Genomic DNA, 288,358 nt, shown 5'->3' on the forward strand with positions numbered 1-288,358 from the left:
GCTCAGGAAGGCTGGTGACTCAGGAGTGACTCAGACTAGCAGAACTCTGTCGCTTTCTCGATGTGACTACAGTAGATCTAAAGCCTCACAGACCTAGATTAGAGCTGTTCTTGCTTTTTTGCTCTGTAACAGTGAATAGAAGCATTTAACAAATCCCTTAGTCATGCTAGTGGAATTCAGTATGCGCTTTTTAGCCTCCAAGATCTCCACTGTCTTGGCTGTACCGATTCCTGTGTTAATTACAAATTAACAGTAGCTCTTCACTTGTGCTCATAAAACCAGCCTTTGATTTTAAAATTTGTAAGAATGAGACCTAACCCTACATTAATAACCACTTTCTGGCAGTACAGCTGGCAGAACATAATCCTTCAGTTAAGCCTTAATTCTGTCACACAGCATTTTACATATGGTTACCATCCGCTGCACAGCTAATAAAAAGCAGTTGTGGTGTACATGGTGCTTTTACCAGCTGGGGGACAGAGCAGTGCAGAGGCCTGTCTGCTCTGATACTCCGGTGTATGTCTTTGGCCAAAGATTATTAGCATTGGCTCAACTGCAAGCAATTAATATTAAAAACACAGTGAAACAAGCCCAGTGGGGACACATCCTACTTTCTAGGCTTGCCTTTGCCTTGAGGAGCTCTCAAAGTGTAACTCTGTACTGCATCGTGCAAGCCTTCAGAGGCTGGTCTCAGGGCATTAGCAAAGGGGAGAAAAGGGAAGGTTTTTTCCTCTCTGCTCTGGGAATTTTTCCGTGCTTTTTAAGGAGGAGAGAATTTCCAGCCCCCATCTTTGGAGAATGTGTACACAATGTTTGTCCCTGATGGAGGCAGTCTCACTGATGGAGAAGCTTTTCCTGAGGATCCAGTTTAACAGCACTGTTTTGGAGTGTTTACTCAAAATTAATGTAGGTATGAAGACCATCATCATTTTGCCCTTCAGTCTTATTTGTTTTAGTGGAGGTGTTTAGCTTGTGAATGCATACACCAGAAATATTTAGATGGTGAGGGGAAATACACTGCAGATCACAAAAGCAATAGGACTGTATCACATTCTGCAGCTGTAAATAGAAACACAGAACATGCAACCCTTTGCAATGTATGTTTATACACGTAGGGCAAAATTCCCATTGAGTGAATTTGCAGTCTGGCCTTTTCTAGCTGTATTTAGGGCATTAGACACTGTACTTTTGTCTCCCTTGTTTCAGAAACAAAGCAATGGCCTTCTGCTGTTAGTAAGCCTAGCGTTTCCAACTTCATCTTAGCTTCCTATGCCCTTAAATCAGGTTTATCAGTGGATGCAAATGTGAATATATACATAGATATGAGTGGTATAGCTATTCCAACCTGAGAATTGAGTTTCCTGACTGGCCTCAATGGCACTGTACCGCTGCATTGCCTCGGAGCAGTGGCTCTCATGCCCTTGGGTGTCTGTAACTGTAAGCTGTAAGGGAGAGGGTGGCGGGGACTGAGACCTGGGTACTGCCAGTGGTGGTAAAGTGCTTAAAAACTTCTAAGTGGTGCTTTACATTGTGCTGTTTGCACACTTGTCTTCTCAAACTGTGGAAAAATGGTAGTCTCAAACGCAGGCTGCATTTCAAAACCCGTTTCATATTCCCACATTCACAAGTGTAGAAAAATCTTGGAGCCCACATGTTTCAGTAGCCATCAGAAAGCAGGGCTATTATTTCTCACATTCAGTTTAAGCATCCAAGACAAGAAAATCTGGGTAGGCATTAATTTTGCAAGTGTGAGCTTTCCTCTACTTGCCTGCCTATAACCACAAGCCTTGCTCTCTCAAGATTTTTGAATACTTTTGTCTGCCAGAAGCGCATAAAACAGTAAATGGAGTTTGCTGAAAAGTCAGCTCTGAAAGCACCTACTGCCTTCTATCAAAGTGCCTAAGCAGCTGCTGTAGGATTGAGTAGCTGTGCATTAATAGCTGTTTTCTCTTACAAACAGCTTTCACTCTCCTGGCTGCTCTAGCTAGAAGGAAGTTCAAAACAGGTTGTTTTCCTGCAGTGATCTCTTAATACATGTAAAGTCTTATAGTTCTCCTATTTCAAATACTGTGATTGCTTGCAAGCTAGCACTGTCATCCTACTTGCCTCCCCCCAAACCTCCCTGTAATGCTAAAAAAAGATGGAGCTGCCCCAGTCTGGATGAGTGAGGAGGGGGATCAGTGCATCAGGTAATGGGGGAGTTTGGGTGGCCTGGAGGCTGAAGCCTCCTTGGTGCTCTTCCTTCACCCCACCCTCAGGAAATCCCACTATACTGTTGTGCAACAGGGAAAGGAGGGATCAGAGAATTACGTCTACTCAAATATCGAAGAGATCGTTTATAACTTACTTTACAACCATTCTCAGATGCAAGACTTTGCACTGCTGAAGAGCTAGACAGAGGAAGAAACTTGGAAATTACTATTCTGCCTTGCCTGACACATCAAGAAACCAACAAATTGCTGGCCCCAGACTTACCTGCAAATTGTTCCGGATTGAACTTGTACCCATACAGCATTCCTTCAGGTAGCGATAATGTGCTTGAGATATCTAGTGCAGTAGATGGTAGAGGGGTCCATTAGTGTAATAGGAAGCCTTGATTTAATTCCTGGCTTTATCAAACTGCTGGAATAATCCTATCTGAGGTTTTGATGTCTCTCAGTAAATAACATAGGGAAGAAATCTAAACTGAGAGTTCCTGCAAGGCAGAAATAATCTTTCACTATATGCTCGCCTAGGGAGCACTTCTGAGGCAGGAACTAAGAATAACAAGAGAACAATATGCTTTCACACAAGTCCTGGGAAAAAATGAGTCCAGGATACTGAATTTGCTGTCCACTCTGTAAACAAGAGTATATTCAAGCCTGTAAAGAAAAATTAGATGCCACAAGTCTACTTCTTAAATCTCCTAGCTGCATGTGTAATGTGTGGTGTCTTTTGTTCTTTGCGGAAATTTATTTCTTTTAGTATTTTAAGATGGAGACTCAATGTCAGAGTGAGTTGTGTGAACATGCTACAGAAGCATTCCATAGAAAATTACTGTTCCGCTATAATTGAATATTCATAATAAATTTTCTATGATGAGCTTGGGTTTAGGAACTATATATGAATATTCAGCAAAAGATTATTTGACAGTATAGGTTTCTTTGAAATAGTAAACTACAGTTGCACCACTAGATGGTAGTATTGCTTATTCCATATACACTGCTCTTCTACATACTTTGCAGTAGGAAACAGTTTCTCAAGAAATAGGTTCATTATATACTTTAACTATCCCCTACATGGACGAACAATCCCTTGAGCAAAAAGCTGATACAGAAAAGCTGGCAGGGGAGGAAACTGTATTACCTTCTCCTGAGAGAACATTCAGAAGCACAGTCAGTCCCAAAGTAGAAGTCTGCAAACCAGCATTGTAAAGTAGGTTGTAGACAGTTATTTTCCAATGGAAACTCATACTATCAGTCATTTTTGTTGCAACAGTCTACTTTAACCAAATACATTTGCAGTCATAGTTCAAACATAGAAATAGCAAAATGAAATGGCAACATGAAATTATTTTTTTTATGAACCAACAATGTAAAAAGGTCTCTTTTTTCTGTTTGTTATGAGTACAAATTATTTTACTAGATGTTTGTGTCTTCATACAGAGACAGTAACTGCTCTGTATCAATTCCTTAAGGCCCCAGCTGCAGGAACTATTTCATTGTATTTGGCAAGTTAACACATTGGATTGCTTTAAAACAGGAGATCTATATTTGATGAGACTGGCCGAGCCTATGCAAACAGCATATCCACCTGAAAATGTTTCAGAGAAGTCTGAGTGTATTGAGCGGTGGTCCATTTAGGATGTATTTGAAATTCCTTATTTAGTTTCCTCAACACTATTTTTAGGACCCTGCTTACTAAGTTGTAATCCAAAGTGCACTATATAGACTATGTAACTAAAGTTTAATCATAATTTTAACCACATAAAAGAAAACCACAAAGCAGTGCTTTTAAACTACTCATCAAAGGAACATGAATTTACGGGCACTTTGCCTGGTTATCTCTGTCAGGGAAACATATGAATAGGCTATTCCCTACCCCTATCTGGGATAACCCAAGAGTTGTCTGTCATCTCTCCAGTAGCTAAAGCTAAAAGAGGGAAGCAGCCTCGGTTGGGGACACTGGAATTCGATGAATCAACTATGGATGTCTCAGGAGGTTGTTGGTCCTTCCTGAAGTGATCGTGATGATACATATTGATTACAAATCATTAGAACTATTTGGGGGCTTTTTTGGATGGTCACCATAGTTCTGGATCTGAAAGAATCAACTGAAATGTGAGTTTTAGCTTATAAAAATATTATCCTTTTAATACAAATCTAGAAGATTAATAATGTTCACTTTACGTAAGTGAACTAAATGGAAAAGAACAATATCTTTAAGTTGATTAAGTATTAAAGTATAATTTCCAAGTGCTTTGCTCTGAACTATTACATCTTTGCCTAATTATTGCTTGTTGTTGTTCATCACTGTAATGCTCATGACTGCAATATTTATTTCTGTTCTTTAGGCTGATAGATGGCAATATGATCTTCTAAAAACATGAATATTCCTAATTAAAGATGCTATATTCCTATTCATTGCAATAGCCCCTTTAATTGTACTCAATTCATGAAAGTTCTTTCATCAGGAGCATAGTTATAAAGCCAGGGAGCGAATTATTAATGGTTCTGGAATACATAGGAAAAATCATATCTTCCTGATAATAGATTTGCCATTATAAATGATTTGATAAATTTTAAAGTAGACTTGGTCACTTTAATAGGATTGCTGAATTTGTTTTCATTTAACAGACTTATCAGATTTGCCATTTCATTATTTTAATAGTCTCTGACTTCCTTCTATATCTTTGGTTACTCTAATATGGCACCTCGTCAACTCGTTAGAAGGTGAAGGAGTAAAAGGATATCTCTTAGCAGTTATATAGCTTTCCACTCAGCTAGTAATCCTTGTTAATTTTTTTGCTCCAACAATGAGCAGTTTCTTTTCCAAAGGTCTATCTTCATAGAAAAGACAATATCCCAAATTTTTTTCCCCGAGGAGAAAAAATGATAACCAGGATACACCTACTCCATATATAAGCCTTACTCCTTCGAGTAATGACATTTGTTTTGGTAGTTGCTGACGAGCTGCTCACATAGAACGCTGTTTCTGCGCTGCTGCTGGTGCAGAGCCGCGAAAGGCCCCCGGGCTCCGCACCGCGGTGTGCACGGCGCTCGGGGAGGCTTCGCTGCGGCGCGGCGCGGCGCACGGCCCGTCTGCCCGACAGCACCACGTCCCCTTCGCGCGGGTCCCCACTCTCACCACGGGCTCCTCAGCCTGCTGCAAGCCCTGAGCTCTGCCCTGAGATAACGCTTTCTAATAATCAGGCAACGAGTGCTTCTTGCCTAAAAGCAACTGAAAAACTGAGCCTGTCCAAACGCGGGCAGGACGCAGCTCTCCTCCAGGGGAAACGCAGGAGAAGCGGAGGCCGCGGCCCCGCCCCGGGGCTGGGGCCAAGCAGCCGCTGCTCCCGCGGGCATCCCGGGCACCGCGGGCAGGCAGAGGCCGGTCCGGGCGCGCAGGCTGCCCCTGCCCGCAGGGAGGGCAGCTGCCCGCCCCCTGCAGCCGCCAGCGCGGGGCCTCCGGGCGGCTCCTTCCCCGAGCGGCTGCGCCGCAGCGCCCAGCGCCGCCACCAGCACCCGCCGCCTGCGGCCGCGGGAACTGCGGCTGCCAGGGGACGCGCGGCGGCGGCCCCCGCGCCCGAACAGCGACAGCGACGCCGCCATCGCCCGCCCGAGCCCCGGCCGCGGCGCCGCCTCGCTCCGCGGCCCCGGAGTGCGGGCCGCGCCCCGGGTGCGCCCTGTGCCGCTGCCACCGCCCGCGGGTGCGCGGAGAGGAGCGGAGAGGGGCGGGGCGGAGCGGGGCGGGGCGGAGCGGAGAGGGGCGGGGCGGGGCGCCCGGCCCCGGCTCTGGGCGGTGGCGGGAGGAGGCGGGGCGGGCGGAGGCCGGAATCGTTTCCTGGGTAAGCGCAGCGGGCTGGGAGGCGTTTCCGGTCGGCCGACCGCATCCCGCAGCGGCTCCGCGCGGCTCCCGGCGGGCAGGTGCGTGGCGGGCGGCCCGGGGGGACGGGGCGGCCCGGGGGGGCGGCGGGCCCCGCGGCGCCCCCGGTGCGCGCCCGCCCGCCTCGCCGCCCGCGGCTCACGCTGGCGGCGGTGCGGGCGGGCGGCGGCGGCGACGGTGGGCTCGCGGGGGGGCCGGCGAGGCGGGTGCCGGCGGCGCGGGGCCCCGAGGAGGCCGTCGGGGCGGACGGCAGTCGCGCCGCGCCAAAGGGGCGGGAGCGGAGCCCCTCGGGCTGCGGCGCCCCGGCGCTGGCCGTGGGGTTGTTCACGCGTGGGCGGCGGGGTGCGGGGGCCGCTCCGGCGGGCGGCGGGGGAGCTGCGGCCGCCCGCCCGCGGCGCCCTGCGCATCCTCCCCCGCGGGCGCGGCGGGGCCGCCGGCGTCGCCTTGCGGGCAGCGGCGGCCAAATCCCTGCGCCGCTCCCGCTGCCCCCTCTGGTCGCGCCGGTGAGGCAGTAGAAGTGGTGCAGACACTGCAGGTAATTCGGCTGGAGCTTAAGACTAGTGTCTGCTCTTCCTTTTAAAGCAATAAACTGCGGTAGGTCTTGCACCGCTGGGTGGAGGGAAGGGTAGAAAGGTATGAAAAGTAGCTAAAATGCCTGCAGAAGTCGTGGGGGTTTTTTGTCACTAGACTGGGCTGTGCAAATTCTGCTGTATAACATGCTCGAGGATTGTACGTGGGGTTGTAAAAGGGACTGTGAAAAAACACGGTACTGAGACACAAACAAAACGTGGACCTGATTTAACTCCCTTTGAAGTTCTCGGGTATTAGTTTGGGTCCCATGACAGCAGCAAAGCTACTTCTAGTTACAGCTTGAGAGAGAATTCAAACAGCTAAAACGGAAAGTGGAATGATTTGTATTTTTACATCTTTGCTTTACCTGCTTCTTTGCAAAGTCTTAAAATTCTTGGCTGCATTCCTACTTACCAGGGTGAATGAGTGTGATTCTACACTTCAATCACAAAATAACCAAAATGAAAAAAAAAATTGCATTCATAAGGGACTGGTAGTCTTTGTGCATTGTGCATGCTGTTGATAGTCGTACAGGATAGCAGTATCTGCAGCAAGTTATAGTACTTCATGTCTACAGCATCTGCAAATGCTGTGTTACCCCAGAAACTGAGATAGGGATTGATGATTAGCTGCTGCAGGCTTACTATGTCCTCTAGCTTGCCAACATGTTTCTTCGGTTCATTCTAGATCTGATATGTCATCATCCTGCCATCTCATGCTCTAGTTCTTTCTAAAAGCATGAGTTAGTTGACTGTCTTGTGTTTAAAAGCTGTTTTCTACCCACATAACTGAGTTTTGTTGAAATAAGGGCGTAGATGTTCTAGCCTTTAAAAGGGGAGACATCCTCTTATAGTGACCTTGTGGCAAAATCTTTGCTGATTAACTTCATAGCGTGGAACAGCCATGTTGATTGTGGATATTTTTATTCTTCCTTTACAGAGATGAGTATCTGATGGAATAATTTTGAGTTTTTATTTTTGTTTTTTGGCCATTTAAGAGGAATCAAAATTCAGAAAGGACTCTTCAGGAGGAAGAATGGTTTTGTTGTATGTCATGAAGCATGCATGACTTGATTGTAATGAGAGAGAAAACTCTTAGTCATAGAGCAGCACAAGTAAATGTGCCCTTTGTGGCAAAGGTGAAATCTAAGTAGTAGATCACAACAGTGTGGGAATCACTTTGTCAGAGAGAAGATGCATAAATTGGAAACCTAGATTATTTCTTATGTTTCCAGATTTGCAACCAAGTCAGAAACCAATGACAAAAAGTTAACAGTGGCACAGGGTATTTGGGACTGATTTGTTTGATCGTTAAGTCAGAAGGGAAAACAACTTCCTTAGGAAATGTGTAACACAGTTTAGAATGGACTGCTGCCATGTCTGAGCTGGAGAGAGTTGTGACTTTAGCAGCTAGTTAGGAAGGAATTTGAGTACTTGGGGTTGTATATGATACAGATTTTAAAAGAGGCTGGGGAAAATTAAAAAAAATCCTGGTATTTGGTAGGTAATGATAACTAACTGATTATGTCGGTGTCATCTGTCATACAGCAGGTCTATGCTTTTAGAAAGCTCTGACATAAGATGTGCAATAACATGTGAACTCACCATCCATGTTGAAAACAAACTATATCATATGTAGAACGCTGGCTCTTGCCTCTGCTCTCTGCTCAAGGCAGAGAACTCGACCCCTGGAAATAACTGAGCAGGAGAAGTGCTTACAGGAGAAAGTAAATGTGACAGTAGAGGATGCAAGGCCAGGTAAGTGGTGGGGACAGGGTGTTGGTGTTGGTGAGAGTTCCTCAGGAATATGAGGCGCAGGTCTTCCCACCTGTGCTTGAGGTAGAACAGGTGCAGAGAGGGTGATTGGGGAAAAAAATGCCAGTTTTGCCAGGGGAGATGAGGGAAGCCTGGCTTAGTTAACCTAGCAAATGAAGCCTGAGAGGGGATATGATTGCCATCTGCAAATACAGCAGGGATATAACACTAGAAAGGGAGAGGAGCTATTTAAACTAAAGAACAATGTTGGCACAAGAACAAATGGATATAAACTGGCATGAATAAACTTAAGCTGGAAATTGGAAAATTTCTTCCATAAATGGAGTGAGGTTTTGGGACAGCCTGCAAATGGGAGAAGCGTGAGTAAGCCCCCAGCTGTCTCTTAAAGATGTATTGAGGGAATTTATATAATGTGCTTGGCTGTGGTGGTAGGAGATATGACTTGGATGTAAAGAAAAGGACTTCCTGAGTTAACTGAATATAGATTTACTGTTTGTTAGTGTTTCTTATTTTAAAATTCTGACATTCAAAACTGACATCAAAATAAAATGTTTGCTTGCTTTACTGTTTGCAGGATTGTGGTGTGCTTAGTGGCCACTTTCTGAAATGTTTTGTAAGTTAGGATTTTGAAGTGAAAAAGCCTATAAGCATTGGGTTACAGCAATATCTAATTGTGTGGAAGTTTCTTTTTTAGTCAAAATCTCAAAAGGAGAGTATGTTTTGGAGTGTGTGTGAACTCTTTGCACTTGTTAACAGGTTAAAAAATAAGCTTCAGAAAACCTTTTTCTTGATTCAATTAACTTATAAATCCTCTCAAAAAAGGAGTTTCTGTGAGGGGAGTGGGAGGAGAACATTAGACCCAGATGGTGTGATTTGAGACCAATGGCTCAAGATACACTGTGACTGGAGGGCTGAAAGAAAATAGGTTTAAAGCAACTTTGTAAACAACTTTATCTAGTTGGATGTTTTGTGTCATTTGCCGTAATAGGAAACAGTGGAGAGTTATCTAGAATGGTTGTTTAGCTGTTATTGAAGTCTGTAGGCAATTCTAAAAATGTGTGCAACACAGAAATACAACCAGCTGCAGATACTATATAATAGATCCTATGGATTGTCAACAGGGCATGACAGCTTCTAGGAGATGTGTTATAAAAATGTAAGAGCAGCTGTAACGGGCCAAACCAAGGGCTCATCTATCTAGCCCAATGTGCCATGCATGACTTGAGCAAGCCACATGACATCCAGCTAGTTTAATCTCTGAGCAGCCTCTCAGAGACACCTATGTATGCTCCTGCACCATTTCCTTGTCCTTATGTCTGCTATGACAGAAAGTGGTCTCCTGCCATCAGGAGGGATGATGGACCCTTATAGCCACCTTGTCCTTTGAGCTAATTTTTGGTCCATGAAATCAAACATGAGAAAAAGAAAATGGATGTGCTTCATGGACTCCCTGACTTGTGTCCGTTTTGCAGTGAGAGGGGGACCCTGGGACATGTACATTTGCTGCATGAGGCTGCAGTTCCTCAGCTGGCTCCTCCAAAACCTTTTCCTGAGCTTATGGCTGGGCTTGTGATTTATAGCATCCCCATCTGCCACCCTACCAGAAGATGGGATCTTCTCACTTGCCTCCTCTTGGCCCTGGCAGAACTGACCAGCCACAGCTTGGTGGGCCCCAGGCAGGATCCCAGCAGCTCTGGGGTCTGTTTCGGTTCCCTGGCCCCTGATGGCTCCTGGCAGAGCATGGTTGGCTCCTGTCCAGATGGCTTCAAGGAGCAGAGGATGCTGTTGGGATCATTCTCAAGTTGTCATCTTTTCCTGGCTGAAGAATTGTTGTCTGTTCATTCTGTGCATCGAAGCTGTTCCTGACTTTGATCATCCCTTCTGTGAACCTTTCCCAGTTCTAAATATCGTTTTAGAGATGGGAGGATCAGAACTGTACACAGTTTCAACATGTAGGTGAACATTGGGTTTATAGAGTAGGATAATCTTTTTATTATTATTATTTTAATTCCTTTTCTAATGGTTTGTAATATTTGATTTGCTTGGTCAGTTTGGAGTCCATCAGTTCTATATAAGTCATGGTTGTATTTTGCTCATGTACCTCTTCTTACATTTATTACATTTATGTGCATTAGTTTTTGTCTGCTGTGTTACTGGCTCAGTCTCACAGGCTCATCTGGAATTCCTCACATCCTGTCCTTCCTGCCCTGAATAACTTTTTGTCATCAGCAAACATCCTCAACTCACAGCACGCTCCCTGCATTCCCTTTTCCAGGTGGTTTATGAGTGTGTCAAACAGCAGAGATCTGTAGTCTGAATTTAGCTGGACACTTCTCTTCACTACAAGAAGAGACTGCTTACTCTTATCCTTACCCCGTTTCTGTTTTTCAACCTATTGTCTGTCCATGCAGGACCTTTTCTCTTACCTCTCTCTGCTTAGTTTCCTTAAAAAGCTGTTAGTTTTTGGTAAGAAACTTTGTGGTCTTCTTGAAAATTCAAATAGGTTATAGCAACCAGATATCACTTGTCCAGGTTTGACACCTTTAAAGAACTCCAGAAGGTTTGTAAGACAGGATTTTTCTTTTTGCAGAAACCACATTGACTCTTCTCAGTCAGGTTGTATTTATCCAGGTGTGCAAAATTCTGTCCTTTTATTATTAGCTTCTGTTAATTTGCCCAGTACAGGAGTTAGGCTTTACAGTTCTGTACTTCCCTGCATCACCCTTGAAATCTTAGAAAAGTCTTTTTTGTTGCCTTCCATTCATCTGGTACAATGGATGCTTCAGGTGAGAGGTTACAGATCTCCTGCAGTAGAATTTGACCCAAGCTTTGGAGAAAGTGTCCTGGGATTTCTAATGGACGTTGTTTTAGCTATGACTTGTCCGGAAGATGCTGGTTACGTAAGCATGTCCTCAAGGATATTGAGGGCAGGCCCCGCAGTGAGTTGACTTGAAATGAATGTAGGAGTCTGCCTTGACAAGGCAGCAGGCTCTTGACCTGAATCATCTGTAGGATGGTGGATTGACCTTGTGCGCTTTTTTTTTTAAGGCTTTAAAAAGATCAAACTCTATTTAGTTTAAGATCTAAGGTGAACCTCTAAGTTCTGTCTCCTACCATCAAATCTGTTTTCAGTTTTGTGTGTTATTTTTTTCCCTAAAATCTGCTGAGCTTCTGTCTCCCCTGAAAACATGGTATTTGTTTGGGTAAGTGTTTAGATGGTGTTTTTTACTGCTGAGCAAACTTTGCATCTGTGTGTAACACTGATTAGTGCCTTTTAAAGTGATCTGCATAACAATTAGGATGATTAAAAAGATGCAGACTGCTGCTTTTATCAGTAATCTGTGCACTGCAGTTGGTCTAGAAACTTAACACTAGTATCAGATGAATGAAGTCAGACGTAGTTTACTCTAAGATATTTCCTTGTGAATGTAAAGTATTGACTTATTAGCACACTGAGTAGTAGTATGTGACAGAGGAAGGTTTGCTATAAAATATGTATGTATTTAGCTTCTGGTCTCAATACAGGATAGCGAGTGTCTGCAGTTCTGGTTTGTTTTGCCTTCTGAACAGTAACTGCTGCTGTGAAGCATTCCTAAGCAAACTTTTGGCAGGCTTATTATTGACAATTTAGTCTTTTGGACTTCGCTGTTTAAAAATCTTTGCTAAAATCTCAGTCTTGTCCTTCTGTAACCATGTCAAAGTAGAGCTATAACTTGCTGATTGACTCATCCTTTAGTTCATATTGTTTTGCTGTCCTTTTTTTTTTCCTGGTAGAAATCTACCCAAAATCTCTCTCTCTTTCTTTCCTTTGTCTTCCTCGCTGGATTGTGTTGCACCTCAGGTAGCATATCCCGTCAGACAAGCATCAGCTCTGTCTGCCCATGGGAAAACCCTGATTCTGGAAGCACTAGACCTGCTTTGCTATGATATGCTTTTAAGCAGTTTTGCAATGTGTTTAGTTCTTTTGTTGAAGCTCGCTTTTTTAATGCAAGCACAGTTTAATTTTCAAAAGCACCAAAAGGAACATTTCTAAACCTTTTTTGCCAGATTTCAGGTGTGGAATATATATTTAAAAAACACCATTAAAAAAAAAATTGATATTGGCCCTAAAATGTGGTTTCTGCAGGACTATGTTAGCCAGGACTAATTTTATATATGTCTACTAGCTTGTTATGAGGGGAGGTTTCCTTGGTATAATTATTGTGCGTAAAAGACAGATTCCAAAGGGAAAGAAACTGGCAGACACTGAATGTTCTCTACCTTTATGAATTAACTCATTTCAACAGAAGAAATCTCCATAAACTTTGTGTGGTTTTTTTGTTGTCTATTTGTAGAAACATGTTATTCCTTTGTAGCATTCTCTGCGTAGAATACACTCCAGACAGTTATTAAATTACAGTAATTTGGTGTGACTAATATTGGCACAAGCTAGTTAAGGCTTTATTGGCAACCTCTTAAATGTAATTTCTCAAATGGAATGGAGGGAGATACTACGGGGTGCTTACTGGCCAGCTACCTAATTCAGAAAATTAGGAGCTGGACATTAAGCCATCCCATGTATTTAATGCATAATTTCATTACAGAGGAACTGGAAGCAGTAGTTTGGGTAAATATGGCAACTAATTCATTGCTACAGAGTGTTTACATTTGCCCTTCTAATTCTATTTGCAAAGAGGATTATTGTTATGAAGGGGTGCTTCTTAGCAAGGTACTGAGTTGTGTAACTATGGAGGAAGCTGTGCAGGGAACCATCATGAAAGGCGAAAGGGAACTGCAGGGTAGAGAAATAAGAAGGAAGTATACTCTCGCATTGGAAATTCAGTGCTTGCCTGGTTAAACTGGGGTTTAAACACAACATAATGGAAAGTTGTCTTAATTAGGTTATTTAAATGAGTTGAAAACACATACACATAGGGCCTGATCTATGAACTAATGGAAAGACTCATTTGGAAATAAATACAGTAAGTAACCTAGTTGTTTGTGATCTGTATGGTATTAACAAAACCTTAAACATGAAATGATTATGTTGTCTTGTAAGTATCCGATGTGCCTTATAGATGTGTGGGAAAGGAAGACTCTCTGGGTATCTGTAATACAGTTTCCCCGATACGCATCTGGGTGTAAAATGGTGCCTTCCAAAGAGCTTGCAGTCAAATCGGGCAACATAGAGAGGCATGCGAGGGACTGAGGTTTTGTCGATTGCATGTATTCCTTCCCCAGCAATCTCCAGAAAACCCTGACAAAGACTACTGCAAACCCCACTGTTCAAATGCAGCAAAGCAAGGAGGGTATCTTAAATGTGAGTCCTTGGTTTTAATCAGAGACTAATCTTCCCAAACTGTGATGTCCTCAAGTCAACTCCAGACTGCAGTTGTCTTGAGGAAAAAGCCCCTACCGGAAAGCAGAGCCAGTAGGTGTACTTTGATTTGCATAACTTTAGCCAAGCTGTTCCATACTGATGGCCTTGTAGTGAAGCTCTCCTCAGGCACTGTGTTAAGCAGTCATGGCTCTCTGTAGAAACGCGTGGTAACTCTTGCTTTCTTGGGCAGTGTTAGGAGGCCCCTGGAGCGAAGGCAGGTAATCGGTGCTGCTGTGGCCTCTGCAGCCACGGGGCAGAAATGCTTCCCAGCTGAGCCACGCTGCCTCCAGGCTGGCGGCTGCCCTGCTCTGCCTGCGGCTGGTTCCTGGGGCAGCTGGGGCGTTTCAGGCAGCGCAGGTATTTCAGCCTTGAAGAAAGATGCCTGCTGGTGCTAGATGCTGATTGCAGCAGGCAGTCTCCTTATCACAGAAAAGCAGCGCAGCTGTGAGTGTGGCTGCCACAGCAGGCCTCAAACCCTCCAAAAGGGAGCAAAGAGGGTGTTTTGGCTGGATGTGGGTGTCGAGCGTGGGGTGGGGGGTTTGAGTGTGTCAGCCTGCGTGCTTGGTTGTGCGCAGGCTGCCTGCCGTATGCCAATCCTGCCTGAAATAACACGTTTCTTAGGAGAGGAGGAGGTGCATGGGAAACCAGTGGAGAATGGGTTAAGGCTGTGGAGGCTATTTCTGTTCCTGAAGATCTGCACTGTGAATGTATTCAGTAGGGAATGACTCAGAAATAGCGGAATAAAGAGGGAAAAATGATTCTGCCCTGTAAGGATGGGAGGAGGGCACAGGAGACGCAGCGGGGTGCTTGAGAGATGGGAAACGAGGTGGGAGTCCTAATGGGCGGGTGGATTATTCGTGTCGGCGATGTGCTCGCACAGAACTGACTGGCACAGACGGTTTTCATGGCAAATGGGAAAGAGCAGTATTTAAAAAGCTTTGAACTGACCGTTGAAGGCGAGCGCTCAGGTTTGATAGAGGTCTGCTTGCCCCAAGCTGCGCAACGTGCGGTGGGAAGCCCCCGCGCTGCCGCCGCGCAAGGCCCCTGCCATGAACAAAAGCCCGGGAAGCCCTGGACGGCTGGAGCGCCACTGACGGCCTGTTCCCACTGTCAGGAAGGGAACAGGGCGGATCCTGCTACCTGTACACTTCAAAGTCTATGTGTCAGCCCATTAAAAGTGTCGATAGATTAAAAACGCATGTGGAGATATATAATTTCACAGTATAACAAAGTGCTGTGGGTGGGTGCTTATATAAAGCATAAATACCCCACTAAGATTTTTCTCTGTTAATCCAGGCTAACAAAACAGAATCGTACTCTCCATTACTTACCATTAATTTTTTATTACACTGTGAAATTACAGAAAAATTAAAACATTAAAAATAAATGCTCTGCTCTTTAGGAAATTAAATTTTACTCTAATATAATTTTTCTCTAAAAAATATAGACATCAAATGTCTGCTTAAAAATACAGTAGGTTCAGTATGTGTAGTGACCGGTAAAGAGGTATTTAGAAAGGGAAAGGCTAGAAAGATTCCTTCACTTAAACTGTAAAGTGGTGAGAACTACCTGCTTGGGAAATAATTCATATTTTTAGTCTGGTGGAAGCCTGCTTGCCTGCCTTTCTTTTTTTCTTTTTTTTCCCCACCTTTCTTTCTTTCTTTCATCACACTTCAGGAAAACAGTGTGAAAACCATTAATAAAGGGAGTGGCTTAACTAACACATCTGTATAAGAAAAGCTGCATGTATTCTGGCAAATAAGTGGGGTTTTTGTTTGCTTTTTTGAGGAATATGAGACCTGCTCTTAGCTTAAAAGGTTATAAGAAGAATGGTTGAAGATACCTGTGTATTTTCAAAGAAAAGCATTAAAAAGCAAAAAAAAAATTTTTTTCACTCTGATTATTTGATCTTTGTTTCCCAAAGATATTTGTGACTGGATTTTTTTGGTAGATGTGTTTGTGGGTTGATGACTGCCCAACAAGAATAAAACAACTTGGTGACAAACAATATTTGCTTTAAACATGTGCTGTTGTTTAAACATGTTCAAGAGCTGCTAGCAAACCATGCTTGGTTAGATAGATGTGTTTAACCTTATTTTTATCATCTTTGCATCCTATTACATCAGAATTTATCTAAGTGCATTTTTTGCCAATTCTTGGCATTTCTAAAGTTGGGTATTTTCAGTAGAAGATCCTGTATCTTTCCCTTTAATGTAAATTTAAGCATGGATTTAAAATTGGCTAAACCTAATGTTGAGGATACTATAAACGCCAAAACAATATACAGTAAGTTGACTGGTAGAGATCTGTGGGCATTTAGAGCCAGTAGGTCTCTTTTGAAACCAAATATACATATATACTAAAGTGGTAAAGATGGTGCTATTCTGAAGGGAAATTGTATAACCGGTCCCTAGGAAGTGTGTTCCTAACAGCCTGACAGTATGTTGATATCATGATGCCCTTGCACTGAAATATAATTATAATGGAAGACTCTTAGGTGAATTGAAAGTAACTACAGAAAATTCAGGTGTTCCTTGAGAGGAATCTGTGTGGAGAAGGGGAACTGAGAGGGAGAATTGGGAGGCTCCCAGGGGCACCAGAGCTCTGTGATCAGGCTTGATCACGAGAAAGTCCTGGAAGGATGTGACTGTGCAGAGCATCATTAACAGCCTGTGTCTCAGAGAGATGGATCATGTTTCAGTTGTTTCACAGCCTACTTTGGACTAGATATTGGCCAGCACTACTGCACTCTGGTTCTGAAATGCCATTCTAGTTTATGATTCTTCCAGTCTTCAGGCCTGCTTGGCTAGCTAGTGTTTAGCAGGAGATGCAAGTGTGTGCTATGATTTTTTTTATTATTATTATTATTATAAACAGAAAAAGGGGATCCCTCAGTGCTTCCCCAGTCACTTCCCAGCAATTCTCGTAGTGATGTTCACTGGTTAATGTTCTCTCTTCTCTTTCCTCCCTTACGTACTTGCACACGTTACAGTAACTGGAACAGCTGACGGAGACGGAATAATGCCCAGTGCATCTCTAAAGCTGTGTCCAACCTTGATGGTGAGAACTGTATGAAGTAGTTTCCCTGGTAGCAGTCACTGTGGTGACATTGGGAGCCTCACAGATGTGGTAGTTGAGAGTTCCCTCAGTCCTTGTCTTGCAGTAGGCCAAATTTTTAGTGAGCAGACCTAGCCTTCAAATGTATGTAAGGACACAGGAGTTGGTGACTAGCTACTTGCCGTCTTACAGCATCACATTTCTGTCCATTACTGCTAAACCAGCAGGTAAAAGTGTTAGCTGTGTGGAAAACATTTTGTGAGATTTATGCAAAATAGCTAATTTTTCGTGGATGAGGCTGAGCTATGCCTTGTTCAGCCTTCCACAGCAGAGGAGAAACCCATCCTCATCTTGATGCTTGTCCAAGTTTTTGTGAATATACAGGTAAAATGATTATTTCTCTAAATTTAAAGCTTAGATTCTCCTTTCTTGTGTTCTTATGGATCTGTCTAAATCTTCAAATGGTTTTTCAAAGCAGTATAAACAGATAACCCAAACGTCTCTGAACTCCTCCCAAAAGATTCACTTTGAGGGATTTGGCCTTCTTTCTTCTGCTGTGTGCTTCTGAATAATCCTTGAAGTGTAAATATAGAGCTGGAAAAATAACACCTGATTTGGTTGACAGTATTCCAGCTCACATTAAGATTTAAATTTAGACATAGAAGCGTGTGCTGTAAATCAGAAATTTGAGTTTGTAACCGCTTAATTTTTGACCTAAGAAATCCTATTACTCCCAGAAAGCTGTTAAGGTTCATCTCGGTAAGTACTGAGGATGATTTAAATCTGTGGGTTATTTAAGTTATGCATGTGCCAAGATTTAAAATAAGACTGCTAATACACAGAAATTGGAACACGCCAGCCACAAAACCAGGAGTGGATGGTATGGAAGTGATTCAGGATATTCTCAGAGTGACCTAACCATCTCAAACCTAACTAGCAATGCAGTTTAACTCCTGCTGCCCATGCTGCTTTTGCCAGCCGACTGTAGAGGGAAGGAAAACTTGCCTGATGCTGAAGTCTTTATTAGTACCATAAGTTCTCCTGATAAAAACACTCAAGGAAAACTTCATGAAGCCATGTTGCCTGCTGAAGGATGGTGGGTTTTTTTTCCTTCTTTTCTTTAAATTCAGTAATTGTGTGCTGTGCACTCTACCAGGGGAGTTCCAGGAGAGGAATGAAGAAGCTATAGACACTTCATTTAGGCCACCTTGTCTGTCTCAGTACTGGCCATTGAGGCTAAAAGTTGTGTGTCGTTCATTTTGTATGATATCAGATTCGTGTTTGGCTGGCTGGAGAGGGAGACAAGGTGCTGCAGTTGTGCTCCTGTCACCCCTGCCTGGTGTACCCTGTGTATCCCGTGTGCCGCCCAGCTTGTGATGGGCAGTGTCCCTCTCCTTCTCCTCGGGACCCGCTGCCCAGCAGAATCGGGCTCTCGTACAATGTTCTTGTTTGGCATGTGGTCTTAGCACATCCTAAATATTCCCTGCTGTTGAATCAAAATATTTTGTTGAAAATATTTTGTTGAAATATATGTTGAGAAGAATATTTAAAATATTGTTTTCCTCAAGCAGTCAGAAAAGAATTCAGGTGGGAAACTGGGCTTTCCCTATTTTGGGATTGCTGTCTGGAATGAGATTGCAAGAAAATTGTTTGGCACTGGTAAATACAGTGGTTGATGTGATAGGATATGTAGCCTCCTTGCAGAAGGAGGGACACTGGTGAGCTTGGAAGGAGGTATGGAAATTTTAGATGCTTCATAATAAAGAATTAAGGTGAATTTGCTTAGAGTTTTAAAACTGACAGAAAGGCACTCTAGAGATAATGGCACAGATACCCTGTAATTTCAAAGTGAAGATACTGATGCTTCTAAACTCTAGCTCAGGAAAGGCACTTGCCAGTGGCTCAGGTGGAGGCAGAAGCTAGCACATAAATAGATCAAGAGGAATTTTAATTACACAAAGGAGTTAGATGATGAAATGGGCTGCAAAACTCAGCAGTAAAATAAACCTAAATCACTTGCAAGAAATTAGGCACTGACCTTGAAAAAGAACACCACTGTGGAACAGTGAAAAGGCATACTGTGCACCAACTACAGTATAAATCTACTTAAAAAAAAAGACAGGCCTTGATTTGTCCTGAAAGAGTCTAAACGTACCTAAATTTGAGAATAAGCCTGGTTTGTTTCACAGAAACTGAAATTTGCATCTAGGAATTTCACCAGCTTTGTTCGTCTGGAATTTCTTGGCAATTCCTAATGTAGTAGTGTCTGTGACATTTATTAATTATTTCTAATTCAGAAGAGTAAGATAAAACTTCCTGTTGGACTGCAAAAGCACTTAAAAGGCATTGAGAGATTTGGTGTAAAGCTAGTGAAAAGGCCATAGCTGGTTTGTGAAAATGAGCATAAACCCTAGCGTTTTCCAAAAGCATGTGCTTTGAATGTGGCTGGCTCATGGATAAGCAGAGTTTATGCCTCTCTCAAGAGCTTTTCATGAAAGAATCTTTTTTCAGAGTAGTGTACACCTAAGTGCTTGGCTCTTCTAGAGGCCTATATAATCTGATACAGTAAGTACCTGCTTACGCTATGGAAATCAATCGTAAAATTATCAGTGCTTTTGAAATAGATGTTTTCATAGTTGCTAGCTGTAACTAGAAAGTCCCACAATATCTTAGGCTCCATGAAATGCTTAAACTAAAAAGAAAAGCAGTTAATTAAAAGGAACTTTGTTTATGGAGAACCTCTGTTTTGCAATATGAGAATAATGCAGCTGGAGCAGATTGATTTCTTTACTGAGTGGCTGCAGAAGATTGATAGAGGCAAACCGCTGTAGTGAAGTAGCGCTATGGTCTTGATCCTGTCTGGGGATCTTGGTTTGTTTATTTTTTTGTTTGTTTGTTTTAAGAACTTTATTAGGAATTTGGTTTCTAGGCCTGGTTATCTTAGGCAACACCAGAGATGGCTTCAGAGATTGAACAGTTAATGTAGAAAGAGAGCTTATTGTAAGGATCAAGATCAGCAAACTTGATTTTTGCTTCTTAACAGAAGTAGTCATAAGAGACTTTTATATGCTGTTGCATGCTTCCTTTGTATGCTCGCTGTTATTTCATGGTATAACCATTTCTGCTTTTAAAACGCCCTTTTTAATTTTTTTTTTTTAACCAAAGATAAAAAGCACAGTTTTTGAAATGTTAGCATGTGGTAAGCAGCTTTCATTTAAATACTTTGTATACAAAGTGAAAAAATGTCCTGCCAGGAGGAATTTGCTTTTTACAACTTGTGTTTTTTCTGATGTCATGTGGATTTCTCAGCATTTGTCTAACTTCTGATAATTGTTCTCTCCCCTTCCCCCATTCTTTTTATGCCGTCCTTTTCACATTAAGTCGGGCAAGCATAGATATTTTGTGTGTATTAGAAACAAGAAATCATGTATTTGTGTCCTCAGAAATGAATCAGAGGCAACTGTGGAAGGAGAGAAGGGAAAACAAAGTCAAGTTTTGACTTTTTCACTTGCATCCTAAATGAAATAATATAGGTAGAGACTCTGCGTAGATTCTGCCAGTGGGGGTCTCTTGGCTGCATGGGCTTCAGCAACATCCCAGCGGCAGGGCTCTCCACTGTGTTTTTCACCTGGGGACATTTATGTGGCCAGCATGCCAAGAGACAAAGTGGAAATAGCAATTTGCAGGGAAGAGAGAATAGCAGTGCTGTTCAGAAGATCAGTTGCCACCAATTTTCCACTGGGCTGGAAATCAGAAAGGACAGTAGATGGGGAAATGCTCTGGCTTGTGGGTGGAGTGTAAGGCTTTTAGAGGAGCATGGCCCTGCTCTGCTGCAGTGTCCTCAAGCTGCCCCTGAGAAAAGTTTTTATTGTTTCACAAGGTATTGGTAACTACCACAGTTAGATAGGTTTCTGAGAGGTCTGACCTGCAATAGTAAAAGCTTATAGGGACCAAAAAACTTGCAGAACTGGAGAAGTGCAGAAATGGTCTTGGAAGTGTTCAGTGTTTAAAAGGATAGGAATACTTCTGGAGAACAAATTCCAAATTCGTGTTCCTGAACTCCTGAAAAAGTGTGAAGAGTAGTTGATATTAAAACTGAAAAGATACATCTGAAGCTTACAATATGCTGTGCTTTTAAAATAACCAGTAGTTAATGTAAGCTGAATGCAATTGCCTTATTCGCAATTGCCTTATTCACAGTCGCAGTATTGGTTACCCTCAAGACCATGGCCTCATTAACTGAGGTACCAAGAGAAAGAAAAGAAAAAACAGATTTCATGATTTTACTTCCAATATTTTGTAACTAAACTAAAGCTGGGTGGCAACAAGCAAGCTTTATAATCAAAACAAGAGGAAGAAAGGAAATGGAGGCTATTGATTGCACTGATGAGATTGTGAATAATTTAGTGAATGGCCTGAAGACTAATAAGTCCACAGCAAATATTTTATATTCAGTTCACTTCTACTGTCCTCCCCTTCACTTCTGCTGATATCTACTCTTGATGGTTAAGGAAGTGTATAGTTCATATACAAATTTGTTACGGCATGGATAAACTCTGGGAGGTTTTTGTCTCTTGCTTTGTCTTTGGTGAGGCAGTTACCGTCTTGATCAGAGCACTTTTAAACCTTCTTCTCCTCACCTTGTTGCTGTTGGAGAGTATAGGAGCTTTCTCTGAGAGTTGATTTGTGAGCAGATGAGTGCAGGAGTGGACACAAACTGCAAGTCTTTGTTTTAGTTGGTCATTATTTTTATTCAGGTCTTCACAACTTCGTGGCATTCTGATTTTATATATGGAACATTTTAGCCAGATGGCCAGTCAAGTTAGAGCTACTAGATGCTGACCTAACTTACCCCAGCTACTTTGTCACTTAAGGTGCCTCACGTTATCTGGAGATAGCTGGCACATAACCTGTTAGACGTGCTCACCTGCCTCTTCCTCCCCTCCGGTGAGGAGGTACCATCTCTCAGGTGAGCCTGGGCTGGTTTTACACAGACTTGGGATTTTACTGCTGTGAGATGATGACTGGCTCCTAGCCCATAGGAGATAAAACACATTGGGAGTGCAAAAAAAGGGATGCACAAGTACTGCTTTTAGTAGTATTTCAGTGAAACTTGTGTGGGGTATATTTCATGGAAGCGCCTGGCCTTCAGTGGTGACTGGGAGCGTGCACAGTGCTTGATTCCATGAGTCCATGTGACAGCACTTCAGGAGAGAAATGCTTGTCACCCCAAAAGGCTTTAGAAGGAAGGTGAGAAGCAAGTTGTTTTGAATTGTTAATTTTTATTAAAAATGAGAGTTTGTTTTAATGAAGAATAATTATTATTTTCATTTTCTGAGTAGTGCTATTTGTGATACAAAGTCAGTAATCAATTCATTTTTTTTCTAGGATAATGAGGACCTAAGGGAGGTGGTGATATACTGGGTTTTTCCAGGTTCCTTTTGTCAGGAGAGATCTGTTTGACTGTTCTGTAACATTCATTGGTTATTGTTTCATTTAGATCATTCCATCTTTTTTGTCTAGAGTAAACTAATGTTACTCTTAGTCTGCTTCCTGGTTTTTGAACAAATCACTAATCACTCTTCCATTTCATTAGGCTGTGTGCAGCCACTGGATTTGGACTCATTATTACTAAGGAACTCTTGATGGAGTTTTAATGACATGTGTAAGGTGCCCTGCCTGTATGTTGCACTTCTGAGTAGTATGAAAGAGATGTTACACATTGCCTGGGCAACCCAACAGACCTATTTAGCACAGTACTTGTGAATTTTATTTTTTTCTGTGAATTTTTGAGTGGTTACTCTTAAGACTAGCTTTTATACAGAAGTCTTCTGCATACAGAGCATTAATTGCTACTCCCCATAAACGTGGAATATATAGCCAGTAGAACTTTACTATACTGAATCCATTTTCATGCTCAGATGTCAAAATTGACTTAATTTAAGTGGCTTAATTTCATGTCAGTGACCCCTTTGCATAAATGTACACTTGTGTGGCTGTGGACATCTGTATGGAATTGCAGAGGAAGGACTTTGTGTGCCATTAACTGAACCAGAAGGAAGCTGATCTCGTGGGCTTCTTCCTCTGATACAGAGCTTCTTAACACACACTCACAGGCCTTGGGGTAGGATCTCACTTCTGTGCAAGTAGTGGCTTGGATAATTCTCACTGATGAGTGTTGGTTTTGTTAGAGATATAAATGCCGTTGCTCTGGATTGTTTATTTATTATTTATTGCATAAAGAGGAGAATCTAATAAAATAATTTCCAAAATATTTTTTTTTTGTTTTGGTTGGGAAAACCACAAACTTGGAATAACTATTTTTCAGCAGACTACTATGTCTTAGAATGAGTAAATGAGAAAAGCTTTAGAAAAAGATTGTATTTGTTAGGGTGACTGGCCATATTGCTTATTCTCCACATATATATGAGCCTTGTTTGTGGTGAAAGAGGACTTTGTGGGTTTTTTGTACTGAGACTGTTTTTAAACTTCTCCCTATGTGCTGAAGCTTTGTGTTCTTCGCATGTTTCTTTGCTTTGATTCTAATAAAATATGAACATATGCAAAAGTCATTTATTTTCATAAATGGAAACAGCCCTGGTGTGTTTGAAGCACAATGTTGTGTGTTTACAGAAGGAAGTGAACTATCAGCCTTGTGGTTTTAAAGCAAATATTGAAGGAAAGAGTAATTAAACATGACAGTAAATGGAAACCTAACAAAATGCAATGAGAGGTTATCCATAAGTAGACTGTGCCAGAATAAATGACCCCCCTTTTACCTTAAAATCTGAGTTAAGATAAATATGTTTAATGTATCTGCTCTTTATTAGAACATTTATTATGGTGTGAAGTGGGAAACTCTAAACCAAAGGAGAGAGGCACTAGAGTTGCAAAGTGACTAAGGGACTGGTTAAAGGGGAAAAAATAGGTTCCACAGAAAAGGAAGCCCCTAGGCTGGGGTGAGACTAGTGATGAGATAATCTTTGCAGAAAGCTTTGCACCAAAAGTTATGAATGTGCAAAAGGGAAACATTAATCTAGGCTATGTGAGGTGAGATGTTTGTGATAGACATGTAGAAGTATCAAGGCATTATACAGTGCACTGTTGAGGGCTTGGCTAGGAAGAACTGCATCCTTTTGATAATGAGAGGTGAGAAAGATTATTCTAAACCAGAATTGGTATAGAAAGGGCTCCTTTTTCTGAATACAGGGAATGAGCTTTGTTCATTGGCTTTAGCCCAAGTACTACCCAGCATTTTGTGCAGAGATGCCCCCCAAGTTTCTTGTCGTTTGGGATTTCTATGGTCTTTTGCAGTTTCCTTTCTGACTCCACCTTAGTTTGCCTTTCTATTTATCACAGTTTTTCTTTTCAAAGTAGTGCAGTACTCTCGGTTGTGCTCGTGCCTCTGAAAAGTGAGTCAAAACTAGACTTTGCTGATTGTCTCTGGAAGTGGCACTAAGGCTAGCTGGGCTGGTTTGCTCAGCCTGGGCTGGGGAAGAGCACGCTCTTATTAGTTTCTGCTCCTTGGACTGTCCGCGGCCATGACAGTGGCCAGGCTGCTGGTGCAACTTCTTCTTTGACCTCTCGTATCTTACCTTGAGGTGGAATCAAAAGCAGCAGTAAAGTTTTCATTTTGCCTGTTTGCTGCAAAGGCTTCAGGAAGAATTTCACTGCATACATAATTATAACAGTACATTAAATACGGAAGGTTATGTAATACATTTGTATTAATTAAATGGTATCATTCTTTTACTGTGAACTGAATTCAGGTTGTATATAACCCAAAGCCCCGCACTGGGTTGAGGCTTAGTTTGTGTTTGAGAGTTGCCTTAAAAAAAAAAAAGGGGGGGTGGGGAGAAAAGGGGGAGTAGAAAAACTGATTTTAAATGTCAGTACAGCCCCGTTGTGGGTAAGAGTGATCTGTATCTTTAGACATAGCCCTAGGGAAGGGTGAGTAGCCCTAGGGAAGGGTGAGTAGCCCTAGGGAAGGGTGAGTAGCCCTAGGGAAGGGTGAGTAGCCCTAGGGAAGGGTGAGTAGCCCTAGGGAAGGGTGAGTAGCCCTAGGGAAGGGTGAGTAGCCCTAGGAGGAGTCTTCAGAAGTCATTTTGAGTCAGTGGTTTCCTGCTACCAGCCTTCCCCAGTTTGGTAGGTAAATTAGGAGCTCACTGTTCTGCCTCCATCCAGTGAAGACAGGGAAAATTATCCAAATAGTGGCTGTTCTTACTCCTCCCAGACCTGCATAATGGGTGAAGGAGGCTCCCTAGGCTAGGCAAGGGGGATATTAGAGCAAGTATGAGTGGTGGTTTTCCTAAATACACTATTGTATTGAAAATCTTCATGGTAGCAATTTGTGATTTTTGTATATAGAATCATTGGCGAACTTTTCATTCAGACAACAGGAAAAACGTTTTTGTCCTCTAAAGGAAGGTGTTTGCTACCCTTTTTCATGATGCCTGGAATATTACTTCTGAAGCCACCCATTGGAGTCTATGGTGAATGAGATAGGACTGACTGTGAGGAGTGCCAGCTTTGGGTCACTTGTAGTCGTGAATTAAATATGGCAGTATACATGCTCAATTCTGTAAAAGATGTTGTTTCCGTCATACTTAAAAAAGCAGAGGCCTACAGATTTGAATAGTTTGGCATGTGCCTTTAAATGGTAAGGGATTTTAATGTTCTGGGAAAATATTTTTTAGCTGCCAGAAAAATACCCTGTCCATTTTGCTTAGCAATGTCTAATTCTTCTGCTTTGCTTTTGTATTTTAAGCAGTACTTTAATACCTCTTGAACTTTGGTTGATTTTGGCCTGATTCTTCTTCCACTGGTGCTAATGGGATAGACGGGCTGAAATACATCCCTCTGATGTAAGCAGAGCCTGGATCCTGATCTAAGGCATGTCACTTTGTTCAAGAGAATTTATTCCCTTCCCCCCCCCCCCCCCCCCCCCCCCAGTACTGCAGTGTCTTGAGATTGGGTCCTGTGGGCCCTGAGGAGCATAAGCTAGAGAAGTTTCAGTTTTGCTTGTTTTAAGTATCTGGTTCTTGATCAGTTTGACTTTCAGCTGATGATGTCTAAGGACTAGCCAAATTGGAGAGTTTTTGGCACTCTTTCCTGGCAGACAGTGTGACCTTTGTAGAGTTTCAGGATGTTGCTGTTCAGATGAACACTTCTAGTTCTAATGGTTCAGGTAGTACCTCTTTAAGATTGATGTATATCCAAGCACTAAGTCAAACTGCTTGTCTGACAAGGGAAAACTGGAGACTGAATTTGACTGCTGAGATACTGAGGTGAAGATACTCCTTGCTTGAAAACATTCACTCTTTAGTTGTGAAAAAAGTGAGACTTTTATAGCAAGAATATTATTCTTGCTATAAAGAAACTGTAAAACACTAAGCAAAATTACCTGAAGCTAAAGATTTATTGACCTTGCTATGTTTTTTTTCCTGAAACAGCCTGGAGTGTATTGTGAGGGAGGGTAGCTGTGCTTGGACTCAGAATGTGCCTAGCAGTTGCTTACTGACTGCAGTGGGTTTGCTGCAGGACAGTGTTCAGAAATGCGTGGTCTTGTGTGGAAAGCGGAAGCACGGCTATGGAAGATTGCTAATGATTTTGCGTGGTTATACATGGGTAGAGGCACGGGAACTGTGGCGTACAGTAGAGGAGGCCTAAACACAGACAGTGCCATTTGGCCCCTTTTCAGGCTTTCTTGCCATTTTGGAGCATAAATGTCTCTTTTCCACCTCCTTTGTTAATATTTTGCTCTCTCCTAAAGAAATCTTAGAAGAACCCTAAATACACTGTAAACTTCTAAAACAGATGTACCGTTTGATGTCAGTAATGACAGAACACCTCCCTCCCCTTTAGGTAACCTTTAGTAGCACTGCTCGTGTCCCTGTATGACCAGAAATACAGTGAAAGATGAATAAAGGCCTTCCTGTTGTATGAGTTTTTCCCTCCAAGTTTAAATGGATTAAAAAAAGCTAATGTGGCTACTGAGGGTTGGGTGTGGTGTGGGTTTTTGTTTTTGTTTTTTGGGGGGGGAGCAATAATTAGAGGTTGCTATTAAATTCCCTTAATTTGAAAGATACTTCACTTTCTTTTAAACTGGCTGGTCATGTCAAGCTGCTTACAACTTGTATGGTGCTTTTAGTGTTGTTTGGGGAAGGTATTAGATTTAGAAAAGCGCTTTATTGTGGAACAGCTTTAATATTATATTGAAAAATAGTATTTAATAACCAGTAAGACTTACGTTACTAAGGCAACCATGTTGCCTGTCACAAAGCATCAGCGTACATGTGTGGAAGTTCAAAGGGATATAATATCACTGGTTTATGCTATGAAGGTGCCTGTCTTCAGTGCCCTGCATAACCATGTTCTGTTTATTCATGAAAGGATCTGTGCACACTGGCAGCGCTGGGGAATTTAAGACATGCTCTAATGTCTAGTTTGTGTAAGGATTCCTGCATATATTAAATTTTTTGGTAACTGCTAATGCATTCTGGGGGAAAAGTGGAGGGAGATGGCTTGAATAAAGTTGTGCGGTTAATAGCAAAATAGTTAAGCATCATTCTTTTCTTAGTGAGCCATAATGGGATTTGAAATATAGGTGTTTCTAAGGCATCAACTTCTGCAGCACCTGTGGAGATTTCTCCCCTTTGAAGGCTTTGCAATCTTTCGAAGGTGTGAAGGAGGCCTGAGCTCCTCTTTCTGTTCCCCTGTGGCTGCAGACATGTCCCGTGCAGCCAGGTGCCGTGTTCCCTTTCCACGGTAAGCTGTGTGGTGGTTTTGTCTATTAAACTGCCTTCATTTTTGGCTTTCAGTGGGAAGCTGTAAATGCCACAGTTGTTAGCCTTTGTATTATTAGCGCCAGCTGCAAGTTAACGTTTGGTCACCTAGAAGATAGCAAATGTGTTGGTATGCACATCCGTGGAGGCTGCTAGACATAAGGAATTGACAGACTGAAATTCAGCTGGCTGGTTGTTCATTTACTTGCAGTTCAGCTCTTCTTTTACTGTAAATACTTAAGACAGGAAAACACTTAAATGACCCTGAGTCACTGCCAGGCCATGACATTTTATGTTGTCTGCTACTACTTTTGTTTACTTGTGTCACTGCTTTTCTTTGGAAGACTATCTAAGAGATTGTTTAAAAAATCATAAACAATGACAATAGCAACCTGGCAGCCTGCGCTGACGCGGGCTTGAATAGCAAATATTTGGGGGCTTTTCTCTTTTACCTTGTCACAGTAGCCACATTATAATAGGCATTGAGTTCCTGGCAGGATTCACAAAAGTGTCCAGTTAGGTTAGGCTCCTAGCTCCTGTTGCTGTGTGGGGTTGTTTGTTTGTTTGTTTTTAGTGTTTTTCCAAAGTACCTTTAGCTGCATTCACCACCTTTTAGCAACCTGGCCTTATCGCTACCATGAAAACCAGAAAGAGCTGAAGAGGGAAAAGTTGTCTATACCCAGGTTTAATCTGCTAAAGTATTAAATCATTCTCTTCTCCCATCAGAGGGTGCTTCAGCCAGCAAGGGAAGTAAAGCCCTGCAGCTCCTTTGCAACTCGAGGCCGTGCTGTTCTGGAGAGCCGTCTCCTGGTACTCTGCGCTGGGTTGGGGCTTTTTGAGTTGAAATGAGGAGACTTTCTTGAAAATGTAAGTTTCTAAATTCTCTCGACTTGAAAGAGCTTTTTTCTTTTTTGTCTTTTAACTTACCTGATTGCCTGAAGTATGCCCAGTTACAATTTCTGTCAAAGCTCTGATGCTTCAGTGCATTTAAATGAAAACCAAAAAACGTTTGTGGCTAAGGATTGCTTTTTCCGAATTTCCTGTTCAGCTCTTCGAAAATGTCAAGACATTCTGTTCCGATCTCTTTCCTTTCCTTAATGTAGAAGTTCAGGGTTTTTTTGCTCAAAACCTGCACTCTTAATTTGAAATTAACTTACAGTAAGACAAGTCAAAACAAACAAAAGGGAACAATTTTGAAGGGAAATGTTTAGTTATCTTTTGCTGTTCCATTTCTTTCCAGGCTATTTTTTTTTCCTTCTCTGCTACCAAGTTTAAGGCAGTAACTAGAGACGCTGGGGTAGGTTGTAAAGAGCAGGTTTGCAGACTAGCTGTAGAAGCAGTCATCTCGTCTGCAAAGATACAAGAACAGTACTGCTGTTAGCTGCTCCAAAAGTTAGCTGGCGATGCCAAAAGAAGGCTGACTCAGAAACCTTCAAAGCCCACATTCAGGTTGAATGTAATATGTAGTTTTAGATTCATGCTCTTTTTCAAGAGCTTCAAGTCTACATCACTGAGAGCAAGCAATAAGAATGTAGGAAGAAGTAAAATGAAGAATAACTGGTGTCTCACTAGAGTAAAACAGTGCCACTCACAGCTGTAGTGTTGACCGTGTCAAAAGTGGTACAATTCATGTCATCCACTTCCACCTTTCCCTGCAAACCTAGCATAAACAGTTGCCTGGCAACTGGGGAGCCAGGAGGAAGGGACATTGTGGAAAGTAATTTAGTATGATAGGAAACTCCTGTGCGCTCTTTATATATATATTCATATATCTATATACACACACACTATGTATACATCTGTAAATATACATTATGTATACCTACATATGTAACTTTAGTTACTCTTATATGTATGTATATAAAAGTAACTCAATATACATATATGTATATATTTAGTTACCTACAGATGGCAATGAACTCAATGCTATCTCTTACCATTACAAAATCAGTGTGCTTCATCTTTGTTTGTAAGAGCTGGCTGTGGAGCAGGACAAGTCTCTGACTTGAAGATAATATTTTTTTTAAATAGAAATTTTATAAGTTAGTATTTCAAAAATTCTTATCCAATGTTAAGATAAAAGATACATTGTGGTTAATGTGAATTACTGTTGAAGACAATGAGATGAAGAATGCAACACTGGACACTTAACAGCTGGGGTTTTTATGATAAAATACAAACCTTCACACAAAACAAACCACACTTCAGGAACTTTTAAAAACATTTTAGCCTCTTTAAAAAATATATGTGTGTGTGTATATATATATATTTCTTTTAAATACTTCAAAATTTTGAGGGGAAGTTTTCATCTCTCTTCCTGGTGCCTTGAGGGGAAGGGCAGGAGCGTTAAGAAACCTGTTTCTTACATTAAATGGCTTCCGAGAAGCTAAGCTGGTAAAACCTTGAATTGAGGTCTGAGGAGTTTTTGTTGAAAACTGTTCCTGCCCTGCTAACAAAGGTGGCTGGTATAGGAAGGGATGGCGCAGGCGCAAGCAGCTGGGCTGGGTGAGGCCTGTTGCAGTTGCTAGCAGGGGCTCGTGGCCCCTGGCCGCCAGCGGCCCTGCTCAGGGCTTGCCATGCTGCCCCAGCCGAAGCCTGTTGTTAGGTACGTGGAGTACGAGGGGAGCATGAAGCTGAAGAAATTCCAGGGCTGGTGAAGCTGGTCATCAGTTAGGCACAAGGCAAAAAGGATAGAAAAGAAAATATAGAAGTGATGCCTGAGTGTGAGAGAGCAGCAGGGGTTGATAGAGCTGTATGATTGACAGCTGTGCAGCCCCTTCCTTAATGGGTGAGCGGGCTGTGCTGAAGGCTTGCACAGCATCCGCTGGCAATGGGAAGTTGACTGTCCCCCACACCTGATTCCTCTTTGCACATCTGAGGATATCCTCTACTCCTAAAATAACCACTCCTGTGTTGCTGGTTCATTCAGCGCAGGTGTTTGTCTTCCCCCCCACCCCCGGCGAGAGTTTCTGATCTAAACATTGAGACTAAACTTGATTTATTCAGATCCTTTAACTTTGTTCTTGCCATTGGTTTGTATCAGCAATTTTGTACCAGGGAGCTGTGAACTCCTCTGGCAGATTGTACTCAGCACACCTTTTTTCTTTTTTAAAGAAGGTGAATGTAAAGTGCAAGAATCAGACTTCAGAAACTCTTGTCCAGCCCCTGCTGTGGCTCAGTGTGAGTGGGAAACCAAATTCTGGATGGAAAAACTGGCTTTATGGCAGCAGAAATAATTTCTGATTGAAACTTGCTATTCAGAGGCTGCTTTCATGTTTCTTATTTCAGTCTCAAAAGAAGTCTGTATATTATATGATGAATTAAATGTTTTTTTAGTAAGCACATAACTGGTATCTCCCAAGCTCGGCAATTTAGACACTTATGTGAATAATAGCACATGATGTGTAATAGCATGTTGTGTTCAATTTTCTAAACTTTAATAGAGAGGGCAATGATGCACAAATGTATAACTTAATTAAAACTCTTAATTTTTAGTACTCTGCAGCCCTCCTTTATGTGGATATTTTTATTTGTATTGCAGTGCAGTTGTATCAGTAGATAAATCTTGTGAGCAGTTAGGGTACTAGATTATGATTTCAGTGAGTCTGCTCATGAATAAATGAAACCCCTTTTTTAGATTTTTCAGTTTTCTTTTCATTGAGTAAAATGTACCAGAAGGTGCAGTTAGGGAAAATTATCTGTTTTTTTTTTTTAAACTTATCCTTCAAATTGGGTCAGTATACTAGTGCAGAGCTAACAAAATGTTGCCTGTTATAATACTGCCTATGCCTATTAAGCTTCCCTCGTGGAGCTCTGCCTCCACAAAATGACTTGTCTGAATTGTAGAAGTGTTAGTGCTTAGCTTCCGCTGAAGGCTGGTGGCTATGGCTTTCCTCTGGGAGGACAAAATGTGAACACCCTCAGACAAGGGAGCAAGTGACCCCAGTTCCATCTGCTTCCCGTGCAAACACTGCCGCTGCAGAACTGCTGCATAAATGGCCCTTGCACTGCCACTGCGACGGCAAGAGCAAATTCTGCCCTGTTTCAGGAGAGGACTAAGCAGGCACCTTAGGGCAGCAGCGTGTTTGGCTTGGGCTCTGTAAGTGTCTCAGGCCCTCACAGGGGGTGTGATTGCAGGCATGTGCTGATGTTCTCATTTTCGGTGCTTTTTTTCCCTTTTCTTTTTTCTTTCCTTCCCTTCTAGGATGCTGTCTGCAGTGAAATGTTGAAGGCAGTGTGGTGCAGTGTGCGGTAGAAGCCAGGTACCTGATCTCTTACTGTTGTCACGCATGGTTTCCCATTGCCTTGCCTGGTGCCAGCACAGCCCCTCGTCATGGCACAGGTGCACCCTCTGGGCTCGGGCTGCAAGTCTCACTTTCGCGTCCTTCCTTTGCAAATGCATGTTCTTTGTGTCAGGCTGGGTAAAAGTCCACAGCCACCTGCATGAAGTCCTGAGAAAGACAGGCCTATGGCTGTTCTGAAAGAGCCTGGGGCATTGAATTGGAAGGCTTACTATTTTATATATATAAAAAAGTGTAATATATAAGTATAATATATGTTATAATATTCATATATATATCTTATCGTTTTGAATTTCCTAGTGTTTTATTTTGTATATCTGCTTGTTTTTCCTGTCCTGCATAATGCAAACAAAAATGGTGAGACTATCTTTTCCAAACCATTTGCTGTTTTGTCATATTCTCAGTGTATTTCAAAAGATTGGGATTGTTCAGGAAAACAGTCTCTCTTTGAGAGTATTTCCATTCCCAGGGTCAGACCTACTACCTCTTTCCTAAAGCCTGGCTAGTTTAGCAACATCTTGTGGGGCAACTAGCACAGCATGGTATTCTAGAGGAGTCTGCAGCATTGTCTTTTAGAAGACACTTAATAAACAAATGTTATTTTTTTATTGTGTCTGTGGTTCTGTGGTGGTGATGGAGGAAGCTTTTTGTTCTTTGTTTTCAACTACAGCTGCGTCTTGAGCAGAGTTTTGATAAACCATTCCAAGCCCCTTATAGAGTTAATTAAAAATCCCATGCGGTTTTATAACTAGTATAAAAGTTTATTTTCAAAGTATACTACTTTGCATTTTTTAATACTGAACGCCTTTTGCATTATATTCCTTGTCCATCCACACCGCTTAACTCTCTTTGGAAATTCCTCACAGTCCTGTCTGATACTGCTTTACATCAAAAAGTGTCATCTGCTCATGTTACTGCCTTTCATCTCTCCCTCCTGCAGCCTTCCTTTGGGTTCATAAGACTAAAACATTTTAAAAGACAAGGATGTGGGAGGCAGCCTGTTATTATGAAAATTGAGCCCTTATTCTCGCACTAGCTGTTTGTCTCCTAACCAGAGTTTGGTCTGTGATGGGACTTTGTGTTGCAAATTGACTGACTGTTTGGTGACCTCTTGCCTTGGGCTTCTGGGGGGGCCTCCCTGCATCCAAGAGGGAGCGCTGACCCAAGGGCCCTGGTCTGAGGAGTCAGTCTGAATGGCTGTGAGTGCAGTGCAAATAATTTTTTTTTTTTACCACTAGTGACATTATTGCTGACAAAGCAAATGTTATGATTGCCTGTGAGAAACCTCAAACAATACATCCTTATTTTAAAGAAACCAGAATCAAAGTAGGGGCACAGGGAAAAGAAGTTAATATGTTGTGTTGGAAGCAACACCTTTAAGAGGGAAGAACTGCACTCCAATGTGTAATGCTTGAAGCAAAGGTGGAAGCTGGCTGCTTATCCATGCTAGCAGGTGGATATTTTGCTCCTTGGCAGGTACACCAGCCCCAGCGCCTGGGTCAGGGCCAGGCAGGAGGTGATGGGCGCCCAGCACTTTTCAGCTCTGCACGCCCGTGGTGCCTGCGAAGGAGCACCTGGCAGTTCTTGTCTCCCTCTTTTGTTGGCTGGGTAGGCAGCGCAAAGCGTGCCTAATTCAAAGAGTCTCAGGAAATACTGCATGTCAAAGCTGCTCCGAAAGACTGGCGTGTGTGTCGTGGTTCAGGCTTGTGCTGCCATCGCTGTTGGCATTCACAGGGCAGTCCAGTGAGTTCGTTTTTTGCATTGTATTTGTTTTGTAAAATATATGTGTATTGATAATCTTATTCATGATGTGATAGCTCATAGATTGAGGAGTACTTTAGGTGATTAAGAAAGTCAGAGTCTTGCCTTAAAAAATAGAATTAATTAATAATTAAGAAAAATTTAAAACTTTTGTTTCAGCAGAGATTACCTTAAATCTTCTCTTCTTTGCCCAGTAAATGTCAATTACTTTAGAAGCATTGAAAATTTGGATGTGTTCCAGCATCATCTTTATGCCTTTTTTGTTGCTTTTACCCTCCTTATTTAGCCTTATGCCAAAAAATACACCAACTCAAACAAATGACTTAAACATGAGAACTCTTTCCTTTAATTTTTAACCCACCTTTTGTATATATGTGCCTAACCTGTAACTCTTAAGCCCTTGTTTGGAATTAGCGGTAAGCTTCAACAATGCAATCGTACAATAATTTCATTATGTGAAATTCATAGCAGTTAAAACTTCTGGAGAGTGGCTGTCCTGTGCAGTAAGGCCTGGGGGCACAGCAAAGGCAGTCGGGTGCTGAGAAGGGCATGAGCAGAGGGCTAAGTTCAGTTTTCCAGTGTGTGGCTGACTTCCACCCCCAGCCACCCTGGTCCAGGAGTGGTCATTAGGACTACAGTATCTCTAGGTGTGTAAGTGAAAAGCATATGCTTTGAAAAATAGCTTTTCAAGTGTTTCTGCGTGTACTAGTTAAACTCCTCATGGGTACTGATGGATAATTCAGCATTAATTTTTAATATAGCCCCAAGTGGCTTTTTTAAAACTCAGAGTGCATAGACACTATCGTGACAAACTAATGTTTATGGTTTTATTTAAGTGGAACTTCATTCCAGGAACACTGTGTGGTGAACTTGATGTGTTAATGGCTAAAGTTCAGTTTGATTGTAATAAGCACTGATTCACATGTAGCTCTGCTTTTGTTGCATATGAACCTTAATTTTTAGAGGTTCACGTGTGCTCTGTATTCAAATATTAAAAGGAATTTTGGAGTAGTTTCCATCAATAAAATTAAACTGACTAGCTTTCCTGTGAAACTTCCTGTACTTCCTGCTTCTGTTCTGGCTTAAAATTGACGGTGTTAAAAAAAACAACCTTCCTTGTATTGATTGTCACTTCCATTTTTAATTTTAGCCAGCATGTGAAGGTAAAGAACAGTGACAGTTAAAAAATAATGCTTCAGCGTGACAACGTTTTCTCAAATGACAATCATCAAAGCTTCAGTTTTCTGTCATTTTCTTTATAAAAAATAAAAATTCTACACATGCAGATACTTCCACGTTACCCATTATGATCTCAGCACATATATAGCGAGAAAAAATGCGTTTGCAGGAAAACCAAACAACCATAAGAAACAACTTCTGTGTAAAAACTGAGGAACAACTGCAAGATTAGTCCAAGCAGTGGCATATATGTTATTTTAGGGAAATTTATCGAGCAGCCTGTGAATAGTGCCGTATTGTTTCTCATGTAAACATATTGCTGAAGTCAAATGGTGATTTTAGTGTTAGCTGATAATTTTATAGACATGTGTCAAATATGTTTTAATCTGTTTTTGTATATAGCATGCCTGAGTCATAGCTGTTACTTCTCCTGCTGTCCAAGATTGTAGCTGCTTCCTTCTTAACTTAGGTCTTCTGTTCTTTGGCCAGTAAATGTCAATTACTTCAGAAGCGCTGAAAACTTGGATGCGTTTCCTCTAATTCATTCTGGCTTGTATTTGTGATCTTCCCAATACAGCTTAGCTGCAGAGATGCCTAAATGGTCTTCATTTAGGATGACATAGGTTTTTCTTTCCTATGTTTTGCTTGGAAAACTTGCCACAGTTTGGCATTTAGTCTGGGTTGCAGTGTAGATAAAGGTGTTTGTGAAAAGAGGATCACTTCAATTTTGTGTTGTGATAGTATGTGCTAAAGGGAAAAGTGAATAGGAATCCTGCAGACAAACCCTTGCTCTGATATTTCTGTGGTCTGAGTTTTCAAATCTGAAATCCAGTCTGTGCTGTATTCCTGAATAGAAGTAGCTCAGCTTTCAAAGTCTCCCCAAACACACACCTACAGTTTTATGTGTAGGACATGTTTCTGGAAAACAGTAGCCATCGTGCAGCAAAAGTACAGGAAGGGAAGAAATTAAACCCAAACTTTCAGAGTGGTGAAGGAATAAGGAAAGACTTAAAAAACAACGAGGTTATACTAATTTATATAGCCAGTATTAATAAGTTCTCAGGTAGGCTTTTATTGAGAATAAAACTGGGAAGCAAGCTGACTTTTGACAGTAGTGTTTATGGCAAGGTAAAAATGCAATAATGCGAGCATATGGTTTTCCTGATTATTTTTCTTTAATTTGCGTAGAAGCAAGCATAGCTGTAACCCCCTAAGTGAGATTATTGGTGTTATATAACATTTGCAAACAGTGCTTTGAGTTCAGCCCCACTGGAAGCATGAACAATTACTCCAGTCCTGCATCTGCTTATGCCTGCTCTGAATCTGATCCAGTATCTCCTCCCGAGATCATGTTTCAGTGCACAATTCTTCCCTTTAAATGTGCTCTGTCGAGTATCATTTTAAAGTTTTAAATGTGGGAATTGAAAAGCAGTGTGATGTAGTCAAAAGCCAGATTAGGACACCTGAGCTGGTGAAATCCAGTCCATGCTCTAAGTCAGGGACAAAATTCCAGTTGACTTCAGTAGAATCATTGATTTGACACAGGCTTTCATCCTTGGATCAGTGATCCTGGGCAAGTTGCTTCTATTCATGCTGGTTTGTTCCCTTCTATTCCTTGTGTCGTGTCTGCTTGCTCCATAATCTCTTTGGGACAGTTTCACACTGTGTTTTAAGGTTCCTGTATGGAACCCAGGGGGCCTGTCTCATTATCATGCTTGACAATCCAGTAGAAGTCTTTGGAGGATTTAAAAAAAAAAAAACAAAAAAACCCTAATAATCCTCCATTGCTTTTTTGCGATGTCCATATTTTAACAACCATTAGTTATAATGTAACAGTGTATGGACTTCTAACTATGTGCTAGTCTCAACTGAACAGGAGTTGTATGGTCTGTCTTTTTTTGCCTTGCTAAAGAAAATGTTTCATTATATGAAGCTGGTAGATTGAAATAAGAACTAGGAATTTACTTTTTTTTAATTTTGCTTAGTAGGCTCCCAGTACCTAATCAGGTAGAACACTTCAGGTCAGGATTACACATGCTGCTTGGCTATGCTTTGTCTTGTTCAATGAAGTGTTGTTGGCATTTTTCTTGTGCGTAATAGTCGACCCTGTCCTGATCATCATAGGAGGATTATCTGCATTGCACATAGATGTGCTGTGGATGCAGAAGAGACCTGAGCTGGTTTCACGCCGTCTAGCTCAGGGCCGGAAGCGATGTGCTTGCACTTGGACAGCAACATCCAGCCTTACCAGTTTGGGCTGGTGCTACCTCGGAGATCTCTGTGCTTTAGAATCGGCATCGCTGGTATTTCTAATGTGCTCCTGTACCTTAGTTGATATAACTTGTATTACTCCTGTTTTTACTTTTTAGAAAACTATATTTTAAAGAAAAGACTTCATAGCTAAAAAATTTTTATCACTTGTGAGAATATTCACCTGTCCAGGCTTTGTCCTTTTCATCTTTTCTTTACTTGCATTGTAAAGTAAAGTTACAAAAGTTAAAATATAAGTAAACAACGCTTGGACTCTCCTATAATGTTCACTTTATAGCACTATAACTGTTGGTCCTTAAGCCTTACTGTTATAAATTGGCTTTGGGTTTCTGTGGAGAAAATGCTGATATTCATCAAATTTGAAGGATTAGGATGAGGAGGGAGTTAAAGCCCATGCACAGTTTTTACAGACATCCACAGGCTTTGTGGATGTCTGTCTGAATTGCAGAAACACAAACAGGATTACATGAAAGATGTTAGGAAGCAGTCTGTTACAGTTTTAGAGATGTTCAGTGAGAGAGAGGACTTTTTTCTTTCTGTGAACCTTTAGGAATGTGCTTTCTTATAGGTGGGGTACCTCTGAATGCTTTTAACAGCTTAAGCAGTGCATAAACAAAACCACCCTAAAGGCTGCTTTGTTAGTGGAATGACTATGCTTGTGGTATGCGTTTCTGGCTAGGTTTTCTGGAGGCCTTTTAAATTTTTTGTGGTAACTCTGTGAACAAAATATTCAGCAAACACACCCCTGCTGTGTCCTGAGGTCTTCTCTTTTGTCAATGTGCAGTTGTTTAAAAGCTGTGACTAGTAGAAACTACATTTTTACCTTTTCAAAGTCTATCTTTGACATATATTTCTATGTTCTGTGGTTTTTAATGTAAAGAAAACACTACGGTAGTATGCTCTGAAGGCATTGTTCAACAAGCAGTGTAAACCAGCACAAGCTGGCACTTAAGGCAGTGATGCCTTTGTAGGCAAGCTTCAAGCATTAGTTAGACTATGTACACTGTTAGTATGGGTTGCTGCATAACTGGACTCCTGTATTTAGAGTGTAATTAGAGTGTATTCATGATTTCTGGAGAAATTAATGTGTTCAGTTCCTTGGGGTGAATTTCCTTGATTAGCTGTCAGACTGAGAATAACTTCTCAACAGTGATTTCTTACCTGATAATACAAAATAATGTCTGAATGTTCACTTTAGTGCTGAGAAGGAAGGGTGACTCCCTCTTCCTACTTGTGCCTTTGAAGAAGCTGGGAACCTATTTATGAAAGACTTCTGAAAATCTTCCTGTGAATTGAGTCTCAGTTACCCTGCAGAGGAGCAGACCGAGTGATTCTCGACTTGTTGCTGCATTTCAAAACTGGCCCTTCTATAGCAATGCTGATAGATTCTCTCTCTAGCCAGTTTTCTGTCAGCATCCATGTAGCACTGTAATAGTCCACAGAAGCAGAATAGCAATGCTTTAAAGATACCTCAAAATTGTGGAAGAAATTGAAGTTCTGTAATGCTAGTATATGATTGTAGTACATTCACACGGCCTACAACTGTTTGTTGTTTGTTTGTTTTAAAGCCAACACAAGCACAAAAGGACCATTGCTGGTATTTGGCTCCAACTTCATCAGGAGACCTTGTGAGTAGTGATATACAACCTCAAAATCCAAACCATTAGTGGAGAACAACATAGCAAAACATTCTTATGGTGTTATGAATAACTGTGTTCATGCATTTTTGTGGTCGTAGCCTGGGTTTTCCATGGTTAACTAAAACATCTGGCTTTCCTTTTTTTTCCACTTACAGAAGTCTATCATTTGTTAGCTGGTCAGTTGAATTGTGCATGGGTACACTCACCTTTCATTACAGTTGCAAGCTAGAGGCATTTTTCCAAGGAATTTGGGGGACTTGTATGGAGTGGAACCGTTATAGCTGCACAGGGATTTTCAGTGTCTCTGTAGTTTCTATGTTCTCTAAGCAGTTGGTTTGCTGGGACACATTAACCCTATGTTAAAAGGAGTACTGAGCAGTTCAGGTATGAAGTCCAGCTTGCTGGTTGTTTGAATTACTTGGATAAAGAGCAGGAATGTTAGCTGGATTTAAAAGCTAGTTAAAATATGCTGTGAATTGAAGAATGGAAAGTGACTTTTTAAAACAACTTCTTAGTTTTTATAGAACAAAAGTTATTAAAAGTCCTGGATTATTCTTCCCTTGCTCTTTACTCTGAAGCATTTCTTTCAGTGGCAGCACCCATGTGCTAAAGTGCTAAATAGCAGAATGGCAGAAGCTGTGGAGATGGCCAGGGTGACAGCTGGCCTCTCTTACATTATGTGTGTACACTGCTTCCTTTTATGGAGAGCTCTTTTTCTGCTATAACATGTGGAAAGGAAGTATCATAGATTTATGCCCCCCACCCCATTTTTTTTCTTTTACTGTCACTGAGTTCAGAAGCTCGTGCCTTGCACAGGTGTGTCACATTGAGCAGTATTTTGTGCAACAGGAGGTCGGCTTGTGAGGTTACGAGCTGGAAGGGGGTGTTCTTGTCTGCTTATGCATACGATGGTGGGCTCAGGACAGTTTACTGACATTCCTTCACCAACTGGTAGACATGAATCGGTGTTCCTGAAGATCAGTGCAAAGCCTGAAAGCAGGAAGAACCTGCCTGGCTGTTGTGTTAGCATTAATGTTGTGTTAGCTTAACCAATCTGATAGCCTTCTATGATGGAATGACTGGCTGGGTAGATGAGGGGAGAGCAGTGGATGTTGTCTACCTTGACTTCAGCAAGGCTTTTGACACTGTCTCCCATAACATCCTCATAGACAAGCTCAGGAAGTGTGGGTTAGATGAGTGGACAGTGAGGTGGATTGAGAACTGGCTGAATGGCAGAGCTCAGAGGGTTGTGATCAGCGGTGCAGAGTCTAGTTGGAGGCCTGTAGCTAGCGGTGTCCCCCAGGGGTCAGTCCTGGGTCCAGTCTTGTTCAACTTCTTCATCAGTGACCTGGATGAAGGGACAGAGTGCACCCGCAGCAAGTTTGCCAACAATACAAAACTGGGAGGAGTGGCCGATACGCCAGAGGGCTGTGCTGCCATTCAGAGAGACCTGGACAGGCTGGAGAGGTGGGCAGAGAGGAACCTCATAAAGGTCAACAAAGGCAAGTGCAGGGTCCTGCACCTGGGGAGGAATAACCCCATGCACCAGGACAGGTTGCGGGTTGACCTGCTGAAAAGCAGCTCTGCGGAGAAGGACCTGGGAGTGCTGGTGGACACCAAGTTAAGCATGAGGCAGCAATGTGCCCTTGTGGCCAAGAAGGCCAATGGTATCCTGGGGTGCATCAGGAAGAGTGTTGCCAGCAGGTCGAGGGAGGTGATTCTCCCCCTCTACTCAGCCCTGGTGAGGCCCCATCTGGAGTACTGCGTCCAGTTCTGGGCTCCCCAGTACAAGAGGGATGTGGCACTACTGGAGCAAGTCCAGCGAAGGGCTACAAAGATGATTAGGGGACTGGAGCATCTCTCTTATGAGGAAAGGCTGAGAGAGCTGGGCCTGTTTAGCTTGGAGAAGAGAAGGCTGAGAGGAGATCTTATCAATGTGTACAAGTATCTGAAGGGAGGGTGTCGAGAGGATGGGGCCAGACTCTTTTCAGTGGTGCCGAGCGACAGGACGTGAGGCAATGGGCACAAACTGAAACACAGACACTTTCATCTGAACATGAGGAAAAACTTTTTCACTGTGAGGGTGACAGAGCACTGGAACAGGTTGCCCAGAGAGGTGGTGGAGTCTCCTTCTCTGGAGATATTCAAAAGCTGCCTGGACGCGATCCTGTGCAACGTGCTCTAGGTGACCCTGCTTGAGCAGGGGGGTTGGACTAGATGATCTCCAGAGGTCCCTTCCAACCTCAACCATTCTGTGACTCTGTGTAATGATAACCTCGCTACTGCTGTGATTCTGGGAGACCCAGCTGCCATTTACTCCTGGGCTAAGGATACTATATGTAGAAGGAGCAAGACAGTGTTAACTTTCTTGGACCTTGAGAGGTCTGAGAGGTTGGAGAAGATGCCTTAGAACTAGGCTGGATGTGAGTGAGGAAAACGTTGCAGATATTGCTGCATGTTTTGAAACGTCTGTGAGGCCAATGGAATGCTTCTGCTGGGAGATCGCCTGGCCATGCTGTGCAACCGGAGGTGAGTTCAGTCCCCATTGCCACTCTGGGCCCCTTTAAGGAGCACACTCTGGACTGGGTGCAGCAGCTGAGCAGCGTGCTATTTTGGGTAGATGTACGCAGAGGGTGGCTGTTTGCCTAATCCATTAGTGGGGAGGGTGCTAATGCTCTGGAGGATTCCTATCATTACTGTAATGTAAATAAGCCTGGGCTTTCACAAAGCAGAGCCTTGGCATTTGTAATGGAAAAGAAGCAAAGGTGTAAGGTGCTGGTGTGGCCTCACATCCCACTGTGCAGTGGCTCTCAAAACCCTGTAATGTTGTCCCTGAGGCTATTGATGCTGAGATGGGAGCATATAAGCTGTCTAGAAGGAACTGCTTTTTGAACTGTGGGGCGGCTGCTGGCCTGTGTGTGTTTTGGATCAAATTATTGTTGGGCATTTGTGTGTATCTATCTATCTCACTCGCGCTCTTGTTTTCCCCCCTCAAAAAAGCTTCTAGATGCCTCTTTCAGTTCTCCACCTCCCTGCCACTCCTTTCATTAGCTCCAGCAGCGACAGCCTGGGTCTATTCATCAGGTAGAAAAGGGGATGTTTTTCAAGGATGCTCTAGCCAAGGTCAATGAGACAGACTGGGAATGACTCAAAATAACTTCAGAATAACTTTTTTTTGTGAGGAAAACGTAGTAAAGAGTGCCACCTAAACTGTTGGTGGTTGAGATTCCTTCAGATGTGATTTAACATGTCCAAGGGTCGGGGGGACCAAATATATGAGAGAGCTTTGCAGTGTGCTTTTCAAAAGGCAGTGTTTCAGCAAAGGCTGTTGTGCTGAAGAAGAACAGAAGTCTGTATGCAAAAGTTTGTTGTGATGAGCGTTGCATGAGGCCCGCTTTGGAAGTGTGGCGCTGAACGTGCCGCGGTTGCCCTTGCAAGGTTCAAGGGGTTCCTGTGCCCGTGACTGGCAGCCATCTCAAGATGGCCATTTATCATTTTTCTCTGTTTAAACAAGTTAGTAGCATTAGACTGGCAGCAGCAGGGGGCTGGGGGAGGAAGGGGGGAGCTGAAGTGCTTTGTTTTCCTTCCGTGATGCTGAATTTAATTGGATTTATGACTTCAAGGGAGAATATAAGCCACAGGTAGAAAATGCATTCCAGTTTTGCTTTATCAAACAAAATCAGGTCAAGCTCTTATTTATTTTTTAATTTATTATACCATGTAATGTTATGCTTTATTAGTTTGAAGAAAGCACTTTCAGTGAAACAGAGTGCTCATTCATTGGCCTCCATATACTCCTGAAACCCTGTGCTTTGCAAGTGTCTTCTGTTCCGCAAAATTTCTGTTTTCCTTGTTTTTGGACCATTGCCTAGTATTGTCATTTCATGCCTGTGACATGAAGTGGTGAGTTAAAACAGGGTGCCTTTGTCTCCGCTCAGATGCTGCCGCTTCGAGCGGGGAGCTGGGGACGGGGAGGGGATGGCTGGTGCTTGCAGGCCCCCAGAGGAAATGGGCAAAATGGACCCATTCATGGGGCCCTACTAGTAAGTTATACCTTCCCGAGTTCCTGTGCACTACTGTTTTGTTTGGCTGTGTGAATTTACTGAGTTGTTAAGAGCTCCTGGCTCTCTGTGCTTGAGGGCGTTTTTGGTAGTGGGTCCTGGAGTGCCTCTGCCATGGTTGCTGCAATCTCTGGGCTGCCCTGAGTGCCTAAAGCTCGCTTGCTACAGGATTGCTGATCAAATCCTGCTTGCCCTGTATAAGTGTTGCTGAATCCAGTTGAGGTTGTGTTGAGTGAGCTTTTGTGGTGGCAGGCTTGCTTCCCATGGTACATAGATTCAGCTGGCACAGCAAAAGAGGGTGGCTTTTGAGATGAAAGAGTCCTCCGCATGACCCCTAGGTAGGCACAGGACAAAAGCTGTGGCTGCTTGCTGCTGCGTGTTGCTTCTGGGCAACAAGAGGTGGAATGTGGCAAAGAGGGGTTCTTGCTATGCTGTGTTTAAAGTTCTCTTTCCTCTAGTTATTTTTGGGTTGTCTCAGTATTAGGTAAACCTCCAAGTATTCTTGCTGGAGTTGAGTAGTTCTCACAGTCCTGCTCAGTTTCACTTGGGAATTGTGGATGTATTAAAAACTCACAACAAAGAGGAGGAGGATTTCCTCTCTCCTTGGTAAAAATAGTCTTTAGCTAAGGAGGAACTGGAATTCCCACAAGCTTAACTCAATGTATTGAGTGGAAATTGTCCCGCTGAGAAGTGTTTGCGGCAGACTTGCTCCTGAGCTCCTGGAGGGTATGTGTTCAGTACCGTCTCTAACAGCCGAAATGCTGGGAGGAGAGTGGCTGTAAGTGGAGTGTGGGAGCACTTTATATTCTATAAAAATCAGTTGTAGTTGACTGTTGATTACTTTCTCTGGCAGTTTGGGAAGTTAGTTTCTGATGTCCAGGACTAAAGACTAACTGGTATCTGGGGCTGGTGTCCTTTTTATCAATGAAAACTTTTTTTTGTTCAGTAAATTAATCTTTATTATATATGAAGATTACAGGAAAAATGAATGTTGAAGTTCAGTTCAGCATTACCATTGTTTATTCAATAACATTAATATGACAGTGTGGATCCATTAAAATTCCCTTCAGCCTTTGTAGGAGAGCTGCAAAGCTAGAAGACTGTTAACTTTTGTTCTTTATTTCTTTTACAGTTTCTGACTCTTATTCCATCAATATGTGTAGTTTTGAAAATACAATTTTTATGCTTGTGTTTTTTAGCGAGCAAGTACTTTACTTTCCTCTCTTGGCTTTGCAGTTTTGGAATACCAGGAATAGTGATATCATATGATCCTGCAGTTTTGATTTATTCTCCAGACCAGACTGGAGACCAGACTCTTTTCAGTGGTGCCGAGCGACAGGACGCGAGGCAATGGGCACAAACTGAAACACAGACACTTCCATCTGAACATGAGGAAATACTTTTTCACTGTGAGGGTGACAGAGCACTGGAACAGGTTGCCCAGAGAGGTGGTGGAGTCTCCTTCTCTGGAGATATTCAAAACCCGCCTGGATGCAATCCTGTGCAATGTGCTCTAGGTGACCCTGCTTGAGCAGGGGGGTTGGACTAGATGATCTCCAGAGGTCCCTTCCAACCTCAGTGATTCTGTGATTCTGTGATTCCTCTTCCCTTTTGCTGACTCTTGCACTGGTAACCCCATTTGCTGGGAATTGAGGACTTGGGTTTACATATATTTCCAGTGTTAAAGTAGACATGCTTTGCACATCACAAGAGTGGTGGAATTTTGTTTTCACCTTTTTTAAAAAATATATATATTACACTTTCTTTGAGCTCTGGTTATTTATTTACAAAACAGAGCAATTACGTTGTCCTCCCTGATGTTTTATTATCCCAAAATTAGTCCAGAGGCATTTCTGTAGGAGGACTTGATGGAAAAAACCTATGTTCTAAACAGGCTGTATAGATCTGATAACTTGAGTTGCTTGTGCTGACTCCAGAGTGTTTACAGTAAATTCACCTTGTACTGGAACCTTGTGAAAGGCTGTTTTAGAAATATAGTTTGATTATATATTGCAGTACACTGTTGCTCTTTTCAAATGAGCTGTTGGTGTTTAATTAGCAATGCTACCTCTTAGGATAATAGTGCCTTACTCCTGCAGCAGGTACTAATTCTCTACAATATACCCAGTCCCCGATGTACTAATAGACTAGAGGGAGAAAAAAAGTTTTGTCTCTTTCCTCTGTGCAAGTTGTGTCTTGACAGGTATGTAAGACAATATAATGCCAAAAAGTGCAATTTTTACAGGGATTGCTTGGTGTATAATGCATACCTGAATCCCATTCTGATATTATGCGAGTCAAATTGAACTGGATACTTAAATAAGTTGTCACTGCATGAGGAGAATTCCATAAGTTAAACAGTAAAGACTCAACTCTGTTTTAGTCAATAATATGCTAGCTTATTGTTTCTTGCTATTTAAAGAAGAGTTGCAGTGATAGTCTGTTTCGGACCGTGGCCATGAAAACATTCAAAATATGAACCGTAATCCTCTGATTTACTAGTTACTATAGAAATCTAAATAAAGAATGCTTTGCAAATGGTGTAAATATAGCACCTGACTCTTATAGTTCTTACTTTCTTAGAAAGATGTGCTGCTGTTTGGATTTCTGCAGTAATTGATTAATTAAAGGACTACTGCATGTGCTCTGAAAGGGCTACATTTACCTTACTGGCAAAGTATTCTCAATATTAGATTTTAACATTAATCTGTTGCTGAGATCAGCAGTGGTAAATGAGACCAAAAAGGCTGTTTTGCATGTGTGTTTTTTTTAATAAGGGCTGCAAAATCCTCTGAAGTCTCTGCTGATTATGAATGAGTCACCTGCAGAACTGGTGTTCATGCAATTCCAGCATGATGTGACCCAGGGACATACGTAGCAGCCAGCTTGAAGTTGCTTCTAGGAACTCAGGAAACAAGAAGTCTGAAGCGTTCTGCTTTTCTGTGCATGTCTTGACCTCTTACCTGGTCCAGCTTTCGGCACAACTCAGTGTATAGCCCAAGGAGAATGGGAACAGAGGGGAGCTGGATTTTGGGTTGCTTTGACCTCAAGGTGATGTGCAACAAGGCGTGGCACTATCCAGGCCATTCTGTCTTAAGCCAAGTTGGTTTGTGATCTAACATTGTTTTTAACAGATGAGAGGAGTTGTAGTGTACAGCTGCTCCAGTTTTTCTCTCTCTGCCCTTTAGAGAGTTGAACAACAGGTGCAATATGCATTCCTACCTGCTGGGAGCTGCCTGCCCTTCTGCTCCAGAAGGACTGGAAGATAGCCTTCTGCAACAGAAAACGCTGTCTCTCTCCTGGTGGCAGCATTGTATTTTTGTCACTTTTTCATTATTTTCTAAGTAAATGTTAAGCCATTTTTAAAGCAATCACTGTGACTTCATCAGTTTTCATCTGTTTCCAATCATTTGGTATTATGTAAATAACTTTCATATTCCATTGATTTTCCTAGAGCTGTCTAGCTGGTAGTAATAACCTCCTTGCAGCAAGAGAGCTAAGCATGTAAGATGAGTTTCCATCTGGTGTTGGTTTTGGCTTTGGAAAAATGCAAACACTCCTGTTACTAAGTAGAGGGTTTTTTTCTCCTGATAATTTAAAAATTGAAAATGCAGAATGAAAATTTAGTAGTTTCCAGAGCCAGAGCAGATCTGTGCCCTTACATCAGCACAGAGCTGAGCGGACCCAAAAGCCATGTGCACCATGTTATGCATGGGCAAACTGGGGATTTTATAGGTAGCTGTGAGCTGGTAGAGCTTCCCAACCACTCTCTAAGCCGTGTGCCTGTACTTCTAGGATGCTGAGCAGTTGGAAGAGAGTTATGGCAGAGATTTGGATTTGCAGATTCTCTAGTATGGTGGTGATGATTCTGGTTGCTGGATTTAGCAGGGCCCTCAGTTTTCAGAGGTCTACTTTTCTTTGATTGGGCAGGATGAGAGCCTGTCTGTTGTCCTTTGCCTCTGCGTTGCATGTGCCTCAGATGGCAGCGGGGCCGCAGCGGGCGTTCCACCTTCATGTCGCTCTGATGTGGTCTGGCCCACGTGAATAGCTGTGAGTGCTTCCTTGGGGAAGTTGGGTTGCTTCCCGTGAAGGATCGGTGCCTGGATGTTTGTTTGAAAGTGATGGGCAATGGTGCAGGCATCCTTCGCAGTGGATGGGACCATTTCCTTTTGGGGTCAAGCATTGGGTCGTTCAGATATACTCTTGCTGTTGCTTCCAGACAGGATCCGAGGGAAGTATTTATTACTTAACAGGAATCATTTGATAATGTTGTGAGTCTGTTTTCCTGGTGTTCATGCCAAAAGAGAAGTAGTTGTTTCCACAGCGATTTACCAGACTTCTGTGATAAAAAAGAAACTGATCTGTACTCAAACTCTTTTTTAATGGATCTGCAATTATGTTCTTTTTATTCCATGTTGTGCCTTCTAAGAAGCCAACTCAGCAAATCTAGCAGTTATTATATTAGTTGGCTGTTGCCAGTGTGTTTAGGTGCAAGCACAATAGTATATGGTGGAATTAAGCTAAGCAATTCTCTTTCTGTAGATCTGTGCTAATATGGTGTTGAATTTCTTTTTCTCCAGTAAGTCATCAAAATTGTAAGGAATTCTCACTGAGGCTTAATACACAAAAGTTAAATTTAGATAAAACACTGCCAAGTAACTATCGTCTAACACTAGTTCACTAATAGAAACGTTACTTGAAATACACTTAATTGCATTTGAAACAATTTCAGCTGTAAATGAATAACTTTTTTTTTAAACCTTCAGGCTTATACGTGCTGTCTAGCTTGCCTGACTGTCTATTTCCGTCCATCCTCACAAACAAATTTATTGTTTGTTCTTCAATTTCTTCTACAGTTATTCAAAACAACCATTTCTTAGGTCAAGCGCTCTCTAAGTTCCTCTCTTCAAAGGAACTGTGATTCACAGAACAGTGTGAAATGTCTAAACTTAAAATGAGAAAATGAAGATGAAAATCTTCTTTTAATTCCCAGCTTCTGACTTAAATGAGAGGTCAGTGCTGAGTGCATTAGAAGATCTACCTGCAAAGCTCATAAGCCATGTCAAGGTGCACAGAAATGACTTGAGTGTGGAGATGAGTGAGGAGGTGGAGTTCTGCTGCTTTCAGAGAAACGATACTGCTTTTTCAGTTCTGTATTTATTTATATTCTTAATTACTATACCTTGGAGCATTAAGTGAAATCACTGAATGTTGCAGCCCTGTGGTTTTAAGAACTGCATATAGTTCTGTAAGCTGTTCAGTTATCAGCATTGCAGAATTTAAGACAATTTCAGTTGAATCCAATTGTAATTGAAGCCAACAGAAGATGTGTGTATTGGTACAGAAGCTTTTATGGGAAAGGAGTTCTCACAGATTAAAGAGCATCCTTTTAGCCAAATGGCTTTGAGTAGGATGAAAATTCATGTTATAGTTAAGCCAGTGAGTTACTGCTGAGAGGGACTATCCCTATTCCCTTTCTTCATCCATGTTGGGTCATATGGTCCTGCCCCCTTGTCTTTGCTAGAGATCTGGCACTTTGTATTTAACTCCCAGTGTTAGATCAGAAAAAGAAAACTGCATCCATTCTGCTCCCTCAGAGTAGAGCTTGGAGCCATATTCTGCTGAATTCGTTCTCTATATGTGCTCCCTATGCAATTAAAGGGGTGCCAGAACTGGTGCAAGAGAAGCAATAGGGGTGTGAAGCCTCACCTTAATCCCCAAATGGTCTGTGAGGCTCAGGGCATATGCAGCAATTTACAGACATGCCCACCAAATAAATGAGAACCCCACTGATTAGCAGCACTCTTGAAATCCAAATAGTGTTTCTGTGAAAAGGGAGAAGGACCCCTTGCGGAGAAGGAAAATTGATGTGTACTTCTGTGATTTCACTGGATACAACTGGGTCAGATTTGAGGTATATTAGATTTTTCCAGAAAAGTCAAACTTCTTGAGGCATGGGAACAGATGATCTGTTGGGGCTCCTGAAAGCTGAAATTACCCAAATTTAACAAAGACCTTGAAACATAGTGGGTATTCATCTCCATTCAGCACTTCATAGCAGGTAAAAATAAAGCTTTTTACTATCACATCCTTAGTATCCTGTGGGATATTGCCTTTGCTGCTATTCCTGTTCTGTGCTTTGGTTGGCTGGTAATCCTGTTGCTTATTTTATGCCTGTGTTGCTGGTGTGAATTCCCAGAGGTATTAGTCCAGAGGTATCAGTCCCTTGGGTTTTCTTTCAGATGTGGTAATGAGGAGGATGCCGTCTGTATGCTTCCTGGTTGTATGTTCATGTGAAATAGTGCGGTGAGAAAGGTAAACAGGCACACACGGGTACAGAACCCAGCTGCCCTTCCAGCAGCAGCCTCAATCTGTTTGTCTTCCTCTGACAAAATAAATATACACTAATTATCGTATTGATTATATGGTGTAATCTCTTTATTCATTTTAAATTGCAGCAGTTCGGTGTCATCACTGACTTAAGGATCTTTGACTTCAGTTTGAACTTGGGCTTTTGGAGGTATCAAATATATATATTTGTAGTTATTGCAGTATAGTATATATTTGGAGACATCAAATATATACTATACTGCAGTCATCTGTCAGAAAAGAAAGTATTGCAGAATGTGAATGGATTTTGAGAATAAAAGTTATTAGTCCTTCTCTGGTGTAACCACCAATAGTATAGAAATTTTGTGCTGTGGAAAACTTTCCTGCTCGTATTGGGTTTAAATTGATCATCACATTTGACGGCTATTCTGACAGCCAGTTCGTGCAGTCAGGTGTGGTGCAGCTGCAGTGTCTCAGCAAAGAGCTAGGCTGTTCTGCAGGAGCTTAGGTCTCTCCCTTATCCCTGAACGTGAAAGGCTTATCCTTTTATGCAACTCTGCATCAATGTTAGGTGCTTTGGAAAAGCCCGTGCAAATAGATGTGTTTCGATTAATTTTATTTTGTTCTGGTAGATGTTGTGCTGTAAGGATCTGTTTCTATCCTTTCAAGATACAGAGAATCATTTCCCATAATTGCTAAAGGAAAACTGTGATTCCTGACATCTCAAGAATTGATCATTCCTGAGCTGCTTTTATTATTTCTTGATCTAAAACAAGAAACTGACTTCTAACTTGCTGCATGTTTGTGCACAGCTCGACCATAAAGCAGTAAAATGAGTAAGAGGCCAAACTATCCTCTCCTGAAATGTCTTGCTGTTGGGGAATTGCTTCTGTTGTTTGCAGTGTTAATTACTAGTGAGCTAGTGCAGTAATTACTCACAAGACCAGCTCTGTTTACATTAAAAAAAAAAAAAAGTGGTAACCCCTTACGTCCTTCAGTCACGAACTCCGATACATGCATTATATCTTAGTTTGCAAGTTGTTCTCTTTCAGCTTTGTTGTTGTTAACAGTTGTGTTTTATCAAATAGAATAACTAAATGGATGACTTTAGAAGAACTGCTGTTGGCTTGGGACCATTTATAGATCCTTGGTTTTTCTAAGAGTTAATCTTAACCTTAGCTTTTGCTCAGTTCAAATGTGAGTACTGATTGCCTGTTTACTTACATCCCTTGAGAGATTAAATTGATACAGTAGATTTTTCTTCTTATTAGCTAGTCTAAATTACTGGAGGGGGTGCTTCATTTATCATGTAAAACAATCTTCATACAGCTTTTTTGTTATAAAACGCCTTACCTTTATCTGAAACGAAAGAGACCATAAGAGCACAAAATAACATATAGAGATTATGTTTACTGATGATGAAGCATACTTGCTAATTACCTTTCATCAGTGGACCTGGAGATGCTTTGCAAACTTTCAAGAAGCCTCTCCTAGTCCTATAAACTAGGAATTATGAATACGGCAGCAAATTGTATTGCAGCAGTAGATGACAGTAGGCTTTTCCATGATCCTGCCTGCCTCATGTAGGCAGGTTTGACTGAATTCCTGAAGATTTGTCCTACCTTGCAGGGGATTTGGCATAAGAATTATTAGTCTGAGTCTTCTCTGGCTGCTGAGGCTTTCTGTTGATGAGTGACATGTGACTTTGTTTGGTGTGTCTCTTGCCGCATCCTGTTTGCTTCTTTATCAGTTTGTTGTACCTTGCCATAGTCCTCTATTTAGAAAGCTGTGGAGAGGAGGACACTTCTTGCTCAAGTTTTTGTGCACAGGATATATGGAGGGACAGAGCCTCGAATCAGCATCAGAACAAGAGTTATTAATCCGTCTGCAAAAGACGTTACAGGTTGTCTTGGGTTGCTTAAACACACCTGTCTATGCTGAAGGTTTTATTTGTGGTGCTTGTGTTTTTTGTGGTGGTTTATAAACCTTTTTATAGAGAGTTTAAATAGTTTGTACCTGGTAAAAAAAATCACTATTAACATTAAAAGAAAATACTTTTCTTCCAGTTCTCTGAGCTATTACTGTGTTTAGCCTCAGCTATGATTTTTCTTTAGCTTAGTATTTAAAGAACTCTAAGTGACTGCTTCAACTGATATATCCAAAAATACAGATGACTGTAAGTATTAGGTAAGTTGTGACAATACCATTTACGTTCTGGAGAGTTTTTTTCTGAAGAGATGTTTACTCATAGGAGTCTCTACTCACACAGCTGCATGGTTACAGATATTTACTTTCTTCCTTTCTTGAGATAATGATTCAGCTTCAGGAAGTCTGAGGTTGGGTTGGAATTTCAAGTTGGAGAAATTCTCTCTTTTTTTTTTTTGTGCTGCCCAGGTTGGGTGCTTCTCTGCTGGGCAGCAAAAGAGGGGCTGTCGTACTCGTTTATCATCAGAATAAACAAAAAGTTCTATCCTTGCTAAACTGTAGTTCTGAAGAAAAGATTAAGGCTTTAGAAACATATTGAGGCAAAAGAATCTGACTTTTTAACGCTATCAAGTGATATAAATTCACTTGTCTTAAGATCTCTATAGTATCTTTCTGTCTTTTTTTCCAAAGGTAATCAGTGTTCTTCTGTTATCTCCAGTAGTCACTGTAACTTATTCTTTTTCTTTTTGCATAAAATCTGACTGCCACCTTTAAGAATGACCTGTTAAGAGGTTTATTTGGGAGAGGGCTCTATTGTATCTAGATATGGCTGAATATGCTAAATTCTGTATCACAGGAAATCTGCAGTAAAAAGGTGTGTGTATGTGTGACTTTTTTTAGATTTATTTTCTATTTGTTGTTTTATTCGCTAAGATTTAGAAAAGGCTTTGCTTGTGTGATGGACGAATACAGAAGAAAAGTGTTTTCAACAGTTCTTTGTGAAGGAATTGCATTTGTTGCAATTACGCAAAGGTGATATGGTATTTCAAACTTGTATGGTATCTTGTATCTTCTTCAGGAAGAGATGGGCTTTGTGTAAATTGAGTCAAATTATGCCATCAGTCATATTTCATATGTCAGAAAATTGGTGTTAATTTTAAAGCAACAGTTGTACTTTTTTTATGTAGTCATTCTTTAAAACCAAACAGCACTTGTTTGGAAAAGGCAGACTGATACTCTGTGTATTTATAAGCAGCTACTCACTGTTCTAATATAATGTGGAGGTTAAACTCTCCAAGAATAAATTTTGGAATAGTTGCTATACTGAGATTTTGAATCTGCGTTGTCTTACATATTTAATTATATCCATATTTCTTAGAAGATATGACACTGAAGCATGCAGTCTTGTCTATAACTGTGCTGGGAGCCCCTATGTCAGCAACACAGAATAGCTGCGTTATCTGACAAGCTGTAATAGAGAAAGAAAATAACAGTAATTAGATTTCATGGTATTTAGCCCTTTGCCATGAATTCTACTTTTTTTTTTTTTCTTCTACTGGATGACCTAGAGTTTCTTGTGTTTTTATTTCTTCATTTTTTAGCTGTAAGGAAGTGGTTAGTGCCTTGTTCTCTGTTGGTTAGGATGTTGTTAAAGCCAACGGTACAAGACGTGTTGGTTTATAATTTGTTGAATGGCACTGGAGGCCTGAAAAGAGTCAAAAAGCGCAAGTAGAGCCCTGACCCAGAATCTTGCCTGCTGCGAAAGCCTTGCGTATCTGCTGGCACATAAGCAGTCTGTGAGCAGACTGCAGAAATTCTGCAAATTTAAAAAGCAAAACAAACTTGAAGGAAAACAGGACTGTAACCTTAGCTTTTTGCATCCTTTAAAAGGTATCCCTTCACAAGTTTTTTGTCTGTTGTAGTGTTGGTGTTAATCTGTCCCAAACTTACTAAAGTGAAGAGATGTTTGTTTAGGCTTGTTGACTTTTTTTTTTTTCTTCCTGATAGTCTGTCTATTTTGAGAAGTATAAGCAATGACATAAGGCACGTTCCCAGCAGAAGCAACAAGTGTTGTTTCTGGTAATCACTTAGAAGTATCCTCTACCAAGAGGGGATGGAGGTAATTCTGGCAAGGTCTGGACGCCCCTTCCACTGCTGGGTGCAGGAACAGGGCTCGGAGGGAAAGCAGCTCCTGCCCTACCTGGGAGCCTTGTTGCCTGCCTCACCTGAGATGGTGCTAACGTGCCAGATGACTCAGTTAACATTTATTTCCTCTCTTGGAGTCTGTTTCATTTAAGACATCATGCTAAAAATCTTTGCTTGGCTTGTGCAAAGCCCAGTCGTTTCCTCCCCTGGCTGTCAGGATCCACAGAACCAGCCCAGTTACGTTTTGTGGGTTTTACAGAATTTTTGTAAGCCTTTGAGATTCTTGCAGGAAAAAGAAGGCAACTGCATGCGTCTCTATGTTCCTTATTGCTGATTTCTTACGTGGAATCGGGAAGAGAAGCTGCTACTGCTGCTGCTTTTTGCTCTGTCCACCTGAAGGGCATGTTTCACTTTGTCTCAATTAGGGATACTCATGCCTTCTAGTGAGTATGGGAGCTTTTGTGTTGTATGTACGTAGTATTGCATGTTTTCCACTGGTTTGGTACAGTCATCTTGCAAAACAACGAGTAAAAAAGCTTGTGTCTTTGCATTACTTGCTGTATGGCAGTAACTGGGCTTTTTTAATAATCCTGTACATTAGCATTTAAACATACTTGCTTGTCATATACTAATTATTCCTACATTACCCAAAAAAAGGTATAATTTGAGTTGTTTACTGTTAGCTTTTGAACTCACTTAAAGATAGTTTGCTAATGTTCAAAGTACAGACAGAAACAGGAATAATTGGAAAGATTATCAGTAACACCCCGAAAGGTAAGGTGGCGAATGACCAGTAGCATGAATGTGCTTAGATTATTAAAGTGTCCTTTCAGATTAGGATTTTAAATACACATCTGTCTTGCAGTCTTTTATAGAGGCTTCTTTTTTGAAAAAATGCATTGATTTCTTTTAAGACTTGATAGTTGGCAAATGTGTATGCAACTGGAAAGGAACATAAAAAAATCACTGGTGTTAATGAGGGAAATGATGGGCAGAATCCCAGCCCCACTGATTTCCCTGGGAACAGGCTTTGGCTGCTAGCTACTGCTACAAACAAGGCTCTCCTCATTTATACCAAAACGCCTGCCATTGATTTAAGACTCTGCTTAACTTAGAGTAACTGAAAGTGCCGTTGCCTGTGGTGCTTTTTTCTTCCCTTCTCAAGGCAAGCAGAACACTTCCTTGTTTTCTGTTATATTTCTAAGCTTAAGCTATCTTTAAAGGTTGGTGCACTCTCGAGCTTTATCTCTGTTCTGACTGCAATATTACTGTGGTTATTGCACACGCTATTTGACTTGCAGTAGTACTGGCATCTCTTTGTCAGGCAAATACTTTTCTGACCAGGTGTCCAGTGAATAGGCACTCTTGTAATGTTTCCTTACTCTCTTTTCAAGTGAAACCCATTGCTGCCCTTCCCACCCCGCCTCCTGCATCTGCTGGAGCCCCTAGGACTTCTGGATATTGCCCAGATGTTTCTGACAGAAGGTGTCTGTGTAAAAATGCTTGTTCACAGCTCGTTATTGTGGACAGCATATGCCAGATACTTTTAGATTATTTTGGGGGGGCTTTGCTTAGACAGAGGTTGGGGACACCCTTCTTTTCTATTGCTGTGTTTTTAGCACTGAGCCATGCTGTGACAGCTGCTGCATGGTGATTCTGGGCTTTCAGAGGGGAAGACCCATTTGTCCGTGCTGAAATTAGATCAGGCTCCTGACTGGCTTTATTTGAACCCTGTCTGAAATTTATAGGAAGCCGTATGTGGATTTCAGTGAGCTTCAGGTAAGTCCCTAGTAAGAAATGTGATGGTGTTTTTCTGTTTTTAAATGATAATGAAGATTGGCCGGGATAAGAGTCAAACACACTGGTAAGGTAACACGTGTCATCTGGGTCATCAGTGCTGGTGGTGCTCTTAGCCTGTTGCAAGTGTTAGATATGACATCTTTCAGTGAGGTTTAAAGGCCTGATGAGAGATTACGGGCACAGCTTCGCATTATTTTAAACAGCTACACAGTTAGGTGGTTAGAGGCCGTCACCAATGACAACTGTTAAAGATTGTCCATCTTCTTCAAACCACAGCAACACAACTTCACCTCGTCCTTGGCACTCCTGTAGCCCACTGTGTGAGTTGATTGCCTTGATGACCCAGCTGAAAACTAATCCCTAAAAAGAAGAGATGAGCTTCCAGTCTGCCCAGCTTGCTGATCCGCCTCATCACGTGAGTGGCGGAGCCAGCACAAGGGACGGAGTGGTCATGCTGCTTTCGGGTAGTGATGAGATTAACCCTTAAAAAATAAATTGGATTCCTGCCCCAACTGCTCAGTCCCCACCAGAAAGCATAACTCTGGCCCAGCTTTTATCCAGACAACCCATGGCTTTGAAACCTCCCTGCAGCCCCTGCCTCAGGGTCAGGAGAGGGATGACCAGCAAAAGAGGGAGGAAGGCAGTGATGGGCCAAGCTGTGGTGAGGACAGGCTGGGGAGGGTTGCGCTTGAATTTGCATCAGCTGCAGCGTGTCCTGTCAACGTGTGATTTTTATGGGACAGCGGAGCCAGTCTATAGGCCAGCTGCTGCTGAAAGGGACAGTTGGCTTAGGTCAGTGGAGATGTAAAACTGTACCCTTTCATAAAGCCTTTCACCGTGTCGGCTGAGGAACAGCCGCGTTTCCTTTTACTTCCTGCAGCCGCATTTATGTGGAGTAATTCCTTAAGCTTGAAGTCACCACTACATATTTGTACTCAAAATTCAACTTGTCAAGCCCAGTATTTTTTTTATTTCATTTCAGTTCTGCCTCCATGAAATTAGAGATGTTTCCAGTTTATGCACATTTTGAGTTTATATTGTGCTTAATAGAAGTACTAACTTTTACTATCATTACTGACTATGGAACAAAGTTGATGGTTTTAAATGAAGACTCAAAGTAGCTTGGCTTTGCAGGCATCTAAAATGTGTGTGAATATATATATATATAAATAAAAGTCATATATGACATATATGACATATATTTATATATATGTTTTCTAAAAGGCACTCTTGGAGCCATTGGTTCCCTTGCCATTAGTTCTGCATACAGCCAGCTTCCTATCTGAGCAAACTGGAAACAATAGGAATTCTTCCTCTAGGTTTGTGGGGACTTCAACTCGGGTTGTAGTTGCTCGCTTCTCATAGTGTTTTCTAACAACTTTTAACAGCTTTTAGGTTTTGAAGTGTCTGATAGAGTTTTAATGTTCTGATTTTCAGGTGGTCCTGCTTTCAACCATCTATGTTAAATCTTGGTATTACTGTGGTCACTGACTTTATTCTTAAAGTTGTCAACCAGCACTTGTACTCTAACAAATTCTGAGACCTCTTAGAGGTGGCATATAGAATAAAAATATTTTTAAGCCCAAACTTTTTGTGGATTTTAAGCTCCAAAAGAGTTTCAAACTTTATTTTTCTAGTTGTGGCAAGACAATCTGAGTTCTGTGAAATCAGTGGCTAAATTTCAGTTGATCTACTGGAGGCTTCCACAGGCCTTTCCATCAGTACTGCAGCTCACCTTGTTCTGGCTATTACATGCTTCATGTCTTGTTGTAGAACACCTTCCTTCCAATTTTTAATTTTATAAAACCTTGCATCTTTGTCACAGCTTAGTCAGAGAGGATCAATACACAGAAAAACTCCAGAGCTGTTCTGTCACTGACAGCAATTGCTCTCAAGTTTCCAGTCATTATAGGCACGCATTTAATAAGCTATCAAGCCTCTACATCTCTACTGAAGAGGTTACATTTTTGCTTTGTTGATTAACTTACTGTTTTGAGTAAATTTACAGCCTATGGCTGCTGCTGACCCTAAATTCCTGCAGTATTCCTCCAAGCAAAATGCTAAACATAGTTTACATTCTTGATACAGTACAAATGGGTGTGTTGGGAAATGGTAGGCGCTAAGACAAAAGTCATGCATATTTAGGATTTTTTTTTTTTATTGGGGGGGGAACAGCCTTATCCTGTGTTAGATTTAATTTCGAAGCACAGTGTTGATTGAGATCCCTCTTACTGTGGTTATGTATGCTGCCCCTCGGTTTCTTGTTAGCTTGGATGGTTCTGCGTAAACTGGAGAACGTGGGGGAAAAATCAATGTGCTTTGCTGGAATCTAAACCTTAGTTTAAATGTAGGAATAGAAGGAGGTTTTCATCTTTTCTGGCTATGAATAGGGGTATAAGTGAACTAGGACAAGGGAACCTTAGGATGAATTTTAATTTTGTTAGCTGTTTTTGTTGCTTTCTTTTGAAGCATCTGGTAATAGCTACTGTCAAGTCTGTTCTGACATGGTATTTCCTGTGTTCTTAAGAAAGTGGCTGTGGCAATTTACAAGATGTTTTACTGTAGACTCAAAAATATTGCTCTAACATGTTAACTTCTGTAGTTTAACATCTTGGTATTGATGTGAAGTGTAAATATAACCATTTGGACCTATAATCAAGTTGTGTGTAATGTCCTATATGACAATTTCCTTCCAATTCACGAAGTTCGTTCAGAAACTTTCGGCTTAAACAAAGACATAGCTGCACTATGTGTATGAGTTTACAAAAACACTTGCTAATAAAATTGAGCTCTTAAAACCTTAGGAATGGAGAACTTGGGAAGAACCTGAATGAGCACACTTTGGGCACAGTAATATAGTTATGAACTACTCTGCAGGCTTGTTGTCGTTATTTTGTTAAACAAAAATACATTTTAAGTGCTCCTGTTTTGAAAGAGCTTCCTAATCACGTAACTGCATTTCTAAGTTTGTGGTTTGTTCTTGTGTTTTGTTTTGGGGGTTTTGGGGAGGGTGGAGGTTCACACAAATAAAATGGAAAAAATCACCTTGGAATTTTTTTGTTTATCCTATGAATAGTTGCCACATCCTGACTTGTGAGTGTGTAGTGTTTCTTGGCTGTGAGATCACACATGAACAGGAGTCACTACTGAGATGTTACATTTTGACAACAGAGACATTGAAGGCTGTCCTTCAGCATATAGTTCTTTGGATGGCATATTTTGTCTGTGACTGTCAGAAAGGACTTTTCAGTTAAGAACGTGCATGTGTGTAAAATGGTAGAGCTTGGCTAAATTTAGGGGAATGTACTTCTGAAGGCCATGGGACTGTTTTGGGAAGCTCTGAACAATTTGCTGCGGAGATTTAGTGAATGCTCTTCTGAAGTCAAAGTGACGCTTTCCGTTGCTCTTAGTAATTTACTTGCTCTAGACAAAAAACAAATGTGTAATATGTAAACAGCACATCTGTCTATAATGACCAAATATCTTGTCATGTGATAGTTATCCTTGGAGTTTGCTCTTTAGGTAATGGTTGTCATGACTCCTCTGTAGCTGATGATTTTGTATCAGTTTGTCCTCTTAATTTTTATCCTGTGGAATGTATACTTCTTTTTTCTCCTTTGCTGCAATAGCTAATCTTTTTTTTTTTCCCCCGCCCCCCTCAAGAGAAACTGCAGGATCTCTTCCAGCAGTGGCTTCAAATTGGTCAAAACCAAAAATAATACTGAAAGTACGGATTGCTTAGAAGTTTTAATCTCTTAGCTAATGTTCTGACACAGTAGGAAGGTGTACATTTGATTTTTGAAGATGAATAGAACGTTATTTTATTTCTGTCAGGTTATTGCTTGATTTCCTACCTCTGATAGGGTGATCAATTAATGATGGAAATACTGCATAGCATTAGTATCCTGCAGCCTTCACTTAAAAATATATATATATATATAAAAATATCTTTACCTTGGTGAGAATTGTGAGATCAGAGCTGCTGTATTTTTCATCTTCCTTACTTCCTTAAGATATCAACACTAGGTGGTGAGTCAGCAAAGATGGTTAATAAAGGAATAAGCTAAATTAGGATTTTTCCATCAACTACTAGCTATTATGAGTAAGAAATAATTCCAGCACTTGCTGACACTGTTTTGCTTAACAAAATTATTTAAGTTGTTGTATTTGAGATCATGGAGATAAGACAGATCTGATAATTACAACAGCTCTGGCTGGGTTCTGCTAAGCCCGTATGTAAGTGAGATATCCCAAATCCTTCATAGGTTTGCATAAAATGTTTTACAGTGGTGGAAGAAATAGTTGTGTAGTTTCTTGGTTGGTTGGGTTTTTTGTTTGTTTTCTAGAACTGGTATGACTGAGGCTTGTGACGTAGAGGAGGCGATGCCTTTATGCAGCCAAGCAGCTACTGTGCAAAAAGTTGTGACTATGTCATTCTGGTGTGCGGAATCAGTGTGATTTCTGTTTGTACACATTGCATAAGGCCTAGTTAAAGGTTCTTCATTATCTCTTAGCTGGTTTTGAAGCCAAAATTATAAGGATTTGTAACAGCATCATTAAAATCATATGACTGCAACTGGAGACTTGAGCCCTTTATTCTGCCTTTTCTTTTTTTAGTGTGCAGTCTGAAAAGCTGCTTGCACTTTCATGAATGTTGGACACATCTTCCTATATGGATTTTCATACAGTCTGAAGCAATGCAGATATGAGACACTCTTCAAATGGCATAATAAAGCTGCAGTGTGAGTAGATGTCGAGGCTGATGGGCAAACTGGATGGAGGCCAGCAATACTAGCAGCATGGTCGGCTAAGCAGGACAGTTCAAGGCAGAAAATGCCAGAGCTGCCAAGCCAGCACTTCCGAAAGCCTTGTCCCCCAGTGCCATAGACATGAATTGCCTATGTGAATTGGTTGGCATTTCAGGTATTGAGGATACCTGTAAGATGAAGCATCCTGTGGTGTATTGCACAAACTAGAAAGCAGTGGTGTACAGCAAGAGCAGTGAGGGAGAATTATACAGTGGTAATAGTATTCAGAACAGGAACGAATAAACTTCTGCTAACTCATTAATGGGAGGATTTGTGCTTGGAGCACAGATAAGTGCGTTTGTAAAAAGCAGCTGACTGAAATCCAGATTTCACTTCAATTTTGCAGTGTACTTTTAATAACCTGCCTTCCTTCAGGCAAGGCCACAAGTTAATGCTGAGTGAGGCTCCATCCTTAATTCTTCCTGGTTTAGCTTAATGCTCTGTGAAATTGTCTTGTAGCTCAATGGCAGGAAAGTGTATCTCTTAGGAAATGTGAGTAAAGAGCTACCTTGTTGAAAAAACGGTCTTTCTGACTTGGTTTGTGGAGCTCTTCAGTTTGAGTAGATGAGATAATATTTTAACATCCTCTTGTGAGGGTATTTTGCATTTCTATTTGTCCCTAATTTCTTCTGCAACAAGTCATCCTGTTTTGCTGGGTTCAGCCTGTTAATGTATGTGCAGAAGAGGAGATAGAGAGAAAATATCCAAAGAGCGTAGCGCTCTGGAGGGGAAAGGAGAAGTTAAGCTAAAATGCTGCCTCCATATCCCATGGGTATGATATGTGGCAGAGTGCCTGAATCTCTTGCATTATTCATTGCCGTTGGCTTCTGCTGTGATGTGGGTGTTTATCACATGAATAGTAGTGCTGTGGGTTGCCGCAGAAAAGGTGTGTGTGACCTGAATGCTCATCCCCCACAGGTCTTTCTCTAAGTGACAGATACAACCTGGTCTCCAGTACTATATGTCTGCCAAGAAGGTGAATCATTTGGGAATGTTTCTCCCCAACAGCTTCTGGATGGCATCTTCGGTTGCTTGCAGCCCTCACGGTTGCTCTCTGTCACATACTTTAGCATGAATTATCAGGCCTTCAGTTCCTTCCTTAAAACTTGATGCCTGTGTGAAAACAAATTGCTTCCTAACATGTATTCAGAGAATGGTTCAGCTAGCTGAATTGTACCCCATTTTGTGGGCTGTTAAGAGTAAGATCTCTGAGAGAAAGTCCAGGCTGCTTTGTTTTCAACTGCCAATTAGGGCATCTTTATTTCCACTTCTAATATTTTTTTTCATTCTTTTTAACTCAGCCACTTGGGCGTTTTCAAGGTGCTGTTGTTTTACTGCTTAAGTAGTAACAGCAAATCATGCTTTGGGCTTTGTGGGCTCTAAAGCTTGGGTCAGGAGGGATGAGCAAAAGGAAAATATGGCTTGGTTGCCATCCACTGGGAGGGAAACACGTTGCAGTGGTTGCGTGTGCTCTGAGTTAGTCTTCAGCTCTGTGTACCCCTTTGTGCATTGTGCTGTGCTTTCTTTTGGTGTAATAACCCAGAAACAGTGAGCCTCAACCCAGATGTTTTCTCAGGCAGTTTTGCAACAGCAGTTGTTTATCTGTGTTTGTTTTTTGCAAGTGCAACAGCAGGCATGGTCATAGTGGTGCTGGAAGCTGGAGAAAAGGGGTAGGTTTAGGGACAGAAACGGGGGAGGGGAGGGGTGGGTTCTGTTATTCAGGGGATGTTCATAGCGCTGCAAGCTGCCTGCCCAAGAAAACATGGGAATGTGTATAGGAGGTTCCTGTGTTCTCCTCCTCTTCCTTTCAACCACTGAAGCCTGTGCATGACTTGGTTTTGCCTGTTGTATTTGCAGAATTTCCCATTTTAATTTAGAGGATTAATTGCTTGTTGTGGGGCAGGGACTCTGCGTGTGGCAGCCCAGCAGCTAACGTGTTCACGTGGACAGAATTGCCGTGTGGGCAGTAAAATAATTGGTGGTTTTACTTTAGAAATATGAGATCAAAAGGGTAGGTATCAGTAAGTACTAGGTAAGAAGCCTAAAGTAAATAGTGAATGAAATTGCAGCACAGATACTCAGTGGAAGGAATATAATAAATGGCTCATGTTGATGCTATAGTTAGAGCAAGATGAGAAACTATTTGAATAGCAAAATCTTCCTGTTGCGGTGGGTGGGGTATGAAACACAGCTGAGAGGTTGCTATTATAACTGGAGCCTGCCACAAAGATTTAAGACCATTATTATATTATTTTTGTATGTTGGATATATATGTCGAGGCTGAGGACCAGGACAGCAACCGTGTTTCTGGAACAGCTTCTTACCTTGCCTAGTTGGTTCAGCTTTAGGAAGCTTAATTACTAAACAGGGGAAATATCAATTTCCCCCAGGCTATAATGCTATTGTATTTCCATAATTGGTTTTGCTAGCAGGATATTATGATTTACGGGTAACTATGGAAGCAACACCAGTACGAGAACGCTTTGATTCTTTGCATGAGACCTGGCAGGACCAGGTGAGCTGGAGCCAGTGCTGGACAATGGGAAACGTTCATGGCTCTGAGAAGCAGAAGTTGAATTCTGATGGGGTAAAACTTGCAGCCGGAGGACCAGAATAACGCCCTGACGTTTGGGAACGGTATGGTGTATGAGGAGGTCTGTGTAAATAACTGGGGGGAAGGAGGGTGGCGCTTGCCAAAATGAAAATACAGACTTGATCCAGAGTAGTTTGAAAGGGAAGTTTCTTAGCTCTGCCCTTCTCTTCTCTAATATTTTTTAAGAAGCCTGATAATTCCAGCAGTAGGCATTGGAAAGTCATTTCCCAGAATTTTTTTTTTAACCAGGAAGGAGAAGGGTGGGACCTCCTCCTGCAAATAATGCTTGACTGAACCTCTTAATTGGTTTGTTGCTTTTTTCACAGCTCATAAATAAAATGGTGCCATTTGTGTTTCAGTGTTTTAGCCACTGATTGTGAAAGAAATGCTTTTGAATGTAATGAAATAGAATGGTAAAAGCGAATGCCTTACTCTCCCCAATCTTCCTGACCTTCAAAAATTGTGCTTCAAAAATTTGGGAAGTTTAAATACCATTTAAATGTTGCTCTTTTCCTTTCAGCCCTCTAGGGCAGTAAGTGAGTTAATGTGTAAAATACTTCTTTCTGTGGATTTGGCAAAAACTGCTGTCAAAGAAGCCAAGGTATTTTTCCAGATACAAAAAGGTAGATACTAAAAATGTCAAGAAATTCTTGAGGCTGTGACAGCAACTTTCTCCCCCATGCCTTCTTTAATGACTCTCTTGCCCTTCATTATGTCAGGAAAATCCTTCACGTGTGCCAAACTGAAGTGCAACTTGTTAATGTGCCTGCCAGGGTTCTTGTTTTAAGAAAATCATCATTTCTGTTTGCTTGTTCTTTTGAACTGTTTCCAAACTAAGGCCCCTAGAAACAGGAAAACAAACCTCAGCTCCTTCTCTCCTCCATTCCCCAAACAAAAAATCTGGTGTTCCCAGGGCGGTTGTGTTAGACTTACCAGGGCGCTGTGTAATAGACTAGAGTTAGAAATTGGTAACGTACTGTTCAGAAGGAAAGAAAGAAAAATTCATCCCTAAAATAGATGACCATACTGTACTTATTAAGTATTGATGATATATTGGACTTTTTCCATTCTTCTATTTTTAAATTGGAGGAAGAAGTGGAAATTTCCATTAAGAAAGGTGCAGTGAGATCCTGCACTTTCTGTTTAAAAGGCAATTTGAGGCAGAGTTCCCAAATTGCTAACATAAATGCAGCATACCTGCACGTCTGTGGAGGGAACTGGAGTATGAAAGCTGCACCAGTTTTATAACTGTACTATATGTTGAGTACTGCACATCTATAATATCCACAAATTCTCCTGCTTAAGTTCATAATTGTGCTTTAATTCTAAAAGCACAGAAGTTGGGAAATCTATAGTTATTGTTCCCAGAGCAGCTGTATCCCTGCCAACATGCACGTTACTGATACTACACCCTCCCAAGTTCCTCCCCACTGCAGGCATGTTTGCAGGATATTAGGAACATATAGCCATTATTTTAACAGATACAGGAGGAGCAATGTAATCCTTAAAACTTGTGGTATTCCCTAATGCTAACAGGTGAGTTTATTTTCCTACCAAGCATGCTCCTGAGGGGTGGAAGCAGAAGAAAATCCGTTTCTGGCCACAGAGACGACGTCCCATCACTGACCTCCTGAAGCCCAGGCCGGCCGCTCTCTGCTGGGGCCGTTGAAGAAGCAGCCGCCCTCCGGGGAAGGGGGAGAGCTGATGGGCAGTCTCTTTATTTTGTCGGAAGCAGTTTCTAGACTAAGTGGATTTAGATTGGAGCTTGTTTAAGCCTACAGAAGTAGATTTGCCTGCACATCTGAAAATCTCACTGAAATGGTTTTGCCTAATTTAAAGGCAAGAACAAAAATGAAATTTCATTGCTGCAAAACATACTGTTTGTATAATATGTGCTTCAGAGAGAAGAATTATTGAGGCATAAAATCTATTTCAGTACCAAATGACTCCTCTTTAAGCGTGGCCACAGAAAACCTGTCTCTTTTCTATGTAAGCTAAACTTAAAAGCTCCTTACCAAAAGCAAGGAGGTTGAAGAGGGGAAAAATCAAACCTGATAACCTTCTTCCCTCCTGGCTAGAAGCAGCCAGTCATGAGCACGCTCTGCAGTGGGGAAAAAGCTGCAGCGATTGCTATCTCAGCAGATTCTTGCTTAACCTCAAGGAAGTAGCTGTGGTCTGAGGGTTAGAAATTCGCAGTGTGTGAGGAGCGTGGCTCAGGTGGAGGTCTTGCTCTGTTCTGAGGAATCTGCAAAGGTGGACTTTGCTCCAGCGTCTCGGCCATGGTGATGGCTCCCAAACTTTCTCTTTGCCAGCTGGTGTTTTCTGTTTGTTTTTAGATTTTGTTTTGTTTCTGTTTGTTTCCTTAATTGCAATTCAGTGACGTGCGTGAGATCATGTCGTGCGCTAGCATCTGACAGGTCAGCGTTCCTCAGGCTAGCTGAGGAATGAATTGCAGGGCTGTGTCCCGTGGAAATCAAAGTGTAAACGGCAACATCTAACCCCATCTTAAGCATTTATAGCTGTCATTCCACCTTTATAAAAGAAGGAAATGGAGTCTAGTTAATTCTTCAAACTATCATCTAGCTGCCTTTCTGCAAGCACTATTTGGACTGGCCAGTTGTTTCTTTCTGCTAATTGCAACAGTGTGTTCCTACTTTGTCATCTGGGGGTGGTCAGTGTTGGTGATTCATTTTCTGTGGAGGATATCACAGCCTGCCTGCTGTCTGCCTTCCGATTTACTGCTTTTAATGAAGTCCTAAATGAACTATTCTAGTCTATATAGGTCTGGGAGACTGACCTTGCTGCAGTGCTGGCTGTCTACGGGTTTATTTGGGAGGTTAAGATTTGTAACCAGGAATAAAATAAAAGAATTCTTCCTCTCTCCAGTCCTCAATGATTGTTTACAAGCTTAGCTTTGGAAGTGTTGCAGGCAGTGTGTTAAAAACGGGGGTGGCGAGGTGGACATGTTGTGCAGGATATGGAGAGAAGGGAAGGGCTGTAAGGAGGAATAGTCCCAGCTGGAAAATGTAGCATGTTGGGCATGCAGTAGCACTGTCTCAGGAATTTATGCCACAGCTACTAGTATCTTGTGGGGTTTGAGGTCAGATGTGTCTTTATTCCTGCTAGGAAGAATTCATACAAGTACTTTTTAAAGGCCCTTGTGTAATTCCCCTTTCTCCCCGAAGCTGTGATTTAACCATGTTTTATCTCCTATCTATCTTGGAGGGGGGGAAAAAAGAGCTATAAGCAGCAGTTTTGTCTCATAACTGAGGCACTTCTGGAAATGTCAACAACGTTGCAAAAATGTCATTGGCTGAGGCTGCAGGTAATGGCAGGAGATTTCTACCTTGACTGCCCGCTGTTTGCTGGAGGACTTAGTTATTCCTAACTTCAAGAACTGTATTTTACATTTTAACCCTTAGTATGATCTCCCGCAAGGAAGAAGCTCCATATTGGAACTGGTTGCTGACCCTGTCTTAGTTTGGATTGAAATTGTCTTGTTTCAAAGATATAAAATGCTTTTTGAGTTGTTGCCTTTTTTTTTTTTTTTTTTTTAACGGAATTAACCAATGTTTGCAGTTACACTAGGCTTGGTCCAGAGCAAATTGTTTCATTTACAGGAAGAGGGCTAACCACAGAAATAGCCATTCCAGCACAGATGTATCCATCTGCTTGACTGTTTATCTCACAAAGAATACCCTTAAAATCATGATGCGGGGAAAAAAAAAAAGGTAGCGCATGTGCCCAGTCTGGGGAGAAAACTGGAGCTTACTTATCCCAGAAAATTTTGTTTATATAAAACCTGTGGATCTCAGAAATGGAAATAAATCACTAGTTTCTTGAAGTTGTCTTGGTATGCAAATGTTAATGTAATGTGTTTTCTCTCTCTCTCCCCCTCCTCTGTCCCCTCCAATACTGAAGTCTGATGCTCTGTTACAGAGGGCCATAACTGTGCTTGCTAAATGGGGTTAGAGGACTAGTCTAACAAGTGCTGTTCTATTTCCTCCCTCCCTCCATGACCAGTTTAAAAACAAAACAAACCCTATATTTTTATTATTAACATAAAAATGACTATTTTCTTGATTTCTTTGAAGAGTTTTAGACTTAAAAATTATATTTCATCTGGTTTATAAAAAGGTTCGTTTTCATGTTTCCAGATGACAAATACTATTTTTAAAGAGAACTTTTTATCTCTTATAAATGATCTGTTCTGTCTCAGTACTTTCTAGGATTTATAGTTCTTGAATTTCTAATAGAACAGGGAGAGGAAAAACAGATCTCTCTTTAAAATGGACTATAATTTAGCTTGATTTAGAGTCTGGCTTTTGCTTAAACGGAAGAAACTTTCTGTTAAACTGTACAGCAGATGAGATTTGGATCTTCAGTCTTACATATTTACAGATGAGAGAGCAAATATAAAATTGAATAATACATTAAATTCTGGAACATAGTTTGAACCACAGGTCTGCTGATGCTGATGGAGTATGTTTTGATGGGGAGATAACCTGGCTTCTGTGACTGTTTGTGGCAAAGATTCCAATATATTTTTGAGTACTAAAAGCCACAGTGTTGACTTGCCCTTTTACCGGAGGGCAAAAGGATTAGGATCTGACTGTGATACAGCATACAGATTTTGCAATAATAAACTTGATGTCTCCTGAACACAAACAAAAATGAAATGTATTTTCTACATATAGATTATGAATCTGCTATTTGTTGAGGGGTTTTTTTGCTGCTTTTCTCATAAATTAGGGTTCATCTCTCTTCTAAAGTCGTATGGGTATTTTCTCACTGATAGTTAATGTTTATGTATGGGAAAACCACAGGTTTGTAATGCAGTGCAGAGGGAGAGAGAATTTAAGGTGAGTTTCACAGCTCCTATACCTTTCACGTCTGAGCTGTCATAGTCCCATAACAGCTTAGGACACCTGCCCGGTTTGGGAAGAACCTTTTCCTCTACTTATATTTTAATATATGGATCCAGGTGTCTCTACCTCTGTTCTGCACCTATGTCTCCTGAGTGTGTTGTTTAATAGGGGCATATTTCAAGGGGCCAACGAAGGATGTCTATTTTGATTACCTGGGTAACTTGTGCTGCTCTTCTGGTTCCCTGATTTAGGTTCTTTTCTTGACTCTGGTACGGTGGAGGGTGGCAGTGTGTGTTTGGGGTGCAGTTAACTTTGACCTTCAGGAGTCCAACAGTTTTCATTTATCCCTCCTTTACTTGCTCTCCATAAGTAGAAACTCTAATACGTGGCATACGTTTTTGTTTTGCAGCCTTCCTGACTTCTTCAGTTTGAGCTGAGAGTGTGCTGTGGGTGCTGGTGCCAAGGACCTGGTGCTTTTCGTACAGGCTTTCCGCCACTGAACAGGAAGAGTTAAGTGGTCTGGTATGTGTCAGGGTCTGCTGAGGCTGGGGAACCTCCTTTGTGGTAGAGGGAACAGGGGGTATCCATACATCTGTTAGTATGGACGCTCTCTTACTGGATTTCAATGTGCTTTATATCAGAAGTGCAATTTCTGGTGATACGTTTAACCAGTTCTGTGTGGGTCACAGAGTGGGAGGGAGACAGAGAGGGCAGCCGGGCTCTGCAGCTGCTTCGCGTTACTGGCTGAGGCCATCTCCATGAAGGGATCTATCCAGTGGCAGGTTCCCAAACAGCCTCACGAACTATGGCTTTGTTTCTCTTCTCATGCAAGCTGACAGTCTGGATATGCTTCCCAGTGCGTGACAGGCCACAGGGCTTCTCATGTTCAGAAGGGAGATTTTTGAGAGGTCTGGAATTGTCTGCCCAAAAAGAAATTGCTGTTAGCTGGGAGACTCAGGCTGGGGTCTCTGTAGGTTTGTCTGTACTCTACAACCAGTTGTGCTAGCAGAGCCCTGCAGAGAAACTGGCTGTGTGCTGACAGAGGGAGGGACTCTCTTCCCATCAGGATTGCTTTTCCACCTTCCTGAAATGCATTAGCCAGCCTGCAGGGGCACTCTTCTGCGTTTTGCAGATGTGATGTTTACAAGGGTGTCGCTTTTTACAGCCCCTAACTGATGGAGCTGAGTTGACAAAGCTGGCATGTATGCCAGCCGTGTAGACACCTCGAGTTCTTGCTGTTTGTGGGGGATAAATGCTAGTACCCAGCTGAGGCACAGAAATTGATCTTTCATGCTGTATGTTACTTTTCGAAAGAATTCTTTATTTACAAAGTACTTCTCACCCTGAAGAATTTCAAATGTTGCATACTTTTTTTTTTCTTTTCTTTTTTTTTTTTTTTTAACTCCTAGACAGAGTTGCACTCCAGTGAGGCAAAGGATTTCTTATGGAAGTAGTCTTTGCACAGTGAGAATGATGGGACTCCAGCCAAGGCTGATCTCACATTGGTGTGCAGTTGCTTATCACAAAAGTTTTAGCTAGCACAGTGAGAAAGCTCTTAAGGGCTTATGTAAGGTTCAGCATTTAGTCTCAGTTATGATTCAGTTGTGGTGATTTTCATGTATGTTAATCAAGTAGACTTGATGGTCTGTAGTGCACAGAGGCCAGGCTAATGATGCAACTTTTCTTTTCCAAATTGTTTTCTGTGAAGGTGTCTATACCTACCTGACTGATGTTCAGTTCTTACATGGAAACTCAGGAACATACGCAGTTGCCATTCAAATCATTACTCAATTGTATCATACACTAGCTTATTCTGAAGGTGTTTTTTGTTTTGTTTTTAACCCCCCCCCCCCCAGTCCTTTCCCTTTGGCTAGAAGAGCCTGTAAGGCCTTGGACTGTCCTCAGTTGTCTTATGTGTTGATAAGGGGGTCTCATAATTTCCCTTGAGTAAGCTTCTGGTCTTTTTCCTGTAAGTGGATTCACTGGGAGAGAAGCTATCCATTTGAGGAATTTCACCTTAATAGGAGCAGCCGTCTAAACTCATCTTGCCCCTCTCTGCAGCCATGTCCAGTTCCACAAAGGGCTGGAGCATCCTGAGGTGAATTGCTTGCTCTGTAATGCTTGGCCAACCTCTGCTTTGATTGTCAGGTGGCACTCTGTCAAGGCGTGAGTACATCCATTGGCCTGCTTCAGATGTTTGCTGGGTATCTTGCAGGCAGCTGTCTGTGACAGCCCCTGCTAATCCTTAATCAACATTATGTGCTTCTCACGGTAGACTGGTTTGATGCCAAACTGAGGCAAGTAGTGCTTCAATCATTGCTTAATGCAACTGAAACTCCTCACACCGACTGCTCAGAGAGGATATGACTTGCCAGATCCTAGATGTTCAAAGAAGAGAGAAAGAAGAAGAAGAAAAAAAAAAATTACTCACCTTTTGTCTTGGAGGTAATGGAGTTGATGTGCATTCAACAACCTGACCCTCTGTCAGTACTTTTAAGAGTCCATTAGTGATATGTGACTTTGAAATGAGGAGGCGGGGGGGGAAGCATACCTAATCCCAGCCTTTCTGCCTTTGGATCAGAGTGCAGAGAAGTGTGGTGGGCCTGTGTCTGACCTTTCAACATGCTGCTGTCTTGGAGACTGCAGCCTTGAAGACATGAAGCATGGACATGTTCACAGTGGAGCTGGCGATGGCTGCAATTTCTCTAAGATCACAAATGCTGTAGGAAAATAATTCGTTTTTACCCTGACTTCACTGGGTTAATATTTATTAGGTACAAAAAGCTTTTTCTTTTGGAGGCTGTCAGTAGTCCTGTGAGTTTAAACTCTTTGGCCCCGAACCTCTTTTATACCAGCATGGGAAATCTCAGGAAACTAGTTTTGTTTCCATGGCTCATAAAGGTTCAGCTGTGCTGTAGCTTAGATTTACTTTGGAGCAACTCTTAAATCAGTTGTCGAAGAAGCTAGAGCTGTATGGGAGTTTAGGTGCCAAGTGTGAGGAGCTGTTCTCTCACCAGCACAGAGCTTACTGGTCTGTTCTTCCTCCTTGCTTTCTCCGCTTGTCCCCACCCCTAGGGAGATTTTTAGCATGCTTGATCTGGTAGCTTCTCCATCCTTGTGCCAACCACAAGCACAAAAATTCAGTTACACCTCTGTTCTTGCAAACCCACTTCCATATTTGAAGTTACAGTTTAGTTACTCTGTTTTGCTTAAGTATGCATGTGCTGCTACTTAATTCTGAAGAATTCCTAAATATACTTTACACTGAGAAGTAGCTCTAAGCTTACTTGAGTTAGTTTGGCATTCTTTACTGCTCATCATCGTAGGTGCCAGGTTGCAGGGCAGACCTGCAGGTTGGGGGGTGTTTGTGCTTCATTTGTTGTTCTGAATGAGATACGCCTTTTAGGTTAAGAAATACTAGTTTAGGGGACAGAGTACTGCACTGGGAGTCAAGTGATCTACTTTCAATTCTGGGCTTTCATCTTCTAGAGAAAGGATGCTTTATGGCCCCCATTCTGCTTCTCCTTTGTAGCTGGATGATTGAAAAAAAAATTGGAAAAAAAATGTGCCAAACAAATCGATCCTAATGTGGCCAGAATCTGTAATACTAATTTTCTGATTTTTAGGTATGTGGCAATTCCATAACTTATGTATTATTGTGTTGTGTTCAGTCCACTGCAGTTTCACTGCATCACTTGTCATGCTGAGTAGTCAGTACCTAAAACCCTAGACTTTACAACCTCAGGTGACTTTTGCTTATAAAGTGCTCCCCATCCCTCTTGCAGAACTCATAAAAAGGTGCATTAATTTCTCCAAGTTCTGGTCCATTATAAGCACTAATATTTCTTAGCCTGTAGCTGGAATCTAAATGTAAATGCTTTATTAGTGAGTGGGTATAATTTACTTTTCCAGGTGAGTTGCAATGCAATATATTCAAGGGGCCATAAAAAGGGTATACAGATTTGCAGAGTCTTCTATTAGAAAATTTTTGCACACTAGTATCACATTTTGAAAAAGCTGTGCAGTTGCTTACAGCAACAAGGGAACAACAGGCTCGCTTTATTGCTCTTGAACATCTTGCAGCCTGTTGCACTGCACATTTAATACAGCAGTCTCTCATAGGAAGAGAAGACCTCAGCTTTGTGGTTCTATTAGAAATAATTGATTTTTCCATTCTACAGAAATGGAAGTGTTCTGTGTTCTTGTTGTGAATTAACTTTTTTTGGTTGCGTGACACAATTCTTTTGAATTGATTGTTGCTGGTTTCAGGGACTATCATCTGCCTGCATTCTCTGAAATTAGGTTGGTGTCATATCTTTGACCTTGACAGGGCATATTCAGACACTTGTCCTATGTGCCACAGTTGTCTACAGTTTGTGTTTGTTTATGTATATATTTAAATATTGCTGGAGTCAGTTATGAATGTGTCTGATTTCCACATAGGAAACTCATGAAATCTCCCCTGAGAGGAGTGCTGGTGACTGGGAGCATGCAGCTTTCTTCTTCATCAAGCCCCATGGTTTTGAGAAGGGATTTCCTACAAAAGTGAACTATGTACTTCCTCATTTCTTTTTTTGTAAAATCTGTCTGTTCAGAATTAGACATCTGACTGTCATGATGAGGAAGATCGCTACTGCTGTCCCTCTTGGTTTTGAGTGTGCTGTAGTTATGGACTTTAAGGCCTAGGCACTATTATTATTACTGTTTTTTAATTATTTACTTCTCGGGACAGTAAGTCATACAGTGGCCCCACCTGTCCCTAGGCACTGACTGGCCTCCTGGGCTTGTAGGGTGTTGTGAGCTGAGTCTCTCCAATTGGGATGATTGTAGTGCATGTCAAAGAACAGGATATCAACCAAATTGCTATTTGTGCCCTAAGTCAGGTGAAGCTGAATCTAATTTTTGCTGTCGAATCCAGCAGTAGATTGCTCCCCAGATGAGCATGAAGAGGAGCCCTGAAGGGGCTGAGAGGTTGCAAGCTGAAATTCCCTGCTGGGGTGCAGCATTAATGTATGACCCCTTTTTCAGGGCAGAGTAGAAAAACCCAGCTATCTGATTTAAATAATTTGAAGACCAATGCTTTGTTTAGAATATGTTAACAGTTAGTTCTTGCTTGGTGTAACAATTTTGTTGTATTGTTTTTTCGCTGCTGTTTTTTTCTCCGAGACACAGGTACCCAGCCCAGACTTATGGCAGCTTTGATACTTGGCTCTTAAACCACTTATTCTACTTGCCGGCTAGTCCAGCTTGATATTTGTTAGCGATCACACAGATATGTGTATCCTGACTCACTCCAGTTGCTGGCACCCCAGACACATGGGCCCCTGTGACCTGCGGTCTGACTTCAGTTGTTGGCACTTAAGCCTACACACAGACACTTGAAAATAGAAATGGATTTTCAGGAGACAACAGCAGAAACTATGCTGATCAGGTGCAGTTTATGGACGGAGAAGCATACTGACCAGCAACATGCTTATACTTGACCTGTCCCTTTCTATCCCCTTACTTGTCTGTTTTCCCATGCTTGTTCCTCCCCACTTGTGATTTCTCTGCTAAACATCCCATGGTAAGTCTTGTACAATCCCAAGATGCTCTTCCCCTGCATCCCATAATGTGTCCCATATCCTTAGGCAGTTCCACAGTCTGTAAGATGCTCCAGAAAGCCTTTCCCCTTGACTCATCATGGTGGGTTTCACACCTGGACAATGGGTCTGAGCACTCCCTCATGATGGGCCTGCGAGTAGGGTGTTATTTGGGTTCCCCACCTGCTGTTGTGCCTCTGCTCCTTTGTGTTTCTGCAGGTGAGCTTTTTATCACATAACCTAACATTCCTCCACTTACAAGTAAAACCAGAGAGGACCGCATCATCTTCTCTCCTTGCACAGCACTTTCCAGCTCTCTGCTTTACCCCTGGGAGGGCTGTGCTCCCAGAGCAGAAGACTTTGCTGCTGCCAGGTACCTTCTAAGGGGCTTGTAGATCTATGTGGATTCAATGTGCTGAGTCTTATAGTCCCACTTCTCAGGAGGGGCGGCTGCGGGATCAGAGTTGCTGCAGGTTCAGGGTAGTCTCAGCTGGACCTGCTCACATTTCCCTTCTCTTGCCTCATGTTGGTGTCTCAGCAGTGCTGCTGATTTGTGCTTTGGTTCAGCAAGCTGGGGCAGGATGCTTCGTTGCCCCAGTCTGTGGACAGATAATTTTCCACTGCAATCCTGGATCACCAAGGGCCAGGGCAGCCACCACAGTTGTCCTTCAAGTATGAGCGGTAAATAGGCCCCTGCTCCTGGTCTTTGCAAGTAACACACTTGTTAATGAGGTGTGTTTATGTGAGAGTCCCTTTCCACATATCATAACATTTCCATCACAGCCACTGTCCCAAATAAGCCACTCATTACAGTAGAAATGCCTGCCTGGGAAGGGTGAGTGGAGGCAGACATGCTGATATTTCTTTACATTCCTCCCCTACAGAAGGTGTCGCCTGAATGCCCCAGAGAGCTGACAAGATGATGTTTGACACAGTTTTGAATCTGTTAGGGCAACTGAATAAAACCACGTACAGTTCTGGCTGGGCCAACCAGAGGGTGCCTTCTGTTGCCTGGGTCACTTTAGCACAGTTAAAGCAGAAGTGTCAAATGCACTATGACAATGGCCCTATGGTCTCTACCTGCTCTCCATGGTCAATGCAGTTGAGGTCTCAGTTTGTGGTGGGCTACTTCTTTTCAAAATACCCTGAATATATGCATAAGTACACTTAATGTATAATGTGCATGCTTAATGTATAATTGTGAAATGCTTAATGTATAAGTGTACATTTTATTCAAATAAACTAATTCTACCTACAAGAGCCAATCGCAGAAGAGTTGAGGTAACAGTTGAAGATAATCTGGTCCAACCTCCCTGCTCAAGCAAGGTCACCTACAGCAAGTTGCCCAGGACCCTATCCAGATGGCTTTTGAATATGTCTGAAAATGGAGACTCCACAAGCTCTCTAGGCAACCTCTTCTGGTGTTCAACTACCTTCCCAGTAAAAAAGTGTTTTCTTATGTTCAGGTGGAAATTCCTGTTTCAGTTTGTGCCATTGCCTCTTGTCCTGTCACTGTCCACCACTTAGAAGAGTCTGGCTCCATTTCCTTTACAGCCTCCTGCCAGATATTTATACACACTGATAAGATTCTACCCCTTCCCCCCCCCCCCCCTTTCTGAGCCTTCTCTTCTCCAAGCTGAACAGTCCCTATTAATCATTCTTATGGCCTTTTGCTGGATTTAATCCAGGAGCTCTGTATCTTGTACTGGGGAGCCCAGAACTACACCCAGTGCTCCAGGTGCTGAGCAGAAGGGGAGGATCACCTCTGTCAGCCTGCTGGCAACACTCTTCCTAAGGCACCCCAGGATACCATTGGCCTTCTTGGCCACAAGGGCACATTGCTGCCTCATGCTTAACTTGGTGTCCACCAGGACCCCAAGGTCATTCTCTGCAGAGCTGCTTTCCAGCATGTCAGCCCTCAGCTTGTACTGGTGCATGGGATTATTCCTCCCTAGGTGCAGGACTCTGTACTTCCCTTTATTGAACTTCCTGAGGTTCTTCTCTAGCCATTTCTCCAACCTGTCAATGTCCCTCTGAATAGCAGTGCAGCCATCTACACCTCAACCTTAACTCAAGATACATTGTTTTCAATCCCATTATCCTAACTATTCCAGAAGCTTCCCACACCATGGTCTAAAAGTTTGGTAAATAATTTTAACATGTTGCATGTATTTGCAAAAGAATCAGTCCCTTTCCCTGCCTTTGGTTCTTCCCTTAAGCATCCCATAATAAGTCTTGTACAATCTAAAAATGCTCTTCCCTGCATCCCATGGTAAGTTTATATTCCCATAGGTGGCAATCCCCCTCAGTCTGAAAGGTGCCCTGGAGATCCTTTTCCACTGGCTCATTGTGAAGGGTTCCAGCCCCAGACAACAGGGTTGATGTGTGTCCCCTGTGAGAGGCATGGGCAGGGTGTCCCTTTCTCGACCTGGGTTATTGGGGTTTTCCCACCCGCCGTTGTGCCTCTCTGCCCCTTCATCTGTGTGGACGTGAGCCTTTCATCAGTTAACATAACATGCAGTGATGCTTACCTGCTTCCCGTGATGAATGAACTTTACTCTCAAGCACTTTATATTCTGACAAAGAACAATATAAGCACAAAATCTTGGTTTTGTTGCACTTTATTTGCGATGAATATGGTTACTTTTGGTTGCTTGAAAGCAAAGCATATGTTTTAACAAGTCTACAGAATATGTTTTGAAGGTGAAAGTCTATGTCAAGAGTAAAATCAGCATGGACACAGCAATAGCTCAGGTTGTCCTGTAGGCCTCATCAACATCATCTTCCTTGCCCAGGGGGATCTCTGTTGCTAATGACAAGGGAGTTCAGTTTCCACAGCTGTTCCAGTATTTCTGCTGAGACAGTAATTTTTGTAATGTGTGTGCCTCTGTTGGGAATTGAACCAGAATCATTAATTTGTTTTGCAGGCTAGTAGAAAATCAATGGCTATTCTTGTTTCTGACTGTACTTATATCAGTGACCCCTCTTTAGTTAAACAGTTTCTTAAAAGTCATTTAAACTGTTGAATACAGAGCTGGTTGAATCTGGGCTTCAGGTCCAAGTATGGCCTAAAATGTATATTCTGTGATATTTCTTAGGGACCCCCATTCCCATTCTGATGGGTCTCATCTCAGTCCTTTTTGGTACTCTCAGCAGAGGAGCTGAAATCTTATGAGATTACCTGTAGTAGTTATTGCTTGGTTGCAGTGCCTCATGCCAGCTCCAGAGCTGTGTGCTGCAAGCCCTTGTCTGTGGTTCAGCAAGGGCTTCTGCTGATGCTTTATCTTTACTTAGAACTGGAAAGAATAGCTTCTTGTTTGCAGAAAATGCTATTCGCAATCAGCGTAATGCTCCAGTGTCTGGGTTGGTTAATAATAGTAGTTGTACACAATAGATTGTGCAGGAGTTAAACCCTGGGGGAACTTCTCAAGCCGCAGCAGGTAAATGAAACGGCCTTTGCTCGTGCCTGCAGACTGTGTCGTCATCATTCATCAGCAGAAGATGTAGTAGGGGGGTAGTGTAGGACATGGTTCAGCCATTTTTACTACCTTGGTATATCCTACTTCAAAAGAGAAATAAATTTCTTGCTATATAGATAGCAATTGTCCTTGTAAACCAAGGACACAGCTCTCACCTTGAGGGAGGGAACTGGGGAGTGGAGAGATCTCAAAAGAAAAAATTAAATCTTAACTGGTTGGTTGTTTTCAGCTGGTAGTTTATTTTCACCAGACTCATCATCTTTGTCAAAGAATGCAAAATGGTACCATGAGGTAAAAGCATTTTTAAAAGTTTATTAAATAGAATTGTTTTCTTAGATGAAGTACTGAAATGTTTAACATCACTGTTCATGATGCAGTTAGGATTAGGAAAAAGATCACAAAAATCAGTTGTGATTCAAATCAGTCAGATGTTTAATTGCATAAAACTGTTGGTTTTTTTTCTTAATAATATGTTCTTACATTAAACTCGGGAAAGGTAGAACTTCTGTGTGATTACCACAGACAATATGCCATATCTTGACCTGTGACTCAGTTAATAAATTTTGCTTTTTGGTTGTTGGGAATCTTTTTCACTGTGTAGTGGCAGTGAAACATGTCATGTGGCATATCAAATTACCACACAATTTATGCTGTATTGCAGAGGTTGTCAGTGTGATATGAAATACGAATGGAAAGGGAAGGATGTACCCAGGAATGTGCTTCTGTCATTCTTAAAGCATTGTTTTCTTTTCCAAAATGTGAATTAGGTGCTTAAGTCCTACATGATTAGACTCTATTCCTTCCTTTATATTCAATTTTGTAGCCAAAAAAAGTACTGCTTAAGGTGCAAGAGCAATATTTACTAAGGACTTTTTTTTTTTAAAGTAGAAATTGAAATCTTGAATCATCCCTCATAAATGGTCCATCTGCTTTCAATTGTTCCTGGTTTCAGATTCTTCAGGGAAGTAAGAAGTCCAGAAAATCTTGCAGAAGGCAGAATGGGTAATCTGTTTACAAGGTTTCTTCCAAATTCTATTAGATGAAAGTCATTTTATAATTTGAAACCTGATACTCAAAATCTGTGTTATTTTTTAAACTTCATATTTGTACTCTGGATATTCTTGTTATTCATTAATCATGAAGTTTTATAACCCTCCTGGATTCTTGGCTTGAGATTATTGTTTAGATTCTTGTTAACCTCTCAGTGAATTTCATAGTCAAATTGTGGATAATGTTTAAAAAACCATGTTAGAGACTGGAAATAGTCTCCCATTGGGTTCCCATTCAGTTGCTTAACCCCATCATGTTATGCAATTCATAACTTTTAAGATGAAGCTCAATTAGTTTATTGTTAGATGATTCTTTACTCCTTTTGGAAGACTGTTCTTGGACCACATTCCTCTTATAGTTAGGTATATTCTTCTAATTTCTAGCCTAAATTTAGTAAAGACTGCTTTACATGCACTTATTTCTTGTGCCAACATTATGCTTTAAAGTTTTTGTTGCTTCTCTAAGCCTTCATTTTCCTGCAAGCCAAACTCTTCGTGTCTTTGTGCAAGAGAGAAATCTGTTACCATGATTATCTTCCAATTTCCTGTGTTTTCCATTAATCATGCTGGCGTGTAAATGACCAGATGCTACTAGGCTATTTCAGATGAGGTCTGGGCATTACCTTGTACAATGGTGTCAGTGTTTTCTTAGCTCTGCGGGAAACCAGAGAACGTACTTGCCTCCCTTCACCCACCCCTTGAATTTCTCACACGGGCAACTCGAACCCGCCAGTACCCTGCTGCTGCAGCCAGATCTCTTTCTCCCATGATTTCCAAACGCTTCAGTCACAGCACAACCCTGATAGCAGGTTTTCTTAGTAATTCCCTAAGTGAATGGCCTTTGCTTTGTGTTATTTCACCTTATTACGTTTCTATTATGCTCCTTCTTGGGATGTTCAATTTTCCTTTTGGCGATTCCATCTTTCTCCTTGCAGAAGAGCTGTGAAATTTTGTGTCATTGGCAGACTTCACTAACACATTTTATGACAAGGTCAATTAATTATTAAATTATCTTAAATATATACATATATATTTAATATATAAAATATGCATAATAAATTTAATTATTAATTTAAATTATCATTAATGGTAATTTTCATTGCTACTTCTTTTCATCATTTAACACTTTCTACTCTTTTGATTAATTTTTATTTTCCCTTCTCCTTTTATTATGGGAAATGATGACTAGAAGTTTGCAATTTGCTTCACTGAACCATTTACTTGGTCCTTTCTTTGTGCTCCCTCTTGTTCAGCTCCTCTGAAGTAAACATTTTGTGCTTCTCTTCATGTATCAAAGTTCTTCACAATGCCCTTGATTAGCTATCAATTCCCTAAGTCTTCATGGTTTTACTGTATCTTAAAAATACCTTGGATGAATATTCTTGGGCTTGTGTGGGCTGTTAAAGTTTGTATACTACTTCTGAGATCAAAATCAAGCATGAGGAAAGACTATGCTAATGTCCCATAGCCTTCCATTGCCACAGATAAAATTACATTTTGTTAAAATAAGTTAGCTTCAGCATCATTCATCTGTTATGAATTATAAATTGTAATTTAGCCAGTTGGCTAGTAGTCAGAAAGCAGTTGCAGAGCTGCTGTCTTAATATGATATTTGAGAGGGTTAAATTTTTTGAGAGGGATCTCTGCCTCGGGGTGCCCACACATGACCTTCGCTGTGTTTGATCAAGTCTCCAAGTATTGCACATTGGGAATATAATGTACTAATATAAATAAAAATAAGAACTGCAACTTTGATGACAGGAGGAATGTATAATAAGATTATTACAGAATTCTAATGGCTTAATTTTGGGATTTAAGTTTCAAGGTAGGAAGATACAGGAGGCTGCTTGGGCCTGTGCCAGGAGCACTTGCAGAATGGATCTGCCACTCTGATAAGGGTGGAAAAACGAGCTGTTTCTGAAGGAGCCATTTAAAGAAAAATAAGTGCATGTTTGGGGGGGGGTTTTAAGCTGCTGTTCTTCTGGAACTCCGGAAATTAGCTTTATCTTATGCTCAGCTTGTGTTTTTAGGGCTTTCTAGTAACTGTGGGAGTTTTGGTTTGAACTCCTGGTCTTTTGGCAGTAGGTGGTTTCTGCTGTGCTCACAGCTCCTGGTAAAATGGTAAAATACAGGGAGTACAATTTATATCTAAATGGGTAAGATTGATAAATTGGGAATTTCTTTCTTGAGTAATAAAATCATTCTCTTTATTTTATTCCAGTATTGAAAGGAGGATACCAACAAAATGAAAAATGTGGTTATTTTCTTTTTGTTTTCCCCTCTAACAGTTGATGAACACTTTGCATTAGCAGATCCATCAGTTTGAAGTGGGAAGCTGTAGCTCATCCCATTAGTTAACTAAAAGCTGGCAAACGCAGAAATAACCATATTTTCTGAGGTTTCCGGTTCTGTTTTGTCTCAACTCTCAAGTTTTGCATCTGTTCTTAGGACAGCAGCAACATTTTAATCATTCCTACAAGAAACAATACGAAAAAAAGACTGAAAAGTAGTGGTGGAACTCTGTAACAGGAAACCTGGTTGTGCTTGAAAAGCTTCCCACAGAAAGTGAAAGCACAGTAGCATCTGTACCTTCAGAAGAGATGACTACATTCTCATTCAGAATTACTGCCGTTTCCTGACAGTCAGCTCTGAATAATATAAATGTCACTTACCTGAGTGTAAATGAGATTCAGAACTCATTACTGATACCCTAAATATTACCCTCTCATTTTCATCTTTACTGGAAGATCTACATTATCTGATGATGATTGCTCTGATTGTGTAATGACTTCATAGCACATTACAGCACAAAAACTCTAGGAATTATATTTATTGAGCAATATATGATACTAATTTTCTCTAGTATTATGCATAAAAAATTTCATAGGGTAATTCAGTACCTTAACATCTGCTCTACAAATAAGTATGTTGAATCCTGTGTTTATATTGAATATGAAAACTGTCATATGTATCAGGAGAAGTATCCTCTGGTTGAAGCAAAGGAATAGAAGTTAGGATTCCTGTTTTATTTAATGTTCCTGTTTTTGCCACAAGCATCCTTTATAACCTTGCAAGTGCCACTTAGCCTCTTCCTCTTCTGTTTTTCAACCCATAAGACAAAGTTAATAAAGTTGACCTTGCCTGGCTATCATGAGGCTTGATTCATTTGTGGTCTTAATTTTATTGGTGTGCTATTTCAGGTCTATGCTAATGTAATGGCATGAACTCAGAGCTGCACTGGCATAAAATGAAGTAATACAGTAATAGATTCCTTAAGTCTCTCTTCAGTTGTAAGTGGAAGTTATCTTATTGAGACTGCCTCAGTCCTAAGCAACTAATAGTATTTCTAAAGCATCTTGATCTCCTCAAATATGACAGGTTGTAGAAGTGGTACTTTTAACTTGCATATTTCTTAATGCATCTTCATTTGAGATCCAAGGGACATATTTTTTCTACAACAGAAATAGCAGCATCCTGCCAAGACTTCTAGAAAAAAAGTGGATAAATCAGAGTGAGGGTGAAGTTAAAAAGGACACAAATTTGTCCTGAGAACCGAACAATTCAGTTAACACTCTGGGTCAGTGATTTGAGGGGCTGTATAAATAGATTACTCTTTAATCATTCACACTGTTCCTGCATTGAGATTTTCTTCAGGGACTGAGTGTTAACTACCCTATTCCCACTGACTGGCTTTCAGTGGGGAATTTGTGTGTCTTAAGTCTCACATAGACCCTAACTACTCTGCATCCTGTTTTTGAAAAAGATACAGACCTTCAAAGACCTGGAGTCTTGGCCAGCATTGCCCTGTCTGGTACTTTCTGCTGTCAAGTGAAGTCTTGAAATCTGAGACAGACACCAAAGCTCCCTGTAAAATGCACAAAGGACTTGGATATCTAGAATTAAATACTCACTGAAAGGAGTCTTAGGAGGTGGCCTCTTGAACGGGGAGCTACCCATGTTGTCCTAGTATTTTGGTGAAAATTCCCGTGCTGTCCTAGTATTTTGGTGACCTCGTTGATTCGCCATGTTCCAGGTTCAAAGTGCCTGTGGCTGGCATGCTAGAAGGTGAATTCTCCAGCCTTTCCCCAAACTTCCCATTTCCTAATATAAACTGCTTGGATATACAGTTATCAACACAGCACCGCTGCGTTCTCTTTGCCCAAGTTAGGACTGAAATGTAAAACATCAACCTGGTGCAACTGGCTCATGGTGGAGAGTTGGATGTCTTCTCTGCTCTGATACTCCATGAAACCTCTCCTGGGGTGGGGTGGCTGACTTGGTGTAGTGGTGTATGTAGTCCTTTTTCCAGTGAAAAATCTTTGTTGTTCTTTTAACAAGAGAGTCTAAGTGCTGGAGAACTGCTAGTCATGCATATTATTAAGATATTATTACAAGGCTTTAATAGAAACATTCAAGGAGACAAACTGAGTCAAAGTTAATGAGGTTTCCTTTACTGTAACCTGTTACAACTGGTCATAGTGTCATGTGCTGGTGAGTGGTTCCTCATAAGCAATTCTTAGTGCCACTCTTAGAGACTTTTATGGTGGGCACATTAGCCCACATGGAGCTAGGCAAAATAAATGTGATGGCCAAGTGTGTTAGTCTGCACCTTGGCTCTTACAGGACTGCAAAGTGTTAGTTGCTGATCTGCTGGCAGCCTGCTTATATGTTATACTGCAGCACAGCTCCAAAGCAGCAGAGCTTGCCAATGTTCCCTTTTGTCACATAGCTGTATATCACTGCATACCCAGAGACTTAAAGCAAAGCAGTAGTAATCTGTATGCCCCAACATGTCTTGTCATTCTTTACTTTGTACTTTTTTATGTTTATTACTTTACTTCTAGCTTAACAAATCCCTGAAAGAACAAGTAAAATTGAGCTCATTTGCTGATGTCAGTTCAGATAGCTGCATGGGAGTAAATGGAGCTATCTTGATTTATAATGTGTTGTCAGTAGTATTGACAGTGTTTTGCTTTGCATTTAAAGTATGTATGGATTATTTAGTTATGTATAAAATGTCCTGATGTTTTCTTTGGTGTATGATGAAACAAAATCCGCACTGAGATAACTTAATGTGGAATAAATAAATAGAAAATCAACTGTTGTGTTTTACTGAGAAAATATATTTCATCTGTGCAGGGGATTAGGGTCAGGGTGATGATGAACTACTCGAATTAAACTTGATCTATATGATCTGACTGCAGAAGTACCGAAACACTAATTTTCAGAAAAACACAGTTTTGAGGAGTTAAGAGATCTGTAACAAAGCCTTGCCGTATGAATTAGGGACACAGCAGGAACTTTGTCTAAGTGCTGATATTATCCCACAGCACAGAGAGGGGAATAATGACATCCATCCATATGCAACATTTAGGAACCTCAAATAAGTGGGCAGGCTGCACAGTACCTGGAAAAGAATACCAGGAATAAGGAATATATATCCTCATAATATATATATATATATATCCTCATATCCTTTGCAAAATTGGAGAAGAGAGAAAGCATCCAAGCAAGAACTTACAGGGGAGGTCTTGTAGATCTAATGTCAGCCAGTAGGACAGAGAATTTCAAGTCAGGAGGATTGGAAGAAGCAGGAATTTGGGTAGTGTGAATTCACTGGAAGAGAAATGGTAGAGTGGCCAGGCCTTTGGGCTAGACCAGGGCTTTCCAGGTCTCGGAACATGGCTGGTGTCTCGATTACACTGCAACCCAGACAGCTACAAGTGTGGTAAACTGTGGCCTCTGCAGCAGGGCTGGACAGGGGCAGGACGTCCCGATGCTGCTCGGTTGTGGCTGTCACCCCGGCTCCCTGAAGGCTTTTATCCGGCGCCATGGATGAGAGCGGAGGGCAGTGAGTCCTTCAGTAAGCAGGGTGGCTTTATGCTTTTGCCTCACAGCAAAGGGAGGCGAGACAAAATTGTCACGGCAGGTAGGTTTCTTGAGTAAAAAAGGAGACTTTAAGAAAATCTGAATTTACAATTGCTGTTTTTAAAAAGGTGATAGATGAAGAATGATGGGTATGAATCATTAATGACCTTTCCAGAAACAGCACACCCGCAGTGTTAGCAGAGTATACTTGGCCAGCAGACAGCGTTGTGCTTTCTCTAATAGAGAGTTTGGAGAAAGCGATCTGGTTGCTGTGCCCAGCGCGGGGAGTGAGTGCCTCCGCATGTGCCCCCAGGAATCGGCAGCACAGTTTCCCAACAGCCTGTCTGCTCACTTTGCCTGCTTGTTTAAACTGTGTTTCATAATGTTGCCCTACAAATGATTTTCTGAGTGGCTGCTTTTTGACGTGCATGCAAATTGAAAAGCTGTTGACTATGGGAAAAATATTTGCATTATATACACAAGTATGTACATACATATATATATATAATTACACCTTTTTTCAGCTTGAAATGAGCCATCCATCAGCTATATAAGCTGAAAATTCTCTTGGTTTATTTTTTAATCAGCTTCTTTTGCTGTCCAAAGTCTGGTATAGTGGGGCTATAGTGTCAAAAGATTACTACTACAAGTAAGAAAAAACTTGAATGTAGAAGTTATAGAAACCAAACAATATGAAAGAGCTGCAACAACGGAAGCTCTGTAAAAAAAATGGCTTAGGAGGATGACAGCCTCAGCTGAATGGCATGGTGGCTTCTTTGCAAGATGAGTTATGCCCTCCTGGTGTGTGGTGATGAACAGCTGGTAGCTGTTGCTGCAGCTCTTAGGAAGCATTGGCATCAGGTGAGGGGGTAGCTGCTCTCAGGTGCTGCCCTGGGTGGCAAGTAGTAAATGGTATTGTGCAGGCTGTGCTTTGCTGTCTGAGATTGCTGGTGGTGGGTGATGTGCGAATGTCCTCATTTGAAACGGAGAAATTGGGGAAGATCAGTGAGAAAGAACAAAAATAATTCATTAGGCAGAGTCAGATCAAAATATTTCTTGAAGAGAAACCATGTGAGTGAGTGTGAATTTCATTTGACTATAAAAAAGTAGAAATTGCTATAAAGCAGGATTTTTAAAGTGATTTTGCAGTAGAAAAGCGGGTTAAAACTAGTAACATTGAGAAGATCTGATCTGATGTCTGAGGTATCTAGGTTTACCTCAGGTTTATGTGCAGCTGTGAGGCGGTTATCTAAGTTGTGTACCTATAAAACTGTACATACATTACTCCTTGGCTCTTTTAAAACTGGTATTTGAGACCTCCCTTCATTTTGTTCACTCTTCTCATGGATGCATAAGGAAAATCACAGAATCACAGAATCGCTGAGGTTGGAAGGGACCTCTGGAGATCATCTAGTCCAACCCCCCTGCTCAAGCAGGGTCACCTAGAGCACGTTGCACAGGATTGCATCCAGGCGCGTTTTGAATATCTCCAGAGAAGGAGACTCCACAACCTCTCTGGGCAACCTGTTCCAGTGCTCTGTCACCCTCACAGAGAAAAAGTATTTCCTCATGTTCAGATGGAAGTGTCTGTGTTTCAGTTTGTGACCGTTGCCTCGCGTCCTGTCGCTGGGCACCACTGAAAAGAGTCTGGTCCCATCCTCTCGACACCCTCCCTTCAGATACTTGTACACGTTGATAAGATCTCCTCTCAGCCTTCTCTTCTCCAGGCTAAACAGGCCTCCCAGCTCTCTCAGCCTTTCCTCATAAGAGAGATGCTCCAGTCCCCTAATCATCTTTGTGGCCCTTCGCTGGACTTGCTCCAGTAGTGCCACATCCCTCTTGTACTGGGGAGCCCAGAACTGGATGCAGTACTCCAGATGTGGCCTCACCAGGGCTGAGTAGAGGGGGAGGATCACCTCCCTCGACCTGCTGGCAACACTCTTCCTGATGCACCCCAGGATACCATTGGCCTTCTTGGCCACAAGGGCACATTGCTGCCTCATGCTTAACTTGGTGTCCACCAGCACTCCCAGGTCCTTCTCCGCAGAGCTGCTTTCCAGCAGGTCAACCCCCAACCTGTACTGGTGCATGGGGTTATTCCTCCCCAGGTGCAGGACCCTGCACTTGCCTTTGTTGAACTTCATGAGGTTCCTCTCCGCCCACCTCTCCAGCCTGTCCAGGTCTCTCTGAATGGCAGCACAGCCCTCTGGTGTATTGGCCACTCCTCCCAGTTTTGTATCATCATCAGCAAACTTGCTGAGGGTGCACTCTGTGCCTTCATCCAGGTCATTGATGAAGAAGTTGAACAAGACTGGACCCAGGACTGACCCCTGGGGGACACCGCTAGCTACAGGCCTCCAACTAGACTCTGCACCACTGATCACAACCCTCTGAGCTCTGCCATTCAGCCAGTTCTCAATCCACCTCACTGTCCACTCATCTAACCCACACTTCCTGAGCTTGTCTATGAGGATGTTATGGGAGACAGTGTCAAAAGCCTTGCTGAAGTCAAGGTAGACAACATCCACTGCTCTCCCCTCATCTACCCAGCCAGTCATTCCAACATAGAAGGCTATCAGATTGGTTAGGCATGATTTCCCCTTGGTGAGGCCATGCTGACTACTCCTGATCACCTTCTTGTCCTCCACATGCTTGGAGATGGCCTCCAGGATGAGCTGCTCCATCACCTTTCCAGGGATGCAGGTGAGGCTGACTGGCCTGTAGTTCCCTGAGTCCTCCTTCTTGCCCTTTTTGAAGACTGGGGTGACATTGGCTTTCTTCCAGTCTTCAGGCACCTCTCCTGTTCTCCGTGACCTTTCAAAGATGATGGAGAGTGGCCTAGCAATAACATCCGCCAGCTCCCTCCGCACTCGTGGGTGCATCCCATTGGGGCCCATGGATTTGTGGGTGTCAAGTTTGCTTAAATGGTCTCTAACCCACTCCTCCTCCACCAAGGGAAAGTCTTCCTTCCTCCAGACTTTCTCTCTTGCCTCCAGGATCTGGGGTTCCTGAGGGCTGGCCTGAGCAGTAAAGACTGAAGCAAAGAAGGCATTCAGCAACTCTGCCTTCTCTGCATCCTTCGTCACCAGGGCACCCACCCCATTCAGCAAAGGCCCCACATTTTCCCCTAGTCTTCCTCTTGCTACTGATGTATTTGAAGAAGCCCTTCTTGCTGTCCTTGACATCTCTTGCCAGATTTAATTCCAAATGGGCCTTAGCCTTCCTTGTCGCATTCCTGCATACTCTGACAACATAAGATAAGTATTAGTTTTCAAATGCTTGTGGCGTTCTGATAGCAACAAGGTCACTTATATTTCTGTGAGAGTTGCATGATCTTGTTGAAGGAGTTTAAGAGACCCTTTGAGGTTCACCTGGGTAAGCTAATGTGTTCAAAAGGCAGGTTGCTTTGGTTATGCTCAGAATTCAAAGAAACTTCTTGGGGGGGAAAAAAAAAAAAAAAAAACACAAGCCTAAGCAGCATCTCCTTTTATCTTACTTTGGGTATCTTCCTGCTGGTCTGTACAATCCAGTATCATCACTGTTTTTTCAGCAGGAACTGCAGTTTAATTTCACTTACTGTGTGGCACGTGTTTCTTAATTGTCTTTTTATAGTTGGCTTTCTAAAATTCAAGTGTTATGCACATACCCAGCTTGTAAATCTCTGCAGTTTTCATTTTAATATAGGAACTAATGAAACCTCTGCTGTACATGACAATGTATCTTTAGGTTGTCTTTTCTGCTGAGATCTCTGCGTTTTTTTAAGTGTGATATTTAAAATGATCATAGCTTTGGGTCCCTACTTAGCCTCTCCTAAGAGTAGTTTAATTCCCATTGTGGCCACACTACTTAAGGAAAACCATATTTTGGTTGAGAGTATATTTATGGGGCAGGAGATGTTTTTTTTTCTGAGTTTTTAAAATTTGTTGTTACAACAGAGTGCAAGACTCCTCCTCTAATGCTGTGCTGCTCAAGAGGGAAGGAGGAGAGTGTCTCAAGTGTACAGCTGCTGTAGGATGCTCAGGGGTGTTTGGTATAATTTAGTGTTGTTGCTTTAAAAAGGTATACGCCTGCAAGAAAAAGACATTTATGAAAGTTAAGAAATCCTGCAGCTCCCTATTTATTGATCAAATTCTCTGTAAATTTATTTCTCAAGGTTGGGAAAGCAATTGCAACTACTATAATCTGGTTACAATTATTTTTTTTTCAGCAGTAATGCTCTTTTTAAATCCCTGCACAGGTAGGGACTTTTCTCTTGTATTCGGATATGGATTATGAACCGGGTGCGTAAGTATTTGAGAAGAGTTGAAATGACAATGAATTTGGGGTGAGCAGAGGCTTAGTTTTTTCTCTGCTGTGGAGTGGGAATGGAGAAACAGCCACCTGCAATTTTTTTTCCTTGTACAACATTAAAATGTGTGTTGTGTTTAGTGGGCCACTACAGAATTTTTGAAGAGATCCATTTGGCCCTTGGCAGGGCAGTAGTTCCATATTGTACTGCCAAAAAATGCAGTTTTGGGGGGATTAAATGTTTATTTTATTGTTTAGTGCAGACTTTTCCTATTAAAAGCCTGAATTATTAGCATTAAGAGGTGTGGTTTCATTGATTCATTCATCTTTCTCCATCGAGGAAAGTTAAACAGGATACTTTCTCAGCATTGATTTGGCAAATAATGGAGTTCCTTACTTGTCTTTTCCACTGTCAAATATGCAGCCTTGTGGGTGGCTGTATTTCAGAAATAATCTACTGAGGCCAGAACAGTTTTATGTGATTGCATTTTAAGTTATTTTAAGTACAGGCTGCCATGGTCGCATTCTCTGCCCTTGCCTCACTAGCTACCAAGACTAATGCCACCACAGTGAGCCAGTTCAGGAATCTGATCCAGCTGAAAACACATCTTTTTTGTGACGTTAGTTTTCAGCTGTGTTTGCTCCCAAACAAGCTCACCAGATAATCGGATAAATGTAAGCGTCAGCAGAAGGAAGAAGTGGGGAACACACTGCAGGGGAGGAAGGGATGAAATCACGGTGGCCTGGATTTGGGTCGGCTGAAGCAGACGTGGAACAGTAGCTAGAAGCAGCTTGATGCAGCTCTGTTGCTCTTATTTTCCTGCCTGTGTTTTTCTGGCCAATCCAAAAAAGAAGGCTTATCTAACTCAGGAATAATCTGGTGTCCTGCTCAATTGGGGACTGGCTTATCTGAAGATTTGTGGAATTCTCCTCTCAGTTTCAATGCAGTGCTATTCCATCTATGTTCTCTTGATGTTCTCAGTATTTCCTGCATACAGTAACCCTGTGCTTGTAGCTGCAGCCTGAGACAGTAAAAATTCATAATATATTAGGAAAAGCACTCCCTGAAATTTGTCGCTTTTTTTTCTCCCAGTAAGGGCGAGAGTAAAAGGAAATGTGTCTTTATAAATTGTGCAGTTGATATGCAATGGACATTGAAAGATGTCTGGGAAGATGAAGACTATTCAGATAGACTGAGAAAAGGGTAAAACTGAAGATCAGCTGAAAGCTGATTTTTAGTACAAATCTTATACTAATGAATGAAGCAATGGGACTTCTCATTTTTGGACTGAAAGATTTTGCACTTGGTATTTGACAGGTTGAGTAGCATTTCAGTTAAGATTTTGGATTTGTGATTTGTGATTCCCAAAGTAACTTAACGTGTGCTGTGCATTTCATGTTCAGCTGAATTTCTTCAATACATTTAGAAACTAATATACTAGTAGTAGCCTGCATTCTGATATAGACACTTTGATTTTTAGAGATGAATGCAGAACCTTCAAAGCAAGTGGCATTATGTGGCGTGGATAAGTTTTGGTTCTGTAGTAAACTGTTCAGAAGCTCGTTCTGTAGTGATGACTTGACAAAAGTTCAGACAACATTGTATTTAAAGCTGATTGCAAACTTTTTCTTGCCTTGTTCCTCATTCTGTCAGTATCACAGACTAAAGCAAACTACTGTATGACCTGAGACTTCTTTGTGCCTTAAAATTTATGTGAGCTTATTAATGGAGGCCAAACACTAATGATAAATTTGTGCTGCATCTATAGTACAACAGTTCATCTCCACTGACAACATGACTATGAATAATTCATAAACGTAGTTATCTTGAAATTTGTGGGGGTCATTAGCATTTTAATGAAAAAAATAAAGCAGTTGTACTAAATCTTCACTTTTCTTTTTTGTTCTTCCCCCCCAGTTAAGCGTTTCGATCTTGTACTTTGAAAGCAGCTGACAACGTGCGGTAATGTGCTGACTGGCACTATGGGCAGGCGGTACCCGGGGGCTCACTATCGGCCAAGCAGCTCATGTATGTATGCAATTGGTCTAATTTGTTTGTCACTTTATTATTTTTGAGGGCTGCTAAGTTTATACATTGTAAAATAGTCTTTATAAAGGATGCTGACATATTCTAATCAATGCCATCTCTGTTGTGTGTATACAAAAATGGTAAGTATATTGATTTATGTTCGAATTGCAAAGTTGGTTTCTAGAACTTTAAAAAATGGCTTACACAGGGACTTGGCCAAGTCTACTGCAGTGTGCTGTTTTGTGTTCAAGGTCCTCAGCTTCGTTTATTCTAGTGTTTAGAAGTTTAGCTGCTATTCCTCCTCACTCCCATCCCAAGCTTTTAGAAATAGATACCTTCAAATTAACAAACTACTTGAGCCTCTCCTACAATGCTTCTGTGCTTTAATTGCTTATATTTGCAACTAACAACTCCAGATTTTTTATACTCAAGTTCAACATTATTGTATCTTTTCTGAATTGTATTATGTTGTATCATATTATCTTATCTCTTACTGTCTTCTGTAAAAGTTCAAAAGCGGCTCCTAAAGTTTATCACCTGCACTTTCCATCTAATAAGTGGCTGTCTGTAATGCTAGTGTAAATGCAGCCACTGAACCACAGTGGTTCCCTGCCGCAAGCAATGTGGAATGATGTGAAGTGATAGATCCCCAAGGCCAGAAGGGTGCTGCCAGTCCTTGTGCCCTGCGGTGAAGCTGGGTTAGGTTAACCTTTGTATATGCTCTTCATTCTGCTGTCGCAGAGGAGTATGATCCCACGTATGTTTTTCTTGGCATCAAAAGCAGTTTAAAAAGCTCTCATTTTTGTTTCATTAGTTCTGTTGCTTCAAGGTTTTGTTTTAAAACCTGGATCACTTCAGGCATTCAGCTTATAGCATGGCTCCACAAATACTTGCATCGGCTGATGGTAGTAGACTGCAGCGAGAACTTACAGCTGTGGCAGGACAGGGACTTCCTGAGGTGGCTTTGCCATCGAACATGCAGAACTGCATGCTGAGACCCTGTATGCAAAACAGGATTTTGCGGGTTTTTCCTGACCCTAAGGCTTAATCATGGCAACTAGTGAAGTATGTTTACTCTCTGCTGCAGGCTAGTCATAGCTGTCACAAAGGTGCATATTAAAAAGGTGCATTAGAGATGTTTTAGATAATACTCTCCAAACAGTTTATCTTGGGTAGTAACATTGGGATTTGGACTATGCTAAAACCAGGGAAATAAATGGATGTTACAATTTTGACTGAGGTCTCTGGTTGGCAAGTGCCAGAGTGCATAATCACACTGATCTGTTTGAATCACCGATGTTAAATCTAGACACTAGCCTTTAAACCTGATCTCTCAGGCATACTTCAAGACATGTTATCTATGTCTCGTGCTTAGGCTTGAAGCTCAGAGCTTTAAACAGGGTAAAATGATGATATGCGGAGGTAGGTAATCAAGTCTTCCCCATTCCTACTTAGAGAGAACAAGTAATGGGCATTAAATTATTGCTAGGAGAGCCTAGGATTTTTTTCCTGTTGTCTAATTTAACAGCTGAAGGCAGCAAAGAACTGGAATGGTTTGCCCAGGGAAGTTCAGGGGTTCTTGTCATCTGCAAGTTCAGAAATTTGTGTCAAAATTAATGACGCCAAAGCTCCCTCTGTTCGGGGACAGAGATATCAAAGTATCTACTTAGTGATGGCTTTATGGTTTTTCTTTATCCAAAATTTCCCTTTCCTTAACCTGTCGTGGTCTCTAAGTTATGAGACTTGCCTTATTTTTTGGTTTTGCAGCAGTATTATTTGTATGACTTCCTGCTGCCTAACATAAGAGCTTTGGCATTTTCAACAGTAGTGGCATTCAAATTGCCCAGTCTTTGGGAAATACGGATAATGATGAAATTGCTGATAGCAAATTAGCTTTCTCAAACTTTTTTGTTTTGAGCAGTGACAGTACTTGTAGAATAGATCATTGAAAAGTAGTGTCTTGAAACTAGATCATTGAAAAATAGTGAATTGTGTCATTTTACTTTTTTCTTTGCATAGATAACAAGTAATTGGACCTCTCTCAGTTGCTGTATTTTAGAGTCACAGTTATTGCAGCAAAAGGAATAGCTTTACTCTAATTTTTCAATCTTAATATTGTACCATCAAGGACTTGGTGCAGTCTTAAGCCTTATATTCTGGCTTTTATCTTCCTTGTATGTACCTATCTACCTTTCTGTAAATAAATAAAATCTGTGAGGGGAAAATATTAGATCTGTATAGAGCACAGCAGTTGTATGCTCTCTGTGTGGTGAGATGATCTTTAATCCATTTATGAAATAAAATATTTTGTTAATGATTTCATGTATTTCATGAGTATAGTATTGCATAGTCTTAAGAGAGTAACAAAAGGTTTTATATCCAAGGAAATCTGTAATCAACTTAAATCAACACCAGCTTATTTGAAGCCCAGTACTAGGAAATGTGTTTGAAATACAGATGCTGAAGGTACAAGAAGAAACAAAATGTATAAAATGTGAAATTAAAAACTTGAATTCAACAGTTTTGATTTTGTCTGGACAAGGTGGTTTTAACGCATCTATTTGATTTGTGCTTGTTTAGACTTTTAAAGAGCAGTGATCTTTCTTGATTACTGACCATAAAGAAGGCAGTTTGGGGTGTATCCCTGGCTCTGCTTAGCACTATTTGTCCTGACTCAACAGTGAGCCTCCCTTGTGTGGTGTTCTCTGTTGGTTTTTATTTTTTCTTTTCTATGCTTTTCTTGTCAAAATTACAGACTTAAAGATATAACGCCTCCCCCTACTGAGAATCTGGGTTTTGGAAACAAGACTGTTTCTTGAATTTCTCCTGACCTTTGTTCGTGTTTATCTCCTCTAATATTTGCTCATAAGAACCACTTTTCTGCACTGACTGCAGCAGCCCTCTTGAAAACATGGTACAGTTTGTGGTGTTAAGGTAGCCTCAGATTTTCTCTCATACTGAGGCTAAGAATTTTGGTTCTGTGCATAGAGTAAAAGTCTTTTGTAAGCCTGGAAGAAACCTTTGAATGGGTTGTCCTGGCATATCCTGTCCCCGGTGTAATGATTCATTTGGTTACCTGTAGAGTTTTGCCTGATACTGAAATCTGAGCAAAGCCTTTCCAGGAAAGTGGAATTGGGCCCAGTTCCCTTCTGTTGTCCTACATGCTCTTAAGGACTCAGCCAGAGTTTAAATAATAACTAAATGCACAGCAGTGGTGTTTTCTAACAGTCCTTAAAAAAAAGAGACTTTTTTTTCTTTTAAGACATTAGAAATGAGGAAATGCAGGAATTCGTGGGTGGTAGTTTTCAGTACTAGTTGGCTGTTGGAGTATGCCTGCGCAGTGTAGTCCCATGCTGGCACTTCAGCCTTCGCAGGGAGAAGGGGACTGCTTGTACCTGCAGCTCCTCTTCCTTCAGCATTTGCTTTTTTTTTTTTTTTTTGGAACCATTGAGCATCTTTTATTTAAAACCTTCTCAGGCTGGTGTCCACGTGGAAGAATTTATTGATATAATTCTGCCAGTATAATTATTAGAGCTGACCGGATTTTTATTTCAGAGACTTCTGATGGGCGATGATTTGCCAAGCAAACCTTTTTGGGGAAATACCATTTTGACAAAATGTTCACAAATCAAGGATGGAAATGAAAGGAAATGCTCCCTGTGGGGAGGCCCTGCCCTGGGCTGTGCAGGGAGAGGCTGGAGTCTCAGTTCTTCCTGATTGTCTCCAGGCTAGAGCTGTTCTGCTTATAAATAATTCAATATACTTCAAGGCAGAGAGAGCAGGGTGGGTTTTATAAACCTGGGGTTTGGTTTCCCTCCAGGAATGCTCAAATTCCTGTTTTGCCTGTGTCTCTTGAGCTTCCCATCTGCAGCATTTTTTGCACGGGGGGCAGTCTCCCACTGCTGGGCTTACAAGGGAGGGCCTGTTCAGTGAAAATATAGAAAGTCTTAGCTTCATTTCTGTGAAACAGAGAAACATATGCTAAAATAGTGACACTATAAATCACAGAATCACAGAATCGCTGAGGTTGGAAGGGACCTCTGGAGATCATCTAGTCCAACCCCCCTGCTCAAGCAGGGTCACCTAGAGCACATTGCACAGGATTGCGTCCAGATGGCTTTTGAATATCTCCAGAGAAGGAGACTCCACCACCTCTCTGGGCAACCTGTTCCAGTGCTCTGTCACCCTCACAGTGAAAAAGTTTTTCCTCATGTTCAGATGGAAGTGTCTGTGTTTCAGTTTGTGACCGTTGCCTCGCGTCCTGTCGCTGGGCACCACTGAAGAGAGTCTGGTCCCATCCTCTCGACACCCTCCCTTCAGATACTTGTACACATTGATAAGATCTCCTCTCAGCCTTCTCTTCTCCAGGCTAAACAGGCCAAGCTCTCTCAGCCTTTCCTCATAAGAGAGATGCTCCAGTCCCCTAATCATCTTTGTAGCCCTTCGCTGGACTTGCTCCAGTAGTGCCACATCCCTCTTGTACTGGGGAGCCCAGAACTGGACGCAGTACTCCAGATGGGGCCTCACCAGGGCTGAGTAGAGGGGGAGAATCACCTCCCTCGACCTGCTGGCAACACTCTTCCTGATGCACCCCAGGATACCATTGGCCTTCTTGGCCACAAGGGCACATTGCTGCCTCATGCTTAACTTGGTGTCCACCAGCACTCCCAGGTCCTTCTCCGCAGAGCTGCTCTCCAGCAGGTCAACCCCCAACCTGTACTGGTGCATGGGGTTATTCCTCCCCAGGTGCAGGACCCTGCACTTGCCTTTGTTGAACTTCATGAGGTTCCTCTCCGCCCACCTCTCCAGCCTGTCCAAGTCTCTTTGAATGGCAGCACAGCCCTCTGGTGTATCAGCCACTCCTCCCAGTTTGGTATCGTCAGCAAACTTGCTGAGGGTGCACTCTGTGCCTTCATCCAGGTCATTGATGAAGAAGTTGAACAAGACTGGAGCCAGTACTGACCCCTGGGGGACACTGCTAGCTACAGGCCTCCAACTAGACTCTGCACCACTGATCACAACTCTCTGAGCTCTGCCATTCAGCCAGTTCTCAATCCACCTCACTGTCCACTCATCTAACCCACACTTCCTGAGCTTGTCTATGAGGATGCTATGGGAGACAGTGTCAAAAGCCTTGCTGAAGTCTAGGTAGACAACATCCACTGCTCTCCCCTCATCTACCCAGCCAGTCATTCCATCATAGAAGGCTATCAGATTGGTTAGGCATGATTATCCCTTGGTGAAGCCAATACCTATAAAACCCTGAACCCCACCCCCCAGGCTTCCAGTCTCATGGCCAGCCCCAGTAGAATTATATTGCTATAGTTAACCCAATAGAAGTTGGTGTGAAAATTGACTCTGGAATGGCTCTTTGGGCTTGGCTTGCAATCGCTGCCAAAGTAACAGAAAAGTCGCTTGAAAGAATCAGTCTTGCTCCCAAAGAGGAGTGTACACACAGTACACCTTGTGGTCAAAGTAACCTAGTAAAGTTGTCTATATACACAAGCCTGCACTGTATTTCACGTTTTCTTTCCTCACAGTACAGAAGCAGTATTTTATTTTTCTGGGAAGTGCGTCAAGTTAGTGGTCCTGAAGTTTCTTTCCACTGGCAGGACAAAGCTTAGTTTTTCTCTAAACTCCTTTGCTGGCAGAGCAGTCTAAAGGGATCTCATTGTAAGTGAGACTCTAGTATTGGTACTGCTCAGGCCATGCTCAGGAGAGACAGTTTTCAGTGACATTGCTGAAAAGCTGCAAATATGACTGGTTGCTTAGATAAGGAAAAGGCAGGGAGACGGACGATTCATGCAGTAAAACTTATATAAAAGCATCTGACTACATAAACGTCACTGTTCTAGTTAAAGCCCCTTTTGTTCCCTAGGAAACACTGTGGATTACAGCTTCTTTAAGGTCCCTTGGACAATCGTGGTGAAGCCCCAAATGCATCCCGTTCCCACAGACAGGAAGTTAAGTCTAATGCTAACCTCTTTCGCCCACTGACTGGGCCTCTGCAGATAAGAGCTTTCTGCAAGAACCGTGTATTACTCTGAATACGCGTTGTCACGTCAGGTTTGGTTCTTAAAAATACTACCACCACAACTCTGACAGATCCATCGTTTCTTAAAAATGAAACGGGAGGTGGAGCACTCTGAACCTGAAGGTTTCTGGGTAACTCCACTTGGGATTGTGCATGTTTGCTGACCAGGACAGTGTTATGAGGTTGTATCTCACGTGTTTGTCCTCTTCCACAGGGATCTCAGTTCTTTTAGTGTTAGGGTATCTCATGAAGATAGATGAGTTTATAGGATGATAGCACAAGAAAAAAAATAATTATTTTATCTATAGAGTATTTTATCCACACATCAAGAACTTAAAGTTGCAGCATGCCTTGTTGAAATTCAGGCCAATAATTCTGCTAACTTGTTCTTTTTCACTTGTTTTGTCTTTTACAGCCAAGTTTCCTGCTTGTTGAAACTTAGCCACAGTTTTAGCCACACTTTAGCAAACTAAACAGTAGTAAGTTCAGTTGAGTGCAATTGCTTTTTTGTTATGTTCTCCTTCCACTTTATTATGGATTGATCTGTTTAGTTTATGGAAACCATAAAGCAAATATGATACTTTGCTTTGATTTATGAGCATGTGGGTTTGTTTTATTTGTGAGCACTAAGGTAAAAGTTTCTCGGCTATTACAACAGCATTCTTGAGAAGCTCTACTTGTTAAGCAGACCAAGACTAAAGTTGTTGCTGTATTCTAGGACCATAGTAACATTCGACAGAGTTACTATAGGATATGGCCCTCAATCTTCTCAGCATTGTGTCAGCTTAAGAAGTATTGTAACAATTGCTGTATAAATTTTCTGTTTATATGATTCAAAGTATTTCTTGTTTGTGCTGTTAAGATTTGGTTGAAGACAACGTAGCTTTCTAGGCAACCACTCAGCCTTGTTGAGATTTATTTCTTTATATGTGATGAGCCTTATTTTTATCTTAAAATCATGTCAGTCTTATTTAGGTGCTGAAATGTAGTTCTAGATACCTCCTTGGAATACTTTAATTGGGCTGTGTTCTATGAAAACATTTTTTATTTTGCTAACTTTACTCAGCTTACTGTTAGCTATTTGACATGATTTGCAAACACTGCAAATTAATGAAATTAGAGTTTCAATTTCTTTGATATACCCATACTTTTATTCTTCATCTCTTTTCTTGTAGAATTGTAGAAAGTATATTGAAAGATGACTTCCCATTTATTTAATTTTCAAATTTACATCTCTAGATCCTAACTTGACACTAACTATAACCTTAGAGTAACAAGAAAATAGCTGTGGTGTACCATGCTTTTTAAAATGTATTTTACGGTCTCAGTTATGAAGCAGTGATAATAGCTGGCTCAAAGCTACTACTGCCAGTCCGGGTAATTTGAGGGTAAAAACATTTATGGATAACTTTGATAGCAGCTTAATGTGTAACTAGCCATAAATTTATTATGTGTAATTCAGAGGGCAGATAAAGCTGTAGCATATGAAATCATGATACCAGGCCATCAAAGGTTTAATTCTTAAAATATATTAGTTTGAAGAGAGAGATTGGCATGTCTGAGTTGGTGTGCGTGCAGTTAGCTGTTACCATAGCCGCTGACTGTGCTGAAGAGCATGTGATGTTGTTTCTAGGCTTTGCGGGAACAGCGAAGTGTTTGCAAGCTGCCAGTAGCAGAGCCTCAGACAAGATGTGTGGGAGATGGTTAATGATAAGTACCATTTTTTTGTTTAGCACAGAGGCTATGCTGGAACTTAACTCATCCATCGCATCTGACAGCGGCTCAATTAACATTTTTGCTGCTTCTGTTAATAAAGCTGTGACCTATGCTTAATCTCTTTTCTCCTTTCCTTGCCCATTTCTCCTGATAGAAGAGCTTGGTATTGGGTTAGTGCCATTAGGAACAGTTGGAAAGCCAGTGCTGGTGATAGATCCTGCCGGTTTCTTTAACCCTGTGCAGGAATCAGTCACCCTCTGAACAGCTCTGCTTCCTGATTTAGGAGTTGTCAAATGATCTCTGTTAGGTTTATGTGGAGGCTGAAAATTCCCTGGTCTGAATTCAGTCTTAATCATTTTGTGTGCCAAATCCGTGACCACTGATTCCTTTTTATTACTTCGTTAAGCACCTGGTTAGATTGTGTGCTTTAGAAAGCATTTTGGTTTCTTTGTATTCCCTAGCAGAAATATGTGGGACAGACTTAAGTTTATTCTAGTTTTCTTTTTTATATACTGTTGTGCTTTGGTCTTGATAACTCTGATCTGTACCTTGTTTACCTTGAGAATTGGTAAAAGTTATTTTTGGTGGTACTTGAGATTGAAGTTGCAGGATATGGAAGCCTGAGTCCTACTTGCTTTATCATCCGTCTCAGTTGCAGAAAGTTTTGATTTCTGGGTTTGTGCCTCAGTCCGCGTAAGAGGGAATGAAGTGTGTGTGTGTTCTCTGTATCAGCATGCACATTTAAAGGAGAGCTGTGTGCAATTAACAGATAGGCGTAAGTGTGATCATTATTGCTGTGGCTGAGTATTCATACGATGATTAAAAAAAATCAAGACCATTCAGGCTTGAGAGTTTAATTTACATAACAGGATTAAAAAATGACTTGGAGGGTTACTAAGCAAATGTCCATGTGAACGTGTAGATCTGATGACAGACGGTCTTATTGTCTGTGCTTGCAAGCAGCCAATGGATAAAACACACTCCATCTTTTTGCAGTGACAACATGGTGTTTGCCTGCCAGACTGTTCCATTCTGCATAGGGGGACAATCGAATTAAAGGAAGAAAATTAGATGTAAAAGTACTTACCATGTCATCTTGTTTTTGCCCTTACTAAATGCAGACTTGACCCTTGTAGTATATGATGGTTATGCCTTATATAAATGAAACTACTGCTCTTTATTCCTGTAGGTGATCACTTGATTTAAGACCATTCCATTAGGATGAGCTGACCAAGGTGGACTGCGTGCAGCACAGTGTTTATTCAGATAGTCAAATATACACAGATTATTTAGATGCATAAATCATATTAAAATGATAAGGAAAGTAGCAAAGAATCAACCTTGCTTCTTGTTTTTAATTTGCAGCTGTTAGAATCTGATTCTGATCTGATTTTTACTGGACAAGGAATTTGAGTGGAAGTGTGGGAAGGGGGAGGGAAAAACGATGAACAGGAAGGCATGCTCCACTCCAGTGCCAGAACTCATTGCAGGATCTTAAGTTGTTTTTTCCTTAATAACATTATTTAAAGACAAATCAGCATTATGGATTTCCAGTAATAAGAGCATCACTAGAACACAGACAACACTGCTGCTAGGCTATTGCAGTCAGTTGGCAGTATGTCTAGCTCTAAAAGGAGAAAATGTAATTATATGGCAGCAGAGGCTGGCAGGGTGCCTCTTGGGGAAACAGAAGCCAGGAGAGAAAGCTGGTTACCGGATGACGATTTCAGTAGGACTAGGTGAAGTAGAAATAGCTGGAAATGGGAGAAGCTGCATAAGCAAGCTGAAGAGGTGATTTTGTTGTGGAGTGAGGACAGATCCGGGTGGAGTGGAGAGGGCAGCCGTGATGGAGGAGGGCTGCAGATGAGTTTAAAGCACACATGCAAGCTGCTTGCAGCCCTGCTCCTTTCCAACCCTTCTGTTCCCAAAGCTGCTGTGCGCCCTTTCAGAGCTTGGGGCTTAGCTTGCTCTGCTGGCTTTGCTGAGCTCTGCCTTTCTCTCTCCAGCTCCATGCTCAGTCCAGCAGACAGATTGCTGCTGGAAGGGGTAATGAGAAGAAAACCACTGGCTGTAGGAACATCTCCAGTTCCTCTGATCTACCACAGCACTTCTTCCAGGTGGTTTCCCCCCTTCCTTCTCCCTCACTGAAAATGTTTAACATCCCCTGGAAGGAATGGAATTTGTGTAGATTAAGTAGGCAAAAAGGAACAGAATTAAAACTTGACATAAGGCTTCTAGTCCTGATTCTGATTTTAGCTACATTAGTGTAAGTCTAGGCTTTATTAGGATGTTTTTGACTGACATCTGTTTAACTATTACTATTTAGCTGGTCCTATTTGAAGAAAAATACAGATGTGAGAAGACAGTGTTAGAATATTTACATAAGAACTAATTTTTTAACATTGAAATTCACACTTCGAAGTGGAGGGAGTTAGCTAGTGTTAAGTGAGAATTGTCATATAATGAAGGCTTTAGTTAGAACTGAAGTTGTACAGGACCTGAGGTGATAGCCCGAGAGTTTGAGTTTGTCATTAAACATTTTGTCTTCAACAAATATCCTTGCAGAAAGGAAATCTGCTTTAGGAAAAGGTTTGTATTATTTCTTTCCTATGTTTCCCAAACAGCTGCAGAAATAGTCATAGATGCACAGAAATACTTCCAGTGTATGTGTCACTCGCATCTGAACCAGAGACTTTCAAGCAAAATGGCTTACTCATGAGAAGATGGCAATCAAAGCACCTCCTCCATGCAGGAGGTAGCTGCTAAGCGTGCTTTTCATGATTCTCTCCTGTCAGATCTGTCCTGCAAACTATCTAATTCTGCAAATTGTTCACACAAATGTGCCTTGCTGCTGCATTTATTTTGCTAAAACTGGTGTAGCTTCCTGAGTAAGCTGTAGTTGGGTAATTAGGAAAAATTCTTATTTTCTAACCTGATGAATTCTTTGCTACAGCATGTTGTATAAACGGGAGAATTTTTGAATTTGTGCTTCTAGTAAAGCATGCACAAAGAAAAATGATGTTATAGTTACTTTTAATTACTTGCTCACATTAACTTTAGACTAGCCTCTCCCACTACAAAAAACTTTCTATGTTTGTCAAATAGCTGTGAAAGCTCAAAAGATGATCACTGTTATGTTACCAGGGTTTATTTAGAATGTATAACATCGCTCAGGAACTTCTATATTGTGGTATTTCTATTCTGTGTTTTCCTTTGTTTTTAATTCTTAAATGATCCCTCTTTTCAGATTTCAAATTATAATCTATTTCCTGGTGCATTGCTGAAGCCCCGTGAGCCATGTCAGAAGTACTTCCAGGTCAGATGCCCTTTAAAAGATTCTGCTATGCAAATATGTGACACTTTCTTCTTCTTTTTCTTCTTCTTGCCAGGCCCATATTTGTTTTAATTTTGCACTCATAAGTGAAAAAGAGCAAGCGCTTTCCTTTTAACAGTGCCTTTTTGAATGAGCTCTCTATTCAGCTTTCTAAAACCATTCTTGTAGACAATATAATGAAAACAAACATTTCCATTCAAGACAAATTAGTTGTGCACTGATTTTTTTTGTGTTTATACTGATATTCTTTATCTTTCTTCCAGCTCTGTGAGTTTTATGACATATTTGAAAAATATCAATAAAAGCCATTCCAGTAATAGTATTAATTGTATTATGATGATGCTCAGAAAATTGGAGTCTTTTTGTGTTAAGTGCATTATATTGGTGAAAGTATATTAATCTATATCTGTAGTTATGCCTCTAAACATTAGAGGTATGCAGCTGAGACTTTGTTTTTTTAAAAAAAAGTAAGCAAGCTAGAATTATTAATGAATCACTGTAACAAATCCTCTGCCTACTTAAGAGCTGTCTTGAAGCACCAAAATTTTAATAATATCCAAATTATTCTTAGTGATGATAATGTCCTAATTATTCTTAGCTCTTAGCTAGAGTACAATATTTTTTATTATCATACTTCATTTTTACTTGCCTATTACTTATCACCCTTCCTCTGCTTTAGCTGAGATATGTGACTTGTACTGGTGATTATTCCGGCTATGATGGTGGAAGCTGTTGCTCAGGTGTTTGGGGTGTGATTTTTACACCTCTGAAGTAGGGTGCTTTTTATATGGCCATAGTGACCGCATTTGGACAAACTGCAAGCATCTGCTAGCGGATGCCTCGCAGTCCATCCTGCCGGTGCGGCAGCCCAGCTCTCAGGTTTCTGGTCTGTGCTGGGGCAGTCGGGAGCACCAGGTGGGGGCCAAGGAACTGAAGAAAGGGCGCCCGTGCCTTGAGCGCCATCCCTGCTGGTCCCGGGCGGCCTGAAAGCACCTCACTGAAATGCAGAGCGCAGCGAAGTGACAGGTGGCTGCTGAGAGGGGGCCTGCAAGGCTGCGCCTGCAGCATGACATTAGCTGCTGCGGGCACGGCACGGCCAGCAGCGCTGGCGTGGGAGGGAGAGAAGGAACCAAAGATGCCAGAGGTGGGCAGTGGTCACGGATGTGCATGAGGGAGGCAAGCATGGGTGGCCGGGTACCTCACGCCCTCCTGCAGCCCATGCTGCCCGTGACGCCAGCCTTGGCCGCGCTCCTGCTCCCTGCTGTCTTGGGAGGACAGCAGATGGGAAGGTACCAAAAAGGAAGGGAAATGAAGGGTACAATCCTCTGTTCCTTCAAATCTGTATTTCTCTTTCCTTCTCTCCTTACCTGTTTCTCTTATGGCAGCTTTTATGTGTAGTTTTGAAAAAGATACTCTGCTGGTATATAATCTTTTTTGTCAAAGTGATGATATCCCTCTTCACTTTTCTCATTTGTCATGTGTCACGTTAAGCTGTAAGCTCATTTCAGGGGGACTGGTGACCTCTCCTGTGCAACACCGTCATATTTGAGATAGTCGAGTGCATGAAGGTAGTCTGAGACTTTCCAAAAGCTCTTCCTGGGGGATTCGGGCACCTAGCTTCCAAGGCGTTTGGGTGGGATCTCAGCACCTGATCCCCATAATGGTTTTTAAATCTTTTTCCATATGGAAAGCATAGTAAGTTAGGGAAACGTGTGAAGCTCTGGCATCTCCTCTGAAATTATTCAGTCTGTTCTGTCAGTTCTTGGCTTAGCTGGTTTCCTTAAAAGAAAGGATAAATTTGAAGAGCAAGATTGATATCTGAGTGCAGCAGCTCCTTTGGGATTTGAATTCATTCTCACTGAGATCTTTGGTAAAATGGTGCAACTGTTCAGTACAAGATTGGGACCTTAAAGGAACAGCTTGAGGTTCGGTTCCCAGGAACCTGAAGTCACAGGCATTGAGTTGTCAGACTGAATGAATGCAGCTTTGGGGTGGTTGCCCAATACCAAGCTGTAGTAAAGAAGACTTCTGCAAGGTCCCACTAAAGTTAAAATAAATAAATAAATAGTTTAGTAGTTGAATCACATTGGTAGTGTGGTATAGACCTATGATGACGAATGACTAATTAAACTAGTTCTGTACCAAAGTTAATGTTTGCATGAATCACTGTTGTTTGCACAAAATAAAAACACATTTTTTCTGTGTTTTATTCTTCTACGCCAACTCTACTGGTTTCTTTTTTCCAAAGAAATACTATGAAATAGATACTGCTTTGCCCTTGTACTGAGAAGCAAAATCTGTCTCACTAGGCCTTGTGGGTGCAGTCTCAAAAGATGCAGAAATATAGGAAGAGTAATGGGAAAAGATGATGATGCATCTCCTTGCTTGGCTGCACAGAGCTTTGGGCTTGGGGTTGTCACATTTCACAGGACTGGGTGGCAATGTGGTGAGTTAATCTACACTGCTGTGTAGATCATCCTTCAGCTCTCCAGCTTCTTACGGGTGTTGCAGGCTAGAAACACTCTCCAGGGCAGCTGTGCAGGTGGTGGAGATGCTTTCCCTTCCATGCAGGGTCGGAGCATTGCAGAGTACAGGTGAAGCAGAAAAAATGTCTCTTGCACCCTTGTATGGGGTTTCTGCTTCACCTTGCTGCAGAAAACACTCCCATACGAAAATTTCATATTAAGTATGGCCTGTTTTGTTTCCATGAATCTTTTGTTTTCAGTTAACAGTACTGGAAATCAAAGGTATTGTTTATTTCCCTTTTGCTAAATGCTTTAAGTACTTCAGGTACCATTTTTATTTTTAGCAGTTCATTGCACATCCAAATATAAATGCGAGACGAGGTCCCCTGCATGTTACATTACAGCGTGCCCCGATGAAGTATCATGACACTAGTGGTAAGGCAGTTGGCTTGGAGGAGGCTGTCGCCTGTAATCTCCTGGGTGGCCTTCTGGCTTCTGGGGTGACAGAGAATCAAGTTGACTGTTCTGAAACTGCACCTCCTGCAGGTGTATTCAGCATGGGTGGGTGGGTAGCAAACAGTACGTTTGTTCATCGCTTCTCTAAAAAGCAACTTCTTGTGTTTGTCTCCGCACCCAGATTTTTTAGGGCCCACTAAAAAATCTGATGTCATACCACTGAGAAAAGAGTCTTCCACTGCTTAGTGCACACTGGAATTTTTGCATTTTGTTTTTGGTCAAGACATAAAGTAAAACTCTTGGCAGGAAGAAGTGACCATAAAGCTCGAACTGAAAATTCACGTTTCAGAAATAAGCAGAGAGGCCAAACTTGCTTACAGGGAAGCGTAGGTGCTCCGGTAAGTGCTGGAGTGCAGGGCTGGGCCCTGTTACTCCCCTTAACTCTGAGCAAAGTCAGTGAAAATGGGTGCAGATCCGAATGGCGGTGCTCTGACAGGGATGGTCAGGCTCAGCGTAGGTGCTGTGCTGGAGTTTCCTGGAAAGTCCCAACTGTGGTTTTGTTGCCCCCTCACCTGGCGCAGAAGTGATGGAGCAGAGGCAGAGGAAGAAGTTGCATTTCCTTGAAGTTTTTGAATAGAAAGTGAGGCTGGGCTTCCTCTGGGGAAAAAAGACCTGTTTTAAGCCTCATAGCATCCTATATGGGGGTGTGCATGGACAACTTCTATTTTTCCTCGTGTTATTCTGTTATGTAATTTTGGATTTTCTTCAGGGTGTTTAAGCCTTTTCTTGCATTCAGGGGTCTTCTAACACTTTAATCCTGGTCTGGTAGTATCTTCCACCCTTGCGAGAGAAGACCTGCCCTTTCTTATTTGTATTTCTTCTTGTCATTTAGCCTCCTTTGTTCCTGCTCTTCCTGCCCCCTTTTGTCCCATTTCTGAGAGCAGATGGGTGCCGGCAGGGCATACTGCAGAGCCTGACGGGTGACACAGGAGCAGCATGTTGCATCTGCTCCTTTCGTCTGTGGTAGCCAGGAAGCAGATGTCTGCCCCAGGAGAGGGCACGCTCTTACTTCTTGTACCTCTTGGTACTGTTTATTGGCATGTTAAGGGACCGTTTGAACGGGGTCGGAAGAGGAGGTGGTGTCTAGTGGAAGGCTGATTTTGAGCTTTTTCTGCTGGTGCTCATGCACCAACTCGCTTTGGCACACAGCTTAGAAACGTTGCTCAGCTCCCAATGCCCTCACGTTGAGCCTCTTGAGGCTCTCGTTCAATCGTTGATCACTGTGTCAATGTTTGTGATGAATCACTCATCGAGCTTTATCGGGCAGCTTGGTAAAACATAATATATTTTGTTTCTATGTCTCCGTGTGCTTATTCTTATAATATTTTTGCTATGTGAAATGCTAGCCACAAGAGGCTGACTCAAGATAATCTGGCAGGCAGATAGCTAAGCTTTATCTAGGAAGATTATTTTTTAAGAAACTTGTCCAATGGTAACAATAGTGGCAAACCGCATACACCATGAACCAATCCACTGGTAACAAAGGACAAGAAGAAATTTCAGTCTTGTGGTGAGTTAGTTTGTTGCTGGAGAACACGGATCAGGGTAGTTGCATTTAATGAAGTAAAAATAAAAGCTTGTTTTAATTTGCTGAAACAAACTAAAATGTCGCACATAATCTGAGTGAAATCTGTAGGTAATGTATAATTCCATAAATTCTAAAGGTCAGGCAATGGGTCAAAATTATCCTGCCGGATAAATGTATTTTAACATGTGATTCAACTTCCTGGTTAACTTTAGACTTTAACTGATTCAGAAAAATATGTAAAGCAGTCATCCCATAAACCATTTTGTGTTTTTGGATTAAGCCATGTGCTTTGGTAACATTATGTTGGATCAGGTGTGACCTTGCTTGCACTGGATTTAATTGTTTTACATGAGATGTAGAAAGCACCAGTTTTTACATGTTTATTTACCTCTTTTTGTATGAGAAGTACATTACAGAATTTCTTTAAATTATGTGATGATTGTGTTTTAGAAATCTCTTCTGGCTAAAACTGAAATTGTCTGTAAGATGTTAACTGTTACCTAAGCTGACGGCTGTTGCACAGCATGCACGGGACAGTGTATCTTCTGAAGAATTTGTGGTTGGTCTACATTGTCAGACAGGTCCTTGAGGAAATGGCAGAAATGAAAATTTGTAAAATTGAGTTTAAATTCTGTTTTGAACAAATTTTAGAAGTTGTTCTAGGTGGATGGTTCAGGGAGCAAAGAAAGTACTTGGGCTGTTCAGTTTGAAATAAAATGGAATGATGGCTAGAGGTTGTAACTTTGAAAATGCATTAAAGAGGAGAGAAGACTAGCAACTGCACGTGCATATACATCTCTTTCTGAAGCGATCCTTTTTGCTCTGTGTGTTCATGGGTTTTTTTTAATTATTATTATTATTTTTTTTAAAAAGCCTGTATGTATTCTCCTGCAAATCTATACAGCAGTCTGTTCTGTCATATATCAAATACACAAGGATGCAGCACAACTCAACTGGAATGATCTGTCAACAGCTAGCTCAAATTATAGCTTTTCATTCTTGGATAAGCCCCAAACACGTTTTTATGTGCAATATAAGCAATTGGCACTATCTGAGAATTAGGAACAACAGGAAGAGTGTTTCATGTTGTGGCAGATGGGAGTGATTTATTAATTGGCCTCTAGTTTGGTTGCCAGGTGTCAAACAACAGTGACTACTACATTGTGTAAACTGAGGTGTTCATGGAGTATTTATGGAGATTAGTGGTAGCCATATTTACCTGGGAATTGCAATAAATAAGCAAGAGAAGAACAAATGATAGTTTAAAAAAAAACATTTCATCATAGACTACAAATCTGTTCTCTGAACAAACTTAATTTTTTGCAAAACGTGAGCTGTAGCTCTGACTAATTAAAGTCAGAATCTTCTCCACAAGAAGGCAAAAGAATGCTTTTATTTATCTGAAAAATATGTGCACTCTCCCCTTGGACATGCATTTTATCCTTAAGTTGGAACTTTGTGAGCTGTAAAAATAGTAAGCCATCTTCATCGCTGCAGTAGCCCTTTTTTTTAAGCTGACTGAATTGCAGCAGGATAATTTGCCAAGGCTTTTTTTTTTTTTTTCCTTCTCTCTCATGGAAATCAAATACAGTATTGTGCAATACAGTACCATGGCTAACAAAACATACAGATTGCTGCTTCTTTGGCTTTCCCTGTTTCTCTTCTTTGACTTCTGCCTCATACTGCCCCGCTTCTTCCCCCCTGCCCCCCCCCCCCCGAAAAAAGGACAAACAGCAGAGAAATTTCAGGTGTTAAGAGGCAATAGCAGCCTGGCCAGTCATGCTTAAATTTAACAATATTCAAATTCTACCTTATAGATATAGATAGATAAATAGTAATTAATAAATATAGATAAGATTAAAAAAGGAGCAACATCTGCCTGCAATCTATCAAAAAACTTGTTTCTCAGACCTTCAGCTTCCTAGCGGTGAGCACTAGAAGAGTTCTTCCCCTACTTCTCATCTGATTCAGTGGTAAAATATTAAAATTTAATGGTAGTGAGGGCAACTTATTTCTGGACTTCAAGGCATTTGCAAAGGGCACTTCTCCTATCCCCAAACCTGCCTGGCTAGAATATAGGAGCTCAGACTTGATTAAAGTGCTTCATTTATTTAGGATCAAGCTTTCTGCCTGTTTCTCAGCTTCATGGTCCTGATGATCTCTCTATGTTTTTCTGTCTCTTTTTTCACTTATTTAATAATCTGAGCTTTTGTCTATTCTCTCACCCACTTAGCTTATGGTAACTTTCCTGTTATAAAACAGTTATGTAAAGCATTGCATCCCCTTACCAAAAGCCCTACATAATATAATATATAATGAATGTGCCTCATGACTGTCTTTTTTGCTTTTCTAGTTGATTCTGGTGTGGACGCATTGGCAGTGTTTATGGCAAGCGGCAGCACGACAGACGTTGTGAATCGCAATAATCCCGCCACCCCACCGAACACCCTTAACTTGCGCTCCTCTCATAATGAACTGTTGAATGCAGAAATCAAACATACAGAGACCAAGAACAGCACTCCTCCAAAATGCAGGAAAAAATATGCACTAACTAACATTCAGACAGCCATGGGTCTTTCTGATCCAGCAGCACAGCCCCTTCTGGGGAACAGCTCTGCCAATATAAAGCTGGTGAAGAATGGAGAAAACCAGCTCAGAAAAGCCGCAGAGCAGGGACAGCAGGATCCCAATAAAAACCTCAGTTCCACTGCAGGCGTAAACATAACTTCTGAGAAGTTTGAAGGTAAAGAGCCAATCCCACAGGATTTCTCAGGCTGTGAAATATTACCCTCACAGCCAAGGAGAACCAAGAGCTTCCTAAATTACTATGCAGATCTGGAAACGTCCGCTAGAGAACTAGAACAGAGTTTTGTAGCGATGGAAGACAATTGTGCACAAAGCAACAGCCAGGCTTCTACTGTTCTTGTCAATGGAGAAGTCCTGCCCCGGAAACAAAACAAGCTGTCAAGCCCAGAGGATGGCCAAGTTGCCATGGTGTCATCAAGTCCCGAGACTAAGAAAGACCATCCTAAAACTGGGGCCAAAACAGACTGTGCACTACACAGGATTCAAAACCTCGCTCCAAGCGATGAGGACTCCAGCTGGACAACGCTGTCGCAGGACAGCGCTTCCCCAAGTTCACCTGATGAAACAGGTACAAAATAAAGGCTGCTTGTCGCCACTGTCATTCTTCTAGAAATGTGTTGCTAAATCCTTTCACCTCACAGCTGGAAAAGCTGAGACAATTTGGCAATGCTTTTGGTGGGGGAGGTGGGTTGCATCTAAACCTAAGTATTGGACTGACAACTCATCCATTGGGGAACACTTGGCAGCCTCCTTTTTGGTGTGTTTTTACTTTAGAAAAGGCACCATCGGATGCTATAGACAGGTCCTAAAAATCAGAGGTCTTAGGTTTCACTGCAAGTCCTAATGAGGTACTAAAGTAATTTCATTACTTTAACACTATCAATAATACATTAACTGTGCCTTGTGCTTGTTTGTAATTGCTCCTCTCTAGTCAAGAGGTAGGTGATATGAGAAGTACACAATGTCTGGAGATGGTAATCTCCTGCAGTTGGTCTACAGATGACAAACGCAGAAAGCTTTCTGGATAAGAAATGTTGCTTTTGAGCTCTTTAGGATTTTAACTTTAGCAAAGATTTTGTTTTCCCAGTTCAAATCTTTCTCTCTCCCTGCCTGCCTGCCTGCCCCCCCCAGCCATTTGATGATGCTCTTATACTTTTTAAAAAAGTCCTCCCAAACCCTGAGTCGTTTAATTGATATATTTTATTTTTTGTGCAGCAGTTCCCTACAGTAATTCAGAAGCTGAAATAGTGGCATCTCATGTTTTGAAAGCCTGGGCTTGTTAATTATTTGAACAGTAATTGCAACTTCTGCGCTGGCTGTTTTGTGATTTGCAACTCATCTGTATTATTTTTTTTACCTGCAGAGATCTCATTTACTCTAGTTAATGGACTTTGTCACTTTTTTTTTATATCCATGCCAGTATATAAAGATATAACTTCAGCAAAATGAGGAGAGAGGCAATCCCATTCTCGAGGGTGATGTGGGGCTGTTGCGGCATAGTACTGTTCAGAAGCCATCGTGGTCCAAGTTCACAGCTGCTTTATCTGGTTACAGCTTCCATGACAGTGTTCAGATTGTGCCTGATTATAACAATAGAGAATTTGATTCTAATAATGTGGGGGGGTCTTGTTCAATCACAGCAAGAAATTCCTAGTAGGAGACGTATAATGGATCTTTGATCTTCTTTTTGACTTTTAACAGATCTTTGCTATTAAGAGAAACATAATTTTTATGAAGTCTTGTCTTCCTGTGCACAATGAAAAAGTTGACAGTTTACTAAGGTTGCCGTTAATATTATGACGTGTGTGACATTGCTGATAACATTTTCTTCAGAAACCATCAGTAGCAGGTATTTAGATAAATTAATGCTGTTTGTTAGCCGTTTCTGTCTTTGATACTTGCCCCAGGTTTAGCAATGGAAAACTGTGGGTAGAAAATTTATGTTCAGTGAAAACTAAATAAGAATAATTCCAAGTAGTAAAATTAAACAAGAGTGGCCTAAAATGAACTAACTTTTTTTTTTTTCATAATGTGCTAAAGTTTATTTTCCAAACTACATATTACCACTGTATGAGCTCCTTCAGCACTCGGAAAGGGGGATTTTCTCAGTTGTTTTGAGGTGTTGGCAATTTTTCTTATTTAATTAACCAGTGTCAGCCAAGTTGTGGTTTGTTTGCTCTACAGAAATAAAGGGGAAGTTCCATCTGCTGAGTATGGGACTTTCCTCTTAAAAAAATAAATAATTAAAAAGACCTTCAGAGCTCACCTATCTTCTCAAGCAGAACAAAAGAACTTTGTAAAATTGTCCCCAGCCTTCACTATGTTATCAGGCAACGTACTATAAACAGACAGTTACGGAAGAGCAGTTGTCCAGGAATTCCAGAGTTCAGTTTCTGTAAGAAAAGAATTAAAAATAAACAAAAAAACCCAGGGAAAAACAAAATTGCCTTTCAAGATCAAAACAGCAGATGTGTTTCTTTCTTTTCCCCTTGGTCACTGTCAGACAAATGCAGAGCACTAAGTGGAGCATAGGACCTGTCACACTGGATTGGATCTCCAATCTTAAGATTTCTGTATATTTAAGTATTTGTGCCCTTTAGAATCCTGCAACTTAAAAACATCCAACTGTTAGGATTATTAGCTATCTTGAATTTACCTCCGCTCTGATAAAATTATATTGTTAAGCACTTCCATTTTCTTTCCAAAATAATTTGTCAATTAATACACAGAGGGGGACTAAGAAGTCAAATGTGAAGGTGTCCGGTTGCTGCAGATGCCAGGACAGCTTTTGGGCATGATAATATGGGCCTCTTTCTAGGCTCCTCTGCAGCTCCTTCTGCGAGACAGAACAGGGAGGCGCAAAGAGCAGTGCTGCTATTGCAGAAATAGCAAAAATGTCAACAATTTATGGAAATGTCTCCAGACATCCAGTTTTGGGCAAGTTTTCTAAGTGTGCTCAGGGGCTTCAGTGTTTCTGTAGATTTGAGCAGTCTGTCTGTTGTCCCTAGGTAAGTTCATATATCACATCTCAAAGGGATTCTGAAGGGTAATAAAATAAGAAGCGAGGTAGAAGTTGAGTAAGTGAATTGAACTTGCTTTTTTGGGGCAGAGTCAAGAACAGTTCAGTGTGCTTTGCATTGTAATCACCTGTGCCTTTTCCATCCCCTTCTCAGGAATTGCTTAAGTTACTGTGGTGGTGTCGATCTGCAAGCGTTCACCTCTCTCCATGATAAGTTAAGCTAGAGGAGTTATGATTTGCCAGCCAGGGCTCCCCACAGCTGGTGCATCAGGTTGGGAGAAGAGGGTGGTATATGCTCTTGGCAGCTTAATGCTCTCTAACCCTTTGTGCTTATGCTTCGGTAATAAATGTTAGAGAGCAAAGGAAGAGAGGCATCAAGGAGAAAAAGCTGCAAAAGCAGACAGCAGAAATATGGCTTCTGGGAAGGAAACAAAAGTACAGTTTGAAGAACAGTTAATTCATTAAAGAATGTGGTATCTGGCAGATACCTAGAGAGTTATTAATGTCCAACCCAGATTTTATATTTAGCATTTTGGTATACACAAGAATACTACAGAAATAGCTTTTTCTTTGCCTGAGAGAAGACTGTTGAAAATCAAATTACAGTATACTTCTTTCCTGTCTTCTGAATTGTTTTGTCTTCCTGGTCTGTCTGTTAACACAATTCATTATTCAAATCCTGGGTAATTGAATGATTTTTTTTTAAAGGAGATACATAATTCAAAGACCTTGAAGATACAAAAATATTTCAGTACTTCCTCTTAAGCTTAATTGTGTGCATGGGGGATGGGACATTATTTAGACAAAAATCCTCTTGAACTCTTCTTAAGGCAGGATACTTTTATCTGTGGTCTAATGAAAAGGTGATTTCAAGAGACGTAACTCTTTTGCTGAATTAGGATGCAACATAAGGCAGCCCAGTTTAGAGAAGCAAAACAATTTCTGGTCAACAACCTGCTGGATAGTATGCAGATATTAATGTTGTTGATTAATAATGCTGCTGTTAAGCAAATGTAAGAGAGTCCATTAATAACTGGAGCAGAGAACACCACAAGCACAGTGGGTGTGAGAGTTCTGTCCTGAGGAAGCTCTTCTCTCCTCCAGAGAAATTATTCAGACTCCCTGCTTAGCAAGAACATTGACTTCAGAGATTTCTATCAGGACTTGTAGCATTAACAGGGGCTTTCTAACCTTATTAGTGAAGTTCCATGCTCAAAGAAAGAAAGCGGCCAGGCTGATTTGAGAGGCTGAAAACAATTAGAGACAGTAAAGCAATAGGTTGTCATCAAAATGCTTAGCACAGGCTGAGCCCTCATGGGTTCAAGGCAGGCAGCTACTCAGCCATTCCTGGTGCCAGGTCGGGGCTCCCCACTGGAGTTCATCCGTGCTCAGCACCACGCGCAGCTCCTGCGGGCACAGCCGACACCACCACGTTCTCTCTTCTAGACCTTGGATCTCACCTTCCTCAGGACCTACCTCGTGTGTCCGGCTGAGTCTGCTGTAATTCAGAGAGCATGTTTTGTATAACCAGAGAACAGCTACAGATGGCTTCAAAATTGCAAATGGCATAAAGCTATTTTTAAATCATAGGGAGCTGCTCCTTCCCCTGTCCCCAGAAAACTTCCTTTAGCCTGGTTTTCAAAGAAAACACAGCTGATGTGACTACACCATCTACCTATTATTTTCTTCTTTGTCCCTACTTATTTGTAAGTCATGGGCCAGTCCCACCAAAATTTGGCAGATAAAGTCTCAAGCAACAGGAGGCAGCACACGCCCTGGAGCCCAGACTTAGAGGATGAGGATGGTGATAGTGCCAAACAGAGCCTTGCTTCCAAGCTGCAGTCTGACTCTGTAAAAGGCAGTCTGAAGGAGACTGCCCTTGGCACTACCTCAGTGGTGAGAGCTGCGTGTGGCCATGAAGGAGGTCTTTTCCCGTCAGTCCTCCCCTCTGGGCAGCCTGCTGTGTTGCAGGCATCACCCGCTCCTGGTGTGGCATCTGGGGGAGGGTTCCCCAGCAGTGCAGGAAGATAGAAGGTTACTGGGGGAGCAGCTTGCCCTTGGAGACCTCCACGGTGCCCCAGCAAATCGGTTCCTGCAAGCAGAGATGCAAATCGAGAGGAAATCGGGCTGTGTTAGTTTAGCTGCTCATGGAAGTGCTTGTTGGGGATGTTCACCTTCATTAGCTGCACGGTCTAAGGGAGAAAGAGAGCACAGAGCGAATCGAAGCACAGACCTGTTGACGGTATTGCTAATTAAAAGATCAAGTTGTTGAAGTATTTTCTTTTTGAAGCTGCTTTTGGATGAAACTTATCAGAATGGCTGTAGAAGGCAGGTGCATTTGCTAGACTTTGTACTGTCTGAAGAACAGTTTCAGTGCAAAATTATCCCTCCTTAGTAAAGTGCAGCTCTTTAATAATCTCCAGTGAACTTGGAATGAGAATTTGCTGGAAAAAAAAAAGAATTCCATTTACCTTAGAGCCCCCCAGAAAACCTGGAATTTGCTTCTGTTTCCTGTTCTATCTTAATTGAACCTTTCCAAAAATTGGAAAGGAGAGCAAGAACCCCCACTCCAGAGCAGAGAGTAGTCCCATGATGAGGAAGCTGCCTGGGATGTGGGAAACAACCAGCTAGAGAGCTGCTGGCTTTCCCACTCTGAGGCTATCGCCTTCCCTGCTCACTTCAGAGCTTCCCCAGACTGAGCAGGGACAGCCTCGGCCTCATCCTCCTCCCTGGCTTACCAGCCTTTGGCTTACAGTGCGTTGTTTCTCCCTGGCTGAAAATATGAATCAAAGAGGTGTCAAAAGTGCAAGTTTCCTCTTTTCAGGTAGTTCTGTATGTGACAACACTATACCAAATGCATTTCTGCCAGTGTTCTCTGAGCAAATCCAGGACTTCAGTTTAATAGCTGGTTACAAATAACCAAATTCAATGCAGTGCAGAAATGACAGCAATGAGACTGGCCCTTGGGGATCAGGAGTTTGAATCTTGTAAATAGAGCCTGGTATTCTGAAATAGTACATCTGGATAGGATAGCCCTCTAATACAATAAAAATTATAGCAAATCATGAACTGATCAGAAAGATTTATGCCAATGGTCAGTTCAGCCTCTGATTTTTAACCAGCATCTTTGGCAAAATTAAAACGAATGTCCTTTAAAAGCTCAATTTTTTTCCTTTGCAATACCTATATCTGATATAGACAGCAAGCATGTTCTTTACAGCAGAATGTTTCCTGTATTCCGGAGTACAAAAAAAGATTTATGGGAGTAGAAATACATTCAATTACATTGTGGATAAACACAAGTCCTGTAGTATTAGAGAACAGAATATGTTACCATCTAAACAATTGTAGGACTTCCAGGTAAACATCCAGTTTTCACTGATTTCCAGGAATAAGAGGCTCTAGTTCATACCCACCATGCCTCCTGATGGCATGCTGACTTCTAATACTGACCTGTCTTTTTTATCCTGCATGTTACTGATAACCATGAATCAAGAATGGTGCATGCTTTATAGTCTCAGAATTGAGTTGACCATAGGCTTACTACTTACCAAATAGTAAAGGTGACTGTTGTGCATATCCCCAGTATTTGTATAGGTAATAACATTTCTGTATGTGGAGTAACTAATTCCATGTTTATCTGCCTTTTCGCTACCCCTTTAAGAGGCATAGGTAAGGGTGGGGAAGGAAAAATAAACCACTTTAAAAGAAGTAAAACCTAGAAGACCACATGGTTATTTACAAAACATTCACAGTAATGATTAGCATTCAGGGTCTACTGGTAGAAGACCATAATATAAATTGAACTTGATAGTGATCAGCATGCACTGAAAGATGACTCTGAATACACGCTACTGCTATCAGTTATACAGGGAACCCACTTGCTACTTTTGGGAAGTGTGTGGTCAGGTCGGTTTTACGCTGCAATTCTCAGTGGAGCTATCTAAATTCATATCTGAGTACTTAGATATCTAAGTACTCTGGCTTGAAACCCGAAGTTTCAATCATAAAGAAGGGTGATCAGCAGCCTTTTGAATTAGGACACTTAGCAAAAATAGGTATATAAAGATGAACTAATGTGCTTAAATTCAAGAGTCATAGGATAGACGGTTTGACACAATAGCGATAAGCATCTTCTCCCATACTCTTGTTTGCAAGACCCAGGATTTGAGAGTATAGAAGGGGCTTTCCAGGACATGTTGTACAGTCACGTGTAGTTTCATACTTACTGTTTACCAAAAAGATGAAGAATGCTTTATTTCATCAGAGCCATTTATTTTCCTCCTCAGGCAGGGCTTGGTTCAGTTGTCTAAATCTAGGAGTCTAGTGCCTCTTGAGATGCCTGGTGGTATCCAAGACAAGCACACAGGGTAGCAGATGCGAGACAAGAACTAGGACTTGCTTTCTGGAGCAGCAGCTGCAGGCTAAGCAGGACACATATCAGATACCACTAGAAACACGAATTAACTGACTGAATTGAACCTGCAACATTTATCCTGCAGTGTAGAAGTTAAATTTTTTCCTTTTCAGGGTCTGGCTATATTTTAAAAATCACTTTTTAGTAATCTCAACTACACTGTGCCTAAAGGATCTAGAGTGTTTTGTCATATTCTTTCAAAACACACAGTTTTCTCCCAGCTTGACACTTCTGGCTGGATGCTCCAGGGCCAGGGGAGACTGAGTTCCCTTCATCAGAAAAGACAGTTGCCTTCTAGTGGTTGTGCATTGACTACTGGAGCATCTCTACGCCTAGCTCAGTGCTTTGGCTAAAATAATGTTATATGTGGACCTATACTAATTGACATAGCTTCATGACTTTTGATGTTATCCTAGCTGAGCTTCTGTCCAGCTATGATGGAAATTTAATAAGCAGGCTTGTTTTGCCCTTGATGTTGCATTTCTTGCTTGGTGCTTGTCTTTTTAGGGACCCTTTACTTGCTAGTGTGGTAAAGCACACAGTTCCTAATTTAGACCAAATCAGACCACTGCTTTTTGTAAGTGCAGTGCTATGATTTTGAGTGCTTTAAAATGAATGTGTTCTATACAGTAAACTATATAGTTGTGGACTAAACTAATGCCTGCAGGCCATTTGCTGGAACATGTAGCATACGTGAGGGGGAAAGGTGAAAGGGAAAGGTGGGTGCCACGCAGGGAGCAGAGGTTATGGCAAGACAACATGGGAAAGTGCATGCTGGCACTGTGCTGCCACCAGGGTGGAGGCTATAGAGTAGTTCGCAAGATCTGCAGAACACCAAAAGTTTTCCCTAGCCTCGTAAGGTAGCTTATATTGTTGTGTAATGTAGCTTACTTACATTATATATTTAAGAGATATTAAGACTTACCTTTTATATAGGGCTCACTGTGTGTTATTAAAGTGTGGGAAACTGTTCTGAGCATTTGTAGGGAGAATTCAAGTTCTGGAAATGGTGAATAGCTAAACAATTTCTCTTACTTAAATTGACAAACTGTTTTTGGAAACTTTTCAAGCTTTTATTGTTTCAGGGATGCACAAGTGTAATTCCAGATCCAGCATGTCCTCCTTAAGCTTGAATATCTTTTGTTGAAAAATCTGTTCAGTGCCTTGGATTGTGCATCTTCAGTTCTGTTTGGAGACCAAGGAATGAGTTCAGTTTCAAACAAACACATGAACAAGCAAAGAGGAAGGGAAAACAATCCAAAGAAGAAAAACCAGAGTACATAATAGGAAAAAATCAGGATCCTTCTGTAAGAAATGTGTCTGATAGCTCTTTTAGAGGGATGTTAAGGAGGGAAGATACACAGGAGAAAATCCACCATTAACTAGTTATCTGACTACCCTCCCTCCTAAAAAAAATGAAAAATTTTAAAAAAAATAAATAATCCAGTTCATAAAACTATGAAAGTGATAAATTATGACCAAAATTGATCCAGCAAACCTCTGCCTCAGCACTTCTGGATGGTGCATAGAACTCTGGCCAAATTTCAGTCCACCTGATTGATGCTTTAGAAGGGGATGTAGAAATCTCTAGGGAAGGGAAGGAAAAATCACTGTTACCTTTGAAGGACTCTTAACCTTTGGACCACTGGCCCTTAGGGCAAATTGAATATTTAAGAGTATTTGAAAAGTAGATAGTAGAATCTGGTAGTTCTGTATGCTGACTGTGAGCTCCAGAGCTCTTTTCAGGCTCACTAAATGCTGGATTGCCTTCTCTCATGCTCCTGTCCCTCAGCTATGGTAGGTGTGATAAAGAAACAGTATTGCCACTCAGCAGAATAAGTCTCTCTTGTCATTACAGCAGCCCCTGAATGTTTGATGGATCACACAATTGATTAGCTAGCAGTGATTCGTCTAGGGATGCAACACCTAGGGATGACCGATACAGTTTTGGGAGTGGTGCTGAGAAGTAATTCCTACCTCTTTGTGGCTAAAGTCTGAGCTGAGGAGAAAGCTGAGGAAGAGACAGACCAATTCTTGGCTGGTGAGGAAAGTAGAAAAGGATAGGAAGAAGGGAAGGTGACCTGGAGGCTGTGGAGGGAAAGGGACCCACTGGAGGAGGAAGCAAAAGGAGAATAACTGCAATGTCTAGATAAATGGCACAAATTGGGGGGAAGCTGGTATAAGATGAAGCTTGAAGCAAACAGGGATGCTGTTAATCAGCAGGTTAGGCAAATGTGACTAGCACAGAGAGAGTGACAAAAAATAGGGTGGTCTAGGAATGAGAATAAAGCACCAAAAATTACTATTGGGGAATTTACACCATAGGTTTATCTGTGACACTTGAGAAATCTTAAAAATGTGTCCTTCTGTTTTGGGGTTTTTCGTTTTTTTTTTTTTTTTTTTTAGTTTTTTTTAGTTTTTTTTAGTTTTTTTTCTTCACTGATCACAGTGATCTCTAGGGCATTTGAGTGAGTGGACAAGTCTAGAGCCATTTCACAGAGTTTGAAACTCACTGCAAGGTTGATTATGTTTGTTCTGTTCCCCTATTGTCTGCCAATGTCTGTGAAAACCCAGTGTTCATGGAAGATGGCACTCTGCGGTCAGTTATTCTGTTGAAGATTGTTCAGGAAGATTGTTGATATTCTTTCCTGTTGTTTTCCATGTGCTTGAGATTGGGATGTTTTATACGGAAGTTCTGAAAACTTAGAGCAGGCAAAAGCAGAGGAGCTTTGGATAAAAATTATTTAATGATGAAGTATCTTTAAGAAGAAGATCAAATCCTGTCTCAGGACTGGATTCAGACCCTGGATTGGGTTCAGAAGGAGGTGGCTGTGCTGTGAGGGAACAGATCTAATTCTCCCTGCATCCTTGTCCTCATAAATTCATACCTGTAGGTATTTCTTTTGGTCACTCCAAGTTAGTGGCTCCTTTAGACCCTGATGTCTTAGCACGCCAGTTCCTTATCTGATTAACTCTCACGCAGATCAGCTTTAGCTGACTGAAGTTTAGTTGTACTTTAGTTAAGCACAGGAGGTTAGCTGAATCAGGCTCGTGAGTCCCCAGGATCACAACTGTACTATGGCTAGCTGTGGTGTTAGAGGCACAGAAACCTACAGTATGGACCACCAAGAGGTGGAGTAGATAGTTGTGCAGGAAGTCCTGGGTTCATTGCTGCTCCATCTAGAGAAGACGGGCAGATGGACCGAGCCATCGCCGTGGAGCTCTGTTGTGGGAGACAGTTTTGTACGAGGGGATGTGGCGCGCAGCCGAGGAACTTGCTCTGAACTCAGTCCTCCCTTTGGAGTGGATCTTTGGTCCCTGCCTTAAGGGACATGAAGTCTTTTTTTAAGCAATCCCATGAAGCACATGTATTTGCCATTAAGAGTTAATTGCTTGATTTTGAGATGTATGGAGCCTCTGGGTGCTCAGCATTAGGCCGTAAATGTCCAATACGAGGATACCGCAGAGCTCAAGATAATGACATTAGTTGGGTTTCCTGTAGTGTCTGAGATCTGGATTTCTAAAGGCAGCAGTGCATATCCTTCTGTTTGTGTGTTAGATCTATTCATGCTACTTCAACCGTGAGAAATCCTGGGGAGGGGGAAGAACAACCCCACACCTGAAGCATATATTTTTGCTCTATGCGCATAGCATCTCAGGGCACTTGAAACTTGAATCTATTTTTATGGAGTATTGTGTTATGGGGATTTTTTTCTACCCACCATTTGTTTTGTGGTTCATTTTATATGTATATCATTTGATATTCTGGACTGATTTATTACCTAAAATGATTTTCAAGTGAAAGCCTTGAACTATTCAGTCATGAAAGTATGTCTTAATGAAACTATTTTTTTTCCTTAACAGTGACATAATGTAGTATTAACTAAACTCATTTTTCCTATTTTCTTTTTTAATTGCTTTTGGATTGAGATACTGCAGGGATAAATTTAAAAATGAAACACTTCTTAACTTAGTTGCAGCACACTGACAGATACATATGCTAGCACTGTCATAATGGAAGAGCGGATAAGAGTTGTAGCTCTGTAAAGTGGGTTTCTTGTTTGTGCATAACTGACCATTGCAGGATTAAAAAAAAATCTACTTTGAATCTAAGGTTATGGTTTCTTTCACTTTTTAGAGGCAGATTTTTGGCTCTTTCCTGAACCTGAGAAGTTTTCAGTAAGGGAACAAAAAAACCCTTCCCAACCAGAATGAGCAATTCAAGATTGTCCAAATTAGTTTTTAAATTAGAATATATTCCCATTCAGTCTTTAATTTAATTTTGCTTCTACTCTGCAAGAAAGAAAAAGTCAGTTACCCCAGTCATTTTGGCTGACATGGTTCTTGGCTTTGCTTAAATTATTGATTATAGCAAGGGGAGGGACTTTCTGATGAGAACAGCGCTCTCACTAATAGAAGCCTTTCACTAAATCAATTTCTACCATTGCTGCAGTGCACCTTTAGGGAGTTGAAGGTTAGCAGCCTTAAGAAGAATTTTGTCTTCAAAGAGTGGATCTTTGCCATACGTTTTTCTAAACCTTTTCTTTTCATGCTAATATAGGCAGCTAAGAAGAAAACAGATATATTTACAGGGGCTGATTTGCAGGGTGAGAGGCTGTTCTGGTCCAAAGTTGAGCTGATTAAATCTTTATGTGAGGGATAACTAAAGGCTTGTGGGCTGAAAGTACTGTTTCAAAAGCTTGTTTCCTGAGCAGAATCAGTCGGAAAATACATCAATGTCTTGCGAGCTGGAATCACTTCAGTAGCGAATGCACTGTATGCACACACTGCTCTAATTCCTTTATAGCAATCTCTCTCATTTTTTTACTGGCTTATTAGAAAAGACAGGCATTTATATGATCAACATGTGGTGTTTCTTCTATTATATCTACCAGCAATTGAATAGGGGTGGCTTTTCTTTTCTCCCACCCAAAGCACCGTTTCTTGTTAGACTAATTAAGTAAGCGTCTGTTTAAACATAGCAGTGTATTTTCCCTATTTGATTTGGACACTGATTTGGAAATGCTACACTGAAGGAGAGTATGAAGCTGTTAGGACATACATATAGCAAACTTAGAGGATGCTGGTAGCAGATCAGTACACGTTGAACTGTATGGGAGCATCTAGTAACTGTAAGTAACGCTTTCTTTTCTACTGTACTTTTTCGTAGCTCTATTGGTTGGTAATGTCATTTTAGCTGTGAATATCAAATACAATTGTTTTATCTGTTAATAACGGTTTTGCTCAGTTGAAGATTAGCTGGTAGCTGACAAAGCTTGAGCTGGGGAGTAAATACTATATATGTGTATTTCTGTGTGCTCGTCATTTAAATGGTGAACTGGCAAGTGATATTTTAGACTTGTGATCCACAGAGCTTAAAGGTTTTTTACATAGGTTTAAAATCCATTATGAACAGGACTTCTGTTTTCTACTTCCCATGTCACTAATTCCTCTCCTGGGACCTCTTTATTTAATGCAGTCAAGGAAAAAAAAAAAGTCTGTCTAGATAATGTGAGAGTGGTACCCCTAGTCATGCCCTAAAGTTCAAGGTAAAGTGACTTTTGAGATACTGAGTGAGGTTTTGGGGGTCAGAAATATGAGGCATTTCATTGGCAGTATTCGATCACTACCTGTCAAAGAATGTTGATGAACATCTTGGAATTTTTTTCTGTGCATTTTTAATGAACAAAACAGCAGCTTTGCAACTCCTAAATCAATCAGCATGACTAGAACAGAGAACAAACTTTTGTCAGAAAGCTAATGCACACAGAACCTGACTATAAGCAACTTTTTGTCTTCGTTTGTGGAACTGAAATTAAATAGTGTAATTGCACTTACTCCTTCCAAAAGCAAACTAGTAATAAGGGATAGTGCTCTCATTGGGTTTTTGTAAAATTATTTGAAATTTTGTAGAACAATTTCTTCTTTTGCAAGCACGTTCTGTCATGTTCTGCCACAGCAGACTTTCAAGATAAGACTTGGTGTTGAACACAAACTACTTCATTTTCTTCAGCACTTAACTAAACCAGAATAATTACTTTCCCTTTTTTATCCTTGGTGTCTGTCAGCAGATTGGCTAAGGAACTTTGTAGTCTCCTGACTATTTAAATTTCCCTTGGTTAATTGTGCTCAAACATAACCAACACTTTTTGACAAAGAGATCAGAAGAGTAGAAAGAAAATGTAAGAAAAATAGAGATTTTAGGGCTAAGCTTCCACTGGGAGAGAATAGGAAGTTTGGGGGGTTTTCCTGTGGGATTGTGTTTTCTGCTAAAATGCGTGTGTTGGGCTTTGTAAAATTATATTCAGGATACCTATAGGAAATAAGTCCCTTATGCAACTATCAAAAGGAATGCATAATTATTAATAGAAAACCTTTTTTCTACAGGTCTCTTGTTTTCATATCATATGTGGAATCTCACTTTTGCGACTATACTCCTGATTGCTGTACTTTAAATATACCAAGAGTAGCTTTTTATGGAAAGTTCCTCTTTTAGATTACTTCTTGAGGAGATTGCAGTTTCTTAAAAATGCTTTTTAGGGAGTCAAGAGACATGCAATTACCCATTCTTTCTTCCTGTCAGTGACTTCTGTCCACATCCACTTTATTATTTCTAATTTTAAGGACCTGATTCAGAAAGTAGCAGTCCAGAGTGCTTGGCACTTCTCAGAGGAAGCCTGCCTTTTGAGGATGCTCAGGTGTCTCTAACTTGAGAGTTATTCTTAATCTGTGACAAGTTTCACAAGTAACAGCACAACATAGATTGATGAGCTTCAACTTGGAAGGAATAGTGGTTTCCCTCGGATGATACCAAGTGATGGATTACCTCTAACATCTCTCTGCCAGGAAAAGGAAAAGGAGATAGGTAGAGATGCCATATACATGTTTGACCAGCATGTTAGATTTACTGCTTCCAAAATCTTTTAGTGTCAGAATAATACTTATTTGACAGTGTATATATATATATATATATAAAAAAAAAAAATTACCTCTGATTTCAAAGTTGTGCTCCCTGCAGACCACACTTAAAATACACTGGTAATAGTAATTGCTGGTTGTATTTTTTTAACCTCTCTTTTTGTGTATTCAGTTATACAGCAGAATCTTTACTGAAGGAAGATGCCTAGTGTTTGCAAAGCAGATCTGTTATGTTTTCCTTAGCTAGACTGCCACCTCTGTAGGCAGGGCAAACGTACAGTCTGACTGCCCTGTAGGCAGAAATGCTCTTCAGAAGGGGAGGGGAGCGACTTTTCAAAGCTTGCTCTTTTCAGTATTAACATATTTATTTTGCATCCTTTCTTTGGTTACTAAAGTATGCTTACAGATACCATGCATTTATAAAGGCTACTTGTTAGTACCAATGAATAAGAATAAATGTTTCAATTTCCATGAAGAAACCAATCAAAAACAAAATGAAAACCAGAACTGTAGGCTTTTTCTTGAGTCAAGTACACCTTGCCCCTCAATAGTAGTTTAAAAATAATGTCTCTTGAAAAACAAGAATCAATTTTAGGTCATTATTTGTCTTTTGGGGTTTAGATTTGATTCTAATTGTATTTTTTCAGCTTTTTTTTTGGCAGACATGGGGGTTCAGCACTTGTGAGGATTCTCTGGGTTTTGGTGAGATTTTTATTTTTTAAGAGCAAGCTGAGATTTTCACATGATTCCGGTAGTTGAGGCTTTAAAAGAGACCAAATATCACAAGAGGCAAAGAGATAAAATTGTAAAAAAAAAATGCTGAAACTAAAAATTCACTGGAGTAACTTTTCTCTTTATGGTAATTTATTGTTTTAAAAGTAATCATTTTGAAAGAAGTGAGCCTTGCAGTTTTAATTCTGCAGTGATGAACAGACTTAATAGCTTATTTGGTAAGGCACTAAGGATCTTTAGTGGGACATACATTGTTATTTTATGACTTGCTCAGGGGCACGGTGGTGGTCAAAGTTTAGGAGAGAGAGAAAACTCTTTCTACTTTCTCCTTCTGACAAAACTGTCACAAAAGGGTCAGTTTACAGACCACCAGACCAGGTTATTTTGACCTAGCTATTTTTCTTTTGGTTTATCACTTTACGGATGCTACGTCAGGGTTGTATGTTGTGCTGCTGCAGTGTTATCTGGGCTAATTCTGTTTTCCGAAGGTGGCAGGATTCACTAAGAATTCATTATCAGGCAGAAATAGTGAATTTCTAACTAGCATCTTGCACCCAATATGTGGCTGGCATCTCTCCTTTCCATTTCTTAATTTTTCTGGAATGTAAATGATATAAGAGAAGCATGACTGTAAACATTTAGTGACATAGGAGCTCTTTTGAACTGTAATGATTGACATACCTAAAACCTGTAGTTTAAGCGGAGTTGATGACATTAAATACAGTAACATAAAGGAAAATATTGTGGTTAACCTCCCCCAGCCCCTGACTAATGTCTACACATACCTCACCAATTTTGCATCAGAAAAAAAAAAGGAAGAGCAGAGTGCTGTACGGTAATCACAGAATAAGGCCTGCTCTTAGTGACTTGATATTTCTAAATTGTTCTCTTTTCCTTATTCATCAAGATATGTAAGCCAGATAAACATATTCACATGTGAACAAATTTTCATCATTTAGATGCTCTATACAGTTTAGTGTAAAAGTAATAACATCTTCCTTTTAAATGTATGTTTATATAAAATTGAAGCTGGAAAATGTATAGGGATAATATGTTGAGTTCCATGACTCCTTCATTGCTGCTGTCATATCAGGTGATTGTGTATCTCAGGGTAGGAAATTGCCTACCTCGGTACTTCAGAGAACAAATTTATTATGGGTTTTCCTTCTGCAAATACATCCCTTAGAGGAAGCTTAGGTATATCCGTTAGCGGATTCTCATATCAGACATGGCTTTTAATCTAACCCAGTATATCTTTTTATTATTTTTACTGAAGCCTTTCAATACTGTTATTTGGTCCACTGTTTCTAATGCAAACAGTATACTGAATAGAAATTAGAGCTCACTTTTACAAGAGTTACAGAGGGTACTATTCCATTTTTTACATCACGGGGTAGTAGACAAACATGTAAGAATGGCCGTATCCAGCAGACTGTAGGTTCATATAGTTCTTTATGGGTTGCCTCTGGCAGCTGTTACTGGCAGAAACTTATTGGGGGAATCAAAACAAAAACCAGAGCTAGGGTACAGGGATCCTCCCCCTGCCGTATCTTTTTCACTTTCAGCAATTGGGAGTTTTAGAACTGGTATGTCATTCTTGTTATCTGCTTTGATTGCTCTTGGTGGACTTTTCTAACTTGAATTTATTTAATTGTTTTTGGTCTCATTTGTATTTCTGGCATCCACAACATCCTGTGGCAATGAGTTGCACAATTTAATTTTGCGTTGTATGAAAAAGTACTTCCTTTTGTTATAAAATTGCTCCCTGATAATTTCATTAGGTGCCACTTCCTCTCCTGTGATAGGAAGCAGTAAGTACCAGTGAACAACCATTTCCTTCGCCTTCTTCACACCATTCTTGATTTTACAGATTTCTGTGAGATCCTTCCACCCTCCCCCTATCATTTATTTCCAAGCTGAAGAGTCTCACTACGCTCAATCTTTCCATCTGCAGAAGCTGTTTCCTGTTTGTGACTGTCCTTGTTATGTCTCTTTGTATCTTTTCTAGTTCTGCTATGTCCATTTTTATAAAAGGGCATGTGGAAGTGCTTGTAGTAGTCCCATGATATTTTCAGCATACATTTAAACAGTTGGCAAAATGACTTTAGTCTTGATCTTACTTCCTAACATCCAACTTTTTTAACTGCCAGTGAGTAGCAAGCTGTTACTTTCAAAGAACTTCTTAGTGACCTTCATCTTTCCAGAGTGGCAAAAGTGAGCATGTAAGTAGTAGAATAGAAAAGCAGAACTTAAAAAAAAAAAAAAAAAACAGGACATGGTCCTATTTGCAGTCTTCTGTTTTTTCCAGAGCAAAAAAGGTAAATATAAATCCAGAAAGAGAAGTCTTCTCATCCTGCTTCCCAAGACTGCCTGCAGCCCTTTGGCATGTCCACAAATTGCAAAATTTTCACCAAATATTAGATATTTTTTTCAGCTGGGGAGGGGCCACACTACTACTCGTACATCTGTTGATATTTTAATGTTTGTTACAACCTGTGGTGACAATCAGCCATGTCTTTTCCACAGTGCTAACAGATCTCAATGGCTTGTGGTACACCATATGCTGGAGATCTTTTGTGTGTTGTTTTTACTGTACATCTGCACATTTACATTCTTAAGAAGCAGATGTTTATTTTGAGAGAGATTCTAGCTTAGGTTTCACAATAAAGGAAACTTTTGGAGTCATTACATTCCGCATGTATGTAGCTTAAAGGAGAGTTTGTCCTCAGGTTTTCAAAGTAAGAGTAGCTATTTTGCTAATATACTTTGCATCAAGCAAGACCTCAGGAGGTGAGAACTGCAGGTGAAACTCTGCTGTGATTCTGCAGAACTGCTGTGAATTCTGTTTAGCCCTCGACGCAGAGGCACTCTCATCCCTCCCTTTTTGTCTTTTCAAATTCTAGTTCAGCATAAGACTGCAGCTGATGTGCGTTAGGTTTGATTCTGGCCACTGTTTACTAAGTTAGACTTGTTAGGATAATCTGTGACACAGTTATTTTTCTGATTTTTTTTTCTTTTAATTCTTTTAGTGGTTGGTTATGTACAAGATATCAGTTCTGTCTCCTTAAATCTAGATTTTTGCACCTGGCTTCAGTTATGTGTGTAAATGCATCCCTATGAAAAGCAAATACAAAATTCTAGTGCTGGAATGCCACAAAGTACATATGAAAATGAAAATAATGGATTTGTCCCGTGCTGGATGGATGCTTTCAAAGACGTTTTATATCTCTGAGTTTGCTTAATAATGCCAAAAGATACCTGGATGCTATGAGTAAAAATTTAATAGAAGGTTTATACCAGTGTAGTGATGTTAAATACTTGAAAATAAACTGCGGGGCTGCAGGAGTGCTGTGCTGTGTCGGTGTTCTTCCCACTCCACCCGTCCCACCACCACCAGCTCTTCTGCAACTCCCATCCGTCCGAGCACGCTGTTCATAAAGCCTTGCAGTTGTACAATGCTGTACATTGCATTTCTTACATGTTTTCTGCACACTGCATAACAGAAGACTTAGTTCAACTGAAACAGGATTCCTTTTGAAGAGTCTAGAGTAGAAAAAAAAAAGGGTCTCAAAGCTCGAAGCCCAGGAGTAGAGCTGAATTTACGTTTTGGAAGGCCTCAGAGCAGCCTTAGCTGTGTGATGTGCCCAAGCTTTTCCCTTAGCATTTTTCTTTCTTTGCAGGTAAACTGTAGGCCCTGAGTGCCAATGCACTGCTTCCTTTGCTTGTGCAATATTTCATGTTTGTATGCCCCTAATATAAGAGAGATGATTTCTGCCACAATAACTTCTGCTCTCTTCTCTTCAGTACTCTAGCAACATGAAATAAATTTGGAGATAGGGAAACCTTAGGACTCTGGCTTCTGTACTGAACAAAAGGAGCCCGCAGTTCTCCAATGCACATTTGACTATGGCCTTAAAATGGCAAAGCAATCCATTATACAGATGGTTAAAAGTAACATTTTGGCTTTTATTGGTAACACTAAACTGACCCAATAGGATAGGATGTGGTAGGAATGTTTTTTGTAGTATGAGTATGAGGACTGACAACTAAGAGCAGCCCTTGGCGTGGAGTAGAAGGGGTTTCTGGTGCGTGAACCCACCACGGAACAAGGACGGTGGCTGAGCTTTTGCCTGTGCACCCTGCGCATGTGCTTGGCACTGGGGCAGGGGGAGTCTGCGCTTAGATGCCCAGAAGGATGCGGAGTCTGGGCATGACTTTGGGCAAGTTCTTTAACGCATCTCAAACACCCTGCCTCTGCCATGCTTTGTTTAAAATAGGTTTCATGCACTTTTACCTCGCAAGGTGGTTGTGAGGATAAATTCATTGTTCTGATTGCATTCTGGAACAACTGCCCCACTATACATGAAGCAGTGTTATCTGCATAAACTGAGGGAATACAGACATCTTGTCTAAAATATAAAATGGCTGCTCTTGCAAGTTTTACTATTCTCTAAGCAAAACATTTAATTTCAGAGTAACTCAGTTGTAATTCAGTTTTATGTTCTACTTTCACTGAATTATTAAATTCTGTAAAAGAGGTTTTTCTAATGCATTTACACACTACTGTAAATGAAGCTGTCAAAGAAAAGCAATTTTAGTTTAGCCATCATTTGAATTGTATGTCTGAATCACTCTCCACTGACCAACTTCACTGCTTTTAATTAGCTGCCAATCATAAGCACAAAACCCACTAATGAGAATTCCTTTGAAACTTCAGACTGTGTCAATAATATACTTATGCAATATATTCTCCAGAGAAATACAATCCTTCCTCTGTTTCTCTATATTGTTCTCTCCTGAAGTCAGAAAGCTTCATAGTATTTTACATTAGCAAAATTATAGTTTGCTCAATACCTCACTTTTAATGCAAATTCTATTTTCTGCAGTTCATATTCTAAAGGGAAAATAAAATACTGACTGCTAACTGGATTCTGTCTTCCGTGCTCTATCTTTCTGTCTCTATGTTACAGATAAAAAAGAGATTCACTGTCACAAAATTTTTAGCTACTGAGGCTCTTTCTGTTCCTCAGTGGAAACTGTGGAGCCCAAGCTTGCTGCCATTCTTCAATACCAGGATTTGGTGGCAAATGTGTCATAGTGAAGTAAGAGAATAAGATCTATCCTTCGTGGTGTGTGTCAAATTTAAGTAATGCTAGCAACTAGCTCAAGGTCTAAGGGGCCCTGCTGGTGTCTACAGCTAGTCCAGTAAAGCGTAGTGTTATAGGTCAGGAGATACTGAACTCTTTAATGTTTGATCCTAACATGTCAGAGTCTTACTTGAAAATTAAGCATGATGATGCAGCAGGTCCTGTTTGGAAAACTGAGGCTGTGTAGGTGACTGAAGAGCTATAGGCCATATGTTGGCAGTGGCGGCTTGGAAGTCCCGAGTCCGCTGGCTGCAGAAGGGGATGGCAGCTGCGTAGCAGAGCTCCTCCTTGCATAGCCTTTTCTTCAGCTCTGCAGCATTTTGCATCTTGAAGTCAGATGGACATCTGTGTTTAACTGCTTTTGGTGTCAGTATTTATACAATCTTACTGTTTTGTTTGCTTAGTCTGGATTATATTTGTTCAGTGCCCAATCATTACTGCTCTCTTCTGTGAATGGTTTGACACTAATGTATTGATTCGTACTGATGAGACAGGAGAATCAGGCCCTGTATTTCAGTAGAGTAGGGCTGCTTTTCCCTAGGTTTACTGCCAAATTTGGCTGTTGCTGAAACAGATGAATTTTCTGGGAGTAAGGCTGAGGGCATGAGAGGTTTAAATGTAGGAGGGCTGGACTCAGTGCATACACAAATGGATTTTCATGTGCATATCAGGTCTGTTGTGTAGTGTGCCTGCTGGTGCTACAGTGCATATGCAGGAATTGCTGTGCGAGTCCATCAGTCCCTTGTTCCGAGATGGCTGTTTAATTTTTCTTCTTCACACCAGTCAAAAGGCACCCTTCTAAAACAATACAAAGTAGTTAAATAGGGTATGAATCCAGAATACAGTATCACAGTCTGCGGAGTCCTGCTTCCATGGGGAAAGGCATGGGAAGAAGAGATGTCACATGAAAAAATGCAAAAGTAGATGCAAACTGCTGCTGGATTATTTTATTCCTGAAAGCCAACTCACAAAAACACTTCTACTGATGTGTAGAGGAATTGTGCTGATGAGGAGCAAAGATGTTGCTTTGGATAAATTATTTGTTGCTTAGAGTTCTCTGTGGTGTGAGAGTCCCGTAAGGTGCAACACGATGTGCCGTCAGAGTGCACTGAGAGCAAGTTAGAGGGACGTCTGCCCCGTATTTGACTACTGCCTTTTTTAAGGAAAAACTTTTGCCACCTAGTGGAAAGAATAAAGAACTAGCATTTCAAATAAGCAAGAAAACCATTAATACTGGTTGTATATGAAGTGTATGTATAAGCAGGGGTAACTCACTACAGCAGTCGCAAATGATTCTAAGTGTGGAAACTAGAGGAGAAGCAGAAATCTTCCAAAGTAGTGATACATTTTATTCACATAATATTTAAGGCTGTGTATCCTGTTAAAGCACGTAAGCACAAAGTTGGTGGGACTACTCACACACTAATATTTCAGGCATTTGCGTTTTTTCCCTACTTTTTGTACAAAGGCACCTTATCACAAGACCCAACACTCCATAAAACCGAAAGGTCAAAGTATTCTTTGCAGGTAATTATTCTGAAAACAGTGCTCCTTGCTCAAAGATAACAGATATGCCTTGGTTTTCCTTGATTGATTTTTTGGGGTTCTTTTGAAGGTGAGAGGAAAAGGAGAGCGGAAGACTGACATTAAATCATAGCAGGGCATTCATTTCTGTCCTGCTCTCTCTAACTTGGGGCTCCTTTTTGTTCCACTGCTGAGGATACCTGCCTGCTCCTGCCTTGAATCCTGGGCTTGGCCAGCATGCTTTGAACACCTTTTAGTTGCTGAACTCTTCTAATGATCATAAATCCCCAATATCGATCTCTTGTCACACTTCAGAGTTTTTGCCTGAGCTGTAGGATGTGCTCCCACTGCAGCACCTTTAAATAGTGATTCATGGACCTTCGTCCCAGCTGAGATGCCTCCTCCATGTCCCTCCTTTATTGTTGCTCTGGAGGCATGGTGCTGCGTGGCCATCGCTCCTCCAGGCTAGTCAGCCGGCCCTCCTTCAGGAGGCTCCTTCCCAGAGTGTTGCTTCTGCCCTCCGTAGCATGGGCCACGTCAACCCGGGCTAGCCAGCAGTGTGTTTCACCTCTGAGCCTAGCTTCTTTCCTTTCCCAAACTCTGCTTGTTCCGTGACTGGATATTTTTGGTTAGCAAACAGGCTACTTCTCCTTTTGTTACCTATTTTTGGCCCATTTTCCTGAAAAGAATACATGGACATTTTCCCTCGTGCTTTGCTATCTTTCTGCAGTACTCTTCCTTGCTGCTGTGATTATGGACAACTCTAGCAGATACAAGCTGTAGCGCTGGCTTTTCCCGGCTTTCTGTCTGGTCCTCAGGACCCCCCTGCAGAGAGTCCCAAAATTCTCCTACCTAAGCAGGACTTGCAGTACTGTTGTGGATCCTCTGCTGGCCTGACTCTTCCAGAGCTGTCAGCAACAGTGAATTCAAGGACTGAGAAGTTTTCTTGACCAAAATTTTTGCTTTATCTTGCAAGCTGGAACAGAGAAGAGTATAGGGGAATAACGGTCTGTACGCATATTATCATCACTAGCAGCTTGCTCTCTTGGCAGCGACTGTAGGTGGGGCTTTCTGTTGTCCCCTGATTTCATAGGTTCCTGTGTGTGAGAACTGTTTCTAATTAGAAATTCCCTAAACCTCTCTCCCTTCCTCTCTGGAAAGCATAATTTTTCTCTCCTGAAGTCATTTGCCCTACGTTCTCCTCTGTTATTGTGCTAGTGTTTTGGTCCTTATGTCAACAACTTGCTCTTAGGTGGTTGAAAGGGAGAAGTCAGGATATTGAAAGAAGTGGGTTTAGTGTTTTTCCTGAATGTTCACAATGTGAATGTTCTGCTTTCATCTCTCCTCCTTAAGATTCATCATCTCTGGTTGAATGCCTTGTATGCCTGTAGTAACTCATAGCTTATACAGTAATGAAGACCATATCACATTAAAAACTTAGTACTGGCCACTCATCGCAAGCTTCTTTGAGATTTTTAAGAAGCCAGTCTTTTCTGATTATGGTTTGTATTACATGTGGTTAAAATTGTAACTGATTTTGGCAGAGGCTGTGCCCAGTGCTGTTTATCCCTGTGAATTCCACATTTCAGCACTTTTTCCTGGAACCTGTTTGCGACTCTTTCCCTCCTGAGCTCCCAACACGCGTGCGACCAGTTCAGCAATTCGTCAAGGAGAATGACGGGGTTGTCATGACAACCAGTTGCATACTGTGAGGAAAGATTGTGCCAAATGACCAGCTTCTGGCTGTTTATCACTCTTCATTGAGTAATGTTCCCCAAATTAGACAGGCTTGTCTGATTTATAATTATTCATCCTACTGGCTTGCATTTTTGCTGCCTTTATTTCTGAGATAGCATTCATGCTTCTTGCTGTGATGCTCAGGAGAGGCTACCGGCTGACCATCCTTATTGTGATTTATGAGGGTAGGTGGTACTGCCAATTATGCTGTAGTGCATGCAAAGTGAGGGGAAAATTTGTCTTCTGGCTGTTTTTTGGTTAAACCTGAGCAACTTGAACTTGTACATTGAGCCAACTACCAGAAATAAATGGGATAAAAGCATTCAGGATCAGTGTTCTTTGTATTGTGTAGTTTAATGGAATTTGTTTCTTTACTTTTGTTTGTTTTCTTCCCTCATTAGTTTAACATGTCTTCTCTTCCCATTCAAAGTCTATCTTTATCTTCAGTTTGCATATGGCAGGGTGGAGGAAATACACTCTTTTAGGGTCAAATACTGGCTCTGCTGAAATCAGTGATATTTTCCCAAGAAGATTAGGTTTTTGTGGTTTTCTTTTCCTTTGGTTTTATTTTTCTTTAGGCCCAGAAGACAGAAGAAAAATATTTTTATTTCAAGATTTTGAAAGTTCAGAAGAGGAAAAAACACTTCCCCCCCCACTCTTTTCGTTCTCTAATAAAACCTTTTTATATCCTCCCGTCTTCACGGTTCCTTTCTTGTGCTTCCCCGTGTGTGCCCAGAAGAGGAGCATGTGTAACACGCACATGCCATCGTGTGCCAGTCCTTTCCTTATGCTTTCATCCCGGCGATGAAGGAAGCCATCAATTTTTAAGCTAGTGGTTTCCCATTGCTGCCAGAGCACTAGGACAACATATTGTTGGATCCTGTCGCCATCCCATTTTTTGCAGTCTTTGACACAGGAAACCTTGATGCAAATTTCTTTACTTTGTAAAGAAAACTTTTTTTTGGTTTGAATTCCTTCGTTTATAGAGTATATCCACCCACTGCTGGAATGTGAACAGTTGCCTCATGAAATCATAGTGTCAGGCCTCCAATGATAACAACTCTGAATTATCCTTAAGCTCAAGCCAATATTGGATCTGCAGTGGAGAAATGGGCAGGCAAGAGGCTTAGAAATGGATTATAGGATTCCTACTGGCCAGACTACTTTTCCAGAATAGGAAAATGCTGAACATGGTGCCTTGTGGACCATTGTCCTCCCAACCTGGACACTGAACGCTCCTTTTCTTTTCCACAGTGAAAAGTTGATTATAATAAAACAGTCCTAAAAATTAAGAGTACTAAAATGGCAGTACCCAGTTTGAGGAAGGAGAAATGTGAGATCTGTCATCCATATCTCTGTACAGTATGTGCATTTTGTTATTTCCTAGCCTATTTAGATAATGTAGGTAAAATGCTTGCAAATATTGTCGAGTCTTGCAGGCAAATGATCTCACTTTGTCATTCTGCTAACATGCAGTGAAAGTCTTGCTGCTCTTCTGCAGTCTTCCAAAAAAGTGCTTTTTAACTGTGAAGTAACCTAGTAACAATTGTGCTGTGATATGATATGTAATCTTACTATGCACCTCACAGTTTCAGAATTTCCAGCAGTCTGATGGTTCTGTGCAGCAGTTTTACAGTGTCTGTTTTGGAGTCCATGTACGCTGCCAACCTTGAACCCTTTAGGACTGCAGTTGCTCCTCCTTATAAGAATATTCTTCTGGGCAGTAGTTTAGTGCCCTAGCCATGCTGGTCGAAAGGCAAAAGTAAGGTGGGATTTGTTTTCACCTGAAGAAGAGCTGTGCACCCAAAAAACGTGTCTGTTCTTCCAAGCACATCTCTCAGTGTAATACAAGTTTATGGTATTAGACTTGTTGCCTTGCCTGGATATATTTCATTCAGGAAATAGATTTGCTTTAACTGTAGTGAATCACATTTAGGACTCTGGCTCCTCCATGCACAGGGACCTAAGCAAGCAGAGAGGCACTGTCCCATCTCCTTCCCCAGCACCTTGTTCATCATCGCCACCAAGTTTTCTTTGAAGTGGAGTTAACTCCTAGCTGCTGCTTTTATCCATTTTTGTTTAGTTTATCTAGAGGAAAGCAGAAGGGTTGTTCATTACAGTCTATTTTAAATTCATTTTTTTGTTCACATACAGTTTGATTGCTGTTGCATTTTCCCTTGAGTCATCAATTATCAGCTTTTCTTTCTATCACATAATGTGATTGTTTTCTTCAAGACCTAAGTAACATGTAAATATGCTAGTATTCTTCCACCATCTTACCTCCTGAAAGGGAAGGGACTGGATTATGCTCCTTCTAGGTACAAGTGTTGACGTTTATTATCAAAATGATAAGATATATTTCTAGTCTTCATCAAGAAGATACCTTGATTTATTTACTTCAGCACAAGCACGATGTCATGCATTTGGATTTTAGTATGGGACTGGTCATAAATCAACTTATGATTGGTGTCATCAATCAGTTTGTGGCAGTGGATTATTAGTCTTGTTTTATGCTGATAAATCCAGACTTATTCTGCCACAGACAATGAAGATCCTGGATTATTAGATAACAAAATTTTGTCCATAGAGAATCAAGCACCTTAATAATATTTTTCCTTTCCACCTTCATTACAGCACAAGGTCATCCCTGATGGAACATTTTACTTCAGCATAGTTCTTTGTAAAAGAAGATAAGTAATTATTGTCTCGAAACTTTCACGTATCTTACTCCTTCCTGACTTATAGTATATTGTGCTGTGCCTTTGCATTCCTCTTCTAGAAGGTGTCTCCAGAGCTCCTGTCATTTTCGTATTTGTTTCTAAAGGGCTGCCTTTGGTCTTCAGTGGAAGTGATTTTGAGCTCTCCTACAGAAGAAAGCCTGAACCACTCAAAAGCTTCTTTTGCTTCATGGCAGTTAGTCTCTCTATGAAATATCAACAAATTATATCAAGCTTTTTCTGAGACTGGTGCCGATGCAGTCCTGAATGGTAGCTGGAAAACTGCAGTGTGTTTAGATATACTACGTCATATTTGCATGTGTTGTGGTGCCACCAGTATGCCTTTTACTTTGTGATTGTTGACCTTGCCTTACAAGGGATGACTGTGATGAGGGAACAGTTCGTGACATTGCAAAATAATGGAAAAATAAATGGCTTTCATTTACTGCACAAATTTGCTGTGAAAGATACTGCTGCCTGCTGTAATTTTTTTCTGTTTAATTGAACAGGGGCTAAAGAATGATTCATGAGGTCAGCAATTTGATTACTATCCTTTCCCCCCGAAATAACAATAAAATAAGCGATGAAAGTACTAGTTTTGCAGAAGAACTTGGTCACCAATTGCATATGCTCTTCAGTGAATTATTTATGTTGTTTGTTGCATCTCTTTTCAATACCTCTATCCTATCTTTTACTTCAGAATACAAACCATGTTCACAAAGGTCTCTCCTCGACAAAATTATTAGTTAAATATGGCTGTGTTTGTGTCTTTGAAGAGGTACGTGTCTGTCACTAGTTGTTTCAAAAGAGTGAAATAAATTTCTTTTGTGTAACAGGTTTATTTTTACAATATTTTTGTAGTTTTAACTGCACTCCTCAGTTATAGTGATAACAAAACGAAGGCTTTATGAGTTTTTTCCATTACAGGCTCCCTGCTTCAGCCATTCAGACAGAAATCAGACACAAATATTTGTTTCTGGGTGAAACTTGACCAGATGATTTCAGCAGGAGAGCAAGTCTTTTCAAACTGTTTTAGTGCTTTGTATGTTTAGGAATAATGGAAACAGGGATTTATCCTTTAAAAAAAAATCTTTCTCTGGTACTTTTCTAAAGCCTGTTGGCTTTTTGTCATTTTGTTCTTTCTATTTGTTTTAATTTTTAAAGAGAAATGACTAATATGAATTCCCCATTTTATTTTAAAATGAAATGGTGAGGCGTTTCAGATACTACCCTCATCTTGGGCTCCACTTCTGATTATTTCATTTTTATCATCGTTTTTCCATTCCTTTAGAAATGTTTCTGTAATTGCTGCATTGCTAAATCCCTGAACAAATGAAATGGAGACTATATGAAGGAATGAACCATGCGGATTCCTTTCTCCGAATTCTGCAGAGTCTAGTGCTGAAGGTTTTCAGGGGAGCAGCTCTGTGTCCCTTTGTGGTGGACCCCTCAGTAAGAGACTACAGTGCCAATTCTAGGGAAAGTTTAGGTAGAGGGTTTCCAGATGTTGGTTTCCAGAGGGACTTGCCGGGTCCTAGCTGCTGGAAAGCAATGGAAGCAGGAAAGCCCAATGAAGCCCATCTTTGTGTCTTTCAGTTTTCCTCAGATGAAGTTAAGTTCTTGTCTTAAATCTTATCTTTCATATTTTTATGTAATCTTCCATTTCAGTCCTCAAAATCTTCTGCCACTTCTCTTTTACTGTCCTGATTTTATGCCAGAATTGTACCATGCTTCTTCCATAACAGTATCGCCGTGGATAGCAGGTTTGGTTAGCTTCCCCTGTATGGATATGGCTTTAATCATCTTGTCTTTTCTGAGGCAAAACTCCAATTGAAAAATTTCAGTCCTCTCTCTCTCTGTGACCTGTCCTTTCAAATGAATCTGCCTGCAGAAGATCAGCTGTGAATTTCTAACAATATTGACCTTTAAGTTGGCAGAGCTGAGTTTTAGAAGATGAACGGTGACAGTCCACACTTACCACAGGCAGATTTCCAGGTAGCGGATTGCTGACAAGTAGCTGGCCTGTGTGTCCAGGTCAATGGGCCGGCCTTGCTTGTGACGGCACTTGTGCATCCCAAATTCAGACAGGGATATAAGGGGAGGGGTGAAGGATCAGCCAACAGGCTGCCCATGCTTGGCTGTGCCTGGGATGCTTTCCCCACTCCTGCAATTAGAGCTGACATTGGGCTTCATCTCCAAGTCCCTGTAGTCAGTGGAGTCACCCTATTCAATAAGTTCTTTCTCTGTAAAAAGAAGAGGCTTTCAAAGGTCTGTAGTGCTGTGTGAACCTGCATGACTTAAAGACTAGGTTTTCAACTGTGAAGATGCAATTTGTTCCTTTGCAGAGAGCTGAAACAGGTACTTTTCAGGAGTGTCTTTCCACTGATAAGGATTTGAATCTTTCTTGCTGTAGGAGGACAAGTTATACAGATAATATAAAGTCAAACTCATTAAAGAAACCTGGTGTGTGCTTTTTCATACTGTTAAGCTACAGTGGCTCTCTTTCATTCTATTTTGGAATTGGTTTTCTTATTCTTGTTGCTTTATGCATTTTATGCAAGAAACCTCTTACAGTGTAGCCTTTCAGGAGATCATGGCTTACTGTAATATAATGCATGGTAAATAAACCAATCCCAATAAAAAGGGGTACATGCTTTTTTGAATTGTCCTCTAAATTTCTGTAGTAAGCCATGCTTTCCATATTACCAGAACCGTCTTTTTAAAACCAGAAGCTTTATGAGCAATTATGTAGCCCTGTTCCTTTGAGCATCTCTGTACTTTTGGCTCCTAATCATGATAAGCATGCTTCTGTTAAACAGAAATTTTCAGTTACTGGTTTCACTAAGAGTGTTTCTAGGGTTTTTATTTGACCACATTGCCTTTCATGGCCTCATGTCTGCCATTTGGGAGGCCTGTTTGTACCCTAAGTCATTGGGATTTAAAACAGTTCTGTATCAGCCGTCTACAGTTATGCTTTTGTCAAGTCAAAGCCAGAACCTTTCATCAACAAATCTTTGAAGAAGAGTGTGGAAAAGGCCAGGTAGAACCTCCTGGGGATGTCTGAGAGGGAATCAGAAAAAAGTTCCCGACTGCCCCAGATCCTCTAATACTGAGAAAGCATTCAGGGCTCAGTCATCTGCAGACAGAAAGCGACCATTTCCATTTAGTATTTCTGCCTCCAAAACCTTTCAGACATAATAATAAGAGTTCTAGGTGTCAGATGAGGAAGTCTAACACGTCCAGTCCTATTGTCTCTTGGGTTAGTTTCAAGCAGGTTGTTTAATGCCATGTCAGCCAATTTGGATTGATTTGCAGATACCTGCTTCCTTTCTCCCCCGTCTTGTGACTGTCACTTTCCCTATTACAAGAAGGTTGGGGTTGAAAAGGCCATTGAATATAACAGGGTATCAGCGTGGTGCCTTCATTTATTTTGTGCTTCCCTCTTCCCCTCCAAATGCTGTCCTGTGAAGGGACCATTCTCGCAGCAGGCTGCGCAACAGAAAGTTGAGTCTTTGACTTACTGTCATGCCATAGGACAGGGTCTTTGGAATTCAGAGAGAAAATTTATTACCCATAATTCCATATTCAAATAAAGAAAAACCATTGGTGTCCTCTAATAGGTCTCTGATACCTCAGCGTGTACATCTATCATGTCAGGTTTTGTATGTTGACTCTTACTTTTATCTTTCTTTTGCTGTATCTCTTGTGATAGTTCATTACCTTTGACTTGCATGATGAACTCTTTCATCTGTTAGAACAGCCAGTGAACTACAGAGGCTTTTCAGGTCATGACAGTAGGAAATCACAGTCTGCTGAAAAGTTATCCCTATCAGCCTGTCAGGTGCTGAGCTGTATTCACAAAAAGGCTGTAGGGGGAACATTTCATTTTTCTCTGGTAGGTTTGCGTAGGTAATTTTTATTCCCTTAGTTGGCTGGTTCAGGGAAGGTCTGAGAGGCTCTGCTCTGGGAACGGCATCTCAGTCTGAGCATGCATGATCTGGCTCTGTCCTGTTAATCACATTCATCTGAGGTCTGAGGTCATACCTCTGCACAAGGAGTACGTGTACACTGGTGACCTGCATCTCCTGTGCAGACTTAAGTCATAGTAGTTTTGCCTAGAAAAGAAAGCTCTCTGAAATTAGACCTGTACTAAATGAAAAGAAATCTGAAGTTTAATTCCCTAGTTTTATCTCAGAGTATATGCGAACATATTCCAGTGCATTTATTTTTGCTAATGGATAAGTTTTCAAGGCAAATTAATATTACTCAGCTGAGTGTTATTTTCCTAATCCTAACTCAGAATGCTCCCAGCTGTTTTACATGATCTGCTTCAAAGTGTTCATTCACACACAAGAGAATTTCTCTTTTCTGACTAAATATTGCAAAAATGTTGTTTTCAGTCTCTGCGTTAACAATTTCCCTTATGCTGTCATCCTTTGTCTTCTTGGACTTGCAGATGTTTTGACCAATATTTCAGTGTGATGCGTAGATATTTGATCTGTGCACATGTCACTTTTTGGTAAGCCTGATGTGGTCAAATTATTGAATGTGTTCTGTTTTTATTTTCATATGATTAAGAAGAGTGCAGCCCTGTTGTTCAGTTAGAAAATGAAATTAGTCAAGGTCAGAAGATGGCTTTAAAATATGTCAGACCTTGGAATCAGAAACAGCACACCTGAATACAGTAGAGGCTAGAACAGGGGAAGTTTAAAGGCAGGTTTTTAGAATTTCTGGAGCAGATTTTGTGAATATTACTGATTTGAGATATTGGACCATGAGTTGTCATCCATGAGACTCATTATTGAATTTAATTGTAATGATATTGTCAAGTTTCTTTTCTGCAGAACTTGCTCATATTAGTCCTGGAGTTGTAAATGAATAACTTAACTGTAAGCGGCTTGGTGGGAGAGATAGTCTCGTACTTGCTAAATAGTATGTAACAGTCAGGTCAAGTTATCATGCCACGTGTGCTTGTGTACATGTGCATAAACACAGATAGCAGAAATGAGAGGGATTCAGAAATGGGTCTCAGAAGTGCTAAAACACCTAGCAAGAGACTTGAGGATAAACTAACAAGAAACTTGTAATTCAGAAAAGAATGAAGAAGAGAGATATAAAACAGGAGATTGAGATGATCTCTTCTTTCTTTTTTCTGTTTTTTTTCTTGATAAATAAAAGATCAGTTTTAAGTAACTGGCCTCAGTATCTTCCGTAAATTTAATAGGAGTCAAAATAACGAACTAGACTGTCAGCTGCCTAACAGTTTCTTAAACAACTTCCAGTGCTTCTGATGGGGTTGACTTCTTCCCCATAAGCATGGTTGTTCTTTTATCCTCCGCTGTGGGTGCTTTGAGCACTGTCTTTGACAGTTAGGAGCAAGGTATTAGACTAGATGAACAACTGCTCATTCCCTTATTCTTGTATTTGCCCCCACTAGTTCAGTCCGCTGTGCCGGTGTCAGCAGTTGTCATGTCTGCTCAAGAACTGGTGAAACTTCAGTCTGGGAGGTTACTTGTTTTTTTCTGCAGTTTGGCAGTCCTTGGCATGGAGCATAACAGCTGTTTTAACAGCATGTAAAATAATAACACTACTAAAGCAATTTAGTTGGGAAGTTCAGACGAATACTGGCTCCCTTCCCAGCCTCAGGAAAGCCTGTATCCAGCAGAAGGTAGTTGTTGCTGCTGGGACACAGCTGGTTTGCACGGAGCCAATGCCCCCGCCTTTCTAAAAGGCACTGTGTGCTCTCTGCTGGTGACATCCCTTGTATGCATCTATAAACTCATGTAAATCTGGGAATGTCTGTGATTTATCATATGAATTGCTGGCCCCTTCCTAATTTAATAGGAGATTTGTCAGTAGAGTCAGTATTTCATCCCTTTGTTGGTTGATGAGTTGTTGATGAGTTTTGTTTTTTTTCCTAGCACATTGTAAAACCAATTCAAAACAATACATTCTTGCGAGACAATCAGGTTTCTATGTGAAATGATCAGCTCTTTTGTTTGTTCTCATCATTTTAAATAAGCAGTCTTTTATAACTTATAAAAGTAAAGCCAGTGCAGATTGGTTGATTGTTTTAATTTTTTCTGGTTTGATAAGCTGATTTTCATTAGCAGAAATAAATGCTCCATTAGTGTACATTGAGAAGGGAGGGTGCTGTGATGAGGGGGACAGAGCAGGTACACCACAATTCCAATATTTGTTTATATGATGTGTTTTACTGTACTTTAAGCTAAATCTTTGTCTAGTCTTAGAAGAACTAATTTATCTGATGGCCTTAAGTAGCTGCTGTATTAGAATAGCTCCTTGGTAAGTGCAGTATTTTTTTCCTCTCTTTGAAGGCTAAATCAGACCACGTAGGCCTTGTCACCTTACTTTGAGACTCAATAATTCAGTATGTTTTTGTTGTGTTTATTTACACAGGAACAGACCAGCAGCAGTACTAGCTGTGTATCATTTGCATCAGGGCCAGACCCATGGAAAAACTGTATGTTGTTAACAATGTCTCGTTCTCTTTTTTTCTGCTCCCAGCAGATATATGGAGTGATCATTCATTTCAGACAGACCCAGACTTACCACCTGGCTGGAAAAAAATCAATGACATTGCTGGGATCTACTACTGGCACATACCAACAGGAACAACTCAATGGCAACGTCCTGTGTCCATACCAACAGATCTCCAGGGCTCACGGAAGGGATCACTTGGCTCCATTACTCCATCTCCCACTCCAGAAACTGAGGTAAAATATTGTGTCTTCTTACATACTGCATACTGTGAAGAAAATTGAAATAACTTTTTAAAGTTGCAGACTTAACTGTTAGCAAAGTAAGCTTTAGAATATGGGGCATGATGTTATCCCAAAGCATAGCTATCTGCTGATAATATATCGTAAGTATCCACTTTCCATGTGTATTTTCCAGTGGCGGTGAATCATGAAGCATCCTAAACTGTGAATATATAGTATGAAATTAGACATCATATCTTGCATAAATTAGACAACCAGTGTGTGATTATTGTAAAATTATTGAGGTTCTCTAGCATGTGCTGAAGCGTTGCTACTACCTTATACAGGTAGAGGATACATAAAATATTTACACATTAACAGTCTTCTGGCTAGACTCTTTGTAATTACATCTTCTTTCTTTCTGGTTCATTTGGTAGGAGTGTCACACAAAGACATCTCATCTGAGTCTTCACTCAAGATGCCAGTTCCTTTACAGGATAGTTCCTATTAAATAAACATCAAGTATTCTCAAGTGTAAGCCTCCTAACATCCTGCCAGTATAAAATATCTGCACAAGTGTATCACTGCATTGCAGTCAGTCTTTACCTTGAAACAGAAAGAAAGAATGCTCTCTGTCTTCCACATGGACACAAAGAGCAATACGTGGTACAGCCTTTCAAAATAATCCGTTCAGGGACAATCCAGAGGGTTGATTGACGTCATATACATAGAAATATAAAATAAATCCTCAGAAGCATATGCTGCAAACAATGCAGTCGGTTTCTTTTAATATTTTGGGAAGTCTTCTACGGAATGAAATCCTAATACAAAATCAAATTGTTCTGAAATTTCATCCTTTTTCATATTAACTGCTCAGAAAAAGGTCCAAAGTTTTATGATCTTAATGGAAGCTTTGATTTTTGGCTTGGGATCAGCCAATCCTTGATTGTTTTGATGTATTCAGGTATGACATCTGTTCTGTTCTTGATTTCGTTGATTTGTGCACCTAAATAATGTAAACTAAAATTAAGAGATGTTAAGGACATTCAAGTACCTTTATGGTCTTGATCCTGAAACTTTTACCCTGTGTGGGCTTAAACACGTACATTCTTATCCATAATTTTAGAAAGATTACTCAGATGTGCTCATAAATGTTACTCATAAAGTTGTAAACTTCACCACAACATTTTAGTTATGGTTTCCGTCAGTCAAGCTCCTGTGGACTGCACTGTGCACCAAAGACATTGGAAATATTTTTGAGAGAGGTTCATGGAGAACAGCAATTGTTACCATTCAGGTGGAAAAAAAAAAAAATCTAGAAATGCTGAATGTAAAGTGCTGCATGTATTTCCAATATTAATTCCTGTAATGTACATGTGAGGGATATAACTTCACCATTAAATATTTTTCTTACTCCAAAATCTGGAGAACAGGGATTCAGTTAGTAACTTATAGATGCCTTTCACAAGAACACAGAAATCAATATAGATGGTAAACTGCAGAGAGAAAATGTGTATATTCGTTTCAAGTATTTTTCTGCCTCTGTTTAAAATGTCTTTACAGTGAAACATTTCAGACCTGCTGGTAATTTGGCAGATATACCTTTAATCAGTGGTAATTTTTTTGCTTTAAACAGCAAATAGGTTGTGATTATAAACAATGATCATTAATTCTCAGCATCATCATCAAGAACATGAAATGTATGAATGAAGACAACATTGATTTTAATGCAATTGTAGATGCATTCAATAAGACATTTGAGGAGTCATTCTAAAATGCCATACATGTGTGTGTGGAGTAGGCTCATTTAGGTTTTGATGTGATAGAAGTTACAATCCAGTAGAGAGTCTGCTCCAGTGGAGCTTTATGCATATGCAGATCTACTGGCAGTATCAAGACCATATACAGTAGTGTAAAAGATGTCACAGATGATAAATGATCTTCCAATATTTACATTAGTATGCTAATATTATGCAGTTAATTATAATTGCAGATATATACTAAGTAATTTGTCTCTTGGGGGTTTCTGCTTTCATTGGTAAGGTTCTAACATTGTATTATTATTTAAATAATACTGATTTTTGACTCAGTCACCATAAAGATAGCATTGCAATAAAATATCAGAAGACTTACAGTAACAGAGTTCAAAATGAGACTCTGAATTGGACTAAGGACTTTGTACACAGGCAAGTTCTGGAAATGCTACAATGAAAGGGTGTAGCTGAAGTTCTAATGGGAACTGCTAGGAAAAGTCTTTCATTTCTTAAAATAAAAATATTGAGCTTTATTAAGACAGATTTGGAGGAAGAATCCTTTAGGAGTCAGTTGGTTCTGAGCACACTCCCTTTATAGGACAGTAAGAGGCAAGTAAGCGACAGCATGAGATTAAGAGATAGTAGATATGAAATAATTTGTAATCTAGACTTCAACAGTGTGTCAGCTATCATTAGTCTTTGGATTTGCATCTCTCTCCGATCACTACTTACTATTATTAACTCTAGCACCTAATCATCTGCAGGTCACTTACAGGTGACATTGGTTTCTGTCCCTGTTCACTGCACCATAGCCTACCCCAAAAGCTCCCCTTCTCCCGCTGCATAAAGGATTAACCTGGGAGTCTGGGATACTGTCGATCCCACACTTCGCAAAAGATGGGGAATTTGATCTTGAATAGGGATTCCCAAGTGCCTTTATCCAGGCACTACCATTGGCAGCAGCAGTTGTGGACAACTTCCAGCTCAAAATTGGACCGCGTGTGATCTGAGTACTTCTGGTTCACGCGTTGCTGTCTGGAAGTCTTTGCTCCAGGGTAGTCTGGTTTGAAATGGCTGTTTTAGCTCATTCCCGTGTGTCAGAATATGTATTACTTTTTTCCTCTAAAGATTAGAGGATGCATAAGTTTCAGATGGATGACAAAATATAATCTAGGATTGAAGCCTGGCATGGGCAGCATTTCATGTCTGTCCTAATAACACTTCTGTGAGTCCATAGAAGATTTTTATCTTTATCACATTTGTCTGTGAAGCATTATGTGCTGCTCTGGAGATAAGTTTATCTGGGCTGTGTTAGCTTTTGGGGGTTGTCAAATAAACACTTAGAAACACTTCCCTGCCCCCCCCCCCCCGAGTAATGCCTTTTTTACCTTCTGTCTTGTTTTCTTCATTTTTTTCTTTGTGTCCCTGTCTCTTAAATGATGTGACGTACTGAAGCTTTGCTTCGTTTGGTAGAATGTGGCTCACAGCTGAGGGCAGTCCACAAAGAGCAGATAAAGTCAGCCATTTTTATTTTGTTACATACCATGAGTATTTAGTATAAAGAAAAAACTGTTAGGATTGTTGAACAGCGAATCAGAAAAAATCTGGGTAAGGAGAAGTGATACTTTATTGCATACTAGTGGCAAAAAGGGATTAAAAAGGAAAAATGAAAAAATGTTTGTCTTTGGTGTATGCTATAAGGCAGTTTTTTGTTCATAAGATAATCTGTCATTTTCATCAGTAAATTTCAATCCAAAGCAACTATGGCTCGAGCATTGTGTGAAAATTCTGCAAGTTTAACAAAAATGCTAATAGATGCTAAACATGAGAAACCTGGAGCATTCCTTCCCCTCCTCCCCCTCAAAAGCATGAAAATCTGGTTTGGTTTTGTACAGCTGATTAAATTTGACTTAGTTTTAAATGACTCTTTCCTCCCATGTGTTGCTGATTGACCTCCTTTGTGAATCCTTGTGTTTTATAAAGTTCTCTTCCAACCTTTAGAGGAGATTTTGCTGCCTTTTTCCCATTTCATGTGGAGAGAAAAAGCCGTAAGGTTTAATTTTCAGCAGGAGCTTTTGGGGGATTACAGCAGAATGCAGGGATGGTTGTTATCTCTTTTTAAAATCTAACTCATCGCAGGCCTGGATCAACTCTAGTATTTCTTCCGTAGGGTAACCTAGCTACTAGAAGTTATAATTAAAAATGCGGGGCTTAGTAAGAAAAACTAACAGCTACTGATTAGTTCAAAGATGTGTGGGAAGAGCTGCTCATAGGAGTTGTTTTCACAAATAAATCCTCCAGTGGGGGTGTCCTGAGAACACTTTGGAAGTGGGGGACCCACTGTGCAAATGATTGCATTAAGCCGTATTGCTAGGTAGCGTGTTGTCTCGGGGCTGAGCTGGGCTACCTGGAGGAACTCAGCTTGAAAGGGCCCATTGATTACTGGAGCACCTGAGAGCTTAGTGGACCTAGAAGGAAGTGGCTCTGGGTCTCTCAACATGCAGATCTGTCCCACCTGGCTCTGGTTCAGGGCTGCAGGATTTGTGTGCTCACATGGGAAGGAGAGAGGTGAACTCCAACCTTAGCTGTTCCCCCCAGGCTTTACAGAGAACGGATGGACCTCAGGTTGCTGTAGTGCCAAGTGCCCACTTGCTTGTTTCTGCTAGCGACCACCTCAGAAACTTTTGAAGGGAGAGATGGAAAGGGTGGGTGTTTTGTTTGATGGGTATTTGTTTGTTTTTTTCTTTGTTTTGTTCTTAAGAAGGCTGTCAGGCTTTACAAAACTACTTTTTCATCAAGAAGTCTCTCTACACTCCTTCCTAATCCTCCTTCTGTCCACTCTCCTCTTTTTCTCTAGAAGTTATTTATCCTTACCTTGTATATATCCTTGTACGTATCCCTGTATTTCAGTATTTCTAGTTTCAGTAGTGTTAGTCTCTCTTAACAAAAATGCCAATCAAATGGAAGTCCCATTTTCCCCTTAATTGCTGTTTATTGAAGGCTGTAGCAGCTGTGGCCAACATTCATATTCAGATTCATTTTGCTTGCTTTTAAGATCATAGTTAAAGAGTAATCTCATTGTCTGTTCCTAATTTATATTAACTTTCCTTGTTTCAATCATTTGTTTTGGTAAGTAACTGTAGAGGCATGTCTTTTCTCTCTCTCCCCTCTCCTCCGAATGCCATGGTACAGTGGAGTAATTAGTTGAAGTTTGAGGTGATCTGTTCCCTAACCCATCCTGTAAATATCAATGCTAACAACAGTGTCTTGTGTTTTTTTTCTTTTTCTTTTTTTTTTTTTTTATCAATGTGCTTCTTCCTGTGTGAATAATTATATGTCTAGAAACAGCCATGGAGTGATTTTGCTGTACTGAATGGGGGAAAGATTAATAGTGACATTTGGAAGGCAAGTATATTGTCAGATTTTAGACCCTTTAATACTATTACCCTCGTTTTTTGCATGGCAGTGGCTGTTTTTTTTCCCTTTTTATTTTTCCATGAACATCATTCATAACATAGGCCAAAGTAAATGGGGGTATTGCTAGGGATGTCTAGCTCACAAACATGCTGCCTTTTATCTTTCCACTTGGAATGGATTCAGCCTAAACTAGCAGGGCAACTGTCATGATGTAATAAATAAGATGCCTGCACTGAATGAAATACAGCTTGAGAATATATGCATGCCTCTTTTCAACTTCAGCCAGAAATACTATCCGCTTCTTGCAGGGAGGATTTTATTTCCCTTTGAAATAAGATGTAACATAGTGGTGTATTTAATATTATATTAATAGTGCTGCCTTTATCTCTAGGATCTGCATGCAGCCACTGTGAATCCAGACCCAAGTCTAAAAGAATTTGAAGGAGCAACATTACGCTATGCCTCTTTGAAGCTCAGGTACAATGTCTACAGAAGTCCCCATGGCCTGACCAGCTCTGTGTTGTACTTTGCTGTAATTTGCCATAATTTTTATATGATTTTAAGATGGATTTTTTTTTTCCATAACAGAAATGCTCCACAGTCTGATGATGATGATTCCTGTAGCATCAACAGTGATCCAGAAGCCAAGGTCTGTAAGAAGATCTACAGGGGGATAACGATTACATTCAGAAATTGTAAATATAACTTGCAAGGTGCAGAATGTCTCCTAGGTTTTGAAATTAAATTTACTCCTCAAGGTGATGTTAGTATTTTGGCACCATGTAGGTTGACTTTAACTGTACAAGACTAATACCATGAAAGGAAATTGCAGATTTAAAGCTTCACTCAGTTTGGTCAGGGTTAAGTGTGACTTATTTTAAAATGGCACAAGCCAAGAAATTGAATGTTACAGTTACAGATTCTACTGTCCGGCTGTAAAAACTGACCCCTTGCACAGCTAAGCAAGTTTTCTATCCTGAATAGAGAGGGTCTTGTTATTTGTCATGGCCGGATGGCTTCCAGGGAGATTCAGTGACAGAATTTGCTCTTTAATTCTGGGGCTCTTCCCTTTTTTAAATACCTCTTCTTGTTCATGTGGCTGCTTGAATCCACAGCTGGTATCAAGGAGCTAGCTTTCAGAACACAAAACTTTGTGTTTTAAAACAGAGAACACAATGTAGTTTGAGGGTAACATTTATGAAGAAAAATGAGACCATTATGTGAACAAACAGCATATTTAAATCAGAACCTTGGCTCTTGTAATGTAAGGCCTTTGAGAGAAAGGAGAATCAAAAGGTTTCGAATGCTTGTATATGTATTTCCAGATCTCTCATTCAATTATCTTGTTGATAGTTTTGCCATGTTCATACATCCATTTTTAGGTGGTCTGTGAATCTCTATAATTGGAAACCCAAGTAATTTAAATAAGTGTTTTGGCTCTGCCATATGCCTGCAATGATTGACGGAGCATAAGCTATTTATGTGCAGAAAGACAGTGTATAACAGGTTTAATGGTTATAATAGCATTCCCGATATATTTTAGGAGGAAAAACAGACTGATCTTAAACTTCTATGTCAACTTGATTATTTGGCTTGTGATGTTTAAATCAGATGTAAATAACTGAAAGCAACGGTTTCTGCTGTGCTCATTATCATGACAAACAGTAAATTCTGAGTATAGTAAATGGAGTGGAGGGATGACTGAACATTAGGTACCAGTCCTCATAACCAGAAAGCTGTTCTTTTCAAGATAAGACTTATTGCATGGAAGGCATTATAAGGAGGCAGTATTTTGGTATGTCTGATTCTTTACCAGGCGATTTGCTCTGTGCAAATTAGAAGCCCATTCTGCATGGAGGACTGTGGTGTACAGTCAAATAACGCTCATGTCTTCATCTCCCTTTCCTGTTTATCTAGCTGTTTAAACTGTGATATTCAGCGAACTGATACCCATCCTGTATCAGTGAAATGGATGCAGGCCAAGAGCTTGTCTGCTTTTGTCTGTATCAGCAGGTTTTGTTTCTCATGTTTAGGCAAAGCCATGTTATGTTATGTTATGCTATGTTGGTTATGCTTAAATGATTCATCGTAGCTGAGTACTGAAATATTCACAGGAGAAGTGACTATGAGGAGTAAGACAAGAAATAGAAGAGAAACTATACATGTATTTTTTAAAATCACTTGAGTCAAAGCACGTTACCTGCCACATGTCACTGCCCGGCTGAGCCAGGCTGTGGGGCAGCCGGACCTGTGGGTATCCTGCCCGGGATGCTCAGCCGCTCCGGTGCGGTTTTGCCCCTGCTTGCGTGCACCCATTGGACGAGCTGCTGCCGCGCCACCAGACCCTTACGGTGCCGAAAACTTGTCCAGAGACACCAGGACAAATCCTTACCTGTGGAAAACACTGTGGGATCCTTAATGCCCACAGACGCACAGGTTGGAGGGGGTGGAAATGTGTGCGCACATAACCTGGCGTAGGCGAATTCCTCAGTAGCCCATTTACCCAGAATATTGTGAGACTGAAAGAACTCTGATAGGGTTTGAAATTGATGATCTGAGGCTTTCACAAATCAGATGTTTTTAGCCCCTTAAGCCTTTCCTCTAGCACATGATTTACCTTAACTTTATTTGTTTGAAGCTTGATTTTTCTGTGGCAGCAAGCACAGATTTTTTTTTTTTTTCATTTGAGCCTAGAAGAATGGAGCTTTTTTTAACTCATTAAACTCTATTGGAAAAATTTGTTAAAAGGAACCTTGCTAGAGATATCAGATTTTAAACCTATTGATGACAATGGCCAGTACCTTTTAAAATAAAAAAAAAAAAGAATTTTGTTTTCCTGAATGGCATGGAGTAGTGATATCTTTCAAAAAGAAAACTATGCCATCTTGTGGAAAGCTAAAGTAATGATCTTCTCCCAGAGGCTTTTTATTTCTGTAAGGATTGTAGCACTGCAAAAAATGTCAGTGCTGGGAAAAGTTTGGCATAGAAATCACATGGTGGTTCTTATAAGAAAAGAGATTTATGCAGCACAGCAACTAGGTATTCAAAATTATCAATAAAAAAGACAAATGTTTCTGTATATATCATGAGCTCAAGATATAATTTTGAGTTTCAGATCCTTGGCTTCTTGTTTGCCTGCCCAAGACCATATGAAAGAAGGGCAGGAGCTTGCATTTAAGGGTGGGGGATGGTTGCGTACAGTTTCTTGATTTCAGTAACTTATTTTGGTAGGAATATCTTGAAGAGATGACTCATTGCACTTGACAGAGACACTAATTGTGCATGTGAAACATGCACAGCTGAAAATGAGTTTTGAATTAGTACTTCCCAGGGGGCAGTTCATAGCCTTCCTGGTTAATTTATAGAGCAACCTGCACCTTCCTAATTGATAGCTAGAAAATGCTACAAATGGTGGTCTTAGTTTCAAGGGAGGTAAAAAGATACTTTTATCAGTCCTGGACTGTAAATGCCTATGGGCTGTCTCTTTTTACAGTGTTGTAAAATACGAAGGATGTGTAAAAGTGTAGAAAAAGTGCTTAAATTTTTCCTTGTGGAGGCACAAAGAAACTGTACCTCCTGGGAAACCTGTCTCTGTCCATTAGCCTTCATGTTTGGCCTGACATCTGCACTTGCCTTTATTCTCTCTTTTTAAATGGGGTTTTCTGTTTAGGCTTAATATTGTCTTCCTGTATTAAGCATGTATTTTCAAATTCCTTGTCCGTATTGGCCTGGGCAGCAGGGCTTTACTTCTAGAATAGAAGAATCTTGCTTCCTTAGGTATTGGCTTACTTTAGGCTTTCAGAAGATCATTGGAAATGCAAAAAAGGGGAAAACTATAATCTAGGAATAAAATCTTTTTAACCCTCCCCCCTTCCCCTCTAAAACAAAACAAATAGTTTAATGTAGTTGTAGTAGAATGTTCTTTGAAGAGGTTTGGGGGTTATGTTTTTTTGTTTTTTTCTTTTAAGCACAAAGGTGCCCTTAATTTCTTCGCCATCTCACCAGCCTGGTAAACATTTCAGTAGCTTTCAAAACTAGGAATTGAAACAGATCTTCTGTTTGAAACATCCAATGAATAATCAAAAAAAAGTTTCTTTTGTAGGGAAAGAGAAAAAGAAGTCAGTCTTGCCAATCATTGCAGTATAGCAGAAGTATATCCATCTTTCAGTCTTTGCAGCTTCTGGGCAGCAATGGAGAGTGATGGGGACAGCAATTTCTAAATTGTTTGGTTGTTTCTGAGTCTGGCTGTCTGCCATTAGCAGCATTAAAATGTATTCCCAGCTATGAAGAAGCTGCAGGTAAATAATGCAGGTGCTCTAAAACATTCTGCTTCAAAAGGCGTTTTGGAAATAGCAAATTAACATAGTAAAAATACATAAACAAATAAATTTAAAAAGTGTCTTTTTCATTTTGTGCATTGGATCTTTTGAGGAGTATGTTTGCTCACTCATTCTCTCTCCATAATTGATGCTTACTATTGACATATATTGTGTCATTAAGTGACATTATAAGTAATAATGCTATTTTGTGATGTACATCATAGTATGGATTTCCATCTACAGGAAATCAGCTTCTACTTTGTCCCTGTATGGAGATAAATCTAAGAGACTGGCTCTTTTTAGTGATATACAAAGTTATAATTTTTTTATTTGTTTATAATGGATGTATAATATAAATATCTGGGGTAATATAATTACATTTCTTGGGGCCTTCAAAGCTATCTGAGTTTCATCATTATATCCTGAGATATGTCTTTCAATCCTAGATATTCCACATATCTGGGATCTTAGATGTGAACCTGCCATGCAGGGTCAGGACATGAGTGACTGAACAGTAGGAAAGACGTAGAGGAAAAGATTTTCCTTGTAGCTTGCCTTAGAAAAATGTATCACAAAGTTTTTCATCCTTTGCGAGAGAATGGAAACAGCTTTAAAACTTACCCATAAGTTTCCAGGTCTGTAGTAAAATAATTACATCTTGAATTTTTGCATGTTATCAGTGTTTTATTCATTGAGATACACTGTACAATGCTTTGCAACAGGCTGCTGGACTTCTACAGGATTTGGAAAAGAGAAGAAGAAACACAAGAACGCTTTTGTCTCAGATCAAATCAAAATATCTTCTTGGCCCGTAAAGTTCCAGTACTGACAGTGAGCTTGTCTGCTGCAGAATCTCCGATCTTTTGGGCCAGGAATTGCTGCTGGGATAAGAAGAATATCAATACCAATTATTACAGCAGAAAAAGTGATGCAAATAGAAATCGCTTGGGCCACGCTTTTGCCTTGAAGCAGTTATGGACTTGTGAATGCCACGGACACACGGGCGATACTAGTTTTGTTGGTAGGTAGGTGCATGTTAGTGACTGCCAACCCTGCAGGAAGGTTGTGCGTTGCAGATGCAGCTGGAGCCACGTGCTGTGTTGCCCAGCGTGAGCCAGCAGGGCTTCGCTGGCGGTCGTGCTGGGGCCAGCTAGTGCTGGAGCTGGGGCCAGCTGACCTCTAAAACTGCGGTGCCCACAAGGGCTGTGGCCCACCGTGAGCACGGAGGTGCCTCTGCACCCTCCTGGGGTGCAGCAGTGCGGGCGTGCTGGGGCTTCTGCTGCCTGCTTGTATCTGCTGTCGCCTACGCATCACGTGAGGCCACCAAGTAACACGAAACCCCTTCCAAACTCTAACTCTTGTGCTCTTACAGTTTGCAGCTAGTGCACCAGGAAATGCCACCCATGTTTGAGTAGCTCTTGAAAAAACATAAGTGTACCTGACTTTTTTTTTTTAACATGATGTTGTTTCTTGCCGTAGTGGCTATTTAGGAAGAGTTTTCTATCTGCTTCACCAAATCGAAGTGTCAGCATCATCTTTAGTACCATTTCCATTGAGATACATGTTGCAGTTTTCCTTGGCTGAAGTGTGTCGTGCTATATACCACCAGTTAACAACCCGTGGCGGCTGCGCAGAATGCAAGCCAAACCTAGCAGTTGCTGGAAGAGTCTTTTTTTTTTCTTGGGGGAGTCTGTGCTTCATAATATTTTACTTTTTTTCTTTTCTTATTTTAAATTAATCACAATGTATGTACTGCTCTGTGGTACAGCATGGTAAGTTGTTTCTGGGCCCACAACACTGAACTGGATTGATAAAGGAGTCAGTCCTCAGGAACAGCCAGAAACTGGGGGAGGAAGCCGTTTTCGGCATATTCATGTCCCCCAGGCAAAACGCTCCTGTCACCGCTCAGCGGATGAGTGGATCTGGTGCTCTGAAAGCTCCCAGCGTAGCTCAGCCTCTGCTCGTGAGCCTCTGCTTGCGTTGCTGGCAGACCTTGCCCATCGTGTCAATGCGCTGCTGAAGGAAGCGCAGCTCCTGTGTCCGACTGCAGGCCGAGCGTTCTCCCTGCAAAGCAACAGACGGCCTTTGCCAGCCCCAGCTTTAGAACAGGCTGTTGGTCCTGAACTGTCTCTTGCATATCTGTTCATCATGTTGCTGCTACAAAATGAACTATCAAATGGTATTTGTGTATGTCTCTAATTATTTACAGTCGCTTGCCACTTTAGGGTGGCTCAGGGTAACAGCCTGTTCTCATTTGCAATGTCACAAAGCTTGCCCTTCTTTTTAATAGAATTATAATGAGAATATTGAGAATGCATCTTTTATATATATATGCAGACACTCTGAAAACGTACATCCTTGATGAGCTATTTGTACATCTCAGACTTGCTGAACAGTGCAGTTTATGGAGGAAGTTAATTTAAAAATCAATTAAAACTGAACATTGTATTGAATGACAGCAATATTTAGATGGCCCTAACCATCATTTGTATTTATTTTAGTATTTGTTCTCGCTCTAAATTTCATTTTAAAAGAACAGAGGTCTTCCTCACCAAAATTTCCTGCATTTCAGCAAAGACAAAGGGAATGGGGGGGGGTAATATTTAGCTCTGAGGAGATTTAAAAGCACAAGATAGCAGCACCATGTTACCCCTACCTGGATATGCATTACTCTGTATGCTTGAAGACCGTAGCTCCACAGTGCTGTGGGAAGCCAGTGTGACAGTACCTGGGTCCTCAGAAACGAGAGGCCCACCAGCACTTGCAGCTCAAGAGTTCTGTACTTTTTGTTCCCTATTCATTTCAGTCTCTTTCAAAGAACGGAAATCGATCAAAAGTGATTTAACTTCATTGACTTTGCATCCTGTTGTAAACATAATTTCTACAGAAAACAAATTACTCTTGACAATGTTGTTTCTAAAGAGACATGAATTCCTGACTGTACCAAAGACATAAGTTTTTTCCATTGGTTCGGTAAGGTCAAGGGTTCACCTAAAGGTTTTTGTTATTATTTTGAAGTTGAATGTCATGCATACTACATTTGAAATTTTGTACAGCACTGCTGAATAAAGTGCTGCTGGCTGCTTTAGAACTACTTATATCTGTCAGCCTGCACAACAGCCCTCAGCAGAAAAATAACTATAAAACATTTCAGGTTAAACATAACCAAATGCAGAGCATTAATTTTTAAGAAATGAATGCTCACATGCTTTCATGCCCTGTAAACTCCTGCAGGGCTTATATTTACTGACAAAGCATATGTGTCAGGGGTCTTTTCTTGTGTTGTAGAGTAATAAAACATCCTTGAGTTATCCTACCGTAAAAGCATAGCAGAGACAAAACAGTTCCCCCCTCCTCTTTTTTTGCAAGATAAACCCTAATTTGAGCATCATTCTAACAACCATCCTGCATTAGTTTCTGGTGAACTCTTTGACTGCCTTTTCTTCACTAAGGAAGCATATTTTCTTATTTCACTGCATTAAAATGAAACCTCCAAGACAGCATTATTATCCCAAAGCAATGTCCATAAACCATCTCTTTAAGTTGTGAGGTTAAGGTGGCATCTGAAATCAAAGCCTATTTCTTAATGAGAAGACCAGAAAAAAAGAATGAAGTGTTTTAAATTTCTTCTTCAGAACTCTTTTTAGGGAAAGGCTCTTAATAGAGTAATAGTAACTACTCCATTTTGCTCAGCTGACGTGTTTTTTTCACTTGTTTCACAAATAGAGTAATGAATAAGAAATTGGGGATCAAAAAATTTTGAGCCAGCACAATGGTCCTGCAACATTTTCTTGCCTTGGTAGAGCTGATTTGGCCTCTCCAGCTGAGAGCAAGGAGGTACCACTGAGACAGAGAAGTATTAACTCAAAACAAGAGAGCCGCTTTTGTCATCCTACATGGTGGAGTCTGCAAGTCTGGAAAAATGAGACTCCAGTGCCTTGGAGAAGGAGCAAGGATTTGTCAAAGCAGAAAGGTCAATATTGGACTGCTGTAGAGATGTAATTTATTACAAAGGCTATTTTTATAGTACTTGTAAAGCCCTCATATTCTATACCACAAAGGTTTAATTTATAATCATCTGCTTCAAAAAATGTTTATTAGTCGATTTCTGAACTCTGTTGTGAGCTGAACATCGATGTGCCTATTTTTGTGTGACATTTTCAGTAATTCACATAATACAACATCAACTGGAGCAGAAAGCTGGAAATGTATAAAAATTTTATTAGTATGTTTTTTAATTATGCATTTTGGATTTTTGGTGGTGAAGAATTTTAATGTGATGACTGTCAGAGTATTTCTCTGAGCAAATGGGTACACTGCAGTCCACTAATGTAAATTAAAGTGTTTACTTGTTCGTTAATTGTATAGAGTCTCTTTATTCTTTCGTTACTCAGTTTAACTTTCATCATCTCCAATATTTTCATCTGAAATCAATGCAAGTTTTCTTCACGTAGCAGGCTGATATGTTGGAACGTATTTCTTTCTTCTAACATGGTGTCTATATCTTAGGATATTAGATCTTCCGAAGCTTAAAACAACATGATAGTTTGTTTTATTTTTAATCTCCTAAAGATAAAGTAGGCAGAATTTTCAGGGTTGTGTTGGCTGCATAAGAAACGGTTAATTATGTGACCTACATGCTTTGTCTCAGGCACAAGTCTGCTCAGTGTTCTGTGATAAAATGCCTTATTAAATACCGTAATGATTTACGTCGATCTGCAGAGAGATATAACCTTTAAAAGGAAAAAGATAAAGGGAAACAAAGGGAAACTGCTCAAATCCAAGTTCTGTAGGCTCAGAAGTAGAGAAGCTATTAGTAGCATAGATTAAGTAAAGAAAACATTCTGTAGTAATGTAAATATTCATAGTTGATACGCAACAGCTGTGTGATCTAAGAAACAATCAATCTGTATTTTTTAAAAGTTCATTAGTTTGTTGTTCTCAAGCTGATGTCCTAATCCAATTTTTGCTTGTAATGGGATCTTTTCTACCTGTGCCCTTATGATCTATTTTCCAGTACGACTCTAACATCATTCTTGTATAACTGATTCTCTTGTCCTCTGTCCAGTAGGAACTTGTATATGCTTTGGTTTGCTTGAGGGTTTTTTTTTTCTTTAAGGTATATGTTTAGCAAAGGCTCAAATGTGGCATTTGCTGAAGCGAAGCTCAGTGTCCGACACAAGTTCCTTCCGGAGATCCTCCCGCAAAAGCGCTTGCCGAGCAGAGCTGCACCTTGCGGTGAAAGGTTTTGTGGTGCCAAAGAGCAAAATTGTGAACCGCAGTTGCAGAGCCTTAGGTGGTCTTTTAGATCTGAACTGCACTGTGAGAGAGCATATTACAGAGTTTGGATTACAGCATTTATGAGTTTGGTTCTTTTGACTACAGATCATTAACTCTTTATAATTAATTGGATTTGCAGCTGTGCAAACATAGGTTCCCTGGAACTGTAAAACCGAACAGTCGTACCTGTGCTTTCATTTCTGTTTGCATATCTTTTCATGATGCAGAGTATGATGAGGTGCTCTTTTCTCTCTGGTCTTGGAATTTATTGGGTATTTTCTTTGCGTAATGTCCTGTGTAACCTAACAGGATAAGGAAAAGTGAGGCCTCCAGTGGAGAGGAAGATACAAGACTGTTGCAACTTGAAGGACATTGTTTTGTTCAGCTGTCTCTGACGCACAGTGTTCATGATAGTATCTTTGATCCTTTCCCATCCTAAACAGCAATGTGATCCAAACACAGTGTATAGTTCTTACATTTGCTTTTCATCCTGCTGTATTATGAACTTCCTTTGGTTTGCTTCAGACATAATTTTCCTTGCCAACTCATCTACATTCAGATGTTTTTCTAAATCAGCCTTTTTAGAGTTTTGATTTTCAGATAAAGCAGAGGGTCCTGACAAGGCAGAGAAATCAGTAACGTTTATTTTGTAAGTTAATGCTAAAAATGCATAGCATGATACCAGGGGCATTTGTTTACTTTCTAAGAGAGAGAAGAAATGAGGTAGTCTACTGTAAGCCAAAAGTGGCTAGCCGGATTATCTTGAAATTCTGACATAATAATTAGCTACGAGCCTCATGTATAGGTTCTTAACTAAATGGCATGTTTTAATGAGATCATGGACCCTGAGTCAAGGAAAGCTGCACTTGGTGGTGTTCAGCTTGGCCTGCCTTGGCTTTATGTATTAGTTCCAGGGAAGAGAAGGTGCATTAGCAAAGCTCGTTCAGGTCAAAAGGAGCACTTTCTCTCTTGGCTAGTAAGTACTGTTGATGGGACCTGGGGAAGCATGATGTGGTATCAGTGTACTAAATAACTAAGCAGTTCTGCTTTAGCTGCTAACTCAGTTAACCCTGATTTAAGAATTGGATCATACCTGACTAGGCTGCTGCTTGCTTCTGCTGGTTTTTGTTTCCTTTTGTTTTAAAGAGCATCTCTGTTGAATAATTTAAAAAAAAACAACAATAAAACCTGACATAGGTCTTTCACCAGCGAGTTCTGGAATTGCTAGCAATACACAGAGAGGGAGGCAGGCGTGCATGCACATGCTTCCCCCCAGCTGTCCCCCAGTATAGATATGTGTATATATAATTATCTGTTATAGTGATGATAAATGAACTATGGTATGTATCACATGTTTCTTTGAGTCACCATATTATCTAGTGCTTTAAGCTGCATGATGGTCTGTAGTTACTTCTGAGTGATACCGGCACGCATATTCAGTGAGATCCACCCAAGAAGTAAAGGTGGCATTCCCTAAGTGGGGGGGAGAGAGCAAAAGCCTGTTGAAGGGAAGATTTTGGGCCAAGAAAGGCCAAAGAACAGCAAAGAACGGATACTCTGTTTACAGAGAGGTTGACTTGCAATTCAAATACATGATTTTGGGTTATCTGGTGCATTTAGAACAAAAGAATGTTTCCTGTATGTGTATGCTCAGGTATGCCAGCAAAGAGTTGTTTTTGAAGGCGGTTGTTAAGGTTTTTTGAGTTTTATTGTGGATTTTTTTTGTTTGTGGTGAGTCTTTGGGAAAATAGTTTGTTTTGATAAAGCTGTTCTGAATCACTTTAGATTATGGTAATGGCTTGTTCAATAAACAAGCAAAGACTGTCCTGCTGTGTGCTGGAAGCCAACTGGGTTTCTCATGTCTGCCGGACTGGGAAGCACTGAGAGGGACTGGAAATGGGGAAGGAGGCCAGACCCTCCCCATGAGGGCGCATACATGGGGTGGACAACAGAGCATCCTCTTCGGCTCCCTCTGCAATCACTGCAGTGGGCTAAAAACGGAAAGAAATGGAGCAGTGCAGCCAATGGAGAATTTAAAGCATAGAATAAAAAAAGCCAGGAAAAAGAAAACAGTTCAGCATCTTTATTAACAAGAGATGTGCCTGCTGTCAACCTGAACTGGTTATCTTTCACCAGGTTTTTGCCGCCTTAATGTGTGCTCTATTCAGCGCAAGGACTTTGATTTACCTCTGTGTTTGGAAAGCAGCTAATAAATTGCAGATGATGTTGTGATATGAAGAATAACGAGGAAGCAATGTGCTTATTAAACACATTTAGCCTTTACTTTGCTAGTGCTCTGTTATTTGCTTTAATATGGAAATACTCATAAAAAAATCTTTCTTCTGACACAATAAAATCTATATTTAAAGAGCTTGCAAAGATTTAATACCCCAGTAGGCATCCCAGTGCTTTCAACAAGATTCATGAGCATCAGATGTGCCAAAAACAATTTTGCAATGTGGGATTACATGACCTTAATAGATGTTAAAAACTGGGTATTTTAGTATCTTCAGGTACAGCCTTGGAGTGGCAAATGCTGTAAATGGTGACTCCGCCATTGTTTCCTCTTTCTCTTCCTCCACTGCCTCTTTTTAAAATTTGCAAGGCCGCCTTGGTTGCTGGCACTGCCGGTCAGGAAGCAGGTTGCACGGGAGCATTTGCGTATTGGTGCCTTTGTCTGAGAGGCAAAAAAGTCCAAGAAAAATCCTGGGGCGCGGGGGGCTTTGAACGTACCCGCACTCGCAGAGGAGTTCCACACAATTTGCACGGTGTATTTGCTGCTCCTTGCCTGGCACGAGATGCGCCACCAGCGCCTGGCTGGGGCAGCTAGCAGGGGCACGGGGCCAGCCCTGCGCTCCCGCGCAGCCGAGCTGGCATGCCGCGTTGGGTGTCCGCGCGCAAGGGATGCCGCGTGAGTGCTGCATGCGAGCCGGAAGACTGAAGGAGGAAAGGAGCTTTCAAGGGAAGAAGGGCAGAACTCATTAGTCTTTCTACCCACCAGTGGATTTTATTCCTCCCCTAGTTTTCCAAAGTCGACATATTACACATATTTAAAATGCCTGGGTGTTTTGGGGTCTGTTTTTGAGGACAGGGTTCCCAAATGGCACACGAGTGATGACGCATCAGCTCGATCTGCTCATTCGCTTCACCGCGGTTTTTGGAAGATGGCAAATGAATATTCACGGTCCACTTTAGCCCCCTCAGACGGGTTTGTTACACGAGAGCGGAGTGGTGGCCGTGGCCGTGGCAGGGACGCCAGTGGCAGCAAGGCAAGCTGTGTGGCACCAGGCGGCAGCCTGGGCCGGGAGCGCTGGTCTCTGCCCTTACGGCACCAAAATTGCTCCAAATGAGTGACAGATCATTGGATTTACTGAAGCAATCGAAAGTCAGTTTGTCAGAACAGCTTAACGTTTCAGAACAAAAATATGAATAATACTAAAGAAAGTAAAATGCTGAGGGCACAGCGCTCCTTCGTGTCAGTCCTTGATCCATTTTGGGAAGGGGAGGTTCGGGCTGAAAGAACAGAGATGTTACACGATAGCAGATTTTCCGTTATTAATTGTAAATCTTCTCACTCCTGCTTTGGGACTTGTGCCTGCTGGGTCCTGCACCTCTGCACCCAGCGTCATGGTTAGCAAAGCGGATTTGAACCTGAGAAGTGGATGCGACTTCAAGTCGGCACTGGCGCACCGTCTAATTGCTGACTCAAATGAAGAATTTCTTCATATTAGCCAGGGAAACTGAAGTTCAGTAAAGGGATGGGGTTTGGTTTGGCAGTGTTTGGTGGCGGTGTCTGTTGCCATCATTAAACGCCTAGAAGACAGCAGGAATTGTGTGTTGGGGGGGGGGGTATCAGGAGCTATTACTGGTGAAATTTTAGGGACCGTCGCAGAAGTTCAGTGTGTCTGTGAGGAAGGTACAACATGAAGTCTGTTGTGCATGCTTGCTCACAGTGCATTAACAATTTAAGAACAAGATACTCACAGTGTTCTCTGGATGAAACCTTAATCTCATAGACAAACTTCACTGACTTCATTTGAGGTCTGTATTTTATCCACAAAAAAGCCTGAGAGTAAAATTTTTTTTCCCCCCCAGACTTAAAGTTTTTTATTATCTACCCCAGTAAACATAGCGTAGTTATTTCCAGTCAATTCCTCCCATTTTGTTTTGTTTGCAAAAAGCACCATATGCGCAAAGTAATGTCGCCTTGGATTGTTCTGCCAACTTAGTGCTCTGGTTGGCTAAACATCTTCTGCTAAAAAATTGTATAATTAGTTTGTTTTATTTTAAAGGTCACTTTTAATTTTTTCTAGAAAAAGCTTGCTCTCCTCTTATGACAGCTTTTCTCTTTGTTAGTGCTTTGAATTTGTCGTTGTTGGCTACCTTAGTTAAACTTACTGTAAAACTGAGTTCTGTAATCCACAATGAATTCAATTTTCTGGTTAAAAGCCAGGCAGTGAGATATACTGTAAGTTTGAATTGCACAGTAACAATAGACCTAATCCAACAATATTCTCTTTCTTATCATTTAGATCCCAAGACACTGGCCAAAATTTCCATTCTACTATATCTTAGTTGTGCTTTTTCCACTATTCCTTTGTGTGTGTGTGTGTGTGTGTGCGCGTGTGTGTGCGCGTGTGTGTGCGCGTGTGTGTGCGTGTGAGAGAGAGAGAGAGAGATCTACCAGCAAGATTTAGTGCTCCCTTATTTCCTCTTTTATATTAACAAAAGTATTTTAGCATGTTCCATTACTGTACTATTTACCTCCACAGACACCTTTCCTAGCAAATCATTTATTTGTCTTTGTTATTTCCAATGTTTTCACTTTACCATTCTCAAATTATGTTTTAATTTATTGACCTGTGAGCATAAGCTCATCTGCAAAGCCTTGACTCTGTTCCCTCGTGGCCTGGGATCTTTAAGCTTAAGTGACTACTGTTTAGTTTCTGTTCAATGCAAAGATTTCCATAGTTGGATGCAGCTGTGTCAATGCGTAGTGCTGTGATACATGTTCAAATGTTTTCTGGTTTCTTTTTAGTGCTTTGCTGTGCGCTCTCTGGGCTGGGTGGAAATGGCAGAAGAAGATCTCGCTCCTGGAAAAAGCAGTGTTGCTGTGAACAATTGCATCAGACAACTCTCATATTGTAAGAACGACATCAGAGACACGGTTGGCATTTGGGGAGAGGTAAGAACACAATGACCCTCCTGTTCTTCTTGGGACATTCCTCTTGTGTCATAAAATATCTTGAAAAAAAAACTATATAGGCAAATGCATCCATACTTGTTCTTTATCCGTCTGAAATGCCAGGTTAAAATTGTATTAGTCAGAGGTTAGACATTAGAGTACCCAGGTTTTCTGTGCAGTCTTTAACAGAAAAAAAAATGTTTTCAAGTCCCATGTTGGGACTTCCCTTTCTCAGCTGGCGCTCTAGAAAATACAAAAGAGTTCAAGGACAGATTTGACATTTTTGTTCCAAATGGCTCAGGACAGCAAGTGCCACAACGACCTCAATTTAATGTTTGCGTCTTTGCTCTGTGTATTTTGTAATGCACAGTAAAATCTAACAGTATAGTAACAAAACTACCAATGAATACTATAGAATACTATTTGACAATAAAAATAATTTTCTGAATTATAGACAAGAGATCAAAGGGAGGGATGCTGAGTAAGCTGGAAAAAGTCAATTCTGACTAGCACACATCTGTATAATAATAGTGTTTAGACACACACAAGCAAAACCATTGAAATCAGTGGCAATTTTTCTTCTGACTAGAGGTTTTAGAGTAATGCTTTGGAATACCATTTTCACACATGTTTACCAGTGAGGAAAGGACTTTAAGGAAACCAAGACTGGCATGTCCTGTGCTCCTAAAATGTGTGCGAAGACTGAGACTGATGGTCAGATGGCTTATTTTAAGATGATTTTTTTACCGTGTTTCAAAAGAAAAAGAATTTTCTCATCTGTCTGTTTGCTTGTCTCCAATAACTTTTGAATCTATTGACCAATGTCGTCCACATTTGAAGGATGCCAAATTCCTACAAAATGAGGGGAAAAGAGAGAGCGCAGCTCTTCTCTTTTTTAGTTTGCTGACCAGTGAGTGCACCTTTGTCAGCCGAACTAGCCGCGGGCTGAGCTTGCTTTCTCTGGCTTGGCTGCAGGAGAGGGTAACACTGAGGGGGCTCCTGCGCAAACACGCAGGAAGCTCAAGGTGTGGAAAAGAGGCACGTGTGGGACAGAAGAAAGGATGAATGGTATGGAGGGGTTAGTAAATGAAATAGGAAGGAAGGAACAGCGGGGTTTATAACGGTGAGAGGCACAGAAGACATAAGAAACAAATGCATAGGAAAGCAGGCTTCGTTATTTATTTGCTCTTGGAACAACTTACTTAGGCTTTAGCCAAATCTTACTCTGTTCGTCTCTCCTGACCTATTGCCAGGAGAGTTGCACTGATGTGGATTTACTGTGCAGTGATCTGAATGCAAAAGTGACGTAAGAATGAGTGTTGTTACCTTCGCTGATATTTGTGTGTGATCTAAGAGAAGCAATGCTGCCAAACAGAAAGAAATGTCTGTCTCAGTGAAAATTTACTGCTGCGGTCTAAGGCTTGTGTTCACTCTCCTGGCTGTGACCGCAACGATGCAGAGACACTTCAGAGAAGCAGTTGGGAGAAAGGATGTGTTTAAAAGTGAAAAGAAAGTTTCAATGGGCACTATCCCTTATTTTGGAAGGATAATACCATTCATTTGCATTTCAGTTTGAATGTAAGGCATTTTTCTATTTAAAGGAACTCTTTTTTTTTATTTAAGAAATGTGTATTGTAGATATAAATGAGCAAGATAACACTAGACTTCCTTCTCCTTGTTTCCAGGAAGAGTTTTACTTAGTTAATGTAGCTAGACAAACAATTACAGCTGTATTGGTTGTGATTTTTAGGACTCACTGCTAAAATTGAGAGGAAGAAAATAATACTCTATTTACATGTGTGTAATTTCATCCATTTTTCAGATCACAGAATTTTGGTTAACTTGAAATGTATCATTTGCTTTGAAATAGAGTTTTATTTTGCTTTAAGAGTTAATGTACACTTCTTTTCATATTCCCCTCTGTCAATGCCGTTGTGCTTTGTTTGAAACCCTTACTGTATTTCAAGCCAAACTGGTGAAAAGTTTCAGTCCCTTTGAAAATATATTAATTAATTAAAAATACTCTTCTTAAATTTTGTTCAGCACAACAAAGCAGTACGGAGACACTGTGCTTGAATAGATGCCTCCTAAAATAAATAGTCTTCTTGATTTTAAAAGAAATCATTAGAACCCTTTTTTACTGTTGGCACAGTAATGTTTCAAGAGTGATTGGAAGGAGCACATTTTAAAGAGGAATCTGAAAAAAGTGTGCTAGTCACTGATATATCAGATGGAACACATACAGCAAAAAATCTATCATGAACCAGAACTGATGACTGCAGGTCGGGGTTTTAAGATTGCCTAAAGATTTATTTTACCTCTAATGCAATGAAAGTGAGATTGGGACTAGGACCATCCCCAAGTATTTGTGACTTAAAAAACAAACAAACAAAAAAAAACACTTGGGTTAAATTCTGACCCAACTGAAACTTTGTCATTGGCTTTAATGTGGGATTTCATGCCCGCCACTCCCCCCCATAAAGAAATGAAAATATATAATGAGTCATTCCTGTTTCTTATTTCCACAGCTCTGTAAAATCTAAGAAGAAAAATGTGACTAGTCTGTTGGTATTGCTACTTTGCCATGCATTATATTCCTGCGCCTTAAAAAATCATTTATATGAAAGAGGTATAGTGTTGCCATTGACCTGTCACACTAAATAACGCTTCCCTGAAAGGCTACTGGGACCAAGTTTTTCCTTTCCCTTCCTGAGTTTCCCAGCGTGGTTCTTCCTGTGAGAGCCCTGCTCCTCCTGCAGCCTCAGGTCTTTGCTGCTTTTCAGCACTCTGAGACAGCGAGGTCTATGTTTGAGCTCCCGCTGTGTCTAAATCATTTCTGGTTGCCCTATGCAGTATTTTCATCTCTAAAATAGCTTTTGTATAATAAGGCAACAAAACTTAGCAAAATATATTGCTTCTGCCTGCAGCCAAGCTATCCCTTGGGTGTTGCAAGGATAATTTCCTGTGACTTATGTTCCTTATCTGCTCATTCCCCAACCTTTTCCACCTAATTTGCATTCACTTTTATTAGCCTAATCCCAGTGTATTTTGTGTGATGAACAGGAATTTACCTTCTTGTAATAATTTCCTTATGGAATAAATGTATAAGTAGAAAATGGATTCAAAAAGCAATCTCTGTGACACTTGGTGACATTCCTTACACAAATTATTTAGTGCTTCTGACCTCCAAGCAGATTTCTCACCCTCTTTCTTTTTCGTGATTCTGTTTTCTGTTTGGTCTCCGTCATCGTCCTGGTCTGCCTGGTACTATCCTGGCTTCTGCGTTTTATTTCCCATTTTTCATGTTCTGTATGTCATAAGAAGATGAGTAATGCTGGTCTGCCCCATTTACATACATGGGTATTGCAGCGACTTCTGTTACTGCTTCTCTAGGACCAGTCTATATATCCAGCCTTGCATCTCTGCCTCAGCTCTACTTTTTCCATCAGGCGAAATGTTTTTGTGTAGACATCCCTCCATCCCCCACGCCCCCGCAGCGCTCGCGGGGCCAGCGCGGTGCTGCAGCTCCTCTTCTCACCCCTGCTAGGAGGTTTGGGAGTGGGAGAGGTGGTGAGCACCTGCACGAGGCCTGTGCTCCTGCCACGTGCCCGGGGCAGATTAGACATCATTAAAACTTGAGCCACTCTAATCAGGCAGGAAGAGGGTTTCTGTGCTGTTCAGGTGAAGAGAAAGGTCATTTTTGAAACATTTGTCAGTATGAAGGCAGAGCCTTTCCGCTCCTTCTGTTCACTTATAGATTCTGGCACAATACAGGGGAAACAAATTAGTCTATATTTAGCAGATAGCCTCCCACATTATTCTTCTTATCAACAGTAGCTTGTCTTACCTCTTGGCAATAAGTTGAGGATCATTTCCATGGGATCGCACAGTCTGCTGAGAAGGTGCGCGCTCTCCAAGAAGGGAACTATTGGGTGCGATAGAAGAGGGAGCAGACTTTTTGTGAATGCTAGCAATAGCAGGAGGATTAGCATTTGTGAATTAGCATCAAAAGAAAAATTGCCTCTAAATTTGTTTCCTCTAAGGGGAAAAAAAAATTCTCCTAGTTCTTTCATGCCAGAAGAATTAGGGAGAAATTCTGGCTCCAGGATGCTGCAATAACTGGCAAAATTCACATTGATGTCTTAGTGCTAGGTTTTTCCCTTTAATGCAGTTCTCTTCAAAGAGTACCCCCTAAATCCTTTGACGCATACGAATTTCTGTCAGTTCCTGTGCCCCGTTGGCTAAAGCTGGTGGAAATAAAGCACGTATTGTGCGAAGGAAAGAAGTCTGCCTTAAGAGTATTGGTTTTGATAGAAACCTTTACTATGAAAACAGTTTTTGACTTCTGTTATCTTTGGAAGAACTTACTGGAGAATGGATAAGCAAATAATTTGTTGAATAACTGATTCCTTTTTTTAAATGAGTCAAAGGATTGCATTTAAAAGATGTTAAAGGCTTTTGTGGTTGGGAACATTTAAAAGTGTAGTAAAATATTACCTTGAATCTTTTTCACAACAGAAGTGAATGAACTTGTTTTCAAATGCTCTTGGAACAAACTGAGACTCTGAGTACGTTAAAAGAGGATGCAGGGCTTAAGAGTGTAGGTGTAACACCTTGACCCTGGTCAGTTTGAGAGGCGGACGCAGTGTGTAACTGTACTTTGTCTGGAGTTGCAGGGCAAAGACATGTACCTTATCCTGGAAAATGACATGCTGAACCTGGTCGACCCCATGGATCGCACCGTTCTGCATTCGCAGCCCATCGTGAGCATCAGAGTCTGGGGAGTGGGTCGTGACAACGGCCGGTGAGTCTGCACCCTCCTTATTTCTTTTGACCTGGTGCTATTTATGTCTGCTGATATAGAATACAGAGATACCTGGAGCAAGTTAGGTGTCACTGCTATTCTTTTGATTGAGTAATTGTGTCCCGCTGGCTATGCTTGTTCTTTCTGATGGGTAAATTCTTCTTCTTCTTCTTCTTCTCCTCCTTCTCCTCCTTCTCCTCCTTCTCCTCCTTCTCCTCCTTCTCCTCCTTCTCCTCCTTCTCCTCCTTCTCCTCCTTCTCCTCCTTCTCCTCCTTCTCCTCCTTCTCCTCCTTCTCCTCCTTCTCCTCCTTCTTCTTCCTTTTTTTAATCTCTGCTTTTCTTAGTATATCACTTACATCCTGTTTTGCTAAATCTGCATAGAGCAGATTTTTCAGATGAACTCAGCCAAGTCCATAAAACAGCACATGTAACACTATGTTGTTTCAAATATATAAAGAAATTTTATATAAAACCAAGTTTTCAAATATGACCCATAGTGTATTTCTTCTCCTGGCTATGTGAAGGCATGTCTTTCTGCTGGTCAAAGTTAAATGTGGTAGTTATTTTTCCCTGACTGTATGCATTTGTTTTCACATTCTTGAGATATTTGATTTGATTGAGAGAAAACTTAAATTTTTCCCCCGTTAGTATTTCTTAAAGATCTTGACAAAAGAAAGCTCCCTAGAGTGTTTCAGAATAGTAAGGTTTTTCTACATCCCCACTGAAATCTGATTGAAAGGGAGCTGAATTTCTTTCTTGCCCTAGGGTAAAACCACAAATATATGCTTAAAAGCTTTCCTGAACTGGAACCCGTCTTTCATTAGCTTTCATTCCTAACTGGTCTTCTGCTGGTAATATCCTGCTTTTTCTTGTAACCTTGTGGGAACAGGATTGAGAAAGTGCTTTATTTAGAGTTGGATAGCAAACTGCTTTTTTGCCCCATTAAACTTTTTGACATATCAAAACTGTTTCCTTTCGCACTGAGCAATTCCAAGATCTTTGGGCAATGCCTGTCCTGGTGCACTGTAATAAAAGTTTTCTTTTTTCTCTGACTTTTGATCAAAAGTTTCATTTTGGGCCTGGAAAATCTTTTCCAGTAAAAGATTTTGTGAAAGTTCTGTAATCCCACAAAAAGTTTCTGGTTATCTCTGGATACATTTCCAAAAGGAAAAGTGGTAAGTGTTTCTGTGACCCAATTTCATCTTTCTAAACTTTTCACTTCTGTGAATGGCTAGTATTTCTTTTAGTGTTTTTTATTTTCATTGGTTCAGATTTTTGAGAGATTTAAAAGGGCAAATCCAGTTAGAAATGATGGGAGGCAAAGAGGTTTTAGCTTCTTATGAATAAAACATTGAAGTGCTTTGGTTGCTTGAGAAAATGAGTGCATTGCACATTTCCCTTCAAGTCAGGTTTGTAATAGCTTTGTTTGGTCAGGAAATAGAGCATCTTTCAGGGCATCGCAACGTAATGCAGCTGAACAGAATTTAGGAATTACACACTTCAGGAAGGCAGCTTTGCTTTTTCATTACTTTTTTGAAGCATTTACAGTTCTTTTTTTCAAGTATTTGTGTTTCTTTGGAAAATAAAATCATTCCATTATGTTTTTTGTAAAACAAGATCATGAGTCACATTTCTCCAGGCTGTCCTAAAGATAAAACTGGTCTTAGAAACATCACTGTTGAAAATGAGACATTTGAAAACATTTAAGAGAAATGTGCCTATTGCAGTCATGCAGCACCAAGAATGTCGTAAGCTTTTTGGAGAAACTTCTCCAGGGGTGGGAAGCAATAGCAAATTCTTGTAGATGAACATAAAGCCCATCAGTAGGCCTGGAGTCGGTGGGAGAGCTTGTGCTTGTGGAGGTCATTCTGTCTGCACTGACCTAGACAACAGCGATGTTACCCAGCCATGGCTAGGCAATAGCCAAGGATATGTAAAAAGCTATGTACAAGGAACAAGAAAGAGCATCTCTGATCCCAGTCCTGCACAGTTTTGTGCTCTGTTTGGGAACCAAAGATAAATTCCAGTTCTCTTGAGATTTCTGCAGAAACTAATGTCTCTATTAAGAAAATTTCTCATCTGTGGAGTATGTGGGTGAAGTACACATCCAAGTTTAAAAAAAAAAAAAAAAAAAGGGCAAGTCATTCTCTGTCTTGGTGGTAAGAGGTAGAAGTTTCCTTTACTGTTTTCCTGAACAGTGATTTTATTTGTGACATCAGCAATACAAAGAACCAGTGTTAGAGCAGATAAACTAGTCTTCTCTTGTGTTTCTAACCCTTCTGTGTTAAAGTAGAACATTTCTTGTTTCCAGAGAAAATTACTGTTCTTGATTGGTTGATGTAGATAACAGTAAGAAATAGTTTACTGAAGCTTTAATATATAAACACACAATAAAAAACAGTCATAATATCTCACTTGCTGACACAGTAATGTTTTTGCTGCATTTAATGGAATCTAGTTTTCCCCCCCCCCCCAAGTAGTTTGATTTCAGAGCCTTCCTGTTCCTAGCCCTTCATAAGAATTCCAATAGGTGCTTCTGCAGAAATTTTGTATCCAATATGACTTTCAGAACTGGAGTGCCTACTCTTTTTGAAATTTAATTTGTTTAACATTTTACCCACCCATTTAAACAAATAAGATTGCAGAAAAAAACGTGTAGCCGTTATTTGTTAGTAAACTCAAACTGTGTGCGCTGTTGACTAGCAGGTAGAAAATCCAAAAGCTAAGCAGAAAGAATAAGCTTATGACTGAGTAGTCAGATTTACAATGAATTTGGGGAGGTTAAGTATAGGAAATACGCATTGGAGGGTAGCTGAACATTTGCTGAACAAGCGCCAACACACAACAAAAAAGCATTTGGTGACAAGAGAACCTGAGCCGTGACGGGAGGCCAAAACACAGCTCATCATCTCAGCAAATGCTCAGTGGACTGGAGTATTTGTCTGGTTATTTGGGGTGAGAAACCATGCGATTGAGCTGGCAATTGCACCATACCTGTTTTTTGTTATATATGTTAACAAGCAGTGCTTGGGTAAATTAGCTCTTTAGTCATCAAGTAGCAAACACTAGACACACTGACTGATTGCAATAGCAACTTTCCCTGGTTATGATTTTGCCGTCAAAAAAGAGAGTGGAATACACTGTTTTTTTTGTGGATTAATTTTCCAGGAAGTCTACAAAATCCCAGCTTTTAGCGTGAAACTCTTCTAGAAGTTGTTGCGTGTGAATATGGTCAATATGCTACATCTTTTGTTCCAAGAATCTGTGTAGTAAAACGTGTTCTAGTTGTTCTGAAAAGAAGTGGTTAAATTCTAAAATATTGTAGAAATTTATATTTTCTCTATTTTGAGCTATTATATTTTCTCTATATTTAGAAAATTTATATTTTCGCTATATTGTCTTTATATTTCTCCATAATGATCTTCCAACCCCTCTTTTTTAACTGCATTTTGCTTGTAGTAGTTTATTTGGGTAGATTTTGCTTTGGAAGATAAAAACGTTTTCTAATGACATCTGACCAGATGATTTTCTAAGCTATGCAGTAATGAAAGATTGATGAAATACAGAGATCTGCTGATGAAAGTTTAATCTGAGGATACGTCTGCTACCTCACCTCAGGCAGAAATGTCTTCCGGGAGACTGTAATAATTCTCTCCCTACGTTACACTATTATCTTGACCTCTAGAGTTATTTTTTTTAAATACAGTTCTGTGATAAGCAAAGACTTGGTCGTTTTGTTGACTTAAGCTGTGTGGTGATTTTGTGTTTTGAAAGGTAGTTTCCCTTGCTTTCAATTAATCATTCGGTAAAGTATGTTTAACCTTAAGAAAAAATAGTGTGCCTTTGTAAAATAGTGAACAGAAACAGGTTCCCGCATGGGAAGTTGGTGGATAGGCATGTATATATGTGTACAAAATCACTTTACTGAGACTCTGAGCTACCATGTTTAATAAGTATATATGCACATAAAGGGAAAATAAACATATTGTATATATCCATCCTTTTGACAGACTTTCTGTATCTTAAGTATGATCTCGTGATTTTTAAGAGTAAAAGCCATTATCCTCTGTTGTTGGTACAGTCTTCCTCTGCTGCTGTACTGAAAACAGAGCCATGACAATTTGTTTAATACTGTTTTCAAATAAGAAAATTCCTAATAATTGCTTAAATAGTTTGATTTCAATACAAGTGAGGTCATTGTTGCATGCAGGATTTGTGGAATCACAGGCATATGGGTGAATAATGGTCAGTGCTGCACTTGATTCTTAAAAAGCAGCCCATGACACATTTTCTCTGGATTTTAAAAGCATCTTGGAAAATATTAGCCTATTAGAGCTATAAAAGGGTTGTTCTTTTCACTTGTGAGCTGCATTACTATACATTAATCATTCCTTAGTCAGGGTCAGCTTTTTTCTTCCCTTCTCAACTGCTGGTGCATCATGCCCTTTGCTTTCTGAGCAGCTTGCTAATAAGGAGAGGAAAGGTAATGGCCCATCAATTTTGTAGAAGAGTTTCCAGTAGCCCATTTCCCTGGATCCTCCTTTATCTTCACTGTTCTTCCATGAATCCAAAGCCCAGTTCAACCTCTAAAAGCTCTGTGGGACCTTAACTGCCTGAAAGCTCACAGTGCCCTCTATTGGTCCCCTCTAACGTGGTGTCTTCATACAGCAGCACTGTATTCCAGCTGAAAAATTCAACGATTCGCTGCTTAGGAGAGCCGCGAGAGTGTTCAGGAGACACAGGACTCCTGCTTTCCCAGGACTGAATAAAGCAGGGATTGCTAAAAGACGTAGGCATCTGGCACTGCGAATAACATGTGTAACATGCGTCCTTGTTCATCCACTAGCTTTGTCACTCACATAACTCAAATTTGTGTGTTTTTTTCTGTATGGTTTGTGTATTTTTTAGACAGGCTGAGAACTGAGTGCAGTTGCTCTTAGTTTTTAAGTGGTGGAGAGGCAGATTCTTTGAAATTAGAATTCCTTGATATTAGCATCTATGAATAGACTGAGTGTGATAGCATTATGCTCCCTTCTGTGCCCTGATAATACCCCTTTTGGCAGGTTGGGAGTTTCTGCTCTTCATCTGTGTTCATGTCCACCGCCCTGTTCTTCGTCTAAACTGCTGCTGGTTTTCTGCTCCTAGATATTTAGGAATGAAATGAGGCCAGGAACCAGAAACAAGCTGTCAAAGAAGGAGAGAGGGACTGGATTAAGTAGAGTAGAACAACACACAGCACCAAAGAGGAGACTGAATCTGCCAGAAAAAGAGCAAGGTAGACAGCAAAATGCATAGATACCTCCAGTCAAATGGAAATAATCCTGTAAGGCTGGAAGAGCAGAAAACAGAAACAACAAAACAGAAACTGCCAAAATAGAGCTCAGGAGCTGTTGAGACAAGAACTGAGAAAACTATTGGGGTGGTGAGAGTGAGAAGACAAGTGTGTGGAAAGATGAGGAGGAAATGGGGTGAAATGGTGGCTCAGATTTTCACAATATGGGGGATTGCAAATAGTATCCTGTCTTGCTGTTTAGGCAGCTAAATAAAAATGGCCTTATTTCAGAGGTGTCTGACATCTACACTGTCCATTAACTTCAGTGGGGTCTGTGTATGTTCAGTGTCTTTGAAAATCAAATGTCTAAATATAGATTTGGAAACCTTTCCCTAGACATTCAGATTTGAAAGCTAGGGCTTGAATGACTATGATATAGCTTGTTAGATGTTTAAGTTTTGAGTGTGTCAAGCTAAAGAGGGATAAAGATGTGTTTGCATGAGGGCTGGTTAGTTAGAGGGCGGAGAGGGAGAGAGCAGGGAGTCTGGGAGCAGTGCTGTGGAGCGGCTGTCTGGTTGGGGTTGTGCTCTGTGTCTCTTAACTGAGACTGCATATTCACAGGTATTACCTGCTCTGAGCTCCAGTGCAGGTCTCCCATTTGGACGTGAGATTTAGGTGGGATACTTGGCCTTAATTAGACAATTTAACACTAAGGCAAGGGCAAACAATAAATAGTTGAGTGTGGTTGTATCTGTTTAGTGCAGGTATCCTGTTGTAACTTTAATTTATCGTTCCCCTTTTTGGAAAATATTCTGGTTACAAGCCGGACACCATCAGCCTTCCATGGTGTGGGGTGGCCGTAGCGCTGCCCCACTCAGTGTGGTGTTCGCGGGCTTTCAGCTTGGCCTGCCCTTTGAGGCAATGGCTGAGACCCGGGCTGTGCTCCGAGGCTGAGGCTTTCTCTGAGTCTACGAGAAGCTTATGAAGCTGTGCGAGATAATGAAAAATAAATGTACTCTTCTGCATTGAGTTGGCATGGTCAAGAAGAGCTGAAAATAAAATAAATTAAAACTGAGTGGCTTTATGCACCTGCTCTTCTGAAAAGATAACACCCTTCAAAGAATGTGTAATTACAGCTGAAGTCTTCAAACCCTGAGACACCATTAATCAATATTACCTTTTCCCCTAAGTCCTCATAACCTTGGAGTAAGGACAAAACACGCTGTGAGGAGTCATGTAAATAGGGCATAGGTGAGGGATTATACTGGAGGAAAAGGATTTTACTGGCTTTTCTGACCCATATTCTTAGCTACCTTGTTTTTTTAGAGTAATCTTTTCCTTTTTCCTTTTCCCTAACCCAACTACATCTGAATATCCTTTTTCATGTATTTTAATAGCATTTTCCTCTCTCACTAATAAATAGTTTAGGTGGCTATCTATGTGAAACTTCCAACTTATGTCTGTGAGGCCTGACATTACTGTTTGCAAATACAGCATATTCTTGGAAGGGGTAATAAAACAATGCAGTAGTGAAGGGGGAGAGCCAATGAAGATTACAAAAGGAATGTACTTTCAAACAAATGCAGTTAAGTGGGTAAGAAAAACTACATGTGTGTGTTCTTACTTTGATTAATGAAACTGGTTTGTTTTAATTTCAGGATTTGACCCGAAAGACATGGTAGACTGAATCCATAGTTTTGCACCAGTGCATGTTTTTGTATCAGTAGTTGCCTAAATTGTGTCAGTGCAGCATCCCTATATCCTTTCTGCTTAATTCCACCAACAAGATTAAGAATTATTATGTGTAACAGTAAGGGATTCTTATATTTTACGGATGAGGCTGGTGAGTAGCTCAAGTGCCTGCGAAGGACATGCCTAGGGAGAATCTTGGCCTTGGAGCTATAGATATTTGGTAACCTTTAAAAGGTGTAAATGCAGAAACAGCAGCTTAGAAGCATAGTAGAAGTAGAATAGGCTAGTAGCATAGGAAAAATATGGACAAGTCTCATGGAGCAAGGGAGTTGGGTCAAATCTGGAACAGGAAAATTAAGAAGATTTGTGTGGGAGAGGGGAAAGGAACAGAGAAGTCCATAAAGGAGAGAGTGGAGAACTCAGGAAAGTGATGTGGCATTTGCTTGTGAATAAATGAGAGGGATGGCAGAGGGCTGCCCTTATTAGAAAACCCACCAGCCAACCATTAGAAAAGTGTCACTTGATGTACTAGTGGCCGAGTGTGGCCACAAATCACCTTAACAGAACCCCATTTAAGGATTTTATTATAGAATATTTTTAGTATTCTATACTTGTTTTCTACAAATAAAGGAAAATATTGCATATAATTTGGGAATTATATCTAGCATTTCTTTTGGGAGATAGACTTTTTAAATTGCACTTGGAATTGTTCTACTTCTCTCTAATCTTCCTCTCTTAAGACAAATAATACATCTAAGCCTGGACTACAAATAACTGATGTAGCAAGGTTATCTGAGTAGTTAAAAAAAAAAAAAAAAAAAAAGCATGCTGACTTTAGTCCCTGACTTAGTATGTTTCTACAAACTTGTGCTAGAAATGTGCTATCTGTGCACATTCCCTATGACTCCAGCTGTTAAACTTTTTGAATACTTTAGGATAGAACTAATCTGTGAACTTAAATGGCTATGATACAGGTTTGTCGATAATAGCTTGAACTGCTTGGAAAAGCATCTGCTGCTCGGGAGAGCTGGTGTCTGCCAGTTTGGGGTGCAAATCTGACGCTTACTTCTATTATTCTTTTCACTGTGTGCTAATCAGGCAGATGCTACATCCAGATTATATTCCTATATTTAACTGCTTCCTTAACTCGGTGACAAAACGGTGATGCAAGCGATGCAAAAGGCAGCTGCTCTCCTGCTCCACAGCTGTGAACAGAAAACACCCCAGCTCCCAGTCTCCCCGCAGGCTTCCTGCGTGTTTTCAAGACCCAGTTAGAGGCTTTGGTTTTAAGTAATGATTAAAGGTGGTTTAAAATTGCCTTATTTACTTTGCCTTGTCATGGGTTGGTTGCATACACAGCCAGCTCCTTCCTCTCAGCAGAGAGTATACTAACAAAACCCAGCATCCTCCTTCCAAAACCCAACCGAGTTGCTTTCACGCCTTTGCTCTTCAGAAGCACTGTGTTTAGAGAGTGAGTTACGCATCTCTGACATGAGAGGTGAATGGGGGCAGCTAAGTATAGGGGGAGCCACCTATAGAATGAATGAGGTCTCGGCAGCCTTATGAAGTGCTGCAAAACCTTCCGATTCAATAACAATTTTCTTCCAAAAGAAAACCCAACCTTACAGCATTTTTCCTTTCTCATCTCAAAGCTTAGTATAGTCTGAGGTCTCTGTAGAACATAAGAAAAACCAAATTAGTCCACTAATGACTTTCACATGGCTAGTCAATTTTATACAGAAGCTGTTCAGTTATTAATAAGGTGGGCACATGAGAACCTTCTGAGGAGAAAAGAGGCTGTAGAGAGCGTAGGCCACTGAAGCAAAGAGCAGTGTTTTAAGAACCATCATGCTAAGAATACTTATAAGAATCATGCTGGCTGAAATGTTCAATACAGCTCTATGTTACCTTGATTATAGTATGTTTGTGTGAGCAGTAACAGAATTTGCTGCCATAGGATGGCATACTTGAAAGGTCAGCCTTTTGTAAGAGGTATATTTACTATGCTTGTTGTTTCCTCTTGCAGTCAAAAATTTGACTTCCTAAAAAATGATCACTATACTGGTCAAGTCATTTCTGAAAAAGCAATTCAGAGGAGAAAATTCTCTGTGCAGTGGAAAGGGTTTAACTCAATTATCTCTGTGTTACACTGCTTAATGAAATGTGGGACATTCACGGCTTGTTAATACAGCAAGTGAAAAAGCAAAAAGGCAGCCTGAAAATGGTCTGTCTCCAGTTTCACTTCCTATCCAGACAGTTCATGCTGGTGCTATACTGGTGTATTAGATGTAGATGGGTGTTTCTCTATATGCCTTCACTATGTAAATATTTATATCCACTTACATAAACATGTTTTAAGTTTGCACATGAGTGTTATACTCCTGATATCAAGGGAACCTGTGAAATGCCTAAGTATTTGTAGACTACCATAGGTCTTTTGGAATTTGGCATACGCTGCAATAAAATAATCTCCGAATTTTGTACTGTTTCTCTCTGAGCATTGTCACAAACTTGACTGAACTGCTCTGCTATAATAAGTGGAATGTGCCTCTAAATATAAGAAGATGCTCTTGGTATCAACTTACCACTTACCACAATTATTTAAATGTCATCTCTGCCTCAGGATTCCTTTCCGTGTTTGCTACTAGCTGACTGCAATTCAAATATTTATATGCAGTACATCTTTATGTAAATCATAGCATATACTGTCTTATCCACTGCATGTATTTAAAAAACATTTACACTTCAGGCATATAATTCTGAGGATAATATGTTGGCGTGTTTCCTAATATTGTCTCCACCAGGGAAAAAGGCCTTTGTTTGTCAGTGTTATTCAGCACAATTTGCCCTCTGGCGATAGAGGTTGATTCCCTACTAAAGTCTCTTTGATGCTAGCAGATTGATTAGCAAAAACTTAAACACTAATTTGAGTAAACTGAAATGATTTTTTTTCAACAGAGAATTCAAATGTCTTAAACGTTCAGGTTTTTTTTACTGACCGACTTGTTTTTGTACTTAGTTACTGCGTCACGTGAACATCAGTATTTTTGGAAGAACATTGCGTTTAATGACATTGAAAAATCTGTGTGCATTATATCTCTCATGATATTGGTCTGTTTCACATAAATGCTGTTCATCTTAATACCATAAACATAAGTTCAATTTATAATCTAAATGATGCATTAAACATAGAACTCAATCATCTCTGTAAAATATTTCAGTATTTTATTGCTTGAAGTTCCCCTCTCACCACCTTGCTTAGTTTCAAAGCTAGCTGGACATACACTCACATGCTACCAAGTCTGGCCATACTGCTGTTCTTATTACATTTAACATAGATGAAATAAGTGAATTTTTCCACTTCAGCCAAGCACCTGTGAAATCGAGCTTGCGTTTGTTTTGGGATGTCTGTTATTGACTCATGGCAGTGTTTGGGAGGATGCTGTATTTGTCAAGAAGGTAACAGGTCTTGTTCAGTTTGCTAAGGATGTATTGCATTGCTTGTATTGTCAGTCTTTCTTCTTTGATTAAGAAGTTTAATTTCTGACTGTTCCTTTTGATATTGTCTGAAGAATCTAAATAAACTCTACATGTATATCTCCAAAAAAATGTCTGTAGGAGTATCCTAGAAAGTACCCAAACCTACTAAAAAACAAATGCACTAAGAGAATTTTTTTTTTTGTGCTGTGGGTATTTTATTAGGAAAATTGCATCTCATCTCTGCTTTTGCTCAACTACCAGCAGAAGCGTAATGAGATGAATTAAACAAAGCAAACTGAGCAATTGCTCATGCCCTCTATTCATCTATGAAGTGCGTACATGGCTTCCAGGGTCTTGGTTTAACAAATGGACAATGCTCTTCTGGGATATTGCCAACCCAAGCATTCATAAATGGTATTGATTTCGTCACTTCTGAGCCTTTGGGATTTGAGGTAGTATTCCAAACTTTGCTCATCATCTGTGGATGCTGGAAGCTCATTTTGTAATGGGTATGGAGAGTCACAGATACCTGTCTGAATCCAGGATTTGAACTTTATGAAACATTCCCTCACTCTTCTCTCCCCTCTTTTTGAAAATAATGAGAAAATTCAGATAAATGAGAAGATTTGGCAGTGCTGTTGCTGCTGGATGACTTGTGATGGAAGTGAATAGAAAGAATGTGCAAAAATAAGATGCTAGCTCTCCCTTATTTGCAGTTTAGGTGTTCAGCCTTGTAATATAACAATGTTCTTGCAAATCTGTATCTTCTGAAGATCTGCCAAAACCTCCAGCAAAATGTTAGAATGAATAATCTGAGAGAATATTCAGATTGGAGGAGTGGGGGGTAAACTTCTAGGTTGTTAAAGACTAAACAAAACTGTTGTTGTGCTCCACAGACTACCTTTTTGTCTCATGGGAGTCTTAAAATGTTCTGGTTCAAAAAAGGATGGATGCCTCAGAATAGTAAAAAGCAGAGCAAACTTAGGAATTGCTTGTTTCCCTTCCTGTACAGCAGAAAGGAACTTTGAATGCTGCAGCAGCAGTAGTTGGGATACAAATCTTGCTTCTGCTTCTGTCTTAAATGTAGGACAGATCTACAAGTGTGGGCCAGCAGCTCAGCTGTGCCAGGGTGTCCTGATGGAGTAAGTTGCTGAGGCTAACTTCACGTCCACCTGCACAAATGCACTTGTGGCACATGCCCGGGGCAGCCACATTGTGAGTCTGTGTATTTACCTTTCATCAGTCCATCCGCAGCTGTGCTGGCGTTACCAAAGCCGCGTGTGATGGGGGAGTTGGTATTTTGCTCTGAGGTAAATCAACTTCCAGCCATAGAGCAGGAATATTTGATCAGTTTGGGGAGAATGTGGTCCCACTCCTGTGTCAAGAATATAAGCTAATTTCTTTTACTTGGTTGCCCTGTTGTTCACTGGCCATTTAATATGACACTTGGGCACATCCAAGTGTGTGGAGATCTGCCCACATTCTTTGCAGTGTTAAGTATCCATTCCCTGATGATTAGCATGGCTGAGCCATCTCCAGTGACGAACACAGCGACTTGGAAACATAACCCCGCTGAGGACCCAGGAGGGAGCGCGTGTGAGCTGGGAGAGGCTGGGACAGCTTGTGTCTTGCGTATACATCAGATGCCCCAAAACACCCCTGCTTCCTTGGACCAGGCAGGTCTGGCAGTGCAGAAGTTTGATATGTTGGCTCTTCATCAGCTGAGAGCTCTCTTGGGGAAATCTCAGCTTGCCAGATCTGGCTGCTTTTGATCTTGCTGTCAGGACAGAATTGGCCCCATTACCTGCTGTAAGCTGGTTTCGTAGGAGGCCTGTGGATGGAGCATGCTACAAAGATATCTCGGGTTTCCTGCTTAGTAGTTTGACTGCAAAGTTATATTGCTGGTCAGCAGCAGGAAATGGGACTTGGTGCAGTGGTTATGCTGGAGTTTTTTTCACGTGGTTTATGGTAGCACTTGTTGCCTGAGAGAGCCTATGAGCAAAACTCAGCCGCAGATGCTCAGTGTTGCGACTTCCATGGCTTGTTTCAAAACTTGAGATATTGGTGATTTTTCCTAAAAACCCAGCTGATGAAAGAAGAGTTTTGCATGAGTTTCATTTTTCATCTGCAAGTTCAGCAGACAGGTAGACATACCTGCTATCTGTCGTGTGAAGGGGTGCACCACACTTCCATGATGGGTTTAATTTGGAATCAGTAGACACTACTGCCCCGTCCATGTTCCTTTTCTCCCCCAGTCATGTCTGCTCTGCTGGGATGCGTGTTTCTGCAGCCACTACCCTGAAAAAGCAACGAATGAACACCCACCACCACCAAAGTGAGTTTTGAGCTGGATCCGTTTTCCGATAGGGTTCATGGTGTAACCCTGAGAACGGCAGCGCCAGCATAAGATGTTGGAGCCACATCTAGTGGTTGTGCAACCTTCGGCTGCGCTGAACTATACTGTTACTACTACTATAACCCAGCTTTTCAGTCTTAGGTCTGGGTTTTTTCTTTTTTAACATTAAGTTGCCTGCCATTTCGCTTTGTTTTCCTTTCTCTTTCAGTAACAAGGATCACTGGTGGTGCTGAAATGCTAGATATTTCATTAAAAAAAAAAACTGATAATTTTTTCCCTAAAGTTTACTCTCAAAACAGAATTCTTTTCAATGGTGCTGTCTTTAGCTGCTTATGTCAGAAGTTGTTTAGTGTACAAACTAGCTTTGCTAATGGGGGCTTTATTTTTTTTCTCATTCCCTGTTGTCAAAAGAAACGCTGCTTAAGATCTCAAAGCTTGAAATGTAGTTTTAATTATGCTTATTGCTACAGGTTTTCAAAGGTCTGTTGAATTTCTGTTCTTGTATAGGAGAGAGGCTTGGGGAGAGTGGTTCTCTCACAAAAACTATTTCAGCATGTTAAAACAGCAAGTTTGGCTTCTCTCCTTCGAAGCCATTGAAGTTGGTGTCTAACATTGTTCTCATGAGTGCTGTCATTGGGCCAGCTGGAAAGCTACCATATCCTGTTGTATCCTAGTTGTTGAGAATGAAAGAAGAGAACAGCAATAGAGGGGGTAGTTGTCATAGCTATCACATTGATTTTGTCTACATTCGCAAGTTTAAACAAGTTATGTTAAATGCATATCGGATATTGGATTATAAGTGCAGTATGTGATTTTACAGTATTTAACCGGTTCTAGATGCTGTCTTGCTTGTCCATAAAAATGCCATGTTCTTTCCCCACAAATGAGTCCCATGCTTGTGTCAAGACTTTCAAGAACTGATTTGTTTACTTCAGTGCAAAAATTATTATATGGCCTTGAATTCTTGTTAGCGTTGTGTATCCAGCACACCCAAGAAAGAGGAAATTGGATCTGTTTCTTCTTAGGCAGCATCAACAGATTTGTTTATTAAATTCCAACCTGTTACTCCTGTGGAAATCAGTGGAAGGCTTTCAGGATTGCACAGGTTGTCACTCAAGCTTAACTTGTCCTGCCAAACCTTCTTGATGATACGCAGGAAGGGAAGAACCTCACTAGGCTCTTGTGGTATATTTGGGCTGTGAACAAACATCCTGCTCTGAATGCAACTGCACTGCTGGAGGAAGCAGCTGCCAGCAAACCATCCTTAACTGCTTTCCGCCTGCTCAAATCTGCCAGTGGAAATACTCTGGGGAGCGTTCCCCGCCCTGCTTTCACTTAAATTGTGATCAGGTAGTTTAAAGAGGATGGCTGGTGGGTGTTTGACATCTCGGCTCATTTTCCTTGGAGAGGGAAGGGTATGATCCCCCAAGCAGCTCCACTGGCACATTCAAAGGAGTGAGTCCTTTGGATGGGAAGAGCGACGTGCAGGGAGGTGACTCGTGTCCTCGCGCCATTGCCGTGGTGCCTAGGAACCAGCATCTCTCCAGTCCTCCTCCGGTGCCTGGAGGTGTGATGTGTAATGCAGCAAGCTGCCGTCCAGCACCGGAGAGCTCTTCCCTCCCATGGACATGTGCCTGTAGCTCTGGGAGCACCTGCTGTGGAGGTTGGCACCCCCTTCTCCACCTGACGGCTAGCACGAGTGCGCGCCTGGCTGTCTGGTGGAGCGTCCCCTTATTGCTGGCTGAGCACATCTGATGGGGCTCTGCAGAAAGAGAATAAAAACTGGAGCTCCAGGACATTGTTTTTCCTGTCACCTTTAGAGCCAAGCAACCCCTCTAAGTTAGATTTATTGTTACTGTGTGTGTTAGTTCTGGAAAATCAAATTATTTGGCATGTTTGTTTTTACAGCTCAAGGGTAAATCTCACTGCTAGCATAAGCAGGTGTAATTTTGTTGAAGTAAATGCAGTTGTACTTCTGTCTGAATTCTTGGATTTGGCAGTAATTCTTTGCTGCCTTTTAAAGAGACTTTTTTTTTCTCTATTGCATTCAGTTTAGAGTCATGTTGTGAAAGTATTGCAGTGGCTTTGCAAAATTACCCACAACAAAAGGAGGGGAAAAGTCCCTGCACACTCCAGCTTTCCCCCAACGATGCCTTCTGTCACAGCAGATTAGTTTTGGAAGTTTACAGGCTAGAAGTTTAATGCGTACCTGTTGAAGGAGAAGGAGAAGGGCCTCTTTTGTGGGTCAGAGTGCAGGGAGCACAGAAATGGTAAAAACAGTGGGAGCAGAGGGAAAGACACACCCCCGACAGAGCGGTGCCTTTCAGGGAGAAGCTCCTGCGGCTCCCAGCTGGATCAGGCGTGCACAGTCTGCGAGCAGAGTGGGAGCTGACATGATGTGCTTCAACGCGATGCAAAATAAATGAGCTGCTGTTCTCAGGGGTATTCAGCCCCCGTCGCTGAAGTGCAAGTACGCAGCTGGATCAAGTGCGCTTTGCATCATCTGATGCCTAGACACACGCTAGCGGAGAGCAGGACCAGGCAGAGCGTCGAGTTGCGTGTTTGCATCTGACGTGCTTGGCATTAAATTCCTGTTTGCTGCAATAAAAAGGTAAGAAACTTAAAAAGTGACGGCCAAAAGCCTCAGCCCCCCTCACAGGCATTACTCTCATGCTAGTGGTAGTAGCTTTTGTCTCTAGCTGTATTTTCAAAGCTATAGTCCATTAGTCTAAAGCTTCTGCGTGGATGCCTGCAAGGCAAATTACAGCTCCTAGTGTGACAAAGGCAAGTCAGATTTTTTTTCTCCAAGAGCTGACACTTAACAACCTTCGGGAGAGCACTGTAGCAGAAATGTTGGACTGTGTGCTAAGCGGTAAGTATTGGATGCTTTTCTCCCTCTCCTTTATCCCTTCAAATGTTGCTCGTTTGAGCAGTAAACTAACTAATGGATCGTGATATTTAATAGGTTTGGTTGTCTGTATTCAGTTCAAAATTACATGTTCCTAAACTAGCTGCAATTACTGGCTGCATATTGACTTGCCTGATTCTGTAGAGCATGATCATAATTTGTTTCTACTGGTAATGCTATGTTAATGGGCAAAAGGATGCTATCATTAGGAATTGCAGAAAATTCGTTTACTGAAAAGAAGAACCCCCTCTGTCTTTTTTCCCCAAAATGTATAGTGCCTATACAATTATTTCTGCCTAATTCCTACCTGCCCTTTAGCTAGCTAGTCTGGGCTTTCTTCTTTCAGTACATACTTGACAATGGAGATTTTTCATTTGAAATCTTTGTAAAGCTCCAAAAGAAGTAAATATTTATTAAAGACAGAAGAAGTGTTACACTGTGTGGGGGGATACCTGCATGTAAAAATATATGAAGTGAGATGGTTAATGGCTCTTTTGACAGAAGAGGAAACTTCATGATTTAAATGTAATATATTGCCTTGAGGTCTCTGTGCTCGCTTAATCCTATCTGTATTCATAAAGAATTTGCAGCAGAAGAAATTTCACTGATTTGTTAATTGATATATAGCTTTGAATCCTCATTATGTTAGGTGCAGAGGGGAGGAAAGAGAGACCAGCAATTAATCTTTTTCTTTAAACTCAGCAGCTTCACTCTTAAATTAGGTTTCCCACATGTTATGGAACCTCATTGCTCTCCCTATTCTATTCAGTAATTTTTGCTTTCTAAAAGGATACTAAACCTTGGTGAGACTTGATCTGCATCAGTAAAATGCATGAAGTGATTCATGTCTTAAAACTATGGCTTTAATTACATTTCTTGTAGCTGTTGCCTCACAGTTAATGTAATTATAACAACTAGTGGGTGAGGAAAAGGATATTATTCAGCACTGGAGCATTTCTCAGAAAAAATGGTTTATTTGTTTTGGTAAGGAGTTAGCAGAGAGAAAAATAGTGTGATTTTATTATGTAACACCAATTGGATTAAAAAAAAAAAGAGTACAGGTTAGTTTCCCCTTTTACAGCAGTGGATGTATATATATAAATGAAATAACCCTACCCATGAAGATATTTTAAACACTGATCAGTTGAAATATGGATAAGGATCAAACAAACTGTGAATAGTGTTTAGATGATTAAGATGTACGTTTGTGGAATGGTTTTCCATGGTGTTTCTTGGATTGTTACAGTCTGTTGGGCAGTCCTGTTTAGCAAGGCTTTTTGGTTCACTGTATGGAGTTTTCTCTGTTTCATGATATGAGGTGAAACTGCATATTAATGTGGACAAAATTCTGATCTCATTGATGCTAGTATTGATTCAACTGCTCTTCATAGAGTTAGTTTGTGTTAGAGTGCAGAGTTTGCTCCACTGTAGTTTAAGATAGGTTGAGATATCCTTATTCTCTGGATGAAGTTAATCCAGGTCAAAAACTTAAATTTAACAATTCTAAATCAAGGAATATGAATTCAATAAGAAGTGTTCGGTTTCATTTCCATAGAAAATAATTGGCATGTCCCTGAATTTGGTTTGGTATCTGCCAAAGAAAACAACATACTGATTTTTTTGGTGTGTTTTGATGTGATATAAAAGTCATGTCTACTTGCTGTAAGAGGTTTCCACACTGATGTGTCAAAATATCTTTATGGCTGAATTACTAATTCTTCAAAAATTAAAGTAGAAGATCTCATACCTAACTGATCCCGCTAAAACTGTGCTCTAGTGATTTGGGGAAAAGGTGGTCTGCCATTCTTAGTTGTTTTCATGCTGCCAGAGACTTATTTATTTTCCCCTACCAAGCCAAACATAACAGGTCTTCATGCGAGGGAAGGCCGAGAGATGCATGTTATTAAAGACCTCCCCCCGTGCCGGCTTGCATCAGAGAGGAGGTGCCTCGGGTGGCCACATGCTGCAGGGAGCTGTAAGTGTTCCCTCTTTCCTCTGAGGTCTTCCATTCAATCCCTGTAATTCAGTAACTACAGATGAGGGAAGCCCTAAAGAAATTTTAAAGTAACGTTATCCTGTTGCACTGTTCTGATGGAGAGGAACCAGCTTGTCTATCACATACCAATATGATGTCTAGCACCCAAATTACCAGTGTAATTTAGTGATTTGGAGCCTCTGGTCTTAAGAATAGAATTCAGTCTGTAAAAAATGTGGATTCATATAATGTGTCAGGCTGCCTATTTTCTTTCTTTTAAAAATAGAATCCAGCTAGGTTATAACAGTCTTTGTAATATATGATTAGCAACAGAAGGCACAATCAAGCCATCAATTTTTAAGCAGAAGTCTTCTTTGCTACCAATGGAGAATTGCTTAAAAATTGATGGCACAATCTGGCCCACCGTGAACAGAGATTTCCAGAGTAGGAGTGCTAGTGGTACTTCTGCTCAGCCTCAGCACTGGTGGCGAGAGGGCCCAGAAACCCAAGGCCACAGTCTACTGGAATAGTCTGGTACCAGTTGGAAGGAAAAGGTTTAAAAGTTATAAAAAAGGTTAAAAATCTACCAAACCTTAAAAAAAAAAAAAAAAAAACCTTATAAACCACAGCCATTTTCTTTTCAGTGAAAGCAAATGTATTTTGCTAGTGGCATACATAAATGAAGGACCTAATCATCCTCTAACCAACAGAGAGACTTCCAAATGCCCAGAAATGAAGGTTGTTTCCTCTATTTGTTCATGTTAAGTTGTTAAGGTGTAAATGCATTTTACATAAACGTTTTGCTGCATTAAGTGCTGCTACACTTTGTAATTGCAGCTTAGAAAACCAGAGCAAGGCCTCTTCTGTGCCTCGGAGGCTAGATTTGGACAAGTACCTATAACTGTAATAAAAAGGCTTGTGCCATGCATCATTATTTTTAATCAAGTAAAATGCATTTGAAAATAAAATCTCCAGTAATTGAAAGCAAAGAAATTTCAGTTGGTTGTTATCTCTCAGAAAGTGAGGTGGCTAAAGCTGACTATGTTGTATAGAAATATTTAAAGCCTGTGGGGGTTGGACGGCACCCCTCTGTACTTGCTTAGGGCTAGGTGACAGATGTCAAGCTAATTGTTTTGATCTGCCCCCAAAAGAAATTTGGGGAAGTTCCATTCAGCCAAACTCCAGGGGAAGCTACAGAAATGAAGAGTTGTAAAGTTAACGTCTTTGCCCTTTTGGCTGAATGTGTCAGTCACAAAAATGACCAGACTCTGGATTTAAGTTCACCCTGCAAGGTGAAGGGAAGCAGACTCCTGATGTTCTCACGTGCTCCTGTGCAGGGAGGTGCCTCACTAAAGCATTAGCAGAGCATGGGAAAACTCTTTTCATTCCTTGTCAGAGGTGCCAACAAAACCAAAACCTGTTAGGTTTTTCAGTGTGGTTTATTCTTTATAGTGTTATAGTCTTGCATTGCCCCTGCTTTGCTGAAGTAGAAGACACAAGAGTGGCGGTTGTGGAATATTGAGAGTCAAAGACCTCTGTCATTGGGGCACTGGGAGGGTCTGGTCCGTGAGGGACCAGAGCTGCTGGGGTGCGTGGGCATGCCGTTTCACCTCGGCTGGCCTCCCTTTGCCCACCTGTGCTTGCCGTTCAGTTGTGTGTGTAAGCATACAGTTCCCATGTTCATCTGTTCACAACACATCTCCCTCCCATGAGTTCAAATTTAGATGATGCAGTTCTAAATTAAATCAGGGCCATCCCTGGTTAATTTTTTTTTCTTCAGATCTCCAAGGACAGAGATTGCACAGCCTCTTTGGGTACATGTCTCAGGGTTTACCCACTTTCATGGCTAAGAAATTTGGTTTTGCTCTTTTTTAAAACCTTCCCACCAGGTAATGGAAGACAGTAATTAGATCCTCCCCTCATGTGGCGTGTGTTGTTCCCCTGCCCATTTTGGTGGCCCTCCATTGGACTCGCTCCGGTTTGCCAATCTTTCTTGTGCTCATGGGCCCAAAACAGAAATCCAGATGTGGCCTTATGAATGGTAAGTGGAAGGTGCCTTTTGGGGGATGGGGCTGTTGCCACTGAACCTCTCAGTTTATTGACCTCCCCATAAAACCAGCCTAACTTTTAGGCTTGTAAAGTGGATGTTGTATATCAATAATCAGCCCTGTGGGTGGAAGTGACTTGCACCTATCTCTGATGTGCAAAATCCAGGATTGGGAGGACAGATTTGATGTAGGAAGAGAGGGAAAATTGTCTTCTAGTTAGTCATTTCCATGTTTTGTGAACAATCTCTCCTGCAAGGTGGTGCCCTGTCAGTAGTATCATTCTCTGCAATGGTTTTGCCCTCACTGAGTCCCTGGGACTGGTACGGGTTGTATTCTGCAAGCCCGAAGCTTGGGGCTCTGCGAGAGAAAGCATGGTAAAAGGGGGTTCATCAGAGAAGCAGGCACCCTCAGCAGTAGTGTAATGTGCTAGCTTAGAAGATACTAATCAGAAAACAGTCTGGAATGAATGGGCCTGGCAGGAGTGTTGGGGAGGAGGAGGTTGTCACCTTCTTCACAGGGAGGAAGCATCTCCTCAGGGCTGTCTCTGGAAGGAGTGCTCCTTTCTCGCATGTCTGCAGGCTGGAAGGTTGCAGGCTTTTCCTTCAAGGGCTTAGCTTTTTCCCCTCAGAAATGAATCTCAAATTCTGCATAACAACCCTGACACAATTTTCTAGGTATCCTCTTCCCACGTTACTGGCAGGTTCTGGCTTGACCCCTTTTAACTCAGTCAGGTTGGAAAAGCGTACATAACATACCACACTGAAGAACTTGCACAGCTGCTCTTATGGCATTTCTCACACTTAGAGCCATCAGTAAGACCTGCCATTTGAACTGAAACTTTCCATGTTAGCTATTTAACCTTGAAGTGATTTTTTTTATGTTGTTTAAAGGTAAACTATTCAACCGTATTTGAGCTATCAGAATGTGAAGGGAATACAGGCAAATAGTCTCTTGTGTGAAATTAATTCCTAAACTACAAGACACTTTATGAGGAGATACTGTATTAATTTGGAAGCTGTAGTTAACTGATTGGAAGCAGGATGCAGACCCGCTTGATCTGTCTGTACCCCACAGGGTCAGAGTTACATGGCTGGAGCCCAGCTCGTTCCTTGCTCTCTGGGGAAGTTCAGCAATCTGGATGTTCTTATTTTTTTCTCACATTCCTGAATTTCCTTCTGTGTTTTTTTCTTTCTGTGTGTTTGCAGCTGCAGTGATGCAACATCTAGTGTTTCAGCAGTTCTTAAGGTCATGTATTAAGATCTGCATCAGTCAAGCTTTGCTTTTTTTGATTAATTCAATTTGGAGGTAATTAAGGAGGTTAGATATTTTTTGTTTTCCCAAACAGTCTAGGTGCTGAAAGGGCAAATGTCATACTAAAATTATTTTGTTTCTCTGGACAAATAAAAAAAAGAAGGAGGCTGAACTAAGCTTGAACATTCATATGTACCAAATGTTTTACTTTTGTGTATATGTATGTTCTATGTGTATGTGTGTGTTCTATGTTTCCAAGTCATGAATATGAAATCTTAGTGGAACTTGATGCTTTATAGTTTAAAATTTTTCAGGTGGGAAAAATATGATGTGTGAAAGACCTCTTTGCATAGACATTGTCTCTAGGTTATCTGGAAGAGTCATTGCAGAAGCTGGAAGACTTTTGTGTGCTTTTGTTAAGATTAAAGTTTTAAATTCTAGGCTATGACATTTAAAAGGTGTTTCTTGCCTTAAAAATGTGGTTTAAAAATTTGTTCCAACAGTTCTTTTATATATATGCCACAGTTAATTTTGAAAAAGGCTCATGGATTTAGGGAAGCAAGTGGCAAAGTTGGTATCCAGAAATTAAACCTCTAGCTATGTGCGTATGCATCCATGTGTGACTTGCACTCCTGTGTTGGACGGGTGCATTAGCTAACCATATGTATGATTAGTTAAAACCTGGCTTAGAAAGCCTACATTCATTCCAGATCTACTCACTAAGCCATTTCTAAGCAACAGATCAATTCCTGTAAGCTTTGCAAGCTTGCTGAAGCAAGATGTCTAATGGGAATTGGATCCCTTCCCTTCAGCATGCTTTGTCTTTAATCCTGCCCTTATTATTTGAAATGGGGTTATTTTTCCACTCCACTATCCCTTTTTTCTCCAAGTCAGTTACAAACAAGGATGATGTGGAGTCCCACGTTTGTGTGTGCAGTGCACGATTCTTGCTCGGGTGATCACTGGGGAGGAGTACTTCTGAAAAGAGCTGCAGCTGGGGCATACGGGAGGAGGAAGGGGTTGGAGAACAGGACCATGCAGCACGTGGAGCCTGTTTGCAATGACTTGTGTGACTGGGTAAGCAGATGTACTTAGCAGCTGATTGCTCTTCTGCCTGAGTTTTACTGGCAGAAGAAGTCGTAGAAAGCAACTCTAATCTTAATAATGGCTGTTATCCCTGTAGAGGCAATATACATCATACAGAGCATCCTCCGGGTTTTGAGGAGGGGTGGGAAGAAACGGGCAGCAGCCCACCTGGTTTCCAAGTGCAGTTACTGCATGGGAATGTGCAGTAATGTCATGGGAAGCTCTAGTGCTTCCTTCCCACCACAGTTAGCTCCAGAAATGCGCTGTGTATCCCTGAATCCTTCCTTTTGCAGTGGCTGACATGCTCTAGAAAGCAGCTGATGGTGACGGGGAGCCCTGGCAAGGCCTCGGGGGGCTCGGACCAGGGAGCGGGGTGGGCAGAGCAGTCCAGGCAGAGCAGTCCTGCAGGAAGGGCGCTGCGTTGTGCCATGGAGCAGGGCCGGGAAGGGCCGCGTGGGCGCGGGCTGCGTGGAAGGCGCCTGCCTGATGTGCACGTTGTCACCCGTGCCAGCGGGTCGGGCAGAGCCGAGGGCTTTATCCTGACTGAGTGGCGTAGGTGCCGGTAAAAACTGCCTCGTCGGCAGCAGTTACAGCTTACATCTGGCCCTGCGTGTTAGCTGCCAGTGGCAAGAGCACTCCTTCCTTTCCCCCGAGTGAAAATGCACCTGGCGTTTCTAGATCCCTTTGGAGTGCTAAAAACTGGTGGGAGCAGCCGGCTGCCGAGTCTGAAGTGAGCCCTGGCAGCGGCAGAGCTAGCCAGTGGCTACGCCGGCCTGCCAGGCTGGTGAGAGCCGGGGCCTTGGGCAGCTCACACCCCCAGGCAGCCGCGCACGTGGGGTCCCCCTGCACCGGGGCATCCCTGTCCTCCTCTCACCGGGGCATCCCTCCGCTGCACGCCGGGAAAGGCACATCGGTTCTGTCGCATGAATCGTTAGTGTGTGCTAAAATGCTTCTGAAGTGAATGTACGCAGTGATTTTCATATATATGTGTGTGTGTGTGTGTGTGTGTGTGTGTGTGTGTGTGTATAAAAAAAATATGCGGGTGCTACTGAGTGTGATTTCTTCAGCAACTTGCAAAGGAGTCCAAGTGCTCTAGGAAGGAGCATGAGCTTTTGGAAAAGACATTCAAAAAACTGATGTTGATCTTTAAACTCTTTCAGTGTAAGCTCTGGAAGGTGTTCACAGCCTAAAGCATTATTTTTGTTTGTTTTGTCATTGTCTGCTTTAAACAGTTTTCTTTTGGAAGAAGAAAGGTCCATGCAGTTTGTGTGTCCATTTATGCTTACAGAGTACTACTTCCCGTATTTGTGTGTGGTATTTTAAGCTTTGTTACCTCCCAGTGTTGATATGTCTGTGCTGTCTTTCTAAATTCAGCTGATGCCTGTTGGCTTCATTGCATGTTTCCAAAAATACAAACTTCAGAGCAACAGGATTCAACCAAAACAAGTGTTGAAGGGAAATAGTTGCAGTATGCTTGGATACGCTACGCTACAACCAACCAGTGAATGTTAAGTGTAGAGCACTTCTTTCAGCTATGCTGCCTCATCATATGCTGGAGCTCTGTCTGTGTGAATGCCCTCTAACTTGCTCTTTCTGTTTCTTCATGCTTTCCTGGATTCAGAGAGAGGTAAATGATTTTCATTTTTCCCTTATTCTCTGTGTGTTTATCTTTCTGGCTTGCACCAACCAATGCTCGTATCAGTTTGCTTGTATCAGGGAGCGTTGTCGTACCAAAGCAAAACTTCAGTGGGGTAAATTCATATCTCTGACATGTTTTCATCTTGCTATTAATAGTGTGCTCAAGTTGAATGGATTGAGTTTTTTTTCCAGGTCCTAAATCCCCTAAAACAGTTTAAAGTCACGTGATACTGCGGTTCTTTATATTTGCTTCTGGTGGTTGAGAGTTTAAAATTTAGATGTTGGTCTTCTCTATAATCCTAAATGCAGGAAACTTGTATTAAAATGCCATCTTTTATTTTAAAAATGAATAATTTTGTGCTAGAAGCAGGGGATTTAAAACTTAAATTTAGCGAGAATTGGAAATTTTGAAATTTATTTGCTGTTTTTGATATTTGCTTTGGATCTGGCTGGGTTGGTGACTGTCTTCAGAGTTCGAAAAAAAGTTGTCACCAGTATGGTTTATTTGTTTTGATGGACAAAGGGGTCATTTGGGATTCTCTACAATGCTTCCCATTTCATGGGAACTCACACAGTAATGTATTGTAGTCACGTGCTCTGCAGTGCAAGGGCTGCAACCGCTCAAAAGCCTCTTACTGATAGAATTGTATTTCTCGGATGAGATTTAAGTTTTGTTTGTTCTCCTAAATTGCAAGGACTTGATACTGGAACTGGATGGGAGGAATATCGTTTAGAGATGCGGGCAGTTTCTTGGGTTTTCCTCATGGAATATAATGAGAATAGTTTACAGGCCTCGCTGGTTTTTAATCAATTCTTTAGTCAGCACTGGCCTAGGGAAATGTTTGAACTTTTGTGATTATGGCTGTGCAATCTAATGTAGATATTGTGCATGTGAGAAGTGATGATCCTCCCAGACTAACACTGGCAAAAGTGTGCTGCAAGCAGATTCTCGAGTTGTGACTGTACGTGATTACTTTGTTCTCTGTCTGAATAATAAAGAACAAAGGAGAACTAGTAAGCATTGCTTGTAAAACAAATCTCAGTGAAGATATTAACTGTTCTAGTGTTTTCTGCTGTCTTCTTCACTTAAATGTGTAGCAGTGCTTTGAGCATCTCAATTTGATGTATTTCTTTATCAAATCTTTAAATTATATTCCATATGAACAAAGGCTTATATCTTTCAATCAGATGTGGGAGATAGAATTGTTGTTAAAATATCTAAATACTAATTTGTCAAAATCAAATTTACAGGAAGCACTGCAGAGGCTGTTCAGAGGTTTACAGGCATAACAACACTTTCACCTATTTTAAGGAAATTTAGCATTCGTGAAAAAAGCTAGATTAGCAATCCTGAGGAGTTAGACCACCACTTTGTGATGCTACATAGGATAAGTAGCAACAGTCAAGGGCTTGACAAGCTACCTCCTTTGTGTCCCTGAACATGGCGCTGCTTGGGGTAGGAAAGCAGCCCCCTCCCCATGAGCAATTCATAAACATTGTGAAGCAAGTAAGCAAACATTCCTCTAAAAACAGAAAACCACTTGCCATGAAAAATCTGTGGCAATAAAATGTCGGTGGTCAGAGTTTCTGCTGGTGAGTGTCTCCGCTGATTTGCATGGGATTTATCCCTGAAGATCTCTCTTAAATTCATTTTTTTTAAAAGCTGAGGTCTAAGCTGCTTTCTTCCCTTTTCTGTGCGCTGTGCCTGCGTGGCAGCGGAGGAGCGGGCAGCAAGCCCCCTCTGCTCAGCCGGTAGCCACAGACGTGGCGCCCTGTGCTCGTGGCTCCCCGGCAGGCACACCGGGACGGGGCCACCGGGCGCCCCCGGGCTGCTCTTGCCGGTGCCCTGGCAGCACAACACGGGAGCATAGCCCTGAGGGCAGCCTTGTGGGTGACCTTGGCAGACATGACAGACTGCCCTGCTTTCCCTGAGCCGTGCAAGTAGTCCTTCAGCAATATGACCATGAGGTGAGTTTGGGAAGGAAGATCAGCCCGGACCATAAATCTTAGCTTTACAGTATGTGTTGCTGTCGCTATGCTAGCACATCTAATGGACCTGGAGAGTTCAGATATGAAGTTGCACTTTGACACGACTCCATATATCTATATTTGTGGTCCTTTGCAGGGGTGGAACGTAGCCCTTGGTAGTAAAAAGAGAAATGATTTGCAACACGCTCAGAGCCATCTCTCTGACTAGCGAGGCAGTTGTGGCAAGCCTGATGGGAGTGCTGTCCCCTTCCTGCACAAGGACACGGTGGCCGGTGTTGAGAGGTGGAAATGTGCCTGTGGGAATGGCTTCTGCAGCCCTGCAAGGATCAGGCTGCCTGAAAGAAATTGGAATGAAAGTTGTGCAAATGCTTACAGAGCGGGGAGTGCTGGGCTGTGCAGGGCTGAGCAGCACATCGGTACTGCAAGGGTTTTAACAAACACATTTGGAAGCGCACAGAACTGCGGCAACAATAAGACATCAAAGCGTAACTGGCAGGCTGTGTGTTTTAGGGCTGCCAGATTAAAGCCTCCGAGTATCTCACAGAGTAGCCCGAGCTCCTCCTTGAGAGTTAGCAAATGACATTATCAAGAAATGAAGCAAACTCAGCCATTCAGGACGGGATAATTTGCACTACAAACTTCATGCCTGAATTAGGAAAACAAGCTACACCAGGCCAATGCCAGGCCATTGGAGGAGAATTTAATAAATGCAGAACTGGTGATTTGCTGCAAGCAAACCCATTTTTAAATTGTGTGAGAACTGAAATGAGAAAATTCTCCCAAAGTCTCTACTTGGGAAAGGCATCTTAATTACTTGAGTCGAAAAATAATGACCAGGGTACCGTAATGGTGGACCAGTCTCCCATGCTGAGTTGTAGCTGGGGAGTGCTGGACAGGTACAGGAGCTCTCTGGATGGAGCTGTTGGAGTGAAGAAAAATTGCAAGGTTGTCATACGTTTTTAGGATTGCCAGCAGGATCAACACAACTATCAGAAACTTCCCTCTCCCCCAGTTCCTCCAACTCTAATAATTGAGGGCAATGGAATAGATGTGATTGAATGTATGTGATTAAATGCATAATGTCTATTTGTAGGAAACAGGAAGGAGAACACTTGTGTGAGTGATTGTTTTTCCTCCTCCTCCTCCTCCTCCTCCGGGACTGGATTCCAGAGAAGGTGGTGTAGTTATCCGGGTGAAGGGGGTTGCGGATTTTCTTTGGAGGGAGTGGAGGGGAAGCAATGGTTTCCTTCAGTGTCTTTCTATATCTGGTAGGTGAAAGGGATGTTGAAAGGTCCTCAGTAAATTGTGTAAAAACAGATTTTGCAGCTTGTGTGAATGATGTTTGTTTCATCTAGATCTGGTTGCTTGCTTCTGGGTTTTCTCCCTACCTTTGCAAACTCCTTGACATGGGCCAAATAAAAGGACAAGTGAACTGAACAGGGTCCCATACTTCATTTCAGTAATAAATCATTCCCCTTTCTGCTGTGTAAAACAGCAGTCTCAGTAAAATATTGTTTAAAGTGTTGATGCAGAAGCTCTCTAATTTTTGTCAGGCATACTACTGCGGGTTTTCCTGCACCTTACCTTCTCTGTCGTTTGTGATCCTAGAATATTTGTGTTGTGGAAAAGCCAGATCAGAGCGTGGTTTTCCTGGTGTTCTGTTTATCCACTTCTCCTGTGTCTCCTCTCCCCTTCCTTGTCTTTCTCCTTTCCTGCTCATTTAGTCTGCTCCAGTGGACGTTGGTGTCTCTGGTGAGCGGCAGCTCTGGCCTGCTGGAGGCCTCGCTCCAGGAGAGGGCTTCCCACCCCGCTCTGCTGCGCTGGTGGCTCCTCTCCCTGTTTTTCTTCCGACTTTCACACATTGCTGGTCAGGTCTTTGCTGTAAAGCCTGGAGGTTGCAGACTGTGGAAACTGTGTCTGGGGTGCACCAGCGCGTGCTCCGGGACCCAGCAGTCCCAGGCCTGTGTGCCCCACACGGCATACATAGAAACCAACAGTCATTTTCTGTAAATTATTCTGGATTAATTTGAATCAATTTTTAACCAAGCCCAGAGGATATCATTTTCTGCTTCAAAGATTCTTGTTGCAATTTGTAATACATAAATCTATAAAGCAATTTACATTTTCCTGCCTGTTTCACTTTAATACAGTTGTTTTATATCAATGCAACTTAATTTTAATTGATAAGAGTAAAAATTTCCTTATTTCAAGCTTCAAGACTGGGGTGTTTTTTTAGCAAGAAAAAATATGGGTTAATGCAGTTTTACACTCAAAAGAGTAACAGTTTATAGTGAGAAGGTAATGGCGGATGTGCTGCTTTTTAGGTTGTACTTAATTGGGATGTCTCCTAGGACTTTGCCTAATAGTGGCAAATGGCCATGACTGCTACTCAAACAGGACAGCATTAGCATAAATTGCATTTAATATGATTACATTCATCCAGGGCTGAGCAGTTAAGTGGTGCTTAGCCAGGTGTTAAATAGGTATGTCTATCTAAGTTTTAGTCAATTATTATAGACATTTGCCAATTAAAAGAGGGTAAAAGAGCAAATAAAAATGAAATTCCTTTCTACTTAGCACCTTATTTTGTCTTTGCACTTCTTTAAATCATTTTTTAAACTGTCTCTCTGTAGTCTTCTATCAAAATTAAGATGTTTCTGCTGTATTTCTAACTGTTCAGCAGAGCCAGTCATACCCTCTTGTGCAGAAAAATTAATTTCTAACTGATTTTTCTGGTATTCTGGCTTTTTTTCCAGGATACTAATTAACATCCAGTTCCTATATCCTGAAAGATACAGGTGGATGGAGTACATGCAAAAATGATTAAAAAATATATGATATACTCTGCAGTAGCACTTCTTCATAGTCCTGTATCAACAGAAGTAGTGGGCTTGTACTGTGAATTCTTTAAGAGCATACAGCTTTTTTCTGCAATGAAATACATTATTCTCCCACCAAACACCTTGCTGCTCTCCCCACTGACATCAAAGGGGATTTTACCAGGAGCTGTGGTTCAAACCCCACCAGTGCTTTTGCTAATATGTAATTTCACATGCACATGCATCCTTTTGAGAGCAGCAAGACCCCAGCCTGATCCAGTGTGAGCCAGGTGTGATCCATTAAACCTGTACTAGCTCTGTGTCTGGCCACAGGTTTTGTAAAGGCTTTTGATTTCCTGCTTTCCCTTGTTTTCCCAGCAAGGTGGAAAGACAGGAATAGTAAGAAAAGGCGTTTGCCTTTTTCCAGAAATTTCTTTTGCAAACATGTTATTCTGCACTTCTTCATTATCCAAGGAGCTAGCTGCACATAAATCTCACTTAAATGTTAATCATCTTCAAGTGAGCTGCAGTAAATGAAGGTTTACAGATGAAGTGACCCAGAAGGGATCCCAAGTGAAAGCAGTTTCGGAGAGAAGTCTTGGGGCCTGTTTGGTATTGAAGTCTTTGGGGAAATAAGTGTTGCCTTCTGGTCATGTGTATGGATATATAAAACTTTTCCCAAGTTTTATTTTGTTATTGATAATGCTGTAAGCATATACACTGGGATCCCCAAAGCTGTATCCTTCTTCTCCAAAAGCGACTGGGGAGGTGTGCTTAGTTTCCCCAAAGCCTAGAAATGCCTGAAGCAAGCCCGCAAGGCTCCCGCGGTGGCCTGAACTGCTGGCTGCCGCCAGCCTGCACAGCCTTCTCCAGGTCTGCGCTACTGCGCTGCCTGGTAGGGCTGCGCGCGAGAGTGTGCATCTAGTTGACTTGATGAATTAATGAAATCTCTAATACTGTTTGTGCGCTGTCAGAAGGGAAGAGGAGGTTTGGTTGCTAATTTTGATTGATGATTTGGAAACAGATGATGCTGGCAGGGTTGTGCATGATGCAGTACCATAGGTTTTAAAGAGCTCAGATTTGCTCCTCTGTCTCAACAGGTTTACAAATGCAGGCCCTGATCATCTACAGGTTTGTGCATATTCTCAATTTGCATATGTAATTAGCCCCATGAACTTTGTGCAAGCTGTTTAGGTGCTTAAAGTTAGACACTGGTGTCTGAGTCTGAAACACCATTGTGAAGGTTTTATTAGTGCTCAGTAGTCAGAATTGATGTACTAGCTTGTGTTTCATTTGCTTCTGTAACGGTGCTATAATTTCATACTGCCTGGTTTATGAATGCATACTGTTACATACAGAAATGTTTACAACAGCTGCAGGACCAAACATTGGAGTCAGGAAATGCTACAGGGAAGTTTATATGCATCATGTAAATATTCAGGCCTGGTTTCCTGAACTGAGGTGTGGGCCAGGTGCCTCCTCAAGGCTCGCTTATGGCAGCAAGCCAAAACTTCCAAGACATAGGAAGCGGCATTTTTAGCACTTCTTCAAGTTGACTAAATCTAAATGGAATTTCATAGGACAAAGAAAAGACACTTCTACAGCCTAACCGACTTTCCAGGCCAAACATCAAAGGCCTGCAAACAATAGAGGCATTAACATTTCTTCAAAAAAATGTCCTTTGGCAGTCCGTGATGGAGAATGTTAGGTAGCCCATATGTAGTAGTCACTATCAGCTCTGTCACACAGTCAAAAGCATTGCATTTTGACTAAAAGTAACATTCTTACGGGCAGTATCGGCCCTTCGGCAAATGCAGAGCAGGTCCATCTCATGAGGACTGTTGTCATCCTCCTCTCGTAGGGACAACAGCGTTGCAGGCACTTATATGGCAGGACTACAGTGGCAGGTAATTCTCCTTGCCACCTGGATTATCACACAGGGCATATTACATCCATAATGCTCATAGGATTTCTTCTCCCAGCTCTCACCACAGGTCTGAATTCAGGGAGATTACTCAGCCTGGGCTCTGCAGAGTGACTTCTTGTTCATTTGGCTGGAATTAGACTTCCAGGCACAGAGAAACGTGTCCCTTACTGAAAAGCACACATGCTCATTAAATGTTGGCAGGCAGGCTTCCACGGTGCGCGCCTTTGATCAGAAGAGTAAATTTACTCTTATGAGAAACTGGTCTCAGCAGGCTGCCCTCCGTCCATCTCTCTCTCTTTAAAATGCTGTTGAAAATCCTCTCATCTAGGGTGTTTCCCACTGACTGGGGCATAATTATGAGTTGTCTTCCTTTATGACCAAAATCTTGTCCTTGATCTTTACAGAATTCAGTATTTAGTTTAATGCAGTTTTAATTGTTTAGCTCATTTATCTCTGCAGTCCTTTGAGTGTTTCAGTAGGAAGCAACACACTTACTAAATGCATTCAGTATTATTTTGCAGATTCCCTTAGGGCTTGAAACCCTTGCACGTTAAATCATGGGACTATTCTGTAATATGCATCAGAGGACTTGACAGGGCAGCGGAGGTGCCCTGTCGGACGCGGTTCTGCCACGGCAAAGCACAGTAGCTTACTGTAACAGTCATGGTGTGCCAGGGCATTGCCAGAGCTACTGACCAAGGAGGGGACCAGAATTTCTTGTGCTGTTACAAACTTGGATTTTGCTGGCAAGATACTGTGCTTTCCAGGCCAGAGATGACTTGCGTTGGTGGCTTTGTCCCAACTTGTTTTTTATTGATGATAAAAGAAGGTTCTAAGTGATAGGTCTAGCGATTACAGAAAGCACTATAAGCTCTCATCTGTGTTTGTGCAGTTCCTTGAAGGTGATGGCCTTATCTAGTCCTGATACTTTACAGTGCTCCTGGGGCTATGCAGATTTCTGTCGAATAGGCTTCTGCGCAGCATAAGCAACTCAGCAATAACAATGCAAGATGCTCTTTCTGGGATCATCTTGTAAAGGGAACTCATAAATCACTTGTTTACAAGTCCTCAAAGGGATAGTATCGATTTGAGATAAATGCTCGTAAATGGTAATAAATAGCCATTTAAGGGTAAAGTAGATGGCTTTCAGTGTTATTTTAAGTTCATGTGAACACAGGTTTCAGCTGTTATATCTGCACTCTAAAAGAATAGACTTTGATCCAATAATTAGGTATGTGCAGCAGTCTCTCTGCTACCCTGCAGCAATGGTCACTCTCAGCAATTTTTTCTTACACGTAAAAGGGAAGAAAAATCTTAATCAAAAGCACTTTCTGAGTTATGGTATTAAGTCCATATCTGTTAAGTGAACATTGCATATTGCAGTTATAATGAATATAATGCTTGGAAGGGATGATATTTGGACTGAAAAATGTGAAGTTTGAAACTTAAGGCATTTAAAAGATGGTAGTTAAAACCAAAAGCACAGAAAAAAAAAAAATCACAGACCCTTAGGAAGTCTGGAAATCCACTTACTGCTCTCAAACCAACCAGTCCTCTTCAGAGCTCAGAATACTGTATGGATGATTTTTGTGAGCCTGACCGTTTCCAAATACCTTGTCTACAACTCTTTCAGGAGCGTCACTACTGTTAACCAACTGACCTCAAAAGGCAGAAATCTCAAGGGTTTTTTATGTGGCACTTGCTTTCCCTTTTTTCCCATAGTTGCTGATTTTTCATAGGCCATAGCTGAACCATACCCTCCCCTTCGTACACCTTGTAGTCTTATTAACATAATTCAGCCAAAAGTCTTCATTTTACTTCTGAAACATTAAGCTAGGAGGAAGCCCTTCTAAAATGAAGTTTGGCACATGTGCAGATAAGCAGAGAAGCATCAGCTTTTTCCCAAAGTGAGATTCAGGCAGCAAGTTTCACGTTTTGGTACCTCAGTGGACCTGCAGCTTAGCATGAAGGCGAGCGTGCTGAAGGGCTCTTGGGGATTGTGGCCAAGTGTTTGGGGTCAGGCCGGGGCTGGGAAACCTCAGTGCATTTGCTTTCATAGGCAGCACCTTCCAGGTTTATTGCTTTGTGATTTCCCTGCAAACGGTCCAGGAGCTGCCTAGGCTGCCTCCTGTTTCTCTGTCATGCCCTAATGCGTATTGTCCCGTATTAGGAGGCAGTGAAATGGAGAGGACCCGCCAGGGTCACTGTGTTTCGCCAGTAGGGCGCTGCACAGTTCAGGTCATCGTGTAAAATTGTTTCCAAATCTCAGCTCCTATTAGTTCCCCCCCCCCCCCAAGTTTTTTTCCTCAGGCTTCAGGTTGCAAAGAGGTCAAACAGAGGAGCAGCCTGTGCCTGTCAGTAAGCGGCCTGGGCTGCGGACAGCTGCCCCTTTCATTCCAGGGGCTCATTAATGACAAAATCTAGTGCTAGCACATTAAATACAGTGTTGCCACCTCCTTCCTAAGGAATTATTTCGGCAGACTATCCAGATAAGGTACTTAACTGCAGGCTAGTGTCTGTGTTTCCTGGGAGGCTGGAGATCCAGCTATCCATCTGCCACAGTCTCTAGGATTCCCTCGGTAATTTCCGTACAAATGCCTCAACTGACAGCATCTACAGTGAACGAAGAAATCGGCAATCCATACTATATTAAACCCTGCTAGGGATATTTATGGGCTTCAGTATAAACTGAAGTATTTCTGTATATGAAACCTGTGGTTTAGGAGGGGAGGGACAATATGTTTTTTCATCCACATGGACTATCACGTCTATATCTTCACCATTTAGGAACTTGATGATGGTTAGTTACATGTGAAGGGGAAAGGCACTGAACAGAGACTTCAGGCATAGTAGGTTGTGGGGGCTCCCACAGCCCACCTCTCTGCTCCAGTCCTAGTTAGTTACTCAGCACAGCTCTGCGGGGGATGCACAGCCCCATGGAAATTTGCAGATAGCAGCAGGGTCACAAGGTAGGGTTGGGCTGTGGCTGCCCAGCGGATGTGAAAAGCTAGGGATGCAACACCAAGGAGCACAGAGACTCGCATAGGAACAAGGTAAATGAGTCAGGGAGAAGCCTGGCTTTCCTGGTTTGTCCCTGCCATCTGTGCATGCCTTTCCATGCTGCAGAACCAGCTTCAGGTCCCCACCTATAAACCGATTAATGGGTATCTTTGTCCCAAGAAGGTCATGAAGGCAAATTAGCACTACAGGGCCATAATGGTAGGCTCTCAGAGCAGGGGCAGTTCTAAAAGCTATCCAAAAATCGTGTCCAAAATAAATTGGGGTGTTCCAAACCCTTAACCCATGTTCATACTTTGACTTTTTCAGAAGAGCTCCAACTTATAAAAAGCCTGGGAACAGGTAAACTTAATCCTACACTTCCATCACTCATGTTAAAAAAGCTATACTATACTGTGGTGACTGGCCAATAAGATGCAAAAATCTCTTTTGTAGGGCATCTTTATTTAACTTTTGAAAAAATAAGGTCAGAAATTTAGGCCAATTAGTGTGAGCATTAGCTCAGCAGGTTCACAACTTGCTTATACAACCAGATCTTTAATTACTATCTGCATATTTTAAACACTTTATACAGTGCTTTGAAAGACAGTTTTTCTCTAGCTAAACTGTTGTATGCTGCTTGCCAGGTTTTCTAGCGTTTAAGAACTGCATGTATTCTTTTCTAGCTTAATCTGTGATTCTGTCCCCACTTCTTTGTCTTCAATGAAATATTTGAGTAAATTTTCCCATGTATTTACAATTGCAGTTGGAATTACAGGTTATAAATTCAATAAGTTGCCAGTGTTAGGAAATTGTAATGAGCTCTTTAATTACATAGATTAAGCATCAAAGATTAGTTATGTGCTTCATAGGTATGCAGTTTATTAAATTTGTAGATCTGCTTTGGCTAAGGCGTATGTTTTATTTTCTGACATCCAAGACATACGCTTGTTAAATTAAAGGAGGGCTTGCTGATTTGTAAATACTGCTGTTTCTAATGTGTTAATTCATTTTTTTGCACAGAGACTTCGCTTATGTGGCAAGAGACAAAGATACAAGAATTCTGAAATGTCATGTGTTTCGATGTGACACACCAGCAAAAGCCATCGCCACAAGTTTACATGAAATCTGCTCAAAGGCAAGTGGATTCGAACAAGTCAGTTGTTCATTAATCTTTTGAGAGGTCCCTGAGCATAAAACATATAATCAGCAATCTTATGCAGTGTTATTTTAGTTTATATCCCTGGCAACAATAAGTAGTTCAGAGAATTTGTAAAGGAAGGGACACAAAGGGCATCAAAACTAATGGGAGGATAAGTATTTAAATTTGAAGATGGTAATATATGGCAATATATGGTATTGATTTGACAAGTGGATATACAGACTTGAATGCTTTCCTAGTAATAAAGAAGTTGTGGGTTCAAATTGGGAAAAGAACACTTAGTTTTGATGAATGGTAATGTTAAACTCCGTAAATAAATCAGATCATGTTTGAATGGTATTCTTCAACATGAAAATAGTTACATGAATCAGTTATGAATAGTTACATGAATAGGTTACATAAAAACAGTTGAAAACATTATGCTGCCCACTTAAAAATTTCAGAGAGAAGGGTATTTTATGTTTAGCTACTCCAGTTACAAATAACAGAAGGATTTTTGTTCCTGCCTGTGGTAGTGTTGTCTGTAATATTGGAGAGAAATGTTCTTTTTATTTCCTTTCTTCTATTTATTTCTTTTCATTTTACCTTACATATTTGCCAGCCATTCCCTGGTTATTAGTTTTGCAATTTTATTGCATGATCAGTTCATGAGTATCCTCTGTTTAGTTATTTCCTGCAGTGGAAAGGCAGCACATACGTCCCAGTAAGAAAATCTGATTGAAGTGCTTTATAGAGAGACACTTAAGCAAAACTACTTGAAATTACTTTTAAATTTCTTTATTGAGTTGTGGTGGATTTGAGGCTATGTTCCCCCCTTTAAAAATATTGCTGCTCATTTTGGTTTGCCTTAAAACATATGGCAGTTTGCACCCCAGGCAAAGTGGGCAATGGAGACAGCATAACCTTAACAGTTGTCCCTCTGTCCCTGCTCAGGAGTCGGAGCTCTACTTAGCAATTCTGTTTTTTAAACTTTCACGTCTTAAAATTGAGCTGCTGTTTTACTATATACCTGTGCTTATTTGTTTTTTTCATTTTGTCTTCATCTTGGTGAATGAAAGTCAGTGATGTCAAACTCCCCTCAGTAGCCAGTTGTGTAGTATATGAAGTTTTTGGTTTTGCAGTGCTGCAGATCTGGCTACTGAATTAGGTCCTGTGTGATGTTTCATGCCAACAATTTGCGAATTTGCATAGTGTGTATTACTATAAACCTCTGGCCAGCAGAGTTTGCCCCAGGCAGTGGCAGAAGGTAGTCCAGGAACTGTGCAGAGCTTGGCAGGTGTGCCAGGGCTTGGGGACCTGGGGAAATGCAGGTGGCAGGGTCCAGGGAGCTGCTCGGGTCAGGCAGGCAGCTGGAGATGTTGTGCTTGGCCAAGCTGTGGCTGGCTGCAGGGTTGGCTAGAGAAGCCTGGAGCTGCTATCAAGTCCCTCGTCTTTCTCTTCTAACTCCCAATTCTCACAGCTGTTACCCAGCAAGCACAGCTGGTGAAAGGTGCTGAACAGGCCCCACCACGGCTTCTGTTATCCATTAAGCACAACATCAAGCAACTGCCGCTGTAGCTAAGTGCATCCGACTTGCACTGCCATGCTGGCAACTGTCATATGGGTAATTGTGATGTGAAACCTCTGGCATTAACTTTGGACCAGAGAGTGACAGAGCATTTTAAAAAACAACTAACAGTGACAAAAAATAGAGAGTGTCGTAGGTAGAGAACGTTCCTTTGTCATTCAGCAGTAGATGTAATCCTGATTCAGCAAAGCACTTGGCACGTGCTAACTGCCATGCTCAGCCTCTTGGCTGAGTCAGGGCTTCTTCCTAAGCCAGCGTGTAGCATTTTTCATCCTCAGGTGGGAATGCTGTCTTGTGTCCCTATAACAGAAAATACTTTCAAAACAGAAAACCTAAAAAAAACAGGGGAGAAATGTGCCAGCAGCATCTTTAGACCATGTGTTCTGACGCTGGGCTCTCTGCTGAACCCTCGTCCTCTCTGGAGAGTTCAATTACAATTAACAGTAGTCAGCGTAAGGAAGCAGATGGCAATGTTTCATATGTGAGCTTTGGAAGACCTCTCTTAGTGTGTGTTGGAGAAAGACTTCCTTGGGTCCCTCCCCAATGATAAATTTGTAGGGAACAAGCAACCAAAGTGGTTATTTTGAGGTGTTTTCTTTTCCTCTTTTGATAATGTTATACACTTTGGGGAAGAACAGGTTGCATTTTGTATGAGATTTTTAATTTCAGAAGAAACACAAAAATTGCAGAAAAAATATATGCGGCAGTAGATTGATCAGAGAGGAACACGAATAATGAACACTTTTCTCTGTATGTTAAATATTTATATTTCTCTATATTAATCCTTACTGCAATTTTGCTGTTGAGAAAAATAGCTAAAGGTTTTCTACTCCTTCATCAATCTTTTATCTAGTCTTGGAGACCTCTCAAGTTCCTTATGTAGATAAGGAATGCTGAATAAACTGGAGGAAAATTAAGGTTGTTACTACAAAGAAAAACCTGTTTAGTCATCAGGGTTTTAATAGGAATAAATTTATACTTGTAGTTGCTGCTGTACTATGTTTTGGAAAAAATGCTGTATTATCTCCATCTTCTTCAGATTATGGCTGAACGGAAGAATGCTAAAGCTATGGCTTGCAGCTCATTACAAGACAGGGCAAATGTCACCCTTGATGTTCCCCTGCAAGGTACTGTGTATCACAATTAATATCTGTGGGATGGTCTGATTTTAGATATATTCCCTGATGGGTTTTTTGACCAAAATGGAGAATATTGGGTAGAACAGGCAGGAGTGTAATCCCATCTTTTAATTACTGTATCTGACAGTATCTATTATTGCACTGAATTAAACATTTTTATTGGTTGACTTCACAGTAATGAGGTCCTGCTCAGTTATGTCAGCTTGTGTGTTTCCTCTTTTAGTTCAAAGCACAAATTTTGCAAATGCAGCCTTACTTAGTTGTGCCAGCTTGCATATATTGTCCTGATAACATCAAAATACCTTGTGACTTGAGACTGCACATATTGGCCAAATCTGCCTTAAAAGCAGAACATACTCCAGTTAATTAGTTGGATTCAGAGGAGCTATAGGAGACCTAGGCTCCTTATGGTTTCAACATCAATTTTAGCACCTTCCAAAGCAAGAGGAGCAAGTGTGTCATTAGCCAATTTATGTGTTTTGCACACTCTAGTGCATGGTAAAAGAAAGTTGCCTTTGCATGCCTTTATTAGTCATAGCTCCATAGTTGCTATTTTTAAATTATTCTAGGAGAACAAACATACCTTGTGTTATTTTACAGGACGATGTGTGCTTTAGGTGCACCGGTTTGTGCTGAGTATCTCACCCCTTATCCCTGCATCACCTGTGCAATTTTCTGCTCAGACAACAGTATTGATTTCTTGTAGTCTATGTATAACATATTAATTGGGATGGTATTAAAAAGATTCCAAATTTTACATAATTATGCAATGAGCTTAGATCTCTGTCTCCTATAGACACATTCATGTGTATTTTCTCTGTTTTTTAGTATATTAGCAATATAATGTGACCTCATTTTTAGTTTAGATGAAGAACTAGACGATGTAGCATTCTCTTTAATCCTCTTGGAAATCATTTGGCATTATTCTGGTATGAGACAAGGGAGCATACACTTGTTTTAATCGATAGAGTACCTTCAGAGCACAATTACTCAGTAAATTATTTTATGCTATCGATGAAATCAAAGTATATTTTCCCTGCTGTGAATACTGATAACCAGAAATTGATTTTTTTCCCTTGCAGTAGATTTCCCAACACCAAAGACAGAACTTGTACAGAAGTTCCATGTGCAGTACCTCGGCATGCTGCCCGTGGCTAAGCCCGTCGGTAGGTAACGCTGTTATTCTTAAGTGACTGCCAATGTAACTTGCATGAAGTGTCCAGCTAGCCAAGTGTAAATGGATGTTGTCCAAAGGGTGGCAACTCTTTACTTGTATTTGTGTCACATGGGTCAGGCACAAAGACATTCATTCAGGGGCCTCACTTGAACATGTGTTTTTCAACCAGAATATTTTGGGAGCTGCTAAGAAGGCAGAGTTCCTTGTTAGTACTTTCTCTGAATATGAGCTCTGCTACTAATGAAGAAGGCCCTAGGGAACTGAAGTGGTGCAGCAGCTAAACAAGATAGCCCATTTTTTGTAAGCTACAGGCACCTCCTCTGTTTTTACAGATGAAGAAAACCAACTTCACAACCCGTCCTTCTATCATCAAATTGGCTTTAATAAGCAGTACAAAACAAGGCATTTTCTGTACTACTATGTGAAAATAAAAGTTCTGTTAGCTTCTACTTATATTCATGTATTCATTTTGATTATCACATTTTCCTCTGTTTTAGGAATGGATACTCTGAACAGTGCTATCGAAAGTCTAATGGCTTCCTCTAGCAAAGACGACTGGATGCCAGTTACCATGAATGTTGCTGATGCTACTGTCACAGTCATCAATGAAAGAGTAAGGCAGACTGTCTTGTTTAAAACAAGTTTAACATAATATGAATATTGAATATAAGGAAAACATAAACAGTAGTAGAAAGAGTTAATTTGTACTAGAATTCATGTGCTTATTTTGCATTTTCTTTCTTTCCAGGGCTGTGATTCTCCACACATAACTGTTTTAGAGGCTCTTACTGCTTCTGTCAGTTTTAGCTTTATTTAACATTCCAAGCATGTCCTCAGAAATAATTATAAGTGTTCATTAGGTATTTTACACAAATCCAGTGTTATCCTTTCTAGGAATTTTGAGCCTAAAATGTTGTAGGTTAAACCCTAAGTAGCAATCCTATGTTCTAAATCGTATTTACTTTATTCTGGCTAAAGAAGCCAAGAGTAATCTTTCAAAGAATATGTCTTTTATATATGTTTGTCAAGGAGGTCCTAAAGGAACATCTCCACATACCAGTTACAGGGGACTATTTTTTGCAGTCATGGTAACCATGTATTTCTTTATAGAACTGCAGCATCAGTTTTAAACAAGCAGTATCTAAAATGCACAGTGTGCTTAGTGCTAACGCTCAAGGCCTTGGTCTTCTGGTAATCCCCTAGAAGGAAAGATCCAGTCAGGCCTTAGCACACTGAGTATATGCAGATAAATAAAAGGAATTCCACACTACTGCATCAGTGTTCCTTCCATTTAATCAACTTAAAATTGAAAATAAAGTTCTACAGAACATCTAATAGTAATGAAGAATCATTTGATTCCATAACCAGAATGAAGAGGAAATCATGGTGGAATGTCGTGTCCGGTTCCTGTCCTTTATGGGAGTAGGCAAAGATATCCACACATTTGCCTTCATTATGGATACAGGAAACCAGCATTTTGAGTGCCACATTTTTTGGTGTGAACCAAATGCAGGCAACGTATCAGAAGCTGTTCAGGCTGCTTGTATGGTAAGTGATCTTCTTCAAAGACACCTGTAATACTTAGTTCTGTCACTACCTCAGTAAATAAAAATCTTTTCCAAATTTGCAATTACATTAATTTCCTGAGACAGATAAAGTAAGAAAAGATAAAACTAGTAAATGGGATTCTGATATACTTAGTAGATTAAAAATAAACATTTTTAAGTTTGAAATGTCAATTTAGTGAACAATGTTCCTTTAACAATCTTACCTCCTTACCACTACAACATCTGTATATGTCAGGAATCTTTTGTTATTCAAGTTATCTAATGCTGGGAAAACATTTTGCTCAAAGTCATGTTATACAACCCCATGACAATGCAGTCACTGTTCAAGAATAGCTGAATCCAAAAAACTTATTTTTCAGTTTTCAAAGGGTTGTTCCTATGATTTAGTTCCTGTGTTATGTGCCAATGAAGAGTTTCTGCCCACAGCTTAACAGAGCAATGTCCCATTAATTTCAGTAGGGCTGTTTGTCATTGTCAAAATGGAGGTTTGACTATATTTCATGAAAAGTATTAAAATGTATTTAAAATGCTCTGAAGGTACTGGATACAGTAAGGATTGCAGAATGCTTTTGCTTTGTTGCAGTTACGGTATCAGAAGTGCTTAGTAGCCAGACCTCCTTCACAGAAAGTTCGACCACCCCCACCTCCTGCAGATTCGATGACTAGAAGAGTCACAACCAATGTAAAAAGAGGAGTGTTGTCCCTCATTGACACTTTGAAACAGAAACGTCCTGTCTCTGAGATGCCATAGCTGCGTAAGAGAGAAGATTTTCATAACATTAACTGAAGATAACAGTAGCTACACTAAGGAAAATGAACTGATGATGTTCGGCCTTCCATTTTAAATTGCTGATGCTTTGTCTTCAGAGAATTTATCTATATCAAAACAATGTTAGACAAGCATGTTCTCTCATTCTTGCCACCGTCGTGTGATATGAAAAGAAGCATGAATAATTTTTTTGCTGTCAGTGAGTTACATCATGAGCAATGGAAGGTCTGTTTCTGATTGTAAATACATGAACATTACCTAAATTCACATACACAAAGAATATGGCCACGTCCCTCCTGGTGAACTCATGCTAAAGTCCTTGGAGTGAATGATGCCTGAGTTGATGGTTTTCACTGTCTTGAGCTGGATTTGTCACAAATCAATCTTAAATCCTACAGCACTTTGCTCTGTTTTCAACACTGGAGTAGGTACCAAGTATTAGCTACAATTGAATTACTGTAGATTAAATACCAAATTTTTTTTTTCAAAACTACATCTGTTAGTTTTAAATTGTTTGTCAGCATTCATCTAGCAATCACTTTAACAGCTCTAACGTGCTTTTGAACCATGGTGTCATTTCATCTCCTGTTATTACGTTATTAGAGAAGAATCATGTTTAATACCTAACCAATGCTGAAGAATCCAGAAGTGTTTTGAGTAACTGAATTCGGGGGGATTGGCTGAAGCCTTTCATCTTTAACCATACAAATGTACATGTTGACTGTTATTCTCCCAAGTCTTTATTAAGGCATCAAAAATACAGTTTGTTTCCCATAAGGCTTATACCAATCAGAAGAAAAAACTAGCCAGTAATTTTACTGTGTCAAAACTCCTAGAGACTAAAATGTTACATACTTCTCCCTTATAAGTGTTTGATCAAATGTTCGATTCAGCGTCTGTTTGCACAATTTCCCCTTCCCCTCAGAGTTTGTTGCCGAATACTTAACACACCACAAAAAGAACAATCATGTCTTGTTATTTACAAAATTCCATGCAATTTCTTTTAATGCTTTGTGACAATATGATGAAAGAGTTTTCTAACAGGATATAGTGCTTCAGGTGTTGCCACCTGATTGCAATGCTTTTGCTCCAAAGGCTTCATGCAGTTGCACTGATCCACACTACTGCAGATCCTGACAGAGTCAGCACAGTATTGCCCCTTAAAATTGTACCTCACTAATTTTCAATTGCAGTTACACATCTTTAGTTTCTCCCCTTGCCATCTTCTGTTTAGACCTGCAGTTTCATACAAATTGTGAAAAGGGAACATTAAAAATGTTTTTAACTAGTGTTAAAAATGTGGTGCCTCCATTTATAGATACTTTCCAAAGTATAACTGTCTCCCAAGTCTGCAAACTTGGTAATACTGTAATTTTAAAAGAACATTCTCAAGGCTGCTATGGCAAGAACTCTTTTCTACTTTAATATGCAAGAGATTGTTGAGACTATTTTCTCTTTTTCCTTATTTAAAAAAAAAATTCAATAGCAACCCCTGGGCAAGGCAAGTTATGAATACAAGTGGAAAGGAATGGTGATTCAAGAAATTTCTGCATTGAGAATGTAGGAAAATTATTAAAATAAACTCAGCCTGATGTATGAGAAGTGGCAGGTAGGCTAGCTATGCAACTAGTGTAATTAAAATTAGCTCTCTGTAATACCCTCTGAAGAGCTGATCCTCCACTGATCTCGAAATCTCTTCTAGGACAGAGATTCTGCACCTAAGGCAGTGAAACAATCTTTCCCCTCTCAAGCCTCACATTCCCTCTTCCTCCTTTGCACCAGCTCTATTGCTTATACAGTTGGAGGAGAAATCAGATCAGCTTAATGTGAATAAGCTCAAAGAGAGAAATCGGTCAGGTTTGTGAACATGATCCAGTTTGCTACTTGGCTGTGCAGATGACTGTTGATGCAAGGGAGGCAGGGAGAGCATGTAGCTGGAGGTGAGGAGAGGCAAAGAAAATCACCTCTTCAAGCAGCAGCACTGCTTTAAACTGACCAGGAAGCCAGATCCCAAAGCATGGAGGAGGCAGCTTCCATACCTGCTTATTCCTCTGTTTCTCTAGTTTCTGACTGATCCCAGTGAAGTCTGCTAGGAACAGTGTTAAAATTGTTCCTATCATGATGGCTACCAAAAGTCATCAGTTGGTAACCGATTATGTCTTCAAGTAGGATCATGAAGTTAAGAGATAAAAGGTTCCCATCATCATCCTACTGAATCAAACTTTGACTTTAAATTACAGCAAATTCTTTGACACTGTCTTTTTAAAGTTCCATCTGGAAACTCCAGGATTTGGATTTGTAGCTGGCCTACAACAATGGATTTTAAACAGTATAATTCAGTTCTGTAGTTGCATCCATACAGTGCTGATTCTCCCAGACAGAAACGCAGACTCTGTATTTAAACTAAACTAACACTTGGCAAACAGCAGTAAAAAAGGTGTTTCAATGTGTGTCACCCAGGCTATGAACATCTAGTTAGCTTTCACTAGTAAAGTGTGCATTCGGAGGAAGGACTGAGAAGATAGATAGAAAAGTATTTGAAAAGCTGTAGGTCACTTGCCAATGTATATTTTAAGAGTCTTGTGTCTTCTACCAAAATGTTGTTGATTTTGCAGATATTTAAGTAAGTAGTGTGCTTAACGATCAGAACACGAGTGGCCCTTTTGCTTCAGTAGAGCTCCTTATTCTCCAAAAGATTAAATACACACCCAGCTGTTTGCAGAATCAGAGCCTAATATTGCAAAGCCAGTTATCCTTTGTTAAACAATATGTTAAGGCACTCTTTTACCATGGCCAAAAAGTGTGTATGAAGTATGTGTGTTTGAACAACTGCCAGTGTTTTTTAATTGACGTTATAGTGACCCTTCAGTTATCTATGCATTTTTTTTATAATACGTAGTGATTCTGTAGGCAGACAGCCATGTTCGCTATGCCTTGTAGGTCTGATGTCATATTTTAAATTAACCTGTTAAATACAGCTTAAAATATTTTTATTTTATTTATTCTATTTTTACTGAAATATCCTGCATTATTATGTTGATGTATTTGTCTTTTCTGGACATGATCTAGCAACAGTCTCCACTCTGTGTACTATAGGTTGCCTAAAAAAAAAAGGTGGGCTTTGTAATTATTTGTAGTCACATTTTTATTGAAGTCTGTAGAAAAATCATGTAAAGCTAATTTCTTAATTTTTTCAATGCAAGTACTAAGTTAGAGATAAGTATCACATGTCATTCATTTCATTAATATACTCCCTTGCAGAAGCAAGGAAATTTATAGTCACAGTCAATGACTAGAGATAAAAGCCTTTCTTTTGAAATCTGCAGTGCTGGCTGTAGGTTTTATTTAAGCCACTTACTATTTCATTTAAAGGGGAGAAAGGGAGTGTGGGAAGCATAAGCCTGTACAGTCCACCTACCCGTTGGTTAAATAGGAATAACAAGAATTGCATGAAAGGGCATTGATTCTACTTAAAATAAAATGAATTTTTAGTGATAAACTCTGTGTGCAGAGCTACCTGTACCTATCCAAATAGTATGCCCTTTTGTGACAGAAGAAGAAAAGCTGTGGAATAACTAATGGTTTATGCCAGTTCTGTGTCATTTACTAAGAGTTCTACATCCCTTTTCTTCTATCAAGCATTTGTAGATCCCTAATTAAATGGTCTATGAATTGTTAGTAAATCACATATGGAAAACAGAACTATTCTTATTTCCACAGCTAATAGGGGCTCAGCCTTTACAGCATTACCATTAACACCACTACTCCTTTCTTGGGCAGGTTAATTGCATAATACATTGCTAAAACCTGTGCTGTACAGTCAGCAATAGTAGGTTTGATTTATTTTAACAACACTAAGAAAGAAAGAAAAACACCCATTGTTTATCAGCAGAGCTCAGTGTTACATAAAGCACCTGACTGACACTGAAAAGGACAATTTTCCCTGCTGTTGACCACTTCTACACACTTAAATGTAATCTGTTCTGAGAATAAATTTAGCTGCATAAAATGATTGTCTCAATTGTTACTGGTCCATGAAACTGGGAAATTATTTCTTTTGTCATTTAAAAATGTGCTTGAGGGGAGGGAAAAACATACTGATTGTTTAGAAGCAATACCAGTATAATGGACACTTCCGTATCTGGAAAGCTGAATTAACAGTTGCAGTAAAAAAAAATTACAAATATGTAACTGGATTACAGAAAATTGTTTATATGAGCTACAGTTTTTATTTTATAAAGTCATAGTAAAAAAATGTTATTGAGCACACAGGCTTCTACCTACAACCATCTCAAGCCAGTCCCAGATGCTGCCGCTACGTCATATTCATTGCTTACAAAGTAAGTTGGTGACCTACAGGATCAAAAATTTCACCACCAGCTCTTTGCTATTCTTGGTTAGATGTCAAGAGTGTAAATGGCTTAGCCTCCGTAATATTTCAAAGACTGAAACTCCTGAAAACAGGATGAGGCCAACTGTGGGACATTGTGATGTGTACTACGTAAGTAGCCCAGCACTTCTGTCAGCAGACAAATGTATGCTCATTTAGAAGTCATTTCAATTACTTTTAATAAGTGAATGACACTGGTTTTGAATTTTAAAAGTTCAGTTCTCTTAACTTCAGAATCTCTAAGTTTCTTTTAACCATTTAAAAAAAAAATTGAAAAAACAACTCATGATCGCCTTACTTCCCCTTCCTTGTCTCTAATATGTGGACTCTCTCCTCCTCCAAGATGGTTTTGAAATAAAATCTTTTTTTCAGTTCTATACATTGCAAGCACACAGGTCTAGACTATATCCTTACTGTTTGTTCAGGAACAGGTGCAGAGAAGTTTGTCCTTTTCTTGGAATAGTTAAGGAGCATGGGTTACTCACAGGGATATACAGCAGGTGAGTGATATCTTTGGGCAGGACAGCTGGCTCAGATTAAAATACTAAAAGAAATGTTCACTGATTCAGTGAAGCACTGATATTTATCTGATGAACTAGAGGCAGCTGTCTACACTGATGGTGTACTGTCATTCACATCTTTTCTTCTAAAGGTAGTGCTGATGAAGCTACATTGACTGGTGTGGGTGAGGGGAAAAAAGATACTAAAATGTTTTCTCTGGATGGGTCTAAATCCAGTCTCAGCTATGTATCAAATAGATTAAGATTCCTTACTATCTTGTTGATATTAGGTTTGTTTGCATAGAGGCTGAGTGTACTCTCACCAAATATCTTAAATGATTCTTCAGAAGAAAACTTTGGGCCACAGCTACCTTTGCCCTTCTTCTCCTATGTTGTCTTTGTTTCATTTCTGCAACCATATAATCTAAAAACAATTCTTAAGGTACCTTGTAGAGTCATTCTGCCATTTTTGACATTTTCCTTCTTTTTATTGTCCACATTTAATCAGATCCTTGTTAAAAGTATCTCTTTGTGTCCCTTTTATCCTCTGCTCAGATTATAAGACAAATGTAGATATTCAAGTTATTTTATCTGTGCTAGAAACAGGGAACAGGTTAGAAGCCCACAGCTGTTTCCAAAGAAAGACAAACTATGATATGTTCAGCCTCTATTTAGATGACTAGCAATAACATTATTTAAAAAAAAAAAAAAACTATTTTGCTTGACAGCACCTAAGAACAGCTTGGGTTAAGAATGTTGCTGAAAAGCAGTTATGAGCCATGACATACTCAGACATGACGTTATTATGACAACTCAGTATTTTTAGCATCAGAATATTTATCTAGTTTTTAGTGTTCATATTTTCTGAAATACATTTGAGTAGAAACAAAGGGGGTAAATATCAGAAAGCCTATGTATGGGCTTGAGTGTACTTGGCCAGTTGTCCATATGAAAATTCACATCCTGTTTTAGAAACAAAGATGATCTGGCATACTGTGAATTTTGGGAATAGCTATTTCAATAAAATGGAGTCTCACTTTAAAAAAAAAAATCTGTTTGAAATTGAGTATTCTTACAAAGCTATGCAGGTTATGGGAAAAAAGTGTTTTAACTTGTCATTTTAAAGTGTATAGCAAGTAGCTATGTAGTTTTTTGATCTTACTCCCCCAATGGTCTACCAACCTTATGTAGCTGAGCTGCATTCACTTTAAAATGTAATTATTGGTTTAAAATGATTAATGTGGATATTGTGCAAAATATCCCACAATATATGTTTCCCACAGGCAAGATTATCCTGCATAAAGATATACTGTCATCTAAGTGTATGAATGAATGTATATATATAGGAATATTTACCTTTTCTATAAATGTAAGGGCAAAGTTTGAAGATTCTTACAGCCATGGTCGAGGTTGCTTAACCACAGTCGGTTTGACTGCTTTAGATAGAGGTGGTGGAAATATGCCACCACTCAAACTCTTTGCTCCAATCCAGTCATGCCAGCAATGATGGGTTGGCATCCTGAGTCTGCTTCCTTGGGGACATAAGTATGGTACTATCACTGGAGGCAAAACAATTTCCACAGGCTTCAATACAACCACTCTGTGTTCTGCACGTGCCTTTCTAGTAAGTGGCTGTCTTTCATACACCTTGCCGATAGATGACAAATTAGATGTGCGCTTCAGAACTTTAGGAAGGGCTGAGTCTGAGACTGGGTTGGTAGCTTTTTTCAGCTGAACATAACTGTTTGTTTTGTTCACGGTCTTTTGTTCTGTGTTACTTACTGCTTTAGATACTGAATCTTCAGCATGAATATTAGATAAAGCTTCATGGTGAAGGAACTCTTCAATCTTTGTCTCTACACCATTACCTATAATATTACTTGCATGTTGTGTCATTTTCAGTTTCTTTTTCTTTTTTTCTTCTTTCTTTGATTTTTCTACAACAATTCCATCTAGTAGTCCTTTTGCTGCAGCACGAGCCAAAATGTCTTTAACAGACAAATTTTCAGAAGAATCTTTCTGAAAATTCCAAAGAAAAAACAGATCTAAGCCACAACCCTTAGCTGTGAACTCTATGCGTTAATCACAGATTCCTCAGAATTTACTCCACAAGGAAAGTACTGCAGAATCTAACAGAAGTACATAAGCCACATGTGATAAATGCTAAAAAAACCCTACTTATTCAAGAAATCAAGAACATTACTGTTATGTAAAGTAGCATCTGAGCATTTATGCTTCAGAGACTTTGCCCTCTGCTGGCTAAAAGAGGGGAAATAGAATTCTGGACTTTGTACGGTTTGTGTCTCCCAGACTGACTTGCTCTGTAATATACCTAGCATCTGTAATAGCACATACATACATAGAATATACATACCATCTATAATGGCATATATATAAATCAGAAATAGTTACTAAAATATAGAATTATCAATAAATGTGAGTAACTTCCATGGTAATGAAAATCCTTGCTCATAATAAATGAGCAGGGATTCTCAAACTAAATCAACTAGGAACCAGGTCAATATCCAGATACGTAAAAAGAAACAAAGGGGAAGAAATTCTTTACAGCTAGCCAAGAAGATGAGTAGGTATTTGAAAACCAGAAACTTCATCTCAACCTATACTTCTTAGTACAAGTGCTATGACTCACAAAAAATGTGCATTTCCAGAGTTATCTAAAATTTGGCCATTAGAGCAATTAGTTCTGTGCAGTAGAATTTGACTAAAAAATGATTCAAATGAACTACCTGAAACAAAACTGTTTCTTTTTTTTGGAGGGAGAGAATATGGTAGACAGATGTCCACAGCACGACTAACTGAAGCTTGCTAACTCGGGAAGCCAGGTTAAAAAATACTCTGTACTCTGCATTGAAAGGAGGTCAATAATGGATAATTTAAAGGCTTTTTCACATCTCATTCTTTTACCCTAATAAAATCTTCCCCTTCTAATTCCCGCCCCCTCCCCCCCCAGCCAAGATGCAAACTTCTTTCAAGCACTGTAAATTCAGTATGACAGAAAGTGGTACAAATAACCAAATAGGATTTCATATCTTTAATTTTCAATGAAATTGTAATTGGCTCCCTCCTTCCTCTTTTGGTGAAAAAGTCCTACTTTTCTCAGGCACAGGAGGAAAATGTTGATGCTCAGAGATGTAAACTCTCCCTTTAAAACCTCTCCTCAGGAATCATGACAGGACTTTTCCATTTACTCAGCAGAAGCCCACCACTTTTCAAGTAAGATTTGCATATGCCTTAGTTTTGGAAGGAAACATATGCCTACCTATTTTATTCAAATTATAATGATGTCTTAATCCCCACTGATGACCCTGTCTGCTCAAATACTAGCAAGTCTTGGTGACACAGACTCAATAACTTCAACAGACACCACTTATCATGATTCTAAGCAAGTTATTTCATTCCAAGCTCTAACAGTAACAATACATTTCCTCTAAAACATTCCTAGCACAGACCTAGATCAAGAGACTGCTCTGACCACAAACTGATCCAAAATAAAAGGCACATGTTGGAAAGTTATGCTTAATGTAACACTCCAGAAGTTGTTCATTTCCATTGCAGTTACCTCTAGAAAAAATTGCTCCTTTGCTAACCTATTCTTTGGGCAGTTTAAGACAACTGAAGAAGAGTCAGGAAATTAAAAAAAAAAAAAAGTTCCATTTCATATATTCATTAGTGGAAAACGGCAATATCTTTTCTTTGAAGTGTTTTAAAGTGGTAGTTTTCTCAGCTTACCTCTCTTTCTAGAATAGCTAAAAAACAGCAATTGGAAATTTCTGATGGTTCCATTTTGAAAAAAAATTCAGTGGAAGCCTTCGAATTGGAGCAAATAGGAAAAACAGGAGGAACGAGCCTGTAGAAAGTAAACAAATGACCAGAACAGAATATTTAGAGATATAAAAGTAAATATACAAGGATATACTAACAGTAATCTCCAAATGTAGTGTCCTTCAATGACAGTTTTACATATCCTATCTTCATTTAAAAAACAGCAGCTCAAGAAAGATTTGTGGATTCATTTTTTAGAATATATATTAACTGCTCACCAAGTAGTAAATCTGTATGAACATAATTAACAGCTATATTCTTTGAGGTCTGCAATTACTGGATTATCAAGTTATCCATGAAGTTGGGGAATGCTCTCAAAATACTGTGAGCACTAGACAGCAATTGTAAAGATGTTGTAAATTAATAAATCTATGCTCTTAAATAATATAGCTAAGCTAAAAGTCCTAGGTTAAAGAGATTACCCTATTTGTAGTAATCAACATCCAATTGCTCCAATTTTCAAATTACTGTTTTGAAATGCATGAATGAGGAAGGAAGAAATAACCTTTTCTAGTGTTCTCCCTGTACTCCAGTGATTCCCTAGCTGTTATAAACAGGCCTCAAGGACATGGCAATTTGTGTAAATCAGAAAGGTTGGCTCATAAGGCCACTAAACTGGTACAAAGCTGTTTCAGGACAGAAAGATGAAGAAGTGTCCTAATGCAATTTTTAACCCATGTTCTTCCCACATTGCTGTTGACTTTGGAGACACCACCCCTAGTCAATGATCCAGTGATCCTCTCAAGACAGAGGTGATCTTTTTGTTCAAAGATGATTACAGAAAAGCATATTCAATATTTGTAACCAATATCCTAATTTGGCCAGATAGTCCATATCTAAGGAAAGCCTGCAACACCGTTTTGTTCCCATATTTTCTCTGTAATCTGGATTTTTTATATGCCCCTTGGAACTTGGCAAGACTGACTACAAGGCACACATCCCCCCTGCATTACTTAAACTCCATGTCCTATGGCACATGGGAGATTTTTGCTTTTAGATCTAGTTATCCAATCAAAAAAAAAAAGTGTGATAATCATCTTTACTCTGACCTATGTATACAGACTAATGTTACCAGGACTCCCTTTAATGGATGGGATGACCCTGAAAATTGATGCTGAAATTAACTCAAATTTGATCAGGCCAAAGGGTAATGCATGAATGGTTTGGCATCCACTCAACATGCATGTGTTTGTTACCTTTATGCAAGGTAAATCCATTGCTATAAACTGTTTGACCTATGCTTAGAACAAGCTCAGCTCAGAAAGTGGGTAGATGTTTGAAAAAAATCACCTTTACAGTTTTGTAGCCTTAAGATCAGTTGTATAACCCACCAAGCTCCAGCACAGCCTCATTTGGTTCAGCACTACTCCAGCAATACAGAATAATTCCAACAGATAGATGGATATAATACACAGGATAAGCCCAAGTGGCCTGACTGTTTCCCCGAAAGCCCTCAATTTTCTTGGAAAAGGCAATTAATACCAAGCAGCTCTGTGGTGATCACACAGGATGTCAGGATGTTCTATTACCCTAACCTGTCCCTCCCAAAGTCAGGAGGAAGGCTAGGGATTCTGTAACAGTTTTTCATTATATCCTGCATTCTTTTAGTCAAACAAATTACTTGAATAATCCTAAGGGAAGAGCACAAGGAATAGTCATGAGTAATACATGTAGCCTAACAGGCTTGAGCTTTCATCTTAGACAAGCATAATCCCACTATATATTTTATTTATGGTGTTCTATTACTGCTCTGTTTACACTGGTTACCAGCAGCTTCATTACAGCAAGAACTATGCACAAAAACATCCAAGACACATGCGTGTCAATGAAGGAAGAACTGATTCTGGAATCATCATTTTTTGAAGTTCACTCAGTCGTCAATCACACACTGGCTCAGGTCTGCAAAACCCTAACGGGATCTTTATCTTCCCTTTCTTACCATCTGAAATTGCCTTATATTTGAAAGTAAAAATAATAATTTGGTGGTATGACAAGTTTCATGATGTTTCTGCAAAAGGCAGAATAGGTTTTATTTTACCTTTCTGGGAAACTTTTTGTGGAGAATTTTGGGGTTGGGAGGTAAGGGATTTTTCTGGAGGGGAAAAAAAGAAAACTCTTGGAAAAAAAAACTCAGAATTTTTTTTATAAAAATATTGTTACATAAATGATGAATTTATGTGCTATTTCTGCTCAAATAATTCAGAGACCATTATGTTTCAAGGTCTCTCTAGTTCCCCCTATGCAGTAACAGCTGCATGGAGCTCAAGACATGATAGACTTCACAGAATTTCAAATCCCAAAGGAAAACACAGGCTACAGTAGGAGTCCACAAACACTTTTGGACTAGCACTGTGTCACTGGCAAGACTTGCCCTGATTTTACTGCAGTTAGCACAAAATTTCTGGCAGACTGCTCCTTTCTATCAGTGATTTCCAAGAAAGATGCATTATGCTTTACTGACTCTTACCATTATGAATAACTCATCCCTTTTTAAAATTTTCAGTCTTGGCCATAGTTAGCATTTACCATTTTAAACCTAAAAAATTTAAAGGCAATGAATGATACCTTGGGGGTTTTTTGTTTTTTTTTTAAATAAAGCATTAACACAGTACCTTTCCTCAGGATGGCCTGATTATTAACATCATCAAAGATAATGTACAATCTAAACATCCAGTATTATTCTCCTATGCTTCTGGCAACATACACTCTCTTAACCTCCGTCCTGTAATGAACTATTATATCTACGTACAAGCAAGGACCAGCTGTTTCATCACATTTTTCACTGGAGGCAACTTTAAAACAGAGTACTGCGTAATTTGCCATTTTTATTTTTACATACATATATTTTCAGATAGAACTATCATGATTACATAGGCTGTTCTGCTACTTCAACTTGTCCTCCCAAAGTCATTAATCTGAATGCAGGGGCTAGCAATCCTGCAGCAGAGGTTTTTATTCTTCTATATTGTTCTTGTACTTTAAAACTTGATTTCTTTTTCCTTTGGAACTGGTTATTCTAGGTTAGAAGCTGAGGGCATAATAGCAAGACCCCTGGCTTCTAGTCTCTATTTTATCTTAAACTAGCTTCATTCTCTTTTAAAAACTACCGCCAGTGTGAAAGCAGTAGTTCTGTATCAGAAGCTTACCACCATGTTATTCCCTATCAATCAGTGGTGCTTTCCTCTCATCTCTGATTCAGATGGGAACAAAAGATTAGATTAAAAAGTAAAGAGGATACTACTTAGTAGTCTCATATAATCAAAAGGAATGACAGGCAGCAGCAAACTATTTTAAATGTTAATCTAATGCAGGAGAGAGAATTCTAGGATAAGAATTATGCTACAATATGAAGTACGTCCACTTATAAAAGAGTAACAAAAGTATCTAAGATTACTGTATTTTTGCTAACTTCCTGGAATAATAAAAGTTGTTTTCTTTGATGTCCCTTCTGTTTTGAGTTGTTTCCTGAAGAAGCCACACCACAAATAACTTTGGAATTCAACGTATAACTTACGTCAACTGATCTCATCTTTTTCATTGCACAAAAATATGAAATTTATTGTAGCAAATCAACTGTGGCACTGGGTTTGCTTCCTCAGTTTGGGTAAACTTTTAATTATTGCATTTTATTTTTTGTATATATAATTAATTACTATTATCTTTCATTCAAGACACAGCATAGATTACATTTCCCCTATTGCAGACAAAGCAGAAGTAGGAGGCAGAATTTGTGTCTTTTGAAGATTTTCTTACTTCCACCCTGAGTTAAGGAGTCAGCCCTCAAGACACATGAACGTATCAACCACATGTGCAAAGACAAGCTCAAAACTATGTTACATAAATTAACAGTCTCTACATCCAGCAAAAAGATAGTCTGAGTTATATGAAAGACAGCATCTGATGCCACATTTACTTCAAATCTAGAAAGTTGGTGAGGTTTAAAATACTATGTTCAACTGAATATAAGGTAAAAGGAGTCTGTTTGGTTTTGTTTTTCAGAGGAAAAAGCCCAAAATTGATACTGCCTTTTACCTGGGCAGTTATGGTATTCTGTGATTGCACCTCTTTTCATTCCCTGTCTGTGATGCTGAATATCAAATGCAGCACCTGCGGGAGACTGACCTAACCAGAGTTCGGGGTGGTAAGCATTCACCCACTACATAAAGCCACCCCAGTTTGAATTATAATGACAGTTATTTTTCCCTCCTCCTAAGAACAGGCTCCCAGTGGAGCATGGAACAGGAGATCAGAAAGAACCTTCTGTTCAGGATAAATGCATTCACAAATACACATAGAAAAGCTGAAGTAAATGCTAATAAATGCTTAACCAATGAACTTTAGCAAAAAGCAGAAAAAAACATCTTGGAAATATCAACTTTTGTTATCCTTGAAGTTCTTCCATAGATAAAACTGCTCATTCCATACCTATATGGTTGTACTTTATTTCCTTCCACTCTAGATTCCAGTGCTTTGTTCACTACTAGTTCATTTTCTTCTGGGTAAACTGAAGAAGTGCAGTAAACAATAGCTTGTACTTTGTTAACTACAGAAATGAAAAAAATATTTTTCACTCTTAAAAAATCTTAAAGCACACAAAGTGATTTAGTAAGGGCTGAAAACAGCACAAAATTATGCTTGGGTGTCATTTTTACCAATAAAATATACCCTCCTACATGCATAAGTATTCACTTTCCAATGGTTTTTAGCAATTAAAATCTTTTCAAATATTTGCAGATTTCAGCACAAATTCAGGGTTGCATCCACTCTGTTTTCACACAGCTACTAAAGGAGGAGGGGGAGAAGGTGACAGCATGAAGATCAGTGAAAATGAAGTCAGACTACATTTACAACTTTTCCAAACCAGAGTATGACTAAGCCAGTAGGCCAGTTCTCTACAAAAAGCCTGAAGATTATGGTATTGATGGCTGGTGACTACTAGGCCATAGGGGTTTTAGTTACATACTTACTGTTAACTTACAGAATAACCAGCATATTTTTTCACTACATAAAAACTGGTGATAGTACAATGGAAGTGATAGTACATATAACGTCTTTCCAGAAATCTGAGAGTGAGTACACTTACATTTCATTGCATGCATCAACTCTTTAAGCTGCCTCTCAGCAAGAATACTGAGTTTATCCTCAGATACAGATCCTTGGAAAAGGTCTCTAAGCAATCCTGCATCTAAATGCAAAGAGTTGTAAATTTAAACACACTTAATAAAACTTCTATTAGTATCTTAAAATTCAGCTGCTTGCAGAAAATGCTTTGGTAACAGACTTGATTATTACTGGTGCAGTGAGAAGGTAAATTTTATGAATCACCATATCAAGGAGTGCCTAAAATGATTATTCTTTCCCTGTCAAGTTTATTTGTAATTACTACTCCCTCTTATTTGTTTTTAATGTAATTGTACAGTAAATACTTAAATTATATAAACAATCAATAAAGGAATGTAACCAACTGAAAATTATATACACACTGATATCTTGGAATAAATGTTCAGCCTGTAGTTTTTTCTTTAAAAGAAAAGCTATATATAGCCTGCTCCCCAAAATCACCCTTAAACTTCATAAACTACTGACCTGAAATTGCCTTTATGAAATGTTTTCTTGAGTGCCACCTAGAAAGATTTTTGTTTTCTTCCCAAGTATCCTAAACTAGGCCAATTATGTTCTTGCTCGCTTTGTGTGGAAAAAATCATCTGTGTAATTGATTATACATTATTCCCTTTTGTAGTTTCTACTACAAAACATAACACGTGCAGAACTGTGCAAGTTATTTAATACATGTGTTGTTAGAGTAGTTAAAATTTTAAAGTGAGTTTTTTAATGAAATGGTACAATTTGCTGAACCAACTATTGTGTCCAGATCACAATACTTGAATACTGTCTCTTCCAGAAAGTATGAACTAGATTATCGTATCAAAGTTTACCTCCATGTTCATTCAAAATAAATTCTATTGGATTGCCAACACCCACTCCAGAGCATTGTGGCAGTAGCAGAATAACTTTTGCCTTTTGCAGTCTCTGGTCTGTTGGTCCAATCTCAGTAAAGTCTTCATGTAACAACTGAATATCTGAAAAAAAGGGAAAAACTCAACAGTTCCACATGTAAGCAAGCCTGCACAATTCAAAGTTGAATACACAATGGTATTACACAAACTTCCACTGAGCCTGTCAGGCCCAGATCTGCCAAAGGAAGTCCCACTGACTTCAAACAGATTGAGGGATTAGGCCTTAGTATCTTCCACTGAAAAGACTGCTAATGGGATCCCAGAGTCTTGGTGCATTCTGCTCCAATTGTGTCCTCTGAATAAGCCAGACAACTGCATGGATTTTGGACGAGCACTCTCAGAAACAGCTGAAAACCAGACTGAAAACAATAGCCAAGACACCAAATATACAGAAACGAAAGTTCCCAGGCACCAGCTACTCCACAGTAACTACTTCCATGGAAGACTTCACCCCGCCATTTCAGGGGCCTGCATCTGTGACATGGTTAATCTGCAACCTTAAATTAACTTGACTGTAGCTAAAGAGTTCTCAGTTCCCTTTGTGACAAAAAATAAGTTGTTACTGCCCTCCCCGATATTCAAACAAGGAATCTTTGAATTGTGATAGAATTTTGTCATATTCATAGATATTGCAAACATTTATATTACACTACTTTATGCATACCAATGCTCAACACATACTTTCACACCCCACATGCCTGAACAAGTTCCTCAGTTCAGCTTCTTTTCCTGGAGATTTTACACCACAAACAAAAATTCTGGACACGCTGTGATTTACCAGCACTGACATATGGGCAATGGTCAGACGGGAACCCATGTGAGCCACTACAACGTCATCATCTGTATTCAATAGAGCATGCACAGAATGCACAGCAAGGCTGCGAGACTTATCCTGTAAAATAATGATATAAAAAATTAAAGCTGACCAACTAATTTGGTTTCTACAAGTGTTACCATTTTCCAAATTAGGAAAGTATTTAATTTTTTTCACAACAAATGGGAAAGAGGAGAAAAAATAATCATGGATAGCTGGTAATATAGAATTTAAAAAATATAAAAACAAACATCTTATTAAGTCAAACTCACTAAATTTAAAATTAATTCTAAATCTAATGCCCAAGAAAAGGTAAAATCTATAGGTGAAAAGAAACTTAAGTCTGTATCAACTCCCTAAACAGGAACATTTATGTGTGTATACCACTTTTGCCATTCAAATACCTCCCTATCCCTCCAGAAAGGCATGGAGATTTTGAGGGTTCTACTTCCTCATTTTGAGGATTCTTAAACAGTAATATTTGGAATTTGTTCCCATGCTCTATGGGCTGTCATGTAGAGTTCTGTGGATCATCTAGTCAAAATACACATATTGAAATGAGATACTCAGAATTCACAGAATCACAGAATCGCTGAGGTTGGAAGGGACCTCTGGAGATCATCTAGTCCAACCCCCCTGCTCAAGCAGGGTCACCTAGAGCACATTGCACAGGATTGCATCCAGGCGCGTTTTGAATATCTCCAGAGAAGGAGACTCCACCACCTCTCGGGGCAACCTGTTCCAGTGCTCTGTCACCCTCACAGTGAAAAAGTTTTTCCTCATGTTCAGATGGAAGTGTCTGTGTTTCAGTTTGTGCCCGCTGCCTCACGTCCTGTCGCTCGGCACCACTGAGAAGAGTCTGGTCCCATCCTCTCGACACCCTCCCTTCAGATACTTGTACACATTAATAAGATCTCCTCTCAGCCTTCTCTTCTCCAAGCTAAACAGGCCCAGCTCTCAGCCTTTCCTCATAAGAGAGATGCTCCAGTCCCCTAATCATCTTTGCAGCCCTTCGCTGGACTTGCTCCAGTAGTGCCACATCCCTCTTGTACTGGGGAGCCCAGAACTGGACGCAGTACTCCAGATGGGGCCTCACCAGGGCTGAGTAGAGGGGGAGAATCACCTCCCTCGACCTGCTGGCAACACTCTTCCTGATGCACCCCAGGATACCATTGGCCTTCTTGGCCACAAGGGCACATTGCTGCCTCATGCTTAACTTGGTGTCCACCAGCACTCCCAGGTCCTTCTCTGCAGAGCTACTCTCCAGCAGGTCAACCCCCAGCCTGTACTGGTGCATGGGGTTATTCCTCCCCAGGTGCAGGACCCTGCACTTGCCTTTGTTGACCTTCATGAGGTTCCTCTCTGCCCACCTCTCCAGCCTGTCCAAGTCTCTCTGAATGGCACCACAGCCCTCTGGCGTATCAGCCACTCCTCCCAGTTTGGTATCGTCAGCAAACTTGCTGAGGGTGCACTCTGTGCCTTCATCCAGGTCATTGATGAAGAAGTTGAACAAGACTGGACCCAGGACTGACCCCTGGGGGACACTGCTAGCTACAGGCCTCCAACTAGACTCTGCACCACTGATCACAACCCTCTGAGCTCTGCCATTCAGCCAGTTCTCAATCCACCTCACTGTCCACTCATCCAGCCCACACTTCCTGAGCTTGTCTATGAGGATGTTGTGGGAGACAGTGTCAAAAGCCTTGCTGAAGTCTAGGTAGACAACATCCACTGCTCTCCCCTCATCTACCCAGCCAGTCATTCCATCATAGAAGGCTATCAGATTGGTTAGGCATGATTTCCCCTTGGTGAAGCCGTGCTGACTACTCCTGATCACCTTCTTGTCCTCCACATGCTTGGAGATGGCCTCCAGGATGAGCTGCTCCATCACCTTTCCAGGGATGCAGGTGAGGCTGACTGGCCTGTAGTTCCCTGGGTCCTCCTCCTTGCCCTTTTTGAAGATTGGGGTGATATTGGCTTTCTTCCAGTCTTCAGGCACCTCTCCTGTTCTCCATGACCTTTCAAAGATGATGGAGAGTGGCTTAGCAATAATGTCCGCCAGCTCCCTCAGCACTCATGGGTGCATCCCATCAGGGCCCATGGATTTGCGGGTGTCAAGTTTGCTTAAATGGTCTCTAACCCACTCCTCCTCCACCAAGGGAAAGTCTTCCTCTCTCCAGACTTTCTCTCTTGCCTCCAGGATCTGGGGTTCCTGAGGGCTGGCCTGAGCAGTAAAGACTGAAGCAAAGAAGGCATTCAGCAACTCTGCCTTCTCTGCATCCTTCGTCACCAGGGCACCCACCCCATTCAGCAAAGGCCCCACATTTTCCCCTAGTCTTCCTCTTGCTACTGATGTATTTGAAGAAGCCCTTCTTGCTGTCCTTGACATCTCTCACCAGATTTAATTCCAAATAGGCCTTAGCCTTCCTTGTCACATCCCTGCATACTCTGACAATGTTTCTATAATCCTCCCAAGTGGCCTGTCCCCCTTTCCACTTTCTGTAGACTTCCTTCTTCTGGTTGAGTTTTGCCAGGAGCTCCTTGCTCATCCATGCAGGTCTCCTACCTCCTTTGCTTGACTTCCTACTCATAGGGATGCACCGCTCTTGAGCCTGGAGGAAGTGATGTTTGAATATTAACCAGCTCTCTTGAACGGCCCTTCCTTCTAGATCCCTCACCCATGGGATTCCTCCAAGTAGGTCCCTGAAGAGGCCAAAGTTTGCTCTCCTGAAGTCCAGGGTTGCGATCCTACTTGGTGCCCTGCTGCCTCCTCGCAGGATCCTGAACTCCACCATCTCATGGTCACTGCAGCCAAGGCAGCCCCCGACCTTCACATCTTCCACCAGTCCTTCTTTGTTTGTTAGTACGAGGTCCAGCAGCACACCTCTCCTTGTTGGTTCCTCCACCACCTGTGTCAAGAAGTTGTCACCAATGCTCTGCAGGAACCCCCAGGACTGTTTGTGCCTAGCTGTGTTGTCTTTCCAGCAGATATCGGGGTGGTTGAAGTCCCCCATGAGAACCAGGGCCTGGGATCGTGAGGCTACTTCCAGCTGTCTGTAGAAGGCCTCATAATTCATTTGTACCGTGGGTACTAAATTTTGAGGCTAAAATTTCCAGAAAATGGTAAGCATTGACTGAAAATGCTTTTCAAAATGTTTCTTCCATGCACTCAAGAATCATTAGACACTTCAGAATTCCTGGTTGAGTGTCATTCCAAGGTTACTCCAAACCACCTGTACTCTACAAAAGGAACCTCTGGATAACCTTCCTAGAGGGGCCATTGATGCCCAGTCATGAAAGAGACCAGAGGACATGGAGATTTAGGAACGACACTACATAAAATATGAAGAGGCATCATTATTCCATCTCAAATATGCAATTGCGGAGGAAGAGATACTATGAATAATAACATACCATTATCTACTAAATGGGAGTAATGTATAGAGTTACACTGAAACTTTCCCCACATTTTCAGAAGTGAGACACTCAGCCACTTTTGATGTTTATTTCAACTATTTTAGAATTAAATTTATATTCAAAACATCTTATTAATTGTGGCTATCAATTCTATCAATTCTAAGCATTAACATTTGCATTTAATTTACATTTAATATGTTAAATAGTCAGAAGGCTAGAAACTGATTAAAAATAAATAAATAAATAAAACAGGAACTTTTGAGAATGTGTTCTTGCCTGACTGATTTAATAGGAAAGTCACACAATACCTGACCTGATTCTAATGCAAAGCATTATTGTAGCTTGCAGATTATATTAAGATACCTCACTCAAGAGTGCCATCAACTCACCTGTAGTAAGAGTTTGTAATCTGCAAAAAGATCTAAATTAAGCAGTTCTTCTTTAAGAGAGGAAGGAAAAACCAATACATCATGGCAATGTTGGTCCATACAGTAAGTATAATGGTTAAAGTCTGACACAGATTCAACTCTTGTGAATCCCTTCTTCTTCAAATTACTGAAAACGTCTTGAAGGCTGTTAACATACAACTCTGACCATTAAATACACAACACTGTTAAGCAATAGGATACATATTGAAGATTTGGATTTTTGCCTTTTTTTTTTTTGTGTACATTTATATAAAGAAATGTACTGCCTAATGCAGAAGGGGGATTCACTCTATTTTAGGTATCTAACTTCTGGTTCAAAATACTTAAAACTTAGTAAGTGATAAAATAAACGAAGAAAGAGTTACATGCGTCCAGAAAGTGCTTCAAAGCATCGGAATGTAAATGCCCACATACTCAGGTCACCCTATAGCAAATTTACTGCTGGAATAGTTTGGTTCTTTCAATTGCTTTCAATGTAGTCCAGCTTGCCAATGAATTTAATGACTGATCTCTGAAATAATCATTGTGCAAAGGTAATAAAAGCATAAATGGTGAGATTTGCAATTCAAATATTGAAAAGGTTTGAAGTTATATACACCAAGAGTTTTTTGTTGAAATGTAGTTTTAGACAGTGACATAAGCTTATGACCCTAAACATAGGGTCAACATAGCAACTTTCAGTCAACTAATGCACTCAATCTTAGTTAAGGGTTGCAAAATTTTAAACAGAAAACTAAGACACCTTTCTATCTTGAAAAGCCTATAACCTAAGCACAGAACATTGGTCCAATACAAGAGTATTAAAAAAACAAACAAACTTGAAAACAAGATAAAAATGAATTACCTGTATAACAAAATGAGTAACAAGATAACCTTGCATGGTTCATGTATCAGCACAGAACTGAAAACACTAGTGTTGGGCATATAGTAATACACTGCATATAAGGATTTAAAAAAAAATGTATTTTTATTTGAAGTTTACACTATCCTTAGAGAATAAACATCAGTTTTATGTACTCTAACTTTCTCAACACCCTTGGTCAATTTTATGGCTTATGGTAATACATCTACTTTTAAGAAGTTTTCTCTTTTTCTTTAATAGAGTTGATTTACCCATATTGTTTTTTCTAACTGATTTCCCCAGTTGTTTAGTGAAAGCCTTGCACAAGAAACAGAGTAGTAAGAAACACTCTTTCACATTGCACGCAGTTAACAGTTTTTGAATACTATTACTGCAATCTACAAAACCCACAAAGAAATGTAAGTCAATGTCGCTGCATTAAACAGGATTTCTTATAAGAAACTGAAATTACTGGAAATTCTAAAACAAGTTTGTAGCATACTATATGACTTTATAGGTAAAAGCTTAAATATTTCAGGTGTTACTTTTAAGTTACTTACCTGATTTTAAATGTATTTATCCAAGCATATAAAGGTAAGGCAGAAGCCCTTTGTTCCTGCTTCCGTATGGTTTCTGGTAGAATGCATTCAATTGAAAGAGCATCATGTTTGATTCGACATCTTGCTAGTGCAGCTGCCAATTTGGTCTTAAAACTACAATACACAGTCATAAGTTTACTCAGCTTTGTAGCTGTTTAAACCAGCTATTATCATGCAACATTTATATTATGATTTATCTCATCCAGTGGCCAAAACCAAAAGCAAGGCCTCACTTTGAAAGCTCTTACAGAAAATGCATAGTTACAAGACACTTTCTACCCCAAACAACCCACAGTTGCAAGGTACATAGCTGAGATTATATTAAATACACACATGACTGGCATTATGACAGGTCACCCCTGCACTGACTTGGGACTAGTTTCTGAATGTGTCTATTTTCTCAGAAAGCTCAAAAAAAAAACCCCAAGCACAATTATGTTTTCAAGAGTGTGTGTGTGTGTGTGCGCGTGTGTGTGCGCGTGTGTTTTATGTGTATATATATATAAATAAAAAATGAGTACTGAAGAAGGTTGACTTCTAAATATGTACAGAAACAACAGGAGCATTATGGCAACTAAGAGTCAGGGTTTTTTTTATTATTCTGTGAAAGTGTCAGAGAAAATATTCCCAGGCTTTTCTTCGCACAAGTTTTATGCATAATTTTGATAAATGAGACTTCAAAGCAAATAAAAATTGCTCATGAGCTACTTCAGTTGTCAAGGTGTATTACTTACCACCCTTCAGAAGTACATAGCACTGATCTTATCCATGAACTTTCTGGGCTATTCTAAATCCAGCAGCAAGACAATTTCGTCCAACAAATGCCTGTTGACTTCATCAACAGACTGATGAAAGAATTACTTCAACATTACTTAAATTGTTTATTTTACATAGTCATTTTTGTTCTAGTTACTTACAATGACAAAGTCCCATAATATAGCAGTTTTACTAAATAAAAGGACATTATTCCATTCCATGACCCTTTTGCTGTTAGCTCTATTATGCTCATATTTATGTTTAGTGAATAATTTATTTCTTCTTTTCTACAATTGTATGAAAAAAGTTTCAAGAAAGCAGAAATAAGATACCTTTTTCCAGCAGAACAATCCACAATATAAAGATGGCTTCTTAACCACCTTAGTTATATTCTTCTTACTTATAGGAACATGAAACTTTCCCTCCAAACTAGGTTCTCATTAAAAATAAAAACAAAAACCACAAAGAAACAAATTTTCAAGATGAATGACACCTGTAATATGCACAATTAAAAAAAAGCAACTGGTTATGCAAATCTGCATTCTGCTAATATATATGAACAAATAAATTGTTAGCATGTATACCTGTATAGATAATGCTCTATTTTCCGAACTTCTGCTACAGGTTCTTCTTCATCAACAATCTCTCGGGCTTGAAACTTTCGGTCTTGTAGGTCATAAAGCATCACAACAAGCAAGCTGGTTAATTCATCTGGCTGCAATAGGAAAATAACTGGATAGAGAAAGTGACACAAAGCATGCCTTGCTCCTGCAAAAAGATCCATATCAAGAGTAGTCTCCTATGTAAAAGGCATGGAAACCCCAATGAGACTGTATTTGTAAGAATAGGAATGCAGTTCGTTATGAGAGCATTTGTGAATATTTTAAAAACAAATACACATTTTTAGTTATTTAGCTTATCAATATTAAAAATATCTTTTATTCCTACAGATAGTGTATCTTAACTCTTAACATTATCAAAATTTAAACTTTGAAGTTATTTTGTCTGCATAAATTAGTTCCATGAACAGCTAAGCTAACAAAAACTTACTGTCTACCAATTTATCTCTTGTGGGATTCTTGGGTACCTAATAACAGATGAGCTTGAACAATTCCATGGTTGGGACATTCATAAAATCGCTTTACCATGTCTAAGGGCTGAATATATGCAGCATCTCCTTCTTAGTGGGGCTAGGTGCTAGATGCTGCCTAGCGGGGCAGCACCTCTTAGCGTTTGTTACTCTCCTCTACCTCTTTTCATGAAATTTCTACAGCTTTTATCCCCTTGAAAACTCTTACTTTCCAGCAATATAGCTGAAAGCGGCTAGAAAATTCAAGCTATTAGGGATGTACAACCAAACATAAAATGCAACCATGAAATTCTCATTTCCTTACAAAAACAAGCTGAAAATAGTTAGTGTTAGATCATTTACATACACACATCAATCTCCACAAATAACATCTGTTCAAATTCATCTTGTAATTTTCAGAGGCATCGATGACTAAACTGGACTGAACAGTAGACTACACTACCAGCTCTAGATTTTCTTTTCATGTCAAAATAGGGAAGTATGTAAGTAGGACTCAGCTGGACTTTTTGTTGCTAGTGTAAGTACAATATTCATATACAATAGAGTTTGCCCAGGAAATGAAACATGAGTTCTATGCTCTCTTTTGCCTGATGGGGTTCACTCCATGTTTTCCAGCTCCTAGGAACAGAAAGGGAGCTTGACTCTCTTTGCCCACTGACAAGGGCACATAGTTGCAAAGAAAAGCACAGAGTACCATTCTTTATTTTATTCAAAGTATCGTTTAAGGTAAAAACAAGAGGAACCAAGCTAGAACCCCAAAGCCTCCCCCTTGTTTCTTCAAATGCCCTGATGTCTAAAGTAGGAGCACAGTTGCTCTTACATTCACTAAAACTGGGGCAAGACTCATACATTCCATTCAACAGGGAGCACCAAACTGAGGAAAAGGAGAAAAGGACCCTTGCCTGCAGGACTGTTTAGGACACTCTCCTGGGAAGTGGAAAAACATGAGTTCAAACCACCTTGTAACAGCAAGTGTGCAGAACCCAGGTGTCAAAACTTGCTGGACAAGCAACATAATCTCTAATATTCTATTCCTTGACTTTCTGGCTCATGGGCAACATCATTGAGCAAGTAATATCCTGCAGGCAGCATTATGGCTGGTTCTCCTAGTTTCTTTGTCTGAATCTTTTAATTCCCAGCAGCAGGAAATCAATGAACACCAAAGAATCTCACAAACAACCTATCTAGTGCCTTGGAGATTAATGCTTTAGACAACTAACTTTAAAGGTTGGCAGTATTTCAGTCTCTTCCAATTACTTTTTAATGGACAGAGTAAATTAGCTGTCTGCACACAGACTGACAACTATGGGGAACTTCCAGGCTGCAAACCCCAAGCTCATCCGGGCCTCTATTCTGAGGTAGCAAAGAGCAAGAAGCTCTACCAAAGGCAATGATACTTGCTGGGATTTTTACTGGCTACCTTAGGCAGCTCTGCATTCAGGTCAGAAGCTTGACTCTTAATTCTAATCAGAATCAGACACCTCTAGTGCCTCTAAGTTATAACAGCCTTCCTGACCACATCAGCATAGGAATATCTGTTCAAATACTCTTGTTAGGACTAGAACAGGTGCTTACCAGGGAAGCCCTCCAGGAATAAAGTCCAGCCAGCTTTTTAACCCTTTTAATTACCCCGTTCTTTTAACTGACATAAGGTAAAGGATGAGGATGAGAACATCACCTGGTGTTAATGACCTGGCCAGAGCTTTCCAGACATTGACTGAAAAAGTCATCGGTTCCAACCGAGAGATGCTTATAAACAGCCTCCCATTTCTTGACGGGGAAGCTATCAATACACTACCTTCAATATGCTACCTTCAGGAGCATCTGATAAAATCTAGATGTTTTCAGAATTCTTAATTAAAACTGTTTTCTTTCACCATTATGTTGGCTTTTCAAAGTGGTCAATCTTTAAAAAAGCTCAAAGGTAGCATATATGGCTATTTTCATAAATAGCTACTTCCTAAGACCATTTGGTTGTATGAACTTGGAATTCAACATTTATGTTTTGAAATGATAAGACTAGTATTTCAAGGAAAAACAAGTTGAACGAAGACTTCCATATAGTTTAAAATAACAAATGAAGAATGTCTCAGAATCCTCAAAAAAGATTCTAAATACATCAATTCAGAAAATACAACATTTACTTCCTCATCAAAACATTTACTTACTATTGACTGACATGGGTAAACGCAGCTATCCAACAGTATTTTTTCAAGAAGATCTTGATCTGCAAAAGAACAATGACAAGTTATACTACAAAATCTACAAAACTCTAAGAAAGAGATAGAAACTTATAAAGCAGTAAAGAAAAAGCTGAAAGTTCAAATAACATAAGAAGTGCAAATTCAATCACAAACAGTAACAGTTCTGAGTATAATTCCTTTACATAAAAAAGCGTAGATTTCAAATGTTTGACTTCATAAAATACTGACAACTCTTAGATATATTTAAATATTTGAGGGCTACTAATAGTCTAGTAGTAGCTAGCAGGCTAACAAAAACTTCCCCAAATGTCTGCTGTCAAGCAGAAACAAACACTTTGTTTTTACATATTGTCTCTGCTACATCATTTCTGTTGACAATTCTTGGAAAAGTTTTCTACTTACATTTTAGAGCACTGAAAGCCAGTTCATAAGATACACGCTGGGAATACTCATCTTTAAAAGTTAGCATGGGAGATGATGAGTCATCACCATACCGCACCAATATTCTATCCAGAGGCTTTTTGTTATGAATGCCTTGAAAAATCTTAGCTGCATTTATGTATATCGAGTCGTGATAGCCATTCTTCTCAATCAAAGTCATTGTGCTCTTTTCAGTAGATCCTTTTTCATCTGAAATTTTCATTTCACTCAAGTCTGAAATGTCATTTACAACATCCTCATCTAAAGAAACGAAGTTACTTTTAGAACTTGGCATTTTTTCAGCTGTTGATCGTGTAAGTGCAAATCACAATCCTGCTGCCTCTGCAAAAACAAAGTGGTATTGAATTATGAAATTTTCTTTCACTAGAATATGCTTGTCCCTTCATTTTCAGGTTTCTCAATAGAATTGATTTTCTTTTTTTAGGTTCTAATCCTGCAGATATGCATATATTTACTTAACTCAATTATCTTACATAGAGATGTATTACAATAGTTTTGTTACATTAGTTATTTTCATTAATGCAGATAAAAAAAAAAAAGACTGCTTACTTGTTTCAGAGTCCAGTGTTTTACAATAAGCAATCCTGTTGAGGTTATATACAGAGATATAATTCCTTGAGTCTAATAAGAAACACTATTATTGCAAATGGCAATATTTCTTACTAGGAAATCTCCTTTAAAAAGATACTACAGAAATTTCAAAGCAGACATTGTTTCTTCCAAACAGGAACTGTCTTGAAAAGAGTTGCAATGAATTCCACATGCTTGTCCACTGAACTGCACATCTGCTCCTAAAAACAGGTAGTAGAGGTCACCTGAATATTAATACATAAAATGAATACTACCTAACCACCAGGATTTTAAATACTAAAAATCCATTCTGATGGTCTCTGAAGATACTACCCAACTCTGCATGGGTCCAGGTGTGTTTTGTTAATTTTTCTACACATCTTACCTAAAAAATAAAGGAAAAATTAATCTTCCCCAGAGGTTGAACAGGGCTCCAAGGAAAAAAAATAGTCCTTAAATCAAGAAGCACATGTAAATGTATCAGTGTTAGCTGAATCCAAAACAGTCACTTAAGTTTCATCTAAAATCCATTTAAAGTATCCCATTCTCAGGGCTTGGATTTACCCTGTTTGCTTTGGTTACTGTAATATCCATTTATGACAATGTTCATAGGCTTAGAAGTCAGGTTAGATATTCAGAACAGGGCTTACTAAGCCAACATAAATTTAGTCACAGAGAAAAGTTTTTGTTTTTGTTTTTTTTTAAAGGAGCTTTCCTGTCTGGAGAAAAATAAAAGAACCTGGAAGAATTCAGCAACTGTAATAGAGAAAAATAGGCATGGATTCAATGATGACAAATAGTTCTGGATATTTTAGAGTTAACAGCACAGGAGAACAGAATTTGTTCTTTCTGCCACTCTAAAAATCCAAGAAAGAAGGTGATATTCTGACCAAACAGAAAGTATTTTCTCTTTTGCTATAAAAGTCAGTTTAGTACAACAGTCCTCAAGCTTTTCCCCTGCACTCCCCCACATTGCTCAGGATAAATTATATGCTGCTTCTCCCAGAGTAAGAAATACTTGTTTAGTCTCCTTTTTTCCCCTCCCCTTTGCTCCTCTCATTCACATAAACCATACTGGAGAATGATGATGGCAGTGCACAGGGCTGGCAGGGGAAAGGAGAAAAGCAAACCAGAACTTCTCCAACAGGCAGCCATGAAATGCCCCACGCTGAGCCAACATCCTCCAGCTCAAACTCTCTTTCCCCAAAAGCAGTGAAACTCAGTCCATCCCTCCCCACCTCAAGACCAGCACAAACTACTCATCCGAGTTTCTGCTAAAATTTGTTTCACCCAGCCTGCAACACTTCGAAAAAGCAACCAATGTTACTTCCTGAAGGCTGGCAGCTCATCTGGAGGAGACCACGTCTCATTCTCCTTTCCCAGACTACATTATTTGCTCACAAAAACTGCTAGTCCTGTAGAAGCAACTTTTATCTTCTCTTCACAGAGGTTTTGGGCCTCAGAAAAATAGCTTTTCCTGGGAGGATTTAAGCACCAACATCCTTAGTACCACATGCAGTACTGATAGATCCATGAATCAAATGTAAATTTAATTTTATGAAGTCAGATTGAAACAGAACACGTAGCGCAAACAGAAGAAAGCCGACTCTTTACTAAAATGAAGTACCAGTTTACCGAAACCAAAGTGAAACTCCTGTGTTTAGTCGGGGAACATCTTGAGTGTTTTCAGGATGCTTTGTTTTAACTGGACCAGAGGACCAGTTCATGACTTCACAGAAACAAGGACAGCAACTAACAAGAACTTAGAGCTCAAACCTTTTCTCTAACTAAACATAAAATATTTCTTTTTAGAACATGTAGGAAGTCAAGTAATGTTTGTGATATTAGCACTTTCAAGACTTTTAGAGTTCCTCATAATTGTTTGTGAATTCTTTGCCAAAGCAGTCTGCAGACCTGCCATATCCACTGCCATTAAGATGATGTGATGAGCACGCTTTCCCCAAATACAAATGTCATCTTAATAGAGATGAGATGACAGTCCTCTGCCCTACACACTGACTCATGGCTGCAATACTGCTAACCACAGCTCAGATTACTGAACTCTGTGCCAAGCAGAGAACACCAAGCTTGATGTATTAATGAGTCCAGGCCTTTAACATGAAGATGAGCTGGGAAGAGCTAGACGAGATACAAAGACCCTGCATTTGCCTATGGAAGAAATGAGCTGAACCTCAAGCAGATTACTCAGTTGAGGGAAAACAAACAAACAAAAAGAAAATCTCAAGGTCCCAAGGAGGGCATTATTTTCCTAAAACAGAGAATGGTTTTCAAATTTCAGAAACATTTTTTCCCATTAGTTAAGAAATCTTCAAATGAAAGATGAATTTGTTGTGATACAGGGTCCCTATCACAACAAATCCCTGAACACATCCCTGGACAAAGAAGAAGGAAGAATGTGAGGATAGAAAAAGAAACAAAATAATAAAAATCAAATTTTATAATGAGTCATACAAACGCTAAATCAAACTGAACTGGAAACAAATCCAGCATCTCTCCAAACAGTCTTAACACACTGATTCAGTGTTAAGAACACATATATAACTAATCTGGTTGACTGCACAACTGCCTCATCTATAACATATGAACATTCTGTTGCAATCAGGCTTCCAAAGTTCTTGCCAACATACTTCCACACTGTCTTGCTTATGCTGGTTCTCTTGACCAGATTCGCAAGTCAGAGTAGTAATGGAGTATGCGGAAAAGGGGAACTAAGACACCCATGACTAAAATTTAACAGACAGCTACCGCTGTCCAGCTGTTCCTCAAGACACACCTGGAGTTTTTGCCATGAACAATGAGCACCTACCTCAGGACAACACTGTTTGTGAAAGCACACAAAACAGACAGGGAATTATCTCCCCAGTTCTGCTTCCAAGTTATAATCCATTAAAGGTGATGTCAACGATCAGGACAGCTCATTGTTAGCACAATGGTTTTATGAGTAATACCAATACAATGGGATATTTATTGCATGTTTGTTATCTGTACAAAGTGATCTAAAAATCTCTCTTCTGAAAACATCTGTATGACAGGAGCAGACAGACTCCCATAACACAAATTACTGTCATCCAAGTACAAACAACAGCAATAAAGATAAGCAGCTACAGGTTTCCAACAGTAGAGTGGGAACACAGCAACCACCCAGCAGTAAGGAATGTGAGGAACTAAACTGAGCAACATTGCCTTCCAGCAGGGCAGGGCAAGGCAAGCAGCTTGGAAAAGCTCACAGCACAGGAACAGTGTTTTTCCTTTTTTCCAGTGACTGAGTAGAGCTCTTGGCTGCTCTGGTGGGCTCAGTATTTGAAGGGTTCAACACCTCTAAAACTAAGCCCACACAACAGTAAGTCACAGGAACAGCAGCTGAAGGGAATGGGGGTGAGAGAGGGCAAAGTCCTTACGTTCGTATTCTGAAGAAGCTCTTGAACAAGTTAGAGGTAAGCTTTTTCTCACCCGCTAAACCATTTGAAAAAGAATAATGTATCAGACAACTGTCAGGTACCCTCACAGGACGTTCACCACATAGAATGACCTGAAGATCAGCAGGTTTAAATCATTAAAAGACAGTTTTAATAATTGTTTCCCAAAACCAGGTATACCCTGCCCTTTTCACCAATATGCTTGCTAATGGAATGGAAGAAAAATTAAATTCATTTACTTGAATGTTCTCAGTTTCAAGTGAAGCAGACCATACACTGTATGATTTTGCAACTATAAGCTGAATCAAACTATAAACTATAAACTATAAACTATAAACTATAAAACTTTGCAACTATAAGCACTAGACAAATCCAGTATTTGTGGCACATAATATGTATCTATATGAACAGCAAATCAGAAAAAAAAATTTTTCAGTTTATATGCAACCTCAGTTAAAGTTAAGTCAACTAATACATAACATTCAGCTGAAAGGATGGCTCCAGTTCTGACTTAATGAACTCAGACAGAATTATGACATTTACTCATTACATAGCATAGCAAAGGATTTCCACCGCCCCTCTACTAAAGTCACCAATTCCTCTGTTTAGATACCAGTATATTCATTTCTTTCATTTCTTTAGTTACTACTTTTTTCAGTAGCCTCTACCATTACACAATTCAGGAAAAACAGCAAACAAAAAGCCCACAGCATTTGTGTTGTATCATGTATTCCTGACTTTAGGCAGGCAGTCTGGCTGCCTTATACAAATGCACATTAACAGGAATTCACGAAAAGTGGCTATGTAAGCATGGACATGATTTCACATACACCAACAGAAAATCTTTGACAGCCATATACTGTAGTTTTTTTTCTCATTAATCTTACAGGTATGCACGACCATTATCTGCTTTTTAATGCCAGCTACAATTCTCTGATATGGAGCTTCCATATACTGCACAGATTCTACTTTCCCCAATTTGGGTTAACTAAACTGCAGGGAGGGAAGATTGGTGCAAGTCACAAAAAGTTGGTGGCAAGAACATTTCCCAGTTTCACTTTATCTATAAGAAGCAGCCCAACTCAAGTCATAGTGGTCATCCAGAAAAAATATACTTATTCGTGTAAACACAGGGATTCTTGAAACACTTCTTGAAAGAAGCAACTTTGGATCCCTAAAGGAGCCTGCTACCACGGCTCTACAGCGGCCCCCGCGGCTCGCAGGGAGCAGGGCTCGCGGGGCAGCGCCGGGGCCCGCTGCGCGGCGCGGCTGCGGACGTGCCGGCGGGCGGTCAGGCGCCCGCACTGCGGCGGCGGCTGCTGCAGCGACCGGAACAGGCCCCTGCAGCGCCCCGGGCAGCGGCTCCCAACAGGAGGGGCTGTCTCGATCAGGGCCAGCGGAACGAGAAAGGAATAAACAAGAGCGCCACGCAGACGTGCAAGGGGCGACTTCCAAACCTTCGCTTTTCTGGAATAACCCCACGGTTTTTTCCGTTTTCTTGCTTTCCCGGCAGGGCTTCTCCCGCTCGCTTCCCCCACGGCATGGCGGCGCAGGACGCCGCGGGCAGGCCCGGCCCGGGAGCAGGCTCACCTGCGCCCGCCGCTGCCGCCTGCGCCAGGCCCCCGCGCTGCCCCCCGGGCCCTTACCCGCCGGCGAGCGGCTCCTCCCGCGCCGAGCCGCGGCCCGCAGCCCCTCGGCGCGGGCGAGGCGGCGCCGCCTGTTCGGCCGGGCCGGCGACCGTTGGGCTGGAAAGGCGGCGGCGCCGCTCCCGCCTGGCCAGCCCCGCCGCCGCCGCTGAGCCCCGCGAGGCCCCCAGAACCCTCCTCCTGCCCCCGCGCCTTGGTTCCGCCCGTGCGGGCCGTTAGGGCGCAGCGGGAGGCAGGAGGCGGGGCCGGGGCCCGGCCCAACCGCCCGTCCGGGGGCGCCGCGCTGGGCCGCGACGTCGAGGGGCTCCCGTTTGTCGCCTCAGTGGTTAATGAGCACGGAGTCATGCTAGGTGAAGACCCGCCGTGGCAACCGGGAGGGTGTTTGTGTGGGATGTGTTTCCCAGGGTTACCGGGACCGGAGCCTTCCAAAGCCTCTTTCTGTGGGTAGCGACTTCTGGCCTATTCCCCTTCTCCTTTTCTTTTTTTTTCCTTCTCCCCAAACATATTTAAATCCCCAGACAGGATGAAGTCAGGTAAACTTAACACAGCTTTAAAAAATAAATCCTACCTACATCTGCTTACGTTTGCAATTTCATCCTTTGCCACCAGTTACAGGATTGGATATCCAGAAAGTATGGGAAGAAACTCAGATAAACTACTCATTCTTCACTTGTGATTGTAATTAAAAGGGCACTATTACAGTACACCATGCTCTCTTTTTAACGATTTCAATCTCCACTCCTATTCAGAGTCTTGAAACATACACTTGGATCAGTTTTTTAGTTATTTTCAAACAATTTATTTAAATTATCCTCAGTAATCAGCCAACAAGTTAAAACTGTGAATTTTTACTTTAAGTCATCCCTAACCATATCAGAAATCTACTTCTTCCCCATAAACCCCATTTTCTGTTACCTCAGTGCTGTTATGGGCAATCTTCAAATTCTGCTGAATAAGGGAAAAGAGAAAATTCCCTATGGTTCAGCTAGAATCTGTCATGACCCTCAGTGTGTCATTTCTCCAATATTGTTCTGTCTGGCAGCTTGCACACTCCTGCATCTGCCACAGATGCAACCAGAACTGGTCTAGTTTGACTTGTACATAAGTAAATCTTAGTACATATACATTTTTACAAATTGTGAGGACCCAGACCTTTTGGGAAACTAGCTTCATTGAAGCACACAAGCTAACACTTGTTATCCCTGTGGAAAATCTGGGCCTTAGCCAGGTCCTTATTTGCTATCAATACCATCAGCTAGCTAATCAAACCTGGTTGCTACTCTATGCAATTGCATGCATCAGGACTAGAAAAAATTGGACAGTTAAAAATAGAACTTAGTTGGCTGATAATGCAAGAACACTATTGTCGGGGATCTGCTACATGCTGCAGCAACAAGCCTACGACTGTGACAGCAGCAAGTACAAAGCAGATCAGATAGGCTGGGTAGACTTTGCACAGAGTAGCTCAAACAAATCTTGAATCCTTCCTGACAAAGGGGAGGAATACATGATTAACAGGTTGTTTGGATCAATACTAGTTACTGTATAGGTGCAAATTAGTTTTTGTGCTGTTTGTTTCATTTTGTCCAAGTAGAATAGGCATGTCTTTTTAAAAGGGCTGACTTCTGCCTAGTTTCAATGCCATTTTTCTGTACTATTCTTTCATGTTCAAAATGTCAGTCAGTCTTTTTATACTGACAAACCTGCAGGTGCTTCATTGCTTTTCTTTTCACCAGAGCAGCTATTGCTGTATGTTTAGCTAGAGCTGACTGCTGTCCTGCTTGTGTCCATACACTTTCCTTTCATACTTCAGTTTTCCAGTAACTGTCACATTTCTTTCAGGTGGGAAAAAGGATCTCCTGTGCATTAGATTAAAATGGGAGGAGAACTGGGTGTAAAAAATGGAATCCTTACCCTTTTTAATTTCTACAGATTCAAGTGATATTACGGTTTGAGGTATTTTACTACTGAAGGTCAGAAAAAAATTTGCCGCCTTCTTACCAGACTTATGAATTCAAGTTCTTCCTAAAATGTCGTATTTCAGTTTTGGCAGTCAGAACCAGAAAGTAATGAGAGAACTCAGAGCAGGCACATTAATTACAAACAGGACTGACTCAGAGAGAAAGGTGTGAACTCAAGTAGCCCTTTTAGACAATAGGATTTTTTCTTGTATGAGGAATGAAGGATTAAGCCCTTACGGAACAAATTGCAATATGTCTAAATTCATAAAAAACATGCTTTTAAATTAAGACATGAAATAATTTACAAGTATCTGAATGGTTTAAATATTAAAATAATTTGCTTAGATTCATATGAAGATAAACTTGAAAAGAGACTTAGAGAATATGAGCAGTTTTCCTATTCAAATGCCTGATTTTTTGCATGAAATCATTTCAAATTTCCAAATTAAAGCATAATGAAGCAGGGCATGGCAGAACCAGCAGAGAGATGATAATGATGATCGCAAAAATCTCTTTTTCTTATGATCTAAGGTCCATGTTGTAAAACATTACTGTGCTGGTTCTGGCAGAGAAAGATGTTTCACAGTTGCAGTGTTTGGTCCCCTGGTTACCTGAGCGTAAGAACTGCTTGAGGCACTGCTGCCCCAGTCTGATGGTAGACTCTTGAACCAGGGTTACAAGACTGGGATGAGAAATCTTCTATATCCTAAATTTGAATGTCTTTGTACACCCTTTCTGACTGTTGAGCATCTGCTGAGCTACGGATGTTGAGCCCCAAATCTCTGTTCTCCAGCAAACCTTTGTTGACCTCACAAAACAGCTTCACGGAAACTCTTGCAAGGAGTGTGTCGGGCTGTTCTTTGCTCCAGGCATATGATGTGAGTTTCTCTGGAATTGAGAAAAAACCTCTTTTGACACAGTTTATTGACACTGCAAAACTCAAATGTATCATGTACCTCTATTTACAGAACAAGTATCAATGAAGCGTCTTAATTTAGAAAATGAAAGAAAGAAATGCATCTTAACCCCACCATCCCAAAGTGAAGCTTCCTTTTTGTCTGAGACATCTTTAGCTACTGCCCCTTACTGAAATGATCTTTAAAACTCCTCCTTTAAAACTCCTTTAAAACTTAAGTTAGCTTTCCTAGCCTGGCCATCTCCACATGATTCATGGAAAAAACAATAAAAAGAAATTCTACTTTTTTGTCTGGGCCCTTTCTTCACGGAGCTTAGCATGTCTTGGGAGCTGAGTAATCTCATTAGTGTTTATCCAGTGGGAGCTAAAGTGGCTTACCAGTTTGCAGGCTTAGACCCCTAAATAGTACATGAATAAATTGCTGACAGAGACAGAATAAAAGATTAAATCCCATTTCCTTCCCACACAAATTGTAATAGTTGAATATGTTTGTTAAATCATGTCAAACCTGTTATACAAATTTGTTTCATTCAAGATAAGTATTAGGAAGCCATTAGACTTTTCTGTGTAAGATGTTTTTTTAAATTATGCATAGTACTACTCAAGTATGGGATGTGACAAAACCTGAGTAAGAACTGAACTTGGTGGCTCAAAGATTTACTTGAGACCTATAGCAAATATAAGGTTGAAGGCAATGGACAATGGAATGATTTGTCTGAAAGAGAGGAAATAGAGAAAATCACAGAAAAAAAGTTAAGCAATTACAGGCACTTGAGACATCTACACAATCTTCAGTTGCCTGGCCCTGAGAACAGGCTGAGACACAGAGCTTTTGGCCAAAATCTTGATCGCAAGAGTCCTGAAGCTCTGAGCAGGTAAACTGTGTGGGGAAACAAAGCTTTATACATTCCTGTGACTAGGCAAAATTGCTTTAAAAATTCTCTCCATCAATTTCACCTCATAACAAAAATACAGAAAATGCACAGAAGGGGCTCCAAACTTCATCTTAACTATCCAGGTCAGAAAAGGATAGCAATGCTAAAATCATAAGAATAGCTGCATGGGATCAGACCAAAGATTCATCTATTCCAGTATTCTGTTTCCAACAGCAGCAAAAAACAGTTGTCTAGAGAAGAGAATAAAAGTAGGACAAGCACGTAATACTTCTGGGTACTTCTGCAGTCTTAAAGCCATTAGTGGTTTCTATATTCTATATTAAATATTCCTCAAAGAAATTCTATTCCAAGAGTTAGTCTAAAGCCTGCTCAAACCAGTCCAAAACAACCTACAGCAAAGATGCTTCATATTGTCAGAAGAACCACTTCTTTTTGTTTGTTTTGAGGCTCTTCCATTTGATGCAGGTTTTTTCCATTTGTTTCGATTGCAAGAGACAGTGATTACCCTCTAAATCTACATCTATTCCTCTGATGATTTTGAAGACCTCATATCTCCACTCAGACTTATTTTTTCCAGAATGAAAAGTCCTATCTTGCATAGATGTTCATTTTATTTTTCCCTCCCAAATTTTGGTTATCTTTGTTGCCTTCTATGATTTTTTTCAGTTCTATGATATAGAGATGGGTGGAATCTGAACCACACAGTTTTCATTATGTTGGCTAATAATGGATTTATGTAGTGATATAATGAGGTTTTCTGCTTTGTTCTCTACTCCTTCCTGCGAATTATTAACTTTCACTTTGCTTTTTGGAATGGTCCAGTGCACTGAGTTGATGCTTTTATGGAGTTGTCTGTGATAGGAACAAGATCTTGTTCTTGAGTGGCAACAGTGAGTTCAGAGCCAATCTGTCTGTGTGAAGTCAGGACTGTTTCCTCATATGTGCATCACGTGCACCAATTTCCAGCTGCCATTTTATTGACCAGATGTTCAGTCTCATGAGGTCTTTCTGGCCTAATGTCTAACACTTTCCCTCATCCTCATTACTCTCGATACTTTATTTAGTGAACTATCTCATCTCACTACTCTCTGCCCTTTCCAGATTGTTTGCAAATATACTGAACAAAAAAGATCCCAATATCAATTACTACAGAATTCCACTTCACTTCACACTTATCATCTGTTTGCTGTCTTTTTCACCAATTATTCTTCCATGCCAGGACCTTCTTTCTTATCCCTCTTATGTTGCAATTGCAATCCAACTATAAGAAATTTTGCAAAGGCAAAAAGCCCTGAATCTGCCAGACTGGACAATCATTCCAACACAGGTCAGAGTCCACAAACCTCCTACCTGCTGGTATTGTCAGCAACAATCTCTAAAAAGTTGAATTTCTCAGAGAAATCAGGAATGCAAAAACATGATTTTTCAAATGAAGTGGCAGGTACTGGCAAGGTATCAAACCCTAGGAGATCAGTTCATATGACCTTCAATTCATCCAAGTCTTTCTCTTTATAGAAGACTTTTTTGATGCCTTATTTCATCCAGAGAATCTTGGATTTACTAGGTTGGGAAGTGCTTCATAACAAAAGATCAGTAAATAATTTACTTAAAGTAAATAACAAGTTGTTGATATTATATACCAAGGTGCCGTGTATAATGTAGGCATATCTGTATTTTGCACTGTGTTGTTCTTGGTGGCTATGGAACTTGACCTTTTGTGTTGTTGCTCTGTTTTGATAGCTCTTTCAGACATATTAGATTAAATATATGAGGAAGGATACTATTTGTATTTTACCCAACACAAGTTACAAAAATTAATGTGTAAACAGATCTATTTATATAGCTACTGGGAGTTAGTAACAGAACACAGACTTCAAGAATTTTCTGCACTTTATGCACTGTGTGAGTAACTGTGGTTCGAGTCAATCTGAAAATAAGTTTTATTGTGGAGCTTTTCAGAAATATTACAACTCAAAACTGAGAGTCACTGAAATATTTTGTTTGACCCAAAGATGTCTTTGTTTTGCCTTTCAAGCCATTTAACAAGACCCAAATCTTATATTTAAAGCCTCTAGGGAGCTATAGTATGGAAAGACTTGTGAGATTATTTGCGATTTTAGTATAAATTCCTTTCTTCCTTTGCGCATTTTTTCCAGTCCTTCTGGTTGAAGTGTTGCACGTATCATATATTTCTGAAATATTCATTGGTATGCTGATTAGGGTCAGATCTCCTACCTCAGAAGTGGAAGATTCAAGTGCTGCAACAGAGAGTTTTCCTCTCGTTAGAAAGAGAAGTTAATCTGAATGCAGTATAATACATTCAACTTTAAATACCATTTCACCATACACAAAATACTTCCTGGCTTCTGAAGTAAGCAAATAGGGGGGTTGAACTGAGAATATAAGATTGAGGGAAGAAAACACTCCTTCTAATTGCATATCTAGCCAGGAAAATTAAGTGGTTCATTCAAAAAATGTCAAAACAATTTTTGACATTTAGTTGGTCTGGGTTTTTTTTTTTAAGTTAATGGCCAAATTAGTCCAAAAATTACTAATAGCTTCAGAATGATCAACTGTTCACTGGAAATGTTGCCCAGATGTACTCTTTATTCAACAACTATGCTTTTACTTACTTTTTCTCTTACACCAATTACAAGAAATCCTGGATTATGCTTTATAATAAAAAAAAAGTTTGATTTAATTTAGAGTGATGTAATTTTTCCCCATTCACTAGTCTGATCATTCCTTTTACAGCTTGGAGAGCCATAACTGTGACTCAGAATACTACAGAAGAAGTAACAGGAATTGTCTTGACAATAGGATAAGAAATATCCTACTAGAATAGCAGGATAAATAAAGCATTGTTTTAGCAGTTTGAACTATGGAGGACAAGGGAAAACTGATTAAGAGATCTGAGGAAGAAAAGTAAACAACAGACACCAGAATAGTTGCTATTCATAAGAGAGGTAGTGGCTTGGGAAAGGGCTGCATGGACCGGAGAAAAGAAAAATGAGCTACTTCAGGGAAAGTAAGAGCAAAGGACAGAGCAAATAGAGCCAAAGTTGCTAGCCAAAGGCCATAAAAGAAAAAGGAGCAGAGAAGAATAGTGGGGCTTCCAGTCAAAAAGAAACAAGATAAAATGGCCATCATTGCAATAGTAATTAATACTTTTTGGCTGAAGTGACCTTAGCTTTCCAAGTCTTCAAATAGTATGGTTAAAATTTTTTGTGGAAAAAAAGCGGTCAGGATTTTAATAGAAAATTCCTCTTCAATTTCATTGGTTTATAAGTTATGTAAATGCATTTCTACCATTCAGTTAACAAGAAAAAGGTAAGGCTAAATTCCTTGTTTATGATGGTTATAACCTTTAACTAATGCAGCAATCATTGCTGCTAACGTTAGGATTCAATAATGATTTCCCATTCACAGATACTTTTCATAGACATTTTTGTCACAGGCAAAAACTGTAATTGGCATAACTGGATATTTCTCAAAATAACATTGTGTAGCATATCCAAAGTTTGACATATCATTCAGATATTCTTAAAATTAATGTAGCTACATTTACAATATTATTCTTTGAAGTTAAGAATAGGAGAACAATTACAGTACAAACACTTCCCTGTAATCTAATCACAGCTCAAATGTAAGGTTTTAATATATAGGTCACATCAGATGCCCATGTATGTAGTTTTTCAAGATAAACAAAGGCATTACATAGGTTCCATAGAAACCATTTGTACAAAACAATGTTGATTTATGTATATACTAACAAAATTGCAAAGATGTCAGCAAGGAACATAAAGAAGGTAGGTACAGTAAGGAGAAGTAAAGCACAGTCAGATAATTTGACACCAAGGAGTAATTGTGTGGTTTGGCAAGGTGTAACAGAGAACATTCTTTCACCTTTCAGGGACAACTTGTTCAGGTTTTAGTGACATAAACAACTCATTTAACTTTCATCTTGTACAAAGGTAAGCAAATCTATACAGATTGGAAAGCCCTGAAGCTATAAATGCATAAAGAACTGAAGCTCAAAAAATTTGTTCATGTCACTACAATTGCAAATGAAATTATAACCTGCCTTATAGTACAATTTTTGTGGAACATGGTTAAAGTGATGCACAGCACTTTCTCATTCTGTTTTTTTTCCTTTTTCCTGTAGCTTAGGTTCAGAGACAATTTTCAGATGTCCAGGACACCCTGAGCAGATGCTAAGACTTGGGGCCCTTTGTTCTTTTCCATCACCCCTGCACAGATAGGAATAAAAGTCAGAATGGATTTCAGATAATGGGGTCCTGGCAGCATGTCCTCAAGACTGGCTTTGCTTATATTCCTATTGTTTGTCTTCTTTGTCTTCTTCTTGATATTCCTACATATATCTAGTCCTTCTCCATTTCTTATGTAGATTTTTAGTTTTGTATGAACTCAGAGGAAATTTTAGCTTTCAGGAGAGGAGGGGAGACTGTATTATTCCACAGCCTTCCCTCTCACAGTCTGCATCCATTGAACTAAACTGAAAAACCCCTATGAAGTTCAGTGATGCAGGATCGAGACTGTGCTGCCTCATGCTTCTGCCCAGTTAATCCACAGTTGATATCAGCTTTGAGATCCTTAGTCCATTATGCCAGGTGTTGCAAATATTTTTCATTCCATTCACTAGGAAATCTTAAGTATCTAATTGCATGGGAGGATTAATTGTATCCCTTCCCCCCTCCAGCTTTCCATTCTTTTGCTGATATCCCTCTCACTGTGGCGGCAGAGTTTCAGTTTAGGTACACACAGAAACCACAAACCTGTTCATGCTAGTTCCACCTTAAACCAAATTCACTGCTGTCCATATCTCTCCTCTGATCTTGCCTCTTTTCTGATACTCAAGTGTCAATGCCAAGGTAAATTCTAAATGTGACATTAAGATATTTGTGTGCTTAAATCAAGTGAACACATACTGCTAAGATCCACATGTACCAATGTTTCTGGGTTTAGTTTTATTGTTAGCATAATCGATGACATATCCGAGCGTTCTCCTGAGCTTGATTAAATTTTCCTCCTTTTCTGATGACAATTCCAGTTTTTAGGTTCCTTCTACCTCCAACCAAGGCTCCAACCCCTTGCATTTTAAAACTAATAGAACATGTCTGCCAGAAGAAACAACTCTGCCTGTTTATACAGGGCAGTCAAGCCTGATGTCAGAGTGATTTAGCAGATGAGCCTTGCATTCCAGTGATCTTCCCTGTGACTAATTAGCATCTAACAGTATACACTTGAAGTATTTCAGCCAAAGCTATTTTAATGTGCGTCTCAAAAGTTTGTGATATGTTAGGCAGTATTATAAAAAAAAGAAAAGCTGTAAAAGATGGAGATTCATACTTGCTGGGCTCAAACCCTCAACAACTTAGGCACATTATTGTAAGAAATCCTATTACAGCGCAATACAGTTTACAGGTTCAGGCTATTAACTGTAAACTGTGGCAGAAAATGAGCATTTTTGTCACAATTTTCCTGCTTGTTTGGCCTACTAGGAATTATTCAACTAAGAGCAAAGTCTCAGTTGAATGTCAATATGTGCTGAATTTGCAGTTTAAGATAGACCTGTTTGTTACATCTTTCTGATTAATAGCATTCACCATGGTGCCTGTATTTATGTATTTTTTTCTGGTGGAAGTTGAGTCCTGTTTCAGAAATCTCTGACCCTGCTCTGCAGATAAAAGTGTTTTAGAGGAATCCTCAAGTCTAATTCTCCTTGGAACACAGCCAACCACTTTATGTCTCAAAATTGACTTATGTTAAAAATACTCAACCCTATTCACAATATCATTCAGTTGCCTCTCATATATATTTTGTGTGAAATAGATTTGTGAAATGTATTTCCTGAGCGATACCATTTCAATGTGCAGCTATTGTGGCTGTGCATATGCATTGTCAAGTCTTTGGTTGGGGATGAGGCTGTTTGATCTGTTATGCAGTCACAGAAATAAGAAACACGCTGTGCTACTATTTGTTGCTTTTTACCATTTGCAGCTCACTTTATAAGTGTCCTCATATGTGATTGTCCATTTTTACCTTCTAAATAATTTAAATCACAGTTTTCACAGTTTTTTAACAGAAATTAAAAGAAATTAATACACTCAACAAGCAGAGACAACATAAGAGTAACTGTCAAATCTGGAAGACTAAGCAGCATATTGGTTTTGGCTCACAGTTTATGCTCTGGTCTTCTGCTGGAGTTAAATGTTGCTCAGGACATAACCTGAAATTAGAAGAAATTTGTCACTGGGTGTCTTCTCACATATCTCAGATTAGTGGCTCTTTTTAGACCTGCTGTCTGATAAAACAGATAACCTGCATGCTGCAATGACTTTCAAACTTGACTTTTTGTTGTCTGGTAGGACAGATACTGCTAAGGCCTAGAGTCTGTCCTCATGGTGCCTATCCTTTCCTCTCTGTGTATTCCTCATTTTAAGTGTGGTTTCTTACAGGCAGTGAAGAACATCAGTGACCCAGCATGAAGTCTGGCACTTAGCCAGCCTTCATCCTGCAATGTTTAAGTAGTTCATAAAACAGGGTAGGCTTTAGAAAACATAGCCTTCCAACGGATTCCAGGCAAAAAACAGTAAATGTGACTCATATAGCTGATCATATCATCAAAGTAGACAGTGATATGCAAGCTATAAGCTCAGAAAAATAGGTCTGCAAGTCACTGTTTCCTTCTATGCAGGCCAAAGGCATCAATTCAATTCAATATTGGTGTGGCCAAAAGGGAGTGAAGGCAGCAATTTTCTTACCTGTGATTTTAGTATAAAAAGTCTTCTCATTGGGGATTAGCCTGTGTATGGAAGCTTGCACCTGACCTCATGGTTTACTTGCTTTTTGGTATTGCTCAGTGGATTTTCTTAACATTAATAGCTAGGGTTGCTGAATTCCATTGTGCTCTATTATGATCATATTGGCTCTCTGAGCAAAATTTTCCTGAACAGAAATATCATTGTACTGAATCAAAACAACCACCAGGCTTCCATGTAAAATTTCACTGATTCTGCATCTGCATGCTGATCTAGTTCAAGCCAAAGAACACTGTGTATATTAGTATTTCACAGTTTAGTAATCAATCTAAAATATTACAGGTTCTCATAGATACTGTTGGAATTAGACGTAATGCTTTTCATAGGAGAAAAACTGGTTCCATTCAACATGCTGCAAGAAAACGAAAAGGAAAATTTTAAACAAAGGATGAGAAGATAAAATGTCAAACATACTTTCACATTTACCATCCACCTCCTTTTTACAAAGCTTTACATCTGCCATATTCTTTATGAAACTCTCATTCTTTTACAATAGCAAAGAATATCATAACATTATCTTGTAAAATTATACAGAAAGTTGTTGCTGCTCTATTCTTTCAGTAGTTGCAAAAGTCAGTGATAATATTAGTCGTAATAGAGGGATTGCAGGACTCTGAGTTATCATCATGCTAAATGGATGAATGAAACTGTTTGATATTAACATATTTATTAGTAATTTGGGGGGGTTGTTCTTCTTGACAGCTCTGAATTTCCCTTAATTTGCAGAAGTATCAATGAATGGAAAATAAAAAGGTGCAATTCTAAGCATCTTCTTCTGAAACAAGACCTTAAATAGATTTATATTTAAATTATAAAAAGAGACCTCCATTATTTAATCTTCCTTTTCTAATGTATAAATCCCTGTCTTGTTTGTTGTTGATTCAGATCAGCTCCCATTACTTTCAGCAGTACATTGTTGAACCGGTGTAAAGATCCTCGGACAGGCAGAACACTACATTAGCTAACCCAGTTTGAGTTAAAACTGTGTTAACTAAACATTTGAATACAGTATGTCCTTGTTACATGGAACTGCATCCTTTCTTGAGGATGCACCTTTCTTACTCATCCAGGTGACTGCCATTCACAAAAACTAATAACTGTTGCTAGAAGGAATGAAATGCATTTTACTTCTGATTGAGGGCATTTGCCCAACAGTTTCATGCCACTTAATTGTTAGTTTCAATGATACTCCAATAATGAACCAGTAGGAGAGAATAATGAACTCTATGAAGCTATGAATCATACCTAAACATACAACTTGCTCCCAGTGAAATCAATGACAAAATATCCACCATTTCAAAGGAAAAAAATAATTTTATCAGCCATATACTTCTCTATATCTGTGCACTGTACCTATATGCAGCATCTTGATATAATTCTGTCTCAATACATGAGACATTACAATACTCAACTAAGAAAAAAAATGGGAATAAATGAACTGTACATTTGGACTGGAGATGGGTTTGGGGATGAGAGGAAAGTCTGATTAATACCAAATAATCAAAAATTCTATTTTTTTTCCTAGAATGTCTTTTCTAATTGATTTTCATTTTTGCTGCTGTATTTTTATTTACCTCTTCTTTTAAGTTTTTGTATCTTCTAAACAGGCATCAAGTTATTCTTGAAAAGCCTTCCAGGTTTAGTCTCTCAGGTTTGCCTTTCAAATCCACAGTATGAACAGTCAGACTACAGATTCAGAACTGAAGGCAAAATTCTCATATTCATTAAGCATATTCCAGTTCTGCTACTTGGCTCCTTTTACATGGCAAAAAACCCCCGTTGATGTGAAAGCTCCCAGCATGTGTGGAGATGACAGTTGTAGGGGTCGGGAGTTATCTTCTGGTCTAAAAGATTTACTGTAGTGACTTGTGTCATAATTTTGCTGCAACCAAGAGAGCAATTAATGGTAGTTCAAATCCAGTTCTGTGTGCTGCTGACTTTCCTAAGTTTCTAGTACTTCCTGGCTTCCTGATAGGTCCTGGTGTCTGAATTTAAGCATCTGTAAATGGAAATATATTACCCTTTATTTCACAGCATAAAAAGAGATCCTGGAGGAAAAATGCTATTCCCAAACTGCATTTTGCCAGATTAATACAAAAGTGATTTTGATTAAACTTTACAATAAAATTCTATAATATTACACTAAATTTACTATACATAAGATGTATATAAATTCAATAGATGACGTGGTCAATTTGGCAATATTTGATCAGACAGCTCAGTTATCTGATTGCATTAATGCTACACTTCCAAATTCTCCTTGTTCTGTCTTCATATCTCTCCCTGTTGGAATCCAAGCCCTGGAGTCAAATAAGAAAATTTCCCCTACTCTTTGAAAGTCTTGGATCAAAGGACTCAGTAATGGCTGTGATCTCTGAGAAGAGAAGAGCACACACTTTGGTAAGATCTTTCTCACTGTTAAGAAAATGTGACTGGGCACACAGCACATGGTTAAAGCAGTTAGGACTAACGCGTGAAGTCCAGAGCTCAGACTCCATCTGAAAATGAATTAATAATGTTGTTGAATTCCTGGTATTACTGCTCTGATTTAGCCCTGCATTGAAAATTGCAGATTCAGCTTTCTGATATTTGGAACATAATTTCTGTATCTGATAAAAAGCTGTAAACTCATCTCTAGCTAAAATTCATTTAATCAGAGCATTTCCAAGCACCACATTCTGATCTGTCATTTTTTCTAGATTTCTGATCCATAACTTTCCATATTATGAAAAAATATCACCTTTAATCAAATGGAACAGCATCATTAGCTGGTTCAGAGAACTCTCCCCTCCGGTACTAGAGAGACCACTGCTTAGCTCAGTGTTCAGTTGGGTGAGAATGAAGCTTTATTCCAATCAGACTGTTGTGAAGCCAGAAAAAAAATGTTGTCATCATCTACATTATTATGCATAACAAAATGCAAATAATAAACCACTTTGCATAAACCTGAGCATGTTGGAGCTGTAATCAGCTTTGATGCAGAATGAGAACTGTAATCTCTGTAAGGAAATCTGTATTCTGTCCTCAGGAATACTCATGGGCCAGTGATGGTGTTCTCCGGTTCTTCATTGCCACCTCCCGGCTACTGCAGGCACACCAGTGGCTGAGGCGCTCCCTTAGCAGTTCTGTGGCACGGGCTGGGGTTGGCCTGAGCCAACCATTTCTCTCTTCGCCTCCAGAACAGCCCCTGTGTGGTCACTGTAACAGGCAGTAAGAGCCTCCCCACAGCGTTGCTGTGTGTTTTGCCTTATCTGGCCCCTTAGGAAAGACTGGGGAGCAACCAAAGATCAGGTACAAAAACATTGGGGATAACTGCCATTTTCTGTTGCTGCTTGCATTGTATGTAAACCTGTGTGAGCCAATACAAAAGTGCTTCCATGTACATAGTATGCCTGCTGATTGGAAATGGGACACTGCAGGTCTTCACTACATTTTCGAATTCTAAGACAGGCTGAGTAGCCATGGTTGCATGAGAGACTTCCTCACCCATCTGTCTCGTTCTCCCTGCACATCATCAGTTCACTTCTGGGTGAAGTTCAGTATTTGCTTACTGGTACCCAGAACGAATGATAAGTGGTCTACAGTCTCAGTTTTCTTTCCTTTGCTTCTCCATTTATCTCACTCTCCTATATAACCAATATTTGGTAGGGACCCACCACATGTGTCCATCACAAAAGTTCATTTAGCAAATGATTGTGGAGTTGTTACCATATCACCGAACCTCTCACCCTGGTATTTGTTATAGCCCCTCTGCCAGATATTACTGGTGGAATGGCACATGTGAGCATGCCTCAGCTGCATTAGTGCAAAGTCTGATGACTTAGCTTAAGCTGACGTGGAACGTGGTTCAGGCTAAGATGCTGGGTTTTTCATGGACATGAATAGGAAATGGCCATATTTTCTCTTCCATTAGCAAAACTGAGAGGGCCACACATTCCAGTAGAGACATCAGCATACAGCCAAGGAGCAGTAACATTGTGAATCTCTGAATTTTTTTTCTATGAATATTTTGTGTCTAATTTCTATAGTGTCTTCTGTTATGGCCCCTTTCCCTAGGGACTTTTCACAGAAGTGCACATAGAGCTTGGTCTTATTTAAAGTGTAGTGAAAGCCTCATCTTTTTTTCTTTTGATTCTTCCTCTAGTCAAGGTATGAGACATGTTAACACCTGATTTAGAAAATGCCCCCCCCCTTATAGTTTTACAGGTGCATTTTCTTTCCAAATCTTAGAAACATATCGAAACTTTCAAGTGATGAGTGCTTAATAAACACATACAACAAAAACAGTGGAATAACACTGTTGGAGTTGCATAGCATTTCCTTTGTATCTCTGATTGGATGCATTTGCCCAGTTTTGCAGCAGCAGAGAAGGCATTTTAATTAGATTTTTGAATTCGATTTTGTAGACCTGTGAAGAAGAAGGTGAATTTAGGCCAGAAGATACCACTGACTGCAGAGGAACTGATCATCTGCCAGCAGCATTCTGGTAAAGGAGGTTATGTTCTGTAGCCTGACTACACTGGAGGAGGAAGTGTCACAAGCCCTATCACAGAAAGTATATTTGTATGAGGACTTCAAACTACCAGGCATACTGAGGGTCTCTGTGTATCTGAATACCTCAAGAAAACACGCTAATATAGAGAAAGAGACCTGAGCTAATGGCAGAGGTTTCCTACAGCAGTAACTTTATATGCAGTTTTCTGAAGAAAACTGATTTACTGAAGGTTTTGTAACGTAGTATGGCAAAGTTAAGGTTAGTTTTCAGTTGCTTTTTTCCTCTGGGTAAATAGTACATGTTAGTCTTCAGGACTGGCAGCTCAGCGCTTTTCACCACCTTTCCATTAAGCACACTTTAAATGTAAAAAATGCCCACGGGTGTGCTGTTTCTGAAATAGAGCGGGAATCAAAATGCTGATTCAGAGGCAAACCTCTCAGACATTGTTTCTTCCTAGATGTGGGTCATGAACTTAAACTTAACTAGATTCAGAAAGCTGATCAGGTAAAAGTTCAACATTCAGGGTCCCATCATTGTACATTTATTGTAAAATCAATCATTGTAAAATTATTGTGGGGTCAATAGCTGGATGCTGGCTTTTGAGCTGTTTTTTAAACTAGTCATCTGAGTGCTATGAAATGAGATGTCTGGACTGATACTGATTAATGTTTATATCACTGTCATTATCAATGCATTTTGGTACTTTTCCTCACCATGGTGTCATCTCAGAGTATTTAACATGTATGTGGCCAGAAGGCAACATTTTTCTTCTGGAGAGACTGGGGGCATACAACCTTACTATTTTAATTCTGCATTATGGCTGCATATTTTTTCAGGAATTTCCCTTTATTAAGTGATGAAACCTTTCCTTCAGTTCAGGAAAATGATTTGTCTTGGCAATTGCCTACAGCACAGAGTGCAAGGAGCAACTTTATTGTAGCTTTTTTCCCCTGCATCTCTACAGCTTGTCCAGCAAGGGGAGTTGTAGGAACAACGCAGTCAATTTCTCCCAAACTTAATTGTAAAGAAAAATATCTCCAGTCATTAGTAAGGCAAATTCCCCTCTGTCAGAGCTACTGTACAACAGTTAAAATATGACATATTTATGAGACATTTGTTTACTATTTACTAATCTTTTTTTCAGTTGTGCAGGGGAGTCAAAGGTATATCATATGCAACTGGAGAACACTGTAGACAGTGTTCTCCAGGCCCTGATGTTCAGTACTCACCAATACTAAATTTTATGAGTTTGGGCTGTCAGTCATTAGCAGCTGTGTACATGACAGCCATGTGATCCAGGTAAAGAGACTTTATGAATATTGTTGAAGGGGAAGGTTTGTTTTTCTTTATTTTTAATTATTTCTTAAAATATGTTTAAACAAACAGAATAATGTAACACAAGCAAGGGAAATGAAAGTGGCAGCCTAAAATCGTCGGCCATGCATGATAATAGATATTTAACTGTTGATAATAGGAAGTCTAGATATCTATTCAGCGTATAAATTTTCCCTTACCTTATCTGTATATTTGTCCATTTCATTACTAAAATGTATCCTTTTGTCTATATGTATCTTGGTCTATACTCTTGTTCTTTTTCTTGCTGCACATTATCTTACAATAGTAATCCATCAGGATCAGATCCTATGTGACAAATTGTCTGTGTGGGTTTGATTTCATTCCTACCCCTGTGCCTGCAAACACTGTTGTTGTTGGGCTTTAGGAATGCAAGTAGAGCCAGGGGACAATGGCAGCAAATGGAAGACTTACATGCTTTAAGTTAAGCAAGTGCAAAGGTATCTGTAGGATCCAGGCCTTATTTTTATTAGGTTTATCCAGCAACATCCTGCTCGTTGGGTTTTGTTGGCTTTGGTTGTTATCTTCTGCCTTCATGCCTGTCTTTCTCAAACTGTGCAGTGTCACAGTGATCTTTTTTCCCTCCGTCATCTAGTTATTGTAAGACCAAGGTACATTATCTTTCATTCACCAAGCTGGGCACCATAATAAACAGGAAAATAACTGGCCAGATCTGAAAAGCATTTGACATTGATGCACAAGGAATGAACATAAGCTGATCTTGTGCACATCATAACTGGGTACTTTTACACTGTGCTTTTTGCCTTAAAGCCCTTTATGTTACACATGCAGCTCTGGTAGTTTCCATACTGGGATAGGCTGCTATGCTAAGACTTCCCTCATCAGGTGTGCATCAGCACAACTTCTGAGGAGAGGCAGCCTCCAGGCCAGGCAGAAAATCACAATTCTTTATGAAAGTCTGTGCTTAGATACAGATCCAGAACTTTACAGCTAGTGTTGTCTCTGTAATAGTTTTTTTCAAGTGGTTTGCCCAAGGCTTCTTTCAAGCTTTAGGGACATGGACATGAAAGTCAACATGACAGTTTGCAGAATATATTGACTTTCAAAACTGCTCTTCTTCTGCTCCTCTGTCTACTGGTTATATCAGCCTGGCATGTTGCTACATCCAGATGAAAAAATAGCAGAATTTTACTGAGATGAAGTCTTATCTGCCTACCTTCATTGTATGGTCACAGGATGCATTAGCAACCACTTCACTGGGGACAAATTTATGTGGGCCTTGCCACACACAGAGTTGTTACAGTCAAGAACTGTGCCAGACTGGGGCTGAGAAATCTCCTTTTCAAAGTATGGGTGAGGCAAAACCAGAAGTTTATTCTTGAATGCTTTTCATACCAGACTAGGCGATAATGTTAGATTGTCTGCTTCCTTTGATCAAAAGAATGAACTTCTAGCATGTGTCACTATGAACACGTTTATTTGTTTGGAGCTACTTGATCAAGTGGAAATGGGACACAGTCACATGGGATAACCACAGAGGAGCCAGTCTGTGAACAGTTTCTATGGAGCTGTGAAAGTCTTGAACTGGAAAGGAAGAAAATAAGAGACTGGGCCATGTCTGCCTCTCTGCCCTACCTCACCATGCAGGACCACCATACTTTGGTGGCAGAAGCAGAGGTAGGGAAACTGGGGCTGCACATGTTGGGGCATTTCTAGGAACTCCCCCATGTCTGCCTGCCCAAATTCCCACCGGATGGGAAATGGAACATAAATGTAAAATACTATGAAATTGTTGTGGATATTTGTGTGTGGAAGAAGCAGGAAACTGCAGATCCAGTGGTTTTAGCATCTTTTTTCATAATTTTTCTAACCTTCAAACAAGAATCATAGGTTGTAAACCAGAAGGTGAGGCCTGAGGCATAAATCTGGTGCAGTTGCACCCTGATAACTGCACGCACACAAGCAGGCTGGGCCTTGAAATGCAGTCACTGGAAAATATGAAAAAAAAAATTTCCACATTTATTTGGAGCAATGTTTGATACTGTTGGGAAAGAGTTGTACTGCTTCTAGAGATCACCTTATAGCTACACTTTTTTTAAAGTCAGGGCAACTTGACTTTCTCCAGGTTGGGTACTAAGACCCAGGGATGAGTTTCTCATTGTCTTCCTCACAGTCACTTTGCTGGGAGTCCTTCCTTTGTTTACTCACTCCTGAAGCAAAAATTATCTGCTACCCTGTTTAGACTACAAAGAAATTGATTTTCCTTCCCCTTTCATCACTTGTATTTTTTCAACCAACACCTTATCTTCAGTCTGGAAGGTGGGATAAGTTGTAGCTTCATTTGATTATAGCTTCAGGCTTCCATTCAGAACACTACAGAGTATGCTTAACTTCTGTTAGATCAGCGATCCCGCTTCATCAATTTAGCTTCAATATATGTAGGTTTGAAATGTTTAAAGTCAGTAATTGTCCATCTCTGTAACATAATTATTTATACTACAAGGATCCAGTCAGGAATGAGGATCCCAAATTTGCTCTGCAAACATGTCTAGAGCTTGGACAAATATTTTCATAACTGCTGCTCTAACTATATAAAAAAATAACTGGAGATAAAAAAGCAGCATTTTTTCATGGCTAATAAAAATATAAATAGATATAAGTGAGTATAACATTGAGTTTGATTTTAAAAGACTAAGAAATGTATCATCAAATGTCAGATAATCTTTGAATCTGGCTTGAATTTAGCTCCACTTCACAAATTAAAGGCAACAAAATATATATTCGTGGACTAACATTTTAAATTATCTTTGCCAATGGGTAATATTGTCAAGGAAATAATCCCTGAATCTTTTCAAGCTACTGTCTGAGTGGGAGATTTTAAAAAGTTGATTGTGTTAAATTTCTGAAGAAATGTTGCCTCAAATATATATCTGTTGTTATGTCCCCTAAGTTTGCAAAAAACTGCCTAGTTCTAGCAGTCCAGAAGGGCTAGGATTTAATACTGACCAAAAGTATTCTGTTTTGATACATATTCATATAGTGAAACTGTATCTCTGTCTGGAGTAATGTCCGATTTCTTGCTAAGGTAAGAAAGATTAGTATGTTTTAAATGTTGACCTGGACAGGCTGGAGAGGTGGGCAGAGAGGAACCTCATGAAGTTCAACAAAGGCAAGTGCAGGGTCCTGCACCTGGGGAGGAATAACCCCATGCACCAGGACAGGTTGGGGGTTGACCTGCTGGAAAGCAGCTCTGCGGAGAAGGACCTGGGAGTGCTGGTGGACACCAAGTTAAGCATGAGGCAGCAATGTGCCCTTGTGGCCAAGAAGGCCAATGGTATCCTGGGGTGCATCAGGAAGAGTGTTGCCAGCAGGTCAAGGGAGGTGATTCTCCCCCTCTACTCAGCCCTGGTGAGGCCACATCTGGAGTACTGTGTCCAGTTCTGGGCTCCCCAGTACAAGAGGGATGTGGCATTACTGGAGCAAGTCCAGCGAAGGGCCACAAAGATGATTAGGGGACTGGAGCATCTCTCTTATGAGGAAAGGCTGAGAGAGCTTGGCCTGTTTAGCTTGGAGAAGAGAAGGCTGAGAGGAGATCTTATTAATGTGTACAAGTATCTGAAGGGAGGGTGTCGAGAGGATGGGACCAGACTCTCTTCAGTGGTGCCCAGCGACAGGACGCGAGGCAACGGGCACAAACTGAAACACAGACGCTTCCATCTGAACATGAGGAAAAACTTTTTCATTGTGAGGGTGACAGAGCACTGGAACAGGTTGCCCAGAGAGGTTGTGGAATCTCCTTCTCTGGAGATATTCAAAAGCCATCTGGACAGGGTCTGCGCAACGTGCTCTAGGTGACCCTGCTTGAGCAGGGGGGTTGGACTAGATGATCTCCAGAGGTCCCTTCCAACCTCAACCATTCTGTGTGATTCTGTGATTCTGTGTGAAAGGAATATCTATACAATGATCTAGTCAATAGAGAGTCTTCTCCCCCGCCCCCCAAAATGATAAATTATTACTATGTATTTACCAAGTTTTTCGTTACCTTTGTTTAGTATGTGCCCTTCAGCTCATTAGTAGGAAGTTAATACGAAGTTTGAGATTGGGGGTATTTTTATTTGTAATGCTACTCTTGGGGAATCATAAGCAATCTGGACTGTACCTGGGCTCATTTTCCGAATTATTAAGAACAAAATTATTGTTCTTCAGACTTCTCAAACCGAGACAGACGTTAATGTTTTCAAAGTAAAGACCACAATTAAAATCCCTGCTAGCATTTTTTAAACTTATATTTAGATTGATACTCAAGTAACTATCGAAGAAAGTTAGTTTCATGATCTGGCCTCATAACCTTTTGCACTTGTACTTTTGCTCTGACATAATGAGAAGCACAATGCTGACTTTGTCAAAAGTATAGCCATGTCCTTGAAAACTATTAAAATCACTTATGCATTCCTCAAATTATTACAGACACACATGCGTGCACACATTCATGAGGGTACAGACTTTGCTAGTTGCATATGAGTCATTGAAATGCCACTTGTTATTAAATAAAACCTTAAAATGCACCTAATAACAATATTCTGTACTGAACTTTCAGGCATTTTGTGCATCATTTGTATCAACATGCCTCCCCATTTTTCTGCTTCAAAACTAGCAAACCACTCCTTTGTGGCATTAAGAGCAGACAGAACATTAATTGTTTGGGTGGAACTTGGGGATAACAATTACAATGACTCCCAGGATGCTTTTAGTGACCCATAAGGCCGAACATCAAAGCATTTCCCTTTGTTTCACAGTCTCACAAAGCAAATCCATAGAGGTGCTTGATGTATATTGGCTTTTTTTCCCTTTTGTGCTGCACCTAGTGTTCTGGCTTCCTGCTCTTGTCCCCAGTCTCCATCCTTATCCCCATGCCACACAGCCTTGGGCCTGCTGCTGCCAATAATTACTTTTGCTTACAGGTAACATGTGCTGTGTGTTGCCATGCAACTTGTTGCCCTTCAGAAAATCTTTTAACTCCCCTTTTTTTCTCTGATGGTAAGGCTGCATGCCAGCAGCTCTCCCCTTTTTATATTCACACCATCTAGGTTGTGTAAGAGGTAAAATATTGTGCATCACTGCTTTAGAGGGCTCTTTGTGGTAGTTTTTAATATAGGACAGTGCAATCTGGATGTGGTAGAAATGGGAGGTTTCAGAACTGTTTTCAAAGCAGTCATTAGTAGTCAGAAGTGAATCAGTACAACAACCCACTGATGAATGAGCTAGACATCCATCTCTCTCCGTGCCTAATGTGATGAAAGCATACCAGTGTGCAGCAGTTAGCATTGCTGCTTTAGCCTAAACTGCAGCAGTCTGAGCTTTTAATTTTGGAGGTCCTGAGTGATGGTGGCATTTCAGATGGTGACTTCCATAGAGGTAAATCCTCCCTCAGATTCCTCAGAGGCAGAGACAACCCACCTTCCTAATTTCTTCCTTTCCAATTCAAGAGGAGGTAGTTAAAAATTCCTCAGAAGAAGGTGTGAAACCAATAAACCAACAACAACATCCCCCTGCTCAAGAGCAGAGGATTCAGGAGACCAGTGGTAATGGCCAGAGTAGCTACTCATAGGAAAAAGGGTTGCAAGAAAAGAGGCAAAAGAAGAATGATCCATTTATCTCCTCCAGAGCCAACAGAGAAGCCACAGACACCTTATTGAGGCTATACACAACTGAGATGGCAATAACAAGCTAGTTGAGGGCTGAAAGTCTCATGGAACAACAGAAGCTTTAATGATAAAAGAAATGATGATTGTGCTTCCTTGGTCCAGCTTTAGTGATTCTAGCCCTTCACTGTCTGTAATGTTCAGACAGATCTTGCTGGTCTGTTCCCCAAATCTTTATTCCCTGAAAAATAAACATAAGCTGTACCTTACGAACTTTTCTGCCTCTGTGCAGGGTGAATTTGAAACTATTAGTAAAGTAGAGTGAGGGACGCCTATGTTAATTGATCCCAATTAGTAAATATATCTGCCTGCTCCTGTGTATGCAATGGAATATTGTGAACTAAAATACATTCCTGTGTTTACCCGTAGCCATTTACTTTTGTGTATGCTTTCTCTTCATGTCACTATGGCCCTGCTTTGAAGTCTTAGACCAGAACTAATACTGCATTGATTTCCAGAGGCTTTTGTGATATGTAATGGAGTTGCTAATGATGCCAAATAGGGCTAGTAAATGCTCAATTTCATGAGGTAGATGAGAAGGGCTGAAAAAGGTTCCCACCCAATGCACTATTCAAATGTGTCCTTAGGAAGCAGGAGAAGCTTTTCATTTGAAAAATCGAGGCAAACTTCTACAGAAAGCATATACAAGCCAGAAAACAAATGAAGGCACTTCTCTTTGCTGTCAGAAATCTGCAGGCTTGGTTTAGCTGTACGTTTAAATTGTCTGAGATCTGATGCTAGAGAAGGAGAAGACCTGCATTATATAAATGAGAGCCATATTTCTGAACTGTCGTTCATGTATTTAATGGGAATGGCTAATTGGTTATGGGTATACTGAAAGCCTGCAGAGAAAGCAAAAAATGATCATTTTAAAGCCTTTTGTAAAGGAAATACTAAGCTTCTTAGCCAATTTCTAGTCCTAGCTAATAGCAGCTCTTTGCACTTGGGGCTTGAGGCCCAGCAAGGCTCAGTGTGCAACTGTGCTGTTCCTGAAGTGTTTAGGGAAGGCACTGTAACTCAGGTGGTTTCAGTTCCCTTTCCATTCCACCCTTGCTCCTAGTGTCACCGAAGGATTGTAATTTACTAGCAGTAACGAACCTTGGAGGTTTTTTGCAGCAAAGCCGAACAGTGTAAGCACAATTTGCATATACAGCACAACACCTGCAATGGGAAAGGAGTGCAGCATTCTTGGTTTCGATTATGGTGTCACCCAAATGAGTTATATCACTATTATACAATACGACTCATTATGAGGAAGACAAGGTTATTTGCATGTAACCTGAAGTTTGTGAGTTATATTGTTTCTGCAGAGTACTATTAAACCTAATTTAATAGTCTTGCCTTAAATAGCTGTGCAAATAATTTTTTTTAACAGTTTTTTATTAAATTCAAAGGGTAACTGTGTTCTCCAGGCTCTATGTTATCAGAGTTCATATTCTGCTGAAAAATATCAAAGGCAGCTGCTTATTCTGAGCAGCTCTGCATTGTCATCAAGGTAAAGCAGTAATAATACTCGCTATGAAAATCAGCAGGGATAGGGAGAATGCAAAGGAAAGCTTTTAGTTTTGTATCTTCCAATTCTTCCCAGACAGCTTTTCCCAACTTGGAGTAAGAAAACAAGAGGCCTGTCCCACTGTCCTACTGTTTCATATAGTCACAGCCATGGAATTTGTCTTTTGACCTGGGATAACACCAGGGCAGAAAGGCCAATGTGTGGCCCACCAAGGGCTTTGAAGGGACATTTAGGAAGCTTCCTCCTCCTGGTGTAAGGGATAGAAGGATCTTTGTCTGCCTCCGTGTGCTCTGGCCACGCTGGCCATTCACGCCACGCAGAGGAGAGAGCTGCCTGGGGACACCTCGGCACCGTGGGGCCATGGGGCCAGAACTCATCCTCTCAAGTCTCTGGGCAGAGCACCCCTGCGTGGTGTCTACTGCCTCCGTGGACAGTGTCAAGGAGCAGTGGGTGCTGTCAGGGGTGCCTCCCTCCAGTTCTCTACTGGTCCATTTTTGAGCCTATAACTTTTGTTACCTCTTCCCTTTTTTCATTTTTTGTTCCCTGGAAGGAGTTGTTTTTCTCCTCAAGCTCCCTTTCTTGTCTCCAGCCCTTTGCCTTCCTGGCTGAGCTTGAAGGTTTTGTTAGACCTGGGCAGCGAGTATGACAAAAGGAGCAGAGAGGGGGAATTGCTCTCTTGAATACAGCTGGTGGTTACTTGGGAAACTTAGGAAAATCAATTAGGAGCTTGGCTGTGATCCAGGAGGTCTGACCTGACCCAAGACAGGGTGCAGGTCTCCCTGGGGGTGGCAGGAGACTGGGGTGTGGTACCATGCTCAACTACCTGTCAGGCTGGAGGAACGGGAGCACTGTTACTCCAGAGGAGGAGGAAGAAAACATCTGGGCTGGGCACTATTTCCCTCCTCACAAGGCTGGGGTTTTGCCCAGAAATGCCACTGTGCTCTCTGCTGGGGATACCACCAGCAAGGGGACAGTTAGAAGGCAAGGGTCTCCTTTTCCTTCTAAAGCCATACTTTTCCCTTTTTCTTTATTTTACCAGTTTCTGTTTGTATTGGGTTTTTTTAAGCTAGGTTTTTGTGAAGTATTACATCGCAATACAAATGTGATTACTGTCTGCTAGTAAAAAATTGTTGAGTAATGTGGGAAAGAATATAGGAATTTTCACACAGATGGTGGTGTTTTGTTTTTTTCTGACAACAGCAATAGCTAGAATTTGGCCCTTGGTTTCGAAAATCTAGGCTAGAATGCAAGGAAGAAAATTATAGAAGCAGTTACTTTCCAGAATACCTTTTTCTTTTTGTAATACAAGTGGTGTTGGCTTCCAAACACTAGCTTTGTATAAGCAGAAGACAACTGGCCCAGCTGATAAATTCATGCCAGAGACATCAAGTTCAGCTGGAAGGAGTATGTAATGGGACATTTTCAGTCAGCTGAAACTCAGGGAAGCAATTCCCCAGTACTAAGACTTTGAGAATCTTAACATCCAGGCAGTACTGTGGGATCTTTTCTTCTTCAGGACATCTGAAACTATTTGGGGGCTGGAGAATATATGTGCAAATTACAGGCAGTCACATCTGACTGCACTGTGCTTTCAGTTCTTGTAACAGCCATGCACGTAAGTAGAGTGTAGCTTGCACCAGTACTGCTCACCGGAGTTTGGCTGGTGCCTATCTTTTGCAAGACCTCACAGTTAAATGTATGGCTTACTCTGCATTTTTGTGATGTTTTTAAATATAGGGTGGCATTATAGAAATAAACAGCCTTACTCAGCAGTTTTCTGCAAATAATAGGGACTTTATTAAAAAAATTCCAGATCAGCTTACAGCTTAACCCCAGTCATTGAGAGCCATCATTAACAACAAATCATTACTTTTCAGGGAATGAGACTTGTGCAAAATATTGAAGGAACAAGTCTGTGACTGACATACATTTTTAAAATCTTAAAAATCAGGTACCTCAAATATCCTTGAGGAGTGACAGTTTAACCAGTTCCTTTCTGAGGCCTTGATTGCATTAGGAAGGAGTCATCTGTTGAATGACAAATCCTCTTAAAGATGTGCTTTGTAGCAGCTGGAGTATTTCTTTGCTGGTAGTTTACAGCAGTAGTACCTGAGCAAAATAGTGTATAGATAGTATATAGTGTAATAGACAGCAAAGAATTCTTTTGCTAGTGTAATTGCCTAGTCCCTGGCTTTTTCTTGCACAGATTAAGTTGTTAATTTTTCACTTCTTGCAACATAGCTAAGCTGGCAAGAACTTTAAGCAGCATCTGTGTCTGTGATGACTTAGAAGGTAAAATAGAAGCATCAGAAATTCCTGAGACTCTGAAAAAAAAAATGGAATGATGCAGGTATGATTCAAAATATCTAACATTGCTCCCCATGCCTGATTCCAGTATGCCTTCCATCACAAAATCAATCTTTGTTCCAAGCATTTGCAAGCAAAATGCAGCTATGTAGGCCTTATTTTTCTCATTAAAGTCTACGGCATGGCTGAAGCAGGCCGTAACATGGCTATGTTGTGGACAGTGCACATTCAGAAGGTCTTGCAGCAGCAGGATTGGTGGGGCCCTGTGGCACTGCCTGGCAGGATGACTGTAGGGAATGCTGCCGGCCTGGGAGACCTGTGTGGCAGGAGCTTGCTGCCCCCAGTGCGGAGAGATGTGAGGGATGTATGCAGGGAACATCTGTATGCAGACTGGCCTTCCCCAGTGCCATGCACTGACCTGTCATCCAGCTGCAATGGCGGAGAGAGAAAAACCTGAAGAACACTCTTCCTCCACCATCCTCCCCCTCCCAAGTGAATATTTTGGCACATCTGGTTATTTTATCCAGACATTAAAAATCAGATTTGCTGTACCATCTTCCCATTCACTTCCCTCCATCACTGCCAACAGCCTCTGAAAACATCATTGCTTTAGACCAAAGATAATTAAAATCGAACAGAAATTGTTACGGCTTTAAAGAAGGTTTAAAACCTGTGGGCTGAAGATAAGCAGGGGGCATATCTAAAAAATGACTTCTCTAGATGACAGGAGTTTAGAAAGCTTGTGTGTTTACACATGTAACTACAATCTCTCCATCCCTTCACCAAGTATTGATATAAATAGATGGAGCTGGTATTCATTTCTTCACACATGAAAACTGCTTTCTTGCTACAGTGTAAATATGGTTACAACATTACAAAGGACAGCTTTTTCTGGGCCCACAAAACAAAGCAAGCAATCCACATTAGCTCAACTTAGCGGCTGCAGTTTATGCTCTGTTTTCCAGCAAAACCTCACTCCTGTAAATGTCTTGTTCTTGGAATAACCCTGGCAGCTGAACAGACAAAATGGCCATTTATTGGCTGCTTTCTCTGATGGTCTTAATCTTAGCGGGTGCCTACAGCTACTGTTTACAAGGCCTTTCCCCGAGGGACTTGGCATTTGGTACGTTGTTAATAACTTAGAGTTTTGAATCCATCATTTTCCTTTTAAATTTTCAGAGTGAAAATGCTGTTTTTCTTCCAAATTTTCCTCTTGAAGTCTATGGAAAATTAGAAATAAGTTTACAGATGTAGTGTTTTCTCTCAGAGTGAACAACAAAATAATTTTTAGAGTAGAATTTGAAACCACATTGTTATTGCTGCATATAATCCTTCCAATGGCTTTCTGTATCTAATAAGAAAGTTAAAGAATGTTTATTTCAAAACTTAGGTACTAGTTTATTACAGTGCCTGTATATTTCAGGATTATATGCTATAGCCAAAATATACTTTTGATCATACTCTATAATGGATGTATAAGGCAGGTCATGTTTATTTTCCAAGTTCTTTCTTAGGAAATTAGAACATCAGGTCTCAGCATTTGTGCTATTTGTTAACCTTATGAATGTAATCTTCCATTTTGCTTAAAAATCAATAATAATATCAGTATTTTCTAGTTTTAATTTCCTAGCTTCTCCCATTTTAGAAATATGACAACAGGCAAATGTACAAAAACCAACACATTTGTGTTCCTGAATAAAGCATAGCTCCATCTCTGTCTTCATTTATAAAGTCTTCAGCATACTGAAAAAATACCTGTTGTTACCTTTCTCATACATTTCTCATTTATAAGGGTTCTAGAGATACACTTTAAAGAGACATTTCTTAGCTAGAAAGAACTAAATAAAGTTTTCTTCAAAGAGCAAGTAACCACTCTGGATATTTGCTCATTCCCCCCAAAACGTGATTTTTCACACTGGATCATAGGACCTGTCTGCTTCTCCGCAGCAGCAGTAAAGCAACCACTTTCCTATTAAATTGTTGCAATTGCTTTTTGTCTCTTTACCATGAAATCTCTTCCCATGGTTTAGCTGACACTTATTTCGTAACCAAGCAGCTGAGAAGACCACACTAAAAAAAAAAAAAAAAGTATGTTTATAGATTTAATTGGGGAAAAAAGGCATATGCTTCTGCATATCTTCCTCCCCACTTCTGCTGGCCAGGGTGCGGTTTGTGCAAAGTTTACTGCCAGTCAGATAATTGCACAGGGAGTGAAGGGAGAGTGATGGAGATGGGGTGTACCCTGGGCAAAGCACCCTCTTTCCCACATACCAAACACGGAGCTGCATCTAGGAGCAATTTGGGTAGTCAGGGATTTCGCAAGCCCGTCTGCTCCAGGGCAGGGCCCGGTGCAGCCCCCAGCCCTGCTCCTCTGCGCAGCCCTGGCTGTGGCTGCCCTCCTGGCCTGGGCAGCCTTATCCAGCAGCTCAGGGTTTCTGAGCCTGCTAAAAGGAAGCTAAAATAGAAACATTTCAAGAAGAGCACAGTGGGATGAATCACAGATATGCAGTTCCAGTACACCATCATCATGTCTCAGGTGCCGCCCATGACTCCTACATTTAATATTGGATTTTATGCAAGATAGTGTTTTCTCCCCCTCCAAATAGGGCTTAAGAAATCGCCAGCACAAGGCAAAAGAAATCAGGTCTCTAATTGCTTTTGCGAAGCCAGACTCCTCTCTGACACCATAAAGCTCTAGCTCCTGCTGTGTCCTAGCATATCTCCACCGCACTCCTTTGCCTGCGTTCTCCCTGTGTATATTTTCACCATTAACTAAAGATTGCTCGCGGAGGGGCTGATGCGACCTGCAAGCACGGTGTCCCTTTTGTGAGCTGCAGGACTGTGTTTGCAGTCTCCCGTCTCCCTGACATTTGCGCTCTCAGTCTCCACTGGCCATTACTCCCCTTCTGTTTATCACGGGGAATCAACACTACTCTGTTTGCTGTCCAGTAGCTTGGGTTTCTGAGCTTACTCCCAACTGTGGGAGTTGTCCCAAAACATCTCCGCTGTTGTGACTGCATCAGGCAGCATGGCTTTGAAATGCAGGCTGCAGGTGATGGCCTCCCCAGGCAGCGGCAGCCGAGCTGGCTGGCTTTAGGCAGATTAACATGCTAACAGGGAGCGGCACTCATTCCAGGGAGCTAAAGCAAATTCTCAAGTGCTCATTAGCAACCCAAAAAAAAGAAAAAAAGACAAGAAAAGAAAGAAAAAATCAGTCTGAGAACATGAAAAGGAATCAGAACATAAAGGGGAGATTTGGTGGAAGCTGTTTTTGTCATTAGCTTTCATTGATGGCCACCTCCTTAAAGCACCAGGTCACGTGGCAATGCTGCCTAGTGTTTTTTATAACGCAAAGTATGAAGGTGTAGTTGAACCAGGTTCACTTCAAGTTCAAAATCAGCCTGGTAAAGATTGTACGGCATGACATGTATTAACAATACCATATTTCAGTGGCAGGGTAAAACTACTGCAGCTGCCATTTGCTCTCTGGTGTTAGGGCTATTACACACCCCTGAAAAACAAAATCAGAGTCTGCCGTGATGATTTCACTCAGGTCACCCAGGGCACTGCGTTTGCCCATCATGATTTGTCTGTTTGGAGCGTTCAAATGGGACACAATTGCACAAGCGGCCCATGGGGGAGGTAAAGAGGACAGTCACTGCTTACCCACCCTGCCCAGAAACACTGCTGTGTCTCAAGCCGTGTGGGGGCGGCTAGAGTTTTTTTCTTAAGCTCATTTTCCTAGAGTTCTAGAAGTCATGCAAGCAGATTGCAAACGGCATTGCAAAAGTTGGTCTGTTCTGTCTAAAATGTAATAAAAAGCATAATCATAAAAGGTTTAAAATGATTTACAGCCAGTCTGATAAAATTAAGATCATCCTAATTGGAAAAGATTTTCTATGCAGAGTGAAGTGTTTGAGGTGTGTCACAGTTTACTTTTTCTGTTTCTGAAACAGTAGAGGCAGATCCTGCCTCAGGTCCCCCTTGCTGCTTCATTTTCTCATAGAAATATTTTCTCTGCTGTTTCATGCAGAGATAATGAGTTTAAAACCCAGTCAGTTCACGCCAGTTGAATGGTGGCAAGGGCACAACGCCAAGCTGTACCAAATGTACAGACTCGCCAGGAGGAGAGGAGGGAAACAACCTAGGAACAAGGGCTACGTTTTGCTCAGAAAGCAGATTGCACATTTCTGTTATGGGTTAGCTGCAGCACTGTTGTTGGCTGGCAGGGATTTTGTAGCATGAATTTCTGTAAGCACTCAGATGATATGTATCAAGAGAGAAAGCCCCAACAAGTTAAAGCTGTGTCAAGTCATTTGCTTGCTTCTGTAACCCAATAATGTAATCTGAATCAGGCCTTCATCTGTCAAAGCACCTTGCAGATTTGAATGCTTGAAGTAAAGCTATAGAAGGGTTTATTTTAAATCAGACACCCACAACTCTTTACATACAGGCACCTGTGCTTCTTGCCTTCCTGGATCCTGCCTGGCTGCTGGATCTCGTTTCCTCCTGCCAGTGCCCTCTGCCTGCGCCGCGTGCTGGTGTGTTGGGCAAGCGAAGCTCAGCCTTTGCGCCACGAGAGCATCTGTATTGGCAGGTGCCTGGGTGCTCTGGTAACAGATTCCCCACGAAACCCAGACACGTTTGTTAAATCCATTCCCTTGACCACCCTCCCCCCCATTTTTAAATGCTTTTTAGTAAGCTGCCTTAGCTGAAACAAGCACTGAAGAGAGCAAGATGTCAGGAAACGCTTTTGCTGACTTGGTGAGAAGAAAATATTTTTCTTATCCAAATGACAGAACAAGCTGAATAAACTACTTCACCTTCCTTTCCTCTTCTCTCTCACTAGGCCTTCTGCCTCCATAAAGGACATTTCTTCAGCCGTTTGACATCCCTCCTAGCATTTCTCACATCATGATTTACTCTCTTGTGTAGTCAGCTACTGGAGCAGGAGCCAAAAAGGGGCCTTTAGTGCCAGCAGTGGACAACTCTTGCCTTAGCTGCTATTTCCAGCTTCCACTGTGGCACGTAAACCCAGCCTGGAAGTGGGCTGGCGCTTCCTGGGCCTATGGATGTGGCCCCTTAGCAGCATCAGGGACAGACACCAGCACCCTGCTATTGCAAAGGCTTCCACTTGGCTTGTCATGCAGGCTCAGTTGGTACAGCTTTTGTGGTGCAAGAGATCCTGAAGCTGAACTCATAGCAAGCAAATCTTTCTTTCTGAGATTCTGAATCTATCCGCTTTTGTATTGATAGTTTCCAAGCAGTAATTTTGTGGCTCCAGGCCAATTATGTTTGAAAGAACTGCACACAGCAAAAATTCTTGCAGGAATTTGGAGCTATTTCTGCTAGGAAGTGTCATGCATTGCTCTCATGATTACTATTACAAAGTATGATCCTAATTTAAAAAAAAAAGACTAAGACAAAAAGTACCTTTGTGTTTAGAGTCCTGTCTCCTCACAGGCATAAATGTTTATTTCCTTCCCCTCTCCTTTGTATGTCTTTGTTTCTCAGAGCCAGCACAGGTAAGGAACAGTGAGTTGGATCCTTTACCTTCTGATATTGTACATCAGCAGCAGCTTAATAAATCCTAATCACATACATCTGCACAGCCCCACTGAAAGCATGGAGGGCATAACATGGTCTCCAGAATCATTATTAACAGCGATGATAAATGGACAAGTATCTGTCAGAACTGACATAGAAATAATTGATCTTTCCTTTAGGCAGGAGGATAGACTGAATGACCTCTCAAAATCTCTTCCAGCAATGCTAACGTAAGGAGAAAAAGACCCAGCTTGATTTTGAAACAGTCAAGTGTTTGCAGGACTGTTATTATCAACTAGGGGGAAAAAATCATCCTTCCATCTGTAAGCAGTGCTCATTAACAAGCGTGCAAAATTCCAATTCCCCCAAGTCCTGAATGCCATGTAAAATTTTCGGGAACATTTGACAGTTTTCTTCCAAAGTATTACCACATTTAACTCTTACTACGAGGCGCTCTGCTAATGGCAGTCTCCTTGTTCAAAATGATGCTATTTGTGATACCTGTAATGTGTGAGCCTGCAGCTGGAGCCCAGGCGGCAAAGGCTGTCCTGCTGCATTGTTAGCTTGAAGAAAAAAATGTTATTTGTTAGAATTTAAGCCAGTGAGGCATATTAAAATTATTATTTTCTTACAACAGAAACAGATTTATGTTGGAGAAGAATGAAAAGAACATATTTTAGAGATTTAGCTCTTGTAAAGCCATTGTCAGCATTGCTTTTCTTTCTGTCTTCCCCAAGAAATCTAGTAGCAAGAGCACACTGTAACAGAAACTTCATTTTTGAGTAAAGGCCATTGTTTCTAAAGGGGAAAAAGATTTCACCTAGTGAAACTTGGCTTGATGATGGTTTGAACAGAAGTGTGATGCCATTAAGCTGGTGCCTCGTGTGTGTGGCCAGTTCTGGTCCCAGGAGGTGACCGTTCCTCAATAGCTGGGGACACACTCCCTGCTGCTGCCCTGCCCTGGTCTGCCCTGGGAGGACCCCGGCAGGGCTCATGGACCCGCTGCCGGCTGGCCGCAGTGTCCTGTCAGCCCAGTGGCTGTTCACTCCAAGACAGATGACCTCGCCTGAACCAGATCTGGGAGGCTTACCTGATTTTTTCTGTTGTCTAAACCTCCGACGAGTGGTAGCAGATAAGAGCGAACAGGATCTTCTCCAAGTCTTCTAGTTCTTTGCCTTGTGACTGTCTGCAGCCTTTTCATGGATGTTTAAAGCCTGCTTCTTGTTGCATTCACCTGCCCTGTACAGTAACTGCTCTCATTGGAAAGACTCTACGCTTTCCATTACCTGCAAGCTAAACTGGTGAACTTCAAGATAACCTGGAGCTGGATGGATCTAGTCTGGGCGGAAGAGAAAAAAGAAAGCAGGGAAAAGTAGTAAACATTACCGAAGTGGAAGAAAAAAGATTAGAGGAAAGTACAGTTCTATTCATGAGAAAAAAAGAAAAGAAAACCAAAAAAGCACTTTGGCCATTGTAGTAGGAAGTGCTGCTAATAAAAGAGTCATGTCAGCATCAGCTGGAAGGGAGGTACAGGCATACCTTGTCTTATTGCACTTCATTTTATTGCGTTTCACAAATATTGCGTGTTTTACTAATTGAAGGTTTGTGGCAATCCTGTGTCAAGCAAGTCTATCGGCACCATTTTTCCAACAGCATGTGCTCACTTCGTGTCTCTGTGTCACATTTTGGTAATTCTTGCAATATTTCAAACATTTTCATTATTATTATATCTGTTATGGTGATCTCTGATCAGTGATCTTTGATGTTACTATTGCAATTGTTTTGGGGCGCCATGAACTATGTCCTGTAAGACAGTAAACTTGATGGATAAATGTTGTGTGTATTCTGGCTGCTCCACCGACCGGCCGTTCCCCTGTCTCTCTCCCTCTCCTCGGGCCTCCCTATTCCCTGAGACACAACAATATTGAAATTAGGGCAATTAGTAACCCTACAATAGCCTCTAAGTGTTCAAGGGAAAGGAAGGGTCGCACGTCTCTCACTTTCAATCCAAAGCTAGAAGTGATGGAGCTTAGTGAGGAAGGTGTGTCGAAAGCCAAGACAGGCCGAAAGCTGGGCCTCTTGCACCAAGCAGGTAGCCAAGCTGTGAATGCAAAGGAAACGTTCTTGAAGGAAATTCAAAGTGCTACTTGAGTGAACACACGAATGATAAGAAAGTGAAACAGCCTTCTTGCTGATATGGAGAAAGTTTTAGTGGCCTGGATAGAAGATCAAACCAGCCACAACATTCCTTTATACCAAAGCCTGATCCAGAGCAAAGCCCTAACTCTCCTCAATTCTGTGAAGGCTGAGAGAGGTGAGGAAGCTGCAGAATAAAAGGTTGAAGCTAGCAGAGGTTGTTTCATGAGGTTTCAGGAAAGAAGCCATCTCCATAACATGAAAGTGCAAGGTGAAGCAGCAAGTGCTGATGTAGAAGCTGCAGCAAGTTATCCAGGAGATCTAGCTAAGAGAATTGATGAAGGTGGCTACACTAAACAACAGATTTTCAATGTAGGCGAAAAAAACTTCTATTGGAAGAAGATACCATCTAGGACTTTCCTAGCTAGAGAGGAGAAGTCAATGCCTGGCTTCAAAGCTTCAAAGGACAGGCTGACAGCAAGAGAACTAGAGCTGACAGCAAGAGAACGAGACTTAGAAGCGGAGCCTGAAGATGTGACTGAATTGCTGCAATCTCATGATAAAACTTTAACAGATGAGGAGTTCTTTCTTATGGATGAGCAAAGAAAGTGGTTTCTTGAGATGGAATCTACTCCTAGGGAAGATGCTGTGAACATTGTTGAAATGACAACAAAGGATTTAGAATATTACATAAACTTGGTTGATAAAGCAGCAGCAGGGTTTGAGAGGATTGACTCCAATTTTGAAAGAAGTTTTATTGTGGGTAAAATGCTATCAAACAGCATCACATGCTACAGAGAAATCCTTCATGAAAGGAAGAGTCAGTCAATGCAGCAAACTTCACTGCTGTCTTATTTTAAGAAATTACCACAGCCACCCCAACCTTGAGCAGCCACCATCCTGATCAGTCAGCAGCCATCAACGTCGAGGCAAGACCCTCCATCAGCAAAAAGATTATGACTCACTGAAGGCTCAGATGATGGTTAGCAGTTTTTAGCAATAAAGTATTTTTTTATTAAGGTATGTACATTGTTTTTTTAGACATAATGCTATTGCACACTTAATAGACTACAGTATAGTGTAAACAACTTTTATATGCACTGGGAAACCAAAAAATTCATGTGACTTGCTTTATTGAGATATTCCCTTTATTGCGGTGGTCTGGAACCGAACCCACAATATCTCCAAGGTATGCCTGTACTTCTGACTCAGTATGTAATATGTTCCTCTGAGTCTCTCCTCTTTAAAATAATTCTGTCTATAATGCCAGTAGATATTTTGGCTCTGTCAAGGTTATTATTAACAAACCACTAATTACTAAGCTAATAGTATTAAAAAAACAATTAAGGCCTATAAAATTCATATAAACTCTCTGTTTTCATAGGAACAGTTTGGCAAGGATGGTGGAGTCCATTGCACTGTGCTGAAGTTTGCTCCACACTCACTTCCAGGCAGTGTAAGTCATCTGGTCTACAGCAACCACTACGTCTCAGCAAGGCGGGGAGAAATCTGGAAAACTGGTTACTGCAAGATACTAAAAGCTAGTTTTGAATTTGTATTTGATTTTCCTAAATGAAGGAAATGTACAGCTATCAATTACCTCAATTAGTATTAGATCTGCAATACTTAAGCTGAAGCAGTTCTTTCTGATCTAGCTTTCCTTCTGGTTAGTTTAATTAGTAAATAGAAATGCTTATCTAGTGAATGAAAGCAGGTAAGTTAGTATTGGCTTCTCTTTGAACCTCTAGGTTAAATATAAACCCCCTTGGCCTCATCATCTTTTCAATGTTTGTTCCCTTCCATGGCTCTTCACTCCACTCCACTTCCCAGCTAATCATCCGCTCTGTCTTCCCAGCTGGACAGGACTCATATCTTCCCCATCTATTTGCACTGTGTTCTTTATTTCCTTGATTTTTACCTTCCTTTTTAGAGCTTTATCTTCAATACAGGCCTACCTCAAGTGGAGGCAACACTGAGACAGGTCTAGTATTGCCTCCCTTGGCCTCATCTGCTCTACCTGTCCATCAGCGGTGAATTTTAGTTGTTGTACTAACTCAGCATTCAGGACACTATCACATCCTACTACCTAGCCCATGGGGCAAACTGGATTCACAGCATTATTTTGCATGCACACGTACCTTTGCGTGCACATTCAAGGTCCAGCTTCTCAGGGTAGACAGAGCAGACACAGAGCTACCTTGCACCAGAGCTTGCTCCTTCAGGCAGGGGCTTCCCAAAACCGCCACTGGCGACGCACCTCCCACACTACCAGTATGCAGAGAATAAGGCACGAAACGACACTTTTGTCAGCGCAGCATGGCATTTGTTGATAACAGACTACCTTAGGGCACACTGTTTTATTCGTCCTTCTCTTACTGAGACCAGACTGGCGTTAGTTTTTCTTCTCCTTCTGAAACTAAATCACATTAATCTGTCTGCCAAATATTTCATCAAGGTTGCTGATGGGAAAACCCAAAGAGATGCTAATGGTTATTGTGATCACTAATGTAACTTATCTTACTGTAGCGCTGGAGGGATTTGGTCATGGATCAGGACATGTAGCTGGACTGGAAATATTATACAACAACATTTACCTTTTTTGTTATTATTTATATTTATACAAAAGTCAAGCCAACATAAAAATTTATTAACCTGTGACAAACTCTTTCAGTTACCATGTATGTGTAATCAACACTCACAGTTTTATTTTGAACTTGTTCTTATCTTTTATGTGCAATCCTAATCATTGCCTATAGGTTAATTTCTTAAAGAACTGTGAATCGCTTAAAATAACTGCAACTAAGTCTAAAGTAATGTGTGAATATTTATGGACTGCATTGTTTATTTATGTATATGTAGCTTGCAGTTTTCATGCTGGCAGGGGGATTTCACTTTTGTACTATACATTTTTAATAAATTTGTAACTAGGGAGGATTTAATTCCTCTTTAGAACTGTCTTGTCTGAATCCTCAGATTAAACTGAAAAGATACTGTGAAATGCAAAGAAGAAAAAGCAGAAATATAAATGCTCATCATTCACTAACTGCAGGACACTACAAATAAGTGAATTGAACTGATAAGTATATTTTTGATATAAAATCACATGGTATACATGGGTTGGTAGGGGTAGGGGTTCACTTTCAATATTAGAACAAGACAGACTATACTGTTGGTATATAATTAGCACCAGCATCGCCTCAGCCCATGTTCCATTGTAAAAACTTTTCATCATAGAAATGATTCAGAGATCAGAGCTGGAGGTACCAAACATTTCAAAATCAGCTGTGAACTATTTTTTTCTAATTTTCAATGGGCAGGTGGAGGCAAATCAAAACTGAATGTCAGTGCTCTTCACAGGATTTCCTGCCAGAGCTGGTCACTCCATCTGGGTCTCAAGTTGGTCTGACAGGCAAGCAGAGTGTTTTCAAATCCACTATACCTGACCTGAGACAGCATGCTTATTCTGTGCAAATCCAGTTCTCGTAATGGCTTGTGGTACTGCTTGCTTTCTGATGTGATGTGTATTCCTTTTGTGGTTCTTGTTTGTTTTCAAAAAAAGAGAACAGAGAATCTGTTGTGAGCTTGAAAATTTCCTTGTCACATAGTCTTCTGTCCTTATTTACCAGCAAGGTGTGTGGATATTTTATAGTATTAAATAAGTTCTTCCATCCCCGTGTTGGCTGCCAATGCTTGGCTCCCCCAGTAGTCTTTTTCCTCCCCTGCTTCTCCTCGTGCATCACCAGTGCGGTTTGGTTTCTGTAGCCTCTTTGCAGAGTGAGATACATGCAGCCGGATGCTGGTGCTTGCTCAGTCTTGGCATTCGGGATTTCCTCACTGCTGGGGACAGGCAGCAAATCCACAAAGTCCTGAAAGAGGGAACCTGAACAGTGTTTGATCAAAGGTTGCTAAAGGCCTGGTCATCCTTTTCTTTTTTTCCCATCTCATGGCCCCATATGAATATTTTAGGGTTTTCAATTATTGCTTCCAAAGTGGGCCAAATCTCATGGAAGTTGGGGTGTGACATTTGCCACCTTTATTATAGGTTGTTATCAGAGGCTTTAAAGCTCCTATATGATAGCAGGTAATGGAAGCAAGAGCAGATTCCAAATTTGAGAATAGAGCTTTGCTCACGACCCAGACAAGTGCAAAGACACTCAGAAATTCATCTTTGGGCATACATCCTTCATCTGGACATGCTTCTAGGGCGGGTGGGTAGATGGGAGACAGCTTGAGCCTTAGAAGCTGTGAGATAATGCACAGAACAGGCAGAGAAGAACGCTTTACAGTTTAAAACAGTGCAGATGGATAGTGCTACCAAAAGGCTAAAGAGGGGCCTTCTGGTTTAGTGTGATGTTTGAAAAGACCTGTTGCTGCAACTAGAGAAACTATTTCTTGATTATTTGATTCTCTTGTATGCAAAAAAAACCCCAGGAATTTGTACATTCTTGCAAATATTCTTAATTGCAGAAATGATCCTGGCTTCATTACAAACTGCTAGTTCAAAAGGATCTTTAATGTTACCTAGCTATTTAGATCAAAAAGAACATCAGTGTTAATTAACTTAAGTGGGATAGAGATCTCACATGGAGGGTGACTTTGCTGTTTCATGGATTCCTTTTTCTGCTTTATAGTACAAAAATGCTGGCCTTCCTGCCATAACCACGCTGCAGCCAGAGCCCTGTATGTGCATTTTTACTTGTGTTGTGAGTCATCATGCTGGAGTAGTTCTGTCCATTGGAGAGTGTGGGAGGTTCAGCTCTTGTAAGTGTTTTTGAGTCACTGGGTCACTTGCCTATGTATTTTCTGTTAGCCACCCACTGCTTTTACGGGACGTGTGTGAACACCCCCTCCCTTCCATAGGCACAACCCTCCCTGGATGTTTCCGCAGCCTCCATGCAAGCTCACACCCACTGGGGCACACAAGTGTTTACGAGTGCTGCGGTAATACACAATGTTTGCCTCTGGGGCCTCTCAGACCTAGCCTCTTCTGTGCTCTCAGACACACATTTTAAAGTGGATTTTAGGCAATTTCTCCTCTTTTCTTTTCCCTTTTTACAAGGAATAATAAATAGCTGAATCCTACTTGGCCTGATGTTTTGTGTTCTTAGAGCTCGCTTCAGTACATCACGATAATTTCCTGCTGAAATGCTTCTGCTGCACTTTGCCTGTTTCACTTCCCTTCAAAAAGAAGTGACTGCAGAGTAATTATCACACCAGCGCTCAGTATGTCTCTTAGCCAGCGTTAAATCTAACCACACTGCCTTGTGATTTTACCCAGCTCCTGATTTCACCAGCTACAGCTTACAGCTTCCAGTTTTGAGCTAAAGCAATGTACATTTGTTTTTGAAGGAATGGGTTTGAAGAGAGCACCCAAGTTTTAGCACATGAATTCTCAACTTTTCACAAGGCAGAAGACATCTCTAAGATCCCCTCTGCAAAGTATCCACTCTTTTTATCTGAGAAATTAATAGAGAAGAGCAATACTACATTCAGAGGCTCTTATCCTGGCATTTTCAGATCCTCATTTTATTATAAGGCCTGGAAAGTTGCTTCACATATGCAAGGGAGCTCAGCATAATAAGAGGAACACCAACTTTTTTTTGTGCTGGAGGAGGTGCTTTCCATGCTTATGTGAAAATACCGAGCTCCCTCCTTCCAGAGCTTTAGCAGAAGTGAGGGGGAAAGGGAGCAGCCTGTTGCAACTCCCTGAGTTGTGGGCTTAGGTTAGAGGTGCAGCAAGAGTTATCTAAGGGCATATTCACATGGAGCAAGGGTGTATCATGCAGGAATCCCTGAGCTACCATGCTCTGACGTACCTCTTGGGCTCCAGCAGCCCATGAGGAGTATTTGCCGGCTGAATGTAGCCGGAGCACCCATACCCACTCTGTTGAGGTAAAGGACTTATCCTGAAGGTAAAACAGAAGTGCCTATATCAAAGGTAGCCACTGCCGTGCCATCCATGGCACTGCGGTGTCCTCAGCTGCAGAGCCGCTGCCGCTCATGGGCCCTGCATGGGGGAGAGCAGCCTGCGAAGCCGCTGGGGCTGCGTCTCTGCTGCCAGTGACTCCTGGGCAAAGCGAATGCAGACCTCTCCCGGGTCAGACGGCTGGTGTGTGCCCCGCTCCCACACGTGTAACTGGCTTTTCAGTGTGCACAGCCATGGGGAGGTGGGCCTTAGAAGCTGAGGAGAGTTATTGCAGGGAGGCGAAGGACAAAAAAGAGGCTAGAATTACAGAAGTGGCTGGGTAGGCAGTATAGCTTTTTCCAGTGCTGGCTGAGGGCATCACGCCCGGCTGGCTCAAGAGCCTGTCTACAGGGTAAATGCAGCTGAGTAAGTTGTCTCAGTCCCTAAAGATAACACAGGGAATCTCTTCTTGCTATCACAGCAGACCTCAGTCTTAATGAGGGATTTAAGAAAAAGACACCAGTAGCTTTACTTCTTCTAGTTTGGGGATTGTATTTGGTATAACAGCACCATGGAAGAAAATACGACATTACTTGTAAAAAAGTCAATAGTGTGAGCTGGGCGGGTGTTGTTGGAGTCATGGGAAGGCAGAAGCAAAGTGTTAAGATGCTGAAAAAAATAAGAAGGGTTGAGATATGAAGGGTTTAAATGCAAGCCTGACTCTGACAAGCATGTAAAGCAAGGCTGTTGAGAGGAGTGGGGTGGTTAAGCACCGAGCAGGAAAGCAAGATGTGCAGACTGGAAGGAGATGATGAGGAGTGAGGGAAGCCATAGAGACAGAGGCTGCAATCAGCCGTGTGGGAGTACCAAAGAGAAAACAGCACAGGTGAGAAAACATGAGAGGACAAGAGGATGGGGGAGATCATGTCAGCTGTTACAGTTTCTTAATAATTCAAATTATAAACCTTATAATTCAGATTATCAGGAACAATTTGAGCTATTCCATGAAATGTCTACATTCAGTTTGATGAGGTGTTTTCATGACTACACACAAGGAAAAGAGAAAAGATTTTTTTCCTACCCATAAGTATTTCCATGCAAATTCTTCTGCGCAGGTCTGTGATGTCTTTCATGAAGTTATGTTTCTGGATTCGATCTTTGAACAGAAGTTCATTCTCTTATATTACACTCTTTTGGTCATGATGGAAACTGATCTTGAACCAAGCTGGTTTTGTTAGTGAAAGGCAGGATGTCTGTGCAGCTTCCCAGTAATAGGAGTTAGTTTAATAATTCTGTACTGGTACCAGTAGCAAAATATCTGTAAATACACCCTGAGGAGAAGCTGAGCATTTACAATATTGGAAGCTTTGTAGGTAAGAGGCATTTAAAATCTGTAGGCAGAGCCAGCTCAGGGCTTTTCAGCTATGTTGATTTTTCTGCCCCAAGGAGGTACTGTCCTCAGCAGGCCTCCAGGAGGGTGGATGTGCCAGGAGACCCAGGGCTCCTGGAGGGAGACAGAGGATCTGAGAGGGTTTCACAGGGTGCTCTCTTCCCCTTCCACGAGCCTCATTACTCAACCCTGTCCTTCTCATCCCCTCTTCCCTAGAAGTGAGATCCTAGATTTGCTCCCTACAAGAGCATGGGATGGTGTACGTGGCTCAGACAGAGACAGGTGAGTAATCACTGCCTCTACAGCCCTGCTGCTCCCCAGCCTTGGGCTGCACAGGTGGGTGATGGCACCTGGGCCCTCAGTCACTTAGGTACCTCTTTTTACTGTTCTTCCAGTATTATTAAGGCAAAGAACCTCCTGTGAAAGGAGAAAAATAGTTTTGTGCCCTATGCAGCTCCTTTGCCGATGTGCAGTTGACACTGTCCACGTAAATACTTCCCCTGGAAAGAAGATGAAGTGCCTACGGGCTTCCAGTCAAGACATCTCCAGAGGAAAAATCACTGTGTCACAGACTAAATGTACCCAGATTTTTTTACATACAAAATGACAGTAATTCACAAACTATTTCAGAAACGTTCACCCTCCAAGCTTCATCTTCAACTTGAACTGGGAAAAAATCATACCCTGTAAGACTTAAATACTGAGGTAACTGCAGACTGAGCTAACTGAATTAGGTTCAAGTAGTTCACAGAACCACAGAACAGCTGGGGTTGGCAGGGACCTCCGGAGAGCATCTGGTCCAAACCTCTGCTCAAGCAGGGTCACCTAGAGCAGGTTGCCCAGGACTGTGTCCAGTCAGGTTTCGAATATCTCCAAGGGTGGAGACGCCACAACCTCTGTGGGCAACCTCTTCCTGCATTCGGCCACCCTCACAGTGAAAAAGTGTTTTCTTATGTTCAGATGGAAATTCCTCTGTTTCAGTTTGTGCCTGTTGCCTTTTGTCCTGACACTGGCCACCACTGAGAAGAGTCTGTACCCGTCCTCTTGACACCCTCCCATCAGGTATTTACACACGCTGATATGATCCCTCCTCAGCCTTCTCCTCTCCAGGCTGAACAGTCCCAGCTCTTACAGCCTCTCCTCGTATGAGAGATGCTCCTGACCCTTAATCATCTTTGTGGCCCTGTAAATCAATTTAACCTGTAATCACATATTGGAAAGCATTCTGTGTTAGAAAGCTTAAACAAAAATTTAGCTAATCTTTTTTTCACCCTCTTTTTTTTAGTAGAAGTAACAACTATTCCTTACTTCCCTCATCAGTTTTCTGATATTAAAAACATTTTATTCCTGCTTAGCATACTTTCTTACTTGTAATTTTAATATTTTAAATATTAAAGGGGGAGGCAGCAAAATTTCCTGAATGAAATGCAGTTACCAAACTTATGACATATTTTTTTACTGCAATAAAGTCAGGTTGTGGCAGTAGTGATAAATGGACAAAAATTATTAAATAATTGATACCACAATAGGCTATACTCACCAGGAAACACTAAAATCTTGGGAGAAAAAAAACCCAAACCAAAAAAACAATACTGAATGTTCATAGCCAGAAACTTTCAACTGCAATTTCAAGGTCTGTTTGGAGGATACCTCCCTTAGTCAATTTTGCTTTTAAAGATTAGTGCTCACAGTGTAATCATGCTACACTTAGCTTAATTTGCTTTGCTATGGACTCATTAAATTCTTTTCTGTTGGTCAGAAACCCTACCATGGCTTGGCAGAGGAACAGGAAATCTCTGCTCGGTACTACAGGGTTGTGACTGCTTTTTCATTTTAACCCACAGATTGAAGGGCACTGCAGCAAATTATGGCTGGATCACTCTTTCCTTTTCATTAAAGAGCTCCTCACAACCACTTACACTGACACTTTGTCAGCTGAACAGTTGGGACTTATAGGGAGAAAAAATTACTCTGATGTCAAAAATGACTCAGACTGGCATTAGATCGATTTGATCAATTAGATCTAATGTTTAATTTTAGATGACCTAAAACCCCCATGGTAACAACCCTTATAAATGATCATAAATTTCAAAGGATGCTTTCACCCCATCTCATTTGGGGTAGATCCAGCATTTGATGGTCAGAAAGAGACTTTCTTGCATTGCTACCATCATCTGAATGGATGTAGTACTCTAAGGAAGGAAAAAAAAGTGAACTTCAGGAACAACCTGGCAATATTTAACTGTTATTTGCACTGGAATCTGTGAATCAGAGCGCACAATGAAATACTGCATTTATTGCCACAAACATTGCAACTTTGTGGGGGTTTGGCACCGCTGTTTTGCTGATGACTGCATAGCTTAGAAACTATCAGCACAGTTTCTATCATTTTCCCTCACCAAATTCTGGAAATCCATAAAAAGCTGTGTGCAGATCAGTCATTGTCATCACTGTCCCCGCAGAGGTGTGCAGACAGACATGGACCGTTGCACTCCCCCGTGCGTCAAGGAGAAGTGCCTGTCACACAGAAACATAGCGTGTTGGGTTAGATGTTTTACTTGTCGGAGGACCTATTGCCTTGCATTGGCTCGAACTGGACTCCTCACGTTCTGCAGCATTCCTTACCCGGAGCTGAACCGCACCAAGGTAGATGTCAAACTCTTTCCTATCTTCAGTATCTTCAAAGCAAACCTGTCTGATCCCTCTGCTGAAAAGAAAGACGTGAATTAGCTTTCAGAGATGATATCAAATTCTGAGCAGACTGATCACATCCATAACCAGTCACAGGAGAGCTACAATATAAATAGTAACTGGTACAGCTGTTACAACAGGAGGAAGGAGTTGAGTTTTTTGTTTTGGCTGGGCCTCCCCTAGCCTTCTTCAGGCATAGGTTTGTCAAACGGAGGTGAGGTCCACAAGCAATACACACTAATGAAGACTCGGTAAAACAGGCAGAGCTACACTTTCAGTGGCATGCCTTACAAAGGTTGGCTTTGCTGCGCTGCTGCCAGCACAGCTCTTGGCAGTATAGTCACTTCCTGCATACACAGGACAGTACATTCGTATTTCCATTCCTTTTTCTATACTATTTATTGTAGTACAGACAAAGGCTGTCATTTAGATGAAGCATCTATACATGTTGGCAAAGAAGTACTTCTGCCAATAATGCCAATTTTGCTCCTCTAAATGGAGCAAATGGAGCATAACCTGTCTCTACATGAGACAGTTTTCCTGAGGAGTAGATTGGCAAACTTTTCAGATGAAGACACTATCTAAAACTCTTGCTTCAGGACAAATGGGGCATGTTTTAAGGAAGGTAAGGCTAGCATACTTAAGAGATTCTTATACCACTACACTATACTATACCTCAACGTTTGCTTTGCCAGACTATTTTTTCTTAAAGAATTTAAATGCATAAAAGACTTGCAGCTACTGTTGAATTCACATTTCAATTCAAATATTTGATTACAATTTCCCCCCCAATTATTTGCTCATTAATACTGCTAAGTTCTGAAAGACTTATGCTTTAGACATCTGCTAAAACTGGAATTATATCCCTTTATCAACTTTTGAATTATGACAGTTTGGCGAGAATACAGTGCTAACTTGAACAGTGCCATATTTGGCTATTTGATTTTGTTATACCAATAGGAGTTTGATTCTTCAGTTTCTCCCTGAAGGTAGACTTTCTTTGGGAGTTGTGAGATTTGCTTAGGTAAGAAATATATGGTTCTTCTCTACCAGAAAATTGAATACAATTAGATAAATGCATATTTAGAGGGACAAACTGCCTTCAAAAACGTAATTGTGTAACAGTAATAAAGCAGTGTACACTCAACTCTGAATATTTCTTTTAAAAATCACTGAAGAATTAATTTATATCAATAGCTTTAACCTGAAATATTATCTATTCTTTAAAGATTTAACTTTCAGGATTGCTAATCTACTGTTTGTGGGTGTTTGCTATGTCCAAATATGGTAGATTAAGATACTATGTCCAGTCATAAATTACAGAAGTTAATTTCAGAAAAAAAAGCAGTTGCAGAAACATCCTCCTCAAGCAAACAAACCGATGAAAAAGATCTTTAGATCACTACTGAATGTAAATATTATTCTGTTAAGTATTTGCATATACATGATTAAACATTGCCTGCATTAAGCTTTCCAACAAAAAAATGACCTGCATTTGACCAAAAGTCACTGAAGAGAGAAGCTGAAACCTTTTTGTTGTTGTTGTTGCATGACAATGCAAGCAGGAATTACTACTTTAAAAAAAATTCTGATGGGGTGTGCTTCCTGTTACAGTTTGTTTAGTCACAGGTCTGAATTAGATTGCTGTTGGTTGGTTTCATTTACTATAAACATGTCCTGTGCTTTGTTTCGATACTTCCAAGCCCGTAGCCAGGCACAGGCAGGTAAAAGGGGGCGCAGGTAAAAGGGGGCAAGAAAGTTTACAGGCTTGCCTCTTGTTGCTTTAAGCATTACAGACAACGGTCAGAAAGATCACATGGAGGTTACAAGAAGGCTTGGCCGTTTTTTTTATAAACTAGTTTCTCTTTTGTTCCTTTTCTAGACACCAGATGTAACTTTAGGTCAGAAAAGGATAAAATGTGGTACTTCTTTAACAAGCACTGCCACTGCTTTGGGGTAACTGGATCAGACAAGCTTGTAGGCTTCTCTCCTTGCTATGCTAACCCCAGCGATGCTATCCTTCAGGTGAGTACAATCGGGTTATTTGCTTTTCAAATCTCCATCCACCTGAAGGATGTAGATGAGTGAGGAGGATATTTTTTCTTGACCGACACTGGAAATCACTTTTTTAGCTCTTTAAAGATAAAAGGGAATCGCTCCCTCCCCCAGAATTTGTAGTAAAGCCGGTGTAAAAGTTTGCCTTCTTCCAGCCTTGCATCGCACAGGCTTCTCTCTCTTTCCCTTTTCTCTTTTTTTTTATCTGCCCTCCTAAAACAACAGGAATGCTGTACTGGCCCTCGGCCAGCAAGGGCTCAGCAAGCAGGGTAAAATTTCAGATCAGATTTACGGGAAGGTGTTGGGAGTAAAAATCTGGTTTGGTGAGTTTAAGGCAGGGAGTAGTCGAGAGACAACCTTGCTACTGTGAGCGCAGAGAGCAAGGGCGGAGGGGGAAAGCCCCAGCGCGGCGATGAGAGCCCGAGCTCCCCTCCGGCCCGGCGAGCGCTGCTGAGCCCCGGCCGCCGCCGCCGCCGCCGCGCTCGCAGGCGGCCGCTCGCGTCGGCCCGTCCGCGGGCTGCGCGCCGGGACCGCGGCTCGGCCCGCGCCGCCCCGCTCCGCTCCGCGCCGCCCCGCGCGCGGGAATGTGCCGGCAGGGCAGGCAGAGCCAGGGGCTTCAGCTTAGCCGGTACTAATAGCAAGGCCTCCTCTCCACCCTTTAGTGTTCAAAAAACTCTTTTAAAAGGAAAAAAAAAAAAAAGCGGCGAGCCAAGAGAAGGGGTAAGGCGCAGCGAGCTGCAGCTCCCAGCGGCAGCCCTGTGCGGAGTTGCTCAACTCCCCTCGCTCAGCAGCGTGGTAGGCAAGAAAATGCGCTCGGTCGCTGCCCGGAAACTTTGTCTTTGCCTGTGAATGGTGCTAGGCGCAGAGGCTGGCTCTGGGCGCACCGCGGCTCCAGGTAGGTGCTGTCTTTTTTTGGTTTGCTCCGCTGTTCCTATGCCCTTATTTGAGGGTTTACTCGCCCGTGATTGGGTTGACAATGTGATAGGATAGAAGCTGGCTCCGAAAATACGATTTAAAACATTTTTGGGGGAAAAGCCTAACCAAGTGGACTGCAGAGATTCTGAATGAAGTTTTGGTGATTCTTTCCAAGTGGTAGATTTCTAATGCCTTGTAATCATAACTCTGGGAAAAGATGACAGATATGAGGCAGAAGCAAATATTAAATAAGAAAAGAGTGAGAAATGATGTATAGGTTTGAAAGTTTAATTTGAAAGGAATATGTATCTCTTTGTCAAACAAAAATTGCAACATGCCTAATGGGTTTGGAGTAAATTTTGTTTGAATAGCTGTTTGTTTTTCTTCCACAATTAAAATACTGTAGTTTGGGCAGAGCATGGAGTTGTGACACAACTCTGAGATGACAAATGGGTTTTCAGCTAGGCTGCTGCTTGGGAGACTATTAGCGTAAGAATGGGATCTGATCTTGGAAGAGTTTCTGATGACCGTTTAAAATATGTGTATTGATCACATATTTTCACATACTGAGCACAGAAGCTTGATCAAGCTTCTCCTTCAGTCTGAGGTATGCGTGATTAGATGAGAATTACTGGGGGCTCCCTGTTCATGTTAAAAGGAATAGCTGGTTTTTTTGGAGGGAAAATTACACAGCTCATTTCTCTTTAGGAATTTAAAATAAAACTTTGGGCTAAGGCCAAAGTATTATAAGAGTTAAAGATGGGTTGGGATGTAACAGGTCTCACAATCCCTTCTAAATTTTATCAGCTCAACTGAGCTGACCTCACAGAGGACAAGAGAATCAGACTGGCTGAAATTAAGGGCCTGAGGCTAGTGCAAATTGAATATTGGTGCCTTTATGAGCCTTCTAGACTTTGCAAATGATAATTCGGACAAGCCTGCAATTATTCTTTGCCAGTTGAGCCGAGTTCACATGATGCGAAAGGGGGAAATACATGTCTTTCGCAACAAAGACGCAGCAAGTTGCTGTGTTCAGGACGACTGCCAAGGGATTGCCAGAGGGGTATGCTCCACATTTCTGTGCGCTGCGGGTGCCAGAGCGTGGGGGTGAGAGGTCACCCGTGGTATTAAGCAGAGCCTGGTATAAAGTTGAAAAACTGGAAGACAGCATGCACCCTCTGAAAGGAAACTAAGATAATGCCAGAATTACACTGCGAGCTGGTGTCCAGCAGACTCATACCAAAATTACTAAAAGGCTGACAAACTACTGTCTGGGAGATAAATGAAGTGACAAATGCTTTTTCTGTACATTTGTTCTTGCTCTCTCTCTCCCCCACTCCCCTTACGTATTGTCTTCCTGGGACAGATTTTTCTCCTGACCTATTTTAAACCAGTGTGTCTTCACTGACTTCAAGGCATGTGCTCCTGACTTAAGTCCGTGTGAGGTGAGAACTGGGCTTTTCCTTCTGCTTTCAGATACTCTCATTTTCTGAAACACAGAACAAAACGCAGAAGCTCTGTGAGTTAGGTATTGTTAAGGAAATATTTAGAATTGGTTGGCGTGTAAATACAGTTCCTAATCATTTCTGTGTGTTCCTGCAGTGTCCTGGGATGAGAAATCTTTGTTTGAAGTTTTAGAAGGTAAAGGAATGTGCTGCATTCAATAAACCAGATTAAAAAATGTTGAAAACCTTGGAATAAAAGTATTTAATATAAGCAGCAGAGATGGCAAAGCCTTCAGAGAATATTGTTTCAATGGCAATTTGGTCTGAAGCCTTGGACCTGTGTGGCCTGAACCCGCTAGTCTTCAGCCGGGTGGGCGTCAGTGCAGGGCCTGCTGGTGCAGAGCTCTCCCAGCACCGGGGCCTGCTTTTGTGGCTGCCCACGTTTTGGTATCTTGGTGTCCAAGCCTGGCTTTCTGCACATGGCACAGCCTACTCACTCCTTTGTTATTGCTCTATAAAGTGTTAGAAACTCTTCTGCAAAAGCTGTGAGAGCATCTGATAGAAGGCAGGGGGATTTGCTTTTGCTTATTAGAATTTTTTCACTGTCTGCTATTTTTCTCCATCAGAATTAAGACAGCTTAGGGAAGAAAACTGGAAATGAGCTCAGACGTAGACTTCGTTGGTAGCTGATGAAAGTATCTAATCATAGAAACGTAGATGGCAATTCTTATGTCTGCCATCATAGATCTTATTGTTGGCTCTCACAACAGGTGAAGTTGATTTTTATGGTTTTAAGTATACATTGAAGTCATATTTGTTGAGTTGGGTAATGACATATTCAAAATTTATTAATATGCTATCTCTTTAAAGAGCACCTAGAGAAGAAGATCCGAGGATTATTCAGAACCGGTGTATGCATGCCAGGGTTAGTTTTCCATAGGAGCACACAGCACTGTTAGAATGACAAACTCCTGCAGATGTTACATGACACTTACAGGTGAAGCAATAATTTAATCTTGACTTTTTTTCATTCAAACTGCTGGCCCTGATCATCTGTGTATGATTTCTCAAATCAAGATTGCTCTGATTTACTGAGAAATTTAATAGGGAAAAAATGTGTACTCTGTGAACGAACAGCAATAGAACTCTAAGGTGCTAGATCCTGTTTCTGTTGAGAATAACAGAAATCAATGACTTCAGTGAAAGTAAAGATCAGGTTTGCTTCATAGCAAGGAAGTAATTCTGATAGGCTAACTATGAAAGGACTGTCTCCATGGGTATGTATTAGTGTATGCAGTTACCTCCTTAGTCAGGAAGTTTAGATCTCCAAATTACCAGTCACCTAAAGCCACAAATCCGAGCATCCCTTTCTTATTTTGTAGTAAAGTTGCTTTGAAATCTGTTTCGTATGGGGATTTGAAGTGAAATTTTTGAATTTCTGAAATTTATCCTATGAACAGGGTATTACTGAATACTGCTTTAGTAAGAGGAAGGACTCTAACCTTTATCTTTTCCAGTAAGAGGCCTAAAATTTTTTTTTTTTCCCAATAAAATGCTTCTGGGTACACCTAGCTCTTGCCAAGATCAGGCGCATCTTCTCGGTAGCCTTGTTGAGACAATGTAGGCTTTGTATTGTTACGGCTGCTAGGGTTTTGGTGACACAGTAAACTCAACAGAGCGGAGCAACTTCTTAATAACTGCAAAGCTGACTACCTGATATTTGAGGGCATTTTCTTGTCCTTTCCAGACTTTGATTTGCCATGATCACAAGCAAGCTTTCATTTGAAAAGGAGCAAGTTATTTTTTTAAAAGAAATTGTATTTTACAAAATATATTTACAGCCTGGATGTTATCTTCTACCTAGCTGGGTCGTAAAGAAGAGACAAAATCAGCACAGATGGGCTTATTTGGCAAGAGATGGAAAGAAACTACAAATGCATGAGAATCATCTACAATGTGATACAAAAGAGTCATGAGACACCAGTAACTTTCAGCTATTTCCAAAGCGGGCAAGGCTTAACCAACCACTGAAAAATGAAATGCTCTCTATTGTATTGGCCAATGTAAGGGCCATCCAGTCCCACAAGGAAACTTATTCTATAGAAGAACTATCCCAAATGATTTATCTCAGGGTCTGTCTTCAGTTTTTGGCCTCTGAGTAGCTAATGAACATGTCTGAGTTCTGTCTTGAAATAAAATGAAATCCTGCCTCTACATTTTTGTCTCTTATTGCAAAAGCTTACAAGAATCAACCACAAGTGAGAGCATAGGTTCAGCTTCAGCAAACTGACTTCTTGACAAAACTGAAGTCATCATTAATTATTGCACTGTCATAGTGCTAGGATTTCTGGTCAGGGTGTTGCTGCTGTGTGTGCGCGTCCGCTTACAAGCAGAGAGCGGAAGGACTGTCACTGCTGCGTGGGGTTCGCGTATGAAATGCAAAGCAAGAAACAACAGATGGGTAAGACGCAAGGGTGGAGCACGCAGAAATGGTGAGAGACTGGTCAGCTGGGTACAGAGCAGTCACAGCACTTGGGCAGCCAGACTTGCTGCACTATTTCAGCAGCATGGGGGCAAGAAGAGTTTTAAGAAGGAATTTAAGAGATTAGTGAAATTTCTTTGTGGCTGTGAACAGGGAGGTCCTTCCAGAGAGAAAGCATGAGAGGAAACAGAGAAGGTACTTGCTGGGAAATACAGTGTGGGCATTCGAGAGCTGCAAGAGCATTCATCATTTGGTTCTGTCTGCCTGCACAAGCTGTGTGTGTAAAGACACCTAATATTTTATTTGTTAGAGAGTGGAGAGCTAGTAAGCAGAAGCATAAAAATGAGTGGAATGCCCAAAGCAATAGGCTATGAAAATGACCTTTGTAATAGCATTTGGAAGATGAAACTGAATAAAGATTGCAATTATGAAAGCCAGAGGAAAGGATATAGCCATTATTAAGATAATGTAAGAGTGAGACCCCGGAGAAGAGTTTTAGCTATGAGGATAGATAGCATAAGCAATATCTGTTGATGTGTTTGCAGAAAATGTCTCA

The 288,358-nt window shown here is 40.7% G+C and overlaps 2 protein-coding genes and 1 long non-coding RNA gene across 6 annotated transcripts; 2 read left to right on the forward strand and 1 right to left on the reverse strand.

The window, feature by feature from the left end:
* Positions 1-6,057: 6,057 nt before the first annotated feature.
* Positions 6,058-210,306, forward strand: APBB2 (amyloid beta precursor protein binding family B member 2). Of its 3 annotated transcripts, none has more exons than XM_067298115.1 (18): positions 6,058-6,125; positions 28,356-28,496; positions 31,834-31,891; positions 67,722-67,834; positions 89,496-89,606; positions 100,604-100,672; positions 107,553-108,353; positions 140,525-140,733; positions 146,281-146,366; positions 146,478-146,538; positions 160,527-160,673; positions 165,350-165,477; positions 199,939-200,053; positions 202,684-202,771; positions 203,866-203,949; positions 204,458-204,573; positions 205,329-205,508; positions 206,112-210,306. In XM_067298115.1, exons 6-18 carry the CDS (start codon positions 100,654-100,656, stop codon positions 206,277-206,279), a joined length of 2,202 nt encoding a protein of 733 aa, XP_067154216.1. In that variant the 5' UTR covers positions 6,058-6,125; positions 28,356-28,496; positions 31,834-31,891; positions 67,722-67,834; positions 89,496-89,606; positions 100,604-100,653; the 3' UTR covers positions 206,280-210,306. The 3 variants fall into 3 exon arrangements, with proteins under 3 accessions (XP_067154216.1, XP_067154218.1, XP_067154217.1); XM_067298117.1 differs by having other exon boundaries at positions 140,528-140,733; XM_067298116.1 differs by lacking the exon at positions 31,834-31,891.
* NSUN7 (NOP2/Sun RNA methyltransferase family member 7) lies at positions 207,020-231,912 on the reverse strand. Of its 2 annotated transcripts, none has more exons than XM_067298118.1 (12): positions 231,896-231,912; positions 231,161-231,219; positions 228,487-228,617; positions 227,108-227,260; positions 225,668-225,851; positions 221,729-221,939; positions 220,967-221,110; positions 220,114-220,215; positions 219,456-219,573; positions 214,938-215,055; positions 212,544-213,206; positions 207,020-207,533 (listed from the first exon to the last, which is right to left on the reverse strand). In XM_067298118.1, the coding sequence occupies exons 1-11, from the start codon at positions 231,909-231,911 to the stop codon at positions 212,580-212,582; spliced, it is 1,863 nt and encodes a 620-aa protein (XP_067154219.1). In that variant the 5' UTR covers position 231,912; the 3' UTR covers positions 207,020-207,533; positions 212,544-212,579. The 2 variants fall into 2 exon arrangements, with proteins under 2 accessions (XP_067154219.1, XP_013804937.1); XM_013949483.1 differs by having other exon boundaries at positions 231,599-231,911.
* A 51,712-nt stretch (positions 231,913-283,624) lies between these two features.
* On the forward strand, positions 283,625-287,522 carry LOC106490131 (uncharacterized). The gene is made up of 3 exons (XR_001293546.2): positions 283,625-283,855; positions 286,191-286,317; positions 287,185-287,522. It is a non-coding gene; the product is annotated as an uncharacterized lncRNA (long non-coding RNA).
* The last annotated feature ends 836 nt before the right edge of the window (positions 287,523-288,358 follow it).

The sequence above is a fragment of the Apteryx mantelli genome, chromosome 5 (genome assembly GCF_036417845.1).
Source record: "Apteryx mantelli isolate bAptMan1 chromosome 5, bAptMan1.hap1, whole genome shotgun sequence".
Taxonomy (NCBI): Eukaryota; Metazoa; Chordata; class Aves; order Apterygiformes; family Apterygidae; genus Apteryx; species Apteryx mantelli.

Bases quoted from the DNA above. Each gene is read 5' to 3' on its own strand.
- APBB2 (XM_067298115.1), top strand. The intron at 146,367-146,477 runs GTACAATGTCTA...TTTCCATAACAG, and splicing joins TATGCCTCTTTGAAGCTCAG to AAATGCTCCACAGTCTGATG. The intron at 203,950-204,457 runs GTAGGTAACGCT...CCTCTGTTTTAG, and splicing joins GCCCGTGGCTAAGCCCGTCG to GAATGGATACTCTGAACAGT.
- NSUN7 (XM_013949483.1), bottom strand. From the start codon at position 231,911: ATGCCAAGTTCTAAAAGTAACTTCGTTTCTTTAGATGAGGATGTTGTA. The intron at 225,852-227,107 runs GTAAGTAACTTA...GTATGTTAACAG, and splicing joins ATAAATACATTTAAAATCAG to CCTTCAAGACGTTTTCAGTA. The intron at 221,940-225,667 runs GTGAGTTGATGG...ATTATTTTACAG, and splicing joins ATTACAAACTCTTACTACAG to GATAAGTCTCGCAGCCTTGC.